This window comes from Eptesicus fuscus, chromosome 9, assembly GCF_027574615.1.
Source record: "Eptesicus fuscus isolate TK198812 chromosome 9, DD_ASM_mEF_20220401, whole genome shotgun sequence".
Lineage (NCBI taxonomy): Eukaryota > Metazoa > Chordata > Mammalia > Chiroptera > Vespertilionidae > Eptesicus > Eptesicus fuscus.
The window spans coordinates 62,987,427-63,275,784 of record NC_072481.1 but is presented as its reverse complement, the minus strand read 5'-3'; the positions used below and the strand labels follow the sequence as shown (position 1 = coordinate 63,275,784).

General features: G+C 41.9%; 2 protein-coding genes, 1 long non-coding RNA gene and 1 pseudogene across 4 annotated transcripts; 3 read left to right on the top strand and 1 right to left on the bottom strand.

Moving 5' to 3' along the window:
• Positions 1-4,794: 4,794 nt before the first annotated feature.
• Positions 4,795-6,864, top strand: LOC129150301 (uncharacterized). Its single transcript, XR_008557053.1, has 3 exons — positions 4,795-4,839; positions 5,662-5,757; positions 6,759-6,864. It is a non-coding gene; the product is annotated as an uncharacterized LOC129150301 (long non-coding RNA).
• A 16,294-nt stretch (positions 6,865-23,158) lies between these two features.
• On the bottom strand, positions 23,159-26,069 carry CCN1 (cellular communication network factor 1). The gene is made up of 5 exons (XM_008139486.3): positions 25,772-26,069; positions 25,273-25,483; positions 24,568-24,924; positions 24,221-24,432; positions 23,159-24,107 (listed from the first exon to the last, which is right to left on the bottom strand). Exons 1-5 carry the CDS (start codon positions 25,832-25,834, stop codon positions 23,805-23,807), a joined length of 1,146 nt encoding a protein of 381 aa, XP_008137708.2. The 5' UTR covers positions 25,835-26,069; the 3' UTR covers positions 23,159-23,804.
• A 102,345-nt stretch (positions 26,070-128,414) lies between these two features.
• On the top strand, positions 128,415-278,851 carry DDAH1 (dimethylarginine dimethylaminohydrolase 1). Of its 2 annotated transcripts, none has more exons than XM_008139550.3 (6): positions 128,415-128,754; positions 236,344-236,443; positions 243,041-243,114; positions 244,014-244,133; positions 273,661-273,804; positions 275,862-278,851. In XM_008139550.3, the coding sequence occupies exons 1-6, from the start codon at positions 128,452-128,454 to the stop codon at positions 275,976-275,978; spliced, it is 858 nt and encodes a 285-aa protein (XP_008137772.2). In that variant the 5' UTR covers positions 128,415-128,451; the 3' UTR covers positions 275,979-278,851. The 2 variants fall into 2 exon arrangements, with proteins under 2 accessions (XP_008137772.2, XP_054577204.1); XM_054721229.1 differs by lacking the exon at positions 128,415-128,754 and adding an exon at positions 214,647-214,669.
• A 5,942-nt stretch (positions 278,852-284,793) lies between these two features.
• On the top strand, positions 284,794-285,012 carry LOC129150291 (microsomal glutathione S-transferase 1-like; annotated as a pseudogene).
• Positions 285,013-288,358: the final 3,346 nt, after the last annotated feature.

Here is a 288,358-nt window from a genome sequence, read left to right as displayed (position 1 = left end):
TGGTGCCGTGGATGAATCTCACCAGCATAATGGGGGATGAAATTAGCCAGACGTTCGAGTATGAACAGTATGATTCTTTTTATAAAACTACACAAACCGGCCAAGCTAATCTAGTGTGTTAAGAAGCCAGGAGAGTGTTTACCTTTGGTGAGGGGGTGGGGTGGGAAGGAGCACAGGGGAGACGTTTGGGGAACTGGTAATGTTCCATTTCTTGATCAGGGTCCTGGTTAAATGGGTGTGTGTTCAGTCTGTGAAAGTTCAACCAGCTGTGCACTTACGTTATATGCACTTGTCTTTTTTAAAAAATATATATTTTATTGATTTTTTACAGAGAGGAAAGGGAGAGGGATAGTCAGAAATATCTATGAGAGAGAAACATCAATCAGCTGCCTCCTGCACTTCCCCCACTGCGTATGTGCCCACAACCAAGGTACCTGCCCTTGGCCAGAATTGAACTTGGAACCCCTGAGTCTGCAGGCCGACACTCTATCCATTGAGCCAAACTGGTTAGGGCTATATGCACTTGTCTTTATTGTATTACTAGAGGTCCAGTGCATGAAAATTCATGCACTGGATGGGGGGGCCCCTCAGCCTGGCCTGCCCCCTCTCACAGTCTGGGAGCCCTCAGGGGCGGGAGGTGACCCGATGATCAGGGGAAGGCGATGCCCTCATCACACCTCTGCTGCTGCCATTGCCAGCAGCGCAAGCCTCGGCCGGCCCTGGTTACCTGAGCCTTGGGCGGCCCTGGGTGGCTGGGAGGCAGGCCTGGCAGGGCTGAGGGGACTGGGCGCCGCCATCTTGTGGCTGTGGGCACCACCATCTTTGAGGGTGTGGCAGTCAATTAGCATATTCCCTCCATATTAGATAGGATATTGCAATAAAAAATAACTTACTGAGAGGCAGTTCAATGGACAGTGACATGGAGCATTATCCAAGGTGTATACAACAGTTAAGTGGGAGATGCAGAAACAAGACAGCACATAGATTATACCATTATTTGTATTAAAATAATGCATAGGCATATGAGTGTATATGCAGAGAACATCTTTGGAAGAATACTGGAAGAGTGTTTGCCTCTGGGGTGCCTGGAGACAGAGATAGGAGAACTTGCTCTTTATGTCTTTTTGTGCCTTTTGAATTATGTATCATGCGATTGAATATTTTATTCAATAAAATTATTCATTAAAATGTTAATTAAAGAAGACAATATGCTCAGTGAAATAAGCCACCGAAGGACAAATAGTGTATGATTCCACTTATGTTAGGTACCTAGACTAGTCAATTCATAGAGACAGAAAGCAGAATGGTAGTTGCCAGCAGCTCAGAGGAGGAAGGGATGGGGTGCTTTTGCCTAATGGGTGCAGAGTTTCAATTTGGAAAGATAAAGTTCTGGAGAGGGCTGTTGGTGGTGGTTGCATGACAATGTGAATGTACTTAATGCCACTAAACTGTATACTTAAAAATGGTTAAAATAGTAAACTTTATGAATTTTATATTATCTATATTTTGCCACAAGTAAAAAAAAATTAAATATATTAATTGAAGCTAAGCAGTCCTTTTTAGATGAGGTAAATGTACATGTGCTGGCTCTGTCATTTGCAAGCTGTGTGACCTTAGGTGGTTACTTAACCTCCCTGTGTCTCCATTTCTTTGTTTCCTCATCTGTAAAGTGGGATAGTACTAACTGAATGAAAGAATACATGTAAAGAGCTTAGAATAGTCCTTGAAACGTCAGTGCTTAAGAAATGTTAATTTTTGTCATTTTTACATGTTGTGATTTAGAAAAGCAAATCGTAGAATTCCATGTGAAATATCATCCCATTTTTATTTTGTGGAAAGAATCTACGTGTGTGTGCACCTCATGTACTCACCCATGTATCCATCCCATATTTATCAAATACCTTCTCTGTGCTGGACATCGTGCTAAGGGCTGGGTGGACAGTGCTGAGCACAGAGTGTGGGGTAGAGAACGGTGGTGACGATGGGAATCCCTGTTTACACAGAGAGGTCACAGAGGAGATGACGATTCTGAGCAGGCAGTAGCAGGACACTGAAGGCTCCAGCCATACAAAGACAAAAAAGAGCCTTCCTGACACAGGAAGTAGAATGCCGAGAGAGCCTGAGTTTGAAGGCCTCCTGTGGGTGAGTAAGGAGGAGAGTAGTGCGAGAAGAGGTTGGAATGTACACGGAAAAATCTGGAAAGATGGGGAAGAAACTGTTAAGCGTAGGTTCTGCTGGGGAGTGGGACTCAGGGAGGTGTGGGGAAGAGGGTGTGGGAATGGAGAAAAGGAATTTTACTTTTCACCTCATTCCCTTCTCCACAGTTTAGATTAACAGTATTGGCCATAAGCATGTATTTTGTTATTGGGGGAGGGAGGGACTAGTTAATAAAAAATTGAGGAATTTTAATGATTAATAGTAAGGAATCTAATAACTGTTCCTTCTTTTAAGAATCACCTTGTCTCAACTCTCCAGTTCCTCTTCATGAAGCAAGAGAGCGTTGGTCTGAAAATAGGACAGACATTGCCTTCCCCTCCTATCTATTCAATCATCTTTCTCTTCGAGCCAGTAATACTTGTTTTCAATTCCCTTCAGTGAAACCCTTAAATCATCTCTTCCACTAGGACTATTTTTACTTTTTTTTTTAAGGGCCTTTCAAATTCATGCAGGGTCCTTACTCTGTGGTCACTGTAATGACAGATGCACCCAGTGGCAGGTGCTGGCCCCTTCCAATTAGAGTGGGGAGGAGAGAAGGGAGGGATGGGGACTGGGGGGCTGAGGGAGAAGGAGGAAAGAAAGCAACTTGCTAGTAAAATGAATCCCCGAGGCTCCATGGGGCTGTGTGCTTCCCCTTCTGTCTCCACTAGGGTGCCGAGGGCCTTGTCTCAGCTGGGCAGGAGAGCGAGAAGTCCCTGCAGAATGTTCTGAAAGGCAGAGAGAGGTTCGCAATGTCCACGTAGAATTCCAGCGGTGGTAAGACCGCGTAGACCCAAACCTTGGCATCAAGACAGCTGTGGTGTGTTCTAGGGCAGATCTGAAAGCCAGCTCCGAGGCCCTGTGGATGGGCGTTTTGATCTGGAAGTTTCCTGGCAGCTTCAATCCTCTAAAGCATCTGGGGTCAGAAAGGAGGAAGACAGGGCCTCTGATCTGTTCATTTCATTGCTCCCTCGGCAGCTGGAGAAACAAGGTGAATAACACCAATGTGGAACCTTGCAGTGGGCCACTTGTATGCCCAGCCCACGCTCCAGCTGTCTCCTCTGTGTTTATTCTCTGGATATTTTGATACCTTTTTTCCAACCTGGAAGAAGTACTTCAGTTGCAACTTTATCTTTGGCATCTGGTCCTAAAACACTTGGGTGTCTTCTCTTCCAAGCCTCGGCACTGCCCTTCTCACGGTGTACATGCCATGGCCAAGGCCCTCCTGTCCAGACCGCTCCGTACACTGCAGGGGACACTTCCCTTCAGGCTTAACCCACACAGGGCTGTTCCCAGAAGACTTCCTCTCCCCTATCACTTTGTGTTTAGAAAATTCACTCTCTGCCAACTGTGAGCTATAATATTGATAATAAACTAGTATTTATTGGATGCTTATTACGTGTCAGTCCGTCTTCTAGGTACTTTACGGGGATTCACTCCCTTAATCCACACCACGACCCTCTGAAGTAGGTGTAGTTATTGTCCCTGTTTACAGAGGAGAGAACTGAGGCCCAGGGGTCTCTGCTCTGTGAACAAGCCAGCCGTGCTCTGTGCGTTCAGACCCCCCGCCAAAGGCGCCGGCTCTCAGCTCTCGGTGAATAATCTCTCCTTGTTCTCCTTAACTCCTCATCTACTTTCACATCCTGAGCAAAAAAAAAAATGTGTCCCCGGATTCCTCCTGCCAGCTCCATCTGTGAAGCATGTGGGCCGATGTTTGAATAAGAATGACTAAAGAGGAAAGCGGCTTTATGAACTTCAGACTGTGAACTCAAGGAAGAGAGTGAGTCAGGCCTCCACATTCCTGAAATACCTTCAGGAGGCTCGGTGACCTCAGACAATGGGAGCCCCGAGGCAGAGCTCTGGCGTCCTTGGGAGGCCCCCCACGAGGAAGAAGGTGAGGGCAGGCGCTCCTCACCGGTTCCTGTGTGTGCTGTGTGGGGGTGAAGGAGACCTCCAGCCAGAACGGCTCACGGTCGCCCTCAGTGCCTCCTCGCTTTGCTCAGGCTGTTCCTTCTGCCTGCAATGCCTTTCCCGAAGCCTTTGTCAGCTTGTCCTCCAAGGCTCAGCTGACACACCGTCTCCTCCGACTGCTCCAGGTCTGGCTCCACAGGACTTGCACACGCTGCTCTCACTCCCAAAACTCCTGGCCCCCAGAGAAAAGTGCTTTCCACATGTTCTGCCCCGTCCACCACTCGTTACACCTTCTGAGGCTGGTAACAGCTCCAGGGTGGAGGAGAAAGTCCTGTCCCGGGAGGTGGGAGATGTGGGTTCTCGTGCCATGCAACCTCCTACACCTCACATTCCTTGTGAATTAAAATGATTTGCTTTTATCTGCCTCTCCCACAGATGGTGACCTTCGAAGTACAGGGACGTTCAACCCTGAACACCGTTCTCAGTGAGATTAATTAACATCTTTATTAAGTAAGTTTAAAGAATCATGGGCAAATCTTTCTCCCTGGCTTCTACCTCTATCCAGCCCTTTCATCACCAAGTTTAACGCTATAGTTGGTATGGTGTTCAACCACTCACAAAGGGCCAGTACCCATCCACTAAGTTTTGACTTCTCGTGTGTGATTTTCTCGTGTATGCATTGCAAGGTCAGAGAAACCTGAGGCTGCCTGAGCCTGAGTTCCGGCACCACAGGTGAGTCATGGAGAAGTCATGAAGTTGCCTCAGGAATCCTTCCCAGACTCCTGCGCAGGGAAGGAGTGAAAGGTGGTTGTCCTTGGGCCCATTTTGTGGATGGAAACACTGGGAGAGCAGAATCACAGGCAAGAGAATTCTCTAAGAGCTGCACCACTTTCCAAAAGGAACAATAAGTGAAGGATGGCATGAAGACACAGGACTAATTAAGCTGTGAGTCATTGTTCTGAAGGCCAGGATTTAGATACTCCAGGCCCCTGACTTCGTGGGGGAAAGTGCCTTCAACTATCCGCCCAACACACTAATTAAAGCTACTGGATTGGCACCCGCACCAACGCTGAGCAAAGCCCTGCCCTGGAGTCGGGAGGTATGGGCTCTTGTCCCATCTCTGGCAATAATGAAGTTGGTGGCCTTGACCATGTCAAGTAACCTTTCATGTCACCTCACCTGTGACCTGAAGAAGTTGGACTGGTGAAAAGGTTAGGTGAGGTTCAATACTCCCGCCCACTTCTCCTGCTCACCTACACAAATGTTTCTCCAGTGACCAATCTGGCAGTAGCTTAAGCTTCATGTAACAGGGCTGTCACCCAGTAGTTTCACCCTCCAAGAGAGAAAGCTGGGAGGGTGGGTTAATGCAGGTCCATGTGGCACATATTCAATAGGCAAATGGGATTTTTAGTACCTAATGAGTTTAACATCTGTTTTCAGGTTAGACAGGAGAGGCCCTCTTCCCCACCTCAATCTTGCCTCCATTCTTGCCCACTGGCCCTGGCCCCACCCGCCCTGCTCCGCGGTGGCCTTTCCCTCCTTCTGGCTGACCAGTGGAAGCCCCCTGAGGAAGCCCAGTTCTGCCATCCTAAGCGGAGCTGCCCTGGTTCACCTCGCTGCACCTGCCAGATGCCTTCTGCAGCTTCCCAGGTAGTTAATGATCTCCCCTTAGGCAGAAGAGCCCTTTAATAATTTACCAGAGTAGATAAAGAAAAAAGCATAGTTCTCTACTTGGAGGCCAATTAGGCTGGCAATTCAGACAGTATGGATGGAGTTAAGATTGACTTCAAGTTCAAACCAAGCTGTTTTGTGTACGAACCCTGCCTTATAGCTGTGTGTATAAAGCCTTATCAGAACCTCCATTCAGATATTTAAACATCCCAGCCCTACTGTATGATCAGCACTTTAGGGCTCCTTCATGACTCAGGGGACTTGGCTGTATTAAACAAAGGATACCAAAATACCCTAGGACAAAATGAGATTTAATCATTTAAGGAACCCTAGAGAAAGAAAAGTTATTTTGCTTTTTCTGACTTTTTGGGTTCTTTATTAGAGTCTGAAAAACATTTTTTTGCAGGAAATTGTATATTTCTTTGAGTCAAAAGTTCAGACTTAGAGATGTGTGGTGCAGCGACTTTTTAAAAAATGCTTTGGGGTTAGAGACTTAGGTTGAAATCTTGCTTTCAGCTAATTGGGTTCTCTGACTCTCACTTTTCTCATCTTAAAAATGGGCACAATAGTTCTGTCCTTGGGATTTTATTTATTTATTTATTTTTGGATAGTCATACTAGTAAATATGTCAGGAACAACCCGGCACACCGTAGACAATAAATGATGCATCGTCTTCAGCATCATCAGGCTTGCTCATGTCTAGAAAAACTTGAATTTTATATAGACATGAGGGAAAAAGTACACCCTCTCAAAAGTATAGCACTGAAACTGAATAAGGATAAACATGGTAGACCTTGTGACATTGGTGGCCCGCAATGAACTGCACCTCCCACATTGACTCTGGGTTTGATCAGGTAACTTGCTTTGACCCATGAGACATTAGAGGGAATCACTCAGAGGTTTACTAGGTGCTTGCACATTGGGGACTGTGCTCTTGGCACACTCTCTCCTAAAAGCCAGCTTTCTGTCTATAAAAAAAGCTCAGGCCAGACCACGGAATGACGGGGAGCCACAAGAAGCCACCAGGATGAGGCCATCTTGCACATTCCAGCCCCAGCCAAGCTCCTAGCTGAGTCTACCAACAAAACTGAGACAAATAATAAATCATTGTTGTTTTAAGCCACCAAATTCTGGAAGCATGTGTTTGTTGCACAAATGCCACATCCTAAATTTACATTAAGGAAAGCAAACAGTACAAGTAGAAGTGACAGATTATCCTTATGGAAGTTCATATGAAATAGACCATCAGATTTCAGTTAATTATAAGTATCAACATACTGCTAAGGAACTAAATGCAAGCTTAGCTTGCTTTTATTGAACAGATGAATTCGTTGATTGACCATATAGTTACTAATTGCCTGCTGGTTACAGGCTTTGTGCTGGGGGTGCGGGGGGCTGGGGATACCAAGAAATTTAAGAACCAATTCTCCTGTACTCTGTAGCCCCTTAGATTCTGAAATTTAAGTTTGTACAGTTCAGTGGGAAGGTGAATAGGTAACAAAAGTCCACTTAGGTTCCTTGAGAATGCTGATAGACTTGCTGGATTTGGCACTCAGGGAGCATCTAGAAAACTCTGTTAACCCACCAATATCAATTTTTTGAGTGACGTTAACAAACTCAAGTGTATCTGGAAGCAAGCAACAGGGAAATGAAGGCCTGGAGACCAGATCCTGTGAGGAATAATTGTACCCACTATAAACGTATACCCTAGGGGTGGGGTGGAGGAGGGGGAGAAGGCTGCAAGTGCAGATGGGGATGGAGCACAAAAAATTTGAGAACTTAAATATGAGAGGGCTAAAGTCATTCTGAGTGCCAGAGAGAGAATCATCAAGTTACTGAAAGTTCTAGGGAGATGGCTTTCAAGTTCATATTCAGAAGAATGGCTAACACTTCTGGAGCATGAACTTCGGAAAGGGGCAGAGTGGGCAGCATCTCTGTCCGCGAGAAAGGCCTGGGTTGCCCCTTGCCAAGGAGATGGGGAAGGGGTCCTGGCAGTAGGTGGAGCCAGGAGCCCCTAAGCCTCTCCCACGATTCATCCCGGAGTTTTGTCTTTCTCATCCTGACAGGATAATATTACGAAATAAAACAGATGACACTCGCCTGCCAATAGTGAGTAAAGGAATTGATGACAGGAGACTGAGCCCAAAGATTAGGGATATGAGAATTCAAGCCTCAGAGACACATAGCTGTTGCCTCTGACGCCTCTCACCACCTTGCAGGGGTCATGAGAACATGTGCTTCCCAGGGATTAGTTAGCACGCTCTGGGAGCAGACGCAGAGGAGCAGGCCAGGCTAATAGGAGCCTGCAGATTTCACAAGCATGTGACAGTTTAGGAAGGTTGAGGGAAGGGGACAAAGCAAGGATAAGGAAGTCATCGGGCATTTCTGATTGGGGATTACAGCCCTATTCCAGAATCATCATCAGGGAACCTGCTTCTCTCACGCTTTAGCTGGCAAAACTATAGGGGAGAAGGTCTTTTCAGGGGTGTGGGCCCCATTTTTTGTTAGTGGGTCTGCAGCACCAATAGCACCAGGTTCATAGGTCAGTAGGAAACAGGAGATCTGGGAGGTCAAGTTTAGGATTCCCTGGAGACAATGCAATTGTGGACCCAGTCAAAGGATGTCCTTCACCTTACTGTTGGGGTTCTGGGTGGGAATAAAGGGAGGAACTGCAGATTGCCCCTTACCCACAATTCCTGGGGCTCCTATGCTTTTGCACCCCTGTGCCTTTGCACATGCTATTTCTCGGTCCCATCTTCTACCAAGATCCAACTTCCAGATTCTGCCCCATGTAAAACCTCCCCCAATCTCTCAGGCAGAGGCAGCCTCAGACCTGCATTGCCTCATTCAGCACAGCTTACTGTGGCTAGACTATGAGGCTGGAGGCTGAGTTTTGTTCACCTCTTTATCCCCCAAAAGAGGTGGCCCAGAACCTGGGATGTCCCTCATGCTCAAGTGCACATAGTCAAACATATGAGTGCCCTCCCTCTCCCTTCACACCCATGTGGCGTGCTCACCTATGCTCCGCCTCGTGCAGGGTACATACCTGTGCTATCGCTGCGGCCCATCTCCCTAAATGGAATGCAACCCTTGTCAGAAAGAACTGCATTCTAAAGTAAGCCCAACAAAGGAAAGTGTCGTTTCCATTTTCTCCTTCCAGGGCAAGGAAACCCTGGCACCTGGGGGCGGGGGTTTAGTCTAACTGGGGCCTGAGCAGACCAGAAACCCTCAAGGGAGGGAGGCCAGTCATGGCACAAACCCTTCAGGCCACTGACCCAGCACAAAGGCTGCACTGTGGGGAAACTCGATCTAAGGGTGTGCCTTGCTCTACGGGAACGCGATACACAAAAAAAATCCAAAGTCATAAAATAGATAAATCTGGGGTGGTTATTGACTTTACAAGAGAGCTCGCCAGCAGGTTCCTCTAAATAGCCAGCTCCCACAGTCCACTTAAACTGTGATTTTATTTTCAGGAGTTTGATATTACACACCGGTTTTCAGGAGAAACATAAATAGGTCCCCGGGGAGCCTGGCGTCGCAGTGTGTCTGGCCCGCAGCTCGCTGACCAGCCCTTAAGGTGAGTGGGCCTCGAGCTGCTGTGCTGGAGGCGCTGGGGGTTGGTCAGGAGCTCCCTCCATGTCTGCTCGCTGCATCTGGCTTTTCCAATGTTAGCTGGGACAGGAAGACCCAGGCCCCACCTGCCTCTGCTAGAGTGGGTTATTGATTTCTCAGCGCCCTTTCCTCTAAGGGGAACATAGGATTTGTAGCAACGAGTCGTGCATGCATTCCTTCACTCAAGTGTGCTTACTGGGTACTTCCTCTGTGCATGACACCGCACTGAGCACAGCAAAGTAGAGAAGACTGTAAGGGGTGCGCCTGACCTCTAGGAACTCACAGTCTGGTTCGAGAGACAAGCCCCTCGATGCCACTGATTATAGAAGGCACATTTTTTTACCCTTTAACAGCTTGGCAATCAGAATGCCTCTTACTGTAGATGGTATGACCTGGTGTGACTGGCTGGGTTTTCCTTAGTGGTAAATACAATGATTGGGGTATCTTATGACTGGCAGTGTCTTAGATGAAACATGGTATATCAAAGTGCTAAATAATAATTTAATGCTTCAGGACTCGAAGTGCAATTCCATGACTGAAGGATAAAATTGGGCCCCTGTGTGAATACACCTCATGGTTTTCTCTTTGCAGAGAACATGGGTGATAGGTTTGAAATAATGTCCCTTTTCTGCAGTTCTCTAGGGATGCTGGGCTGGAATCCTCACCCTTCCTCCATTCTGGGAGTGGGAAGTGGTAGTGGCCCAGCCCTGATTCCCATCCATGCAAGTCAGCAGCAACAGGTCTGCGTGGCAGCCCTTCCGGAGTGAGGAAGTTGGTGTTGATTCTCTGACTCCTAGGTGGAAAGTCCTTGGTCATCTGTACCTTCCAGGAGCCAGGCCTGTGTCTGACATGAAACAAACAGGAATATAAATGTGTGTGTGTGTGTGTGTGTGTGTGTGTGTGTGTGTGTGTGTGTGTGTGTGTGTGTGTGTGTGTGTAGTAGTAGTAGTAGTAGCAGAAAGACATAAATATATGTACAGATGTGTGTCAAATGAATGAGTTTCTGTTATTGAGGCCATCAATGTGATTGCTAATCTTGACTTCTTAGCCAAAATTCAGAACAATTTCTTATAATCTGTCTAATGTTATAGGGGATTTCTTGTCTTTCTTTTTTTGGCTTTACCATCCCTCACCCCCAAAAGCAGTGGTTCCTATGGCTGGCACTGAACTGTTGCCATGTTCTCTTTATTTAAATGGCTGTGTTCCCACAGCAGGCCAAGAGACCTGGTCTCTAACTTATGAAAGCACAACGAGAAGGTACAGCTTCTAGGCAGGTGACAGAGTGACAGTGGCGGTTAAATAAGTTCTCAGGAGCCTATGTGGACTTCGAATGGTTAAGAACAAGTGCATTGGCATAATAACATAATCCAAATCCTCTAACTCAGTTATTTATTGACTAGAGGCCCATTGCAGGAAGATTCATGCAATAGTCCTTCCTTCCCCTGGCTGCCGGCACCGGTTTTCCTCTGGCACCCAGGACCCAGTCCTTTGCTCCGGCCACAGCAGAAAAGCCAAGCCTCTTCAGTCTTCAGTATTTGCTCTGCACCTGTGTATGCAAATTAACCCTCCATCTTTGTTGGGTTAATTTGCATACTTACTTGTGATGGCTGGTGGTCATCATGGAGGTATGGTCAATTTGCATATTTCTCTTTTATTAGTGTAGATGGAGCACATAAAGATGGAATTACTTTCTAATTTGTGGCCAAACAGAATGTAAACACACTTAGCTGTTTAGTTACACCTTTTCTTGATTCACTTTGATTGTGAGTGCAATTATGGTAGTTCTTTTGTGTCTGAAGGAAAGGATGCGGTTTAAGGCACCAGCATGGAGCTGCCCCTGTGGCCTTTTGTTTACATGTTACATTGCCGCAGGCTTTACCATCCTTGTCAAGAGAGCTGCATGCAGCTGGTGGTGAGCATGAGCCTTATTCTAGAAGGAACAGGAAACTATGTAGGGGCTGGCCTCCTTGGAGAATCTGACTTGGGGCACAAACACAGGAGTGTCGGGTGACAGTAACCAGGACACCCAGGTCACTTCTCTCTGGCTCTTTGCCTTTGCTGCTGAGTCCAAGTAGTTCTTGGGGCTGTCTCAGGTGACCCCTAGTGAGTCAGGCCTGGGCTGGGTCCTGTCAGCCTGAGGTCAGCCTGTCATATTGAGGCCATGATGTGGGAGAAGCAGACTGTGTTGTCTCCTGGTGGGATGGTGCAGTGGCTGCACTCCACCGTTCCCAGCTCACATCTGCTGGTGCCCAGGCTGACTCACTGTGCAGGCTAGTGGCTCTTATTGCTGTGACGATGGGGGATTTCCAATGGTAACTCCCATGGAAGGGACAAACCTTCCTCATCACCAGGCATGTCTCCTACAGGTCCCTGCTGAAGGCTACTTCGCCTCTTAGCAACCATAAAAGATGCAAAAAGACTGTTACTACTCAGGTCTTGTCTGAGTCTATAAGTGTGCTGACTTTGATAGTATTCCCATGCTTCCAATTCTTTAATGTTTTCCAGTTTGGGAGGTAATTCCAAATAGCAAACTCCTATTCATCCTTCAAGACCCAGTTCCGGTGTTTTGTCCTCTGGGAAGCTTTCTCTGACTACCTTCCATGCTCTCCTGTTCCTTGGTTCTCTGACCGAAGTTCTTGTATATATTACTGTCTCTGCTGGATGTGGCATCCTTGAGGCCAGGGACCATGTCTCATCATTTCCTTGTTTGTCGCCCATGTCTGGCTGGCCTGTGGCCTGTCAAGGGCTATATACTCAGTAAATGTAAGGTAAATAATTAAAAATATTCTATTCCTGCCAAATATTTGTTTGTTGGTTCACTCATTCACATCTAAAAGTACTTCTCCTTTGGAAGTGGTTATCGCTATGTTATTTATAAATGCCCAGGGCCTCAAAGAGGGCCAAGTGTAAAACCACCGGTTAGGATGATTTTAGCTCTGAGTAACAGCTGACTTCACAAACATAATTTTAAAGGGTAGGCGGTGTATTTCCACACCAAGCAAGAGGTCTGGGTTTCAGGTAGGCCAGTGTGGGTGACCCAGCAGCTCAGTGGTCTCTTCGGGACCGGGGCCTTCCCACCTTCCTGGCCGGCCATCTTCCATGTGCCAGTGATGCCTGGCTCCGGGGCTCAGAAGCAGGTCCTTCCCTAGTCTCTTATTGTCAAGGAAACCCTTTCCTAGAAGCTCCCGCTCCCCCCAGAAGATTTACCCTTCACTGTCCTTGATCGGGATTAAGTCACAACCTTAACCCTGATAAGGAAATGAGCCCATCCTGGTGGCTGAAGCCAGTCCTGGTGCAGTCCCCGGAGTTAGGGCGGAGCCGGGGATTTTCTTTCCTGAACACACGGGAGGGTGAACAGCTGACAAAACTGGGGCTCTGCTAGCAAGGAGTCAAGGAAATGAGGGGATGGCTCTTAGATGGGCATCCAATAGTGTCTGCCACGCCAAGTATTTAAATAAATTATGGCCTATCAATAACAGAAAGAAAGTCTATAAAAACATTAGAGTGACTGAGAGGGAGCTACAGGTATCAACATTTATTGACTTTCAAAAGTATTTTTTTACTCAAAAATTTGTAAGTAAATGTAAAACTCTATGTATAGTTTAATCATTTTTTATAATAATAATAATAATAATAATAATAATAATAAATGCCAGGTTAAGCACACCCCAAAAATCTATAAGAATAATATGCACTATGCACTTAAGAGTGGCTGTGTGTATGTACTCACATGTGTGTGAAGAGGAGGGTTTACTAGGGACCTTCATTTTTTACATTCCATATTTCTCATATTATTGAATTTGTGTAAGTATGCTTTCCTTTTGTTAAGACAAAAACAAACATTAAAGAGAACACTTTAAATGGCCCAGTATCATTTTAAATGCAAGAAGTCAATTAAAGACCTGGACTCTTTTCTAAGAACAAACTAGTTTGGGATATAGGAAGGACCTCCCTGAAAGTTTTGCTTATGAGCCCAGAATTTAAACTCCCTCCATGAATGAGAAACATTTTTTAGCTCGTAGGTCTCCTTAAAAAAAAAATCCCTAGTTTTTTGTTTTGTTTTTTTTTAAGGAAAGTTTATTGATTTTTTAGAGAAAAAGGAAGAGAGGGAGAAAGAGAAACATCGATGTGAGTGGGCAACATGGATCGGCTGCCTCCTGCACGCCCCCTATCAGGATCCAGCCCACAACCTCCTGGTGCACTGGATGATGCCCAACCATCTGAGCCACATCTGCCAGGGCAAGAAGATCCTAATTTTGACCATTGTCTGTTTGCTAGAGAAGGACATCATCCTGGCTCTGGGATGCTGACTCGCCTATAGGAAATGCATTGTTGGAAATCTTCTCAGGAGCCACTTTGACACCAAGAACCAGTCAAACCTCCCTGAAACTCCAATGCTTTCCTTTGGCCCAAATGCCTCTGTCAGAGATAAGCTCAGAGAATCACTCCTCTGAGGCCCACCTTCTGCTCTGCCCCTGTAACTGTAATTACTTAGGCAAGTCCTCCATCTCTGCGGAGTTCACTGAACACCTCTGAAAAATGAGTATGATTTATGACAGCACTTGAAGGAAGGACTTTAAGTCATTAAAAAAAAAATTTCTAGAGCAAACCCTTGGCTATCTGTAGCAACTCCCCATGGAAAAGTTCTTTGGTTACTATAAAAATAGATGGTTAAATTCAGCACAGGTTCAGGATGCAGTATATATCTTTGATCAACTTGTCCAGTGTCTGTTGGAAAATGTGACGTGGTATTATAAATGGAATAGGTATACCTCACCAAAATACACAGACTAAACTCGTAGAAGGAAGCTGGGTGTGCTTATAGTTCCAGGACAATTGGAAACGAATGAAGTGGTCTCTATTCTTTCCTGATTTTATAATGTGGCGTTTCCATGCTTAAAATTATTTTTCTAAGCACTGTTGTAGTAAAAATGGTGCTCTAGGCAGTGCCTTTTTGTTGGGGAGCACAAGAGATTTGGTTGGAAAGTTTGTAAGGAGGACATTCTGAGGAAAGGGAAGTGCGTGGAAGGCCGCCGCCTGCCCTGTTTATCAGAATTCTGACTTAGGGGAGTGTCGAAGGCGGTGCCCCTAATTACTCCTTGACCTTTCCAAACAAGTCTGTGCATGTGCAGACCCCCGGGGGTTTACTGGAATCCTTATGCTTAATCCTGGATGCCCTTGCCTAGAGGACAATGCAAATACATGTGTCCTCCCAAGATTACTCACCTACTGATTGTATCTAAAGATAACAATTCCAATGAAAGCCTAACAAGGCAGGCAATTGCGGCTGCCTGGCTCCTTCAGCCAGGCCATCCCTTAGCCTCTCTTTCACAGTGAAACTGTTGGAGTAATCTGTTCATCCATCGATGGCTCAGGGGCTGCTGGTCAGCCCTGGCACCTTTTAAGGGAGAGCCTGGATTTTTAAAGATCACCTCTTCCTGCCTTTTCATTCTCCCAACCACATGCACGTGAGCGCACGCGCGCGCGCGCGCACACACACACACACACATGCACACACATCTCTCCTCCACTGGTCTATGCTGGGGAGCTGCAGGGCACCCACCCTAAGGGAGGAAGCTGCAGCTCCGCCCCACCATGGAGCAGCTGCCATGGAGAAACCATGTCTCACTGCTCTCAGAGCTATGAAATTTTCAAAAAAAATACACAAAATTGGACTTTTTAAAATCTTTCAGTTTTTAAATATTGGTCACAAGTTCCAGTTTTTATAAACCCTGTGAAGGCTGAACAAAACATGTCTGTGTATTGGTCGGATCCCACCTGAGCCACCAGCTTGGGACCGCTGCCCTGGGACAATGCAGAACAGGCTTACTTCCTCTTCTTCACGAAGATCTGAAGATGGTGGAAGATAGCTGTCAAACTCCTCTCGAGCTTTCCTTAGTTGGTACTCACTCATTGACAAGACTCTTCAAGGAGTTTAAAATCTGGTGGAAACAGTTAAACAGCCAGTCCTAGTGTCGTGGTGTCATTGCCACCGTGAGGATTTGCATGAGGGGCCAGAGGAAGGGGCACTGTTGACCTGTCTTGGGGTGTGTGCAAGCAATGGACTGTGCCCTGCCATATCCATGTGGATTTGGCAAAGGTCTTCCTCTAGAGCTTTTATAAGGATGTCCCTCTACTACCCAGCCATGCAGCCATCCCTACTGGATCCCACTGGTTTTGTATGGAGCTTGGGGTCAGTGTTCAGGAGCCTTCTTGAAGTGCCCCATAAATCTGCTCAATGCAAAATAAATACTGGAGCCCTTCCCCACACATATACAAGCACAATAACGGATCTGGGTGAATCTTAGCTTGAACTAGCAAGGCTTTTGGTTTTCTCTGACTCTGCTCAAATTCATTCTACTTTAGAGTGGACATAGGTTTCTTTTTTTTTTTTTTTTTTTTTTAAATATATTTTATTGATTTTTTTACAGAGAGGAAGGGAGAGGGATAGAGAGCTAGAAACATTGATGAGAGAGAATCATCAACCAGCTGCCTCCTGCACACCCCCCACCAGGGATGTGCCCGCAGCCAATGTACATGCCCTTGACCGGAATCGAACCTGGGACCTCTCAGTCCGCAGACCAACGCTCTATCCATTGAGCCAAACCGGTTTCGGCAGGACATAGGTTTCTTGCCCACAAAAGGTCTACCACACAGATACTCTGATGGTTAATTTTATGTGTCAACTTGGCTAAGCTATGGCACCATTTGTTTGGTCAAAAAAAAAATAGTCTAGATGTTGCTGTGATGATATTTTAAAGATGTGATCAACATTTAAATCAGTAGACTTTGAGTAAAGCAGGTTACCCTCCATAATATGGGTGGGCCTCGTCCAATCAGCTGAAGACCTTAAGGGGAAAAAATGAGATCTCCTAAAGTAGAAGGAATCTGGCCTCAAGACGGCACCATAGAACCTAAGTTTCCAGCCGCAAAGCCTAACCTGCAAATTTAACTCTTACCTGAATTTCCAGCCTGTTGGCTTGCCCTAGGATTTTGGACTTGCCCATCCTCACAATCACATGAGCCAATTCCTCAAAATAAATCTTTCTCTTATAAATAACCTCCTGTTGGTTCTATTTGCCTACAGAACCCTAATACAGGTGCCCTTTTCATGATACTTCTGAACCCAAAGCAAAAATACAAACTGTTTAAAATATGAATGGCCTCTAAGTCTCTAAACCCATGTGGTGCAGGTATCTTTGATTTCTCTTTATGGCTGAGACGAGGAAGGTCTCACTAATTGTAGAAAATTTCAACTTCAGCACCAAGGCTTTTGAATAGTTTCCAACCTGTTTATCTTTCCAAACAGAACTGAGATAACTCCCACCGGAAGACCTTTTTGATCCTAGCCTCAGGCAGTTAGTTAAGCCTCTTCTGTGCCTTATTATACTTATTACAGCATATTTGGGCCATGTGATACCAACCACTATTTCTCCCTTATATAGTAACAGGAGCTCTGGGTTTTTTGTGTGTTTTTGTTGTTGTTGTTAATCCTTTCCCAAGGATATTTTTTCCATTGATTTTTTTTTTTTTTTTGTAAAGAGAGTAGAAGGAAGTGTGAGAAACAGAGAGAGAAACATCAATGTGAGAGAGACACATTGATTGGTTGCCTCCTGCAAATGCCACAACCAGGGCAGGGAATTGAGCCTGCAACTGAGGTATGTGCCCTTGACCGGAATCGAATCTGAGACCCTTCAGTACATGGGCCGATGATGCTCTAACCACTGAGGGAAACAGGCTAGGTCAGGATCTCTGTTTTTGTGCTCAGTACATGGCAACCCAGGACAAAAACTACATTTCCTATCCTCCTTTGCAGCAAGGTGAGGCCATGTGCCATGAGGTGAACCAGGGAAAGGGGGCCATGCATGATGAACAATAAGATAACAGGTTTGGTCCATGAATCCTTGGGGCATCACAATAGCCCAGCACTGCCTACCTGGGTTTTCACATGAGAGAGAAACAAAATTCTGTGTAACTTAAGCATTGTTATTTGAGTTATCCATTACTTGCCGCTGAACCTAACCTTAACTAACTTTGCTTACATGTACATCTCCCTCACCACCACAAAGTAAAGGAACTATGCTTTATCAACTACTGCATAGCACTGTGCCTGAAATATAATGGTGCCCACAAGTGTTTAGTGAGTAGATGTATGAATGAAAGAATGAATGAAAAGCTAACAAACCAGAGGAAAGCCCCAGGGGAAATAGAAAGAAGACATTGTGCCAGTGAGGTGGTGGTGGTGGTGGGGGGGGTGTCTTCTAATTTAGTTTCAGCTTAAGGTAACATAAATTCTATATTAATGAGCATTTACTTTATGCCAGGCACATTGTTGAGTGATGCTTTTATAGTGGTGAAAAAAGCAGACAAAACTTTCTGCTGTTATAGAGGTTACTAGAGGCCCGGTGCATGAAATTCGTGCACGGGGGGAGGGGTGTCCCACAGCCCAGCCTGCACCCTCTCCAATCTGGGACATCCCTCTCACAATCCATGACTGCTGGCTCCCAACCGCTTGCCTGCCTGCCTTCCTGATTGCCCCTAACCACTCCCCTGCCAGCCTGATTGATGCCTAACTGCTCCCCTGCCAGCCTGTTTGCCCCTAATTGCCCTCCCCTGCAGGCCTGGTCACCCCTAACTGCCCTCCCCTGCAGGCCTGGTCCCCCCCAAGTGCCCTCCCCTGAAGGCCAGGTCACCCCCAACTTCCCTCCTCTGCCGGCCTGGTCACCCATAACTGCCCTCCCCTGCAGGCTTGATCGCCCTCAACTGCCCTCTCTTGCAGGCCTGGTCCCTCTCAACTGCCCTCCCCTGCTGGCCATCTTGTGGTGGCCATCTTGTGTCCATATGGGGGCAGCCATCTTGTGTGTTGAAGTGATGGTCAATTTGCATATTACTCTTATTAGATAGGATTGTAGATGGACAGGCATAACAAATGAACAAGAAACCATCAGGTAGTGCTAAATGCCATGTTGTAAATAAACTGCTTAATGTAATGAACTACTTCAGACTGGGTGGTGAAGGAGGGTCACTGAGAGGGTAGCATTTATGCTGAGACCTGCCTGATAAGAAGTTTAGATCAAATAGGAGGGCACTGGGGGCAGAGCAACAGCTAGTGCAAAGTCCCTGAGGAGTGATTCACTTGGCTTATTTCAAAGAGGAAAAGGCAAGTAAGAGCATGGAGAGTGAGGGTGAGGGTTAAGAAGTAGGGAGAGTTCAGGACCTGTGTGCCAAGCAAGGAACTGAATGTTATTCCAAAAGCAATGGAAGCCACTGAGCCTTTAAGCTCTGATGGACATGTTCTGATTTACATTTTTAAAGGCTCACTCTGGCTCCTGTAAGGACAATGGAGCATTTCAGGACAAGAACGGAACCTAGTGATGTTTCAGTTATCTATGGCTGTGTCGCAATCAACAAGCAAAACTTAGGGTCTTAAAATAACCATTAGTCTGCTATTTTATGGATCATGATTTCTGGTAAGAACTCGACTGGCAGTTCATCTCCCGTTCACAGACATCAGCTTGTGAGGCAGCTGGGCTGGAGGATCCACTGCCAAGATGGTCTTTTCATGCATGTGTGATGCCCAGGTGCTCCCTGGCCTTTCTCTTTCATTTTTTTTCTTTTTTTTAAAAATATATTTTTATTGATTTCAGAGAGGAAGGGAGAGGGAGAGAGAGATAGAAACATCAATGATGAGAGAGAATGATGGATCAGCCTCCTCCTACATGCCCCCTACTGGGGATCGAGCCTGCAACCCAGGCATGTGGCCTGACTGGGAATCAAACCATGACCTCCTGGTTCATAGGTCCACACTCAACCACTGAGCCACACCAGCGAGGCCCTGGCCTTTCTCTTTCTTCACATGGCACCTCATCCTCTAGAGCAGTGGTTGTCAACCTTTCTAATGCCGCGACCCTTTAATACAGTTCCTCATGTTGTGGTGACCCCCAACCATAAAATTATTTTCGTTGCTACTTCATAACTGTAATTTTGCTACTGTTATGAATCGTAATGTAAATATCTTTGTTTCCCGATGGTCTTAGGCTCTACAGCAGCGGTTCTAAACCTGTGGGTCGCACAAGTTGAGAACCACTAGCAGGGTCGCCTAAGACCATCGGAAAACACAGATATTTACATTACGATTCATAACAGTAGCAAAATTACAGTTATGAAGTAGCAACGAAAATAATTTTATGGTTGGGGGTCACCACAACATGAGGAACTGTATTAAAGGGTCGCGGCATTAGGAAGGTGGAGAACCACTGCCCTCGGGCCTGTCTGTGTGGGGTGGGCTTCTTAGAGACAGCTGGTAGCAGGGGAGCTGTACTTCTTACAGGGAAGCTCATCTCAGAGAGAGAGAGGGAGTAGGAGCTTCTAGCCCATGCTACACTGGGAACTGGCACCACACTGCATCACTTCCCAGACACTCATTGATTCAAGCAGTCAGGGAGCCCACCCACATCCAAGAGGGTGGAAAACGAAACCCCACCTACTGATGCAACAGGGCCACATTGCAGAAAGGCATGTGGGATGGGAAGACATTATTGCCACCACCTTTGGAAAATACAATATGCCACAGGTGAGGAGGCCATTTCAGTAATTCAGGCAAGAGATGATGGTGGCTTAGATTTGGTCATAAGAAAGGTGCTGATTCAGAATATATAAGCAGAATATGTGGAAACTATAAAGCACTAACAAATGCATCTGAGTATTTGTGTAATTTTATAAAATTACATGGGTGAGTGTTGCCCACCACCAATAAAGTAGGTCACAAATAAATCTGTTCTATTCATAGGACACATACATCATTGTCATGCTTCACAATGTGCTTTGAGGAATGAGTTATTTAGGGCAGGGACTTAGTGAGGCCCAGCTATCAGGGCTGTACAAGGAGATGAACGTATGGACCTACTGACTGTGAGATCCAGGGACTGCCGGGTCCTATAACCAGGGATGTGTTAGAAAGTAAAGAGGGCTATCGACATTACATTTTCAAAGGCTTCATAGAGATGAGTTCCTTTGCCCACAGAAAGGCCTGAGCAGTTTCACTTCATACATTCAATTGCTTACGGAGACAAAGTTTTCAATGTGCGGGAATCAATGCATCATAGAGAGTATATGAAAAATAAGGCTTTGAGTGGCAAAAATGCTGGGGGCTATTGTTCCATTTTAAAACAGGAGAGGACGATCCAGAAACTTGCCCAGAGTCACCCAGTAAATTAATGGCAGAGCTGGTGCGAAAAGACATGTCTCTGGATTCCAATCTGGGATTCTTTCCACTGCATCACCTGCCCCTTTGAGCCGAACACGGCTTTGTTCTGTACTGTGGTCCTCCTGGACCCTTGCTATTGCTCAGCTGACTTTCAAATACTGCCAGATGGCAGGAAAAGAGGTTGTGAACAAATCAAGTCTGGTCTCTCTATTGGAAAAATAACTGAAATATGCTTTGCTAATTTTGACCCAGTCACACCTCTTTGTGGAGTAGACAGTACACGCATTTATGTGAAAATCTTCATGGTTTGACTACTTACCATACTTCTAAATGTCCAATTGAATATTTCTTAAAATTCACTGAATTCCTAAGACTCTGAGGTCATTTTTTAACTATTATAGAGATGAGTTCTTACATCTCTATCCAAAAAAAGAAAAACAACCAACCAACCAAACAAACAAAAAACACACACACAAACAGAAACCCACAGGGTCTTTTGGATTGGAAAGTGAGAACAACACACCATCTTCGCTGTGTGCGGAGGGCTACATATATATTACGATGAATGTTTATATGCGTAACTGCCATTTCATATGCAGATGCATGGGTTTTTATTTTGTTTTCTCAATATTTGCAGGAGGTAGAGCTCCATGCTGGACCTAGATAAAAGCTGTATGTTCTAAATCACATAATTTCATTCTCAACTACTTTGACTTTCTTCACTTTTTTCTATAGCCAAATAAAATAGACATAATTTGCATCCATTCACTTTTTTTTATTAATTGAGCAATCTTATTTAAATAGAATCAGTGGTTATGCATTACTCTTCTTGTGTTTATTAAGATTAATGACCCAACGATCCAGTTTTCCCACGCTAGATTTTGTTTCACATTTGAGCTTATTTGGACAGATATCACCTCCTTACACACTTAATAGATGTGTAATTTATCATTCCTTGATCTCTGTGTATGAAGTACTTTGCTAGGCACTAGTGTTGGAGGAAAATAACTCAGGATTGGCGCCTGGGAATCTGTAAATCTTACCTATGAATTTAGATGTCTGTTCAACACGACTGCACCTCAAAAACCTCACACCTTTATTATGTTTCACGTATTATATTGCACTGACAAGTTTAACTGCATCCAAGACTGAACCAGGTGGTGTTTAAACTCCCAAATACCTTACATTTGAATGCCTCAGGCAAGAAACACTGACTACACATAGGCACAGATTATAATATTTCAGGCGAAACATTGTCAGAATCAGAAGAGTGAAGGCCTTTGCCCATAAATTTTACCAACACCTTTATGTTAACCTCTATGCATTTCAGTAAGGCTTTAAAACCAGTGCTTAGGCATTGCTTTCCTGTAGGTCTTCAGTAAAGCATCAAAATTAAACTATTTTGAAAAATCACCATTATAGGGCCTCAGGAACTGTCCCCCTCCTCCCCTTTTAAAGCACTTTCTCTTATTGCCTAAAAATTCAAGTACTCTCTTAACCAAGTGCAGACTGAAATATTTCACTGTGGATTTGAACAGGAGCCAAGAGGGTCGATGAAAGGAAAACTTCTCTCTATAAAAGGTTTATTGTCAGCGCTTTCTCAAGATGTAGGCTCTTCTAAAACAGGCTACCAACATTTCCACAAACATTGACAGCAGCCTTCTCAACCTCTCCTAGACCTATGATTCAGGTCCTTTTCTTTCAGGAAAGCTCTACATCTAGCCTTTGACCTTCTGGATAGCCAACTCTACCTGCTTCTGCCTCCATCAATATAATGTATATTATAAAAAGGGAAGGGGGATGGGGTAGCTTGGTCCTCATGCTAGTGGAAAAGTACTTGAAATTCCTTGCATTCCTTTGCATTTAGCAGCATGTTTACCTAATCACCAGCTTATTAGGATTAGCACAAGTCATTGCTTCGAGCTCATTCAATGAAAACAAACTGACTCCTATAGACTCAAAGGTTTTTTCCCCCTCTGATCCCAACCGAGGGCGAATTTTTAAGTAGTTTTTGAAACAATATTGGTAAAATATGAAGTTATAAACAAGCCATCTTTTATAAGACATTGTCCAACCATACTCAATCTTACCCAAATGTAGATATGTGCAAGCTACGGACTGCTTTCATTAAAGTTTCTCTCTCCTGAAGTGACATGCACAATAACCTGGTGATTAAAATGATAAATTATTATACCTACCTCACAGTGACTGGGTGAGGGAGACGATTTCTTATAAAAACAATGCATTATTATTTAAATCACAAACTTGGCTTTGGATTCCTTCTTGTGCTCCTTACAATGCCTGGTGTTCAATACATGTTTGTTTGTTTGTTTTAATGCAGATTATTTTAAATGCAACAATCTTTCTCTACTGAAGATATAAAAGCAATCATTGTTTTATTTATGTAGGTCATTTCCCTGTCCTATCCCAAGCACCTAGAACAGATTCTGGCACAAAGCAGACGCGCAATAAATCCTGTTTGAATGACTGAATGGATAATCTAGATTGCTTCCAATGACTTTGGACAATCTCTAAAAATATGGAATGCCATACACTCAGATATTAGGTAAATATTTCTTTATTAAATGATTAATTCCATAAATAAATTCTTTTCACTGAATATAAAATTAAAATCATTTACAAATTATTCCAGTATTACATTTCCCCACCCTCCCCGGAAGCTACATTTTGATAAATAAAAACATTCAGTTTTAAAAACACCTGATTTCTGTTTGCAGTTTAGAGTGCAGATAGCTGCCTCTCACGGACACTCACAGAGTGTCCCCTTCGGGAAGGAAGGAAACCCCTCCCGGTTACTTCTGTCAGAGGATGAAGGCTTTCACTGTCCCACTAATCCTACTATCTTACAATTGCAGAACCGAAAGGAAAAAAGCCTAGAGGAAAATACGCTTACCAAATAATTTACAAACAGAAAACAGAACGTCATCAACACCACAAGCTCCAAAATGAAGCAGTAACATGTGCTCCAATATTATGAAGCAAAGTATTCTCCAATGGCGGCTGCATTAGAGTCCATCTGCACCAGCACACCTGGCAGTTTCAAAATACCTTAATACTACTCACGAATGAGCAATGCATCCCTTCTACAATGAGTCCCTTCACCCCCACCGCCCCCACCCATGTCTCCATGATTCCGGCACTCTTCTCCCCGTTTTGTCCACCCTTGTGCTGGAAACCCAGGTGGCATTTAGTCCCTAAATTTGTGAATGTCATTGAACAGCCGGTAGAAGGGAAACGCGGCCTCACTGGCATGCGGGCAGTTGTAGTTGCATTTGCAGGACTGGATCATCATGACGTTCTTGGAGAACATCTCCCCGTCTTCACAACGGAAGCGCATCTTCACCGTCCTGGTCTGCTGGGGCGTGCAGCATCGGCCGTCCACGCAGGAACCGCAGTACTTGGGCCGGTATTTCTTCACACTTGAACATCCAGCATAAGTAAACTTGACCGGTTCTGGGGATTTCTTGGTCTTGCTGCATTTCTTGCCCTTCTGTAAGAAAGGCGAGAGAAGGAAAGTTAGGGGCAATGGTTCTCTTTCCTGAGAGAGAGGCTCCCGTCTCACCCAGCTGCCCAGCCACAGGTACCCGCCACGCAGAAACTTACTTTCAGGCTGCTGTACGTGGGCTGTCCACAAGGCCGCACCTCACAAATCCGGGTTTCTTTCACCAGGCGGCATTCCGGGTTGTCATTGGTCACGCGTGTGGAGATACCAGTTCCACAGGTCTTGGAGCACTGGGACCATGAAGTTGTTTGGACGATACATTTCTGGCCGTGCAGAGAAGGGCTGTACAGGATGCGAGGGCCCTGTCCAAAAGCTAGAGAGACAAACGAGAGGGAAGACTTCTCAGAGGCTTGCTGACCACAAACAGATCCAAGTCCTCATTTCTATAAAGCTTCACACCAGGAACGCGTTTCAGTACCAGGCCTGAGGGGGCTCAGTTTTAACTTACCGGGGAGCCGCTTCAGGAAGCCACCTTTTCCAAATGCAATTAACTCGTTGTTTCTCGTTAACTCCACCTCTGAGGCATCGAATGTGGGCCCCTTGCCCAGGAGGTCGTCCCTGTCCTCCATGGGGTCCTTGGCACCGTCCTCGTCGCAGATCCACTCCTCACAGCACTGCCCGTTAACTTTGACCAGTCGGGGGTTGGGACAGCCCAGGTTGGGGAGAGAAAGTTCTTGGGGACACAGAGGAATGCAGCCCACGGCGCCGTCAATACATGTGCACTGATGTTTACAGTTGGGCTGGAAACTTTCCCCGTTCTGGTAGATTCTGGAGTTATATTCACAGGGTCTGCCCTCCGACTGAGCTGCAGAGAGCACCAGAAGAGAAAGGGAGACGAGGTTAAAGTTAAGATTCCGAACCACGGCCTGAAACTCATACATATTTCTGCTGTTAAATTCAATTTATGGTAAAGTTCCCTACAATTCCCCAGAGACTGCAGACCAGAACAATAAGTTAGTCAGGAATCACTTTTCCGTATGCGCTTTTCGCTGGGCCCAGACACACTGAATTGCATTCCAGACTGCTGAAATCATGTGCCTTTCTGCCAAGCTACCAACAACAAAGCATCACCATACATGGCCTCAAAATTACTAAACTCCTGGACTGCGGGGACTATTATTTTTTTAAAGGGGCCAAACCACAAGCATCTCACCTCTGCAGATCCCCTTCAGAGCGGTGGAGCTGGCGCCGAAATTGCATTCCAGCCCCTTGGTGTGGTCGCAGGGCTGCATTTTGCTGCAGTCCTCGTTGAGCTGCTTGGCGCAGACCTTACAGCAGCCGCAGCCGTCCCGGACCAGCCCGACTCCCGGGGCGCACTTGGGCGCCTCCAGGGGGCAGTCGCAGGCGGCGGGGCAGGAGAGCGCCTGGAGGGGGAGAAGACTCGCGTGAGACTCGGCGCGGTGAGCAGGAGGGGCGCCCAGGGAAGGGACGTGTGGGGGTGGGGGGTTTGGGGAGGGGTCTCCGATCGGGTCAGCCGGGTGACCCCGGGCAGGGCTGCGTCGGCCAGGAGGCCCCAGACACCTCCTTAAGGGGAACTTAAAGAAAGCGGCACCCGAAACGTCCCCGAACTTTGTGGTTTAGTTTTTCTGTGCCGTGGGGAGAGGACGGGGGGCTGTGAAGGCGGACCGGGAAGCGGAGGCGGAAGAACTCACCAGCCGGGCAAACTGGAGGAGGGTGACGGCGGTGAAGAGCGTCCTGGCCGTGCGGGAGCTCATGGTGGCGCGCAGGAGTCCCCGGCGAGCGCGGAAGCGAAGACGCCGACACACCGGGGCGCAGCGGGCGGACGGACGGCGGCTGGGTCGGGCGACGGGTGCGGCGGGCCGGGCGGCACGGAGGCGAGGGCCGGGCGGCGAGAGGCTGCGGGGCTCGTTCGGCCGAGGTCCTTCCCGAGGAGGAGCGGAGGGCGCGGGTGATGCTCGAGGTCGCTCCCGCTCGCGGTCTGTCCCGGCGCGCAGAGCCCGCCCTTTATACGGGCCGGCGGCGGCGCCGCGTGTTGCAGTGACGTCGGCCCTGTCTGTGCCTTCCAGAATTCTCAAACATCTCAGGAATGCTCGCTGGCGCGGGCTGCTGCCAAGCGCCTCCCCTGGCTCCGTTGCACCTTTTTTTTTTTTTTTTTTTGGTCCGGGACCCAAGAAAACAATCTTCCGTTTTTCCACTTTAAATAACGACTTGTATATAGGGGAGGGCTCTTTTTGGCGTGCTGATGGTGGACGGATGGGGGTGGGGTCGGGGGGGGGGGGGGGGAGAGAGAGTTCAGAACTTTGTCTGGACGGGGAGGGTAGGAGGACCTGAGAGGGAGGAACAAAAGTCGTTTTGTTTGGTGATGCCGAGTGGACCGGGCAGCCTTGGAAACCCTCACCCGGGAAGGCGGCGAGCTGTTTGCTTGTGTACAACGAAGGTGAGAGTCAGGTTATCTGCTGAGAGAGGCGGAGGGGGGGGGGGGGGTGTCTCTGAGCCCGGCCACCACTTGTGGACTCCGTAGAGGCGAGCGTGCCCAGATCAAGCCCCAGAGCTTTGGCATGGTGTTTATTAGCAACGTTGGGTGTATTGCAAATGAATACCCGCAGTGTCGTTTATGAATGAGAAGGTGGGGGTGGGGTGGGAATCAACGTCTCCCACGTCTGGCAATTTTCCAAGCAGAGGTCTTCCCTCTTCCGCCCCCCTCCCTCCCTCCCTTATTCGGTATGTCGTACTTGTTTGTTTTTGGAGGTTCCCACTTCAGTTCCAGCCCACTGCCCGGGGTTGCAGTCCGAGAGGAAATGAAGGCTGCGAGCTCTCCGGGAGGCTGGCTGACACTTCCGCACGGACGCGGGAGCCTGGGCCGGCGCGTCCAGCCTCCCTCCGCGGGCGGGTGGCGGCGCACACTAAGCAGCCAGCCAGGCGGAGGGGACCACCGTGGAGTGGTTTACACGGAGATCCTCACCTGTATATGCTGGAAGGCCAAACCAGATTCCACCACCATGGTGCCCAATGGGTCCCTGGAGAAAGCAGACTCCTTAAAGCCGAAAGTCTTGCGGGATTTTTTAATTTCCTTCCCTTGGAACCGCTTAGAAACCTCCCGTTGCAAGCGAAGTGCAATGTGTTCCTCTCCAAGCGCAGAGAAGTAAGAGTTTCGGGTGTGATCCTCTGTTATAAGAATGTCAGCAGATTTAAAGACCCTCCTTACCTGCAGCGCACTCAGCAGAAGACCCGCCTGCAAAGCAATTGCTTGAACAGCATCCATAGCGTTAGTGTGATGGATAAACTTTCCCTCAAAGTTTCTAAAATATCTTCCTGTGCAATTTTAATAAAAACATGTACAAGAAATTATGCCAGTCTCCCTTTTATATGTGCTTTAGGAGAGCTGCCTGTCTCGTTTGCTCTTTTGTCCTTTTTAATGCTTAATGGAATTCGTCAGCCATGCTGAAGAAGGCCTTTTTTTTCAGTGCTGACTGTTCTGTGACTGAAACCCACCTGTGAAGCTATTGCAATGAAAACAATCTCCAATGAGGAGAACTACCAGGGAGGAGTTACGTTTCATTCATTCAGAGGTGCCTTCTCAGAAGGCTAAGAGGCTTTTGCTAGGGGAAGCTGGATCGCTAAGGCTTTATTGGAGGGGTGTGTCTCTTCGCGACAATAGATTGTCGGGTGTTATGCAAATAAAGTGAGGAAAGTCGGCCTGGGCCCTACGTTGTACCCAGGTCAATCCATCAATTATTGTTTAGAAAAGTGGTTTTTCCTGTGTTAGAGTTTTAATTGCTGTTTCCTCCTTAATGAAGTGACTGGGACCAGAGTGAGTGGGGGCGGTGCAGGGTGGAGGAGGTGGGTGGAAAGAGAATGGATGCAGAGGAGTGTCCCTGGCTTCTGTTGTGGTGTCTTTTCTATTTGACTTCATGGTTGTAAGTATTTCCAGATGGTGAATCAGACACCAGACGTAACAATATTTCCATATTTGGGTATAGCAGTAGCCTGCGTTTTTAACATTTTTCTGCCTGTTATCCAACCACAAAGCATTCTTGACAGCTTCAGATGTTGTTAAATATAGACTTAACTTCTGTTCCCAGAGCAGGAAATTCTTTGGAATCCCTTGTTTTCCACGCAATCTGTCTGTCATGATTTAAAATAAAATTTCAGTGGATGATCCAACTGGCCTGTGCATATATACCTTGTTCCTGTATTGAAGTGGGGGTGGGGGCCGGGCAAAGAGATTCAGTCTGCTGCTTTGCAGTGGCTTTGCACTCAAACACACACCATTCCGGGGATTCCTTTAAAAATCGCATTCAAGTTTTCTAACAAGGGTGTCTGTGTTTGTTTCCTCTTTAACTGGGGGATTTGGAGGAGGATTTTCAATCACAGGAGAAACTGAAGCTCACCTTACAGTCCGCTGCCTCTGTAAAGCAGGACCTGTGTTGTGGGAGGGGGTTTGGGGAGCGGTAGCAAACAGGGCCGGGAGGTGGGGGAGCTGAGCGACCCGGGTAACCTAGGTGCCCAGCCTCTTCCCATGGACTGTGTCCCGGTGCGTCGGCTCGTAAACCCCGGCGGCGGGCGAGCGGAACAGCAGCTCCTGGCGTCCTGCTCAAGGACCATCCAGGAGCCCCAGACGTCCGGTCGCCTTCTCGCCTCCTCTGCAGAGCAGTTCGCGTCGACCGAGTGGAGGGGACGTGTGCGGCTGTGCATGAGTAGCTGTTGCTTCTGTACTGATGCTGCGAGGCTCTTTTGCTGTTTCCCCCGCCCCTCCCGATAGGGGTGCCCCCCGAGGGAATGAGGGGCCGCCGTGTTTTCCTGGGCTACACAGCTCGGAGAAGGAGCTGCTTGTCTCCCGCAGCCCCTGGCTGTGGGCTGAGCGCTGGGGACGCCGCTCGCCCCGGCTGCCAGGGAATTTTAGGTCACCCGAGAGAAGGGATCACTGTCTGGCGGCGATTGAGAATAATAATCACCTTTAAACCTGGTGCCTCCGGTTTCCTAGCCCCGAGCCAGTGGTTTTCCAAACTTACGCATCTGAGAATCCCCTGGAGAAGGGGGTTGATGGAAGGATTGCTGGGCCCCATCCCAGGATTTCTTATTCGTTACCTTTCTAACGGGCCCCTAGGTCCCGGTGCGGCGGCTGGTGCGGGGAGTCACACCCTGGGAACCACCGCCCGGGACGGCCGGGTGCCTGGGACTCACCTGCACAGCCAGCCTCGCAGCGCCTCCAAGGACAGGACCACTTAGGGTGACTGCCAGGGGCCACTTGAAGGGGCCGCCCCGCGCCTCCCTTTCTCTCTCCGCAGCCCTCCAGCCCCTCACCCCGGCTCGGTGGGGGGGGGGGGGGGGGGGGATCGTGGGGAGAGCTAGAGGGAGGCGCGATGGCGGCGGGAACTGCCTGGCGGGACGCGCGGGGAGAGCGCCCAGGACCCGAGCACCGGGCGCACCCGGCCGCTGGCTGCCCGCCGCCCCCTGCCGGCGGCCGGGGCTGGAGGTTTCCGGCGGCGCGCGGTGCGCCCGGCCCCGGCCCATATTTGGTGAAAGTCTTTCAAGACTCCGTCATCCGACTCCGGGGGGCGGCGGCGGTCCTGGGAGCGGGCCCGACAACCGCGGGGCGCCGCGTTCCTGAACAGTGCCGGCGCCCTGGCCTCGGCCGCCGCGCCCCGGCTGGGGTGGAGAGCCGGCGCCCCCCCGCCCCCCGGCCCCCAGCTCCCCGGCTCAGACCCGCTGCTCAGCGAGGGCCTGGGGCCGCCCCGCGCTGCGTGGGAGGCTGGCGCGGAGAGAGCCTCGGCCCGATTGTGTCACTTTTCCCGTCCACTCCGCTGTTGACTCGTCCTCCCAACGGGGCAGCAAGTGGCCGCGCGGTGCCAGAGGACGGGGTACGCCCAGGCTCAGGGGCAGGGGTGTGTGTGTCCGAGGGCGGCGTTGGCTCAGACCTGGAGGACCCCCCCCTCCCATCTCCCATCACCCCATCCCCTCTCCACCCCCGAGAATGGAACGTGGAATGGCCTCTGGGGAGAAGTTCCTAAGGCTCTGGTCCCATTGTCCCCAGAAGGGAGAGATGCTGGAGCTGGCTCTTGCTTTCTCTTGGTCTCCCCTACCTTCCTCCTCTCTTCCTCACGAGCAAGTTCCTTTGGGAGGCGTGGCGGGTGGTTGGGGGGCGGGGCGGGCGGGAGACCTCTAGATAGGAAACCCTAGCTCTGCCACTCACTGGTCTTTTTTTCCCCCCACATGAAATAGTCATTTTATTAAAGATACAAAAGAGTGTTTCCAGGGGCTTTCAAACCATCAGGTCCCCATCCACATTGGTCATGTTCGCAGTTACTCTCTAGCACGGAGGCTCTGGTGTCTAATGAAAGCTGACCTACACCTGAAGGCCTCACTCACTGGTCTTTGTAGCCTTCTGCAAGCTGCTCCTCCTCTCTAGACCTTGTATCCTTCATCTGTAAATTGGGAAAGGAGACAGCAGGTAGTAAAACTGGAGCAGCCCCTTTAGGGCTAAATCTCATGCCACCCTCTCCTCAGGACAGAAGCAAACACTCATATGGCTCACCTATGTCAGACACTGTTTTGAATGCCTACTTATATATTTAATTCTCCAATGCCCCATGGAGGCAGATCCTCCTGTCAATCAATATCTTTTCCTATTGAAAGTGAGGACATGTAGGTAGGTAACCAGCCAAAAGGCACTCACCTAGCAGGTAGCAGACCTGAACCCAGGCATCTTGGTTCCAGTGGGCCTTGCACTTAGCCACTGTGCATACTGCCTACCCATCTCTTACTTCAGACATCCAGGCCTGTCCCCTCTACTGGAACTTTTACCTTTATTTAACTCGATCACAGCATACCCAGATACTCCAGGATAAATGCATCCGATAGGAAAATAGTTGATACGTTAACTGAAGCTGTGCTAACCTCTGAGACTTGCCTAATAGACTGGGTTTCGGAGGAGGAGAGAGGGAGGTATGTTCTATTTTAACAGAAAAGGTCTTAACGCAAATACGTTTACATAGTGGACTTTTTGGCACCTTGGCGGTCTGATAGGGAAGATACCAGATCTTTGAGGTCCTTCTGACATTTCACAAGCTGCACTGATCTGGCAGTCCTTACTAGGCCTGTTGAGAGCTGCGTTTGTCACTGAGATAAGGTTTTCTATGTCACCTGATGGTCAGCAGTCTGAGTGGGCCTTGCCGGTTGGACATGCTTTGAACCTGTTTTTTTCCAACTCTGAGTACAATTACGAAGGTATCTGAGGACACATTATTTTTCCTCTCTGAAGCCCAGATATATCGAGTTCACTGTGTGTCATTGCACTGGGTAAGCACTGGTGACATAAAAAATGGGACTTTAACATGGACCTCCCGCTTGCGGACTCTACAGCCTGCTGCTAAAGTAGATACAATGTGCTGTGTGTTCACTTCTCTGCCTGGGAGTGAGGATGGACCTCATCTGTTTGAGAGAATGAGTGAGAATCTGACACAGGGAAGGACTGGTGAGACAGACGAACAGAACCTCTACCCTGAGTGGTGAGGGTGGCTGGACCATAGGATCACTTGTGGGAACTGGCAGGGGCGGTTAGCTGGGACCTTCTGCAAATGGCTTTGCCTGTCAGAGCATTGGGACTCTGCCCACAGGCCGTGGTGAGCAGGGTGAGGTTTTGCCTTGGTGTCTTTATCTATAAGATAATGGGGTTGCCCAAGCTCGGGGGACAGGCGCCAAAGGCCTCACAGGGATCAGCCATGTAACAAGATGCCATTTCAAGGATTAGTGCCAGCTAACACTTGGCGACAGCTTTGGGGAGCCATGGAGATAGTGGGGACCAACTCTGGGGAGCTGAGTGGTTGGTAGGTGAAAATGTTTGCCTATTTTCTCACTTTTAAGAGATACCAGAGATCTGGGTTTTTATGAGAAGTCTTTTATTTTGAAACTGTTGGCAATTGATTAAAACTGTTAAAATGCCATCAAAGTTAACCATGAGAAAACTAAAGAAGGCAAAGTTGGGGGCCTTCCAGTTGTGATCTCCACACTGAATGTCTCCAACAACTGTCCTGCTCGTAGCCACTCATGAAATATCAGGGAATAGCATTTAATTGTCAGGTTTCATTTAATTGGCTAGACTCCCATTTGTCTTCAAACCAGGGCTGCCCCTTGGCTCAGTTGTAGGAGTTTACAATTTATCAACAAAATTGGAATAAGCATCTTTATTTTTTACTTTACTCCCAAGACACCATGCAGTCTCCCTTTTTCTTTTCTTCCTGAATTTATGTTGTAAGGAGTTGGCATTGTCTTGGCAGCATGATAGGAAACACTTTTTTTTTTTTTTTTTAGGGCATTCGTATCCAATAGGAACTATATCTGTTTATTTCCTCCACCTGGCATCTGTCCACAGGAAGCCAGGCATTGCTAACCCCTTTACCTTGCAGAACTTCTTGTTTTGTGATAACGCATAAACATTTCATTGGAATGGACCGGAAGGCACCTCTCCCACTCCACCCTGCAATCCATCTTCTAGACGTGATTGAGCAATATGAAACATATTAATTATAAGTCACTATCAAATGGGTTGGCATGAGACTCAAGGGATTAAGAATTAACCTCCATCTCCTGTGTTTTATTTCCAAAGATACCTGCCTCTTCGTTGCCCACTTAAAACCACACAAACCATATTCAGCAGTTAGAGAGGATTTGATTTGGGCACGGTACATGAGCACTCAGATCCTGCAGAGAGATTGAAGCCAATTATTCGTGCCAACATTTTCAGGTTTGAGGATTAAGTGCAAAGGAAGATTCTGGTAGTTGGGCTGATTATGTGAAATAAGACATAAGACATGTTTAATGCTTAGCAGGATGTTTGACACATAGGAAGTGCTTAATAAATTACATTTATCTTACTGCTAAGCACTGCCATTACCTTCACTTTCACTGCAGTTATCATAGAATGAGCCAGCCTTATTCTCTAGATGATATTCTATATTCTTTAAACTAGATGAGCTCTAGTTATAAAATCATTTGACAAATGGCATATAGATTATGTGATTTAAAAGATCCATCCAGCCTGGCTGGTGTGGCTCAGTTGCTTGGAGCTTCATCCCTTACACCAAAGAGTGGCTGGTTTGATTCCCAGTCAGAGCATATACCTGGTTAGTGGGTTCGATCCCTGGACGGGGTGCGTGTGGGAGTCAACTGATCAATGCCTCTCTCTGTCTCTCTCTAAAATAATAATTTAAAAGATTCATCCAGATCAGCTTTCTGGCTTGCCTGGGGCCCCAGTGACCCTTTAAGAAAGTACTCAGATGGCCTTGCTTGTCAGAGAATCGCAACTTTGCCTGTAGGCAGTGGTGAGCCATGGGAGGTTTTGTCTTTGTTTCCACATCTAAAAGATAATCAGGTTGTCCTAGTTCAGGGTCATGCACTCACATGCCCCAGGGTATAAATTACCATGCCTGGGGATTAATATCAGCTGACATGTGACCTCAGCACTGGGGAGCTATGGGGATAGTTTTAGATAGTTTTTTTCTATGGGGCCTGGGTATTTCCTACCAAAGACTGGGCAGTTAGTGTGTGTATATATATATATATGTTAGTGATCTCATCTAATGTTTATAAACAACCTTGTAGGGTGAGTATTTTGTTCTAATTTAAGTAATGAGAAAACTGGGGCTTAGCTGGAATCAGTAGCAGGTGCAAGGGCACAGAGCAGTTAGGGTAGAGTAGACTGTTCCAAAGGCTAGTCTTTGGATGGAGAACATGGTATTTGGCCCCCATGAAATCTGCCTTTCAGCTTAGAAACTTGCTCTCAACTTCACTTTCCCTTACCAACGGACTATGGATGTCACTTAAATATCTTTCCAAATGTATCTTGAGCTTATTTGTGTTTTTAGTAATTACGCACCCCAGTTTCTTCACGAGAGTCTGGTCATGAATGAGTTAAACAACAAAAGCCGGTTTCTTCCTCAGGGATTCTTGCCTGAGCTTGTTCCTATTTCCTCTGAAGAAAAAGAGATGTGTCAGAACAGAGGAGGAGCTCAGAGATTGAGAGATGCTTCTATTGCACCTTAGTCATCGCCATTGATTTTGTGTCCTAAGGCAGATGGAGCTGCCACTTCCCTGACCTGTGGTCACCCTCACATCGTTACTACCAATTTGTACTTTTTAAATAACATTTTAAAAATATATTTTTTATTGATTTTAGAGAGGAAGGGAGAGGGAGAGAGAGAAACATCAATGATGAGAATCATTGATCGGCTGCTTCCTACATGCCCCTTACTGGGGATAGAGTCTGAAACCCGGCATATGCCCTTGACCGGAATCGAACCTGGGACTCTTCAGCCCACAGGGCAACGATCTATCCACTGAGCCAAACCAGCTAGGGCTTAATATCTTTTTAAACTTAGGAAATAAGGGTACAGAGAAGTTAAGCAACTTGCCCAAGATTAGACAGAATGTGACCAAACAAGGATTCTAACCCAGGACTGACTCAAAACCTCGTGCCTTTTGTGTATATCTACTGTTCTGACTCCCTTAGTTTCCACTCCCTTTATGAGTGTTAGTTCTTTTTCTACTTTCTTTTATTGTTACCACCTCGCCTTTATAGAGCCAGCCCTTTGGCTTTTCCTTAGCTCTTTCAGATCCATTGACGTTGAGTCTTTGAGCCTCGGGTGAGTCTAGCTTCTAAAAGGAGATGCAAATTAAAGTGAATGGGATCATTAGCATCATGTTGACTACATCCTCATCATCATTATAATCAGAGAACAGGCGTGGGGATAATCAGCCTGCACGTACATTTATTTGCTTCTTTGAATGATGTAGGTATATGTGATTTCTGTTTTCTAGGGACAAATGACAGGTTCTCTGGGCTTTCTGCACTTTCTAGGTCCTTGCTATTTTGCATATAGAAGTCCTTGAGTCTCAGTCCACCAATGTAACTAGAAAGGGCCAACTTTCACAGCAGGAACAACCTGCAAACTCTATTTGAAGGGCTTACAACCCTAAAAGCTGGGGCCAGAGGAGGAGGTAGGGGATGAGGATGGAGTGGGAGCAAACCCAGAGAAGACTTGTGAAGTGACATAAAGTGAGAATTGAGACAATTTCCAGTTGAAGTCACCGCTCCTCTTAATAGTCATGAGCCATCCAGGTTTTGATCCGTTGTAAAGGCCTCTCTTTTGGAACACAATTAGGTGTCAGTGCCTAGGAACTAAGAAGTGCGCCAAGCTCTGAGTCATTTCATTCTGCTTTCTTCCAGAACACCGTGGGAAAAGGATGGGCAGACTGGTTTAGATAAAACTCGGTCCCACCCTCACTGAAGGCTAGGAACAAATCCATTTTTGAAATGTTTTTTAAATATAATTGAACTGAGAAAAAAAAAATATATAATAAGCCTCTATTTTCTGTTTTCAACTTGGACCTGAAGACTTGTTTTGTTTTAAGTCTCCAGGCTATCAAATTGGGTGTTGTCCATAACCTTTTAGATTTCAAGGGGGTTCATACTTGCCTTTAAAGCACATTCATTAAATGATGGCGCCATGTTAGGGTTTGAGGATACAAAGATGACTAAAATATGGTCCCTGACTTTGAGGATAGCACATTTTAGAGGGGTGAGAGCATGTGTAAATAATGTGTGTGTAAATACTGTAAAATAAGACGCTTCAGGAAGGTACAGTGTGAACCAACTGCTTCAGGATCCCTGACTGAACAGGGCCCCATACCAGGGGTGAGGTCTTATTGCACTGGACAGTGTTTCTCTTGGATTTGCCAATGCATCCTCTGAAAAGCTTGGAAGAATAAACTATTTTCCTCTGCTTGGATTTAATTGACTATGATTAGGACATAGTATCAGATAAGTCTTGAGGGCTCTCTAACAACCTCTCATTAATAAAGGGTTGGATGTTTTGGTTTTGATTGCCTTTCTACTTCCCTTTGGTAAGCAATCCAGGCTTCCTGATGTTTATAGCTTTTTGGATAAGTGTCTATCTTCAGGTGTTCTAATGATAGCTAGTGGATATGGGAATTATATTCTCGGCCTTACCAGAAATGGTACAGTGAATCTCAACATTTCTGTTATACTAGAGGCCCGGTGCATGAATTTGTACATGAGTTGGGTCCCTTGGCCTGGCCAGCGATTGGGATTGATGGGGGATGGCTGGCCTGGGAGGGACTGTGGGAGGTTGGCTGGCCGGGGAGAGACTGCAGGAGGGTTCCAGGGCATGTCCGGCCCTTCTTGCCCAGTCCCGATTGGCTGGACCACAGCAGCAAGCTAACCTACTGGTTGGAGTGTCTACCCGCAGGTGGTCGGTGCGCATCATAGCAACTGGTTGAGCGGTCAACCAAATGGTGGACCGATCAGTCAGACACTTAGCATATTAGGCATATATATATATACATATATATATACACATATATACATATATATATATATATATATATATATATACACCCTGTCTAGTTTATATCTTTAAAACTACATATACATACATCCTATATAATAAAAGGCTAATATGCAAATTGACCAAACGGTGAACGACCGGTCGCTATGACACGCACTGACCACCAGGGGGCAGATGCTCAGTGCTGGAGCTGCCTCCTGGTGGTCAGTGTGCACCCACAGGGGGAGCGCTGCTCAGCCAGAAGCCGGGATCACAACTGGCAAGCACAGCAGAGGTGGCGGGAGCCTCTCCTGCTCCGCAGCAGCACTAAGGATGTCCAACCTACCGCTTAGGCCCTCTCCCACAAGAGGGCGCAGGCCAGGCTGAGGGACGCCCCCCACTGAGTGCACGAATCTCGTGTACCGGGCCTCTAGTATGTATGTGTATGTGTGTGTGTGTGTGTGTGTGTGTGTGTGTGTGTGTGTATATATATATATATATATATATATATATATATATATAGTTTTAAAGGTAAGCTCAGTTATTGGAAACCTTTTTCCTAGGCAGTGAGCCACAATGGAAGTGGACAAAAAGGGAGAGCATATTGGGTAGGGAGGCTATACTGCAGGATCCCATTATACTTGGTGGTGTTTAATTCCATCCTTGCCTGTAGTGTGCCATCTGGCTTTATTTCCTTTGTTCTGTTTACTCTGAGCTTAGTTTTCTTTTATTTGTCTAGTTTCTTAACATGGAAGCTGAGGTCACTGATTTAAAATCTTTGTTTCTTCTATTATAAACATTTAGTGCTACAGATTTCCCTCTAATCCTGCTTGAGCGACATCCCACAAATGTTGATATGTTGTGCTTTTATTTTTATTCAGTTTAAAAGATTATCTAATTTCTTTCTGACTCTTGGTTTATTTAGAAGTGTGTTATTTAATATCCAAATATTTGAATATTTTCCAGGCATCGTTCTGTTATTTATTTCTAGTTTAATTTCATTGTGGTCAGAAAATAAACTATGTATGACTTGACTTTTTAAAAATTTTATTGAGACTCGTCTTATGGCCCAGAATATGGACCATCTTGAAAATAATGTCTATGCTGTTGTGGGTGGAGGGTTCTATAAATGTCAGCTACATTAGCTTGTATGATAGTGTTCTTCAGGTGTTCTATATGCCCATATTTTTTATTTTTAAAATTCTTTTGTCTGCCTATTTATTTTTTTATTTTTTTTTTGTAAATTGGGAGAGAAGTATTGAGATCTCCTACAATTATGGATTGGTCTACTTCTCCTTTTAGCTTTTTCAGTTTTTGCTTGATGTATTTAAACTTCTATTATTACATTTAGGATCCTCTAAATAAATTAACCCATTTGTGATCGTTAATTTTATATGTTAACTTGACTGAGAGGTGAGGTATCCAGATATTTGGTCGAACATTATTTTGGGTGTGTCTGTGAGGGTATTTTTGGATGAGATTAACATTTGGATTAGTAGACTGAACAAATCATATTGCCTCCCCAACATGGCTGGGCCTTATCCAGTTAGTAGAAGACCTAAATAAAACAAAAAGGCTAAGTAAGAGGGAATTCCTCCTGCTGAGTGCCTTCCAGCAAGGACATCAGATTTCTCCTGCCTTTGTACTTGAACTGAAACATCTGCTCTTCCTGGGTCTGGAGCCTGCCAGTCTGTGCACTGGAACTACACCATCAGCTCTCCTGAGGCTCCTGCTTGCCAACTGCAGACCTTGGGACTTGTTAGCCTCCATTCTTACAGGAGCCAGTTCCTTATAATGAAACTCTTTACCAGTATATGTTTATATATCCCATTGGTTCTGTTTCTCAGGAGATCTTCAATATACCCTCTTTATCTCTAGTAATATTCTTTGCTTTGAAATCTACTCCCAACTTCAACTTTCTTTTGATTTAGTGTTAGATGCTATATTTTTTAAATTCTTTTACTTTTAATCTAAGTATGTCTTTAAAGTTAGGTTTTTTTTGTTTTGTTTTGCTTTTTTATCCAATGTGATATTATCTGCCTTTTAATTGAAGTGTTTAGACCAATTGCATTTTGTGTGATTATTGATATAGTTAGGATTAATCTATCATCTCTCTGTTTTCTATTTGTCTTATCTTTTCTTCATTCCTCTTTTCCCTTTTCCTTCCTTTTAAAAATATATTTTTATTGATTTTAGAGAGGAAAGAAGAGGGAGAGAGAGATGGAAACATCAGTGATGAGAGAGAATCATTGATCGGCTGCCTCCTGCACACCCACTCCTGGGGATGGAGCCCGCAACCTGGGAATGTGCCCTGACTGAGAATTGCCATGACCTCCTGGTTCATAGGTTGATGCTAAATCACTGAGCCACAGTGGCCAGGCTGTTTCATTTTTTAAACTTTTTATTTTGAAATAATATAGACTTACAGAAAGTTGCAAAAAAATTAGTACATAGGTCCCATGAACCTTTAACCCAGCATCTTATAACTATAGTACTATATCAGAACTGTGAAACTGACATGAGTACAATACTGTTAACTAGACTATAAACCTTATTCAGTTTTTACCAGTTGTTTTATGTACTAATATGTGTATTTCACCTTCATATTTGAAAGTTATTATTACTGGGTATTGACGTCACTTTAAAGATGTTACACTGCTTTGGCTTGTGTTGTTTCTAATGAGAAGTCTGCTGACATTCTTTGTTCTTCCTTGTGTAATGGATCTTCTCTGTGGCTATTTTTAAGAATTTTGTCTTTATCACCAGTTTAAAGAATTTCATTCTGATGTGCGTTGGTGTGGTTTTCTTCATTTTTCTTGTTCTTGGGATTATTGGATGTGTGGGTTTAGAATTTGCATCGAATCTGGGGGGAAAAAATCAGCCATTATCTCTTCAAATATTTTTTTGGTCTTACCACACCCCTTTTCTGTACTTTGGAGACTCCAATTACATGTGCGTGAGGTTACTTGAAGTTTTAACCAATTCACTGGATTGTTCATTTTACTTTTAGTTTCTAGACACTTTGGCTTCCCCAAACACCTAGCTCTGTCTGGCCAACTTAGGGAGACTTCTGGACTCTGACTGGGTCCCTCTCACCTGTGCTGTAGTCTGAATATTTTTTTCAATATGTAAGTTGGAATAATTGTAGGTCTCCTCTCTTTTATTTCGCCACTCTAAGCAATCACTGTCTTAGGTTGTTTCATATATTTGGTCAAGTTTGATCAGTTGTTTCAAATAGGAAGGAAAATATGGTTACTGTTTTACCATTTGGGCTGAAAATGAAAGTCCTGCAATTGGAATTTTGCTGAAGGAACGTTATTGGTTCCTGAGGGCTGCTGTAACAAAGAACCACAAACTGGTGGCTCAAAACAACAGACATTTATCCTCTCACAGTTCTAGAGGCAGAAGTCCAACATAAAGGTGTCAGCAGGGCCATGTCACCTCCAAAGACTCCAGGGAAGAATTTTTTCTTACCTTTTCTAGGTGGCTGGCTGTAACCCTCAGTGTTTCTTGGCTTGTAGATGCATCGTGTCAATGTCTGCTTCTGTCTTCACATGTCCTTCTCCCCTGTGTCTCTGTCCAAATTTCCTGTTCTTATAAAGGCACCAGTCATTGGATTATGGTCCACCCCAATCCTGTTTTATCTCATCTTTTTTTTTTTTTTTTAACTTGATTCCATGCATCTTATTTCAGGCTGCTGCAACAGAATACCATAAACTGGATGGCTTAAAAAACAAACATTTAGCCCAGCCAGAGTGGCTCAGGTGGTTGAGCATCGTCCTGTGCACCAAAAGGTTGCCAGTTCAATTCCCAGAAAGGGCACGTAACTGGCACATACCTGGGTTGCAGATTTGATCTCTGGTTAGGGCACGTGTGGAAGGCAACTAATAGATGTTTCTCTCTCTAAACATGTCCTCAGTTGAGGATTTGAAAAAACACACACAAAAAACACACCCAACATTTATTTCACTTAGTTCTGAAAACTGGGAAGTCTAAGATCAAGGTGCCAACAGACTCAGTGTCTGGTGAGAGCACACTTCCTGGTTTACAGATGATCCAAGGACAATGAAGACAGCAGAAAAGTGATCATCTCTCTCATGTCTTTCTTTTCTTTTTTTAAAGTATGTTTTTATTGATTTCAGAGAGAAGAAGGGAGAGGGAGAAAGAGATAGAAACGTCAGTGAGAGAGAAACATGGATCACCTGTCTCCTGCATGCCCCCCACTGGGGACTGAGCCTCAAACCCGGGCATGTGCCCTGACCAGGAATGGAACCGGTGACTTCCTGGTACATAGAAATTGCTCAACCACATACTGGGCTCATGTCTCTTCTTATATGGGCACTAATCCCATTTATGAGGGCTCCACCTTATGACTTAATTACCTCCCAAAGGTTCCACTTTCAAATATCATCACATTGGCAATGTAGGCTTCTACATATGAATATAAATATTCAGTTCTTAGCAATCTGCCAAATAGGGTAAAATTCACAGATAGGAAGGGCTAGTATTTCAACATATCTTTTTTTGGGGGGGGGGGGGGGGGGCGTGAGCACAATTCAACCCATAACAGGAACTTCTATTCATCTTGATTAAAAAGTACTTTAAATAGAATAAAGGTGATCTTCATGGTAAACTGTTAAAATACTCTGCCTTGCCCAGCCGATGTGGCTCAGTGGTTGGCATGTCAGCCTATGAATCAGGAGGTCACAGTTCAATTTCCGGTCAGAGCACATGCTCAGGTTGCAGGCTCAATCCCCATTGGGGGCATGCAGGAGGCAGCTGATCAGTGATTCTCATCATTGATGTTTCCCTCTCTCTCTCCTCCTTTTCTCTCTGAAATCAATAAAAAATATATTTTAAAAAATACTCTGCCTTATTAGTTTATCTTTAAATATCAAGTGTTTATGACAGTTATAATAATATCTAAATCAACTGCATGTCTATCTTTCCTTAAATATGATTTGGGAATACAATGAAATTATGGCTTTAAAACTTCTCATATTTGCTGTGTATTGTTGTTTTTTTCTTTAAATAAAGCCATTGTATATTTTTTGGCCTTCTGTTTTACCATGGACGAGAGGTATAACTAGGGATTAGAAGCTGTTAAAAATAGAAATTGTAGTAATCAGCTGCTATAATTCTATCTTAAAAGTAGCTTCTTGCCTGAGGGTTAAAATGTGTAGTCAATTAAATCTTCATTATTTGAAGGGATTAGAAGGAACTCAGACAAATAGGCTGATCCTTGATTTCATTTACAACTTCTTTTTAAAAGAAAGCCAGGAAGGGATCACTCACCTACTCATTCAGTTTGCATGAGCTAACACCAATTTGCATGAAGCATGGTCAGAATTATAACAGAGGTCATACAAGCCTACATTCTAAACTGACGTTGGTTAGGGTGATAATAAGTGTGTAATCATGCCTTCGGATCCACAGGCTTTCTGTAATGAAAGTGAATCCTGAGATCCCCATCATCATACTCAATATATTGTACTATTTTAATGTTCTGTTTATGTGACTTTCTTTCCCATGAGAACCTTGAGAGAACAAATATCCTGATGCTCACTCCAACGCACAAGATGTCTTCCCCCATGTGGTCAAAGATGGCTTCCCCCATGTGGACACAAGATGGCCGCCACAAGATGGCCAGCAGGGGAGGGCTGTTGGGAAAGACCAGGCCTGCAAGAGAGAGCAGTTGGGGGTGATCAAGCCTGCAGGGAAGGGCAGTTAGGAGCAGTCAGACTGGCAGGGGAGCAGTTAGACATCAATCAGGCTGGCAGGGGAGTGGTTAGGGGGTGATCAGGCTGGCAGGCAGAAGTGGTTAGGGGCAATCAGGAAGGCAGGCAGGTGAGCAATTGGGAGCCAGCAGTCCTGGATTGTGAGAGGGGTCCCAGATTGGAGAGGGTGCAGGCTGGGCTGAGGGACACCCCTCCCCCCGTGCATGAATTTCGTGCACCAGGCCTTTAGTCTACATTATAGGAAACTAAACACAGAGATGTTAAGTAATCTGCTGTAGTAAATGGTAAAGCTGAGATTTAAACCCCAGCAATTAGGTACTAAAGTCTATACATAAACAACTATGATAGATTTCCTGAAATAGAGTCACATTACCTGTTTGTTAAAGTTGTGTGAGGAAAAGTAAACTGATATTTAATAATATACAATAGCATAATATAGATTTTATTGCACAAAGAACATCTATTCTTTAAAATCTCAGTTGTCTTTATGTTTAAGATGCTCATTGGTTTGGTTATTCTTCATTGAAAGATATAATTCAAATACAGATAAATGAGGGTTGGCAGGATATTACAGTGAAAATTTTTTACTTTTCAGCAAAAAAATTTTAAGCAAATTTCTCTTACTTTTTTCCTTCTTATTATAATGACCAGCTTTGGGTATTTCTTTGTTCCTGAGATCTATTTTTAGAATAAAATTTTGTTCTCTAAGTAAAAAAAAAAAAAGATACAGGACCAATAGAAAAACTAACTTAAGGTTTATAAACTAATATTACTGAGAGGTAAATAAAAAATATTCTTTGCATAGCACAAAAAATCCATATAATTAAGTTCTTACTTTTATATAAATATAAATACATGGTTTTCCTTTGTTAATAAACACGTATCTATTGATAATGAGATTGTGAGTGATTTTTATATTCTCATTATCTTCTCTTTAGTATAACTTTTATTCTAAAAACTACCTTAAAATTTGCAGTATCTGATGAATGAGTTTATAGAAAAGAAAGGGCTTTACTCAGAACATGGAAACACGAGAGGACAAGAAAATCTACAGATATAGAAACCATATACCCCAAACAAACTATAACTGGAGTTATTCATTAGGGATCCTCTGAGCAGAGGATCTGTGGGGCTATGTGGGCCATCAAAAGGAATGTCCTGATAGCACCTTCCACCTAATTGGAAATTTGTAAAAATTGCATAATTGGTCAACCTATGTCCATAGAAGGGAAGCAACTATCTGTCTTGGATTGGCTTTATTTGTTTGGACTGTGCATTTTCCTTGGCTCCCATTTGATTGTTTTAAATTTGTCTTTATTGTTAAAAGTATTATAGATGCCCCCCAATTGACTTCCTCCACCTCATTGGCTCCCGTTTTATGCATTAACACTGAATATATTAGCTTGCTAGGAGTGCCATAACAAAAGATCACAAATCAGTTGGCTTACACAGCAGAAATTTATTTTCTCATAATTCGGGAGGCTAGAAGTCCAAGATCAATGTGTTGGCAGGGTTTGCTTCTTCTGAGGCTTCTCCTTGGCTTGCAGATGGCCTTCTTCCTGTATCTTCATATGGTCTTCCCTCTGTATGTCTCTATGTCCAAATTTCTTCTTATAAGAACACCAGACATGTTAGATTAGGGCCCACTCCAATGACTTAATTACATCTTTAAAGATTTTATCTCTAAATACAGTCACATTGTGAGGTATTGGGGGTGAGGACTCCAACATATGAATATTGAGGGGACACAATTCAGTTTGTAATACTGAATAAGTTTAGCTCATCTCAAACTCCTCATGGATATAGGAGAGGCAGAAAACTCTTTTTTTTACACAAGCGTAGTTCTAGATTTGAAGTGCCTGATGTTGAATTCTGGCTCTCTCATTTAAAAGATGTTTGACCCAGGATAAGATATTTTGCCTCTCTACACTTCAGTATCCGCAGCTCTCAAATGGGGACAATATAAGCAGGTATCTCATAGGTTCATTGCAAGTATTCAATGACTTAACTGATGCAGATCTTGTGAGCATTGCTTGTCACAGAGCCACACACTAAGTGCTCAGTAAAGTTTAGCTGTTATTGTTATATGAAATCATCTCATTAATGTAGCTATTTATTTAACACTGTACTGACAGAGAAGATATAGCGGTGAACACAAAAGATAGTATCTGCCTCTCAGTGAAGATGGATTCCCACCTAAATTTATGTGCAGTTTTTACTTATTTTGAGGAAACTTGTTCTCCTCTTAAAAGTTTTCAGTAGAAATACTTTTCTAAGGAATATGGAACAGTCAAAGCATGCTTGATCTCTCTTCCCTTCTCTCATTGTGGACACTGATTCTTACGTATGATTTCTAGATTTATGGAGAGGTAAAGGCTGAAAAGGAAATCTGAAGTGACAAATCCTATATATTCTTTGATTATCTCCTATTTAGTCCTTAAACCACATACACACACACACACACACACACACACACACACACACACACAATTAACTGTGCTGGACACATTTTCTAAATCCACATGCCCTGATTCTGCAGCTAGATAATGCTGTCTGGTGAGGTGGTGGTATCTACTACATTAAGCAGTCCTTCTAGAATGCTTTGATGACTAAAAATATGGATGATGTGTCTGTCCATTGTACACCAGCTCTCTCACCCTCATTTGGGAACACGTGCTTTGGGTACTTTTTCAAGCAAGGACTTGTGCTCATCTACCTCATACATTAATTCTAGCTGTAGTAATACTTTGGGGAAGGAATATGATCCCAAAATAACCACCAGGAGAAGTGTGTCATGAAAGGTCATGGCAATGGGGCAGAGGATGTTGGACAGGAGAGTTCTAAAAATAGGGAGCAAGAGATCAAAGGACCAGCAGTGGCAAGGGACCTTTTTTGGAGGAGAAGGCAACATTCCCCAGCCTGCTGGTGCCTTCTGCTTGACCTCCCACTCACACTCTACTTATAGAGATCCAGGGGGTGGGAGGTTAGTGAGCGCAGTTTTCTGTCCTGGGTGCTGACTGCCTTTAAATGATTTTGATGAAAAATGTATTTATATGATGCTTCAAATCATGTCAAAATAAACAACATTATGGAGAATTTTACCTAACTACCACATTCCTAATATTGCAAGAAGTTTAAACATTTCTGATCGAGAATACATAATTTCAGCTTCCTTCTGGACTAGATCTTTAGGTTTAAAAGCTAAAGTTGATTTTTTATTGTCTTCCTACATTGTGCCTTATGATTAAGTGTTTGCAAAGCCAAGCCTGAGTTTTAGGTGCACACACTAGAAATTGGGTTGACAGGTTCACTCATGTCAGATTCCATCAGCCACTTGGGTGTTCTGTGGGATGGGGTATGGGTATATGTGCTGTCCAATGCTCTCTTCTTGTAAATAAAGCTTTGACAGTAATAAGGTGGGTAGATTAAGTGATGTTGAAAACACGGGCCTCTTGAATGAGTTTTAACCGATTATTGTATTGTGTGTGTGTGTGTGTGTGTGTGGTTTTGTTTTCTAATTTCACAAGCTAGAGGGTTAGAAAATCTGGGATGATTTGCATCTCTCTAAGGGTCAATTTGTTCAACAGTAAAATAAGCTTATTGATACTTGGCTTTGAGACAATAAATGTTTGCAAACTATACAGTGCTGTGCAAATGTTCCTTTCAAATCACGTGGTTGTCAGAGAACCAGTCCATGAGTTCAAGAGGAATCCACCTTTTCCTATTCAAAGAGTCTTCTTTTCATTCATTCCCAAACTATTGACTGCACTACAGTGTGCAAGGCACCATGAAGTGTTCAGAGATGAATCACACCTGCCCTCAAGGAACTTAATGTACCAGGAGGCAGATAAACCCCTGAAAAAAACGCACAGCTTGGTTTTTTAAATTTAGCTTCACATGACTGCATAAATGAGCATAATATCACATTCAAAAAGGGACTTAGATTGTATGTCAATGATAATTGAAAAATTAAAAAAAATTTTTAAAAAGTGATTTAGCAGTATTCCTCTTAAATATTTAAATAATAACGTATGTATTAATTAACATGGATTAGTCTGTTAATAGACTAATTAACATGTATGCCATTATCAAGAATATTAAGAAATGCATGTGAAAGGAAAGATGTCTTAATTCAAGACAGGCCATTTGGGGTGCCAGAGTGACTAATGATGATTGACAGTGCCCTGATCCCAGCCCTTGTTGAGTGATCAGTCTTCATTAGGATCCCCAAACCAAAACTGACCTGAAAACAATTGATTCTGTCTGGCCCTAAAGCCAATTTCTCCATTTGTTTTGATTCAAGTCTTTCTTAGCCGGAATCCATGAGTGAGAGCCTCTTTGTTTAGCATTTTAGTTGCAGTACAGTTAACAGACCTCTGACTATTCTCAAAACAGAGATGAAGTTGAAATTTCTCCAGGAGATTGGGAATCCTAATATTTATGCGAGGAAATAAATGCAGCTATAATCTTGAAAATTATGTCATTTGTGGTCAATTTAATGAAAATACAATATTTGGCTAATAAAATTTTTGCTGAAGGAAGCCATTTGAAAATCACAAAATCTTACCCATGTAAAATTCTAGCTAACAGCACATTTTCAGTCAGAATTATGCTTCAAAAAATATTCCTTGAATAAAAATATTAGAAGTCTCCTGAAAATATAGGACATGATTCTGATCTCTTTTCCTAAGAGATCACAGTTCCCTTTTCAGGATAAGTTGGAGGGCCTGTGTATTGGTCTTGATCAGCCTCTCCTTTAGGCATTAGTAGGTTTAAATCAGCATGAGACATCTTAAATGTGGTCCTAAGAAAAAAAGAAGCTATTGTGAATTCAGAAAAGAGGAATGTTCATTTAATTCTCAGAATAATTGTTGAAAATTAATAGGGGGAATCGGTGGGTGCTAACAGTTAGCTAATGAGTACCACAGAATGAAGAGAAGAGAAATGTCAAATACTGTGTGAGCAACAAATATAATATTCAGTGAAGACGTTCATGGTAGGCACAGAGGCTGGGCAACCTTATGAGGTCAAGACTCCCAGCCAGAATTTTCAGGAAATCCTTCCACAGGGAGTTCAGCCGGCTGGGTCCAACTTTCCAGCCTACAAGCACTCGGACTAAAATGCCTCAGAAGAAGGGGAGTCCAGATCTGCATCACAGACCTAATTACAGGCTCACTATGGCAACCCATGATGCCTCAGTTGCCCATGGCCTCTCAGTAAACGGTACTACCAGTATTGCTGCTGGTCACTAGATTCAGTCTATTCATACAACAGATATTTATTGTACGTCTGCCGGATACAAAGAATCTCTTTATGCCTCTGACCTCCAATTTATGCTTCTACGAAGTTCAGTGAGCTTCTGCAGGCTCTGATGGGAGACCTTCTACTGGTCAGGTCGGCAAAGTGCCCTTTGTTGGTAGCCTCTGGGTCCTCAGTGACTTCTGGCCTCAAGTTCACAGTTAGGACCCAAGTCACTCCCTGGTTCTCACCAACCTCCCTAAATGTTTTCAGGAGATTCCAGGAGTTTTCCTTATGAATTGGTCAGTAATAACAACTCTTACAGAAGACTGATCAGTTTTAGGAATAAAAAAGGCAGGATCAGGAATTCATTTCCTGATTTTTCTGGTATATACTGCTATGTACCAAACTATTCCAAAACTTAGTAACTTAAAACAGTACCCATTATATTAAATCTCATGGAATTCGGGCAGAGCTCAGCAGGGAGACTCTTCTGTTCTGAGGTCACTCAGTGGTACTCAGCTGGCAGATGTGCTTGTCAAGAGAGCCTGAGATGATCTTACTCACATGCCTGGCACCTTTGTGGGGATGGCTAAAAGTGTAGCTCAGTGGGGACTGTCTACTGGAGCACCCCCACACTGTGATGTCCGCAGCACTGCCGTCTCAGGGTGGCTAGACATCTTACATGGAGGCTGAGCAGGCATCCCAAGAAAACCAGGAGGAAGCCACATAGCTTTTGCAGACCCAGCCACAGAAGTCATGCAGCATTATCTCTGCAGCAGTCTGTTGGTTACAAGTGAGTCATAAGGCCATCCCAGATTCAAGGGGAGGAAAACAGGCTCCATTTCTCCATGGGAGGCCACATTGTAGAAGAGCTTGGGGAATACTGTTGCAGCCATCTTTGGAAAATATTATCTTCCACTTTGGCTTCTAATCATGTCTCAATAATTTGCTACTCAACTGCCTCTGCATACCTGATTCCTGTCCAGGAGTCAGTTACTGTGCCTATTCAGAAGCCAACCTTCTTCTCTCCCTTTTTTCCCATCTCCCTAGTCAAAATCCCTCTAAAAAACAAACAAACAAAAAAAAAACCTTTCCAAACACCACCTAAAACACAAGGCAGAGTAAATAGGTATTTAGTTGAAACCAGCAAGATGATATGGGTGAAAGAGGAAAGAAGAATCATGATGAGAAGTATTAAAGGAAGTCTTATTGAAGAGATGGCCATTATTCTGGATTTTGATGGACAAGTAGAATTTTGACCAGTTCGAGAATAGGGGAGAAAGGCATATCCTAATTTCAGGTTCACACTCTGAGGCCACTGGGAAGCCAGGTTTTAAAACTTTTAGGAAGACTCTGGCAGCAGAGTGGAAGATGCATTGGAGAGGTGGGATTTGGGGGGCGGGGGGATGGCCAGTGTATGTAGGGGGATAATTTGGTATCCTTTTGAGAAAGAGGCTTTCTTTCTCTCCTGATCTCTAGGTGAAACAGAACCAGTGGCTCTTTCTCTAGAGATGATGGCTTAGACTGGTAGGGTTCATCACTAGGCTTGGACCTTCCTTCAGCAAAAATTTGTCCAGATATATTTGGATTGGATACTTGGTGAAACTAGTTATCCCCGTGGGATTCCATCTCCCACCCCCCATCCCAGTGAATCTATGCTTCAGCAGTATTGGAAACCCACCCCAAACCCTTGCCCTAGCTATCAAGATCTAGTCTTTCTACTGTTTCTTCCATCATTCTCTCAAGCTCTTTGCTGCAACCATTACCTGGTATGCCAGGTCCTATCCAATTGCCACCTCTTTGCATATGATCTCTTTGCCTAAAGAGTTCTTTCTATCAGCCTCTTCTCCACCAAACAAGTTCATAGTCATCAGTTATTACCCGACTGAAATGTCACCTCTGTGGAGCATGATGCAATAGGCTGCTATCTTCTAGTCTCCCATGATGTTCTGTCTTCTACTGTAACATCTGTCCCATTATTGTGACATGGGCATTTCATGTTTATTTAGTGGATTAGATTGAGCCCCCTGTAGGAACACAACATGTTTTATCATCTTCGTATCACTGGTGTCTCTCATAGGAGTTGATGGTCAATAAATGTTACATGAAGGAAAGAAAATAGGAACTTCACCTGACTCTTGTTAACATAAATGTTGATCTGTACTTCTGATGTAGAAATCCGGACATTGAATGAACAAGGAATTGGGGCCAATCCACGCAAAATAGTGGTGTGTAAGTCTGCTCAACAGAAGCTGTGTTTCTGTTGACATGAGGTTACCCAAGTAATCTGGAAAATCAACCAGATCCCGGAGGAGTAGAGCTCTAGTACAAACCCAGTTTATTTTGAACAAACAGTTTCCCAGAGGTTTCAGGAACAGCCCGATGGTCACGTCTGTCATACCCAGTATCTATTGTAACTGGCAGGCTCCTGCCTGGTCCCAGAGCTGCAGAGCGGCCCTGTGTAGCTGCCTGGATTCATCAGTAACATTCTCTCCTGCTGAAAGGCTGACATTCACGAGTGGTTTAGGTCATTGTCAACTTCTGTGGTCTTTCTTTAAAACTTAAGGTCACACGTTCATAAAATCGTGGGGAACTCAGCTTACACATATACTAAGCCCTAAAGAACGCTCTGTGGGCAGAGCTCAGCTTACTTGGGAGGACTTCGTTGGCACAGTGTTTCAGGGCCTGGGTACATGGGATGTGTTCCCTTTGACCAAGGTCTGCTTTATATAACCAAGGCAGTGCTGGGATGTTAGTAGTGGTGTTCTCGCTATGGTTAGAACAGAGAGACAAATGCTGCCTGTGCTTGCTGAAGCTGCAGATGAATGTAACTGTGCTAGCTCATGGAGAACGAGTAAATTGGACTCCTCCCTCCCCCACACCCTTGGGGTGTTTGCTGGGCTTATTAAACAAGCGTCTGTAAAGGTGTAACATTTTGCATCCTTCTGAGTGAACCGTTGTTACTTAATTTTATCCATTACTTAGCACCCACCCTGCCTCTCGGCACTGAATTTCCGTTTCAGATGTTTCCACCTCTGTGGTGACGCATACGTGAAAAGGGTCATTTTAGAGCTTATAGATGATGAGCAGTTCATCCCAATACCAAATAATTCTCCCCTACAACTGTCCTTTAAAGAGGGAGCTCCCCTCTCCCGTCCAAGGATCCCTAAGGACTTGAAGCAAAGGAGCTGGTGAGGTGGGGGAAGGGCGAGTGGACTTTGGAAGGTCACAGCTGGCTTATGTCCTAATGCGGCCACTTACTCAGGTGACCGGAACCTCTCTGGGCCTCAGCTTTTCTTGGGATCAATCCCTCATCACAGATTTGATGTAGATGAAATGATGTAGCCATTAGAAGGCACTCAGTAAAGATTAGTTTATTTCCTTCCTTGACAGGTCAGTAGGGCTCGGAGGGAAGACATAAGAAGCGGAAACTTCAAACTAAAGAGGTAGGAAATGGTGTCAGTTGGGTATATCTAAAATTAGAATATGGAATAGGATCCAAATGATGGTCATTTGACTTGCAGTTTCCCAGGAACACGTCTATTATACCAGGCAGTGCCAATTTTGTGATTTGCAGCTACATTTATAATCACCATATTTTTAAGGGCCCCTTGATTCTCTAGCTTCTCTAGCGTCACAGACATTTCTATTGTAGAAAGTCAAGGTCTACGGGTTCCAGTGAGTGAACTCCCAGCCCAAGTGTCAGTGACGTAAAACTCGTCTAGAATTACAAAATATTACTCCAAAGAGGCAGAAAGAAGTTCATGCTGCTGAAATTTCATCCCTACGGTTAAATGGAAAATAAGAGATTTAGCTCTTAGGTAGATTATTCCTGAATATTTTCAGAATATCTTCTATTAAAGCTTCATCAAAGGCACTTTGTTCTCCTCAGTCCTTTCTTCATCTTTGATTTCTGAAGCTTTTAAAACCTTTCTAAGTAAAAAAATGTAAAGTATAAAGAAAACACCATGGATATGTGGCTAGCTATTCTAGAGTCAAACTTCCAGGAAATAGGAGGAAAGATAACCGCCCTTGATGATGGAAGCGGAGACCAAACACCTCCCATCTTCTACTTCATGACCCAAGTCGAACACAAGAGGTCTGGACGGTGGCGTGGTTTCCAGACCAGGAGCATTAGCACCACCTGGAAGCTTGTTAGCCATGGAGGGTCTCAGGCTCATTCCAGATCTACTTCAGGAGAATCTCTAGGGCGGCCTCAGCAATTCTTGTTTTATTTTTATTTATTTTTTATTTTATTTTTTTAAAATATATTTTTATTGATTTTTTACAGAGAGAAAGAGAGAGGGATAGAGAGCCAGAAACATCGATGAGAGAGAAACATCGATCAGCTGCCTCCTGCACACCCCCTACTGGGGATGCGCCCGCAACCAAGGTACATGCCCTTGACCGGAATCGAACCCGGGACCTTTGAGTCCGCAGGCTGATGCTCTATCTACTGAGCCAAACCGGTTTCGGCAGCAATTCTTGTTTTAGCAAGCCCTCCAGGTGATTCTAATGACGGTCAAGTTTGAGAACTGTTAGCCTAGAATAGAGTTTGAAAAATAGAAAAACATAGCCTTCAGAATGTCATTGTTACAAAAAATTTATTCCATGCTTAAACAGAAACAAAAAAATTTAACAGTCTCTATAATCCTTAGATAAATATAGCTTTAGACTAAAGAGCTTTAGACTAAAGAGCCAATACCACTATAGAATGACGGTTTTGGGGAGGCTCTCAAAAGGTCATTTTTCAGAGCCTATTACATTAATACGGAGTGTTTTAACTGCCAAAGTTAGGTTATAACCTACAAATGTTCTGTGGAACTAGATCCATGAAATAGCTATCTACAAAAGGGGTTTGGTGCCCAAATATTTTAGAGTACGCTGGGTTACACACAATGAAAAAGTTTCTTGTTGTTGTTGAGAATTGCTACGAAAAGAGAACATGTTTAACTTTGTGTAAACCAGTGCTCTGCAGAACTTCTCAGAGCTTGCAATATGTGAAAGTATAATTATGAATTTCCAAAAGAGGATGCTCTCTCTTTTGTGTAAGGTGGTTCTTTTAGTTTATGGAGTCCCTTAAACTTGTTTGACTATGGAAACCTTTTTCTGTGGAGTATCCCTAGGGACCAGAATTCTGCAGAATCTACACTGAGTGGCCAGATTATTATGATCTCTGAACACATAATAACCTGGCCACTCAGTATATATCAGAGGCCCGGTGCATTAATTCGTGCATGGGTGAGGTCCGGCCAGCCTGGCCAGGGGGAGGGGACATGGGCAGTTGGCCAGCCTGCCTGCTGGTCGAACTCCTGGTCAAGGGGACAATTTGCATATTAGCCTTTTATTATATAGGCTATACACTGAGTGGCCAGATTATTACACGTTTAGAGATCATAATAATCTGGCCACTCAGTGTACTTTGGGAAATGCTGATCTGAAGTATAGAATGCTTAAATTTCTGGCTCGGAGCATTTCCTAGATATCAACCAGTTAAGTCCATTAGTTCTGAGCACCTACCTTGCTTAAAGTTACAGATCTAATTATTCTGGAGCCATTTTCCATCTCCTGTTTATGCTGTTACTACCCTTGCAGATATGAGAATCTTTTTTATTTATTATTATTATTTATTTTTAAAAATATTTTTATTGATTTCAGAGGAAGGGAGAGGGAGAGATAGAAACATCAATGATGAGAGAGAAGCATTGATCGGCTGCCTCCTGCACACCCCCTATTGGGGATTGAGCCCGCAATCCGGGCATGTGCCCTTGTCTGGAAGCAAACCCGGGACCCTTCAGTCCGCAGGCTGAAGCTCAATCTACTGAGCCAAACCGGTTAGGGTTATGAGAATCTTTTTTAAACATCAAATTTTATGGTTATACACCTACCTCCTACACACATATGTGTGGATGAAATTAATAAAATGTTTTACACTTGTCAGTTTGAAAAGTGGCCTAATACCACAGGCTTTGGAGTCAGATTCCAGCTCCATTGTTTAAAACCAAAAAGTGACTTACTTAAACTCTACAAATCCCAGTTTCCTCTGTGTAAAATGGGGATAGCAATTGTATCTGCCTTCTGGGTGCTAAAAAGAGGTAAACAAAATAATCTCTATAACATAGCACTGTTCTTGCCACACTGTAAATGGTTAATAAATATCACTGTTTTATTGAGCAAATAGAAAATTACATAGTGGACAAAAGTTACAAACAAAGCCACAGTGCTTTCAAAGAATTTGTATTTTATTAGATCAAATTAAACTGCGCATGCATTTGGGAGGGAAAATATCATATGTAGGTAGAAGACATTATTTATTCAGTGTTTGATGTGCAAATCAATTTGCAGATCCTTTGCAGTAACCTCAACATTTGGGGTTTACCGACTACAGGTTAGGGTTAACCCATTTTTTGTCTAAAAATAGACTGTCTATTTTTATTGCCCAAATGGTGTGGCTCAGTGGTTGAGCATCAATCTATGGACCAGGAGGTCACAGTTGGATTCCTGGTCAGAGCACATGCCCAGGTTACAGGCTCGATCCCCAGGAGGCAGCCGGTCAATGATTCTCATCATTAATGTTTCTCTCTCCCTCTCTCTTCCTTTCTGAAATCAATAAAAACATATCTTTTTAAAATGTTACTGTGAGGAAGTTACTGACCAGCTGTTCAGGTCTGCAGAAGATTAGATCAGAGGAAATGGTCTCCAACATGCCCAAAGAGACACATAAAAAATTAACTGCAAGGGAATGTAAACACAGGAACAAGAAAAGCTGAATGAAGGCTCGCTTCTCATGTAAATGTTTTTAAAGATAGACAATCTATTTTAAAAATATATTTTTATTGATTTCATAGAGGAGGGGAGAGGGAGGGGGGGAAACATCAATGATGAGAGGGAATCATTGATCGGCTGCCTCCTACACCCCCCCCCCCCGCCCCTTACTGGGGATCAAGACTATAACCTGGGAATGTGACCGGGAAACGAACCGGGACCTCCTAGTTCATAGGTTGACGCATAACCACTGAGTAACACCAGCAAGGCCCTCACAGTAAGATTTTATTTAGAGTAAAACCTCTTCCTAAAGAAACAACTCTGTCAACACTGTGATATGCCCAGCATTTGAGTAATCAGCTTTGTACAGATAAAAGACATTTGAAACCTCCTCTGTCATTTCAAGGGTCTTACGCCGCAGTTGAAGGAACAAATTTATCATTTGAGAGCATCCAACTGCTATACTGATGGTACTGGTTGAAAATGCAGCTGATGTTCAGAAAAGGACAAAATGAAACTCCATGTAGGAGGAAGCATGTTGAGGAATCAGGACTTAAATTCTAATCCTGGCTTTGAAACTCACTGTACCTTGGGCTAGATTTTAACTTCTCTAGATCTTAGCTTTCTTATCTGTAAAGTGAACAATATGACTAGGCTCTGCCTTGTCACCCCTTATGGTGGGAGACCTTTATCCCCAACATGCATTTACACATTGACTGCTCATACAGCCCTCTGATATAGCTCCATTTTTCAGATGAGAACACGGAGACTCAACAAGGTTATGTAACCACATAGCTAGTGAGTTGTTCTAGTCCTCCCATCTGGGTTTCCCCGACGCTGGCCTCTTTTCTCTCTCTTTTTTTAAAAATAGATTTTTGTTTATTTTTTAGAGAGAGGGAGAGAAAAACATCTATGAGAGAAACTTCTATCTGCTGCCTCCTGCATGCCCCCTACTGATCAAGCCCACAACCCGGGCATGTGCCCTGACCAGGAATCCAACCAGCAACCTGTCAAGCGCACGGACGACGCTCAACCAACTGAGCCACACCGTCCAGGGCTGGCCTCTTTTCTCTTAATCACAAGGCCAAATTTCTCTTTTGAGGGGATGGGAGAGGTTTAAGCTGGACCTTCTGAGATGGGTGAGGGCAGAGATCAAGTTGCACTGTGGGTCTAACTCAGCCCCCAGAGTACACGATAATTTATAGCGCAACTCCCTCCCTGAGTCCCAGAAAGCCTATAATATGAGGTTATTTCTGTCCCCAAACGCCAGCATTATTATGGAGATCAGCTGAACAGGACGTTAGTTTGCTGCTTATTCATTAACCTTTTCTTTTTTAAGCATTTCTTCTTTTTTTTTAATTCTTGGGTCATTTTTAAGTTGCCTTTTTCTTAAGTTCTCCTCAATTTTCCAAATGAAACTCTGCCTATTATCATATAAACAGAAAGACCGTTTTCTCCCCACCTTTTCCAATTCTTTAGCCTGGAAGTCATCACCAGTATAACACCATGTTTAGACTTTTCATAAAAGGATGACTACATCGACTTGCATTTGCTTCTGCTCCACTAAGTTCAGAACTCGTCTCTACATGTGACTCTCGCTTGCTGATCAGTGCTGTTTGCCTTCTGTCCTTGTGTGGTCTGCTGGGGTCTGGCTGTTTAGCGGTGGAAGAGCCAATCATTGTAATCCTGAAGGTTTACTGAGTGCTCCCTTCGTTTCAGGTTCCCTTCTAGGTGTGTTATGTTTAATCTTCACCAGCACCACAAAAGTTAGAAATTACTAGTGTTCCCATATCACAAACAAGGAAATTGAGACGAAACCAAGCTGTCCCAAGTTGCTTTGAAAAAAAATCAGATAGCAGAGTCAAGAGTCAAATTTGGAGAGTTTGGCACCAAAACCTAAGCCTATACTTTTGCCTCCTCCAAAGGAAAAAAGTGGTATATATGTGGGAGGATCAGCTTCTCCTCCCCCTCACCCCCCTTCCCTACCCACTCCCCCTCCTCTTCCTTCCCCCTCCTTTTCCTCCTCCTCCACACCATCATCTTTTTCAGGTTGAGCTGATTTAGATGGAGTTTATTTGAGTAGTGTAGGAAGGTTAATTATTTAGGCTAGGAGAAAATTAGCAACAAGAGAAGGAAATTAAGAAAGGGAATATTCTGGATATATATTTACATCTCATATATACCTCTTTCCCGAACGGAGAGTTGTTTCCTGACCAATTTTCTTAGTGAAAGAGGGTATTCACAGCTGGGAAAAGCACGCCTCACCGCTGGCAGGACTCTACCGCTGCCACAGCTAGTAGCGAGACTTGGAGAAATTAAGAGCTTACTGTCATTTCTAACATATTTTAATAATGGACAGGATAAAAATGGATCCTTATCTTTTAAAAAGCTTTAGAAAATTACTCTCTCTATCTTATGACCTCTGCTGTGTCTTACTGTCATGATAAAATCATGTGTCTGGTATTTTCTTTGCTCCTGCTAATAGAAAGGCTTTAAATTATTAAAGGAGAAGGAATGTGAAGGCTGCTTCTCTCCCCTCTGCTTTGAGCGTTGGTTGACTTTTTGAGGTTCCCTCTCTCAGCCTTGGAAAGATTCATTTTCTGTTGGGAGTGTCATCCTAGCTTTGCTTCAAGCTTAGGAACAATATGACTAGGCTCTGCCTGTCACCCCTTATGATGGGAGACCTTTATCCCCAACATGCATTTACACATTGACTGCTCATCCAGCCCTCTGATATAGCTCCATTTTTGGAGGGCAAGCGTTTAGGCTGCTGAATGGAGCAGAGGAATGTTTGAGTGGCAGGGGAAGGGGTTTGTTGACTGTACTTAAAATACGTTCTGCAAATATCTCATATAATGTAGGTTTTGCAGTTCCCCAGGCTCTTCTCCGACCACCCTCCAAACTATTAAATAAATGTGTAGAATTATAGTGTGTGCAGAGGAAGCTAGAAAATGAACTCCACTGTTCCCATCTCCACAGGCATCTGTGCGGTGTGACAGGGTGAATGGGCCCTTTGGGAATTCTACGGGAATCCTCTAGGCCAGATTCCTCCACCGGGGCAAACTTCCATCAGCTGTGTCAATAGTGTGGCAACGTGTGGAAGCCACAGGCAGTTTCCTGATAGTCAGCTACTGTGTCCAGGTAGTTAAAAGGATTCATGTTCCGTCCATCCTGAGGTTTTCAGGGAGTGAGTGGAGTCTTGTCATCCCTGATGAGTGGGTGGGTGGAAGAAATTTTCTCTCCACTTTATTTAGTGGGAGGGAAGCACTCCGATGAGGATAGACAGGGCCAGCAGATAAAACCACGGGTGTTTGAGTGAAGAAGAAAACTGGGACTGCAAACTGGAGACAGACTTGGGCACTCACTGGCAGATGTTCCTCTCAGCTCAAGAAAGTCCTGGGACTAGGCATAAGGGCATTGTGCTCCGAGGCTGTTTATTTAGCTGTTCTTTAGAATGTGAACTTGAATGCAATTCATGTATCTAGTTTCTTTTCCCCACAACATCTGAAAGAAAGCAGCAACCCTGAAGGCTTTCTGTCCTCAAGCCGTGCCGCCTGCGTGTGCCTGAGCCTCTGTTGGGTGTTGGTTTGCAGCTGCATTAACCTCAGCTCTTCCCCATGTAGAAATCTGGATGCTCGCCCTGGCTCCTGGACCTAAAGTTGTTTTACTTTTCTTATGCTTATTTTGCAGTCTTCATCCCTCTGACATCCAGTTTGTTTGCTTAGCTTAAATGAATAGGCGTGGATACAAACAGCTAAGTACAAGCAGTTCTCTATGTACATCTGTACCTAATGCATTACTGAAAAGATGAACAAATCTGCAAGACTGAAATATTAGATTTACCTGTTCTTAGTACCAGAGAACTAAAATGCTGTAAAATCCCTATATACATCTTGTTTTTTTAGAAGTAGTCTTTAATTACATGTTTCTAGCATTTAATTCTTTCCCTTCATCATTAAACACATGGTTTACTGGCTGAAGTCCAACCATCATCCAATTGATGCAAAGATTTTTCTGATTTTGGCTTGGCCACAGTTTTCCATCTTCATCTTAATTGAATTGTTTATGAGACTTACCCTTCTTATCAATAGTATCGGTATTTATTTTTCCATTTTAAGTCCCATTTTCATCGATGTATATAGATAAAACCCAACAAAACATTCAGATAATTAAACAAGTGTTCTTGAACAAAGATAGCACCAAGCTGTCCAAAAAGAACAACCGTATCCACCAATTGTCCAGTTTCACCAGAACCAATTTAAGTGCTATGCTGCTCCCTTCTTTAGAGTTCTCTCAACCTTCCTAAACCATTATAAGAATTACCAGATACCAAGATTGCATGCTGTTATGGGAATGTTTTCTTTTCTTTTCTTTTTTAAAAAATATATTTTTTATTGATTTCAGAGAGAAAGGGAGAGGGAGAGAGAGAGAGAAACATCAATGATGAGAGAGAATCATTGATCGACTGCATCCTGCACACCCCACACTGGGGATTGAGCCCACAACCTGGGCATGTGCCCTGACCAGGAATCGAACCATAACCGCCTGGTTCATAGGTCAACGCTCAGCCACTGAGCCACGGTGGCTGGGCTGAGCATGTTTTCTTGCAGTGATTAACTTCTTGGCATTGGTCAAAAGTCCCGAACCACAGGAATTGGGGGAAGACAGGTGCAAATGTGGTTAAGGGTTTCCTGTGTGCAGTATGAACAAGTGTGCCTCATACTGTCTGGGAGAAGCCTGTCAGATCTCAGAGTATCCTTCACATATTGTAGTTGCTGTTTTCTTCAAAACAATAGGATGTTTGAACTATTGCTGTTGTTGTTTTCAAGGCTCAATGCGTTAGATGTGTATATAGATAGTTGTGACTAAAAATTTAGTCAAGAGAAGAGAAGAAATGGAAAACAATGGGAGGTCTGAATCATTCTTTGTCTTTTTTTTTTTTAAGCACATTTTACTGGCTCCTTGTGAGGATAATCTGGTGGTATATTATATTGGCCTTCATCTACATCTTAATACCATCCTATATAATAAAGAGCTAATATGCTAATTAGACAGGATGGCAGAACGACCTTCTGGAATGACCAGTGGGCCAGGAGTGGGGCCGTGAGGCACGAATTTCATGCATTGGGCCTCTAGTATAAAAATAAATCTGAGAAGCAGTATAGTAGAATCAAAGCAGTATAGCAAAGACTTTGAAGGAAGATAGTTTGGATCTCCACTCTGCCACTTTCTAGCTGTATGAATTATTTAATCTTGCTGAGTCTCAGTATCCTCACTTAAAAAAAGGGGGGATAATTATGCCCATCTCTCAAGGTTATATAAAGATTAAACATATATTTCATAAATTTTAATGAAATCACCCAGTGTTAGTCAACCAACATAGATTTGTTTCAATGATTTCCTGTTGTGGTCTGAAAACTTGTGATTTCCCATTTCCTCTTTAACAATTATAGGCCAAATAATAGTGCTAACCACGGTGGAAAGGGCCTGGAGGGTGGCTGGAGGCATATGTATGCAAGTATACTTGCTGTTAGACAAGATGGGTCTGAGTACTGGTGCCATCACTTTCTCACTGTCTGTGATGCTTTTCACAAATCAGTATGTTGGCTGAGGGTATGGATAGACAGAGGGTTGTTTCCTTAAAAAGACTGGAAAACTATTAATCTAGTTATTGGATCCCCACATCTGGATTTATGATGTTGGAAGATTTTCAGAAATTGAGACCTGAGGTGACATAAACTGCCTGTTTTCTTGTGACAGGAATTCCAAGCCAGATAGACAAAAATAGGGGAATGTGGAGAGGGGGTTTGAGAAGGCAGAGAATTCTGATTTCCTCAGAATCTATGCAGTAATGGAAACACATTTTAAAATCACATAGATTCTTGCAGGTCCAAGCTATAAGCCTTTAGGATTATTCACTCTTGGTGTCTTTCCTTTCTTTTTTTCTTTCTTTCTCTTCTTTCTCTCTCTCTTTCTCTCTCTCTTTCTCTTTCTCTCTCTCTCTCTCTCTTTCTTTCTTTCTTTCTTTCTTTCTTTCTTTCTTTCTTCCTTCCTTCCTTCCTTCCTTCCTTCCTTCCTTCCTTCCTTCCTTCCTTCCTTCCTTTAATAAATCTTTATTGTTCAAATTATTGCAGTTGCTCCTCTTTCCACCCCCCCCATAGCTCCCCTCCATGAGGTTCCCACCCCACCCCATGCCCTTACCCCCTCACCCCCCACTGTCCTCGTCCATAGGTGTAAGATTTTTGTCCAATCTCTTTCTGCAGCCCCCACACCTCCTTTCCCCCGAGAATTGTCAGTCCACTCCCTTTCTATGCCCCTGATTCTATTATATTCACCAGTTTATTATGTTCATCAGATTTTTTATTCACTTGATTTTTAGATTCACTTATTGATAGATATGTATTTGTTGTTCATAATTTTTATCTTTATCTTCTTCTTCCTCTTCTTAAAGAATACCCTTCAGCATTTCATATAATTCTGGTTTGGCGGTGATGAACTCCTTTAGCTTTTTCATATCTGTGAAGCTCTTTATCTGCCCTTCAATTCTAAATGATAGCTTTGCTGGGTAGAGTAATCTTGGTTGTAGGTTCTTGCTATTCATCACTTTGAATATTTCTTGCCATTTCCGTCTGGCCTGCATAGTTTCTGTTGAGAAATCAGCTGACAGTTGTATGGGTACTCCCTTGAAGGTAACTAACTGTTTTTCTCTTGCTGCTTTTAAGATTCTCTTTGTTTTTTGCCCTTGGCATTTTAATTATGATGTGTCTTGGAGTGGTCCTCTTTAGATTCCTCTTGTTTGGGTTTCTCTGCACTTCCTGGACTTGTAAGTCTATTTCTTTCACCAGGTAGGGGAAGTTTTTTGTCATTATTTCTTCAAATAGATTTTCAATGTCTTGCTCTCTCTCTTCTTCTGGCACCCCCATAATTCAGATGTTGGTACACTTGAAGTTGTCCCAGAGGCTCCTTACACTATCTTCATATTTTTGGATTCTTGTTGCTTTTTGCTTTTCCGGTTGGGTGTTTTTTGCTTCTTTGTATTTCAAATCTTTGACTTGATTATTGGGATCCTCTAGTCTGCTGTTGAATCTCTGTATATTATTCTTTATTTCAGTCAGTGTATGCTTAATTTCTGATTGGTCCTTTTTCATATCCTTAAGGGTCTCACTAAATTTCTTGGAGGTTTCTAGAAGATTCTTGAGTAACCTTATAACCTTGATTTTGAACTCTATATCCAGTATTTTGCTTTCATCCATTTCTGTCATTTGTGACTTGTTTCTTTTCTCCGCATTTTGGCTGCTTCCCTGTGTTTGTTTCTATGTACTGGGTAGCTGCTAAGTCTCCTTGAGTTGATAGAGTGGCCTTGTGTGGTAGGTGTCCTATAGGGCCTAGTGTCTCAGCCTCCCCGGTCACCTTAGGTGGACACTCTTGGTGCACCCCTTTGTGGGCTGTTTGCACAGTCTTGTTATAGTTAACTCTTGATTGCTGTTGGTATCACTGGAAGGAATTGACTTCCAGGCCAATTGGCTGTGATGACCAGCTGTGTCTACACTGGAAGATCTGTTGCGCAGAAGACACCCTTATGGGGCAGGACTTGCTTCAGTGTGGCTTTGGTGCTCACTGAGTCTGCCCCTTGAGTGTGTCTTTTATGGATGTGAAGAGTTGTAATCCAGTATGGTCTCACTCTGACCACTGGGTACACTGGCTCTTGGATCTCCAAAGAGGTGCAAAGTCAGCCACTGTCTGGGGCTTCCCAGCAGGAGCTACAGAGACATCTGCAGATTCCTCCTCTTTGTATGGGGTTTGGAAGTGCCCAGACGAGGCCCAGCTGTGAAGCAAGGCCACTGCTGCTGCCAGGCCTTGGGCCTTCTTTTGGAAGCTCTGGGGCTCTCTGACCCAGCTGCAGCTTGACAGGTTTTAGGTGAAAGGACAGGCCATTCATATGCAAAAGCCAATGCACACAGCTTGGGTGGGGCTGTAAATTGGGTGGGGCGGGGTCTCTGGGAATCACCAGGGTGGAGAAAACAGCAATGGCTGCCAGTCAGCCCTGAACAGGAGAAGTCCCCGGTTCTCCGCGTCCCGCGCCCCCCCCCCCAACCCCCGTGCAGGAACAATGATCACTGCGAGCACCTCTGAGAGAAAGCTGCCCTCGCATTCCTGTCCCGGTGCCAAACAGTCCAGTTTCTCCCCTTATGTGCCTGGTTCCCCCAGCATCTCGCCCGGAATTGGATTTCAGAGCAATCGGGAGCTTGTATCTCCCTCCTGATTAAAAGAGCAGCACATCCAGGTGCCAGCACTTTCCGAGCCTCCATACCTCTTACCGGTCTCAATGCGCTTTCTTCACCTCTCTAGCTGTGGAACTTCCACTCAGCCAGCTTTCCCGCAGTTCTGGGTGGTAGTTGTTCTGCCCTTTAGTTGTGGTTTTGATGTTGTGAGAGGCAGCAAGTATAGGTGATTACCTATGCCGCCATCTTGGTTCTCCTCCCACTCTTGGTGTCTTTTCAAAGGTCAGGACATAATAGCAGTTTGTCAGATGCTTCTGTGAATGGTGTCATATTTGAAAACACCAATTTCTCAAATGACCTCCCATGGAATTATGGACAATGTTTAGGCCATGGAGTAAGGAGATCTGGATTCAAACCCCACCTCTGCCGTGGTTTAGGCAAAAGGATTCTTTAACAATTCTGAACCTCTGTTGATCCATTTATAAATTATGTATATTAATACTTACATCAAAGAATTGTTTTAAGAACTAAATGAGAAAAAAAAACACACATGTTTTTAAATGTTTGCAAGCTCTACCACCAAAATGAAGAGTTTCAGTAGTAAGTCACAGGATTTTGCTGTATTTTATAAAACATAAATAAACAAATGAACAAACAAAAACCTGTACATCATTTACTAATGTCTGAGACCCTAATAATGAGGAATACAAACAAAGGACTGTGAGATACTTTTCTTTTTTAATAGAACACTTGCTTATAAAATATTTGAGCAAGGGCCAAGGCCAAGGCATGGTTAGGTTTCCTGCAACAACTTCCCCTCCAGGCAATGGCAAGAACAAAATGACGAAAAATTTCCACTGGAGCACACATGGCATTTCTTCTATTTGTTGCTTAGGAGGTTTTTATAAATGGAAGGTTTCGTCTAGTCTGAGTTCTAAGGAGCCTCCTTTACCAAAAGTTGTAATCTAAAAGAAATTAAAAAAAAAATTACCACTTAGAAAAAGTGCAGCTGTGTAGGCCCATCAAGTTGTGACTTGATTGTGGCAGGAGAATTAACTTTTCTTGAAGTACTACACCTCCATTCTTGGCTGAGTAAGAGCAAAATGCTTGGGGCCATCAGTCTTCATTCGGTTTTCATGAATGAGAGGAAAACCACTAAATGTGTTCTCAGTAGTCAGCCAATTGATACATATCATTTCAGAGTCTATTACATGCAAGAAGTGGCAAGGCTTTACAATGAGGACAGGAGGAAGGCATTGGGATAGTTGTGCAAATATGTATGAGTTACAGTCTAGATCACAAAGAAACATACACACTAGTGGAGAGATCCAGTATACATAACCCCCTTACAATATAACAAGCAGTAGTTTCATCTGAGAGTGCACAGTGTATGATAGCTCAGAGGAATAAGAGTTCCTTTTCATTTGGCAACCAGGAAAGTTAATGATGAGGGGGTGTTAGAGTCAGGCATTGAAGCATAGCTGTCTTTGGACATGTGGAATAAGAAGTAGTGCATATTTCTGGTAGAGGAAAAATCAAGGCTGAGGCACAGGAAAGGGCAAAAGGAACATGATGAGAAGAGAAGGAAATAAGATTAAAAATTGATCCCCAGGCCAAAGGAAAAGGGAACGTAGTATACTGGAAAGCGCATTTACTCAGTATAAAATGGGTTGATGTTTTATTTTCTTGAAAAGAGTCACTTTCCCCCCCCCCCATTTTAATGTTTTTGAAATCAAGAAAAATCTTACAGTCAATGTGTATATTTAGTGTAATATTCCTGCATTGCCTAAAAAGAGATTATTGAATTAATGGTATATCCACAATTGGTGGAAATAGCTTAAAATCTCATAATGGTAATTATCTATTTCATACACAAACACCCACTTTATAAGCTTTTCGGAGAAAGAAGTAAAATGACAGATGTCAAGCACTGGTCACATAGTATGCTCAAATAGAGTTGAACTAAGTTTGATAGTCAATGGAGAAGTCCAGGAGGATTTTAAAAAGAGGACATAATGAATCAAATTGTGACATCAAAATCGCCTGCCAATAATTTCAAGAACCTATCTGGGACACTGAAGGGTGGAGCAACAGTAGGTTTACAGTTGTTTGTATGGAAAATAATACAATAATCCTATATAATAAAAGCCTAATATGCAAATCGACTGAACAGCAGAACAACCGGTTGCTATGATGCGCACTGACCACCAGGGGGCAGATGTTCAATGCAGGAGCTGCCCATGGTGGTCAGTGCACTCCCACAGGGGAAGTGCTGCTCAGCCAGAAGCTGGGCTCCCAGCTAGTGAGCGCAGCAGTGGTGGCAGGAGCCTATATCGCCTCTGCTGCAGGCGGATCAGTAAGGAGTGAGGGGTCCCAGACTGCGAGAGGACGCAGGCCAGGCTGAAGGATACCCCCCCCTCCCCAGTGCATGAATCTCGTGCACCAGGCCTCTAGTTAATAAATAATAATCTTTGAATAAACTCTGTTTTGAGTATTCACAACTGTAAACCTACTTTTGCCCCACCCTGTGTTACACTGTAATGAAGGGCTACTTTGGGAGAGAACCAGTAAAAATGAATATGACCTGTGCCTGGCCTTGGAAATGCTATCAACAGGACTTGCTAACTGATGGGGCTCATCAAAGGGAGACTTAAATATGACTGAGAGGATTAACAGAAATAGATATCAGATGGGATATTGTGATTTATAAGGAAAGTATATATTTGTTCATTCAGGCCACAAGTTCCCAAACCCATGGAATTTCCTAAGCATTGAGAATGTTGTAGGTGTCCCTTGTTATGTTAATGAGGAGCCTTTTGGGCCTCACCTAAGAATGGGGGCTAATTACCAGGAGAACCAATCATGTGATTAGAGGGTTGGAAGTTCCAATCCATTTCTGACCCTCTGGGAAGGGAAAGGGCCTAGAGGCTGAATCAATCACCAGGGGCCAATGATTTAATCAACCATGCCTCCAATGAGGCCTCCATAAAAACCCATGAGGATAGGGTTCAGAGAGCTTCCAGGTTGGCGAGTACATGGAGGTATGGGGAGAGTGGTGCACCAGAAGAGGGCATAGGAGTCCTGCACCTTCTCCACACCTCACACTCTGCATCTCTTCCATCTGGCTGTTCCTGAATTATATCCTTTTATAATAAACTGGCAATCTAGTAAGTAAAATGTTTCTCTGAGTGCTGTGAGCTGCTCTAGCAAATTAATCGAACCCAAGGAGGAGGTTGTAGGAAGCATAGCCGGCTGGTAGAAGCATAAGTAATAAGTTGGCTTGTGACTGGCATCTGAAGGGAGTGGAGATGGGGCCAGTTTTGTAGGACTGAACCCTTAACCGGCAGAATCCGGTGATAACTCTGGTAGATTATGCCATAACTGAGTTGAATTGTAGGACACCAGCTGGTGTCCTGAGAATTTCTTGGTGGTGTAGGGAACCTCCCACACCCATAATGGGATTGGTGATCAGGAACTTATTACAGGAGAAGCAGCAGCTGTGGAAGTAACATTGATATGTTTGATTTGGGACATAATGAATCCAATTCCAGATGGAGATGGCAGGGAGGCATTTCAAAATCTGTAATTTCATTTTAGGAAAGAGATGGTGCTAAAGATATAATTTTAGACTCCTTTTCACTTAGGTGATAGTTGAAATCAGGTAAGATTTCTAAACAAAGGTAATGTGGAGGGAAAAGAGAAGAGAATTATCAGGTGTACCGGCTAATAATGCGGATTTTGTAATCAAAGAAAACAATATAATTTCAAGAGAAACATCAAAAGTGCTTTATTCAAAGTAATGTCCATCGCTAGCCCACATTTCCCCCATCTTTCAGGTAATTTGTGGATACCGTCCCAATAGAACTTTTCTTGTTTTGAGGCAAACCATTCAGAGACCCAATTTTCCACTTCTTTGTACGTTTTGAAGTGCTGCTCAGAAATTTCGTGTGCCGTTGATAGGAACAAGTAGTACTCTAAAGGAGCAAGGTCTGGTGAGTACAGTGGGTAGGTTAATACTTCCCAGGCAAGATCTTTTAACGTGTCTTTAACTGGTTTTGAAGTGTGTGATGGTGCATTATCATGAAGCAAAATTACTTTGCCGTGTCTTCTGGCCCATTCTGGTCGTTTTATGATCAAATTGATTATTTGTTGTTGGTAGCGATCAGTATTAATAGTTTCACCTGGTTTTAGAAGCTCATAATACACCACACTTTCCTGATCCCACCAAACACAGAGCATTGTCTTCTTCCTGAATCGATTTGGCCTTGCAGTGGATGATGCAGTTGACCTGGATCAACCCATGATTTTGTGCATTTGGGATTCTCAAAATAAATCCACTTTTCATCAACAGTCACAATTTGATGCAAAAAAGACTTTCTTTTGTGCCGTTTGATAGATCCTCCCTGCCCCCAACTGATGGACGGAGTATGATATAAACTCCACCTGCAGCCGGACATTCCTGAACACCTTATATGGACTGTACATTGAACCACCAATCAGTACCTGCCAAATACCCTAAGCCCCTGATTCCTAAGTCCCTAGATGCCTAATCATGTGCCTTATATGAAACCACCAATCAGCGTGTGCTGACTGCCCTAAGCCTCGTCTCCTCTTTTCCTCCCCTTAAAAGGTGCTTACACCCTGGCACGCCCTCTTTTTCCCTCTGGAAGGAAGCCAGCAGGGATCTTCTCTCCAATAAAGCCTGTGTCCTGGTCCCTGGTCTCCGGCCCTCTGTTTCATCTTTCACCGTTGAAGCAACATTTTACTGATGACTTTTCGGTTTTCCATTTGTCTTTCATTCAGTTGATGTGGCACCCATTTTCCTTCCTTTAAAAATCTTTCCCATTGCTTGTGAACGATTGGAAACTGTTAGCTGAGCAACGTTTAATCTTTCTGCAAGTTGAGTTTGACACGCATCTTCATCCAATAATGCTTGTAATTGTTGGTCTTCAAACTTTTTCGGTTGACCTGGACGTTCTTTGTCTTTCACATCGAAATCATCACTTTTAAAGCATTTAAACCAGTGTTCACAAGTATCTTGAGATGGAGCATGTTCACCATAAGCTTCCCGAAGTATACGATAACTTTTAGCAGCACTTTTCTTCAAAATAAAGTAATAAATTAAAACTTCCCTCAAATGCTCTTTTTTTTGGCACAAAATTTGACATTTTTAAGTGTAAAAATATCTATGATGTTAACACCTTCATAGATATTTTTGAAGTTTTGAAACTTGCTGTCAATACAACAAAATAGCATACATATCAAATCACATATATATATCATTGTAGTTTTTTTTTTTATTGATTTTTTTACAGAGAGGAAGGGAGAGGGACAGAGAGCTAGAAACATCGATGAGAGAGAAACATCGACCAGCTGCCTCCTGCACACCCCCTACCGGGGATGTGCCCGCAACCAATGTACATGCCCTTGACCGGAATCGAACCTGGGACCCCTCAGTCCGCAGACCGACGCTCTATCCACTGAGCCAAACCGGTTTTGGCTCACATATATATATCAACATATGTGTAACTCCATCTATTGAAAAAAATTTGCATTATTAACCGGTACACCTGGCAATAATGCAAACTCTAGAGAAAAACAACATGTACACAATTTATTGAAAAGAAACCAGAAAAAGAAGAATATGAAAGTTCAGAGAAGAACTAGAAAAGGACCATCATTCTGAATCTGAAGAGAAAGAAAAGCTAGTATAATTGATCCCACAGGCACAAATGGACAAATTGGTGTGAACACCTACCTCTCTTTTATTAGAGATTAAAAAAATAGACATACAATTGTTTCAGGTGTACACCATAATGATTCAATATTTGCATATATAGTGTACAGCATGGAGATATAGTTAATACGACTGTATTGTATATTAAAAAGTTGCTGAAAAATAGATGTTAAAAGATCTATTAAAAGATATCACAGGAGATCCCTCTTCCTTTGCACACGTGAGTTGTCCTTGAATATCTCTTGGCCTTCAGCTGCCATCTTCTTGCTGCTCTCACTTTTTCCTTTTCCAGCGAATTCTGAAACCCCTAATTTGACCTGCATTTCTGTGGTGGCTTTAGTAACTTTAAGTGTTTTGTTTTGCTTTGCTTTGCTTTCTCTCCTGCCTGTTTGCTTATGGGAAAATGCAGAGCAGACTGTCTGAGGCAGCTCCTTAAAGTAATCCAACACGTGCTTAGAAATGTCCGAGAAAGAAGTGAAAGCAAGCCCACCTGGGCAAATCATTGAGGCAGGCCCCGGTGTTCCCCTTTTATGGCAATCCAACACGAATAAAAATATCATATGGTTTAGGATCTCAGCACAGCCTTTCCCTGATTCACCTCAAAATTTCCTGGAAAAGATGCTCTCTGCCTCTCGGCTCTTCCAACGCCTCAGCTCTCCCCAATGTGTTGATGTTTCTATTTCCATGTTGTTTTATACAGTAATTGGTTCTTTCTTTGCCTTGCAATTCAGGGTCCTTTAAATGAGCTCAGATCCACTGGATTTTGAAAACGTTATTGTGTGACTTATGTTGAATGCATTACATACTTGCAGACAGTGGTAGTCTCGTATTTGTCATAATCACATTTTCATGCAATAATGTATTATACATCAAGAGCCTGTTGGCAGGGCAGTTAGTTCTAGTGTGGGAAATTTGTAGGCATGGATTAGGTTGGGTTTTGATTTTCCTGCTAATGGAGATTGTGATGTCTACATTCAGTATAGCACCAAATACCTGACTCGGTTACTGTGTCAGTTTTAAGTGCAAAGCAGAATTGGCTTTACCAAAAAGAAAGAAAGCACACTTATTTTTTAAAAAGTTCCTTTGTTTGTTTGTGTTTGTTTCTATTTTTAATAATGGGCTTGATAACTTTTTTTAAAAAATGCCCTTAGTAACTAAACCAAATTAAGACTTTTGAATGAAAGCAGTTGAAAGACGCCAGAGCCTTGCCCCGGCTGGTGTGGTCCCTCAGTGGTTAGAGCACCGGCTCACACACTGCAGGATCTCAGGTTCGATTCTCAGTCAAGGGCACGTACCTAGGTTGCAGGTTCCATCCGGGTCCCAGTCTGGAGTGAGCGGGGGGGGGGGGGGGGCAACCAATCGATGTGTCTCTCTCACATCTATCTCTGTCTCTGTCTCTCTCTGTTTCTCTCCCTTCCTTCCACTCTCTCATAAAAAATCAATGAAAAAATATCGTCAGGTGAGGATTAACAACAACAAAAATTAAAAAGAAAAAGAAAAGAAAGATGCCAGGGCCCAAATAATTATAATTTATTAAGTCTGGATCAAGATTTGGGCATCCTATTTTTAAAAAGCTTCCCTAATTTTCTAATGCACACCAAAGTTTGAGGACCGCTGTTTTTCAGAAATAAGTTGTAGGATAAGTTACAAAAACTGAGCGTAAGTAGGGAACTTTAAAACATTTTAAATTAACTAGATATACTGTAATTTGCAATTACTTGTAGCCTATAGGTACGTACTAGAATAATTGAGTAAAGCCTTTAAAAGATGGACTAGACTTTCTGAAAACTTGTGGAAGAATGGAGAACTTTCAATATTACATCTAAAAATTTCTTTTGAAGGAATAGAGGAGATCCAGGCAACCGCAGGCTGTGTGTTTAATTTCCATTGCTGAAAAAAATACACAGCCCTGGGAATATCCTCCTAATGTTGATTTGGTAAGTGAGCAACTGTTCTTTAACCCTACTTAGAGCAAAAGGAAATGGGCTGAAACTAGAGCGTGAGGGATTTAGGTTAGAATGTAAGAGTTTTATGACTGGGAGGAATATTGGAACAACTTCCTAAGAAACGTTGTACAACCTCTTTCTCTGGAGGTCTTTAAAAATAGGGTAGATTTTCATGTCTGGTTTAGCTCTGGTGTTGCCCAAAGGTGAAGAGAAGCCAAAGTGCTTTACTTGGTGCCTCATATGTATTTCGAAGACCTTTTAAAGTCTATTTCCTCGTTTTAAATATTGGAAATCAAGGATTCGTGCTGTAGTATGGCATCATTAATTCTTCAAATGTTCTTTCAGCTTAAGCGAGTTTTGCTTTACAAAAACAATATGTGTAAATTGTTTTGCCTTAAAACTTACATCTCATTTCCATGGAAAAAGGGGATTGTTAAGTGCATCCCACCCCACCTCCTTGTTCCTTTTGCTTTGGTACACCGTGTTTTTGGTCACATGTGTACACAACAAAGTTCAAGTAAGTAGCCACAGGAACCTTTTCCAGCAGGCTTTGGCAAATCAAGTGTATGCTACATAACGTATAATAATTATACACCGAGAAAGAGGCAGAGGGCCCAGAAGCTCTTGGCAGCTGTGCTGTCTGGTTAGAAAAGGAAGCAAGTTACAGAGTTTGGACATTCAGTTCTAAGACATTATTCCTGAGTCAACAGGATTTTAATTATGTATGTGGCCTAGAAGAGACGTTTACGCAAGAAGAACATATTGTTGTCGAATGTGTTTGTGATTTTGTTCATGGTTCAGATTGGAAAGAAGCCGAAAGTAATTTCTGAAGGTACATAACTGAACCGAAGGAATAATAGAATAAGTGGCAGAAAATAACCGATATCCCGGGCTTTCTCTCCCCACTCCCTCACTCAACACAATTCTTTTCTTTTATCTTTTTTCATATATATATATATGAAAGTGACTTTCTTTATATATATACACACACACATATGTATTTCCCCCCCACCCCTACAGGACATTTATACATTTTAAGTCACACTATTTAAACAGAAATATGTGTTAAACGTTACTTCATTTTTTAGTATCTTTTTCTCCTGTCATGATGCTAAGGTCACTTAAGGTCACAGGTTTGTGTTTATAAGTTTATGTCCTCGTGCATATTTTAGTTTTGGGAAAAGTTTAAATTACTGCACTGAACTGAGATGCTGTGTGAGGAATAGAAAGATGATTCTGAATTATGTTTTCTGGATACATTAGAGGAGATAAAGGGGTCTGCAGAAGGCAAAGAATTTAGCTTTTCAGAAAGTAAGCTTTTCTTTCTGTGACTCCATTCATGGATTAATTCACTGATTCATAGACTCATTCAATATTTCCTAAACACCTATAATGTGTCAATTCTATCACTGAGGTGTCAGCAGTAGATCTATAATTATCCTGTTTTGTTTCAACTTAACTCTGTTTAATTTACCTTCTCCATACCCCATGGTCGGCAAACTGCGGCTCGCGAGCCACAGGTGGCTCTTTGGCCCCTTGAGTGTGGCTCTTCCACAAAATACCACGGCCTTGGCGAGTCTATTTAGAAGAAGTGGCGTTAGAAGTTTAAGTTTAAAAATTTTGGCTCTCAAAAGAAATTTCAATCGTTGTACTGTTGATATTTGGCTCTGTTGACTAATGAGTTTGCCGACCACTGTGACATACCCATTCACCGGTGCTGTAATGATAATGACATATTCTGCCTTTAATAGCTAACATTTATTGAGCACTTACCAGAAATTGTCCTAAGGGCTTTTTACAAATTATCTTACTTAATTTTCACAGCAAGCAACCTTGTGAGGTAGGTCTTATTAACCATCTTGTTTAAATAGAAAGGAAATGAGCACAGGAAGGATAGGTATCTCACATAGGTCACACACCTAATGAGTGAACCCAGGCTGTGGGATGCTGAGCCTTTTTCTTAACCCCATGCTATACTGCCTCCCATGATTATTTGTTCTATGGTGTGTGTGTGTGTGTGTGTGTGTGTTTTACTTAGAGACTTTCTTTAGACACAATTTCTCAAGGTTATCTCTATGCCTCATTAAATCATCATTTTTATCTCCTGTTTTCATTTCTTACCTCCTTGAAAAATCCATCTGTGGTTTTTAAGAAAACAGTAAACTGCTTGAGTTTCCAGTTATTTTAGACTTTTCAATACTTTTTAAATGCAGTCTTAATTCTCTCTTAAAGCTTTATAAAGTAACCAAACCAATGTGGCATAGTTGTAAAGATCAATGTAAAACACATTATTTTAGAATATAAAGTGACTTTTTCCTCTAATGTCCTTATAGAGACAAACAATCCTTTTTTTGGACTGGTTTGAGTAACTAAAAATACAAAAAAACCATATGAGGTTCTTTGGTGAAGGGAAGAAAAGTTCAGAATGTACCTAAGTCTGTACAGTATTGGTTTTCCCCAACTTAGCAAAAGGTTGCAAAATAGTCTTCGGGAAACTTAGAAATGACAACTATGATTTTATAAGCATGAGAACTTGAATCATGTTTCTTTAATGCCATATTATTCAGTTATGTCTTCCAAAAAAGCTTCCTTTTAAGATGAGCCAGATCTGCCAAACCAACATATCATCTTGGAGCAATTAAAGGTTTTAGGGTTTCCCCATCTGGACTCTTATTTCCAGTTGACAGATTTTGACGGTTCCCCAAGGGTAACTATTTGGTAGATGTCATGTACCTTTTAATGTAGGGCTTGCAAAAAGCAAATGATCGCTTTGTTGGAACCTGGGGGCTCATACTTGACTTTGCTTCGTGCACCCCAGAGTTAGCATTTAAAATGGCTGGAGACATTTAAAACCCAGGTTCTCCCCTTCAGATCTTGGCTCCTCTACTTGCTAGATAGCTGAATGATCTGGGGAAGTTACTTAAACTTCCTTGTGTTTTGCTTCTATAGAATGGGAATAACTATCTCATAAAGTTGTTGTGATATAATATCATCTATGGAAAGCACATAGCAGAGTGCCTGGCCTATAATAAACACCCAATAAATGGTAGGTTTTATGTGTCCCGACAGTGGTGAAACTGAAGGTGACATGTTGAACTTAGTTCTTTTATACGACCTTCCTAGAATTATTTGATAATTCACAATGTAATTTGTGGCTTCAGGGCCCTTAGGGACCTCGAGGGGTTTTAGTATTTTTAGTTCCTCGAAGCATAAAAGATTGTTTTTCTCTATATGAATATTGGCGTTAGAAGTCACTTTATATTCTAAAATCATTTCTTTTACATTAACCTTTATAAATGTGCTGTATTGATTTGGCCACATTATACGGCTTTTAGAGAGGATCAAGAGTACAAATGGAATGGGGGAAAAGGGAGACATGTGTAATACTTTAAATAATAAAGAATTTAAACAAAAAAATACTATAAATGGACAGTTTTTGCCTTCCAGTTTCTGCAGTTGGGGGGGCTTGGTTAGTAAGACATGCTAATGGAGACTACAGGGTCTCTCGGAGGCAGGGAGCGCATAGTGGGAGAGAGCACGGACTCGATTGGTAGAGGCTAGAGGTGCATGGACCAAGGGGAGGGAGTTGGTCTCACGGTTTGCAGACTGTGCTCTTCCGAATTACTAACTGTAATAATGGTCATGACCCACAAATGATGGTCCCTTAGTCAAACACGTTTGGAAAGTCCTGGGTTAAATGGCTCTCTTTACTGTAGAACCAATCAAGTCATCAGGCTTAGTCTGAATTCCAGCCCTGCCTCTTTCTAGTTGTGTGACTTTAGGCAGATTGGTTAACTTCTTCAGCCGGTTTCCCCAGTTGTAACATGGGGATGGTAATAGTACCTTTAGTGCTTTATTATGAGTTAAATAAGTTAAAACTTGGTGCCTGACTTATAATAAGTACAATATAAGTGTAACTCTTATTAATGTGGTAAAGGGAGCATAGGATCCCAGCTGTGGACTTTGGGCCACAAAACATAACATCTCTGAGGCACTAAAGATTGTCTATAAAGTAGGGGCAAAATACCTAATTCTCAATGCATCATGAGCAATGTAATGTATACTAGAGATATTGAAAATATAAAGCATGGAATAGTGTGAAAAGTACATGGCTGATATACAGTAAATGGCAGGTATTATTATTATTGCTAAGTCTCTATTAGTGATATTCCTCACTAAAATACCAAAATGCTGGGTTGATGGCATTATGAGACATGCACAAACAATATAAAATCAGTAGAAAGCAACTTATGTATCGACATGTGGGGGATCCCGAGCTTCCGCCTTTTTCCCATTGTTCAGAAACAGTGAGGAGAATTGAATGCACCTCTCTTGGGGAGACCCTTGCTCTGGGTCTTGTATAGGGTAGAGTATGTAGTGGATTGAGGCCTAAGGAGTCAGGGATTGGAAGAGGCCTGGATCATGGCACAGAATTAGTCCTGTTAGACCCACGCTGTTAACTGACAGTAGTCATCTAGAACCCTTCAAACAAGGCTTCAGTAGTCAAATAAATTTGGAATGACCTGGATTAAACATGGTTAAAGAGGGTTTAGTGACTTTCCATGGTTAAGTGACTTTCTTTATTGTAGAACCATTCAGATTCTTTGAAATGCTAATGTGATACTTTCATACCAGTTTTGAAATTTTAGGAAAGGAATATTGTTTGCAGCATTCCCTGAATCAGTCATTTTCTTCTTCTCCTCATAAAATGTCTTGTGGAACTGGAATGCCTTAGAATGCACTTTGGAAGAACTGACTTAGGGCACTGATGCATCCTTCTTCCACTTCAGTCCTTAGTTCTCCCAAAAGGCTGCTCACGGCCTGCTAATGCCAGTGGGGCTTCCTCATTATCAGCAGGACTCAGCCTTGACTCGTTTCTAGCAATGAGGCAGCACATTGAAACCATTAATAGATTGAACTATATGGCATTGCTGATATTGGACTGGCTCGACCTACTAAAATGACAGTTTCATATGGTTCAGCCTGATAGGACAGTGACTGCAAATGCCATTCGTGTCCACATGGCTCAGGTGCTCCTTCCTGACAATACCTGAAGGAGGGCAATTCATGTGTAGCGACTGGATTCTCCCACTTTGTATCTTCATTGAACAAATATTTATGGAAGCTAATTACATACCTCGGACAAGGCTGCCCATAGCAATTTACCTGTAAAACATCACCTTCCTTCCTCTCATTTTAGCAATGAAATACTTGCTGCAAAAGTTTGCAGGAAGATAAGGCAAAAAAAAAAAAATAATAATAATAATAAGACATCTGAATTGTTCTTTCAAACCCTGGGTGCCACCACGGCTACGGCTTCTGGATCTTCCACCAGCCGGGTCAGCAGTTCCCACCCACTCCGAGACTCCCAGGCTGCTCCCACGGAGCTGGAGCTGGGGCCACATGGTGGCTGGAGGCCCCCTGGAAGTGAGCTCCCTGCTGGCTTTTTTGGGGGGGAGGGGGTACAGGGGACTTCCCAGAACAGTGCTTGGCACTTGCTTCATACTCAGCCAGGTATATGGAGAAGGCTGACTCTCGAAGGGTGCTATAAGTTAGAGTGGGTAATTCATTTAAAATTCATTCACTCACCTATACTTTCCCTTAGCACATAATCATGGAGTGCCCCCAAATGGGCCCACTTCACTGTGCTAGTTTGGGGATGCAACAGTGGACAAGATAGACACCTGTCTGCCTGCCCCCTGCCATTTAGGGTCTAGGGAGGAAGGCAGAAGTCAGTAGGCACTTAGGTTGGTGAGCACCATGGTATGAGTCAGGGTAGGCTGTGGCTGTGTGAAGAAAGCCAGGTGAAGATGGGGCACAGAAGGACATACTGAGGGTTGTGTAGTCAAGTGTCCTTTCTGGGTGGGAAAGAAGTGTGGACAGTGTTTCCACCCCACTGCCAAAGGAAGGGTGCAGTCCCATAAGACAACTCTCAAAGGGTCACTCTTATCAGAAGAGTCTATCTTGCTGTCCAGAGAATCACATTGTGGTATTTGGCATTTTAAAACACCTCTCAACACCAGCTCTGTAGGCAGCATCAAGAAAAAGTGCAAGGAGGTCCCATTTTAATTTACTCAAAATGCAAAAATCTAAATTTACAAACCAGACATGTTGAGGTGGAATATACTTCAAAATTAGTCTCCTCCACGTGTTTAGCTTACTGGGTTCTGACCAACCCATCAAATTTACAAGTAGAAGACCTCTGTGTTAGGGAGTCATTCGTACCATAGGATGATGCTCCATTTGCACAGATGGAGTCACCACAAAGTTTCTTTAACAATGACCCTTTTTTTGTAATTAATGTCTGATCTGATCTTCAAAAGTTAAATTTATAGATCAATTCTAAGGAACCAAGTGCCCAGTGCATGATTCTGCCTTTATCCTCATGCTGCATACGGCCCTTTTTATAATTCTACAGTGAGCTAGAAAAAGTCTATTATGATAAGACCCAGACTTTTACTCTTAATTTTGTATTCTAATCAGCATTATTATCTTTTCTTTTTAAAAAAATTGAGGTAGAGGGTGAAAAACCTAAAAAAAGGAGGTAGCTTAATTTTTAAATTTGAAAGGTTGTGGAAAATGTTATTTAAAAAGAAGAAAGGGGTTGTTACATGACTATTCTCATTTTTAAAAAGTTAATATTCTCCAGAGTATGATAACATAACAATAATGATCATAATTTAGCTTTGGAAAAGATACAGGACCTTTATTAGCACTCATTTATTTCTTTGAGTAATTTCAAATGGGTAGCCATATTATAACATTTTATTTTTAAATAGGATTATGAAATTCTTTCAAGTGCCAGGTAGAATAGTATTTCTCAAACTCCAGGTCAAGACCCATTAGTGAGTAGGAAAATTATTATGATTGATATTTTATACAAATGAAGAAATAGAATAGAAAAACCCAGAGTGTATCATACTTTGTAAGGGTAGGTTTTGTTTTATTAAATTTTGTTTTGTATATATATATATCTATATATATACATTCACACATACTTATATGTGTATGTAAATAGCATATAGACATATGCATGTGAGTATACTGAATCAAAATTTAAAAATTTTAAATGTATTTCTTACTGTGAAATACAGAGAAAATTTTGCAAAATCTTAAGATGGAGAATATTCAAAATAAAAGGTAAAAAAAATAAATTGACCATGTCACTCTACACACTAAATATGATTTTAAATACTAAATATTCTTATTAAAGTAATGTCTTTAGCCTTAACAAATTTACAGTTATAATGAACAAAAGAGGCATTCAGGCAAAATGTATTCATATATGTGTATGTACACGGGCATACAGACACCTACCTATAAATAGAATGTTAAAAAAAACACCTTTAAATATATTTAAAGCCTTTAAAATATAATTAGAAGTAGAATTTCCTGATTCTATGAATAACCGTTGTTAATAATGTAATATCAAAGGTGCAGTTATGCTGATGTTTTAACAGTGTTCACTCATTCATACACTAAGCGAAAGGCTAGTATGAAAAAACTTGTAGGTAGTTGCTACTTTCTTAGTTCGAAGCCTATTTAACACCAACCCTCTCATTAGCCTGGGACCATAGTAGATGGTCTGTGTGAAGCAGTTGGAATCCCAAAGAAGTCCCGAGCTGCATTTAATGGTTGAGAAGAAGTCATCTTATCCCTCATCTTAATGATTTTGGTCCCCTGAGCTCTCTCTGATCTGAATTGGTCTTGCTGAACTTTGTAATGCTGCGTTGCCCATTCTTCATCATGGTATAGGCTTCCTGGGAACTCTCAGGACTAAACACATTCCAGACATTCCTCAACACAGCGTTCCTCAAAAGGTTGGTTTCATAGGCTCCTGCAGGAGCGCTGCCCGCGTGGCTCAGAGACCACTGCACACGCCTTTCTTAGCAGACGGGCCAGACAGCGGCCGCTGCCTCTGCTCTGAGACTGGCTCCGCTCCACCGGAGTCCATCGAACTCACTTGTGGAGGGTAAATGAGGACACTGGGATTTTTGGTAAAGAAGAATCAATCAGTGGGGCCGACTTTCCAGCAGCACAGCAAAGCCACACAGAGATTGTATATCTTGGTGTGATGTGTGTTTTCTTTGGAAAGAGGCATTTAAATGAAGTTTCCTATAGCAAAGTCTTGTCCCCGCCCCCCCAAGTCCAGGAGTCTCAAGTTAACTTTTAACGAATTCAAGAACTAGAAATTCTACACTGGAGCTCTTATTTGCTGTCTTTCTTACAAAAATAATTACAGGACACACCATTTCCCTCTTTTTCCCTATTAATATTTCTGATTCTGCTTCTTTCCTCCCTCCCTCTTTCTCTCCTCCCTTTGCTTCTCGTACACTTCATTAAAGTTCTCTGTTCTCTTCTTAGAGCAAGACCAATGGATATCACACATTCCAAGGTTGCAGAAGGAGAAGACAAAAGCCAAAAACCTGCTTTCCCGCCTGACTGGGTGCCTTCGCATTCTTTCCGGCTGATGGGTGATTCACTGACAGCCTCAGGGGGTATGATTTGCCCAGAATTCTCGTGACCCCTCTTCCTTACTCAGCCCCTCCTCTTGGTTTCCATATTCCATGATAAATACAGCCAAGCCCAAGTGCAAGGTCATACACACAATTCTCACTACATGAAACGAGTTGTTGACCAAGTGCTATAGGCTGTGATAACGCACCAGGATCTGGGAGGTGAGACTGGTAGAGTTTGTCCTCAGGCCCTATTTCTTCCTGGTGACCCATGAGATCCTGAACAAGTTAGAAGTGCGCTATATTCAGCATGTGATTGCCAATGAAATGTGACTCAGAGCTCAGGGATGCCTCAGAACGAGGAGATAATTAAGAAGCTGAGGGATCATTTCACATTCCAAACGTACAGTACGTAGCTGGAGGGAACACTGTTTGCTTCAGGGATAAGCATTTAAGCATTGTTCTCGCCTCATTTCTCCCTCCATGGGGTTGCAGGGGCGGGGGGAGGGGGAGGACTCACAGAAAATGTTGCTAAAGTGTGAGAGTAAGGTGGGCAGCGCTTTTTCCTACATCATGTACAGGACACTTCCCTGTCCATGTCCCTTGTTGCCATATTTGTTAGTCACTTTTCTAGTTCATTTAACCAGAAGGCCTTCTGGCGTTGGCATCTGTGGCAGAATTTTCAGATGCCAGCTCTGAAACAGAGAAACTCACCTAGTCAAGTCCTGTGAGATGTCATTCCCTAAAAATACCCCTGGTGGGTTACTGGGAGCAGGAAGTGAAGCAGAGATAGCCAGTCCACACTGACTGTTAAAAGAGTCACTATGGAGTGTTTACAAGGATCCCACAGATGACTAAAATTAGTTTATTCTGCACAGCGTTATCCACTGCTGACTCAAGATGGTGATACAGGCAGTGTTAAGCTGTGAGCTCACCAGGAAGCTCATTCCCTAAAGTTATTCTCTGGCAGGGAAAGACCCTTAGTTCACATCAGCAGATGGAAGAGGGGCTATAAATAGCAACTTGTTATGCCATCGCTCAGAGGCTGTGTTTTCTGCTTGTCTCTAGTTCTCCATTTCTTGCAGATATAACGGCCTCCTGAACAGTCTATTGTTCTCAGTGCTCAAGAGTGGTGTGTGTGTGTGTGTGTGTGTGTGTGTGTGTGTGTGTGTGTGTGTGTGTGTGTAGTGTGTGTGGTGTGTATGTGTATCATACTTGTCATCATGCAATACAATAATTAGGACACATAGAAGCTAAGTGATCCAGTAAAGGTCACCTAGCAACTCACTGACACTCAAAACTGAGTTTTTGATCCTACAATTTTCATTTTTAAACATACTGAGCCTTTGCTGTTTCTCCCGTAAGGCAAAAATACAGGGCCTATGAGGTGACCTAAGTGTAGATGGTCAGCTAATTAGAAACATATCCAGATAGGTGTAGGCAGAGAGGAATATGTAGACACCTGTGCTGTTGAGATAGTTTCTCTGTTATGAAAAAAAAGTTTTCCATATATTTAAGGGCAAGTTTATCAGGATAAAGCCGTACTTACACTCTACTAAAAGTTATTGTTTTGGTTGATTCACTTGAGTGGTCAATTCAATAAAGAAAAAAACTCATACCAATCAACTTTTTAACTAAATTGGCTAATTAATCAGAAAAAAAGGATTCTAGCATTTCTGTATCAGCCCCATCACCTGTTATATTCTCTCGCTGTGGTTGATTTTATATTCCTTTTCATACAGATTTTCTACAACATTCATTTCAGGACACAAATCGATATCCTTTCATGTGTGCCAGGGTCATTTTGATTCTAAATCATTTGATTTCTCTGTAGGTGCCCGTTCTCTGCCACTGATAGCTTTGCCCCATCTGTTTAATCCATTTTCTGGTTTATTAAGTATTGGGATTATTTCTTCAGTGACAAGGCCTTTAAACTATGCATCACTGGTTTTCTATTTTTGAAGCCCTGAAATTTTCCTTATTGGGACACTGAGTGCTTCATTTCTAATTAGGCTTTCCTGCTTACTCATATTTGGCTTTGCTTTATCAATAAATTACACAACCAATAATTGGGAACAGGATGCCAGAGTGTGCTGCAATCGTGTTCCCAGTGGCGTGCGGAAAAGCAGGAGCACTCAGGAGAAATGGAATGGGAAGCTGTGGGGCAGGCAAGATGACTATCAGTCTTGATAGTGTAACGGGAAGTTGTTAATTTTTAAGCAACAGCTGGACTCTTAACTCAGGTTGGTAGTAGTTCTATTTTGTTGTCAGGTGAATTTTTTAGTAGAGAGTATCCCATTGTATTGGATTTTTTAAAATATATTTTTATTGATTTCAAAGAGGAAGGGAGAGGTAAAGAGAGACAGAAACATTAAAGATGAGAGAGAATCATTGATCGGCTGCCTCCTGCATGCCCCCCACTGGAGATCGAGCCCACAATCCAGGCATGTGCCCTTGGCCAGAATCGAACATGGGACCCTTCAGTCTGCAGGCTGATGCTCTATCCATTAAGCCAAACAGGCTAGGGCTGTATTGGATATTTCGTTTAAAATAACCTTTGTACCAAGAAGTAGATTTAGAAAAAGCCACTGGTCCCATTAGGTTGTAAAACCAGGTTAGAGCATATTGCTCCAGAAGTCAAGTATCTTCCAAGAGTGTGTGTGTGTGTGTGTGTGTGTGTGTGTGTGTGTGTGTGTTTAAAATGTTTTCTATTTATTTTTAAACTAGAGGCCCAGTGCATGAAATTCGTGCATGGAGGGTGTCCCTCAGCCCAGCCTGCACCCTCTCCAATCTGGGACCCCTCGAGGGATGTCCGATTGCCCATTTGAGTTAAACATGCTAAGTTACTGGATTTTAAGTGTTCCCAACACAAGAAAAAATAATTATGTGACTCAATAGAAGTGTTAGCTAAAGTTATTATGACAATCATATGGCAATATAAGTGTATCAAATCAATATATTGTATACCTTAAACTTACACAATATTGCATGTTGAATATAACTCAACACCCCTCGAGAGATGTCCCGATCCTCCCGGGATCAGGCTTAAATGGCCAGTCGGACATCCCTCTCACAATCCAGGACTACTGGCTCCCAACTGCTCACCTGCCTGCCTTCCTGATTGCCCCTAACCGCTTCTGCCTGCCAGCCTGATCACCCCCTAACCACTCCCCTGCCAACCTGATTGATGCCTAACTGCTCCCCTGCCAGCCTGATTGCCCCTAACTGCCCTCCTCTGCAGGCCTGGTCACCCCTAACTGTCCTCCCTGCTGGCCTGATCACCCACAACTGCCCTCCCCTGCAGGCCTGGTCCCCCCCAACTGCCCTCCCCTACAGGCCTGGGTCCTCCCCAACTGTCTTCCCCTGCAGGCCTGGTCCCCCCCACAACTGCGCTCCCCTACAGGCCTGGTTCCCCCCCAACTTCCCTCCCCTCCTGACCTGGTCTCCCCCAATTGCCCTCCTCTGCTGGCCTGGTTGCCCCAATTTCCCTCCTCTGCTGGCCTGGTCACCCCTAACTGGCCACAACTGCCCTTCCCTGCCAGCCATCTTGTGGTGGCCATCTTGTGTCCACATGGGGGCAGCCATCTTTGACCACATGGGGGCGGCCATCTTGTGTCTTGGAGTGTTGGTCAATTTGCATATTACTCTTTTATTAGATAGGATACTTTTAAAATGTTTTTATTGATTTGAGAGAGAGAGGAAGGGAGAGGGAAAGAAAAACATCAATGTGAGAAATATTGATTGGCTGCCTCCCACATGCACCCCAAAGAAACCAAACCTGCAACCTGGGTATGTGCCCCGATTGAGAATCAAACTGGCAACCTTTTGGTGCATGGAATGATGCTCAACCAACTGAGCCACAGCAGCCAGGGCTAGATACTGTCTTAACGTCCCCACCTCAATGAAACTTTTTCGATCACCCAGCTCAGAACCATGTCTCCATCCTCTCAACTCCCCCAGCACTTAGGGGCCATCCAGGTGAAGCACTGAGTATGGAACGTGGTGTAAAGAAAACATTCAGCAAGTGTTCGTTATTATTGCCCCTGCCTCCGTGGAGCATGTGTCACCTTCTGCTGGAGGGTCTTGGACATCATTTTATTCTCACCAGTGACTTACACTTCCTGGGTACTTGCTAAACCTGTATTGAATGAATAATAAATTTTCAGTCCTACTCAGATATCTTTGTACCCGCAGGCCCAACATTCAGTAGACACTCAATAAAGGTGGGGATAATGAATATTTGATGAAAGGATATAAACAAAAAATTCCATTGTAACTCTTTTGAAAGTCCACCAAAGTTCAGCCTTTGCATTCACAGAGTTAACTTTCTTAATCTCCTGTTAGTGCCAAAGACATTAAACAACAAAACTTTACTCCTGAGCCCAGTTCCTAGCCATGGTGTGCTGTGTACTTAAGTAGCTAGCTTCATCGGAACATTCTATATGTGCAGTAAAATAATAATGGTTAACATTTATTGAGCATTTGCTTTGTGCCAGGCTCTGTTCTGGGCTCATTATATACACTTACTTCTCTCTGCAGTCTGTTCTAAAGATGAGGCACTGTCGCACAATGAGGTTCAATTCCTCGCCCCAGGTAAGGCTCTGGCCAATTACTGAATTACAGGCAGCCAGAGCTAGGCGGGAGGTGCAGATGAGTTATGGTTTGATGGCACATCTCTCCCTGCCTCATGCAAAATGCTGAAAGGAGAGCAAATGCCAGAATCAGTCCAACTAAGATGCTGCTGCACAGTTTAATGTGTCTCTTAAACATACTTGGGCTCTCAGCTTTTCTCTTTATCGCAGGTGTCCCTGGTGGAGAGGGAAGGAGGGCTGGAGAAGATGTTGCTTGGCCTCTGAGCACAGAAACGTTTTACTTATCCATATGTTTGTGACTATTTGCTCCATCAATAAGCATTGCCCTGCCTCGTCTACTCCCATTTCCCCCCACATACTCTCATCTCTCCCAGCTCTTTCCTCAGCTTTGTATTTTCCACTTTCCTACCCTCCTTCAGGGCTCTCCGGGTCATTGAAAATGCAGCTTAGATAGTACTTCTCCTAGAAGCCTTCCCTGACTGTCCCAGACCCGTGTCAGATCCCTGCAGCTAACGCCCTGTGTATCCTTCTGTCGTTGTCAGTGTTGGGTTAGTTGTCTCTGCTGTTAAACTGTGAGCCATCAAGGGTGGGTACACTGTCTTGTTCACTGGTATCTTGAGAGCTCAGCATAATTCTGGACACATACAAGTTTTTTTCGTAAGTATCGGTTGAATGAACAACTGAATGTATAAAGTATTCCCTTGCATGCCCATTCTACACTAAAAGTATTACATAAACCAACGACAGGGACCATGCTCCTCCACATTTAGATGCCAAAGATGGGCTCGGAGGACACAGCCAAGAACAACAGGTTAAAGATGTTTTTTCTTTGTCCCTACATATCAGAGAAAAAATATCCCACTGCTATTCAACCCAAGACCATAGGAGTAAATAATTTTCAATAAGGAAAAAAGAAAGTAAGCCTGAAGAACTTGTGGCTGGAAAAAAAAATGTGTTAAACAGTATTTTGTTTTTTTCCCCCTCTGTGGGCTTGTTGTGTAAATTATGTGTGAGACAAATATGTGATAGAGAGATTCAGTGTAATTACTTGTTCTCAAATGTTTGGTTAACCATGCCTCTTAATCCCACATACAGTAGGTTAGCACAGAATAAAATTCTGCCCTTTAGGCAGGATTAGCTTTTAGAGTTTCTTGTTTCTGTAGCTTAAATGTTTTTTATCCCAATATTTGTACTTTTCCATTTAAAATAAATGCAACTGAGTGTGTGGGGGGAAATATTAACAGCATGGAATTTTTATGATTCAACTCACCATCCTTATTGGTTTGCGGTCGATTTTTATGGATGCTAATTTTCTTTAATTACTCATCTGTAATTAGTTACAGGACCATAGAAAAGATTGCTAGACCACTCTCTCCTCTAATGAATCTAGTATCCTCTCCGTGCCAATAATCAAGGTCTTTACGTTTATAAAGGAAAATAATTTCCTTTAGCGTTTACTCTCAAAATGCAGAGACTTCATGGGACTGCATTTTGTGACGTAATTAGGGAGAAAGGTTTTTCCCTGCTGCCACAGATAGCAGGGGATGGGGGGAAATGTTGATCTAATTGGCTGGACAATCTCTGTACCACATATCAGTGGTAGCACGAATGTATTCATTCAACATCCGTTAGTGTTCCGTGTGTGCCTAGAATGTACCAGAAGCTGCTATTTACTGGCACTGTAAAAAGAACCAAGACATGGGCTCTGTCCTTGAGGAGCTTTCTTACAATAGAGTGGGAGACGGTAGTGTAAACAATTGCGTGCAAACAAGACAAGTCTTATTCAGACGTCCATTCAAAGTGCAGCGAGGCCGTGGGAGACTAATGTGTGCTTTTGGAGGAAGTCAGGAGTATGGATTCACAGTGGAGACAGCATCTGAGCGGAGACGTTTGCCAGGCAGCAGAGCCAGGGACTGAGCCATGGGGAAGGCATTCTAGGCGCAGGCTGAGGAAAGCACGTCATTGGAATTTTGGGGCTTTATTATCAGTAACACATGGCGTATGACCCACCTAGCAACTCACAGAGACACATCAGCATGAGGCAACCCCACTGTGAGGCCCGCTGCGGCAGGCTTTGAGCACAGCAGGGATCTGTTCAGATTGAAGGGGTTGGGGAGAAAGAGAGGGAAAGAGGGAGGAGGGAGGAAGGAGGTGGAGAGGAAGAGTGGGGAAGAGAGAGGGAGAGAGAGAAAGATCACTCTGATGGTCAGTATGGTGGGGAGACCATGGGGAAGCCGCCTCAGTGATTGGGCAAAATGACAGGGACCAGATCTGGAACAGAGGTGGGACTCAGCATGTGAGCAGTGATGAACGGGCAGAGGCAGCAGGACCCGGTGACTGACCAGGCCACACATACGACACCCTCCATGCTATCAGCCACAAATCTGGACGGACACACATTTCCAATTAGTGGTCATAGCCACTGACATCCCCCCAACAGCGATTAGGTTGAGCCTTTTGCTCAAATTAATTTGAAGGCAGACAGGTGAATTTAGCCCAACCTTAGAATATTTTGATGGCATTAAATGGAATATTTTCAAAGTAGATTGTCCTTTGGGGGGAAGGATATTTGTCTGTGTTAATCTATTAAATTGTATCTAACCCTAGAGAGGTCATTCTAACACTTCCAACAGAAAATGAACTGAGGCTCACTCATGGTTCTTCATCAGCATTTCCCTTTTTTCTTTCGAAGCAACTCTTAAATGCCGACTTCATGCTTTACATTTTTACTGTGGCTTTGGAGCTAGCAGATATAGAGGGAAGAAGGGGATTGTCATAGTCAATGTAAGTCTATGATGCCAGATCTATTTTCCTGGTAGCCTAAATTTTCTATTTGATTGTATATCAACATTTTTCTATACTTATGTCCATGTAAACACCTAAATCTGTTTTCATAGCTTTTTAGAACTTCAAGAAGGAAATTAGCTCCAACCACTTAAGCCTACTATTGTCCCCTGCATTCTGCTGATGAGATCTCTTGTTTGTGTCTCAGCAAAGTCCCTTTTCCTATCTGAAGTGTTCCCTCTTAGAACTCTATGAACCTCTTCTCCTTCAGAATGTGCCTCAAAACTAAACTTCTCTGAGAAACTTAATCACTATTCCAATTGCTCCTTTGTTTCTTGACAAAGTTTCAAGAACTTATTAAATTTGCATACATGTTTCTGTTGGTCTTCTAAAACGTTTTCATGTATATATTTTGGGCAATTTCAAACAGAATCTTCCTTAACCTAGATTCAGTGTTTAATAGGTGGGTGACCTTAATTGATAAATAGAAAGTAGAAATACATTTTTTGTCTGTCTGTTCTAATTTCATGTTTACCTTTAAAATTTTAGAATTTTTTTTCTGGATTCCAAAATACATGTGCCATCAGGACATACATCATCCTTATGATGTTAACTATAAATTCTCAGTACAGTTCTTTAAAAAATTGTTTTTAATTTTTAAAAAATATTTTGTATGCCCAGAAAAGTAGAGAATGTAACAAACCAGGATTTTAAAAGACAAATTATATGTTATATATGTTTCAGATACTTTATTTTTGTTGGAAAGAAATAAAATATTACAGATATAGTTAATATCCTTTTTATACCTCTCTTTCATACTGTTTTTCTTCTTTTCTTCCTAGAAGCAACCAAAAGCCTGAAATTGTCACTTTTCCTATACTTTTACTATGTGTATCTGTCTGTCCATAATCAATATATTTATTAGTATTTGTGTTTTAAAATTTACCTGAAAGATATCTACACACATCTAGAATTTATTATTTTCCCAATCTAAGGATCTCTGTATTTTAATAAACAGATATAATCTATATTTATTGTAATTATTGACACATTTGGGATTATTTCTAGCATCTTAGAATTTTTTATTTACCAACATTTTCAATGCTTTTTTTCTTTCTGGTCATTTTATGAATAATAATTTCTTTATCTCCTTTTTGTTTCCACACTGATTTGAACAATAAACATTAGCTATCTTCCTAATGTGAGTACCACTTTAAATTAAAAAATACACATTATTTTAAAAAATTCTAAGTCTCAATCTCAATCTTATGGTATTTATACAAACATTTTTTTCCCTATGCAAATACAAATACCTATTTTTCCCCTTTTCCTTCTTTAAAAAATGGTTATACTATACACACTCTTCTATAGCTTACTTTTCTCAAATATATCTTTTGAATATCTCTGTCAGTAATGTGGTCCCATCCACATTTTTTTTTTAAGTTGCCATTAAATACTATACATCAGTTTTCATTTCCACCCACATTTTTAATGCCTACATAGCAATGATGATATCTAACATTGCAGAGTGATTACTGTGTGCCAAGAGCTTATCTCATCTATTATTTACAAGAACCACATGTGGGAAAAAGCCCCATTTTGGAGATGAGGAACTTGAAGCTTAGAGAGGTGTGGTAGGTTAAAAAAAAAAAGAATTTCTATTGGAAAATTTCCTAGAAGTGTAGTTATTTGGTCGAAGGATAATCACATTAAACATTTTTATAAATACTGCTAAATTGTCTTGTAAAATGTTCTCAATGAAGCTTTTAGACAAGAATTAAAATCAGCAGGAAAAGAATAAACAAAATGTATGGCTGGATCTGGCTCATTGGTGACCATTTCATCAAAGCAAAGAACTGAAGTGGCCATATAACTGAAAGTGCCTTTCTCTTTCATTTCAACGGGAGAAACTGTTCCAGAACAGTCCCTCTGGTTCTGTCTTCTCTATGGCTTTGTGGGTAAGTTCAGTTTGTGCCTTTACTTCTGGGCCTTGCTTCTTATCCTCTGAGGCAATAAAGACTGACAAAAATAAATAGCCTTTTTAGTATCCCTTGTACTACACATGCATTCTAAAATGCTCTATTCCTTCAACTGAAGCTAAAGTTTCCCAGGTGCACAATTAGATACTTTAAAATACAAATAGCATTTCATTAATTTTGAATGATAGGCTTTCCAGCAGGGCCCTAGAACCCAACTCTTGGCAGAAATCCATGATTTAAAAAAAAAAAAAAATTAGCATAGGCTCAATTGCTTGGGCTCTGGGACTACCTGGCATTTATTGGAGTCACCGAAGCAGGCCCATCAGGATTTAATGACCAGTTCCCCTGTGACTATCCATCAGAACAAACCTCTTCACATTAAGGGATCCCAGGCTCTGAAAGACAAGGAGTCTTTTTTTGCTGGAAATAACTTTCACTTTCTTTGGGCATCTTAACTCTATCTTTTATCTGGAGAAGTGGTCTCTCTCACTCCTGGCGCACACCAATGCTTTTGCTGAGCTTGTAGATCTGATAGTGTACTTTCTTTTTTCCCAGGCTCGTTCTTTTGTTTCTCTTACTCTACTGCTTTGGAGACTTTGGTTTGCTCCCGAGACTGTTTTTCCATCTTTAGAGTTGTAAAACCTTTTTTTTCAATTGTTATACTTGGTTTTCCTGGCTCTTGTGCTCCACTGCTAGGTCCTGGAATGTTGTAATAAACATTCTCTTAGCATGAAACAGAGAGATGTCTAACTAATGATGTTTGTTCGTTTGTTTGCTTATTTATTTATTTTTGCTTCATTTTACCTAGGAAATCAGAATGGAAAATTTGCATTCTGATCAATTTTAGGGTACTATAATGAATAATAAATAACACCTTCTACTTGTTGAATATTTATGATGTTCCTGACGCTTTGTTGTTGTTTTGTTGTTTGTTTGTTTTGCTTTTTCAAATAAATGCTTTAACTTAAAGTTCTCAGGACCATTCTGTGAGTTAGGTGCTATTTTTATCCCCATTCCACTGCTGAGGAGATCAAGGCTTTAAGAAATTAGACAACCCTCTTAAGGCTATGTAGTAGTAAATGATAAAACTGAGATTCAAATACAGGCTTGTTTGACCAGTCTGTACTCTTAACCACTATACCAGAATGTTCTTTGGCATTTTAAATCATTGGTAAGCAATACTTCCAAGAATATTTTTAAACAGAAAAAAATTAAACCCTGAGCTAGTTAGTTGTGGTGAAGTAGAAAGAACACTGGATAAGAGTCAAAAGAGGGAGCTCTCGCTGTGTCCTTAGCTAGCTGAGCAAGTCCCCAAGTCCCCGGGCAAGTCGGTTCACCAGCCCCACCCTTGGCCTTTGATTTTCCCATCTGTAAAAGTGCCAATCTCTAGCATCCTAAAAAAAACTTGATTTCCTCTTCTTTAATTTTTCCTATACGAAGATAGATGAAACCTGCCACTCCCATATCATTTGTGACAGTTAAGGCTGGTATCGGATGAGTCAGTTGGCACGGGGCTACTTGTCCTGAAAGAAAAAGGAAAGAGCAATGATTAAAATGCCAACCCCCTGGCAGAAAGCAAGCTAAGCATAATGACTCAAGTTCAAAGCCTAGAAAATCTTGGCGGAAACGGAGTGAATATATTCTTCTGCCTCTAATTTTCTCTGTGTATATTCATCATTGACCATAGAACTGTGGATAAATGTGTGGCTCATCATTTAATCATCATCTCAAACTTGCTTAAGCCACTGTGGAGTAACAATGCTACTGAACTGTCTTTGCCCAGTCATAAATGAGACCCAGCTATTGAGAAGACTTGTTAACGTTCTCAAGCATGTGTCTTCATTCTATCACACAGCTTCTTAAAAATTCCCATGTGTTATGGGCTGAATTGTGTCCTCCCAAAACTTGTATATTAAAGTCCTAACCCGTAGTACCGCAGGATATGGCTGTATTTGGAGACAGGGCCTTTAAAAAGGCAATGAAGGTAAAATGAGTTCATATTGGTGGGCCCTAATTTAGTCTGACCAGTGTCCTTATTAAAAAAAGAGGATTAGCACTGACCAATGTGGCCCAGTTGTTGGAGCGCTGTCCCATACACCAAAAGGTGGTGGGTTTGATTTCAGGTCAGGGCACATGCCCAGATTTCAAGTTCAGTCCCCGGTCAAGGTGCACACAAGAGGCAAACAATTGATGTTTCTCTCTCACATCAATCTCTCCCTCCCTCCATCCTTTCCCCTCTCTAAGATCAATTGATCAATTGGAAAAAAAAGAGAGAGAAGATTAGGACACAAAAACACAGATGGAGGGACACCATGTGAGGACACAAGAAGAAGGTGGTGAACATTAGCAAGCCAAGGAGAGAGGCCTCAGAAGAAAACCAACCTTTTAACACCTTGATCTTGGACTACTAGCCTCCAGAACTGTGAGAAAATAAATTTTGGTGCTTAAGGTACCCAATCTGTGGTAGTTTGTTCTAGCGGCCTTAGCAAATTACTCTACCATGTTTTAAATCCAGTGTTTTATTTATTTATTTATTTATTTATTTATTTGTTTGTTTACTTACTTACTTACTTACTTATTTATTTATTTAGATTTCAGAGAGAAAGGGAGAGAGAGAGAGAGATAGAAACATCAATAATGAGAGACAATCATTGATTGGCTGCCTCCTGCACTTCCCCTACTGGGGGGGGATCGAGCCCACAACACAGGCATGTGCCCTTGGCCGGAATCAAACCTGGGACACTTTAGTCTGCAGGCTGACACTCTATCCACTAAGCCAAACTGGCTAGGGCTCCAGGATTGTTTTAAGGGTTCTTCTTTACTTCCACAAAGATCTTCACCTTCATTTTTTTTTTCTTTCCCCCTTTGTTTGGGCTAGATCTGCTTGTCCTAATAAGTTATACTCAGGTGTCAAGCTTCATTCACTTACTGGGCTAAAGTGATTTCCTTATTGGTGTTTGTAGGGTACCCAATGTTAGATGAATCTTAATTAGTACTTGAATATAGCTTACATTTCTATACCTATGTAATCATTTAATTTTATAACTAATAAAATAAAACAATGAACTATATGTAATTGATTTCTCACCCTGACCCCTAACCCAAGAATTCTTCTCCTATGTCTTACTTCCCATCTTAATAAAATGGCAGAAATAGTAGCAGCCATTTAGGCTTAGGTTCTCAAGCTAGCAACTTAGGAAGTCATTCTTGATATTTTTTTTTCCTTGCCAACATCCAACTCATTACTCATTTCTGTTCATTCTTCCTTTAAAATATCTAATATTAAAAGATATGTAATATTAAACTATAGTATTAAATTTGAATTGTAAGTATTTACATGGACTCATGAATAAAAGTAGATGCAGGTGTGTCTCTGTCTGTCTGTCTGTCTATCTATCTATCTATCCATCCATCCTTCCTAGCCCTGTCTACTGAAAGAACATAGTAGCAATAGGCACACCTTGAAGCCAATTTTGGGTTTCACTTATCATTACTTACTAAAAATAACAATGATCTTTGGAGAAATAGCTGACTCTAGTTGTTGGGAAGGAAAACTATGAGGTGAGTTTAGGATATCTTGTTGTGCCAGAAACCAAGGAAGTATTCGGTGATTTATGGGGACATGTTAGAAGCACCCAGGAACTACTTTGAAAAGATTCCCATTAGACAAATTTGGACAATTTGAAGATGACTATAATTACTGTAAACATTGAATACATAAAAATCTGTGAGTCCATAGTGATACCCCAAAAAGTGAAGAGAAGAGTAAAAAATTCATTTGCTTCATTGGAGGTGACCATTCAATAAATCCTTATTCTGAAATTGGTAGTAAAAAGAAATAACTAAACATTTACCTAGCTTTTCTAGGAGGAACTATATATCATCCTAGTTGATGAGCGAAAATTTATCTTTGGAAAAGAATGCCAAAGAAGGAGTGGTAGTATTTAAAAGTCACTATTTTGTAACCCCCAATGAAATGATTGATTGAGGCAAGGATTATCAATGGTGCAAGAGTATTGCACAATTGGATATTCACACAGTGACAAGGCATCAGCATGCAGGTTATTACTAATTGCAAAGGGCACAAAGGAGCAATCTGGCAGTTACCACTCTGACCAAGTGATTGATCTTAGCATCAAATATGAGGTTCTTGCATTGTGTTCCTTCTGATGTGATGTAGATAAGATTTACAGTATTGTTTAGGAGCTATTCTTGCTAAAAAAAAAACAACCCCAAAAAACAATACACACAAAAAAAAACTTAACCTGAATCTAATTAAGTCTTTAGACCTAACTTCAAAAATACAGGAATTACAGGGACTCAAAGAACAATCAAATTATAAGAAAATCTACAGAGGAATCCCAGATGTGAAGTGTTCTTTTGGATTTTTCCAAAAGTCATTATCAGCAACAGAAAAAGAGTAGGGGAACTATTTTAGTTTAAAAGGGACTGCAGAGATAGAACAACCAGATGCAATATATCAACCTTGATTGGGCCTTGGCTTGATAAAAACAGCTAAAAAAAATCTTTGGGGGATAAAGAATTTAAATGTGAGTTTGTATATTAAATACTATGATATTATATAATATTAAGAAACTAATATTAGTTTTCTTAGATGTGATAAGACATTGTGGTGTTCTAGAAGAAAATTCTTATTTTTATGAGATAGTCATGCATTCTACCACCTTTGAAATACACACACACATACACCTTTTAATAATGTAATCATGGAATGTCTTTCCCATTTGAAATCTTCCAATGCTTTCCACTGTATTTAGAAATAAATCCAAGCTCTTTGCCATAGCTTTGTAAGGAGCTTTGTAAGGTCAGGCTGGTCTCTCTGACATCATTTTGTGTCATTCATGTCCTGAATTATTATATTCTTACTAGAGGCCCTATGCACAAAAATTCATGTACTTGGGGGGTCCCTCAGCCTGGCCTGCGCCCTGTCACAGGCAGTCCAGGAGCCCTCAGGGGATGTCCGACTGATGGCTTAGGCCTGCAACCCCATGGAGCGGGCCTAAGCCGCAGTCTGGCCTCCCACTGCAGGAGGCGAACGGCAGTGGGCTAATGGCGCCAGCTGGTGAGTGGCCGGCCTGCCCCCCGGTCACCCCTCTGCCACCACTGGTCACCACTGCCCCCCCTCCCGAATGCCGTCCCCTTCCTCTGCCCACTGGCACCCACCTTGGGTGGCCTGGCACCACCCGCTCGCTGGCCCCACCCTTTGCCGACCAGTCATTCTGCCGTTCAGTCAATTTGCATATTAGGTTTATATTATATAGGATAACTTTGCTGTTCCCCCTGCCTGGACTTCCTTTTCCCAGGTCTTCATGTTCAACTCAGATGTCACCTTCTCAGAGATTTTTATTTATTTTCCCATCCAATGTTTTCCTCCCATTAGCTTCAATTCTTCTTTATTATCTTCAGATCACTTACCATTGTCTGATATTTCACTTATCAGTAACTGATATTAGCTTATTTGTTTATTGGGAGCTCCATGAGAGCAGGCATCTTATCTACTGTGTATTCCTAGCATATAGGACAGAATCTGGTACTTTTCATTTGCTCAGTATATATTTGTCAAATTGATGAATGAGCCTTACAGATAGACTAAAGAACACCTATAGAGTCTAGTAGATTTTAACTTTTTAAAAGCAGAGAACTCTTATGAAACATAACATTTGGTTTTAACTTATGTATTTGTTTACTTCTTTTTCCTTTTTATTGACAATTAATAGGATTCTACACACATAAAAATGTTGTTAGCAAATACTTAGCTATTTAATGAGTCCTTGTTCAGTAAGATCTACCACCAGGGGGAAATCAATCCTCTGACCATTGGCTGTGGATAGTGAGAAAATCCTGACTGGAGAAGAAGTAGACCTAACTCCAGGGGAAAAATGGCAGATGAGAGGCACTGAGCATTCTGGCAGCACAGCTCCTCTGGGGCTTCCATGCAGCTCTCCAGAGAGAAACAGAAGGAAGCAGAAGAGGTGGGCCCTAATCTGGAGCACCCAGAGGAGAAGCAGCAAGAGAAGACTCTTTAATACTGGCCTGGAGTAGCCCTGAGCCAGTGGCTGCAGCACTGCAGAAAGGATGGCAGTGGGGTAGTAATGGCAGTGCCACAGGAACAACATCTCTGGGAGGTACTGACATGTGAAGCAGCCTCCCACCATGCTCAAGCCATAGGGACTTAAGAAGGAGGCAGTAGCAAGCAAGTGGCAAGAAGAGGTATTTGACCCCACACACTCTTGTGGGAAGTCACCGCTTGCCAGAGTGCACCAAGGAACACGGAAGGCCGATGGACCTTGGGCATTAGCAGGGCTGACACTAAGCACCTTGTCTGTTGAGACAGAGGTGGCTCAAGGCAATTCCCTAACCTGATAATCCTTTTACTGTTTACCAAACTTTACCTTTGATATGCCTGTATGCATTGCTAAAGGGAAAATGTGTATTGAAGTAAATAAAAGGTGTGCCAGGCCAGAAGTAGGTGTGTCTCTTCAAGAAAGACTCCACCTTGCCCCCAATGCCTTCTAAATTCATATTTCTTGTATAGTATTTTCATTTGTGCATTGGCCTCTCCTTCAGATCCTGAACCCTGCCACAAAAGTCAAGGCACGCTCTCTCACGTGACGTGAAGGGACTGGGGACCTGGAATTTCAGCAGTTGAGCATGTGTAATCTCAGCCTAAGTTATTGGTTTTGTTGTCATTTGAGTTTTGTTTATCTTTCAGTGTCATTTTCAAAAATTAAACATACTTAGAGATGACAGAGATGTTAGGTTAGCAAGCAAGGACTTTATAATAGTTCTTATAAATGTTTTTAAGAAATTTTTTTAAAATAGCAAGCACAGAGAGTAAACTTAGGAAGTTTCCCGTGATGGCTCACATACTGACTTTTATTTTTTTTCCTGACTTTTAAAAATTTCTTTAAAAGACAATTGACTATTTAAAGCAAAAATAGTAACTTACTTTGGGGCTTTTAACATTTGTAGAAATATGATGTATGAAACAATAGTTCAAAGAGCAAGTTGGCAACAGGAAGTATACTTTTTAAATACTACACATGTAGTGATGTAGTATGAAATCATAGTAGACTGCTATTAAGGATGCATGTTGCAATTCTTAGATCAGCCATTAGAAAGTAAAACAAAAAGGTATCATTTTTAAGCTAATAGAGGAGATAGAATGGAATACTTAAAATTTCTCAACAAATCCAAAAAGAAGGAAAGAAAGAAGAAACAAAGTAACAAAAAACAGGTGGGAGAAACAAATAGAAATATGTTAGATATAAATTCAACAACAATAAGTGTACTAAATGTAATTGGTTTAATACTCTAATTAAAATGCAGAGATTATAAAACTGAACAAAAAGATAAGCATCAATGCTATACAGTTTATAAGAGAGATGCTTTAATTATAAAGTATAAGTGTAAAGACCCAATAGGTTAGAAGTAAAGGGGATAAAGGATTTATCTCTGTTCCATTGCTCTATTTGTCTATCCTTTTACCAATACCACAATGACTTTATTATTGTGGTTGAATTTAATAAATTCATTGATCCTCAGATGATTCATATGTACATTTAATTTGAGAAACAGTGTGAATATAGCCCTTTTGAGGTGTTTATAAGTGATAAAAGGAATAATTTATTAAGTATGTACCAATGAGAGAGGATATGAAGCATTAATGTCTATTCAAAATGCAGCTCTGGGAGAAACCAAGATGGCAGCATAGGTAAACACCTAAACTGCTGCCTCGCACAACAATTTCAAAACTACAACTAAAAGACAAAACAGACATCATCCAGAACCACAGGAAAGCTGGCTGAGTGGAAATTCTACAACTAGAAGGAAAGAGAAAAGCTCACGGAGAATCAGAAGAGCTGTAAAGGGCTGAGGTACGGAGACACGCACACAGAGAGGAAGGGAGGCTGAGTGCCTGACTGGCTTTCTCTGGCAGGAGGGAGAAGGAAGCTCCCGACTGCACTGAACCCCAGTTCTGGGCAAGATCCTGGGGACCCAGACTCATACGGGGGGAATCTGGACTGTCAGGAAAAGAGAGAGCACATGGAAACTCAGGGGAGCCGCGAAAGGCAGAGGTCTGGAGGCGTGCACATGAGTGTGTTCAGAAAGGACTGACTGCTGAGTGCGCTGCTGGCTTTCTCTAGCGGGAGAGATGCGGAAGCTCCCGACTGTGCTGAACCCCAGTTCCGGGTGAGAATCTGGGAATCCAGATTCATTGGGGGAGAAACTGGACTGTCTGGCAGCAGGCGGAACTCGAGGGTGGCTTTCTCTCAGAGGTGCTTGCAGCGATTACCATGGGACACTGAGACCCAGGGGCCTCATAGGGCAGGGCTAACGGGAAGCCAAGGCTGTCTACTCAGCCCTGAGACTCCGCCTCATCCAAGCTGAGCACAGAGGCTTTTGAAATTTTGCAAGTCTTGTCTCATAACGCTGTCTCCAGCACAGAAGTTCTCCCAGCATAGACACAGCTGATTCTCACAGCCAATTGGACTGGAGGTCAATTCCTCTCAGTGATACCAACAACAATCAAGACTTAACTACAACAAGGCTGTGCATACAGTCCACAAAGGGGTGCACCAAGAGTGTCCACCTCAGGTAACTGGGGAGGCTGAGCCACTGGGCCATATAGGACACCTAGCACACAAAGCTACTCTACCAACTCAGGGAAGCAGCGAAAATGTGGAGACAAAGAAACAGATCATAAATGAAAGAAATGGAGGAAAGCAAATGACTGGATATAGAGTTGAAAACCACAGTTATAAGGTTTTTCAAGAATTTCCTAGAAAAGGCCGACAAATTTAGTGAGACCCTTGAGGATATGAAAAAGGACCAACTAGAAATTAAACATACACTGACTGAAATAAAAAATATTATACAGAGACCTAACAGCAGATTAGAGGAACGCAAGAATCAAGTCAAAGATTTGAAATACAAAGAAGCAAAAAACACTCAACTGGAAAAGAAAAAAGAATCCAAAAAGTTGAAGATAGTGTAAGGAGCCTCTGGGACAACTTCAAGCATACCAACATCCGAATTATGGGGGTGCCAGAAGAAGAGAGAGAGCAAGATACTGAAAACCTACTTGAAGAAATAATGACTGAAAACTTCCCCCACCTGGTGAAAGAAATAGACTTACAAGTCCAGGAAGCACACAGAACCTCAAACAAAAGGAATTCAAAGAGGACCACACCAAGACACATCATAATAAAAATGCCAAGAGCAAAAGACAAAGAGAGAATATTAAAAGCAGCAAGAGAAAAACAGTTAGTTACCTACAAGGGAGCACCCATACAATTGTCAGCTGATATCAATAAGTGAATCTAAAAAGCAAGTGAATTAAAAATCTGATGAACAGAATAAACTGGTGAATATAATAGAATCAGGGGTATAGAAAGGGAGTGGACTGACAATTCTCAGGGGGGAAGGGGTGTGGGGGATGCAGGAAGAGACTGGACAAAAATCATACACCTATGGATGAGGACAGTGGGGGGGAGGTAAGGGCAGAGGGTGGGGTGGGAACTGGGTGGGGGGGAGCTATGGGGGGAAAAAGAGGAACAATTGTAATAATCTGAACAATAAAGATTTATTAATTTTTTTTTTCAAAAAAGGATCCATGGGTGACTTCTGAAAAAAAAAAATGCAGCTCTATAATTAAGAGGAAAAAAGTAACTTCTATTTACCCACATATTTACCACTTCCAGTACTCTTCGATTTTCAAGACCACTCTCCTTTGGTCTGAGTTTCCATCTGATATCACTTCCTTCAGCCTAAAGAATGTCCGTCAACATTTCTTTAAGTACTGGTCTATTGTTGACAAATTCTCTTGGCTTTTGCTTATTTGGCAATCTCTCTCTCTCTCTCTCTCTCTCTCTCTCTCCTCTCCCTCCCTCCCTCCCTCACTCTCCCTCCCTCCCTCAGTCCCTCCTTCTTTCCCTTTTTCTCTCTCCTTTCTTTTACTTTCCTTCATTTTTGAAGGACATTTTTACTATGCTTTTAATTCTAGGTTAATAGGTTTTATTTCTTTCAGCACTTTAAAGATGTTAATCCATTGTCTTCTGGCTTGTTGAGAAGTCAGTATTATTATTCTGCTATATCTTGAGCAGAATGAGTCTTTTTTTCTGTGGTTGCTATTAAGATGATTCTCATTGATTCTTGGTTTTCAGAAATTGGACTATGATGTGCTTGCTTTGTTTTTTAAATGTGGCATGTGAAGTGCTTTACAACCTCTAACTGTTGGGTTGGGTAAAGCAATCAGTGAAGTCACAACTGCTGTGCCAATGGCTATTCCTCAGAATCTCTTAAAAATTCACACTAGAAAAAAGAGGAGAACAGGATGCTTAGAAAGGAGGGCAAATAGTGGCAAGGGGATGGGGAAAATGAAATTACTTTAAATCTGTGTTTTAAAATCTCATTAAGCTTCACTTTTGATGAAGTATAATTTGAAAAGATATATTTATTTTTAGAAAGCAAGTCATAGGCACTTAGGGAAAAATTATATTTGAATTGTCAATAATTCTAGTTCTAGCTCTAAAAAGCAAAATGTAAGTACTAAAGAGTCTTTACTTGAAATGTGTCATTGATGATCTTTTTAAAATAATATTTGCTATGAGAGATTTTGTTTTTGTAATATTAAGGTTTTTTTATTTGCTTGTTCTATATAATAAAAGCCTAATATGCAAATAGACCCAATGGTGGAACAACCAGTTGCTATGATGCGCACTGACCACCGGGGGGGGCAGATGCTCAATGCAGGAGCTGCCCCCAGCCCACAGGCCCCAGGCCAGCCAAGGCAGATGCCAGTGGTCCCTCCACCCCCCAATCGCCCCGCCGGTTGCCCTGCAGAGGGAGGCAACCGGCGGTGGTGGGGGGTGAGGCTGGCGGTGGGTGGCACCAGGCTGGCCAAGGCGGGTGCCAGCTGGGGCCCCCTGACCACCCCACTATCACCCCACAGATCGGCCCTGATCACCAGCCAGGCCTAGGGACCCTACCCGTACACAAATTTCATGTACCAGGCCTCTAGTTTTTTTTTGTTTGTTTGTTTGTTTTTCAGGCCTCTAGTTTTTACATAAAAAACTGAGCTTGTCTTGAATCTGCAAGTGACATATTTGGGTTAAAATTGCTTTCAACAATATACCATACACTTCCTAATTATCTAAATGTTTGCGATCGCTGTGTATCTCCATTAAAATATATGTTTACATTATACTATAAATCTGTCATTTGGGGGGACAGTCTCACATTTTATAAGAATAGGAAGGTTGCCTAAGGCTTCTCAATAATGGAAATGCAAGCGTTGCTAACATTTGAGCCATGCTCAGTGAAGAAAAGAAAGTTGGGGCCATTTCAACACTCAGTACCCTTTCTTAGCATAGAATGATAGAGTATTGGTGTGGAAAGGATTGCTTTTTAAAAAAAGTACTCAAAGTGTTACTATGTACCATAGTCCTTCATCTTTGGAAATTTTGTGGCGTTCAGGGTCACTGGCTTTGTGTCATATACCAGCAGAGAGCACAGCTCATCAGCTGTGGATATTTTTTGCGTGCTTAGTGTTGTCATAGCTATTTCTCTACCTCATGGACTGTATGACACCTTTCATTTAAAAAAGCCCTTTGTGTTTGTGATTACTGTGCACTTAAGTTATTGGGTCTGTGGTTGGCCTTCCAGCTGTCCACCGGCATGAGGTCATAGGAAAGCGGCCACAGTTATCAGTGTCGCCGTGCTGTTCTGTTAGGTTAAATCGAAAAAAACTGGTGGTATCCAAAGAAAACTTCTGGTATAAAAATTATTTTTGTCTGTTTTGAATTAATGAAGCAGAAACACAAGCTATGAGTAATGCTTATAAATGGCCTTGGATTTTCTTCTGTGAGGACTGTCCTCAATGTTAGCAGCCATAAGAAGATACCATGTGTCATATTAGTTTCATAATATTAATGTTTATACAGGATGATGGCAGGAAGACAAACTGGGTTTTGTTCCTTATTGGTTATTATTGGTTGATGACAATCCTGCGAGGGATTATGATAAACCATTTGAAATTGCTATTTGTGTTGGCAATTTTATATGGCTCTAGGAGACAAGATATACTTTAATTAGTTCTCTCTACATCACTGTGAGCCTGCCACAGATATTTATAGGTTAATACATGTAATTTAAGAATTGGAATTTGAAAGGCAAGATCCGTTTGTTCTCATTCTTGCTCTGTTTTTACTCTTTATTATTGCTCCTTTACTCTCATGGAAATGGCGACTCCATAATCAGGACATCTGACATTTGCCATTCTGTAGCCTCTTCGATGTAAACAAGTAAAAACAAAATATTACTTACTTACTTGTGTGTTAAAATCATCTTTAGATCCTTCTAACAATAATTTAAACTTGCAGCTGTTCCTTTGTGAATTTTTATGAGTCCTTTTGTCTAGAAAGAAGATAATTCCATCATAGGAATATATTAGAAGTATTGAAATGCCTCCCCCCTCCTCCTTTTCCATATTCCTCCAGTTGCAATTTCATCTGCACAGAAAAAGAACTCTGGTAGCTTCTGCTGGACTTTCAGTAGGAAATGCTTTAAAAACAAGCAACAGCTATTTTGAGGACCGACTGTCTAAAACTGTATTCAGGTAAGTTAAATGTCATCCCTTATAGCGAAAAGTAAGCATTTGATTTAATCGTGTTGATCAAAATGTATTTGCGTTCAAGTGCTTTTAATATATCAGTACACCTGGGTGGATTTAAATTATATTGACAGAAAACATCGATTTCCTCACATTTTCAAATATTAAGTGGGTTTTAGAACCTGGTCTACAGCATGATTGTTTTTGAAGAAGAAAAAAAAAGTAATTCAGCCAAGACTGCTCTTGTTTTCCCTTTATTCTTTAAGCCAGAAGCACTTACTTTTCATTTCAGGATTAAGCGGCTGTAACATCGCCGTTCGCCACCGAGGCTCCTGGTTTCAGCATGTCTCCTTGGTTCCCAGCCAGCCTGGGTGTTCAGGTGGCAGCTGTGCCTGGGAGTGCCTCTCCAGCCCGCATTCCTTGGCCATGAATTTTGCAGCCCTGTTTATCTGATGAAGACCTCCCCATAGTGAGTTGCTCACGACACTGTCACACAGACTTTAGTGAATGATATGGAAAGGTACTGTGTATTTTTCCTCCTGGAATGCCAACCAATCCTGACTTACCAACCACCCCTTCGCTGTGGCTGATCATCACAAAAGCCTGGGACTGAGATCCCATGAAACCTGTTCTACATAAACCAAATTCTAACAGGAAGCCTGTGAGTCCTCTCTCTGAGGCTGTCACCCAAGCCTGTTCAGAGAATTTTCAGCAATTACTATGTTTGTTCCAACATGGACTCTTATTTCTTATTTGTTCCAACATTGACTCTTATTTCTCTGCACTAATTATTTACTTCAATGTAAATAATTCCCCCCTTTATTTCTTATTTCAGAGAGAGTGGAAGGGAAGGGGAAAGACAGAGAGAAACATCGATGTGAGAGAGACACATTGATTGGTTGCCTCCCGCACGCACCCGGGGATCCAGCCTACAATGGAGGTACATGCCCTTGATCAGAATTGAACCCGGGGCCCTTCAGTCCACAGGCCAATGCTCTATTCACCGAGCCAAACTGGCTAGGGCTTACTGTGTACTTTTAATCTATAAGTGCTATCACCAACGTCAGCACCCGAAGCGCTCTCTTCCTTCTCTTGAAACCCATGACTTTGCTGGGGTAGCTTGGCTTTAAAGCACGCTTTCTCACCATTTTGTGTGTCTTCATTTTGCTTTCCCAAACCAGTCTCTCAATTCCTTGAGAGAAGAGACCCTGAGAACTGGTATCACCTTTTACAGACAAATAGAAAAGAAAACATTTGGACAGAGAGACCTTTGTTGCTCTTAGTAATCGAGACAATTTGTCTTAACATGTTCAGAAGACTCTAGATTATCTGCTGTAATACATCACTGCTCTCCTTTCCCCTGCCTGCCCTCTGCTGGAACTGCTACTGAGCAAAAAGATGGTCGAAACAGAACATCGTGGGGGAAAGTAGGAAAACAAGGGGCTTGTCTTACTGAACAGCTCGCTGAGTAACTGTGGTTTCTGAGTCCCTGGTATGGATGGTAGAAGGCCCTCGTTATGTGCCTTGGAAAACTAGCGGCCTCTTCACAAGACCCCCTATTGTTTCAACCGTGCACGGGGATGTGAGTCTGCCTACTGACACGAGAGACCAGATGACCTGGTGCGCCCTCCTCTTCCTCTGGGCTGGTTTCCTCTCCAGAACCATCCAATAGATGGCAGCTGGCTGAGCCAGGCAGGTAGTGCCCCTTCCCAAACACAAATGCCCTCTCCCTGTTCACCAGCCTCTCGAGCCTTCACCACCCTCATATATAACAGGCATTTACAAGGATCTGGTATAATTGCCAGTTTGGTAATGCAAAGCGGGAGATAAGTTTGAAACTTTAGAGCAGTTTCCAATTTCCAAGGGCAGCAGGATGTGACAGCTGCTGAGGCAGCCCATTTGCCCTTGGAGAGAAGCATGAGTGTCTGATCGCCAGGTGACCTCTCCCTGCTGCTGGCTCAGGGGTGCTGTGGGCAGTCCCTGGTCAGGTGGCTGGATGTGATAAAAAAGAGGAGGAAAACGTGTGTTTTGCCTTTTTTATTATTAAAAAAGGGCACTCTCTGGGAGGCAGAATCCATTAGCTGAATCCATTTCAGTATCTATGGTTAATTATTTTAGGCAGCTTTAATGCACTTTTATTATGTAGCCTTTAAGAGATGTTCTGGTAGCTGTCCACCCATAAATACTAGAACTACTTTACTTGTAGAATATGCTTTTTTGGGAGGATGCATCTGAATTATTAGCTAGATATGAACTTGCACACATCCCTGTCCAGAAAATGCAAAAAATGCTTCCTCATAGTTTGGACACTATTCAATACATTTGAAAGTGGGGGGAAAACTGCTCAAATGTGACACCCTACATTTTAAGTCAGTGGATAAGTCAGTCTGGTTGTCTCTGAAAACATCATTTTGAAAATGAGTTTTACCATACTATGGACAGAATAATTGATTTCCTGTTTTCATTATGTAAGTTAAACACTAGACTTTGAATTACTAGAAGTAATAACACTGTTAGCCAACAAACCTTTCTTATAAAATGATAGCATTTTAATTTATTATATGCATTAGCATTTACTCATGCCTAAGATTTCATCAATCAATTTCCCATTTAAAAAAGATGTCTTGGGGAAAGAGAGTGGAGAAAGGCTGACTTCCAAAAGCAATGTTGTGAAAGGCAGCAAGTCTAGCATTCTGGGCACATGTTTAACTAAATTATAGTCAATAACTATTTGGCTCCAAGTATAAACCCACATTTTTTTTTACATGTCTACCTTATGAACAGACTCTCTTGGAATGTCAGAGTTTTAAAGGGAAAATATTTAAATTTCACTAGTTAAGAGGTATGCTGTGTTTGTTCAAAATGACAGCTATCTCTGATATTATTTTTAAATACTTATTTTGCCACCTAGACAGATTTCTAACTACTCTTTGATTTTAATTTTGTTTACAGTAGTATATTTCAATAGTTGGCTGCAGATTAAGTGAGTATTATTACTTCGTGATGATTTTATTAGTTAGTTGCTTTTGAAAGATATTTTCAAATAAAAGTTACTTCAAATTAGAAGCTCTAAGAATCACTACCCCCAAATAAGTGTTCATTTAAAATCATTTATTTATTTCACTCATGCAACAAAATTGTATTTAACACATATCAGGACTGACTTATATCAGGCTCTAAGCACCCGATATAAGTGGTCCTGAGGATGTCTGGATTCTGTCCCAGGAACACTTCTAGGGCTCACACTCTCTAACTCGGGCTAGTGTTTCTGGTTCTTGTTGCAGTTGGCTTTCTCCATGCCACGGGGAACATGGCTCCTCATGATCTTGCTCTTCCATCTCATCCTAGCAGCAATTCTACCAGTGAGGAATTGACTATTTGGCTCTTTCTCTTTGGCTCCAGTCAGAGTTACTTGCATTGGATCAATTTAAGTCACATACTTCTCCCCAAACCAATCACCATGCCAAGAAGATGGGGTAATATGATAGGTTCAAACAAGACCACATGTCCACCCTCGTCATTGGAATGTTTTGTTGTTGTTGTTGTTGTTGTGTGTGTGTTTATGGAGGGAGGTGAATTGAGTAAACGAAGATAATGATCTTTATTTTCTATGAGATGTAATAAAAAATTAATATTTTCTTAGTAGAATTGGTTTAAAGTGACAAAAGACTAGAATCTCAAACGTTGGTTAAGGCACCACCAGGTCCAAATGGACATGTCATGTGGACTTTTCAGCCAAGAAGGGAAGCCTGTCACACTTTCGTCTCCCAGCATGTTAGCTCCTAGAGTACAAACTTAAATTTATTTCTTAATATGCATACCTTTTAACAGGAAATGTTATAAACACTTGGGTACTATTCCAGAAAAAGCAGAACTCTTGACAGAGGGTGACTGGAGGCTGACATCCCTGTTTGAAAAACTGCAGGATGTTTTGTCCTGTGGGAATGCATTATTTTAACAGCTTGCTTAATGCTTTTCCTTCCTGTGGAGTGGGCTGGGGATGGGAGCTCTTAACAGCCATAGAAATTGAATTATATAGTAAATGAACTTCCCTTAAAGTCTTTGCTGGGGTTATTTAAGACATTGAACTGTTTGCTCTTGACTCCAGTACATCAGTGTTCACTCACCATTATATCAGTGGGAGAACTGTTGTATTAGAGATCTGGAGAATTTGTGACAGAGTCAGTGTTTTTACTTTTTTACATCATCATTTCCCCACTCGTTTCACATTTCTTCTGCCAGTTGGGCCCTCAATTCAAGAGTACCTTGATTATTTTCAGGTCATAAATATTTCTAAACTATTTTTTTTACCTCAAAATGTTCATGTCTTTACAAAGTGTTTCCCCCCATATTTCCAGTACCCACCTACACCATAGACAGTTATTGCAATATTATTGACTACATTCCCTATGTTGTACTTACATCTCTATGACTATTTTGTAAAGTATATGATTGTCTAGCCACTATGTTGTACACCTGAAACTAATCTATATAAATAAAAATGTAAATGTTAGTTTGTTCAAAATCTTAAATCTCCGAAAGTTCTTCACCGATTACTTTGAAATTTTGACACAACGTTGCATTCGAATACGCGCGTGTTTTCATATACCTTATACCTACTATTATATAGATGTCACACCTGTGACAGGTAAAAACATGCTTTTTTTAAAAAAACAGCGCCATCTGTTGGATGTAAAAGCAACAAACGCTATACTAAATATTTTACGATTCCATTTCAATGTTTCCAATTTACAATTCATTTACGATTTCCAAATTTCCAATTTTACGATTCCATTTCAATGTTGATAATGATTGAAGATTTGTGCTTAGAAATCGCGAACAAAGTTCTCAATCAATTGAGAATGCCATCACCGAATCAATCTGCTGCTGCTTTGTTCCATGTAGAATTGTGTCGTGAACAAAATTACAACATGGGTGATCTTTTGTTGTATGTGCAATCAAATATTCCTAAGCTAACGCTTGAGCAAAAAGGCATTTACGATCAAATAATGCAAACTGTCAATAATGGGGTTGGAGAATTCTTCTTAGATGCACCAGGAGGAACTGGTAAACTGTTCCTAATTAGATTGATTCTGGCAGCAATTCGATCCCAAAATGACATAGCCTTAGCTCTTGTGTTGTCCGGAATAGCTGCAACATTGCTACCAGGTGGAAGAACTGCTCATTCTGCTTTGAAATTGCCATTGAACATGCAATTCATTGAAACTCTCACATGCAACATTTCCAAAGCATCCAGCATGGCAAAAGTATTGCAGAAATGCAAACTTATTGTTTGGGATGAATGCACAATGGCACACAAAAAATCGCTTGAGGCTCTTGATCAATCATTGCAAGATTTGCGTGGAAACATCAGACCATTTGGGAACGCATTAATATTGCTTGCAGGAGATTTCAGGCAAACATTACCTGTAATTCCTCGATCGACACCAGCGGACGAAATAAATGCTTGCCTGAAATACTCTACTTTGTGGCGACACATAAAGACATTAAAATTAACTACAAATATGTGTGTCCAGCTGCAAAACGATCAATCAACTGAGATATTCTCACATCAATTGCTGGAAATTGGGAACAGAAAGGTGCCGGTTGATCTGACCTCAGGACGAATTTCATTGCCTCATAACTTCTGCAATTTAGTGACGTCAAAAGAAGAATTGGTTGAAAAAGCATTTCCCAATATTCAAACCAATTATAAGAATCATGATTGGCTGAGTGAACGAGCTATTCTTGAGGCCAAGAACAAAGATGTCTACGAACTTAACAATATTATTCAGTCTAACATTCAAAGCGAGGCAGTCACATACAAGTCCATCGACACTGTTGTGGAAGCAGATGAAGCGGTTACTTATCCAACAGAATTTTTGAATTCACTCGATCTGCCAGGGATGCCACCGCACATACTGCAATTGAAAATCAGCGTGCCAATTATCATGTTGTGAAATATCAACCAGCCAGAGCTTTGCAATGGCTTGCAGAAAAAAAATTAACAATCTTGACAGGACCTTTTAAAGGTGAAGATGTCCTCATTCCTCGCATTCCTATGATTCCAATGGATATGCCATTTCAATTTAAGAGATTGCAATTCCCAATTCGATTGGCATTTGCAATCACCATCAACAAAGCTCAGGGCCAATCTTTAGAATTGTGCGGTTTAGATCCTGACACGGATTGCTTCTCACATGGACAATTACATGTTGCGTGTTCTAGAGTCAGCAAACCAGACAATCTCTATATCTGCACAGACAATGGAACAACAAAAAATATTGTATACTCACAAGCATTGTGAAATTAAACATATTAGAAACGTGCGCTTTCTCTTTTCTTTCTTTTCCATTTAACCAGACTGAGCCACAGCAACGTATGGCTGGGTACAGCTAGTACAAAATAATATTGAATGTAAACTCTGAAAAAAAATGTTTTTTAAGTTTGTCTTTTCACGGACTTATTTTTTCTTCTTTTTGTCTCAAAATTAGAGGTAGCCCTACTCTTTTCCAGCTTGTTGAGGACACAGTGTGAAGATGGTGAACCAGGAAGATTGTTCTCATTGGAACCCAAATGCTGGCACCCTGATCTTGGATGTACAGTCTCCTGAACTATGAAAAAATAAAGTTCTGTTGTTTAAGGCGCCCAATCTATGGGATTTTGTTATGATAGCCAGAGCTGACTGATACAATCTCTCAGATTTAGGCAGGGAGAAAAAAGTGTCAAAATAGGATGAAATAAAAAGAGAGAAAATAATCTATACTTGTATTGGCTTGTATATATTTAAAATCCTGGGAAGTAAATGAGAAACTAACAATGTTGGTTACCTATTTTGGGGGCATAGGAACTTGGCAGATTGAAGACAGAAGTTGAATCCTGGCCAGTGTCAATCAGTGGTTAGAACCTCGGCCTGCTCACCATAGGATTACAGGTTCAATTCCCAGTCAAGGGCACGAACCTGAGTGGCAGGAGGCAAACAATCGATGTATCTCTCTCACATCTATGTTTCTCTCTCTCTGTCTCTCTGTCTGTCTGTCTCTCTCTCCCCCTCCCTCCAGTTTTCCCTCCTTCTCTCTCCCACTCTCTCTAAAAATATCAATGGGAAAAATATCTTTGGGTGAGGATTAACAAACAAGCAAAAAGAAATGGAAAAGAGGTATTGCTGTATATCTTCTTATACTTTTAAAAAAGATAATTATTGAAAGTATTACATATGTCCCCGTTTTTCCCCCATTGACCCCCTCCATCCCACCTCTGCCCCCCTCCCCTGGTCCTCACCGCCCCATTGTCTGTGTCCATGTGCCATGCACATATGCTTACAAGTTCCTTGGTTGATTACCTCCCACACACCCACCCTCCCCCACCTTCCCTCTGAGATTCCACACTCTGTTCCATGTTTCCATGTCTCTAGATTCACTCTGTTCATCAGTTTATTTTGTTAATAGATTCCATATATGAGTGAGATCATGTGATACTTGTCTTTCTCTGACTGACTTATTTCACTTAGCATGATACTCTCCAGGTCCCTCCATGCTGTCTCAAAGGGTAAGAGATTCTTCTTTTTTTACTGCTGCAAAGTATTCCATGGTATAAATGTATCTTCTTATACATTTTGTTGTTGTTATTCCTCACCCAAGGATATTTTTCCATTGATCTTTAGAGAGAGTGGAAGGGAGTGGGAGGAACAGAGAGAGACACATCTATTGGTTGCCTCCCACACATGGCTGACCCAGTCTAGGAATTGAGCCTGCAACTGAGGTACGTGCCCTTGACTGGAATTGAACATGGGACCCTTCAGTCCTTGGGTTGACACTCTATCCACTGAGCCAAACTGGCTAGGGCTTCTTATACTTTTGATGCTTGAACTATGTGAATGTGCTACCACTTCAAGAAATAATAATAACAAAAAAATTATTTAAAAAACAAGATTATATTGAAATAAATGATGATATTGAAAGAAGACTTCAGATAAATGGAATAATTATAGCTCAAGTTGTCATTTGATGCAGGCACAATTTGAAGAAGATGAAGGAATACGAGTAGTGTATTAAATTGCTTTCTCAGTCAGTTCTTTAATCATCCCCATGACAATGTAGACAGTTCTTACTGTCTGTTGGCTTTTCTTTGTGTCTGCATTGGTTACTGCTGTCAGAATATGCATTTGATTGAAAAATAATGGCCACGGGTTTGCAGGTACTCTCAGCAATGCCAATACAGTCTCTGAGAGTAAAGCCTTCTCCTTCAACCTTCCTCAGTTGGTGGTCCTATTTTCAAGGACAGCAGCTGCTGAGAAAAAGACCTAGTTCTTCATTTGAAAGAGGTCCATGCCTCTTCTGTGGGCATAGAGGTAACTTTTTTTCACAACTTATTTTGGCAAATTGAGCATCCAGTTGTTTCAGGAACACTATACTACCCCAGGTTGTTCTTTAAATGAATTTCTGATTATCCTATTTCTGTTTAACATCTATCAAAGATTTCTTTTCCCTTGGCCATCTGGCCTCTGCCTAACTCGCTACTCCCACCTACTCACTGTGAGCAGTTTTGCCATGACCCCAAAGTACCTTTTGTTCTGCCCCAGACCTTCTTACATGCCATTTCCATTGCCTGGATCACCTTTCTATTTGTTCCTTCTGATGAAGCTCCCCTAAATGGAAGTGAGTGTTTTCACCCATCAGATTCAAGAAGTTCGGGGGCCATAACATATTCATTTTGCATCCCCAATGCTAGAATCCAATAGGCACTTGATGGTTGAATGAATGAATAAATATACAGTCTGGCTGAAATGTTAATGACAAAAATATCATAGTACCACATAAGAAAATCCTAACGATGGTTATAGAAAATGCTTCATAGGAAGATTCTTAGTCTCTGAGTTGTGTGTTATTCAGCCCCTCATTGACTTGAAGATCTGAATTCTGTCAGGAGCCTTTTGATTCTTTGGAAAGCTTTCTATTTTGTAGGGGTGTGTGTGTGTGTGTGTGTGTGTGTGTGTGTGTGTGTGTGTGTGTGTGTGTGGTTTGAAAACTGCTGGACATTCTCATCCTAAAGCATCTCTTTGAGGATCTCCTCTGTTTAAAAGCATTTTATTTCTTACATTTTCAAGCATAGAGGACAGCCCTCACTTCGGTAGATTTTCATCCTTATTTCCAGAAAACCACATTTTGTATGCTTTGTGGTAAAGGTACATACCTATAGAAATCACCCTGGGGAAGTGAGCCTTTGGCTAGAACCTCAGATCCACATTTGCTTGCCAGAGAGCAAGAGTGACAGCAGGGTCATCTGTACCACTTTGTAGTTAGATCTCTTTCTCATGTGTCTTTCTCAAGCATGTTCTTTTAAAATGGTATGCAATTTGCAGGGGGGCGGGGGGAAATCACTACAATTTTCTAGCTGAAAGAATTCACTTTCCAAATGAAAAGGGCTAATTTTGGAGGGTTTGAGCTGTGTCAATAAGGCACTAGTGAAACAGATTTTTGCATTAGGCCCATTATCTTTTATTAATTCAGTTTATCCTGAACAAAGTAGATAAAATAAATGCTTCAACACCAGCTATTTAGACATGCTTATATAAGTATGGCCTCATAATAATTTGTTTTCAGAGTTCATTGACTTCAATTGTTCGACTGATGCTGTTGAAATGTGTCCATTAATATATCTAATATCTTAGTACTCATTTTCTACAGTATCTTGAGATCTAATGTACAGCATGATGACGGTAGTTAAAAATACTGTATTATATACTAGAAATTTGCTAAGAGAAGATTTTAGGTGTTCTCACCACAAAAAATAAATGGTAAATGTGTTAGGAGATGGATATGCTCATTAGCTTGATTGTGGTAATCATTTTACTATGTATATGTATATCAAAACATTATGTTTTACTCCTTAAACAGATGCAATTGTCATTAAAAACAACAACAGCACACCAAGATTTTCAATAGGTTGAATGTGGAAGGTGATATGAGAATCCAGCTGTCCTCCACTTTGCAAAAAATATAAAACAACACCACTAGGTATTGTTTTTGGAGGTTTTATGAAAAGTAAACTTTTTCATAAAAATGTATTATTTGTATTCACTTTAATGAGCATTGTCACAAGCTTGAGTTCAATATACATTTGAGCACAACCCTGACACTTTTCTCAATATAAATTGCACATTTGCTCTTAGTTACATGCGGATGAAGGCAAAACTTAAAGCCAACAGAATCTGCTGGACCTTAGTTCTGATGCCATTTCTTGCAAGGTTTAGACATTAAAATAATAGGAGTACTGAAATATTTCTCCCACCCCAGAACTTTGATTATTTTGCAGTTGTCAAATCTGCACAATTTCCAGAGTTGCCCTCCTACAGAAGAGTGTCTTAATTAAATAATTAATTAAGCCCTTTTAAAAACCAGCAGTTCCCTGTGGGTTGCTTCTATATTTGCCTCTTCATTCATCAACTAAAGGTCTACCAAAGCTGTCTTGTTTCTCAATGTAATGATTTCCTTATTTAATTCACGCAGTTATAGCTTCTGTGTCTCTGTTTGGTGTCATTCTCTGTTTAAAATTGTAAGGTCCCAAAGACAAGACCCAAGTATCTTTAATTTTTTTTCTATGGAGCCTACACAGCATTATATAATATTAACCAGGGAATAATTATTTTTAGTGTAATGATGCTAAAGACAGGAATCTATAGTAGGATGATCGAATGTGAATTTAACATGGAAAAATGTATTGAAGTACTGCTTGTGCTGTTCATAGCACACAGTAGCCTTTATCAGCTGCTAAGAAAGAGTTTAGTATTATGTGAAAGCGGTACAAATGTTCAAAATAGCCAATTCCCAATGACTCATAAGGTGCACGTATGTGTCCCTTAAGTTGCTCACCTGCTTTTGCCCTAGGACCATGTTTCTGCTTGGCCAGAGGCTTAAAGGCATATAGGAGGTCAGATCAACCAATGTTCTAACTACTGACAGTCCTGGTAGTCAGGTTATTCAAAGAGAAGCTGGAGTGATTGCTAAATCATTTTGAGGGATTATTGTGGGATATAAATCTTGATGGTCAATTTGCATTAACAAATCAACATTCATTGAATGCATGGTTTGTAAAACCATCGAGAAATTTCTTTTTTTCTTTTGTCAAAAGCTCAGTATGGTATGCCTGACTTTATTTAGTGGAGAAAATTAAATAATTCATCTTGATGGACTAGCAGAACTTGGAGGAGGCGGCCTTAAAGACAAAGCAGTTTCCTAGAACTGAAGAATTTAACTTTTGTTCTAGTCCTCCCTTCCTTCAGTCTTGTCAGCAGGAAATCTCTCAAGGTTGATTTCAAATGAATTATCCTGGGCATACCCGCCTCCCCCCACTCCAAAAAAAGAAAAACAACACAAAAATACTTATCTGTCACTTCATGGAAATTGCTACTGGTCCTCCATGGTACAATATTAGCTCAGACATTGCACACAATTCATTGTATATAACAGAAGTTGAAAAAAACACACATATGTAATATACAGTATAAATAAACAAAATGTCTCCTAAACTGGCTATGTATCGATAAACTGAGCAGTATTATAGTTGAGATCTGAAACCACAGCCTTTGGTCACTTAGCTGCCAGAGCTCTTCCATGAGAGATTTGAAAATGTTTGACTTAGAGACAGCCTTTAAAAAGTACTGAGATAAATAAATGGTGATGGAAGGAGACTTGACTTGGGATGATGAATACATAATACAGTATACAGATGATATATTATAGAATTGTATACCTAAAACCTATGTAATTTTTAAAAATATATTTTTATTGATTTCAGAGAGTAAGGGAGAGGAAGTTAGAGATGGAAACATCAATGATGAGAGAGAATCATTGATTGGCTGCCTCTTGCACATCCCACATAAGGTATCTTGCCCACAACCCAGGCATGTGCCCTTGACTGGAATTGAACCAAAGATCCTTCAGTCTGCAGGCCGATGCTCTATCCACTGAGCCAAACTGGCTAGGGCAAAACCTATATAATTTTATTAACCAACTAGAGGCCTGATGCACGAAACTCGTGCAAGAGTAGGCCTTCCTTTCCCCAGCTGCCAGCACCGGCTTCCCTCTGGCACCCGGGACCCGGGCTTCCCTCCAGCCACCAGCAGGCACCCGGGACCTGGGCTTCCCTGGCAGCCCCAGCTTGGTCTGGAAGGTCGTCTGGGAGGATGTCCGGTCTAATTAGCATATTATGCCTTTATTATTATAGATGTCACCCCAATAAGTTCAATAAAAAATTTAAAAAAGTTCTGATATATACATTTTGCCAATTCTATTAATATTTTTTCTACTTATAAGACCCACATATTTTTGACATTTTAAAAATATACTTGTAAAGTATGTTTATGATAACATCTATTTCTCTTTTAAAACAACTCCAGACCCCTTAAGTACTCATGTTTTCAAGACAGAATTAGAGCATTTTTACTACTGGAGTGTGTATCTATGATCAAACACGATCACACACTCTATTATGAATCAACAGCAGTTTTATGACTCCTACAACCAGAGCAAGTGTTAGGCCTGATGACCCAGAGCTGAGAAATATGTAAGAAACGATACCTTGCACAGGCCCTGGTACTAAGTCCCCACATTTCTTATCCAGGTGAACAATTCTTTGTCTGTAATTCAGAAATCCAAAGGGCTCTGGAAAGCAAGACTTTCAGTAACAAATTTGGTGGCCTAACCTGATGAGAAGCTTTTTAATCCTGATTCTCACTAAATGGGAATAAATATATTGGATATGAGGTGCTGCCCAGACCCACTGGGGAGGGGGGTGGTGTTGTATAAACACATATACTCACCTTATTACCTTTCTAAAATCCCAAAAGTCTTAAGTTTTGAAACACATATGGCAACAAAGGTTTCAGATAGGCAACTGTGAGCTGTACTTTTCCTTATAATACTAAAGACCTTTACAAAATATTGGGAGCAGTAGCACATTAAATCTTCCATCACCTATATGGGGTAGTTAGTGGTTCTCATAACACCTTGTGCAAACTATAACACGTACTAATAGTTTGTTTTCAAATTAGTATCATCTGGACTAGATTGACAACTCTTCCAGAGAAAAATTGTCTTTAGAAATGATGTTTATTTATTTTCTGGTTATAACCCAAGTATGTGCTCCTTGAAAAAAATTGGAAAAAAAAACAATTTGGAAAGTATATAAAAACTAGAAGAAAATAAAAATCACATACAATCCCACTTCTTAAAGATAAACAAAGTTGCTATTATATTTTATTATCTTTTTCCTATGCACAATTTTAAAATGCAACTGGTATCATAAATACTAAAGCATTATTGTCATTTCCCCCCAGTTTTATTGATATTATGGACAAACTACCCTGTATACATTTAAGGTACACAGCATAATGACTTGATATACATACATACTGTGAAATGATTACCACAATGTTTAGTTAATATCCAAAATGGATGGAAGCATGATTTTCAAAAGCTTTCTTTTTAGTGGCTTCAGAGTATCCTGCAGGTATGGATGTACCATGATTTATTTAACTACTCCCTTATTGTAGGGCTTCCTAGTTGTTCCCAATTTATTAAATAGAGAAACTGTTCCTTAAGCAGATTATTAGCCACAGTGCCAAGCGTACTTAGTCACTCAATTAAAAAGTGTTGAACTGATTAAAGTAATTGTCATCAACTAGGGTCCTAGTACAAATCAGTTTACTAGGTTTAATTAGTCGCTTAGGAGGAATCTGAGAGAATGAACTCCAGAGCAGTACATCTTGGTTATGGGAGGGGGCAGGTTAAGCCCAGGCTAGTAGGGGCAATGCAGGGATGGAAGTTGCTAACAGTTGAGGGTTGGGAGGGGGAGCATTGAAGAACTTCTGAGATGAATTTGGACCGTATCGCAGTTTGGCTTACTGATGGAAATGTTGAACTGTCTGCAATGGTTTCAATGCTCCCACTCCTCTGAAGAAGTAGCTATTTTGTGTTCTGTTTTCTCTTTTAGCTGTTTGCAGTTGTTTCTACGAGAGCAGACTTGTGCTCTTTAAATTTAATTGAATGACTGCTTTAGAACAAGGTGACAAAGAAATATTACCTTCTTAGATTCCAGCATGTGTTAAGATGAGTATTCTCATTTCTGGAAATTCCCAAATCAGATCTACATGAACTCTTCCAGGAAATACGATTAGGCCAACCCAACAGGACGCTCCCCAAGCAGATGAAGCACCATTTTCACCCTCAAGGGATTAAGATAAGACTCAGCAAACTGAATGAGCAATATTTAATTGTCTGGCATTTTGCTGGTACTAATACTGCCTGTTTTGATTTGTGCCCAAACCATCCCTACTTTCACACTGTGTGAAAATTGTCATAATACACAAAAAAAAATTAGTGGTGTAAACACTTTTCATGGTAATATTAATATTCAGCTAATTTAATTTAATTAAGTTTTAAATTTCCTTCTGATGTTATTTTACAAGAGAAACATGAGGGAGGGAGGGAAAATAATATCAGGATTTTTACTACTTTAAGTTTTTTAGTTACTATCTCTTAGGCTATTGCAAACCATGAATCTTTTTTTATTTTTTTAAATATATTTTTATTGATTTCAGAGAGAGGAAGGAAGAGGGAGAGAGAGAGAAACATCAATGATGAGAGAGAATCATTGAATGGCAGCCTCTTGCACGCCCCCTACTGGGGATCAAGCCCACAACCCAGGTATGTGCCCTGACAGGGAATCTAACTGTGACCTCCTTGTTCAGAGGTTGATGCGCAACCACTGAGCCATGAATCTTTTAAAAGTAAAATGCAAATTAAAGTAAAACAAAAATTATGTTTAAGCTTTCAAAAGGCAATGGAAATATAATTCCTTTTACAGGGTGTATTACTTTTACCACATTCTTTGGACTAAATATTATAAAGTAATATAAAATTATATAGACTACAATATTATAGAGTGGTATAAGGTCCTGAGGACTATTCCCTAAAATGTTAACAGTCCATTCTTCATCAGTCGACATCCATCAGTCTTTCCTGAAAATGCCCAGCTTTTTTCCCAGATCCCCACCTTATCAGTCAATGACAATTTCTGATGAGGATCAGAACGATGTTGCAGTGAAGCAGACAATATTGTAAAGCTCACGAAATATTAACTAAGTCACAAAAGTAAAGATACAACTGAAAAGATAATCTCTAATTTTAATTAGGATGTCAGAAAGAGTTCTTGGCAAAAAGCAAGTTAAAGTTGAAACTTCTTTCATTTCTTCTTAAAGATGCATTGTATGGTCTTTTGTGGGAACTCATGGGTTTTCCATAAAAGTGAAATTCTGATTTCTCTATATAGTAGCCCCACTTTATATGTGGTGGATACATTCTAAGACCCCCAATGGATGCATGAAATTGTGGATAATACTGTTATTTCCTAAACAAACTATACCTATGAAAAAGTTTAATTTACAAATTAGGCACAGGACGAGATTAGCAGCAACGATAATTCAATGAAACAATTGTAACATATATTGTAATGAAAGTTATGTGAATGTGGTCTCTCTCTCTCTCTGATAAATGATCTGAAAATCAGGACCGTTATTAAGTGACTAATGGGTGAGTAGCCTCTATACAGTGTGGTTATGCTGGGCAAAGGGACAATTCACTTCTGGGGCAGGACATAGCTGGTACAAAATTTCACCACACAGAATGGCTCACAATTTAAAACTCATGACTTTTTTTTTTTACTTCTGTAATTTCCATTTAATTTTGGGGCTGTTGTTGACTCCTGGTAACTAAAATTGTGGAAAGTGAAATCATGGATAGGTGGGAGGACCTACTTTATACTCCTTGTGTGCTCTTCCTCCCTAAAGTAATGTATCCATCACAGCATTCCCACAGGAAAAAAATTGTTTTCCAAGGCAATCTTGTTCCTTTTTGCTTTCTATATTTAAAAAAAAAGTATTTTTTTAAAAACCTTTAAATTTTTTTCCACGTTTGAGTTGGCAGATGGCATAGTTAATTTTCCAATGATAATAAATACATTAAAATAACTTAAGAACTGAATAGAAAACTGTAGTCCATATATTACTAGAGTATAAAAGCATAAAATTTCCTAGACCAGTAAATTATAGATCATCTGTGCAGTGTTTTACATTAATGCATATACTGATTTGCTGAGGTGTCTAAATGAATTCTGGAAAATTTAGTAAGTGGCTACTTATGTGATCTATATGAACACAAATTACCGTTTTCCTCCAGCTGTCACATAAAAGTTAAAATATATATGATAGAGATAGTAGTGTGAATCACATATCATTTTTAAAGAGTTATATAATCTTGGCATGAGTTAGTCTTGATTTACCTTTAAACTATACTTTTATCTGTAATACCACCAGAATCTGTTATATTTTCTGCAGATAATGTTTTCTTAGGGTGATTTATCTGAGTCTAGATGACTCTCACATAAGGCAGCTTTAGGTTTGTAGGGGTAGCTCTTCTAGTTGTAAAAAGCCGTGGAAGGGGCAGCTTGCTTATCATGAGCAAATGATCATCATTAGGGAGCATGCTTGGTGGAGCCCTGACCTTGTATAAGGCTCTCAGCCGGGCTCTGACTCTCAGTTTCCTCACTTTTAAAACAAGGTTCACAATATCACCCACTTTCCAGCTGCAGCACATTGTTTTTCTTTTATTTCCTCATACACATTAAGCTCCCTCTCACCTTTGGCCTCTGCTCACATATTTCCTTGGTTTGGAATGTCCTCTCCAATTTTAGTTAATACCTAACTTGGTTTAGTTAAGACCATCCTATAAGTCTCAGCTCAAAAGTCACCTCCTCAGGAAGCCTTCCTTGATCTACCAAATATATGGAATTTCTGTCACTAAATATGCACAGGGTATCCAGTTCTTTTCCTTTATAGCACTTAGTTATAAGTATTTAATTATATGATTATTTGTTTTATATCTCTTTTCCCCTAGACAGTACTAGAGCCTCTCACTAGTCAGTAAATAGTGCTAGTTGTGTAAATAAGTCTACATGAATGGGCCCTGATTTTAACTCAGAAAAGGTTAGCAAAATCTCAGAAATGTAAGGTAAATTTTCTGAAAGAGTTATAGAACTACCATCCTGGAATAATAACAGAACTTGGAGAGTGAGCGTGTGGCTAATTAACAATAGACACTCCTTTCATCATGAGGTGTCTGTTTCTTCTCTCTTTGAGTCTGGACAGGCCTGTGACTGCCTTTATCAATCCAGGATGGCAGCAGAGATGCCGAGTTGGTTCTGTGTGCAGCCCTTACATGTCCTGGCAGCTTCCACACCTCATCTTTGGGAAGCCAACCACCAGACTACTCTGAGACCACCATGTTATGAGAAGTTCAAGCCACATGCAGAGGCCCTGGAGGAAGAGACTCATGTGGAGAGAGAGAGAGGCTAAGGAACATTGAGGCACAAGAGATGTGAGTGAAGAAGTCATCTAGGGAGTGAATCCTCCATCCAGCTGCTTCAACCAATTTCTCGTGGATCAGGGATAACCCTCTAGAAAAGCCCTTCCCAAATTCCTGATCCACAAATCATCAGCAAAATAAAATGATTGGCTTAAGCCACCAAGTTTCTGGGCAGTTTATTATGCAACAACACATAACTGGAACAAAGAGTGAGAAAAGTAAATTCATAATGAGGAAAATGATGTTACCATCATCACAGAAGCCAGAAATATTTGTTGAGTGCTTATTTGATCCATATGTTATAAAGCTTTGTGTGGATCATCTCATTCATCTTTATAACACACTAGAGGCCCGGTGCATGGATTCATGCACCCGTGGGGTCCCTCAGCCTGGCCTGAGCCCGTTCGCAATCCGAGACCCCTCAGGGGATGTCAGACTGCTGGTTTCGGCCCGATCCCTGCAGGCCAGGCCAAGGCACCCCACCAGTACATGAATCCGTGCAACGGGCCTCTAGTATGCATATAAGATCTTTGGTTAATCTCTTCCCATCCTCCCCCCCCCCCCCCCGCTCTGAGATTTATCAGTCTGTTCCATGTTTCCATGCCTGTGCATTGAGCATCTTCCCCCTGGTTGTCAGTGCATGTCATAGCTACTGGTTGAATGGTAGAGCGGTCACTTAGGCTTTTTTTTTTTTTTTTCTTTTTTATTTATTTTTATTTATTTTATTTTTTTTTAATTTCTTTATTGATTAACACTTAGGCTTTTATATATATAGATAAGGTAGGTGTCATTTTTATTTCACAAATGAAGAAAATCAAAGCTCTGTGTATAAAACTGACCAACCAGGATTGTGCAGGAGTAAGTGGTAGAGCCAGGATTTGAACAAAAGCCTATCTAAATACTGACTATCATAACTATTGGGAAAGATAGGGAAATCATGTTTCATTTGTTGTTTATTTTATTTTATCTTCTTCATATCCATCTAAGATTGGGATCACTATTCCCGTTTTATATACGAAGGTCTGAAGCTCAGAAAGGTTAAGCAAATTATGCTTGGTCACACAGCTGTGACAAGAGCCAGACTATGAACTCTCTACTACCCCAGGGCAATTAACAGGCATTTGGAGCAAAAGAATCATAGACTCTTGGAGCTGGAAGGGGACTTGGTATAATCCTCTTATTTTGTAAGAACTGAAACCCATTCTTATGAAGGTGGGATGATGAAAGTAGGGAGAGGTGAATGCCATCCATTGCTTCAGGCCATTCTCTGAATACCCGGATTGAGGACTCAACAATACAATGTGTCTGTCTGCTCCTCAGACTAGTAAATAATCCAGCGCTGTGTGATGAGGGTAAACAGAGATACAGATGTGTCACATCCATGCTGGGGGCTGGAGAAGGCTTCTTGGAAGGAGTGATGCCTTCACTGAGTCTTAAAGGAGGATTAGGGATGGGTCAACCACATTCAAGTTTATAGGACAGCATGTGCAAAGAATGGGGAAGTGACCAGAATGAGGACGGGAAAGGGATTCTTGTGAGCCATGGTAAGACATTTGGAATTCATTCAGAGGGTACTGAGAAGCCACTGGACTAGAGGATTTAACAAGAAAGTGACATGGTCATATTTGCAGTTTAGGAAAACCGCTCTGGATAGGACTGTTGCAATAATCCAGGAGACTACTAATTATATTCCAGACTAGGTGGTGGCAGAGTGGGTGAAGAGACATGGAGGGATTTGCATCATTTTAAGGAGATTAACCTGTCAGAACATGATGAGTGATTAAATGTGGAGGCAAAGGAGAATGTGAAATTAAGGATAACACTTAGATTACTGGCTTGAGCAATTCTCTGCGTGAATAAAAGAGAGAATGGAAGGGGAGAAGGAGCAATTCTGGGCACAACACAATGAATGTAGTTTTGCACATATTGACTTTGAAGTTCCTGTGGGACAGACAAACAGGGATGTCCTCCAGGCTGTTCTGAAACTCAGCAAAGAGCTCGGGACCAGAAATGAAGATTTGGGCTTTGTTAGGGTGGACATGGTATTTGAAGTCATGGGCCCAGATAGGCTCACCCACAGGAGGGAGCATGTAATGCAGGAGGAAGGGATAGTGAAGCCAGGGAACTCTAGGAAACACCAACATTTAAAAGCAATAAAACAGGGAGCAGGAGAGAGCAATGCCACTGATGCAAAAGAGGAAAGCAGGAGGGAGGATGCCTGGAACATGTGTGTCTAATGCAATGTTACAACAATTGTGGGTTGATACCACAAAAGCAAACATGAAAATTCCCTGGTATTGCAAAACTGACATTTCATTGTTTCTCATAAGGAAATGAAGTGACTTAATTTCATAAGGAAAATGAAGGGGGCTAATCAGAGCTCTGGAATGTGTGCTTTGTGTTTGATGTTTCTCCCTCTCTCTTTCCTCTCTGAAATCAATAAAAGTATATGTTTTTATTGATTTTAGAGAGAGGGAAAGGAGAGGAGGAGAGAGATTGTGTGTGTGTGTGTGTGTGTGTTTGTGTGTGTTTGTGTGTGTGTGTGTGTGTGTGTGTGTGTGTGTCTGTGCTCACGCATATATATATATTTCAACTGTAAAGGATGTTTTTCTTTTATTCATTTAGACTATTTAAAATCTGAAAGGGCTCTTCTCTTCATCTATTTCTTCCCCCACAAACATACATTTTGGTAAGAAAAAATTTGTTAAAAATACTTGTGGAAAGATAATGTTGCAAAAAGCTCTGAGAAATTGAAAAAAAAAATAAAGAGAGAATTATAAAAATTTAGGGCACCCTGGCCAGGTGGCTCAGTTGGTTGGAGCATCGTCCTGTACACCAAAGATTGCAGGTTCGATCCCCAATTGGAATGTGTAAGGGAGGCCATCGATCAATGTTTCTCTCTCACATTGATGTTTCTCTCCCCTCTCCCCCCTTCCTCTTCTCTAAAATCAATAAAAACATGTTCAGGTGAGGATTTTAACAGTTTAGGTATACACTAACCTCTGCATAGCATCATAATCCATCACAAACTTGTCATTCAAACTCAATACATTTATACAGTTCTTTGTGCTTTCCAATATACTTTGATGATCTCGTTAGCCCCTAATGTGGTTGTAATGAAATTAATGACTCTGGAATCAATGGGTTATTACACTGCTAAGAGAAAGTAATAAGCAGCATAAGAGAAGAATACAGAAAGTGTCGCAGAAATTCTAAACAGAGAAATGTTGCTTGTTTGGGAGAGTGGGTGGAGAGAAGGCTGAGCTCTGAAGAGCTAAGAGCACTTATTGAGTGTTTATAGTATGACCATTACTGAGGCAGGTACTTTATCTCATTTGAAGAACTAGAGTATATTTTAAGCGAATGAAATGGGCATTTTACACAGAAGCAGGTGGAAAATTTGGTATTCATCATAGGGCCTGGCACTAAACTTACAATAGCTATTAATATTAGTGGTTATCATTAATCGAATGCTTCCTGGTGCCAGGGGCAATGGAAAGACCTTTTGTACATGCTGTCACATTTCAGCCTCAACACAACTCAGAAAGCAAGGTATTGGAACTCCCACTTTACACATAAATTCAAGTGACCTAAGTAAGGCTCCTGGTAAAAACAAATTGCATACTCAACTAAGAACTATTTTCTTTAAAAAAAAAAAATGTTGTTTTTTGCCCTAGCTGGTTTGGCTCAGTGGATAGAGCGTCAGCCTGAGGACTGACTGAAGGGTCCCGGGTTCAGTTCTGGTCAAGGGTACATGCCTGGGTTGTGGCTTGATCCCCAGTGGGGGGCATGCAGGAGGCAGCTGATCAATCATTCTCTCTCATCATTGATGTTTCTCTCTCCCTCTCTCTTTCCTCTCTGAAATCAATAAAAATATATGTTTCTATTGATTTTAGAGAGAGGGAAAGGAGAGGAGGAGAGAGATTGATGAGAGAGAGAGGTATCAATGGGCTGCCTCATGCACGCCCTGCTACTGGGGATTGAGCCCACAACCTGGGCATGTTCCCTGACTGGAAATCTAACCAGCAACCTCTTGGTGCATGAGACGATGCTCAATCCACTGAGTCACACCGGGCAGGCTCAGCTCAGAATTTTGAAGAGAATGTTTAATAAAGGATATACTTTAGGAGGTATAGACAGGATAAAGCAAACCAACAAGGGATGTTGGGGCACCCAGGGACTAGCACAAACGGGAAGCCACCCCTGGGTCCGGGAGAGGCCACGTGCCCCTGGGTCCGGGAGAGGCCACGCGCCCCTGGGTCTGGGTGAGGCCATGTGCCCCTGGGTCTGGGTGAAGCTGGGTCCCGGGTCCGGGTGAGGTTGTGCCCCTGGGTCCGGGAGAGGCCACACGCCCCTGGGTCCGGGTGAGGCTACGCGCCCCTGGGTCCGGGTGTAGCTGGATCCCGGGTCTGGGTGAGGCTGTGCACCCCTGGATCCAGGTGAGGCTGGGTCCCGGGTCCGGGTGAGGCCGCGCTCCCCCGGGTCCGGGTGAGGCCGTGCGCCCCTGGGTCCAGGTGAAGCTGGATCCTGGGTCCGGGTGAGGTCGTGCACCCCTGGATCCGGGTGAGGCTGGGTTCCAGGTCCAGGTGAGGCCGCGCCCCTGGGTCCCAGTGAGGCCATGCTGGGTCTGGGTGTAGCTGGATCCTGGGTCCGGGTGTGGTCGCGCCCCTGGGTCTGGGAGAGGCCATGTGCCCCTGGGTCCGGGTGAGGCCACGCGCCCCTGGGTCCAGGTGAGGCCACATGCCCCTGGGTCCGGGTGTAGCTGAATCCCGGGTCCGGGTGAGGCCGTGCGCCCCTGGATCCAGGTGAGGCTGGGTCCCGGGTCCGGGCAAGGCCGCGTGTCCCTGGGTCCGGGTGAAGCTGGATCCCGGGTCCGGGTGAGGCTATGCACCCCTGGATCCGGGTGAGGCTGGGTCCCAGGTCTGGGTGAGGCCGTGCACACCTGGGTCTGGGTGAGGCCACGTGCCCCGGGGCCCGGGTGATCCTGGGTCCCAGGTCCGGGTGAGGCCGCGCACCCCTGAGTCCGGGTGAAGCCATGCCCCTGGGTCCGGGCGAGACCAATCCAGAGGGAGTCGGACCTGCATTACCACCATTTGTCCACCACCCAGAGCTGAAAAGTCAGTGCCGACATTATACATAAGGAACTGGTGGACATTGAAATTGGGTCTCAAAAGAGCTGTTGGTCCAGAAAGAAACTTACTACAGACTGATTCATTTGCCTGTCAGCATAACTATTATTGCTCATCTCACATTCGGTTCTTATAAATATATTTCTAGTAACACATGATCTCACTCATCTAGGGGAAATGATGAACAACATAGACTGATGAACAAGAACAGACCCAGAAACAAGGAGACATCGATCGGACTGTTGGGCCTCAGAGGGAGGGAAGGGGAGGGTGGGGGTCGGGGGGAGAGATCAACCAAAGGACTTGTGTGCATGCATACAAGCCTAACCAATGGTTAAGGACAACAGGGGGGTGGGGTGGGGGATGGGAATGGGGGGATGAGGACAAATATGTGACACCTTAATCAATAAAGAAAAATAAATAAATAAAAAAGGGAAGCCATTACCACTCCTAGATGTAGATAATTCAAAGAACATCATTAAACAGTTCAAGCTGAGGTGTAGAAAATTGGACACTTCTTTACAGAGAATAAAAGTCAGGAATTCTAGCTTTACTGCTTTCAATAACATCTTTACATCAAACATGTACTTGATGGCTGTTATGTCAGATCCATCTATCACTTCTGCAGCTACTCATCAACATTCGGAATGCCAGCATTTTCAATGCCAGGAAACACTTTGAGAAGCTGGTAAGAGTGGATGGCCCCACGCACACACAGTCTCCTGATGCACTAAATATTGTCAAATGCTCTTTCTGAAAATGTTGAGTTGCCTTTTTTTTGCATCTTTTAAAAATATTCATAATGTCATGTGCTTAAAAGTGAGCTTTGAAATATGTGCTACTTATTTCCATGTAGGTAGTTCTGTAACTAACCAAACAGGGGTTACCAAACAGAAGCTGTAGTTATAGAAGGATGCAGCTGTTGCTAGAACCATGAAAAAGCAGGAAGGGAGTGAGGGGAATTAATATGTTGACCTCTCTCTCCTCTAGCCCTCCAATCTCTTGCAAGCGTCTCCCATTGGCCAAAGCCAACAATAATGAGATCTCAAGTGAAACAGTCCATGAAGGTCAGTCCTCCAGGGCTTAGAGCAAGACAGGAAATGGTGGAGCATGGGTCTGGGGCACACCGACTTTACACAACTAGAATGCAGGAAGGCCAGGAGTCAAAGTCAGGTACATGATGCGTTAGTCACTGCTTTTATGTATTCCTCTACCATACACATTGCAGGTACTTGGTAATTATTTGTCTTTGTTTTTTTTTGTGTGTGTGTGTTTTAAAAAAAATATATTTTATTGATTTTTTACAGAGAGGAAGGGAGAGGGATAGAGAGTTACAAACATCGATGAGAGAGGAACATCGATCAGCTGCCTCCTGCACACCCCCTACTGGGGATGTGCCCGAAACCAAGGTATATGCCCTTGACCAGAATCGAACCTGGGACCTTTCAGTCCGCAGGCTGACGCTCTATCCACTGAGCCAAACCGGTTTCGGTGGTAATTATTTGTTTAATGAATAAATTTCCAGATGAGAATTGAAGACACTGAGGTTAGGAGTTTATATATCCTAACTTTAGGAACCAGAGCCCTGGCTATCCTGAAACCAACCATCTCCTTGTCTATAACCCAATGCTTGCTCATTTGATCAAACATCACTCACTCCTTGGATGTAATGGGTTTCTGTCACAGTAAAGGTTTTTGTGTCAAATTTAATGATTCTCATGTGGGAACACTTAGAACTTAGTGTCAGATTGCAGACTTACAGTGCTTATTGATCCAGTACTTCTAGCCCTTGGGATGGACGAGGACACCCTTGAGTCCTCATTCTCCTTCAGGATTCCCACCCCAAACACCCATCACCAATAAAAGCAAATCTTGTATTTGCTAGAAATTGAATAAGAAAGGAATAAGGCAAGAATGTTTCTTAAAACCTTAAATAATTGTTATCTAAAATTGACTTTCAATGTAGATACCAGCAATGTTACCAAGGAAAAAGAAAAACTGCCTCTCTATCAACCAGTGTTCAGCCAGGAAAATAGAAACAGCTCTAGGTATTTCAAATAGAGGGAATTAGTCACAAAGGTCTTGAAATGTGTGGAAGAGCAGACGGAGCAAGTTGACCCTAAGCCCCACCTTGTCATTCACAAATGGGCTCAGTAAACATGGATTGAATCTATTATAAAATTTAGGAAGACCACAGGTTCTGTTGGAAAGCATTAGGATGCCTGTATGACTCTAATAATTCAGTAGATGTGGATATATAGTTTGGCCTTTGGTAGGAAATCATGTTCAAAGCCTTCTGTCCAAGGGATAATAACACCTACTAGGTGCTAGGGACTATAAGCACTTTTCTCTGCATTTTAAGTTATTGATTTAACATTTATGATAACTCAGTGATAATGGTTCATTGTTTCCCATTTTACAGATGAGATGAGACTGAGTCAAAGAGCTGTTATGTGACCTGTATGACTCTGAAGTGCATAACATGGTGTTAATGTTTTGGGAATTTTCAATAAATATTTGTTGGGAAAATGAGTTTGTAAATATATTAGGCTCAATAAAATCCATTTTCCTAAAAACAGACCTTCATTGCTCAGGCAGGAAAGCATGTAAACTATAATTTACTGCAGTGGGTGTTTTTATTATTTTCTTCACCAATATACACATTCTAACACTTTTTGACAACTGCTTAGAGGAGACAGAAGGCATACTTATCAAATTTCAGATGACGCAAAACGAGAGGTAATAAATAATGCACGAGATGGCAGAATCAAAACTAGACAAGCTGGAATGAAGCAGGTAACATTTAATAGGGGTAAGGATGAATTTAGACTTTAAAACCCAGCAACCCAATTTATATACGGTTAACATCAATTTTTAGGAAAAAACTTTCAGGTTTTAATTGGTTGCAAAGCTGAAATGAGCCCAACGTTGCATACAGTACTCTGTTCGTAGTGAGGCTCAGGGTACTGGGTGTCAGCCAAAGCATTCAAGCACCAACAAGGCACAGCATGAATTAAGGTTGCTATGTAGAGGCAAACTGGAGATGGATGGAGCTTTATTTTAATTTTGAGTAAAGGGGTGAACAAGTGTCCATATTTTTACCTGGGCAAGCTCAGCACCTGGGTCAACTTTTACCTGTAGCATTAGTCGGCACGCACTGTCCGATGATGATACCATTCAGAGATTTCTGACACTAGATTGGTGCCAACAGGGCAGCCTGGGTCCCCTTAAGTTGTACTTCAGAAGTAGAACCTAGTAGAAAGGTTTGTTGTTTTCCTTTTGGTCCATTCCCCAGTGTCAGGGTTAGAGCTGTCCTCCACTTAAGACCCTTAATTTATGACGGTAAGAAATGCCACATCACCTGGATAAATTTAAGTTTTACCCTTGGGAGAGGGAAAGAAGGCAGATCACAACTTCTCTGGGCTCGGTTGGGACCACTGTTTCACCACCCTCACCATCCCAGATCTGCTCCTAGAAACCCTTATTTCCTAAAAACTGGGATCAGAGTTCTGGCATGAAGGCTATGATGACCTGGTCCTTGGCACCAAACCACCAAAAAAAGCAAATACAGTATTAGTCAGTGTGCATAGAAGCCTAGCATCTGGAACAAAGGATTTGCTGTAGTCTGTGTGGCATCAGACCACACAGGAAGAATTGTTGTTGTTTTTTCCTGATACCATGATTTTAAAGGATTACTGGTATAATCCTTCATCAAAGGGAAGATGACCAGAATGTTGAAGGGTCTTAGAAACCAAATCACTCGTTATTTTTTGGTGGTTCAGGCTCAAGACCTGGAAGGTGTCAGGATGGTGGGTGGGAAGGAGCATGAGGCAGGTTATCCTATCCATCTTCAGACAGGAGAATGCTGTGAAGAATACTGGCCTGTTAGGTCATGCCAGGAGGCAGAACCCGAACGAGTGGGATATAAGCCCAAAATGGAAACATTTTTAACCATATTGCTCTTCAAAAGTGGAATATACTTTGTAAGTAAGTGAGGTTTAAAATGTCCAAGGTAAGGTTCAGTAACTGTCATAGATGTTTTAGCTGTAATTCAAGAATATGTGTATGGGAAGTTGGAGGAGAGGGTTTCCCTGGTCCCACTCAAATCTAAGGTTCTACGGTCTAATTAATCTTTAAATTAGAAACGTTCTACAGAATATCAGGAAAGAAGGTTATTACCTGAGATTATTTTGTAGTTATAACCTGGTTTTTGAAGTGGATATTTCCCTCAAAAAAAGAAAAAAAAAAAAAAAAAAAAGCAGAACCCATGGGTTATTGAATCCTCGATATATGAGAGGGGAAAATGGAAGGGAAAGGCACTCCCTGAGGGGTGTGGTAAAAGAAGCCCTCCACAGGGACCGCGGGAACCCACCGAGGTGTACAGGCCGAGAAGGCTGGAAACCCCCTCACTCAAGGACAAGAATCATGATGCTACACAACACCGCACAGGGCGAGCTCGTGTCTTTTTTGGATAAAAGCACGCTTGGTCTTTGCCTGCCTCCCTAGCGCTGCTGGCCCTCCAAACAAACGTGCAAGAATCCCATTGTCCGGGAGAGGGGATTGTCCTTGAAACACTGTTGAGTTTCTGTGTTTCTTTTTGTCTCTTTGTATGGGTTTCTTGAACTCGTCCTTTTTCTCAAAGACTAGAAAAAATACATTTTTTTTTAAATCATATCGAGTCTCACGTGCGGGAAAGCGGTCATTTGCAAAGAAAGTCGAGGTATTGTGGACTTGGGTGAGAAGACAGATTCTCCCCCTAAGAACCGGGGGTGGGGGGTAAGGGAGAACACGTCCTGGGCAACCCATGAACAAGAGAGTAGGGAATGCGGTCAAAGTAACCAACAAAACAATTCCATCGTTTGCCGCCTGACCACCCAGAAGCCCTCCAGTCGCTCCGGCTCCCCATTGCGGCTCCCCAAGTTCTCCTCGGAGGAGGTGCGGAGTGTGCACCTGAGGCAGACCGGCAGACCGGCAGACCGCAGGGAAAGTCAGATCCGGACTCGGTGGCTGCCTGCCGGCCGAAGGGCCCCCGACCTGCGCCCACCTCCCGTGCTGACCGCCTCCCCCAACCGCACTCTGCGCGCGGGACTCGCCACTCCCACGCCCCCCCGGGCTGCCGCTCACCGGGGAGCGCGGGGTGGGCGCGGGCTGCGCGCGGGCCGGCGCCCCGAGCTCTGGGCATGCTCAGTGGCGCGGGCAGGGCTCGGGGCGTGAGCGGGCGCCTTCCGCACACACAGTCCCTGGCTGCCGCCGGGAGCCGCCGGGCGCTCGCAGGCTGGGCACGCGCCGCCCCGGGAGGAACTGCCCCCGCCGCCGCCCCCGCCTCCCCGCCCCGCCGCCGCCGCCGCCGCCGCCGCCGTTGGAGCCTCCCTCCGCCCGGAGCCATGGCCGCGCTCGGCCACCCCGCCGCCTTCGGCCGGGCCACCCACGCCGTGGTGCGGGCGCTGCCCGAGTCCCTGTGCCAGCACGCGCTGAGGAGCGCCAAGGGCGACGAGGTGGATTTCGCCCGCGCCGAGCGGCAGCACCAGCTCTACGTGGACGTGCTGGGCAGCAAGCTGGGGCTGCAGGTGGTGAAGCTGCCGGCCGACGAGAGCCTCCCGGACTGCGTGTTCGTGGAGGACGTGGCCGTGGTGTGCGAGGAGACGGCTCTCGTCACCCGCCCCGGGGCGCCGAGCCGGAGGAAGGAGGTAACTGCCCGCCCGCCGACGCGGGGGCGCGGCCGGGGACGCGCGGGGCCCTCCCCTTGCCGCCCGGGCCGGAGTGGCCCGGGAATCGCGGAATTGGCCCCCGGGGCTAGTTCAGAACTTCCCTTTTCCGGGGGCGGGGGGGGGGGGGGCCCGAGGGTGTGTACCCGCAAGTCGGAGAGAGAGGGAAGTTCATTGTTCACGCCTCCCGCGGTCGGGTCGGCGCGGCTCGGGCGCCTTGGAGAGGACCCGAAGGAGTGCGGTTGTGCGCCTCGAGCAGGTGGGTGGGGTGGGGAATCCATCTCACAGGCATTTTTATTGGTGAAGATTACAAAGCTGGGGAGACAATGTACAACTCACAAGTGTGTCCCTGGGGACGGGGGCAGGGAAGGGTTTCCCAGGCGGGCGGGCTGGTGGAGGCTGGGCGAGGGCTCCAGGGGGCAGTGCCAGGTGGTGACACTGGACCCTCCAAGTTCTGCCTGGAGCTGGGAGTCGGGCGGGCCCCATGAATTAACGGGGTGCGGGTGCCTGCAGACCTAGGGCGTCCCAAGTTACTTTTCAGCGGTGGAGAGAGAGTCCTCAGGAAGGGACTGCCAACTGAATGAATGAAAGCAGAGTGGTTTGTTGGTGAACCGGAGTCAAAAGTGAGAATGAAATAGGCTAGGTTGAAAAGCTATTCTTTCGGCTTTCGGGGTGTGTGTGTGTGTGTGTGTGTGTGTGTGTGTGTGTTTAATTAGAAATAGTTGTTTCACAAATTGCATAATTTTATTTTCAATATTTTTGAACTCATAACAATTAGAGCTTTTTGTGTTCTCAAGGGATGGGGACTACTTTAAAATATTGCAGCTTGTGAAAATGGCTGTGATCGCTTTAAACACAAGTTAGGCTGGTGGGAAGAGACGAGTAGAGTGAGATTGGATTTTAAAATACCATCTGTCCTGAGATTCTTCTCATTGCCCTCTGAGAGCCCAGGCTGAAGACGCTATGTTGCTACTGGCATCAAGTGGCATTGCAAAAAGCTAGTGGCTTCTTTTGTATCTGGAGGGTTGGGGATTTTTTTTCCCCTTCTTGCCTTTATTCAATTCATATTGCAAATGCCTCATAGAGCTTATTCTACAACATGCTTCGCTACTTGGTTAATAGAACCATACATGTTCTGAGAGAATAAGCATATTCTATTTATTTGGCAGTGAGATAATTAGCTTTTGTCACCCTACCTTAGCAGAAAACCAAAAGAATAACAGGTCTCATTCTCTTAGCTCTTTTATCTCCGTTGCCACACCTCTCCATCTTTGAGTCTGTGAGGTGACCCCCTCTGTTTTAAAGTGGTAAGCATGGACTCCTTTTTGAATACTTTCTAAAATATCCTAGGCCATATGGCAGAGCTGAGGTTTGTATTTAAGAGTAAAATATATTTTTAAAATCCTTAAAAAAAATCATACTTATTTGATGAGCATAGTAGTACAAATTCCTGTTGAGACTGTCACATATTTAATCATCCATTTTATTTTATTATAATACAACCTTCCAAATTTTGACCTTCCTGATACTAAAGTGGGCAGTGATTTTTCTTCTCGGTCAGATTTCTGAGGTATACATTTTAAATTGACTTTATTCTTATGTCAGCCTGGTGCTCTACTGCCAGAGGCCACATAGTGTAGTGGATAAAAACATCAGACTGTATCTAATTCTGTGACCTTCCGGGTGTGTGTGTGTGTGGGGGGTTTCCTGCCTCAGTGTTCTCACCTGTAAAGTGGACATAATCATACCTATTTCAAAGAGTTGTAATGAATTCATTAATCCACCTGAAATTTATAGGACAGGACATTTCATGAATGTTTGTTATTGTTCCATGGGAGGTTTACTCCTTCCAGAGTAGTAAGAAGTCTAATGTGCACCGGGTGATGGGGAGTCATCCTCACACCTTAGGTTCCCTCCTAATCTATGTAGCACTGCTTCCCAGCTTGAGTTTCCTGCTGGCGTGTGGTCTCTGCCATTGCACATGACCTGGATCGCCAGAGTAACAGACCTGCCAGCCAAGCCATTTTGGATGGGGTGCTTCTGGAAAGCAGGCCATGCAGAGTAACTAGCTCTCTTTGAATCTCTCAGAGCACAAGTGGGCTGTCCTGGTTGGTGTGAACAAATGCTTGTTGAGTAAGTGAATGAATGAAATGCTATTTAGCTAATACCAACATTAAGGCCCTTGTTGGATTGTTATATATATTTTAATGTGACACCTGCCTCCCTAACTGTGAAATTCCACAGCCAAGGCATTATTTTAAAATTATTATCACAGAACCCCTTGCCTCCTGTCTTCTCACTCTGCATTCCATTCTCCAGACTGTGGCCAACCTGGTCTTTCTAAAACTCAAATCTGATCTTGTCCCTCCTGTGATTAAAAGTCTTGAGGGGCCTTTAATGAACTTGATAAACCCATGAGCTTAGCTCTGTTTGCCTTTCCAGTTCCAGCTGCACCTCTGACCCCACCACAGGGGCCTCATATTGCTTTTCTGGGTATGCATTTCTCCTTTGCCCAGGACCATCTTCCTCCTTCCTCTCCTCCACTTTACCTGGTTGTACTCATGCTTCAGTTCTCAGCTTATTGTTACCATTAATATTATTAGCTAATCTTTATTGGGTGCTTGCCATTTACCAGACATGCTGCCAGATTTATGATATGCATTTCAATGAATGCTCACATCAATCCTTTAAACTCAACATAGCATTAGTCCTATTTTAAAGTTGATGAAGTTGAGGCTTAGAGAGATTAAATAAATTGGCCAAGGTTATAGATTGAAACCAGGGAAACCAGGATTTGAACTCAGGTTTGCAGGACTCTAAAGCTCTAGTCCCAATCACTGTAATATTAGACAGCACTTTCCCTTTTATGAGCACCTATAACCTTCTGTACTCCCTTTTATGGTACTTATCATACCACATAGTAACTGCCTGTTTACCTTTCTATCTCCCCCACTATTATGAAAATTGTGAGGGCAGGGACCATGTCTGTATTGTTCAACATTTTTAAAAAAACATATTTTATTGATTTTTTACAGAGAGGAAGGGAGAGGGACAGAGAGTCAGTAACATCGATGAGAGAGAAACACCGATCAGCTGCCTCCTGCACACCTCCTACTGGGGATATGCCTGCAACCAAGGTTCATGTCCTTGACTGGAATCGAACCTGGGACCTTTCAGTCCACAGGCCGACGCCTTATCCACTGAGCCAAACCAGTTTGGGCTTGTTCAACATTTTAATCCCAAGGCCTTGCACCCAATAGTCATGCAACAAACATATTTTTGAACAGGTGTGTTCATGATTTTAGATCAGCTTTAGTTTTTTTCCTCATTATGACATATTTGGTGCTTTGCAAGCATCCCCAGTCAGTGCAGTGACAAAAGTTTCATTACAAGGATAGGTTTTTCTCCCTTTCCTTTTCTCTGCCTCTTGTTTTTTTGTTTGTTTTTATAAATTTTCTGAGAAGTCCCTTCTTAATCAAAACATCATGTTATGTATAATGACTTTTCTTCCTTGGAAGAAAGGAGCAAGTACGGAACTCAAGAAAGTAATCCTTCTACAAAAGCTCTGTGTTTGCCACAATGGGGCCTCCAAAGGTTAATAAAGCACAGGCTCTGTCTGCAGGAAATCCAGGTTTTAGTGAAGAAATTGTATATACAGTAAGTCATCAAATGTTAATTGTCTAATAACTCTGTGTCTTCAGGAATATGAATATTTTAATATGTTTAATACTTTGGAAACAAACACATTAGCCTTGATAAGCCAATTATATTTTAAATGAATCCAACTTACTTTGTAGAGGAAAAAAGGTCAACTTCTAAATGTCCAAGTTCTGTGAACAAATATCTAAATGATGAAGTAAGATAAGTGACAGGGTGTGAGGATCGGGGTGTGTTTTTTTAACTAAAAATTTGGCATAGATTATACATGCCTGAAGTACCAAATCAAAAGGCACGAGAATATCTGCATTGCAAGTTTGTCTAGACCTCCTGACCCCACTCTTGTACCTGACTACCCAGTTTCTTCCCACAGAGGCAACTACTAATACCACTTTCTTCAGTTTCCTTCTAGAAGCTTTTTAATGCCTAATACATGATTAATTGGCAAAGCTTACTCAAGCAAAATTGTGAAATATATCCTATGCCCTTTCGTCCTTCGTTCACAGCTCTTTTGTCCTTTCCCAGGCACCAATATTATTATGTCAGATATTCTGTCTAGGAGAAAAACCACACACACAAAGTGATAATGCCTTTAATTATCCTTTCCTGGAGCATTTGCGTTGTTAGGGATGTCTATACGAAGAAGGCAGTGCTTAGTACAAGGTAATAAGTTCCCAAAGTTGAATTAGACGTGGGAGAGTGGTGCAGAGGGACATAAGTGGAAGAGGTGAGCAAATACATATTTGGATAGAAATTACCCTTCTGTTGGGGTCCTTAACTCTTCAGACCTACCTGTTTAGTCCTGGGTTTGTTCTTTGGTTAGGAAAAAGCATAATTATGCTGATCCCAGAGGCAAGAGAGCATCGAGACCGTGTCTAACGTTTGCCGAGTTCTGTGTGTGAACCCCAAAAGGTGCTAATAACTACTGGCTCTCTTTAAAAGATAAGAAGACTGAGACTCAGGTAACTATGGTTAAGTAACTTGTCCAAAGTCACACATAGCTAATAAGTGGCAGAAATGAGGTATTCATAAGAATGCAAAGGTCATTTTTGCTTGAAATCCTTGTTCCCAGTTGTGGTTAATCATAACAAAAAGTTAAATCAATATAAAATAACTAACAAAATCCCATTTCACAAGCTAATACTATGTAATCTAACTTGGATATTAACTAAGTGAATTATTTTAGAGTCTCTTCTCTTATAAAGTATAGTTGTTTCCCCCCCCCCCAATTTAGTTAAAAATAATAATTCAGTCATTTACACGAAACCCCAAAATTGCCTAGGCACAGTTGTGCATAGTTGTGTCTTACCTACCAGCCGACTGGATGATAACTTTTTAAACACACACATTTCCTAAAACTTCAGTTTCACTTCAGGTGAGAAAACTACCATAAACCATAATTAGAAATTACTTTCTCACCAGGATGGAAAGCGAACGTGCTGGAAGCTCCTCACGTGGCAGCAGATTAACGGTTCTTGATAAAGTATCACCTCTTACTGGTTAGAACAACTGCTCCCTTTCAGTTTCCTTTCAGCTCTTCGACATGGCCTTGGCAAAAAAGCACTTGGAAATTGATGCATCCTGGAAAATGGGATGCAACCAATAATGTAATCTATTCCCGTACAGTTGATCTTGAAAGCCTTGAAATAAAGAACATGATGAGTAGGGAGTGAGTTCTATTAGATACTATTAGCGAAAATGAGCATTCTGCAGAGATTCCTAGAGTCATTAGAGAATCATTATAAGACTAAGAAGGCAGGGATGGATCCCTTATAATTCAGATATGCAGGGAAATTGATTTTGCAAGTTTTTGAATTCTTAATGAGCTCAGATTTCTTCACAATTAATTTTATTATAGTAATGGTAGGTATCCATCCATTAATATAAACCGCAACACAGAAAAATCTACTTAAGATTTTTGGACAAACAGATTTACTTTCCACTGCCTTTGCATCATAAATAAATTATTCATGGCCTCTTATGAGCCTCAATATAAATATGGAGATGCATGATTGAAAAGTGAGTGCTGGTTATTACTTATTTTATGGCATTTGGTATTAAAATCTGTAACCACTTCAGAAAGCCTAGTTTTCTGACTGGAGATCTGGACATGTGGTAGAGTTCTTCCCCCTAATCAAGAGGTATCATAATTAAAGATAAAATAATGGAAATCGAATGAGAGAGAGGAGATTTCATTTATATCTTATACAGAACACAGTGCATTCATTGTTCACCCCAAGTAGTCAATAAATATTTACTTACTATAACTAAATCCCTGATGTTCCATCATAATTCTCCTCTGACCTTTGAGGTTGGCTTTCATTGCTGTCCCTAAACTGGTATTAGGTATCAAATCTGTCAGTCCTTAGGCTCATTTTATAAACAGGTACTTTTCATGCAGACGGACAAGCAGGAGTAATTTCAGACAACAAATTCCATTAAAAGATGCATGCATGTAATGCCATCCTCGTTCACTTTGTCTTTTGTCAAATATTTTAATATGTGAAAATGCACATTGTCTTCCTGAAGCTGAGTGCAGAAGGAATAGTAGCATCACGTGGGAAGGAATAAATCACCAAGATAGTATACATTATTACAGGGTTGGTTTCATTTCCCCCAGCAAATTCATGTGGGCAAACGTGACTTAGTTTAGGTTAGCAAATTAAGGGAAATACAACTTTTAAGCACTCCCCATTTTGCAGCTGGATGGGCATCCAGGGGTAAGTTGTCATTCCAATGAAGATGAATACTTCAGTATTTTGCTTGATTTGAATATGCATAAGTAAATAAACCTTTGCTTTCATAAAAAAATTGCCTTGATTTATTTGTTTTTATTTTGTTTAAGAAATATTACAGTTTTCTAATTTGCTTATGAGTGCCATGGTTGCATTAAAAATGATTGTGCTTTCGCCCTGGCTGGTATTGCTCAGTGGTGGAGCATTAGTCTGCGCATCTAAGGGTCGTGAGTTTGATTCCCAGTTAAGGGCACATACCTGGATTGAAGGTTCTTTCCCTGGCGCATACAGGAGGCAACCAATTGATGTGTCTCTCTCACATTGATATTTCTCTCTCTTTCCCTCCCCCCCTCCCTCCCTCCCTCCCTCCCCCTCTCTCTAAAATTCAGTAGAAAAAATATTCCCAGGTAAGATTAAAAATGACTGTGCTTTCTTGTCCTGGCCAGGTGGCTATTCTTATACATTGAAAGGTTGTGGGTTTAATTCCAGTTGGGGTGCATGCGAGAGGCAGCTGATCAGTGTTTCTCAAATGGATGTCTCGCTCTCTCTTCCTCCCTCCCTCCCTCCCTCCCTCTCTCTCAAACCAGTAAAAACCATTTTTTTAAAATGACTGTGCTTTTTGAAGATGAAGGAATACTTTCATCACTCATATACATTTGTGCTTTTGCATTTAGCAACTGTCTACTACTTTACCAGACCCGATGTTTGGTTCTGGGGAGATGTAGATGAATTAGATTCCACTGTTTCCCACAAGGACCTCGCAGTCAGGGAGGCAGACTGGTGGCAGACACTCACAGGGCATGAGGTCTAGTTTTATGACAGAACTCTGTCTGGTGCTAGGGAAACTCTGGGAGGTGTGTCTGACACCAGGACTTCTCAGAAGAAGCCATTTTTGAGCTAGAAGTAACCAGGGGGAGGCAGAGATAGAGCTAGAGAGCCTTCAGAGTTAGAGAGCATTGTAAGATGGGATGCGGTGATAGTACAGTAAGAATTAACTTCATTAATGTTCGGAAGGATGCAGCATTGCAAAAAGCCCTCTGTGCCCTCTCAGATTTCTGAGTTTTTAGATCCCCAGTTCTATTGGTTTCACCAATAAAACCACATCCTTAACCATATTTCCTGTTTTGGGGGTAGAGGGATTTGGGGCCTAGTACACCCCATTTCTAACTGTACTCCCATCTTTTCTCCTATCAGGTGCTCCAAAAGGGTTTGGCACCCCTTCCAGGATTCTTCACTAACACAGTTTGGGAGCAGTGTAACCAACTGCTAGAGTGTACTCTGAGTTTGAGACTCATTTCTTGAGGTTATAGAATGTCATTTGGGCAGTAATATTTTCCCTTTGGTCAAAATTTACCACATTAGGATGTGTCAGGCAAATCAGGCATCTGTAATATATAGGTATACAGTTGACCTTTGAACAATGTGAGGAGGGTAAGGGGGGATCCACCTCTGAGTGGTCCAAACTCCACGTGTAACTTTTGACTTCCCGCAAACTCAGTCATCCCTCAGTATCTGCAGGGGATTGATTCTAGGACACCTGGGGATGCCAAAACTCACAGATGCTTCAACCCCTTTTATAAGATGGCCTACAACAATGCATATAGTCGGCCCTCCACATCCACAGATTCCCAACTGTAGGATGGAAAATACTGGTCTGTGATTGGTTGAATCAATGGATTTGAAACCTAGGGATACAGAGGGCCAACTGTATATTTATTGAAAAAAATCTGTAAGTGGAACCGCGCAGTTCAAACCTGTGTTGTTCAAGGGTCAGCTGTATATAACATTATCCCTTTCAAAGGCAGGTAAGGGAAAACTATTTTCTATTTGATGTTGAAGTGTGTTTTTATTCACAAATCTCCATTTTGGCAGTAGACACCATTGAATCTCACACTAATAAAAATCAAGTGCAGAGTGAATCTATAATTAGGGGTTGCATGTTGTGTATGCTACAGAAGGCAGCATGTTAGGGACACAACACCGTTCTAGGGGGTCAGGGAACACTGGTTTTGATTTTTGTAGTGATATGATGTAATATTCTTTTCAGCTTGGAGATGCTATACTTCCCTTTGGACCTCAGTGTGTGTTGGGGTGGATGTGGAGGGTGGGAAAGAAAGAAAGAGATAGAGGAAAATGGAAGGGAAAATTATGATAACTTACATTCATGATGTGGGATTATGGTTTGATGAATGAAAAATACTGAATTTTGTTCAACCTAAGACATTATGCTTGTTCTACTTGATTAACCACTCATATAAATCCATGCTTTATTAATAACAATCCATTATGAAATGAAATTGAATTTGCTATTTCAAAAGTTGTGCATTATAACACATTTGATAAATAATTTTTCCTATAGAAAACTTTAAATAAAAGCCATTGAAAGAGCATGATTCCTAGACCCACATAATTGCTACCATCATAAGTCACTTTCATCAGTATCTACTATTTGATATTTCTTTGGTAAATGTGAATCAATGACTCGAAGAAATGGAGAGCAAGTGGGTCCGAGGTATGTGCTATAAGCTGTGTTTTCTGTTAGAACTAAAAGTCTTGACTTGCCCAGAGAGGTTCTTTCTTATAAACCCTCCATATATATGTGCTGATTTCCATTTCTGGTGCTAAAATTGAGTTTCATTTTCAAAAGTCAAGAACTTTGGTCTTCCAAAACTACAGAAAATTACATTTCTGAGTAAACACAAAATGGAAAAGACACCTATTTCAATGCAGCCTCCCTATAGTAAGCTGCATACAAATTAAGAGTGTAAACACAGTAAGATTTTGATGTAATTATTTTTTTAACACTTACAACTATGCTTGTGGTAAAGCATAGTCATTTTTAGCCTGTAATGATTAAGAAAACCTGAAATTAGTTAATTAAATAATCTTGGTGCAGTTACAAGATAATAGAAAAAAATACTACATCCATTTTGTTCTCTTTTTTTTTTTTAAATATATTTTATTGATTTTTTACAGAGAGGAAGAGAGAGGGATAGAGAGTTAGAAACATCGTTGAGAGAGAAACATCGATCAGCTGCCTCTTGCACACCCCCTACTGGGGATGTGCCCGCAACCAAGGTACATGCCCTTGACCGGAATCGAACCCGGGACCCTTGAGTCCGCAGGCCGACGCTCTATCCACTGAGCCAAACCGGTTTCGGCCATTTTGTTCTCTTAATTATTATGTTTTTTAGTCATAAATGAACCATCATTTTATGAAGAAAGAATAATATAACTATAGTTTGGCTGTGGGTCATATTTTAGGTCATTTGTGATATAAACATACTTTTCAATTCAACAGTTTTATGTGGATAAATTTACACCAAGTACTTCATTTTGAGGAACTCAAACTGTTTTTGCTCTTGTTCTTGGTATGCCCTCTTCGTCCTCCCCAGGGGCCCTCCCTTTCCTGCTCCCCTTTCTCTGAAAGTGGAGGAAGAGAGAGGGGCCCTAGTACAAAAGGGTGTAGATTTCTTCATTTTTTGCCATGTTACTCTCAAATTAAATCTTTCTAAAGCTTGAGGCCTCTCCTGATCTCCAAGCTTCCCAAACCATCCCTATATATAAGCAGTTTATCTCTGAATAGAGCACAGCTTCAAGACAAAGCTTTTTGTACAGTCGTGTGTGTCTGTGTTTTTTCCAAATCGCTGCTTTCCACTCACTATAGTGGGGTCATGAAATCAATTTCGTGGACCATGACCAGCTCATTTATTTTTATTGTAAGAGAATCAATAGACAATGTCTGAGTACACAGCAACATAGTTGGGTCAGTATTGTTTCATGAAACTCTTTTCATTTGTATGTGTTTGTGTTTGTATGTGAACTGAGTAAGTATACAAAATATGTTTCCTACTCTGGGTCATGGTTAAGAAAAGGACTGAAAACCCACAGTATCTCCTTTCAAACATATCGCGCCATTGAGCTTCTTCATAGACATTCGAGACTCAGGGCCACACCTGTTTCCCAGTGCATTCTGGGAATCATAACCAAAATTGCAAATGTCTCTCTATGCATATCAAGTCATGCTTGATTTCCACTCCTTACAGTGATGAAATCCTGGCTGTTTGGACCCTGTCCATCCAGGAAAAAAAAATAAATGAGGAAGAGGAAGATTGTGGACTTCACCATTTGCTAGAAGCTGATTCTCCCTCTCCATTGGTGACATTCTAAACCAGTTAAGGGAAGGTTACTTGGATTCAGACCGGAAAGCATAGTTTCCATCTGAACTTGCATCACTTTCACTTTTGATGAGAGTACTAGGTTCGGTGGCAGCAGCACGCCCTAAAGCTCTCGCATCAGGAAGGGTTGTGCTCTTCCCACTGGCAGCCTCAGGGTCCGAGGTCAGGATTTGGCTGTGGGAACTCTGGGGTTGCGATGGAAACCCAGAACATGTTTTTATTGTTGTTGTTCAGAGAGTCCCAGAATGTGTCAAAACACAGAATGTGCTAAAACAATTATAATGTTTATGTCATGCTCAGACCACTGCCTGGAGGCCTAGGAAGAGACCCTGAAAAAGACTGTTTTTATCATGTTTTTCTTCACCCTTCTGCAATTCTAAATAGGGGGAGATCCACTTTTAAGCCTCTATGGAATAGTGCCCAATGGAAATTTAATTTTCTTCCCCAAGGAACTTATTTCAATAATATTTGATGGTGCTCATTTAAGTATGAAACATTTGGACTGACGTACAGGTTGGGGGTTCATTCTAACAATGTATTTGACTGGTTAGTAATGAGTGTCTTTATGTCTACAGGGAAACAGAGCATCTGATTTTCACAGCTGAGCAGCCTAGTACTAAGAGCGAAGTGTACTCCCTCACACGTGTCCTTTTGTCCCCCGCAAAAGGAGGGCTTTGAAGATTTTTATAAGAGACGTTACTGATAGAGGCGAACACTGTGTGGCTGGGACTGGAGAAATTGTGTGTTGGTAGGAAAAGGGCTTGGGACTGTGCATCTTGGAGCTATAATTGCATGAGGAGAAATGGGTAGTGCGATGGTCATGTCCGTGTCTGCGTTTTTCTTTGCGAGCACTGAGCTGGGTAACGGAAGCCTCTGGGTGGTTGGCAAGAAAAGTGAGGATTAATATTGCTGCTGACCGGACCCCAGAGAGGAGCTTCTTGGTGCGGGAGAGGAGTAATAGGGGTTTCAGTGAGAACGTTTTCTTGAAAGTAAATGCACAAAAACACACAAGATACAGCTCACTGGCCTCAGCGCGGCTGAGAGCTCCACTGTGATTATGATTCGAGACACACTCCCTGAAACGCCTGCCTGCCCCGAGGTCAGCCTAATGACAGGAAATTCCACAAATGTAACAGCCACCGTCCCGTGGCCTGTTTTAAACACACACACACACACACACACACACACACACACACACAGAGAATAATTTATACTTATTCTAAATCAGGTTTGGATAAAATCTGTTTTCTCACATTACCTTCCTTGCGAATAATGCTTGTTAATAATGTGGCTCATCAAAAATGATTAGAGGGATTCTTGAGTTACATTATTCTGGTGGACCATTAGCCAGGAGAATTATGTTTCTAAGTGAATTTTCCTTTTCCACTGGACTCTTTGGGTCTGTGATCACCTCCATGTCACCCTGCCTTCCTCTTCATCTCACCCTTTTCTGGAGCTGTCAACGGAGGAGAAGGAGTGGATGCAGTTCCTGGGGCCTCCCTACCCCTCTTTGCTCCCCTCTGGCTGGGTGTTCTTATAACACCGGGAGTTTGTCCTCATCTTCTGGGCCTGGGCTGTGATCGTCAAATTACAACTTTCAACTGATAAGTGGATCATAAAGTCAACCTAGTGGGTCACTCCACTTTTTGTTTGTTTTGTTGTTTGTAGATGAACTAGAATCAAATTGAAAATGTCATAGTGTGTGCATTACCCACACGACAACCTGTTGTGTTTTTCCATGTGATCTTTGTCTTGTTTATACACATACATGCATATACATGTTCCCTTGTGTGTTGTGGATTCCAGTGCAAAGTGTATTCCTTACTGTGGGTCACAGTCGTTAAATCTACTTATCTAGGAGACCAGCACAGACTGAAACAAATGCTATCATTTTAGCTTTCGCTGACAATCTTTGCTGTTTTCAGATCAATTGAATTTTAGTGTGTGTCAGAGGCATTTGACTTTCATTGAGCAAATGGGCAGGTCGCTGTTGCCTAGTAGGAAGGTAAAGCCCCTCATCTAAATGCAGCAAAATGCAGGAAATGGAGAGGAAGAGAAAAACAAACAGTGGAAAGGTAGAGAAAAAGTAAGTGGAAAGTCTTGGGTTCTTTTCAGTGAATAGACCTTTTCAAATATCAAGGACTCCCTCACATAAATGCTATAGAGAATTTACATACACTTAGAAGTGATATGGTCGTTTGTAAACAGAATCATTATGTTGTATTACTACAGCCCAGGATTGCAGGTGTTCAGAAAGTGCGCCTCTTATTAAAAGGTCCACATTAGCCTGGCCAGTGTGACTCAGCAGTTGAGAATCGACCCATGAACCAGGAGGTCACAGTTCTATTCTGGATCAGGGCACATGCCTGGGTTGCAGGCACAATCCCAAGTAGGGGGCATACAGGAGGCAGCCAAACAGTGATGCTCTCTCATCGTTGATGTTTCTACCCCTCTCTCCTTCTCCCTTCCTCTCTCTGAAATTAATAAAAACATTTTTTTTTTAAAAAGGGCCACATTAGAGCCCAGGACAGTTTCATGTTTTTTGACTCCAGCCTCATTTCTACTGAATCTGCTTTCCCCCTGCTCCCCATAATCTGCCCACCTGCGTCTGATTCAGCTTGCTCTGTTCCCCAAATCCATAGTCACTGGAAGGGCCACAGTGTCTCAGGTACCTCAGTCATCATCATTCCCAGCATGTGTCTCTCTCTCACAGAGCCTACTATCTGGAGACACATGCTTTTAGAGTGACTCAGGAGGCAGACTGACTCCCTGACAGACGTGCCTTGAGCTGTGGTTTCTCCTCCTTTCCAGTGTGCCCTGAGGGGTGGAAGAGGAAGGCTGTGAATTCCAATTGTGGTTCCACTGCTTATTAGCTGTGTGTTCCGGAGCAAGTTGGGCTTCAGTTTCATCATCTGTAAAAACCGGTGTGGTTTTGGCTGCCCTGTGACTTGGTTATGATGATTAGATGCATTAAATATGCATTAAAGCAGTACCATGCTTCCTGTCTTTCTAGAGGCAGTCATTCGAATCCCTCAGGATTGAAGCTGTGCTTTTTTCTTGCTCCTTTCTCTCACTGGAGACCTTTGTTCCTTTGGCGGTGGCCTGGCTGCCTGTCGCCGACCCAGACACTGAGACTCTGCCTAGCAGTTAGGGTTCATGGCTCTTCTATTTTGGGCTCCTGTGCTGCCTCTACTGAAACATGCCAGGAGGTTGGGAAGAGCATTAAAAACATCCGCTGGAGCCTCAGCGCACAGCTGGGCCAGTCCCCCAGCACCTGTGCTACCCGAAAGGCAGATCGGATGTGGGGCACTGGCCTTCTCTCCACCTCACCATTTTAGGAGTAAGTCATCACACTCACCTGAATCAAAAGATACTACCCTTTCTATAATTTCTCTTCACACGTCCAACCTTCTGAGTGAATAGGATCTCTGCCTTTAAACTTAGCATTTGATCTTGAACTGGTTGTATATGGGCATTAGATCTGAATTCACATTTCCAACTTCTTTACCCATTGAATAGGTTTTCCATTTTTAAGAACTTTAAAACTTCTTACATTGCGAGGTAGAATTCCAGCTGGAGTTGAGTCTTGGTTCCGCTTCTCAGTTACATCATCATGGGCAACTCACAGGTTTCAGTTTCTGCCTGCTTCCCAAGGATATTGAAGATCAGAATGTGCTGAATACTGTGATGCCCCAAACAAATGTGATTACACCAGTAACGTTATGGTAAGTGATAGATTGTACATCATGACAGTAGTAACATTGTTATTTAGGGACTAGAGATGACCAGCGTATTCTTGATGTTTCTGACTGACTACATTTGACCAGGGCCCCTCACACTATGATCACTAAGCTCTGAAAACCCTATGAGAGGGACCCTGATAGAAAGAGGCTACTCCTAGAAAGCTGCAGCTATCTCTAAAGACTTAAATCTACCACTTAGTAAGGTGAACTTGGGCAAATAACCTTTGGGTACAGTTCTGTCATCTGAAACAAAGGATAACACGACTTATTTATTCAACAAGCAGCCATTGTTGAGTGCCTCCTATATATAAAACTGATCAAGTAAACATAACACCTGTGCTGATGGAGACTATGGTGTAATTGGGGACAGAAAATAAAATAATCACAAATATATGTGTACTTAGAAACAGTGGTAAGTGCTGCAAAGGAAAAAGACGACTTCCCTCAGAAGGCTGTAAAAAGTGAATGAGACCTTAGCTAGAAAGGCCTGAGTATCAGTTCTTAAATAAGACCTCTTATTAAAGGGTAAGCAATAAATGTTTGTTGATCAAAAATGATAAACAACTGGCCTAAGACGGTGTCCCTAGAGTTCCTCCCTCGGGCAGTAAAGAGGGAGGTTGGCGTTGAGCAGGACCTGAAGTTCTCCTCTTAAAACCTCGACCTAAGAGCTGTGTAGCTGAGGGCTCATGGGTGATTGCTGTGGACTTCAGGATTCCCATATGGAAACTGCGGATCGTGCTGCTCTCGTTCTCCATCTGTTGTGCTGATGCTTAAATGAAGAAATGAATGTGAAAGCTCTCTGTGAGGATCATGGTTGTGGGTGTTAGGTAGTGGCTACTTCTGACCGCTAAACTCAGCACCTATAGGAACTGGGCCACAGACCACCTGCCACAGCCCCTAAAGATGGGGCCCTGGACTCACAGTCTTAGAACACCCCCCCCCCCACCACCACCTCAGACGGCTTTCAGAACTGTGACAGCAGGATCTACAGAAGTGACACATGTTAAGGGACTGGCTGTTTTATGGAACTCCTAGAGACATAGGAGACTAATCATTTCAGAATATGCACTCTGTAAGTAGAGTGTGGGAGCTAAGTAGGCTCCAAGAACACACATGACCATCCCTAATTGTGTGCTATGCATGCTCCCTTGTTTATCCCACTTCATCTCACCCATACAATTCCCTCCGTTTTACAGATGGGGAAACTCAGGAGAGGTTACATTGACTTGCCTAAGGTCAAATTGTTACTAAATAGTGAAGCCAAGATGGGGATCCAGGTCTTTCTGATTCCGAAGCCCAGGCATTTGGCCATTATACCACAGAGAAGGCGTGCCAGACACTAGAGAATTTGGGGTAGTGAGACCATATTGATACAAATACCATAGCCACAGGCTTAATGCCATTGAGGGACAGCTGTCCCATCTTGGTGAGGGCACCAAGAAGGTAGGTTTCAGCTCAACAACTACTCATCCCTCTACCCCTCACCCATGAGGCTAGCCCAGAAACCTTCCCCACCCAGCAGAATCACAGAGGGCTTGACCAGTGTCTCCAGCCATGCATTTAGTCAGGGCTTGATATTTGTTGACAGGGTTCCTTGCCAAATAATTGAGCAACCCACGGAGAACCTTGACCGTGTCTAATACACCAGAGGGCATGCTGAGTAAGTCTGAACAGAAATCCTGGGAATGGTCCCAGCTCAAGTTTCCATTGTGGGGGTAGAAAACAACGGTTAATTCCATCCGTACAACTACACTAAGTCTTAGTCTCCCCAGAGTGGAATCAAAGGGAAAATTATGTGAAAAAATACATAAGAGATACAGACAGAGATCATCACTATTCTGAAAGTGGATGTCACCCTAACCCAGTGTGTGTCTCAGTAACATAGACCCCAAAGTGAACAAGACAGACAATAATACAAGCCACAATGTTAGAAACAACACAAGCAAGCTGCAACTTGTCTAATTCCTGTGCACCTGTGTTTTGGTTGAGGGAGTAGGAATGCGCATAGAGTACGATTGGATGTTCTCCCTGTGTCTTAGAGCAGGGAAGGTAGGATAGTATGCCTGGCTTTGGGTCCCAGCAACCCTTAATTCCACAGTTAAGACACTTACAGTAGCTTTGGAGATGGCTTGGATAAACCATATTAGCTTCTTATTCTTCCTCTCTCTTCTGTCTTGCTCTGGGGGGTGGGAGGGCAATGTTACCCATATTTAAGAGAAATCAATGCATTACCCATGCCACGGCTCCTGATTTTGTTTTTATGAGCATTCCCTCTCCCCTCTGTAGAGGACTGGAATCCTCTACTAGAGTCCTGCCCCTGTACTCTTAAGTGCCATGGGGACCTGCCGCTGGATAGCTTGGACTTCCACCCACCAAATATGTTTCTCTGTGTGCCTAGGTCTCGTTTACAAGCTCCTTTCAGGACCCCACACTGTGTGAACCACCTTCTCTCAGTTAATCCTTTTACCCACAATAAGTAACAGCAATACTGATATTATTTATCACGTATTTATTGTGCATCAGCATTTCACATCCATCATCCTTACCAGTCGTCTTGGTCCTGCTCCAAGTCTGGTTATTAGCAGAGGAAATTAAAGGGCCCCTTGGTCATTAGGTCAGTGGGTTAGCTTGCTCATGCCTGCTGTTGGCCTTGCTCTGATATGACCCTTACTCATTTCAGATGCTGAAGTTGTGCCCTGGTCCCTTAACTGGTTTATATCTTGACCCCCTTTGCTGATTTCTTGCCTAGATTCCCCCCCCCCCAAAAACACCTCAAGGGTGACCTCTAATCCTTGGGTGAGAAGATCCCTGAAATTGACTGCCAAGCCATGTGCCAGCCCTCTCATATATCGGCCTGGTACATGTGTCAGGCCACCCCAACCTGCCTTATGCTGGGGTGAACCCATCCGTTTGGTCCCTTTTGCGAGGCCTTTTATGCCACTGTCATCCTGCATCTTCTTCCTTCTGCCCACACTTGGAACCATTCCTGGTTGCAGGCCTTGCCCTGGGCGACCATTCTGCTGACTGGAACTCAGACCCAACATGCTTATATGTTTTAAAGTATTTATTAGGTTCAACCTATTAGGAATTTTGGGGTAAGGTGACTTGACTACATACATTTAATTTTCCTTCTCTTTTCCCACCTCCTGTAATAATTAGCTATCAATTAAATGCTACTCTTCTGGCTCAATTTAATTAATCAATTTGTTCTTGGAATTCTCACTAAACTGACTTTAGTACAGTTTAGTAAATTGGCATTTGCTGACAGAAAAGTAATCTTACTGAGTTTAATTAAACAAATTAAAAAGTGATAGTCTCAATTATCAAAGCTGTTGTGTGTTTTTTGTTTTGTTAATCCTCACCCAAGGATATTAATTTTTAGAGGGAGGGAGGGAGGGAGGGAGGTAGGGAGGGAGGGAGGGGGAGAGAAATATCAATGTGAGAGGGTCACATCAATTGGTTGCCTCCGCACGAGGAGCTGGGGATTGAACCTGCAACCCAGGTATATGTCCTTGACCAGGAATTGAACCCACAACCCTTAGGTCTGCAGGCTCTAAATCACTAAGCAACACCAGCCAGGGCAAAACTGTTTTTTACAGATTTCCTGGGTTTCGTGTTGTTTTTTGTAGAAGAAAAATAATTCACATTATTGTAATTCCATATAGTTCAATCCTAGAACAAAGGAAGTGATGCAAATCCCTTAGCAGAAAGGTCACTTGAGTCATTAGAGTGTCCCAAGCCATTGTGGGGCCTTGGAGCTGCTATTGATTCACAGCACATTTCTTCAGATTATGACACCACTCATTTGTGTAGATGTTTTTCATGTGAATATTTGCACTGAAGGAAAGCAATAGAGAGACATTCACTTATAAACAAAAGCCAGTGGTTTGAGGAGGAAATGAATCCTGCATAGAATTCTAAAATAAACCAGATTCTCAGAAACTCTCATTCAATTCCTGCCATTCTTTATCTTTTAGAAGATAAACAGAGGTGGTTGGGAGAATGAAAGGGCAGAATTAGCAATAATAAAAAAACATGAATTTTGATAGATGTTTCAGAATAACAACTTCAAACTAATAGACCTTGATGTCCTCACAAGAAAGGATGCTGAAGATTCTGGCTCCTCATCATAATTGGTTGATACTTACTGCTGAACACATTGCACTGTACAAGGTCTCCATGTCTTCCCCAGGTTGATTATAAGTGATGAATACAGGGGCACAGCCAGCTTGTTTTAATGATTGAATGTGAAGGAAGAAGGTAGTATTGCAGAGGAGAAATCTTTCCAGTGTTTCCATTGAGAATTAGCCTGTTGATGGGAAAATTCAGAGAGCAAAGGCCAGTGCAACTTTGGTTAACATTTTGCATACTTTAGACTGACTAAACCTACAATTCCTGGTAACTCGATTTGAATTTTTGGCAAGCTTTGGAACTAACTTGATAGGGAGTTGTCAGGTCTACCTCCAGGCTAAGACTAGCAATCATATTATTGGGTCAATGGTTTTGTATTCTAGTCAGGTGTGTTTTTTTAGGGTTGCAGCAGTCAACAGAGACCTATCCACATCTACTGCAAGAAAGAGGAGGAAAAATGCAAGGATATACAACAATTGAAACCACAAAATCGTTAGGGACGTGGCGTGTCTTTTTCCTCATGTTCTCTCTTCTCTCTGTGGATCTGCTTCATTCTGTTCTGTTTCTTCATAACTTTGGCCTCTTTGTGGTCCAGAAATTACCTCATATCCCTTTAACTTAGCTGCCATATCAATCCAACTCAGACGTCCAGTTTCTTAATTTCAGATACCCAAATCGGGAGTCTCATGGGCCCATACTAAATTTTTGAGCCAGGCAACCAAGTCATAGGTAGTTGGCCAGCCTAAGAATAAACTGGATCTGTGTCAGGAGCCCAATGTTCAGTCAGCTATGCTTCACAATCAAGGGCCAGAGTAAGTTTGCTTAGAGCAGCGGAGTCTGGACAGGGCAGATCCCAGCATGTAAAACAGACAGGCCATGAGTGTGTCTCACAGATAGCCAGCTTCCTCCTACCAGTAAGTGAATCTGAACACTGAACCCTTGTGAAAGAAAAAATGCTGTGTGTACCACAGTCTTGTCTTTTTACCCTTCGAGTTTTGAAATTCAATGATGGTGACCTTTTTTTTCTCTCCCGTTGAAAGGTGGTCTGCCTGCCCTATATCCCTTTAGTGAGAACACTTCTCTCCTGCCCCCAGGTGAAAATTAAGACATAATATAAAAGGCTGCAAGGAGAGTGGAGACAGAGAAGAGAAAGGGCAAATGGGAAAAGAGAAGGAGAATGGGGACGAACTGGCTAGATATGAGATCCTCAGTTTCCACACAGAAACTTGATACATCTCCATGATGCTAAGCCATAAATTGGATGATTCGGGTGGTGATAGGAAGTTTGCGGTAGAGGAAGAGGGAGGGAAATGGGACTAACACAAGGCAGGGGGAGCACAAGGGAGAGTTGGAATAGTGGACAGCCTCTGAAGGTAGGAATTCCAACTTGATGCCTTTGAAATAACATTGCCAAAGGATAGGACAAAAGGTGGAGTTCAAAAGGAGATGAACAGCTGAGCTAGTCTAGCCTTCAGCTCTCTCTTCCTGAAAGCACTCCTGTACACAACTTTGTGAACAACCTCTGGGGTAATACAGCCCAGCACGAGTGTCTCTACTTCTAACCAAAATCCCAATTAAAGATATACCAGAAAACAAAGCGTTTGGAGAGTCCAGACATCTATCTCTACTGGGCTATACTATTTTGGTCTGCCATTTTAACAAATGGTCAGAGTTTCAGATGACATTTAACTGTTGGGATAAGTTCATCTCTCCTTTAGGAAGGAGAGAAAGATTGTTTCATTCTTTTGTGCATCTTTCTTTGCTTCTACCATTAGCCATCACTTCTAATATGATGACCATGGTCTGGTATGCAAAGTCACATATGTCAAGTTCCTAAATACTTGGTCTTGGGCACAGTGCTTACATTGCACAATGCACTAATCTTTTACTCTTCTTTCCTGACATTAAAACAGAGTTTGCTTGCTGAACTCCTGAATTCATCCTACTAAACCTACTTCAGATGTCCTTCCTCCTTGAAGCTTTCACCCAACTCCTAGAGTTATTGTGTCCCCTGAACTTTAGTGAGCACATACCACTCTGTATTATAGTTACTTACTAGTATTTGCACAATGGTCTACCTCAGTAATCTGTGAACTTCTTTTCTCCATCACCTGTGACTTTTTCACTTCTACTAATGGTACACAGTCAGTAATCAATGAAAGTTAGTTGAATTGAATGCACACTATGTGTTCAGTATGGTTTAGCATTCACAATATTCTCAGGGCCCATTCTCAGACATGGCAACTTTGGGTTGAGTAGCGGGAAAAGCACAGGAGTTGAGGTCAGGACACCTGTGTTCCAGCCCTTGGCCTTGTTCCTCGTGAATGTGTGTGTCTTTGGTCACAGTCTCCCTGAGCTTCGGTCTTCTCATATGTAAAATAGGGACAGTGATTCCTGCTGCGCAAGACTTTCCGTGAAGATAAAATTTTTAAAAATGTGAAAAGTCTTTGTAATGTTAAAGTGCTATATATGAGCAAGATATTATCAAAACCATCCTTTTGGAATTTCAGAAAATAATCCTCCTTAAATGTGTGATCCAAGAAAAACCTTTCTTTTCTCTTTTTTTCTGAATCCTGTTTCATAGCAAACATGTCATAGAGTTGAAAGCTAAGCTGTTGTGAGAACAATAAATACAAAACATTGGTATAGTGCCTGGCATATAGTAGGCACTCAGTGAACGATGGCTGCCATTGCTGTGATTGCTACTGTTATGGGGACAATGTAGCATTTTCCTGAGGAAATTTTCCTTGGAGGCTTGCTCCAAGGAAAGCGGGTGGGTGATCTGAAAAGAGCTGCAGATCTTCAATCCTTATACAGTTCCGGAGCCTCTAACCCTGAGCAAGCAGCTGGTGTCTTGTCTCCTTTCTCCACACTCCAGTCTCCACTTGTGTGCTGTGAGAGTGACTTTGAGTGCAGAAAAGAAGAGTGTAAACATCCAGGTGAGCGTTGCTGTTTTCTTGAGAATGCACTTAATTTTCTTACTATTGGTGTATGTCAGACAGTGGAGCCTCTACTGAGAATGGCGAGGCTATAAACATGTCTGCAGTTACCTACAAGGCTGATTAGCTACTTTATTTGGAGGTTAAGGTGGAGATGGAAACCTTTCAAGTACTTGATGCTATGGAGCCTTGTTAATTTGTGAAAGGTTTTGTGCTTGCCCTTTAGTTTTTTGTTTTTTTTTTCAACCATTCTTAATTTTCCAATCCTGCTTTTTGTTGGCTTCAAATGTGCTCACCAGAGTCCTGCCAGCTTTAGTTGGAAGGAATATATTTCCGAGTTTAGCTGGACATCAGTTGTTTTTGGGCCATGCCCAGAATTTTGACAGAGAAGGTAGTGTTAAGGGGGTTGATGGTGTCTAGACAGTAAAATCAGAAACTGTGTAATTTATGTTGTATTACAGACATCCACTTCCCGGATTGGAAAACGGAAACTTGTTGTTATCTAAGGAAGTTACATTAAAAACCAGAGCCCCTGGGTATTTCTGACCTGTGAAAAGTTGGAGTTTGAAAAGTTCTACATAACATTCTCCAGCCCCTTCAAAGACAAGAACTATTGAGAGTATTGTGTGTAGAGCCAGAGATGAGAAATAAACTTCCAAGTTTCTGGGGACAGTTCATAGAACTATATAGTGATCCTTCCTGGCTGCTCACAACTATTAGACCCTTATAAACTCACAATGCAATTTGGGTATTACACATCAGTTTCAGAGGGAAATTGGAAAGTAGGAGAGGTGAGAGGCTAATAGCCAAAGGAAATGGAGTTGGAGTTGTTTGGAACTGCAGAGAAGATTGAAGATTTGACTCAGGGATGAAAAAAAAAAAAAAAGAAAGAAAAAGAAAGAAAGAAAAGAAATCATACTTTGCCTTAAAGAAAAAAAGCATGTTCTTGATTAGGAAAAAGCATAATAAATAAAATACCTCAGTTATACCATGATATTTTCTGTTTCTTCTTAGGTTAATGCTCATAAACAGCAGAGACTCAATAGTCATTATTGTGGAAAGTACTGAAAAAGCAAAAATCTTAATAAGTTAGGCAAAATTTACCTGGATCTAAAGTTTTTAAAGCCCATGGTAGCTTTTGTTTTGTTTTGACCTGGATAATTATCCAGGTTCAATTAAAGCTCTGTGTTTCTTTCAGAAGAGCATAAACTCCTCTGTGCACAGCTGTGAGGCATCATATCAAAGGCTATCTGAACTGTTTGTGAACACACGCATTTAAGATGCTGTGGTCTTACTAGTATTAGGATTAAACTTTGCTTTTCTATTATGCTTTTAAAAATATATTTCATTAATATGTCTTAAAATAGGAAAACTAATCATCCAATTTCATTCATTACAAAGGAATTATCTTTATCAGAAACTAGGTCACTCTACTAGACTTAAATCTCACTAATAGGTACTCAAGTGTTGTAATCTTATATGGAAAGCACCTTTTATTTATTTATTTTTTATTTTATTTTAAGAAGGGTCCTTGGAGCTTAGGGAGAGAGAGAGAGAATGAGAGAGAGAGAGAGAGAGAGAGAGAGAGAGAGAGAGGGAGCTCTGATGCATGTCTTGGGGAAAGGAGGGGGTGGGGAAAGGCACTGGCATATTCAAGAAAGAGAGGGAGACAGAAAGCAATTTTTAATGTGTAATAACTAGACAATTAAAATTTGTCTTAAAAACCAGATGGTTTCAGAAATATTTGATATTAGATGTTAGAAAATAAAATGTAATGTGTAATGTATTGAGTGCTAAATACTCACGATCTGTATAATCTGCAGAACTCTCTGTAGCAGGCAGGGATTGTGGTGTAAGCCTTTTCCACAGTGTTGTAGCCCTTTGGAAGAAGACTTGGAGATAAGAATTGCATCAGACACTTGGGAAGCTGAATTCACTTGCTCAACATGTCACCTCAGTTTGGGATGTTTAAATTACTGGCTTCCCAGGGTTATGGTCTACATTCTTCTGTAGTTTCCACAGTTTTAGCACAATGTAGAGAATACAGTGGGAAATTTTTGATTCATGGGTGAATTGTCTATATAAAAGGATGCTTTGTTAACTGGCATGAGCTGGAACTTTAGTATTCCACCACTGCTAATTGTGGTAGAATGCAACAATGGGAAGACTGCATAAGTAACAATGTGATCATTAATTAAGCACTTACTATCAACTCACTTACTCTTTCCAACAACTGTATGAACTCAATGTTATGATCACAGTTTTCCATATATACACATTGAAGCTCAGAGAAGTTAAGTAACTTGACTAAGATCACAAACTTATTTAGAAGTTATTTAGATATATATTAGTCTGTCTTGGGCCCAAAACCCATCCTCTTTTTTTAAAATATATTTTTACTGATTTCAGAGAGGATGGGAGAGGAAGGGAGAGAGAGAAACATCAATGATGAGAGAGATAGACACATCAATGATGAGAGAGAATCATTGATTGGCTGCCTCCTACAAGACTCCTACTGGGGCCAAGCCCGCAACCCGAAACCTAGGCATGTACCCTGACCAGAAATCGAACCATGACCTCTGGTTCATAGGTCGATGCTCAGCCACTGAGCCACGCCGGCCAGGCTCCATCCTCTTATTTGTCATCCTGTTATAGAACTTTTTACTCACCTTCTCCACTAGTTTCTCATAAGACGTTCTCTATTGGCCTACCCTCGTCTGTTCACTCGAGTTCTCCAGGTATCCATAGATCGTATCTCAAAAGCTTAGATATGAAAATAGATCTTCCCCCATCGTCATCTTGATGCTTGTTCGGGTTATTTAATGTTGCATAACAAATTATCCTAAAACGAATGGCTTAAGGCAATGACAGAACTTAATTTGATCATGAATCTGCAATTTGAGCAGGACTTAGTAGAGATAGCTTATTTCTGCTTTGCTTGTTCTCAGATGGGGTGGCTTAAAGAGGAATAGAATAAATATTTATGCTTCTGGCAATTGATACTGGAAAAACTCAAACAGCTGGAGGCTGGCACAGCTGAGGCTCCATCCGCCTCTTTCTCCGTCTCTGGGTGGATTTGCCACGTGTTCTGTCCAGCATGGTGGCATCAGAGTTGCTGGCTTCCTATATGTGGGCTCAGGACATCAGAGAGATAGAGTCGGGGGAGAGAGAAAGAGAGACAGGTGGATGCTGTGTATTGCCTTTTCTTTTTAAAATATATTTTATTGATTTTTTATAGAGAGGAAGGGAGAGGGATAGAGAGCTAGAAACATCGATGAGAGAGAAACATCAACCAGCTGCCTCCTGCATACCCCCCTACTGGGGATGTGCCCACAACCAATGTACATGCCCTTGACCGGAATCGAACCTGGGACCCTTCAGTCCGCAGACCGACGCTCTATCCACCGAGCCAAACCGGTTTCGGCTGTATTGCCTTTTCTAACCTAGTCTCATAAATCATTCACCATCACAGGTTTGTTTTGTGTGTGTGTGTGTGTGTGTGTGTGTGTGTGTGTGTGTTTGTTTTTTTTGCTTTTTCATTAGAAGCAAGCTATGAAGGCCAACCCATGTTCAAGTGAAAGAGAATTAATTAGTCTTTACATTTTACTGGAAGAATGCCCAAGAACTTGTGAACTTGTTATAAAACCACTGTGATACCATGAACCTTGCGTGAATAGCTTCTTCTGTCTCAACTTTGGGAGATAGGGCCTGCCCTTGGGAGAAATGTGGAAGAAGTGCATGTTGTCAAAAACACCCATCACTCCACAACGTGGCCCTCACCTCCTTTCAGGATCTCTCTTCCCATCAGCAATGGCCTGTGTGGCCATAGAGCTTCTCTGCTTTCCCAACCTCGGAACTTTTCAGCTCAGCCCACACCCCTCCCCATTTCACCATAATACTTACCCAGATGATTACTTCACCAGGAGAGTGAAGTGCAGAGAGGTGCAGGGCACCATCGCCAGTGCAATCAGCACAGCCCCCGCAGCATCAGCACTGCCTGGTACCTGAGCCACCTCTGACCTGGCTCACAGTGTGCCATCCCCATAGCACATGTCTTCACCAGCTAGACATTATTGCTTCCTCTTCATTTGTATTAGTGATAGTTCACAGCTTTCCAAGAATGTTTCTACCCAAACCTTCACTGTTTACTTTAGTACACTACGCTCTCATGTTCCCTGAACTATTAAATCAACGTAATTATCATTAATAGAAGATATTAGCTCTCTCTGGCAAACAACTGTTTGATGGCAGAGAAAAGAGATGGGTTAGCCTTTTTAGGAAGCATAGAGTGGTTGCAGGGACAAAGCAGGGTTTTTCTTCTTTGGCTCTTCTGATGATTTCAGTGTGCTGGAAAATAAAATACAGCACCTCGGTATTTTCATAAATCTTGCTGCATATTTTCCTCAAGTTTGTGAAAATACATTTTTAGAAAATAAAATTTAAGTGCTAAACCATTTTAGAGCTTTGAGAAATAATAGGGAATATTGTTTCATGTGCTACTAAAGCAAATTATTATAGTTTTATCTATATTGTCTAGAATGTCCTCTGCCTTATTTCCAGACATAGTTTCATTGTATTCTGGAAGTTGAAGTAATCTGCAGGATTTATGATGTGAGGGCCAAGGACTCTGTACCCTCCTTTTAATCATCTTATAAATTGCATAGTGGTCTATGAAGGCACCGGCCAAGGACATATTCTGATTTTAAAATATGGCACTTGGTATGGGGAGTGTAGACATGGCCCTTACCTCCTAATTCTTAATCACTTTATCATATTTGAGTAGTGGGGTCTTATGCTACTTAATTTTACTTCCATAAGCAGCTGTCTCCAATCTTTGTCTCCAGGAAGATGCAATCACCTATACCAGGGATCCTGGTACATTACCACGATGACAAGTAATAAGGCTGAGTTCAAACACAATTGACTATGACCATCACTAGTGACCACTTAGGAAGTGAATATTGTGTGTCAGGGACTTGAAACATTTTATCTCATTTAATCTTCTGAGATAGGTGTCAATATCCATATTTTACAAGCAGCAAAACCAAGGCCTGGAGAGAGACAGCAATTTGCCCAAGATTTCCCACTAGTTCATGGTGAAAGCTTGATTCTAAACTGGGTCTTTTGACTCCCCACCCCCTTGCTTTTAGCCGAACACTCTATTATAACCATTGGTAGAGTAATCACTAATTCTTCATCCTTTTACCTCCCTCCCAATACCTTGTCATAATGCAAAAAACTCCCAGTTGCTAGACTTTGCAGTGGTATTACTATGAGATAAATTCTTTCTCTCGTGCACTGTGAGGTGGCATGTAGGGTAAGAAAAGAATCCAAACAGCAGTCTGAGAGCTTGCAGAGTTTCCATTTGCACGAAGGCCAAATAAACCGCGGGGGGCTCAGGGACATTGTGTTGCCACATAATGAATGTTTTTATAATTGAATTGAACTCATGGGAAGCATTGGCATTGATGGCTAGCCCTGCATGGAGACTGTGGAAGGAGGAGGAGGGACCCAGGCTGCTTCTCACTGCTCCGTGTTAATTGGACAGTTTCATGAGCCAGCCTGTGGGGGACTTGTACAGAGTTCAGGGAGATGGTAAACTCTGAGAAACTGAAAGAGCAAGCCGAGTAAAAGGAATAACACTCAACAAGACGTGCCTCTAAAACTTAAGAACCTGGTGGGTGAAGGGTGCTTCTTCCACATCACCCAAAGGTTGCTGAGGAAAGAAAGGAGGGAGCAGACACCCCCAGATTGGTACCCACATAGAAGCAGCGGAGATCAGGATTCAAATCCCTGTCAGCTAATTCTAACGGCAGTGGCGATGAGATGAGTTTGCCCCCACAAAAGTTCTGATGGCAGTTCCCTTTAGACTTTAGCTTTGATGTCATCCAGCTAGCTGTTAGGATAAAAGACCCACATGAGTTCAGTATGCTAGTCACTAAACCATAGTCTACTGGGGTGGAGGGGTGGAAGAATAATAACCAGACAGCTCTAACCAGTTTCTATATATAATCTTCATCAACTTGAGGAAGTTCTCCTCTATTCTTATCTATATTCTATATATATATATAAAAGGCTAAGTGACCGACTGTATGTACGTCCGACTATCTGACCAACCGAGCAGCCGACCAGCGGTACATATGACGCACACTGGCAATTTAAAAATAAACGTTGACTCACACATACGCGATATATATAAAGCTCTCACTGGAGCCAATCACATACATGTTTTAATTTTATAATACTATATTATATATATTATTTTGACATGTAATTTTTTTGCAGTAACATAATTACCACACGAATCTTTCTTCTAATTAATTTCCTTTCAATGTGCACGAATTCATGCACCAGACCACTAGTGTTTCTTATGTTTTTGAGTGTTTTTATCATGAGTGGGTGTTGAATTCTTTAAATGCTTTTCCACATCTGTCAGTATGGTCATATGATTTTTCTTCTTTAGCATGGTAGATTATGTTGATTTATTCTTAGAATATGGAATCAGACAACTCTGTTATGGTATATAATTCATTTTATATATTTCTGAATCCTATTTGCTAATATTTCATTATGGAATTTTGTGTCTAAATTTCTGAGGGCTATTGATCTGTAGTTTTGTGTGTATGTGCATGTATGTATGTGTTATCTTTGTCTGGTTTTAAGATAATACTAGCTTTATAAAATGAATTGGGAAATGTTCCATCTTCTGTTTCCTGGAAGAGATTGTATAAAATTGGTGTAAAAACTTTAAACATTTGGCAGAACTCTTCAGTGGAACCAGCTGGGCTGGAAGAGATCTCTTTTAAAGTTTAAAAATTACCAATTAAATTTTCCTGGTATTATATAGGACGATTCAAATGATCAATTTCATCTTGGATAAATTGTGGTAGTCCATGTTTTTCAAAGATTGTTCCATTTCATCTAAGTTGTTGAATTTATGAGTATAGAGTTCTTTGTAGTATTCTCTTGTTTTTCTTTATGTCTTCAGAATCTGTAGTAATATCCTCTGTTTCATTTTTAAATTTAATGTTATTGAATCTATTGGAGTGGCATTGCTTAATAAAATTATATAGATTTCAGGTATACAATTCTATAATACACCATCTGTACATTGTATTTAAATTTCATGAGTTTTGTTTTATGTCCCAGGATATATTATGTTAAACATATCTTGAAAAGAATGTGTATTCTGCTGTTGGGTGTTCTATAAATATCAGTTAGGTTCTGTTGGTTGCTGTTGTTGACTTCTTCTGTATCCTTTCTGTCAAGTTGTTCTGCTAATTGCTGAGAGGGGTGTTGAAGTCTCCAACTGTAATTGTTGATTTGCCAATTTCCCTTTTCTGTTCTATCAGTTTTGCTTCACATAATTTGCATCGCTATGGTTTGGTGCATAGCCATTTAGGATTGCTGTGTCTTCTTGATGGATTGACCCCTTTTAGCATTTTGTAATGTATTTCTCTATCTCTGGCAGTTTTTCTTTGCTCTGAAATCTACTTTATCTGACTTTAATAAAGCTACTCCTGTTATCTTTTAACTAAGGTTTCCATGATATATCTTTTCCTCATTTTTTTTATTTTCAATCTTCCTATATCATGTTGGAAGTGTTTTTGTGGACAGCATATAGTTGTGTCAGGTTTTTTTGTTGTTGTTTTTTTTCTTTATTGATTAAAGTATTACATATGTGTCCTTATCACCCCATTGCTCCCCCACCCCCCTCACTCATGCCCTCACCCCCCTATTTGTGTCAGGTTTTAAAATCCACTTTAATTGATACATTTAGACCATTTGCAGTTAATGTAATGATTGATATTTTAGAGTTAAGTCAGCCATTTTATTTTTTGTTTTCTGTTTGTTCTGTGTGGGGGTTTTTTTATAGTTCTACATTTTTTCTGCCTTCCTGTGGATTACTTAAATAATTTTTAGACTTCCATTTTTTTATTTATCTACTAGAGGCCCGGTGCACGAAATTCGTGCATGGGGGGTGGGCAAGGATGTCCCTCAGCCCAGCCTGCACCCTCTCCAATCTGGGACCCCTCTAGAGATGTCTGACTGCCTGTTTAGGCCCAATCCCAGTGGCATGGGGCCTAAACAGGCAGTCAGACACCCCTCTCACAATCCAGGACTGCTGGCTCTCAACCGCTCACCCACATGCCTGCCTGCCTGCCTAATTGCCCCTAACTACTTCTGCCTGCCAACCTGATCACCCCCTAATCACTCCCCTGCCAGCCTTATCGACACCTAACTGCTCCCCTGCTGACCTGGTCACCCCTAACTGTCCTCCCTTGCAGGCCTGGTTGCACCCAACTGCCCTCCCCTTCTGGCCCAGTCACCCCTAACTGCCCTCCCTTGCCAGCCTGGTCGCCTCTAACTGCCCTCCCCTGCCGACCTGGTTGCCCCCAACAGCCCTCCCCTGCAGGCCTGGTTTCCCCTAACTGTCCTCCCCTGCTGGCCCAATCACCCCTAACTGCCCTCTTTTGCCATCCTGGTCACCCTAACTTCCCTCCCCTGCTGGCCTGGTCACCCCCAACTGCCATCCCCTGCAGGCCTGGTCCCCCCCAACTCCCCCCAGTATAGGCCTAGTCCCCCCAACTGTCCTCCCCTGCAGGCCTGGTCTCCCCCAACTCCCCCCCCCATAGGCCTGGTCTCCCCCAACTGCCCTCCCCTGCAGGCATGGTCCCCCCCAACTGCCCTCCCCTGCAGGCCCGGTCGCCCCTAACTGCTCTCCTTTGCCAGCCTGGTCACCCCTAACTGACTTCTCCTGCTGGCCTGGTCACCCCCAACTGCCTTCCCTTGCAGGCCTGGTCCCTCCCAACTGCCCTCCCCTGCTGGCCTGATCACCCACAACTGCCCTCCCCTGCCAGCCATCTTGAGGTGGCCATCTTGTGTGTGTTGGAGTGATGGTCAATTTGTATATTACTCTTTTATTAGATAGGATAGTGTTTTTGAGTGTATTTCTTTGTATAGCTTTTTTAGTGATCAATATAGGTTATTATATAACACAGTCTGCTGGTTTGATATTTTGTCAGTTTGGCATATCAAAACCTTTTCCTCATTTACTTCCCTTTACTTTCCCTCATTTATAATATAATTTTCATAACTTATTTCTTCTACACACATTTGGAATTACATCAGATGCTATTAAAATTTTTGCTTTAAATGTGTCAAGTGTTATTTAGGAAACTCAAGAGGAAAATTATATTGAATTTACTCATATTTTTATTTTCTAATGCTGTTTCTTCTTTCCTAATATTCCAAGATTCCTTCTTTTATTATTCCCTTTTTATTTAAAGAAAATCCTTTAGCCATTTTCTTAAAGGTTAGGCCTGCTGGTGATAAATTCTCTTAATTTTCATTTAACTAAGAATGTCTTGATTTTTCCTTCATTGCTGAAGGACATTTTCATGTATATAGGATACTGGTATGACAACCTTTTTTTGTACTTCAAAGGTTTTGTGTCATTTCCTTCTGGCCTCCATAGTTTCTAATGAAAAATCCACTTTTATTTGAATTGTTTTTGCTCTTTAGACAAGTTGTCATTTTTATCTTGCTTCTTCCAAGATGTTTTTTTGTCTTTAGTTTTCAGAAGTTTGACTGTGATGTATCTTGGATTTTTGTTTGTTTGTTTATCTTGGTTAGAATTTGTTCAGCTTTTTAAATCTGTAGGTTTGTGCCTTTTGCCAATTTTGGGAAGCTTTCATCCATTATACATTTGAGTTCTTTTTCAGCCTTACCTTTTTCCCCTCTTCCTCTGCGATTCTGGTGATATGAATTTTAGAACTTTTGTTATAGTTCCATAAGGTCATCTGGCTCTTCTGTCTGTCTTTTCTTTGCTGCAGCTTCCCATTTTTTCATTTGTGTGTTCCAAGTATATCTATAATTGCTTACTGAAGTTGTTTTTTTTTTTATTATGGCTGCTTAAAAATCTTTGTCATATAATTCTAGCGTTTCTGTCATCTCAGTGTTAATGTTTGTTGTGTGTGGTGTCTTTTTTTTAATTCAAATTGTGGTTTTCCTTACTCTTGAGATGATGCAAGATTTTCAGTTGAAACCTGAACATTTTAGCTATTATATTATGAGAGACTGGATCTTATTTAAACCTTCTATTTTAGCTGGATTCCTCTGACACTATTCTGGCAAATGAAAGATGAGGGCACTGATTCATTCTGCCAGGTGAGGGGTTTTTATATGTGGCTTCTTTTTCTCTGCATAACCTTTTGAAATTCCTTCATGTCATTGCCAGTATCAATAGGTGGTTCATTTTTTTTTATTTCTGAATAATAATCCATTATATGCATGGTATTCCTCAGTACCTTATGAAAAAAATCCACAGTTTTTTCATTTACCTTTTACCCATGTGTTTACCTAGTATATTGAATCTGTAGGTCAATTTTGAGAGAAATGACATCTTAATATTTAATCATACAAAGACTACTCAAATATTTACTTAGGTGTATTTAATGTCCCCCCTGCAATGTATTGTACTTTTATAGTTCCCTTATCTAATTGATATTTTTGGTGCTGTTATCAATTTTATTGTTTATTAAAATTTATTTTCTCTTCCAGTTGTTTTTTGCTAATATATAAACATACAATTGATTAAATTGTGTGTAGTGACCTTGTATCTGCAACCTTGATAAACTCACTTATTAGTTCTAGTATTTTTTTGTGTGGACTTTGTAAGATTTCCTAGGTACATGATCATGTCATACAAACCAAACACACACATCAATTTACTTCTTTCCTCTCTGAACTATATGCCTTTTCTCCTTCTGTTCTCTCTCTCTCTCTCTCTCTCTCTCTCTCTCTCTCTCTCTCTCTCCCCTCTCTCTCTCTCTCCCTCTCTCTCTCTCCCCACCTCCACCTATCTCTCTGACTTATTGCTTTAAGGAGGATCTTTAATATAACATTGAAAGAAGTTGTGAGAGTGGACATCCTAGCCTGTTTCCACTGTTAAGGGGAAAGCATTCAGTTTTTCACCATTAAATATAATGTTAGCTGCAAGGTTTTCACAGATGCTCTTTGTCAGATTGAGAAAGATTCCTCCTATTCCTAGTTTGTTGAGAGTTTTTATGAGTTCATGAATAGGTATTAAATGTTTTCATATGGCTTTTCTACAACCATTGAGCTAATTATCCGGTTTTCTTTATTCTGCTAATATGGTGAATTGACATAATTTTTAAAATATTATAAATAACCGTTTAAATCAATGATCAACATAAAACATAAAGGTATTTCTATTAAAAATTATTGCAAGTTAAGGAGACCTATTTTCACTTCTGTTTAAAATTGTTCTTACATTTCTAGCCAAGCCAATAAAATATAAAATGAAAATAAGATGCTTACACGATCAGATGTGTCATTACTTCACTTACTTTGTATCCTGTACTCACTCCTATCTGGCCACTGCGCAGAAACGTTCTCTCCTCAGGGTTTCCCCTACTTATTCGTGATTGAATACTTGCCTTGAACACTTCTCTTACATGTATGTATGGCTCACTCCCTCTCTTCATCGAACTACTCAGGCAGGTCTGCTCAGACCACCTTACTTAAAATTGCAAAACCCTTCACCTCCTGCATTCCTTTTCTTTTCTACCTTGCTCTATTTTCCAGAAAATATATCACCTTCTCACATACCAAATTCATGTATTGTATTTATTGTTTTTATCTCCTTCTGGAATGTAAGCCCCACTAGGGTAGGGCTTTTTATATGTATTTCTCACATGTGTATTCCCATTGTCTAGCATAATGCCTTGTATAGTAAATGCTCAATAAATATGTATTGAATGAATGGATTATTACTGGAAAGGAAGAGACCAAAATTATGATTATTTACCTTGCTAAATTGTCTAATTAGAAATCCCAAGGCAATCAAGTAGAGAACTATTAAAACTCAGAGGCAGCCTGGCCAATGTGGCTCAATGGCTGAGTGTCAGCCCATGAACCAAGAGGTCACAGATCGATTCCTGGTTAGGGGGCATGCAGGAGGCAGCCGATAAATGATTCTCTTGCATCTTTGATGTTTCTGTCCCTCTCTCCATCTGCCTTCCTCTATCTGAAATCAATAAAAATATATTTTAAAAAAATAAAAGAGGCAAATCAGGTGGGAAGATCGTTGTTGTTCATATACTGGTAGTATCACTAGTAAATATTTTTTAAATCTTCTGCAAATATAAAATGACTGGGGAAAACTTTTGTTAAAAAATGTATAGAACCCACATAAGAAAAATTATAAAACTTTACTTAGAGACATAAAACAAGAACAAGATAAAAGGATAATGTTTCTGGATGGTCACTAAATATCACTACATACTGTGAGGATTTCTATTTTTCTAAATTAATACATATTTAATAATCATTAATGCTAATGTTATTTAATATTATATATATAACAATATTCCAATAAAATCCCAATGGATTGTTTTTGCCTTCACAGATGAGTTAAAGTTTAAAAGTCTGAATTCAAGAATAAGTGGGTAAAAATAGCCAAGAACACTTTAAAAAAGTTTTTCTTTCAGAGAGATGACAGGAGAGGGAGGGAGAGAAACATCAATGATGAGAGATAATCATTGATCAGCTGCCTCCTGCACAGTCCCCACCGGGGATCAAGCCCACAACCTGGGCATTTTTAAAGAGGAGGGAATTGTAGTTGATTAGAGAATTCCCCTTATCTATACTAATAAAAGGGTAATATGATAATTAGACCAGATAGACCAGACATCTTCCGGACAAAGCCACAGTGGAGGGGGCCAAAGCAAAGGTGGTTAGGAGCAATCAGGCTGGCAGGGGAGAGCAGTTAGGGGCAATCAGGCTGGCAGGGGAGAGCAGTTAGGGGCAATCAGGATGGCAGGGGAGAGTGTTTAGGGGCAATCAGGCCGTCAGGGGAGAGCAGTTACGGGTGATCAGGCCAGCAGGGGAGAGTTGTTAGGGGGGATCAGGCAGGGAGGCAGAGTGATTAGGGGCTATCAGGCAGGCAGGTAGGCAGGCAGGTAAGCAGTTAGGAGCCAGCAGTCCCGGATTGGAAAGGGTGCAGGCCAGGCTGAGGGATCCTCCCCCCCATGCACGAATTTCATGCACCAGGCCTCTAGTTATAAGATATTAAAAGTATAATATTATACAGTAATTCTTCAAGTGGTGCTGGTGTAAGAATAGACATGAAAATTAATAAAACATAATAGATATCTAGGCCCAGACTCAACTGTACATAAGAATTTAATAAATGTGATTGGTAAGAGGCATCACAAATCAGTAGGCTAGGCAACTGATTAATCATTTTTTAAAATTGGGTATCATATGGTACATCAAAATAAATTCTAGATGGTTCAAAATGTTAAATGTCAAACCTAAAAAACAATCCATTAAGGAAAAGAGAAACAAGTTATTTTTATGTGCTATTAGGATAGGGCAGTGTTCGGCAAACTCATTAGTCAACAGAGCCAAATATCAACAGTACAACGATTGAAATTTCTTTTGAGAGCCAAATTTTTTAAACTTAAACTTCTTCTAATGCCACTTCTTCAAAATAGACTCGCCCAGGCCATGGTATTTTGTGGAAGAGCCACACTCAAGGGGCCAAAGAGCCACATGTGGCTTGCGAGCCGCAGTTTGCCGACCACGGGGATAGGGAATGGAGGGAACGGGATAAATGTAAAACAAGGAATGGTATCACGGTGGGAAAAATCAATCATCTTGACTATATTTTACACCCTAATAGCATCCCTTAAATTGATTTTTAATGAATAAAAATATGGTATACAAAAATGTTGAATTGCTATATTTTAGTCCTACATTTGCTCTAAAAAACTGAAATAATTACCTGAGTTTTATGTGTGTGTTTTTTTTTCTACAAAAGCAAGTATCTAACATATTTACATAGATCTCAAATTAAATAAATTAGAAACAATAAAATATTTTATTTTTATTCTCAGTTTAAAGTTTCCCAAATATTTCTCTCCAGAATTAACATAGCTTTGGCTACAAATAATACACCTAGGTTGTACTGCATGGTTGTTAGCTTATTGACATTGTTGTTTTTATGAAAGAACATGGATGATTTTAATGATATTCTTGTGAGAGAATGGTATTAAACATGGAAGCATGAGATTTTTAATAATTTGCTCAATTTTTTTCCAGCTAAAGAATTCAGTACAAGTTTTATGTATATTACTCTTTTGCCTAGTTGTTGGATTAGCAATAATACCTGTGAAATTCCTTATAATTTTATGTGTTAATTAGTCTCCTCCAGAAAATTCCAATGATGTTCTCAGACTATGTGCTAGATGTATATTATTGCACTTACCATTGTTGTTTAAAATTAAGGACAGGAATCTCTATAGATGTAAACAAAATACTTGATGCATTTTTCCAGAAATCGTTGAGGGAAGGTAGATTTATATGCAGAGGTGAAAAAGCAAGTTCTCCTCACCGCCCTGGAGCCCAGTTCAAACCCACACTACTTTCCTGCTGCTCCCTTCCTCTGGGTCTGCCAGCTCGGGTCCCTTGCCAGGCCCTTGATGTTTTACCTCCTAATTACAACTCTTCTTGGCGCCTCAGCCTTTCCATGAAAAGTCACCAAGTGTCACATACAAGACCTTAAAAACAAATAAAAGAATACCGTGTGTGCGTACAACCCTGCCCCTAACCAGTTTTTTACATGGGTTCATATCAGTGTCATAGAATGGATTCCATGGTTTGGAGTCATCTTCTCTGAACCAATACGTTTTAGCCAAAACTAAATGGAGAATTACAAGGTCTGGAGTATTGTTATGCTTTGTTGGCTTGGGTTTGTGAGAGTCACTCCAAGTCTTGATCAGCTCATGCCCCTAATTTGCTTTCACCACACCATGCCTTCAAGATACTAAAATACCAGAATTCAAAGTGAAAAATTCTGTTTATTTTGTAGATGCCTTAAGTACTAATCATTTCAATTACCTAATGGGAGGTGGGAGTCAATAAACTAAATCACCAAGTAAACTACAATTTATTTATATTTGTTTCTGGAGTATGTCATGTGATATTTTCCTGGGAAGAGTCACATTCTTAATTATGTTTGGTTTACAATAATATTAAAATAACCCCATTTCCTGAGTACAATTCAATTGTGACATCAAGGGATATGGTGTTCTTTCATCATTCCGGGCAGGGTGGAATCCACTGGGAATAGAAATTGGCCATGATTAATCCACACAAAAATAAAATAGATTTGACTATGTTTAGAAGCATCTGTAACAGCAGAATTTGCATTATCTCTGTGTTGTAGTGTTGCTTAGACATCTTAGAATCATACCCTTGAGAAGGATACTGGGGAGCTTTCTCACTGATTTAGCATAGGTTAGCAAAAGTGTCTACTTTATACCATGTATTGTTTTAGCCCATCAGGAAAGGGAAATGGAAAATGGAGAAGCCGTGCCCTCAAGAAGTCCTCTGCTTGGTGGTTTTCAATCTAGCTATCTTGAGCTTTTGTTTATTCATTCACATTCCAGAACTACCAAACAGGGTTAGACCTCTGCCCTCAAGGAGCTCATAGTCTAGGAGAGGTTGCAAAGGACATACAACTAAACACAGTCCTTTCAAAACTTTCTAATTCTGCAAGGTCACCTCGCATTTCTTTGAGGCTCTTTCAGAACTTTTGTACATAGATATGAACAAAATATCTGTATATATAAAAGCCTAAGCAACCGTTAGGACCGAACGACTGGAACTACCAGTTGACCAGTCACTATGACGTGCACTCACCACCAGGGGGCAGATGCTCAATGCAGGAGCTGCTCCCTGGTGGTCAGTGCACTCACACAGCGGGTGCACTGCTCAGCTGAAGCCAGGCTCATGGCTGGCGAGCACAGCTACGCAGTGGGAGCCTCTCCTGACTCTGCCACAGCGCTACCGAGCGGCGAGCAGCGGCAGGCGCAGCGGGCTGGGATGAGCGCGAGCGGCACAGTGCCCAGCCCCAGCTTGGGCTCCTCCCTGGCCGCCTGCGGCTTGGTGCACTGCTACATCCCCCGAGGGGTTCCAGATTGCGAGAGAGCACAGGCCAGGCTGAGGACCCTCCCCGCCCCCCGCCATCCCCTCCCCCATCCCGCACGAATCCATGCACTGGGCCTCTAGTTGAACTATAAAGCTTATAACATTTGAGTTAACATAGATAGTACCCTCCGGGGATATTAGCACAAATCAAGTGCCTGAAGCTGGGAAAAGTATATCATCCTCTGAGCGCCCTGCCTCTTGTATTGATTCCAAAAGACATCTCATGGGTGAGAAATGGAGGAGCACTTTGAGACCATTCACCTCACCTAGTTTGATTTTTCTGCTCCTTTTATGAGGCTGTAAATGAATTATCTAAGGAAGATTGCTAGCACCTCCAAGCATCAGCTTTGTTGGGATGGAGGTGCTACTCACCCAGTAGCAGATTAAGACATGCCTAATAGTGTACTATGTGTTACTGTACGAGGGAAGACCTACGGAAGTGATTTTTAAACACTATCATATTGTTTAACTAAGGAAGAGAGGGCAGAAGGAAAGTTTTCCTGGTTCATAAACACAGGAGTAGCCTAGTCCAGTGGTCGGCAAACCGCGGCTCACGAGCCACATGCGGCTCTTTGGCCCCTTGAGTGTGGCTCTTCCACAAAATACCACGTGCGGGCGTGCATGGACAGTGCGATCGAAACTTCGTGGCCCACGCGCAGAAGTCGGTTTTCAGCCTGGGCAAGTCTGTTTTGAAGAAGTGGCGTTAGAAGAAGTGGGGGTGTCAGTCGCATGTGGCTCGCGAGCCACGGTTTGCCGACCACTGGCCTAGTCCAATTCAGTCCCTGGAACATTGGTCTTCTCGCTACCACACAAGGAAGGTGAGGCATTTGCCCAGGATCCTGCTCTGCAGAGCTATCCTTGCTGCCCTCAGCAGGGTTCAGAAGCTCTCTGTCCCCGCAGCCCTCCTCAGTGTCCCGGCCTTCTTGTCTGTAGCTCAGGACTTCAGCAGTTGCCCTTTTTTCCTGTTGTTTTTTCCTCCATGTTGCTCTCTCCAGCCACATGGCCACAAATTCTCATCCTTTATCACACATGCTCAATAAGAGAAGCTTTCACTAGAAAATTGTAGCCCAGCAGGGCCCTGACCCTCTGGGGCTAAAATGCTCGGTCATCCTGAAAAAAGCAGTTTTCTTTGCTGTCCAGGCAAGCTGCTGGCTGGTTTGTGTTGCCTGGAATTAGTCTTGAGGCTGCTGCAGGAAGTTAGAGGGGGACAGACCATTCCTGCTGCCTTCTCAGATATCTGTTCACTGACCTGGCAATAGCCTCACCCTTCTTGAGTGGCATTTGTCACCAAGCAAACCTGTACACATGCAATAAAATCCCCTTTCTGAGCCTTGACCCAAAGAAATCTGGAAAGGCAGGTGGATAACTTGAAGGATCTTGAGCAACACCAACGACTTGGGTTCTCAATATGGATAGACAACTTTGTGGCGCTTAGCAGGGACTCACCTGGTTAACACCTGGCTGCCACGGCCGTCTGTAACTTTCTGCAGCCAGCTAAGACTAGGATATGGGTTGGTGCCATGAACAGAAGAGTTGGGCCTCAGCACCTCAGGCTATATTTCTCTTATTTATGTTCAGATCTTAAAGCTGGAGGAGAATTTTATACCTGAAGAACCTCTCCTACACCTTCCCTCACCTGGGATATTGGGGGTCACACTGCATTAGGAAACACATCATATGAAATGGGAAGGATGTAAAAAGAAAAAAAAATAGGCCCAAATATCAGGGGCCCCTTCTGTGACTTTTTCTATCTCCTCCACTTTCTCTCTCTTACTTGTGTCATAATATTTATACCGTGTTTGTTTGTTTTCCAAGAGCAGTTGACAACAGTCAGTCATGTAAATACACCCAGTTTAACGATCATGTAAGAAGATAGATGACTATTCTGGTCTGTCCGTTTGAGCTGGCCCTGCATGGACTGGCAAGACACGCACATTTTGCACATGCCGTTTCTATACAGAGATGTTACAGCTGTAAAAGTCTTGCTGAAATCCCAGTTGCCATATGAACCCATTGGAATTAAAAACCCTAAAGTTCCATGACTAGTGTGTTTCTTCTGAGTAGATGACTTGACAGCTAGAAATCTGGAGTTTCACATTAAAAAGTCTTAGAAAATGGACAGCTTTTCTGACATGCCATCATTGATTACTCCCTTCTCTAGTTTATTTTCCATTGTTTTTTCTCCTTTTTGAAAAAAATGGTTATAAAGCACTTTCATATGTATTACAGGAAGCTTATAGTTCATATGAATTACAGGAGGTTTATAGCAGGTTTTGGTTATTACAATAACCTTATTAACTCAAAAGAATGTCACAATACAACTTTAAACCTACTCCTGCCCACCCTCATATATCATTTGATTTTCATGCTAACGCTGTGGAGTAGAGAGGGCAGATGTGACCATTTCACAGATGAGGAAATTGAGACTCAGTGATGTAGATGGAACACTAAGTTCAGTCCATTATTTCTGGGTCCAAGGAGACAAGGAATGGGGGAAATATGAAAGGTGAATTTTTTATGAAAATTAAATATCCTCTGATGATGATGGTTAATTTTCATGAGCTCTCACTGTGTGGCAGACACTGTCCTAAGTGGTTCACATGTATTAACTAATGTAATTCTCACAACAGTCCTGTGAGGGAGGAACTGAAATTATCCTTTCTAGTGATGAATGTAATGTAAGCTCCACTAGGAGAGAATTTTTTTATCTGTCTTGTTCCCTGCTGTATCCCCAGCAGTTAGAATAGTGCCTAACATGAAATGGGCACTCCATAGATATTTTTTGAGTGAATGAATCTCTATTTTTCAGATAAGAGAAAGTAAGGCACAGTATAATTACCATATTTTTCCTGCCTACCCCCACTTTTCCATCCCAAAATTAAGAAATCAATATTTTAAACATAAAACAGAACACATTTTTTACTTAGTAATTACCACAGGTAATGTTTACATGCCAGTACCATGATGTTATGCAGCATATCACTTTACTCAGCCTCTGTTGCATCACTGCTCTCTTCTTCATCACTATTAGTTCCAGACATATCAATTTCTTCAACTTCTATTGTATCACTGCTGTTTTCTGAGTCACTGTCTATATATGTGAGATCATTCTCATAAACTGGTAGGTAGCATTTCCTGAGCTAACTTTGTTCGTGTTCTCATGGCCAACCCTTCTCTCCTCATGAAATTGAAGCACCATTTTGCCTTTCCTGTAAAATCAACAATGTTCATTTCGCTTGCAAACATTCTTGCCTGACATTGAATAAGCTTGGTTGACACACAGAAGCCACTCTGGCGCTGCTCCATAATCCAAGTCTTAAGCCTCTGCTCCAAGTTTGCCCATTTTGCTGGTTTTCCTCTTAAGGCCTTCTTCTTTTTTGGCATCTTAAGGAGTTGTTCTTCCTGTTTTCTCCACTGTCTGATCATACATTCAGTGGGAGGAGGTCCAAATGGTCTCTCTGCAGCTCTATTTCCATGCTCTTTTGTATAGCTGATTACATTCAGTTTGAATTTTGCAGAGTAAGACCATTGCTTACTGGTATTTATCTTTTTAATTTTTTTAACATCTTTATGGGTTCAGAATGCTCAGGTCCCTGTTGCATCTGCACACTCTCCACCTCCACCTCCAATTATGGCTTCAGCTGACATCAATAACAATAGGTTTGTGATTGGAGGAAGCTTGTTTGACAAGGTATGGGCAGCTACGCACCCACTCAGCTCCCTTCTTGGCTGACTTCTGTTTATAAGACACGCCTCAATTTTTAGTCTAACGATTTTAGAAAAAAAAATAGCGTCTTATACAGAGAAAAATGTGGTAAGTTATCATCCTTGCTTAAGATCATTCAGCTAATACAAGGTGGGTGCAAGGCTTGAACTTAGTTCAGAATTCTTTAAGACCATAAACTATTGTGTATTAAAACAAGCCACCAACCAAACTAAATGTGTGGTTTTAGAGGACGTTTTTAAATACCTTGGAAAATCATAAGAACTTTTCTTATTTTGGATTTAGGTTCTGGCAAAGTAGCATTCAGTTGATGTAAAATTTCAGACTTGGTATATAATCCTTATGTATTGATAGTGATCAGGCTTGGAAAATAGTTGTTTAACTGAGTACTCTGGTACTTTTGCTTAAAAATGTATGCTCTAATTAATTATGTGATGTTTTATGTTTGTATTGGCCAAGGTGCTCATTATGAACTAGGAAAGTCTAGCTCTAATATATCCATTATCTCTCTATATAAAACCCTAATATGCAAATAGACCATATTGTGGAACAACCAAACAACTAGTTGCTATAACGTGCGCTGACCACCAGAGGGTGCATGTGGAACATGGCGGGCATCGGCAGCAAGCGGCAGAACGCGGAACATGGTGGGCATCTGCCGCAGCAGGATGGTGGAGCAGGTGCGGGGGAGGGGCGCCAGACCAAGGTGGGGCGCCGGTCGCTGTCATCAGGGTAAGCCTCTGGTGGTTACTGAAAATTCTTTGCTCCCGCATGCCGCAGTCCCACTGTGCACTTGCACCTGTTGCCGGTGCCGGAGCCACCACTCGCACCCACTGCCAGCGCCTGGCACTGGCCTCGATCGCTTGGTGCCGTCAGCGGGTGCGAGTGGCGGCTGCTGGCCCTGATAGCCCCTGAGGGCTTCTCCACTTCCCCCTGCTCCTAAAGGGCGATCGGGGCAGCAGCCGCCACTCACACCTGCTGCTGGCACCAGCCCCAATAGCTTCATGCCATCAGCAGGTGCGAGCAGGACCGGCACCGGCAGCGCATGGGAGCGGCAGCGGTGGGAGCGGGGCTGCCAACAGACGGGACCAGGGGCCGCAGCGGGAGGGGCCAGGCAGGGGCACAGAGGATGGGCCGAGACTTGCCCCTGTGCCCACCGCAGCCTTGTGGCCCACAGTTCCTTTCAAGGTGCACGAATTTGTGCACTGGGCACCTAGTAAAAATATAAATGTATGAGAGTTGGTGTGACTAGCCATAGAAGCTTGAGTTGGGAGTGGAGGGGGAGGAATGCAAATTCAGGTCAGTCAAAATAAAATACTTAAGAAAAACTAACAAGGGTTGGGGGGAAGGGGTCATATGTAATACTTTCAACAATAAAGAAAACTGAGTCATCTGAAAGTTGCTAGCTTGTAAAGATGAACCAGTGAAAGGCTATAAAGAAAAGTAAAAAAAAGAAAGGAAGTGATGGATTGCCTTTTAAAAGTACAAATCTAAAACATACAATCTCAATGTGAGATTTTGGTTTCAACATAAAAGAATATTGTGAAATGTAGCACTTAACTTCAGCCAGCATTTAACATGATATGACAGCTCACCTGGAAATGAACTGTAAAGAAATGCTTCATTTCAAAACTATATTGCATTGGCTGAATAGTTGAAACATTGAAGGCTTCTTAGCAAAGCATCAGTAAATGTTTCAATTAAAAAAAGTATACTCTCTCTGAAGAACAGCCTGTGACAATGGACTCTAGGACTGCGATAATTTTCATTGCTGTTGGTATAACTAATGCAATTTTTACCTCTTTCCTGTATGTTCATACTTACTTCTTGTTTTACAATGATAAACTAGAAAGAAAAGCCAAAGATAGAGCCCTCTTTATTTTGCATTTATTTCTAATTATAAAACTAATAAACACATACTCAGAGAAAATATGGAAAATATAGAAAAATGTAAAAAAAGATTAAATCTCAGAGTCTGGACATTTTCTTTAGAGAGGTGGTATATATGTTTATGTTAAGCCCTTTAGGAATTCAAAAACAATTGACTGGCATTTTCTAATTATATACCCATGTGGACTAAAGAGGAGGAAGATAATGGTATCTGTTTTTACATTTGAGAGTATGGAGATGCTAAGGAAAGGAAAAAAAGAAATGTATTTTTAAAAAATTATGTTCACTAAGATCTTTTCTGTACTCATATGTGCACTTATGTTATGTGTTGACAGATATCATCTTAGTTCATAGTTATACAGAAAACATGGGTATGACCAGTTGCATAATCTATACTATACTCTGTTCTAGTCTTATAGTTCCTTTATCATCTTGATCCAAAGTAATTTAATTACCTTCAAAACAAAAGAAAAAGAAAAGCACCAGGCTCAGTTGGTTTTATTGTTGAATTCTCTCCAACATTTAAGGAAGAAATGACACCAATTCTCCATAATATCTTCCAGAAACTCATTCTTAGCTTCCTAGTTAATTCTATGAGGCCAAAATTTCTAAAACTAAAACCAGATAAAGATACTACAAGAAAAAAACAAAAAACTAAAGGCCAGTATCTCTCATGGATGTAGATTCAAAAATTCTTGACAAAATAATAGAAAATTGAATTAAATAATGTATAAAAAGAAGTATACACCATGACCAAATGGTATTGATTTCACGTATGCAAAGCTGACTCAGCATTTGAAAGTTACTTAATGCAATCCAGCACATGAACAAGCTAAAGAAGGAAAAATCACATGATCATATCAGTAGGTACAAAAGCAAACATTTGAAAAAATCCAATACTAATTTATGGTTTTTTAAATCTAAGCAAACTAGGAATACAGAGGAACTTTCTCAACTTAATAAAGAATATCTACAAAATACCTACAGCTAACACATACTTACTGGTGACAAACTAGACATTCTCCCCTAAGTTCTGGAACAAGGCAAAGATGTTCTCTCTCACCACTGCAATTCAACATTGTACTGAGAGTTCTAGCTAGTGCAGTAAGACAAGAAAAAGGAAATAAAAGCTATACAGATTGGAAAGGAAAAAATAGAACTGTTCACAGATGACATGATTGTCTACACAGGAAAATCCCAAAGAACTGACCGAAGACAAAAAACAAAAAACTGGAACTAATAAGGAAGTACATAGCAAAGTCTCAGGGCACAGTGTTAATACAAAAAAGTCAGTTGCTTGCCTATATACCAGCAATGAAAAATTTGAATTTCAAATAAAAAAAACCACATTTAAAATAACATTAAAAAATAAAGAAAAATGAAAGGAAAGAAAGAAAGAAGGAAGGCAAACCTTGATTTAAATCTAACAAAATATGTACAGGATATATATGTGGAAAACTACAAATTTCTGGTGAAAGAAATTTTAAAAGACCTAAGTAAAAGATCCGATGTTCGTGGATTGGAAGGCTCATTATTGAAATGTTAATTATTCTCTACTTGATCTGTATATTTGATGCATTCCCAATCAAAATCCCAAAAAGCTATTTTATAGATATCAAAAAAATGAATTATATGGAATATATGGGAAGACAGGAAACCTAGAATAGCCAACTCAATGCTGAATAAGAAAAACAAAGCTGGAAGATTCACAACTCCTAATTTGGAAACTTACTATAAAGTTACAGTAATCTATACAGCATGGACCAGAGACCTAAATGTAAAATGCAAAACATAAAACTTGTTGAAGAGAACTTAGGAGAAAATATAGGTGACCTAGGGTTAGCAATAAGTTTTTAGATACACCAAATGCATGGTCCATAAAAAAGAAATGTGATAAATGCACTTTATTAAAATTATAAAGTTTTGCTCTGAAAGAAACTGTTAAGAGAATGAAAGACAAGCACAGATGGGAGAAAATATTTGCAAAACACATATGTGATAAAAAAAAAAATACAAAGAACTCTTAAAACTCAACAATAAGGAAAAAACTAATTATAAAGTGGGCAAAAGGTCGGAACAGACTTTTCACCAAAGAAATATACTTCAGTCCATACTGGTATAAAAAATGTACTGCATAAACAAATACATGTGGGAGTAAAGCCAGATACTCCCATGCAGAAGAACACCAAATAATGTAAGTCCTCTGCCCTCAAGGAGACAGAGCGAAAACTCCCCACACCTTTATTGCAGTCTGTACATAGTGACTTCCTCCCAAAGCTACAGTATGGAAAGGGGGAGAAAAAAAGTAACCTTCCAGGGGAGAGACCCAGCAAACACGGTCGTAACCCGGTGATCAAGGTCCACATCAATAATGTCTTGTTGACAGTATCTGCTCCTGTTATCATGTGATGAAAATGGCACTTCAGCTCTGTGGTCTTTGTCCCCCAACACTATAAACCCAATCCAGTCATGAGAAAAGCATCAGGCACATCCAAATTGAGGGACATTCTACAAAATACTTAGACAGTCCTCAAAACTGTCTGATTCATCAAAAACAAGGAAAGTCTGAAAAATTGTCACAGCCTAGACGTCATGATGTCTAAATGCAATGTAGCATCCTGGATGGGATCCTGAAACAGGAAAAGGACATTAGGTTAAAACGGAGGCAATCTGAATAAAGCATGCGCTTTAGCCAATTACGCTGTGTCCATTCATTAGCCATGTGCTGGTGTTTGGTAACAAGTGTGCCATGCTAATGGAAGGGAGCTGTGTATTAGCGTCACAATTTTTTCTGTAAATCTAAAACTGACCTACAAACAGCGTTTATTTTTATACACAAATATAGAAAGGGGGAGGAAAAAGAGTATTCCTCTTGCCGCTGTCCTAAGGGTCACTGCCATACACATCTCCAGGAAACACCATTCTTTTTTTTTTTTTTAAATATATTTTATTGATTTTTTACAGAGAGGAAGAGAGAGGGATAGAGAGTTAGAAACATCGATGAGAGAGAAACACCGATCAGCTGCCTCTTGCACACCCCCTACTGGGGATGTGCCCGCAACCAAGGTACATGCCCTTGACCGGAATCGAACCTGGGACCCTTGAGTCCGCAGGCCGACGCTCTATCCACTGAGCCAAACCGGTTTCGGCCAGGAAACACCATTCTTATAAAATTCATGTGGGCGGTCTCTCCTGGAGTTTCGCAAGGCTGCAGTACTTCTCCAACCTTAGTGGCTTTTTCCTAAGAACAAGGATGACGTTTTCAGGCATCAATTTATGTTTACCCTGTGTAACTTTTCATTGATTGATTAGATCCTACTTCACAGGTGTCCTCAAGGAGAGGAAGGCTGGGCTGGATCAGTGACCAACTTTTTGCAAAAGAGGTAGGAAGGACACTCCTCCTCTGGTTGAGCGGGCATCATGAACCCCACTGCAGATGCGCAGAGATTGAAGATGGAGCTCCGATAGGGAAATCTGACTGGCTTCTCCTGCCCTGGCCTTCAGTCTGTACTCCAGACCTTTACCCACCTCTGAGCTCAGTGATGGGGTGGGGACCACAGTATGGCTCAGATGGCAATCCTGGTGCTGCAAACACCTGAACCAGGAACCAATTCAAACGGGCCAAGAAAGCGCAGGGAACGTGGGAATTGTGTTGAAAGTGTCAGTGGCAACATTTTTGAACACTGAGGAAGGCTTTGCCATCATCTGAAGAAATTGCTACAGTTTCCAGCCTGCTTGAGTGAGAACCTGAAAAGATAAAAACCTCTGTTGACTACTCTGAAAATGTGGGCATTTAACGGAAATATGCAAATGAAATATTAAATCCCCATGAAATATGAGATCTTCTCCTGGTATTTGATCCATAAATTGTGTTCCAGTGGATGTGAGATCATAAAAGTTCCCCCATTCCAGACCAAACTAATGCTCTTTCACTTTTTGTTCCTATAAATTAAAAACCCCAGATGTGTCAAATTATGTAATGAAAACCATATAAAACGAAAAAATTTTTAAGGAACTTCATACATTTGTTTTGTCTTGTTTTACTGAGGATTATTGGTTCTATTTTAATGGGACAGAAGAAAAATGGAACCTTTCATGTTTTTACTTTTTTTTTTTTTTTTCACACTGAAGGGAGATCCTGAGTTGTTAGACCTAAAAGGAAAAATGCTTTTCTCAGGCCAATTTTTTTTTTTTTTTAACAGAGTAGGTCCAGTTACTGAGATAAGCCTCATGCTGAATCAAATGTATGTTTTTGTATTTGGTCTTGGATCTTATCTGCCTGCGGCAGCAGCAACTTAATAACAAATGAGGTTCAAAGAGATGAAGCTGCTGTTTCAGTCTCTTAGCCTAATGTTTTCAAAGGGCTCGCTCTGCCCATCCTAATCAAACTCTTTGAAAGCTTATCTTGTGCCACCATTTCCTACAGTCTTTCCGCAAAGCGCCCATTATTTGTAATCATTAGCAGAATGGTATGTGGTGTGTAAATATGCTTGATAGTTACATGTCTAAGACATTGTTTAAGACCATCTTTTATAGAATCTCAGCTTGACGCGAGTTTTTTATTTTTATTTTTCAAATCGGAGTTTTTCGCAATTATTTTGCACACATTGCAGTTGACTTCCTAACTTTGCTCTTCAATTCAGGAGCAATATGGCTTTTATAGTGCAAATAGATTAAATAGATGCCATTTGGGGGTATAGATGACAGTAGAGATGGTTTATATTGTGTGTGTGTTGTATAATTCTGCAAGAAGATGCTACAGGTTATACGGAGAGTTATGTATATGAAGGTGAATAAAGAGGAATTTTTTTTAGGCTTTGAGATTTGAATGCAATGGAATTCAGTCTAACCTTGGTTTTCTTTAAAGGACCCTCCTGTTTGCTTAAATCTTAGAAAATATGATTGGACTTTCCAGTTGAGTAAGTTGTAAGAGCGGTCAAGAGCCCAGCCCTGAGGAGGGGGCCTGTCAACATTTGCAGGATCTGGGAGTGGTGATGTTGGGAATGAGACTGGCGTGGTGGGAGGGGCGGAGACCAAAATTCCTAGAATGCAAACATATTGAACCCACTTGCCTCTCTGTGAATGGGGCTCTTGACCACAGGCCTGGCTTCCCTCTCCTCCCCTCCCACTCACCCAGCAGAGGACTGACCCGGCCCTGCCAGAAGACAGCTGTCCTTGGCTGCAGCCAGCTCCTTGCTGCACGCTGTGCTCCACACAGATGTCCAGCCCAGCCAGCGTGGCTACGGAGGCCTCAGATTTCGTCTCCAAATGCTAACAGAGTCCCTTCACTAAAACCTGATTTTTTTTCATCTGGTAATTTTATTATTTCTCAGTTGGTGGGTTTCACCCACAAAAAAATTGTCTTCTAGAAAAATAAAATATAACCCAGTGTTATCTTGCATGATGTTACATGTCAGAATATTACCCAGTAAAAGCTATCGACAGAATGAAACTTGGTTAAAAACGCCAGTTCAGTTGTCTGACCTACTCCAGATCTAACCACACCATTCTAAACTCCTTCTTTTTTAGAAATTAGAGATAATTGTTTTAAAATAAACATAATTTGTGAATGTGTTATAGACTTCGTATTTCCCTGCAGATAATCAAACTGAGATACTATTTGGTAGAAGGAAACCAAACTCACACTCATACAAAGACTATGATAACGAGTGACTTTCTTAAAGTAAAAAAAAATTCAAAAAAGATCTATTGTTTCTTTTCATACCTTGATGTAAATTTTATGTAAATGTGTCCTAACATAAACAAACTCAAAGGTTTGAATAACAACATAGGTAAATCAGAAAATTACTTTATTTGTTTTACTAAGCCTTTCATGATGTAATTTATGGAAGTAGGTAATTCCTATGGTAGGATTCATGTAGAATTTGATTTACTTAAAAATGCAGCTCACGTATCATTTTTTAATTATTGAAATATGCTAAGTGAAATAAGTCAGTCAGAGGAAGATAAATTCCATATGATTTCACTTATATGTGGAATCTAAAGAACAATATAAATGAACAAAACAGAAACAGACTCATAGATACAGGGAACAGACTGATGCTTAGCAGAGGGGAGTGGGGTTGGAGAACTGGGAGAGAAAGGTGCAAGGATAGAGAAGTAGAAGTACAGATTGGTAGTCACAAAATAGTCACAGGGATGTAAAGTACAGCAAAGGAAATATAGCCAATAATAGTGTAACAGCTATGTATGATGCCACTTGGATACTGGATATATCAGGGGGAACATTTTGTAAAGTATATGATAGTCTAGCCACTATGCTGTACACCTGATACTAATACAAAATAATATTAAATGTAAGTTGTAATTGAAAATTTTTAATTTAATTAAAAATTTGTTATTGTGGAAAAAAGAAAAATACATTATATGTTCTAAAGAGTAGCTTAAAGAAAAAATAATAAAATGAGGAGGACAAAATGGCGGCAGAATAAAGGACATGTCCCGAGCCTTGTCCCTGAGCGGATAGAATGAGCAGGTGAAATGAATAACATCCACCCCGAATTGGCAAAGGAGACTCAGCTGGTGAGACAGTTTGCAGATGGGAAAGGCAGAGAACCCCTGGAGAAAGGTAAAATCAAGGATCTGGGCAGGAGAGATCTGCCAGAACTCTGAGCCCAGAGGGTCAGAGGGAAACCACATGGCACCAAGCCACGTCCCTTGGGACAGGCACAGCGTCTGACTGTGGAAAGGGGGTCCACAGGACTGCTGGTGGCAGGGGATTCTAGATCTGTGTCCACAGTCATGAAAGACTGAGCCCAGAAAGGGCAGCCTGAAGGGAGAGGAGTGCCAGCAGGAGAGGAGCTCGCAGAGGCGAAGTCTTTCCTCTCTCTGTGGCCTGTGCTTTTCTTCACTGAACCTAGGACCTTTCGGATACAGACACTCACCCATGGCTGAGGTGTGGGAGAAGGTGCGGACTTGTGGAGTCTGAGGAGAGGCTGGGGAGAGGAGAGGGTCCAGGAGAAGTGGCAGCGAGTCTGGCGCTAAGTCATACCTGATGTCCGGGACCTGGGCAGCCATTTTCTCCTGAAGAGATAGCCCCTCCCTCCAGTCTCCAGGCAACCAATACAGCCACACCCAGAATACACTCTGAATGGTACAAAGGATTAAAAAAAAATCTGAATAGGCCCTGAGAGTCCACAGGGACTGGCCTAAAGAGAGGCCTTCAGTCCCAGCAACAGGAAAATGAGAGACTGCAGACAGTACAGAAGACTAGGATCTTAAGCCAGCCAAAGGAACGACACTTCACTGTTTCATTCTTATTTTTATTTTATTATTATTATTATTATTATTATTATTTTGTTATCTTTTTTCCTTTATTTTTCTTTTTTGGTTTGTTGCTTTATTTTCTATTTCTTTTCACATTATTTTTCCATCATTCTATTTTATTTGTTATTTTTATACCATTTCTTAAATCAATTTTTTGTAAATTTTTATTATTTTCTTCTTGTTCTCTTTCTTTTTATCCACTCATCCCCTTTCTACTTCCTCTATACTGAACTAAGGTCCTCCCCATATTCATCCAATTCTTAATCTTATTTACTGCATATAAGCTCAGCCTCTACAGATTCTGGCCCCTCCCTCTTTGCTGGGTATTTGGTGTTTGCATTTTTTTGGGTTTACCACCAGCCAGAGGAGCCACCACTGTTGCAAACAGCACCCACCAAAGGAGCTGCTGCCAACTGAGGAGCAGCTGATGTTGTGACCTCCCAAGGAGCAACCACAGCCCGAGGAGCCACTGCCACCCAAGGAGCAGCCCCTGGACGACTCGAAACCTAGATCCTTTGGTGAGAGCATAAATGGGTAGACAAACCCCCAAAGGAAAGAAAAGGAGGAATCGCCAAAAAGGAGCTGAGTGAAACAGAGGCATGCAATATGTCAGAAAAAGAATTCAGACTAAGGGTCATACAGTTCATAAACCAGATGGATGAAAAAATCAAAAACTTATGTAAGAATCAAGAAGAAATGAAGAGTGATATAGCTGCAATAAAAAACACCATGGAAAGTTTCAACAGTAGACTAGGAGAAATAGAGGACCAAATTAGTGAATTAGAAGACAGGGAAGTAAAACACACCCAAACTGAACTGCAATTGGAGAGAAAAATTAAAAGACAGGAGGAGAGCCTACGGGAGCTATGGGACAACATGAAATGAAGCAACATACGAATAATTGGGATGCCAACAACAGGAAGAAGAACAAGGGTTAGAAAACCTATTTGAAGAAATAATGTGAGAAAACTTCCCTGATGTGGGGAAGAAAAAAGCCACACAAGCACAGAGAGCCCCAAACAAGATGAACCCGAAAAGACCCACACTAAGACACATCATAATTACGATGGCAAATGTTCAAGACAAAGAATCTTAAAGGCTGCAAGAGAGAGACAGAAAGTTACGTACAAGGGATCTCCCATTATATTATCAAATGATTTCTCAACAGAAACACATCAGGCCATAAAAGAATGGAAGGAAATTTACAAAGTGATGCAAAGCAAGGGTCCGAATCCAAGAATACTCTATCCAGCAAGGCTATCATTCAAAATTGAAGGGGAAATAAGGAGCTTCACAGACAAAAAAAAAAAAAAAAAGGCTAAGGGAGTTTATCACTATCAAGCCAGCAATGCAAGAAATGCTAAAAGGTCTGGTGTAAAAAGAAGGAATAAAAGGTAAGAAGGAACACAGGCACAAAAAATAAAAATGGCTACAAACAAGTACCTATCAATAATAACTTGAAACATAAATGGACTAAATGCTCCAATCAAAAGACATTAAGTGGCTGAATGGATAAAAAAACATGACCCATATATAGATGCTGTCTATAAGAGACCCACCTCAGAACAAGGGACTGACAAAGACTGAAAGTGAAGGGATAGAAAAATATCTTTCAGGCAAATGGAAGTGAAAAAAAGCCTGGGGTAGCAATACTTATATCTGACAAAATAGTCCTCAAAGCGAAGGCCATAACAAGAGATAAGGAAGGCCACTTCATAATACTAAAGGGATCGATACAACAAGAGGATATAACCTGATAAACATATATGCACCCAATGCAGGAGCACCCAAATACATAAAAAAAACTCCTGGATGATATCAAGGGAGAGATCGACAACTATACAATCATAGTAGGGGACTTTAATACACGACTGACATCACTGGATAAATCCTCTAGACAAAAAAAATCAGCAAAGAAACAGCAATCCTAAATGACTCACTAGAACAGATGGACTTCATTGACATCTTCAGAACATGTCACCCCAAAGCTATGGATTATACATTCTTAAGTGCACATGGGACATTTTCAAAAATAGACCACATACTGGGTCACAGGCAAAAACGCACCAAGTTCAAGAAGATTGAAATATCAAGCATCTATTCAAATTCCAATGGCATAATATTTGAAATAAACTGCAATAAAAACAATCCAAAAAATTCAAACACTTGGAAGCTGAATAGCATTCTATTAAATAATGATTGGGTTATCAAAGAGATCAAAGAAGAAATTAAAAACATCCTGAAAACTAATGACAATAAAAACACAACAATCCAAAATCTATGGGACACAATGAGAACAGTCCTGAGAGGGAAGTTTATAGCTCTACAGGCCTACGTCAAAAAAAAAGAAAAGAAATGGTAGTAAATCATCTAACTCTACAACTTAAAGAATTAGAAAGAGAGCAACAAGAAAAGCCCAGAGTGAGCAAAAGGAAGGAGATAATAAAGATCAGAGCAGAAATACAGGACATAGAGATAAAAAAAAAAATACAAAATATCAATGAAACGAAGAGCTGGTTCTTTGAAAGGATAAACAAGATTGATGAACCTCTAGCCAGGCTCACCAAGAAGCAAAGAGAGAGGACCCAAATAAACAAAATCAGAAATGAAAGAGGCAAAGTAACAACTAACCCCACAGATATACAAAGGATTGTAAAAAAAAAAATACTACGAACAGCTGTACTCCAACAAACTGGACAACCTCGACGAAATGGACATATTCCTAGAAAAACACAAGCTTCCAGAACTCAATAGGGAAGATTAAAAAAAACCTGAATAGTCCAATAACTACTGATGAAATTGAAACAGTAATCAAAAAGCTTCCAGCGAACAAAAGCCCTGGATCAGATGGCTTCACAGGGGAGTTTTACTCAACAGTCAAAGAAGAACTAAAACCAATCCTTCTCAGACTATTCCAAAAAATTCAAGAGGAAGGCACAATTCCAAACTCTTTCTATGAAGCCAGCATTACCCTAATCCCAAAACCAGATAAAGACACCACTAAGAAAGAGAATTACAGGCCAATATCCCTGATGAACATAGAATCTAAAATCCTCAACAAAATTCTAGCAAGCTGGATCCAGCATTACATTAGAAAGATCATACACCATGACCAAGTGGGATTTATTCCAGGAATGCAAGGCTGGTTCAATATCTGCAAATCAATAAACATGATACATCACATAAACAAATTGAGAGACAAAAATCACATAATCATATCAATTGATGCAGAAAATGCATTTGACAAAATCCAACAACCTTTTCTGATAAAAACGCTCAGCAAAGTGGGAATAGAGGGATTATACCTCAACATAATAAAAGCCTTATATGAGAAACCTACAGCCAACATCATACTCGATTGGCAAAATCTAAAACCATTTCCCCTAAGAACAGGAACAAGACAGGGATGCCCACTTTCACCACTACTGTTCAACATAGTGCTGGAAGTGCTAGCCACAGCAATCAGACAAGAAGGAGAAATAAAGGGCATCCAAATTGGAAAAGAAGAAGTAAAATTGTCATTATTCGCAGATGACATGATACTGTACATAGAAAACCCTAAAGACTCCATCAAAAAAATTATTAGACTTTATAAATGAATTTGACAATGTAGTAGGATACAAAATTAACGCCAAGAAATCTATGGTATTTCTATACACCAATAGTGAACTTACAGAAAGAGAGATTTAAAAAGCAATCCCATTTACCATCGCACCAAAAAATTTAAGATACCTAGGAATAAACTTAACTAAGGAGGTAAAAAGACCTCTACGTGGAAAACTACAGGACACTGAAAAAAGGAGATAGAGGAAGACATAAACAGATGGAAGAACATACCGTGTTCATGGATTGGTAGAATCAACATAATTAAAATGTCCATACTACCCAAAGCAATCTATAGATTCAATGCACTCCCCATTAAAATACCAACAGCATATTTCACAGACCTAGAACGAACTTTCCAAAAATTCATCTGAAATTTAAAAAAAAGACCTCGAATAGCCACAGCAATCCTGAGAAAGAAGAACAAAGTAGGTGGGATCTCAATACCAGATTTCAAGCTGTATTACAAAGCCACTGTTCTCAAAACAACCTGGTACTGGCACAAGAACAGACATATAGATCAATAGAATAGAATAGAGGACCCAGTAATTGAACCAAACCACTATGCCCAATTAATATTTGACAAAGGAGGCATGAACATACAACGGAGTCAAGACAGTCTTTTCAATAAATGGTGTTGGGAAAATTGGACAGATACATGCAATAAAATGAAACTAGACCACCAACTTACACCATACACAAAAAAAGCCTCAAAGTGGATAAAGGACTTAAACACAAGACGGGAAACCATAAAAATACTAAAGGAATTCACAGGCAGCAAAATCTCAGACATATGCTGAAGCAATTTCTTTACCGATACAGCTCTTAGGGCAATGGAAAATAAAGATAAAATAAACAAATGGGACTACATCAAAATAAAAAGCTTTTGCACAGCAAAAGAAACCATCAACAAAACAACAAGAAAGCACACTGTGTGGGAGAACATATTTGCCAATGTTATCACCCATAAGGGTTTAATCTCCAACATTTATAGGGAACTCATACAACTTAATAAAAGGAAGATAAATGATCCAATAAAAAAATGGGCAACAGACCTAAATAGATACTTTTTAAAAGAAGACAGAAGGAAGGCCAAGAGACATATGGAAACATGCTCGAAGTCACTAATTATCTGAGAGATGCAAATCAAAACGACAATGTGGTACCATCTTACACCTGTCAGAATGGCTATCATAAGCAAATCAACAAACGACAAGTGCTGGAGAGGATGCAGAGAAAAAGGAACCCTTGTGCACTGCTGGTGGGAATGCAGACTGGTGCAGCCACTGTGGAGAACAGTATGGAGTTTCCTCAAAAAACTAAAAATGAACTCCCATTTGACCCTGTGATCCCACTTCTAGGAATATAGGCCAAGAAACTAGAAACACCAATCAGAAAGGATTTATGCACCTCTATGTTCATAGCGGCACAATTCACCATAGCTGAGATTTGGAAACAGCCTAAGTGCCCATCAGCAGATGAGTGGATTAGAAAACTGTGACACATCTACACAATAGAATACTAAGCTGTGGTAAAAAAGAAGGAATTCTTACCATTTGCAGCAGCATGGATGGAACTGGAGAGCATTATGTCAAGTGAAATAAGCCAGCCAGAGAAAGATAAATATCACATGATCTCACTCATTTATGGAATATAATGAACAACATAACCTGATGAACAAAAACAGATCCAGAGACAGAGAAGCATCGATGAGACCGTCAAACCTCAGAGGGAAGGTAGGGAAGAATGGGGGTAAGGGGGAGAGATCAACCGAAGGACTTGTATGCATGCATAGAAGCCTAAGCAATGGACACAGACAACAGTGGGGTGAGGGCATGAATGGGGGGTTGGAGGGGCAATGGGGGGATAAGGACACATATGTAATACCTTAATCAATAAAGAAATTTAAAAAAAGAAACAGAAATATAGTATAAAATAAAAAATAATAATATTAATAAAATGAACATGTGCATTTATGACACAGATTAAGAAACCAAAACTTAGAAGACCCCTTATGCCCTTTCATCACAATCCTCCCCACAGAGGTAGCTACTCACCTGAATTTTCTGTTAACCCAGCCTCTTGTTTTTCTTTATAATTTTATTAACTATGTATTTTCCTCCCAAATATGATAGTGTTTAATTTTGTCTATTTGTGACCTTTACATAAATAGAATCATAGTTTGTATTTTTTGTTTGACTTCTTTTGCTTAACATTAGTGTATTGTATTCCATTGTATCAATGTGTATAATTTATTCATCCATTCTTCTGCTGATTTACATGTGAGCTGTTTCCAGCTTCTTGTTATTATGAGCAATCCTGCACTTAATCGTCTTAAACATGTCTCCTGGGCCACATATGCAAGGAATTCTCTCAGGGTGGTACCTAGGAGTACGTCTGGGTTAGAAGGTACATATGTTTTCAGCTATACTAAGTAATGTCTGAATGTTTCCCAAAGTGCTTGTTCCTGTTTCTGTGTCCACATGCAATGGGTGAAAGTGTCCACTGTGTCCCATCCCCTCCAGCACTTGATGGATTTTTAGTTTTTTCCAGGGTAGTGAATATGAAATGGCATCCCATTGTGGTTTTCATTTTTATTTCCCTCGTTGCCAGGGAGGTCGGATATCTTTTCATGTGTTTATGGGCCATTTGTGTTTTCATTCATTCAACAAATACTGTTTGAGCACCTCCCTTGTGCCAGACACTGTTTGGGTCTGTCCCACTTCTTTATTCTGTACCTGTGGATTGCCCATTTTCCTATTGGGTTGTTTTCCTTTTTTTCAGAGGAGTTCTTTATATGACCTGGAAACAGCCTTTGTTGGTTATATGTTTTGCAGATATCCTCTCCAAGTCTGTGGCTTGTCTTTTCACTCTGTGGTATTTTCTTATGAACAAAAACCCTTAATTTTAACAATAGTCAGATCCCTTTTCTTATATTGTCTTTTAAAAGTTTCAGAATTTTGCCTTGCAAATTTAAGATCTTACTTTCATTTGAAGTGTATTCTTGTGTATTTTATGAGGAAGGAATTCAATTTCTTTCTCCCCCCCTCCACCCCCCATATGGAGAACAGACTTTTCTGGCATCATGATTGGACGGTCTGTTCTTTCCCTGCTAATCTACAATGCCTTCTTAGCCATGAGCTGTGTACCTATATGAATGTGTGGGTCTGTTTCTGGGATCTCCCTTCTATTTCAGTGTTCTATTTGCTTCTCTCTGAGCCAGTCTCACTGTTCCACTCTGTTAATTACTCATCATAAAAAGAAAAGGATAATAATTATTTTGGAAGTTAAATGCAAGGGCCTGACACATGGTAAGCACTCAGTAGATATCATTCATTATTATTTTAGTAGAGAACACATTTTAAAATGTTGTTTTAAAAAATGTCTGAAAACTCTGTAGAGAATTAGTGAACATTCAGTAGAAATAAACACTTCTTTTTGCATTTGACCTGATGAGAGACTTAAGAAACACACATGCCTAGTCATTGTCTTTGCCTCTTCCGAAGCATGTAGGAAAAGGTGAAGTTGAACTCTGTCGTTTCTTTACTCATCCTCAATCTGCAGTCTCTTCGGCTAAATGAAGGGGACTGGTTGACTTTAGTAGTTTGTGATTTTTTTTTCAGAATTGAGTTTTGGAAGAGAAAATTATATGAAAGAATAAGGAAGCACATCTAGGAAAGACTTTCAGTGATAAATATCTGGAGCATCCAGTTTTCTACACTATGCTTCTATTCTATATTTAACTTATTATAAACCACCTCAGAATCTTTACAAAATAAACCCATTTGTTTGATGAAGGAGAGGGAAGGGCCTAGTTTAACTATTACTGAAAGCAATGTTCTTTGCTCTGTTGGTCTTGGACTTCCACAGAATACTTGATTCCAGATGTTAAATTGTTTTTTCAGAAGCCTTGTTAAAATGCCAGAGCATTAGATTTTTGAAGGCATTTCCAAACCCCAGCTGATTATCACAACACACAGGAATCCAAACTTTCAAAGCTCAGCTTTGGTTCTGAAGTGTATCAGCAGCTGCAAAAAATATGTGCAAAGGCGCAGGTTCACAGGACTGCGATCCCGTGTCCTTATATGGTAAAACTACAAGTAAACTTCCTTTACTTCCTGATTATCAGAGATTTGGTTCGGTTATTTAAAGGGCACTGAACTGTCTTGATTCCATCAAAATGAATTGTAGCTTGATAACGGTAATAGTCATGTGGCAAGGTGATATGTAGGTTCTAAGTAATATTATAGACTGTTTAAAAAATTCTTTAATTTTATTAATTCTACCCATGTGTACACAGTGATGGATTTATTTTACAGTTTACTCCAGTGTATTTCAGAATACATTAACAAAATAACCTTTCCTCAAATTATTTTATGCATCTTTACTATTTGTATTTTTCTTGAGAGGCTTCCTTATTCCCTAGGGAACCAACTTTGTGCTTTCTCAAGAATGGAGAGTATCCTTTCCACCCATCTCATCTCCCTCCACCTGACGGCAGAGGCATCAGCAATAGATGCCCTCAACATGATGACGGTGGGAAGAGATGGGATTAGGAGAGAAGCAAAGGTGGAGTTTGAGCTACATCTTAGCAATTGGTAGTGAAGAAGAGGAGAGGTCTTTTTAGATAGGGGGATGGCGAAGCAATGCACAGAGGCAGTAATGACTGAGAGACTAGATTCGTGGGAAGGCGGTCTTCCCCTAAGTGAAGGGGACACCGTGGTTTGCTAAGAGGGGAAACAATCAGTATAGGTCATTCTAAAAGGTGAAAATCAGTGTGTCCTAACAGCAGACTATTTTTGTGTTTATCGGTATCATTTAGCTAATAGCATTAGAACACCTAGCATGGTATAGTAGACGTCACACTCAATAAATTCTTGTTGTCAGAGCTCAATTATAACGGCAGTTTATAGTAAATGAGAGATCAACCATTCCAGGCCTTAAAACAAAATGTTTTAAAATTAATTTTTTAAAAGTTCCATTTCCTACCACTAATACTATGCCTGGAATGTGGTACATTAAGACATTAAGAAATCAGTCCAATGCCTCTTTCTTTCCTAAATTCTACAAGCACAGCTACGTTGGCAGGATAAATTAGAAGGAAGCTCTGATTGTATCAGTGCAGAAAATTTCTCCAGGCCTGGGTGGGGTGAAGATTCTGTTTTCATCCCTTTCGAATTCCTTTTCCAGCTATAGGTTGGCCCCTACCGTGCTAAAGCCGAGGTGTCAGCTGATGTGTCTCTGGTTTCTTTAAGATTCCTCTCTCTCCCGGCAAAAGCCAGCATGAGCAGAATACTTCTAAGGATGCCTCAGCAGCAGTCTCCAGGCAGAGCCTCCGAGCGGTACTGAAACACAGCGGTTTGCCCTCAAATGGCTCAGCAGTTGTCATCATGACAGCTATCGGAAACCGCAGATGTCTTTTTCAGCCTTTGTAGGTAGAGACCATGAGAACTAATTGCTGTCCTGGCATCTGGAGCTAGACAGATGTACCCTGAACAGTCATTTTGCTAAGGACTGGGACCCAGAAATGAAAGACAGACACCATGACAACACAGTGTGATAATCGAACCAGCTTCAATCCCCCAGTCAGAGGGTCAGCATTGACTTTGTCGGGCCAAGGAGCATCCTGCTACAGGCAGGTCCCTTACCCTCCTAATGGTTTTTCCAGCTATATGAGGTCTTCTCTTTGTCTTACTTGACCTTAACACTCGTAGTGTGTTTTAAAATCTTATTCAAAGCTATTTATTGCAATTGTTCAGATGTTTAATTTATAATTCTTTGTTCTAGCTCCTCTAACTACTTTGTGAAGGTAATTACTTTTAAAACTATGCAAAAACAAAGCAAAAGAAAACCCCTCCCCGAGCCTACTTAATTTATATTATTTCAATAATTCTGTTCTAAAAAGCTCTGTGAAAATTTAATTGGGGTAATTCATAACAGTTTATTGCTATTTCTTGGACCCTTGCCTCTCTGTCATACTGTTACTGATCTGTTTTGTGGATGACAGTGGCTGAATATTTTCACATGTCCCACAGTGGTTTTTGTGATGCTGTGATTATCTGTGGGCTAGACCAAAACTGGCAGGTCTGGGTCCCTGCCAGGAGCTCAGTCACAGGACCTCTGAAGAAGAGTTGGATTGAATTGGGTCTTAAGACATCATCTCACTCCTGTGGATGAACTATACCTGTCTACTACAACCCAGCCCCTCTTTGATAATAACTATGCTTATGCGGTGTCTCCCTCCCTCCCCAGGTCCTTGTTGGTCCATATTCCCCAAGTTTGTTACATCAGATGTAAATGGTGTGTTTTTTTCCTCATTGCTTTACTTGCTTTGGTGTTCCATCAGAGAAGAAAGAATTAATTACTTATGGAATAAAGTTAAGTAAACTTGGGAATCAAAATTTTCCTGGGACTAAGTCATGCCTACCACTGCAAAATTATCCTTTAAAATGTATTCCAATTATACATTCTAAACTAAATCACATTCAGTAGCTAAACCTAAAAATATTCAATATTAATCTCACTTTCCCTTTTCTCAAAAGGAGACAAATGTTAAGGAATTTCTTTATATGTATCTTTTTATACTCTCTGTTGGTATATACCTAAGAGAATTTTTATGATTACAATAGGCATTGGATCTGCCCAGTTAACTTTTAACACAACATCTCAAGTAGGGATGAAGAGTAGTGAAATAATGAGTCATGTTCCATAGCTTTAAGTTGTGATGAAACTTGAGCATAGGACCCTCAAAATTGGTTTTAACTAATAAGCAGCTTGTCTTGCACACAGCACTGAAAGCTCATACAGGCATTACAAATGATGCCAAACCGGCATGAGATGCCATCAAGGTGAATGCAGACTGCTTTGGAGGCACAGGAGTCAATACCTGCTGTGGGGGTCAGGTAGCCCTGCACAAAAGAGGCAGTGCTTGAGCGGGGTCTGGGATAACAGGTAGGAGTTCCAGGTGGAGAAAGGTGAAGGATGTTGGCAGTATGCGAAAAAGCATAGAGGTGTGGCAGAGAATCTCTACAGAACAGTAGGAGGTTTGATGTGACTAGAACTTAAAGTAACAAGAGAATCATTGGGAGGTTAGACTATAAATGCCATCCTGAGATGGTTACGCTTTGTCCTGTATTTTAGTGCAAGGAGAAATAATGAAGGTGTTTTGTTAGTCCCGGGACATGATCAGAACTTGCTGTTTGGGAATATTTCTGCTGTGGATTAGAAGGTCAAAACACTAGATTCAGGAAGACCACTTAGGGGCCCCTGAAATAATTTATGCTGAAACACTGAGGGTCTGGACTGACAGTGATTGTGGGAATAAAAAGGAGGAGATGAAGATGGAGGGTATTTAGAGTTTGGCTGTTAGTTCCATAGTGATAGGGATCATCATGGTTTTATTCAGGTTTGTTCCTCAAAACTCTCTACTCCTGTTGTGATCCCCCAGTAGACATGGCCCCGTCCTTTTTACTTTAGTACTCAGTTTGTACTGGTTCCAAATCTCCAATGTAGCATGCCTACTTATTTTTAATTTTTTTGTTGTTACTATTAATCCTCATCCAAGAATATTTTTTCCATTGATTTTTAGAGAGAGTAGAAGGGAGAGAGGGAGGGACAGAGAGAGAGAGAGAGAGAGAGAGAGAGAGAGAGAGAGAGAGAGAGAGATGTTAGACCATTGGCTGCCTTCTCCGTGCACCCTGACCCGGGATTGGACCTGCAACCCAGGTACGCGCTCTTGACTAGGAATTGAATCTTTCAGTGTGCAGGCCACTGCTCTAACCACTGAGCACACCAGCAAGGGCACAAGTCTATTTATTGATTCTACTGCTGTCAGATGCATAGATTTGTCATCAGTGACAGAGGTAAAAAATTAAATATCCCCACTTATCTATATTTTTTCGTACATTTCTGTTTCATTCTGTTTATCCACCTAGCTTATGCTGAAAGAACAGCTACCTTTTTAGTGAATGTGTATAATTTGCACCATTTCAGAAAATAAGATACATGTTATGAAATACTTGTAAGGATTTTTTAAGTGAAGTAGATTTATATGTACAAATATGGGAATATTTCCAAGAAGTGTTTTATTTAAACTAATTTGTATAACAATGTGTGAGAATAGATTAGAGAGACAAAAACAATTCAAAATTACATATTTTAAATGTATTTATATAATTATGTAAATGCCCAGAAAACAGTATGAAAGAGAATACTCCAAATTTATAACAGTGGTTACCTCTGAGGGAAAGAGCAGAGATGGAGGGAGGATCTTTCAATTTATCTTTATTATTTGACTATTTTACCAAAAAACACTGCAAGAAAAAGACAGAGAGGAAGAAGGAGAGGAGGGTGAGGAGGAGAAAGAGGAAGAAAGGGAAGAGAATGGGTATTTTTTTTTAAGAGCAAAAGAATATGTCTTTGTCCAATACTGGAAAAAACAGGATTTGGTTTCAGTGATTATTTTTAATATTGCTGCTGAAGTTGTGATTGGTGAAGTAGTTCAATGGACCTAATTCCAAATCTTTAACTTGAAAATCTATATTGTAAACTTTGAATAACTACGAGCTCAAGCAAACAATTTAAATTCCATGTGCATTGTCTTCCAGCTCTAAACCAGGAGAAATTATCCCTCTAAAAAGGATGTTGGAGGAGAAAAATGACAGATGTAAGCAAAAGAACTGAACTCTTGAATTTTATGTAAACATAAGATAGGAGGCTGCGATATAATCTCTACGTATAAGCGTAAACTAACAGACACCAGGTACTGTTGCATGATATTTACCAACTTAAATGTGCAAATTATTGTTTAGGGTAATCTTGCATAATTCTTTTTTTTTTAATTTTATTGATTTTTTACAGAGAGGAAGGGAGAAGGATAGAGAGCTAGAAACATCGATGAGAGAGAAGCATCGATCAGCTGCCTCCTGCACACCCCCTACTGGGGATGTGCCCCGCAACCAAGGTACATGCCCTTGACCGGAATCGAACCTGGGACCTTTCAGTCCGCAGGCTGACGCTCTATCCACTGAGCCAAACCGGTTTCGGCAATCTTGCATAATTCTTAAGTCCGTATTGTAAAAAACAAACAAACTGTCAGTTCTTTCCATTTCAGATTTCAGAAAGCCTCCTTTCAGATTTAACTTGAATGTGTAACCATTAGTTTTAGTGCCGAAAAACACAGTGGTGTCAGCCCCTTGGAAATCTTCAATTCGTAGCACATATTATCTAATTGGGTGAACATAATAATTTAAGAAAGTCTATCGATTAATGTAAAAGCTAGATATCATTCAAGTGTGTTTCCAGATGCCCATGAATTGTTGGAAAGCTGAGTCTGACTTTCCCCTCTGATAGAGTTTTCAAAGAGGTCAGGGTGCGTTTTACCATAGTGTCTAGCAATGTGAGTTTATTCAGACCTTTTGGCAGACATTCTTGCACACTCCAACTAAATCAATGAATCATCCATTGTTGGCCAGCTCCACTCTCAGTTGCTAAGAGATTTTTTTCAAGCATACTGGGGCTTCATTCTACGTGGCCTGTGAAAAGGGCAAAATGTATTACATTTTAAAATGCCACCTCTTTCTCAAATTAGTAATTAAAACTTTGCCCAGACCTTGAGGACGGGGGCAATGGGAAAGCCGATGTGCAGCTGGGACACTGTCTACGTGGGAGAATACAGGAGAAAGCTGCCTGCTCATAACTCTTCAAAAATATGTGTGAGGAAACATTTGAAAAGTGGACACAGATACCAAAAACTTAGCAACTAGGAAGGGTTAAACTCTTAAAGAAATAGAATGTGTGTTTGTTCTTATATGTTTCAATTTTCCATCATTTCCCTTTGAGTCATAAAGACTTTCTTTGTAATTTAGCATGTTATTTTAAAGCTTTGATATACTTTTTAAAATGTAAAAATAAAAAATACCATAAAAGAATGGAATGTAATTTTTTCAGCTCGTACTTTATGGATATATAGAGTATATTATGTTCTATGTATATCATTCCTGAATATTTCAAGTATTAATATATATATATAAGTTGTTTTATTTTGTTCTTTTTTGGACTTTGTGATAATTTCACATTATTGAGAATCCCATCATTCATCATAGAGGTTAATTTTTGATGAGAGGAAAGGGATAATTGAGACTATAAATTTTTAAAAGAGAAAGAGAACATAATATATCTTAACTTAAAAACAAGGTATTTTTTTCTTTAAAAAGTTATTGGATTTGGGTCTATTTCATAGTTCCCCAGGATAAAATTCTATTCCATAAATCTCTCATAAGGATGAAGCTTTCGAGATAGAATGTGGGCTTTAAAGTTCGACAGGCCTGCCTGAGTTAAGATCCTGGCTGTTCCACGTTCTAGATGGTGTAACCTTGAGCAAGTTACTCACCTTCTTTGGAACCCACCCTCCACATCTGTAACATAAGGCGCATCACACTAGGCTGCTGTGGGATTCATTTGAGGAAACGTGGCAGCCCTGGCACACAGTGGGTCCTGGGCAAACATCAGTTCTTATCTGACATGGAGGCTAATATCCATATCAATACGCTCTTAAGTGCTCATAACCAAACCCTTTGTGTTTTAAATTGGCAACATTGGTGTTGGCTTTACTTCTCCATTCAACAGAGATGTATGTGGATGAGGGCGGTGCGAGGGGGGGGGTGGGAGGTCACTCAGCTCATGTTGGGGAACTTGGGATAAGAGCACACGGGGGAGTCTTGCACCTTGGCCTCCTTTCTTGAAGAGAAACAAACCACTTGTGTTTCTTGGGCCTCTTGCCTCCTCTCTCTTGAGGGGTCTTCTCTTTCTCGTTGAGGATCCCAGCTTCTTTTAAGACCTCCATTCCAACATGCCATCTCCAGTTTACTATTCACTGTTGAAAAGCAGGACTTCATTGAGGGCGCTTTAATTTCAGCCAAGGATCAAGTATGTCCCCAGACAAATGTGGAGTAGGGAGTGAACCACACCATAGTACCAGCCCTGTTCTGTTGATACAGAACATCACTTTATAAGACTTTAAAGCAAACTTACCAAAAAGGAGGGCCCCTGTTTATGCTTGAGCTTCAGGACACCTGTGTTTGTTTAGAGGAACTACCTCCGTGTCTGTACTAACCATTTGATGATATACTCCCGTGATAGAACCAAGTACATTATTTTTACAGCATGATTTTTAATGTCAGGGGGAAAAACAAGATCTTTTCCTCAGGTGTTTGACTCTTTCCCTCTGTAATCTTAGATACGGTTTAAACCCTATTTCTTTTAGGTAATCTTTTATTATGCTAGGCCATAGACCAAATGCAATCAAACCCATTTGGCCTATCTACTGAATTAAACTGACGAGAACTGCCAAAATCTCTGCTCTCAGAAAAATTTGAAGGTGCCCCTGCATATACAAAGACAGGGGCTCATGTGGCTTCACACTGGTCTCCCCAAAAGGACATGGCTGTCCTTGCCAAAAGAAGATAAAACAGAGTTGAAAATGACAGCGAGGATGCAGCCTCTGGCTCCTTAAGGCAGGATTGGAGAGCCCGTCATTCCCTGGCAAAAAATGAAGCAAAACAAAACCCAAAGGGAAGAAACGCCTAAAGAAATGATGCTCTTCCCAAATAAAGAAAATTGGCACACACTGACCGAAATCACAGTGGTGGCGCTCAGTAAGAGCCCTGAATGGAACAACCCTCGTGGCTCTCTGTTTGAATTTCTCTTTGCAATTACAATTTTCGTATAACTCAGCTTGAGCGAGGGGGCTGGGGAGGAGAGAGAACCTCCCTCACTTTCTAAATCATGGCTCAGTGGTGTGTTATAAAACACCAAGGACGGAAAAGCCATTACGTGGAGTGTAAAGAAATCCTTGAGTCTACAATATCATTGAACTCTTGGAGTCAGTTTCAGCAGACAGGCTCGGTATTCCCACAAGAGTCTGGAAAATGAACTTCTATTTTTTTCTGTCTGGAGTTGCAGTTAGTGTTATTATTTGCTCCGTGGCTCAGCCCGGGTCAGACTGTTGTGCAGTAACACAGGTGGACGTTAAAACAGGGAATCTGTTGAAAAGATTGCGGAGGAACTGCTTCCCTAGAGCAATTCTGGATGGCAGTCAGACGGTAAGGACAAATGCAGCTCAGTAGTACCTTCCAGCCTGTGTCCTGCAGGTCACTCACCTGCGGCCCTGCAGGGAGCCACTTCGTGTAGAATGCGGCTTTGTGTCCCGGTGGCATCCGCTAAGGAGGGGATCCTAGAAATGGAGGTCACTGAATTCTTAATACTTGTGAACTGTAATGTTGCTCTGCATTTTTTTTTTATTAGCTTTATTTGTGAAATACGATATGCAGTTTTAAAGGAAAATTCCATAAATTTTTTTCCCTCTTACGTGGGCTTTAAAGTATTTTAGAAATTTACTTTTAAAACCAGTTATAGAAAGATATTTTTATCTTATTAAAAGTAGCAGATATAGCTATGATTTAAGATATAGAAATTGTTTTGTATTAACTGAAGTGTTTTGTTGTCAGCAATGACATTGTTAAACTGTAACGTGTAAACTTTGCCAAGAATACAACATGTCCGTTTGTGAGCAGTCACACAAGGAGAACTCTATTTTATGCTTCTACCCATTGAATTATTATTCTAGTAAACAACTTGACATAAAATGGACCAAAACACCAATTTTTAAAAAAAAAAAAACAACACTATGTTAAATTACAGATCAGTGGTCCAAAATAAAATTTGAACTGACTTAATACATAATTCAACATTAGAGGGGGAAATAGATCTTTTTCCAACTGAGGAGAGACATAATTTTTTTTTTCTTTTGTGAATAACTTATTTTCCCTTTAGTAAGTTTAGGACTTGCCTGAACCCCAGCCAGCCTTAAGAATCCCTTTGTTCAGAAATATCCAATGTTACGTAGACTAAGGAGCAACTTGGGGGTTGAAAAATAGATCAGTATTTCAGTTTCTGACTTGAGGCTATTTTTAAAGAAAAGTGCTGGGAGTTCCAAGTGAAAAATTGCAAATGCTCCAGGACACTGTGCCTGGAAATAAGATTCCTGAATAGTAGAGCTTGGGGATGTTTAGGCTGCCCTTACAGCAATGAGCCTTCCAGGACATCTTAAGTCGAGTGTGTCTCGCACGTTTTGAATGGTTCTTCTCAGATTTTCCTTGGACGTAACTTTTCTGTTTTGTTTTACTTCTTTTCTGTAATTCTGATAAACTCAGGAGTGTACATGTCCACAGGAAAAATTCCCTCAAACTTGCTATCATTAGTCTCCAGATCAAACCCTGGGAGGCCCTGAGGGAGGGTCCCCGCCCACTGCCAACACACACAGATCCCTGCTTATCACTCTGAGCAGACGGTCCTCCGTGGGCACTCACACAGCTCTCCAAGAGGGCAGGTGTCTGTTGAGGTTAAACTAATATTTTTAGAGCAAAAACAAGAATTCTGAGATTTTTATTAGTTAATTGTGTTTTCTAGAAATGAAACTTTAGATCCCCTGTAGTTACCAGAAAATCCATAAAGCACTTAATATTTGTTATTGAAATTACAGATTTCAGAAAAAAATTATCAAATTAACCTGAGTCTAAGGGAAATTCATATATACTGCCTTTTAAAAATATTTTGCCTGTGAAACAATTTGGGGTGTAGTCTCATTTGCTGTTAAGCGAAGACTGATTAAGGAAAATATTTCACATTTAGACTCTGGAAGAGAGAAATACGAGATGAACTTTAAAAGACTAGACTTTCAGGACATTAAAAAAGAACTAAGTGCAGAACAGTTTATGAAAATGATTTCTGTCAAATAAGGTAGTAATAGTGCTTCATTGTTTCAATTGCCATATAGCAATATCTGATTGTACAGTTCAATTATAGAACTTTGAAAATAACTCAAAAACTGCTTATCTTAAAAGTCAAAGTAAAGGTATATTTTACTTCTCAGCACAGCCTTTATTTCCTGAAGGTAAATATCAATCATGTTATTCTGTATATGCTATTAGAACTATCTTCAGTATTTCTGGTTTATTTAACCATTCCCTTGTGCTCCCAAAAAGTGAATAAATCCAGGTAAAAAGATGCCAATAATGGAAGATTTCACTTTTAATAAATTTGACATTTTCACAGTAGTCTCCCTTCTCGCTTTGAAGCTCTAGGCTCTTGGGAAAAGGAAACATTTCTGTCATCATTTTATTGTTAGACTGTGACCACACACTATTTTATCATAGCTGCTTATTTAAGTACTCAAAGGCAGTATCTACACAGCACTGAAAGTTCCTGATGAAAGAGTGGGTCAGTCCAGGGTACTCGGAAGTGTTCGCTTTTCAGTCCAGTGTTCTGGCATTATATAAATAAAGCTTTAGAAACCCCAGATATTGGCCTACCACAACTTTGAAGAACGTAATCACATTGTAGGCATGGATCAGATTCCTGCTTACACTTTTACATTTTTCATTTAGGTATCATGAGGCTGCACAGATACATAAAATACAAGGTAGAATCAATCAAAACATGGATAAAAGAAAAAGTAAAAATCAGGTAGAGCAGGAATGCAATTAAAGATATGAATGATATCCACACGGTTATAGATGGGTCACAAGTTCCACTCGCAGCTTTCTAAATGTTCTTATTAGGAGGTGAGCCTGGTAGGTGTTTCAGCCTGCAAAGACCAAGAGATACGGAAAAATCAGTTACTGGGGAGAAGTGAAAGTGGGCTTGCTACCAAGCTCAGAGAAGAATTTCCCCTTGGGAGATGCATGTGGGCAATGTGTGGAGACATAAATAGCATCATTAATTACATTCCTATAGCAGGTGCAACTCACTATTACAGTAGGCAAACCCTTTTTTATTACTGAATTTATTGGGGTGACATTGGTTAATAAAATTATATAGGTTTTAGGTGTACAATTCTATAACACATCATCTGCATATTGTATTGTGTGTTCACCACTCCAAGTCAAGTCTCCTTCCATCACCATTTATCGCCCTCACCCTCTTCAACCTCCCCCCATGCCCCTTTCCCTCACCATACTGTTGTCTGTGTCTGTAAAGTTGTTTGCTTTTTTTTAAAATAAATCTTTATTGTTCAGATTATTACAGTTGTTCCTCTTTTTTCTCCCCATAGCTCCCCTCCACCCGGTTCCCACCCAACCCCATGCCCTTACCCGCCCCCCCCATTGTCCTCATCCATAGGTGTAAGATTTTTGTCTAATCTCTTCCCACACCTCTTTCCCCCTGAGAATTGTCAGTCCACTCCCTTTCTGTGCCCCTGATTCCATTATATTCACCAGTTTATTCTGTTCTTCAGATTTTTTACTCACTTGATTTTTAGATTCACTTGTTGATAGATATGTATTTGTTGTCACTTTGTTGTTCATAGTTTTTGTCTTTACCTTCTTCTTCCTCTTCTCAGAGAATACCCTTCAGCATTTCATATAATACTGGTTTGGTGGTGATGAACTCCTTTAGTTTTTTCTTGTCTGTGAAGCTCTTTATCTGACCTTCAATTTTGAATGATAGATTTGCTGGGTAGAGTAATCTTGGTTGTAGGTTCTTGCTATTCATCACTTTGAATATTTCTTGCCACTCCCTTCTGGCCTGCATAGTTTTTGTTGAGAAATCAGCTGGCAGTGGTATGGTTACTCCCTTGTAGGTAACTAACTGTTTTTCTCTTGCTGCTTTTAAGACTCTCTCTTTGTCTTTTGCCCTTGGCATTTTAAAAAATATATATTTTATTGATTTTTTACAGAAAGGAAGGGAGATGGAGAGAGAGTTAGAAACATCGATAAGAGAGAAACATCAATCAGCTGCCTCCTGCACACCCCCTATTGGAGATGTGCCTGCAACCAAGGTACATGCCCTTGACCAGAATCGAACCTGGGACCCTTCAGTCCACAGGCCGACACTCTATCCACTGAGCCAAACCGATCAGGCCTGCCCTTGGCATTTTAATTATGATGTGTCTTGGTGTGGACCTCTTTAGATTCCTCTTGTTTGGGGTTCTCTGTACTTCCTGGACTTGTAAGTTTTTCTTTCACCAGGTAGGGGAAGTTTTCTGTCATTATTTCTTCAAATATGTTTTCAATATCTTGCTCTCTTTCTTCTTCTGGCACCCCCATTATTCGGATGTTGGTAAACTTGAAGTTGTCCCAGAGGCTCCTTACACTATCTTCATATTTTTGGATTCTTTTTTCTTTTTGCTTTTCTGGTTGGGTGTTTTTTGCTTCTTAGTATTTCAAATCTTTGACTTGATTCTTGGGATCCTCTAGTCTGCTGTTGAATTTCTGTATATTATTATTTATTTCAGTCAGTGTATGCTTCATTTCTGATTGGTCCTTTTTCATATCCTTGAGGGTCTCCCTAAATTTCTTGGAGGTTTCTAGAAGATTCTTGAGTAACCTTATAACTGTGGTTTTGAACTCTATATCCAGTATTTTGCTTTCATCCATTTCTTTCATTTGTGACTTGTTTCTTTGTCTCCGCATTTTTGCTGCTTCTGTGCTTGTTTCTATGTGCTGGGTAGCTGCTAAGTCTCCTTGAGTTGATAGAGTGGCTTTGTGTGGCTGGTGTCCTATAGGGCCCAGTGGCTCAGCCTCCCCAGTCACCTGAGGTGGACACTCTTGGTGCACCCCTTTGTGGGCTGTTTGCACAGTCTTGTTGTAGTTAACCCTTGATTGTTGTTGGTATCACTGGGAGGAATTGACCTCCAGGCCAATTGGCTGTGATGACCAGCTGTGTCTACACTGGAAGATCTGTTGCACAGGAGACACCCTTAAAGGGAAGGACTTGCTTCAGTAGGGCTTTGGTGCTCACTGAGTCTGCCCCTTGAGTGTGTCTCTTATGGATGTGAAGAGTTGTAATCCGGTATGGTCTCACTCTGATCACTGGGTACACTGGCTCTTGGATCTCCAATGAGGTGCAAGGTCAGCCACTGTCTGGGGCCGCCCAGCAGGAGCTACAGAAACATCTGCAGATTCCTCCTCTTCGTATGGGGTTTGGAAGTGCCCAGACGAGGCCCAGCTGTGAAGCAAGGCCGCTGCTGCTGCCAGGTAGTGGGCCTTCTTTTGGATCTCTGGGGCTCTCTGACCCAGCTGCAGTTTGACAGGTTTTAGGTGAAAGAACAGGCCATTCATATGCAAAAGCTGATGCGCACAGCTTGGGTGGGGTTGTAAATTGGGTGGGGCGGGGTCTCTGGGAATCACCAGGGCGGCACAAACAGCAATGGCTGACCTGAACCGGAGAAGTCCCTGGTTCTCCGTGTCCTGCGCCCCCGTGCAGGAACAATGATCGCTGCAGGCACCTCTAAGAAAGAGTAAGCCGCACTTGCGTTCCTGTCCCGATGCCAGACAGTCCAGTTTCTCCCCATATGTGCCTGGGTCACCCAGAGTCTCGCCCAGAGTCTTGCCTGGAACTGGAGTTCAGAGCAAGCGGGAGCTTGTATCTCCCTCCTGGTTTAAAGAGCAGCACATCCAGGTGCCAGCACTTTCCGCGCCTCCGCATCTCTTACCGGTCTCAGTGAGCTTTCTTCACCTCTCTAGTTTTGGGACTTCCTCTCAGCCAGCCTTCCCGGGGTTCTGGGTGGTAGTTGTCCTGCCGTTTAGTTGTGGCTTTGATGTGGTTGTGAGAGGCAGCAAGTATAGGTGATTACCTATGCCGCCATCTTGGTTTCCCCCTTGTTTGCTTTTCTTAATCCCTTCACCTTTTTCACCCAGCCCCCCAACGCCCTCCTCTCTGACAGCTGTCAGTCTGTTCTTTGTGAGCCTGTTTCTATTTTGTTTGTTAGTGTATTTGGTCATTATTCCACATATAAGTGAAATCATATGGTGGTACTTGTCTTAATTCAATGTCCCTTTTAGAATTTCTGGATGAGTAGACTGTGTGTCCTTCAGGCAATCCTCTCTGATTGTTTTTTACAAATAGTGCCAATGAGCCCAAGACTTTATTATGAAAAAGTAGCTGGAATCCAGCAAAATAAGGCCAAGATTTTTCCAAAGGGGGAGGAGGGAAATCTTTGGGTCTACTCAGGCACATAGACAAAAATGTGGGGAGCTTTCATGACCCCACAGTTCTGTTTCTTTAACAGGGCTGACATAGATGCAGTCTCAAAAATTTGTAAGGGTCTTTACCTGGACTCCTCATGACAAAAAAAAACAAACAAAAAAACCCTCAATAAAACATGTATTGAATGTGGACAATATTGTTTCCTAGTGTTGTCTCCAAGATGAACTATTTGAAAATGCACACCCAGGCAACTAAATATTTCATTTAGCCCAGATTATTACTTATAAGGCAAATAAATAATAAGATGACTTTGACTTTAGGATATTTGAGCTGTGGTCTCTTGTTTTTGGTTATTGCTTTGTTATTAGTAAGTTTGTCTTATCAGGCCATTCCTAGTTAGGGGGTAAAATAAATCAAATCAGAGTTCTTGGCTTTCTGCTACGATAGCAGAACAAGCATCTGTTTCATCCAAAAACAATATAGGATCCTCTCTCTCCTGAATAGAAAGTTGCATGTGGAGTGCCTTTTTTCCTTTTCCTCTTGTTTCCTTACAGGAAACCACTGCAGTGAACCATTCTGGTCCAGTGAACCATTCGTGCCAGGAAGTGGCTAATCCCCTTGATCAGCCACATTTTTTAGTGAATTGGCAGGTCATTTTGCCTTAAAAGTAGGAAACAGGTTCCACCTTTTTCTCTTCGCTCAGCAGAGCATGCCCTGTGCCTCTGTTTCTTGTTTCCTTGTGGAATGTCTTGGGACAGGTGGGTGGAGTGGAGGATGGCTCGATTGGGTTTTTTAATCAGATTCGCCCTGCTGGCCGATGAGGCTGTCCAGTTCTGACTGAAAGTAGGAGGCCTACTTAAAGGTCATTGCCAGTGGACCTTCAATACAGCTGGTATCTGATCCCCATTTGTCCTGTGTCTTTTCCTAATTATCCATAGGGTGGAGGAGTGGAAGTGGGTAGAGATTGGCACCCCTTGTCAAAAGCAAATAGGGCTGCTGGGGCAGGAGTAGGTGTGACCTACCGTAGAAGACTATGTGACAGCATTCCTTTCTAGCCTTTGGCATCAGGTATAAAGTTGACTTGAATTTCTTTTTTCTATGAGAAGTAATAAAGATATTTCTGGGGGAGTTTTTGTTGTTAGAAATGTCAAAATTCTATTACACATTCTTTTGTCCTTGTCTCTGAACTGTACTAGCATAACTGTAATAGACATTTTTGGTATTTTATCATGCTGATCCTACTGCCTGAAATTCTCTCCTACCTTCCCTGCTTCCTCTCCCTTTTGGGGGGCCTAATTCCAACTCCAGCTAGAACATGTGTTCCCTGAGGTCAGAGAGTTCAAATTAATCATCTTTGTATTGTATAATTCATTCATCCCTTACTCATTTATCCATTAAAAAAAAATAACACCCCAACATCTGGTTAGCATCTCTTATCTGGTAGGCAGCCTGCAAGGCCCATGGAGATGCATGCCACTGTCAACATGTGAGCAGAGAGACTGTCTTCCCGGGGCTCACGGTCTCTGGTGAATACTTCATGGCAAGAGAATTTCAACTAAGTAACTAGAGCCCTGAGCACAGGCCTGACACAGCATCAGCCAGTCCACACATGTCTGCTCCGTGGATGAATGAATCAGTAGTGATAGAAGTGGCTGGCACATGGTTAGTGTTCTCAGTTTTTCATGTGGATGATCTGGCTTCCCAGACTAACATGTAATAGTAAATAAATAATATTAAGTGGACATTTGCCGTGGGTAGGGCACCATGCTAAATGCTCTATATACACCATTTTATTCATCACAACAACCCTGTTAAGTAAAAACACCTTTTAGTGTCCATTTTACAGATGAGGAAACCGAGGCTCAGAGTGTAAGGAACTTGCCCAATCGATGAGCAACTATCAGAACAAGGATTTGAACAAAGTTGTTCAATTCCAAAGCTTGTAAATGCAAGCACTTTGTTGTACAGCCTTTGGGAGTTGTGCATTTGAATTCTTTTTAGTGAATCATGGGCCAGGACGACCTTAACAAAGAAGCCATCTATCAGTAAGGAAACCAACTATTCTATTGAAAGTAGATAAAAAAAATATTTGTCAGGAGCCCAGTGAAGGTAACACTTTCTGCTCTTTGTCATTTTCCAGACAGCCAGTGATTATCCTAGAATGGTAGTATCTGCTAGGATTTTTCTGGGTGCTACATCCAGATAAGTTAAAGAAGAGATGCCTGTGGATTCTCATAATGAAATTGTCAGGAATTTTTAAACATAAAGTATAATTTCATACTTTACTAAGGGACCTAGTGATTCTGAACAACACATTTATAAATAGAACAAGGGGTAAGGGATAGTGACAAGGAACTGAGGCAAATGGAGTGTGTTGCTTCCAGTTTGATTTCTAAAGGAAAACAATGAGCATGGTTAATATTATTTGTATATAATTGCTTTTCATTCAACCACTCAGATTTATTTCTATAATATCATAGTTTATAACATTTACTGTCTATTTATATTACTTGAATTTACAAAGCTAGTGTTCTGCAGGAATCGGGATTTTTCTCCCCCTTAATAATAGTAATAACAGTAGCTAAAATAGAGTTTTCTATGTGCCAGGCATTGTACTAAGGCTTTTACATGCATTGTTTGGTTGAATCATCACAGCAAACCTATGAGACAATCACTATTATAAACTCCACCTTAAAACCAACATTAAACAACTCAAAAGTTGGAGAAATTGAGTAATAGCTCCAGGTAAGGGAACCAGGAGAAGTAGACTAATATTGCAAGGTCACACAACTAGTAAGTATTTGATGTTATACTGAAAATGCAGTCTGGCTGATTCCAATGACCACGAACTCAATTCCTCTCCGAGGCAGCCTCCATGCAAGGCTGGTCTAATGGACACTAAACTGATATTATGGAAAGCTTTGTGGTCCAAAATACAGGTTTCCCAGCAGCAAAATGATTTGAGGAAGAGACTGGTACTAATTTGATAATATACTTTTAAAATGTATTTTGAAATGAGATAGCTCTCCTCATTTACGTTTAAAAGTAAATTATTAAAGAGCACAGTCATTAAGATAAAATGTAGTACCTATTTTACTAATCCTTTATTTTCTTCTAAGATGTTTCTGGTTCTCTTCACCAGGCCTAAATGGAATGTTCCCCCACCCCACCCCCTGAACCATTCTGAATTTGTTCAAGTTAGAAAAGCTTCCTGGGTGTAGCTCTAGTTCCATGCTTCCAGCTGCCTTGCTCTGTGCCAGTGTCTTTAACTCCTTCAACAAAGGCGCTCTGGCATGCCAAGGCTGTCTTATTCATGAGCTTAAACAGATACTGCAGAGAAGAGGACAAGAATAAGCAGCAATTATTAACTGTGCTTCTGGGTATCTATTAATTATCATACAATAGTTAAATTTGCTTATTAATCACTTTGCTACAGGTCCATCTCCCAAATATATTCCAGAGACAGACTACTGTATAAGTACAAATGTCCTCCTTAATTAGTTTCCAAGCTCTATTAATGTTGACAGTTATATTTAGAGCAAAGCATTTTAAGTAACATTTAAATAAACGCTAACAGTGTATCATGTTCACTGTCCACTCCCTCTCATGCTAGCATCACCAATGTCATTGAGAATCACTATAATTGTTCTTAACAGAAGTATTTCTAGACTATATATTTCTTTATTAAAGGGGGAAATGTTGGCCCTCATTATTTTAATGAGAAAAAGTGCAATTCAAGTTGTAAGGAATTATATAATACTAGTGACCCTGTGCACGAATCCGTGCGTGAGTAGCTCACTGCCACTTGCCTCAGCTGACTGCCCCACCCAGCGCCGCTGGTAGCTCTCCACTGTTTGTAGCTCGCTGCCCTGCCCTCCTGTAGCTCTCTGCCACAGGTAGCTCACTGCCCCGCCCTCCTGCTGCTCAGTCATTAGGTGACGGCGTCCCAGACCAATTTGCATATTACCCTATTATAAGTATAGATTGGCACAGAAGTTGTCAGGAAAGCAAAGTCACAATATTAAAGTGTACAGATTTGTACCTTCCTCTTCTACCCATGTAAGCCTATAGGAATTTCCTTTTATGCTGAAAACAATTAGGAAACTGGATGAATTATACAAAATAGTGGTTTCCAGACAGTGTACAACTGGAAGTATAGGACTGTGATTCCTGACTGAAAAAACAAAACAAATGAACTGAGGTTTACAGTTGTCCCAGCTTACTGTCTGGAGGCAGTTTCCAGCCACGGAAGAGGGAAAGGGAACAGACTAGAGCCTGGTGGTCATGCTGAACTGAAAGGACAAAGATCACAATTTGGAGAGTCTAATGTAGTAACATTTTCAGGATGCAGTGCTGGAAATGATGGAGCATCAAAAAAGAGCATTCTAGAGAGCTGAGAAATTGTTCCTTCTGTCTTTGGTTGAGAATTGATCAGTGCATGCATAAGAGAAACTGCCTAAGACTAAAGAAAGAACCATGAGAAACTAGGCCAAATAATTTCCAGGACTCATACTTAGATGGGAATAGCTCATATTCCCCACAGCTAGAATGGAGAGATCTCAAAATATACAGGGCATTGCAGAGAGCCTCAGAAGTGAAGTAAAATCAATACCAGAATAAATATTGTTCTGAAGGTATCTTAATAAAACCTAAAAGTAATCCTCAAAAGGATCAAACAGATCTGAAAGTTATTTAACTATAGTATGTCAAAACAGAAGTCAACACCCTTTAAAGAAACACAGTACAATCTAGCACCTAATAATGTAAAAGTTTACAATGTCAAGACTCTAATAAAAAATTAACAGTTATGCAAAGAACCAGGCAAATATGACCCCATATTAAAGAGAAAAATCAACTCAATAAAAAGATACCTATAAATGATAGAGATGATGGAAGTAGTAAGCAAAAACCTGAAAACAATTATCATAAAATTTCATAAATATACTTAAGGATGTAAAGAAAAATTCAGCAAGACATTAAAGTTATATTTTAATAGACTCAAATGAAATTTCTAGAAGTTAAGAAAAAAAAGGATCTTACATGGGAAACACACTATATGGGATTAATAACAGATTACACACTGTAGAAGAAAAGACCAGTGAACTTGAAGACATTGCAATCAAAACTTTCCAAAATGAAACACAGAGAGCTAAAAAAGACTGAAGAAAAAATATTTGAATAAATAAAGCTGAAAGTTTTTCAAAGATGATGAGTACTATAAGCCCACAGACAAAATGCTGAATCAATCCCAAGCAGAAGGAACATAAAGAAATCCTACCCACACATTATAATCAAACTAGTGGCCCAGTGCACAAAATTCGTGCACAGGGGCGGGGGGTGTCCCTCAGCCCGGCCTGCACCCTCTCCAATCTGGGACCCCTCAAAGGATGGCCTACTGCCAATTTACAGGGATCGGGCCTAAACCTGCAGTCAGACATCCCTCTCACAATCCGGGACTGCTGGCTCCTAACTGCTCACCTGCCTGCCTGCCTGATTGCCCCTAACCACTCTGCCTGCTGGCCTGCTCACCCCCAACTTCCCCCACTGCTGGCCTACTCACCCCCAAATGCCCCCCTGCCAGCCTGATCACCCCCAACTGCCCCCCCCTGCTGGCCTGCTCGCCCCCACCTTCCCTCCCCACTAGCCTGCTTGCCCCCAACTGCCCCCCTGCTCACTCCAAACTGCCCCCCCTGCGCTGTCCTGATCACCTCCAACTGACCCCCACTGATGGCCTGCTCACCCCCAACTGGCCCCCCTGCTGGTCTGCTTACCCCCAACAGCCCCACCCCCCACCAGCCTGATCATCCACAAGTGCCATCCCATGCTGGCCTGATCACCCCAACTGCCCTCCCCTCTTGGCCTCTAACAGCCTCTACCTCGGCCCCACTACCATGGCTTTGTCCAGAAGAACGTCTGGAAGGTCTCCTGGAAGGTCTCCCAGTCTAATTAACATATTACCCTTTTATTAGTATAGATAGAGGCCTGGTGCACGGGTGGGGGCCAGCTGGTTTGCACTGAAGGATGTCCCGGATCAGGATGGGGGTCCTGCTGGGGTGCCTGGCCAGCCTGGATGAGGGGCTGAGGGCCATTTTCAAGTTGGCCACACCCCCTTCAGGGTGGAGGTCCCCGCTAGGGTGCCTGGCCAGCCTGGGTGAGGGGCTGATGGCTGTTTTCAGGCTGGCCACAGCCCCTTCAGGAGGGGAGGGTCTCGCTGGGGTGCCTGGCCAGCCTGGGTGAGGGGCTGAGGGCCGTTTTCAGGCTGGCCACACACCCCTCATGGTGGGAGTTCCCACTGGGATGCCTGGCCAGCCTCAGTGAGGGGCTGATGGCTGTTTGCAGGCTGGCCAAACCCCCCAGCGGGGACCCTCACCCCATGGGGGCCTGGACCACCTGGGTGAGGGGCTGATGGCTGTTTGCAAGTTGGCCAAGCCCCCCAGTGGGGACCCTCACCCCATGGGGACCTGGACAGCCTGGATGAGGGGCTGATGGCCATTTTCAGGCTGGCCACGTCCCCTGGCAACCCACACTTCCCAGCCCCTTCTTTTTTTCTTTTTCTTTTTCTCAGCGCCTCCTTGAGCGGAGGCCAGGGCCAGCTGGAAGCAGGTATCTGGGATTTATTTATCTTCTATAATTGAAACTTTGTAGCCTTGAGCAGAGGCCAGGGCTGGACAGGATGAGCAGGAAGCTTGGCTTCCTCCATCACTGGGGGCAACCCAAGCCTCCTGCTCGCTCCAGCTCTGTGGCCGCCGCCATCTTAGTTGGGTTAATTTGCTTACTTGCTCCTGATTGGCTGGTGGGTGTAGCAGAGTGATGGTTAATTTGCATGTTTCTCTTTTATTAGTGTAGATTGCTAAAAACCAATGATTAAGAGAAAATCTTAAAAGCAGTCAGAGGAAAAAATGCATCACATGTAAAGGAACAAAGATAAGAATGACAGAATTCTCATTATAAACAATGCAGGCCACAAGATAATGTATTAAAATAATCTTTAAAATATTTAAAAAAAATGTCAATCTAGAATTCTATATTTTCTATATCCAGAGAAAATATCTCTCAGGTCCACAATTCCTTCTCTGAAACCCCTGAAGCCAGAATATGGATGAAATAAATAAGCCTATAAATACCTTCACATTAGTGGAGGTCAGATTTTGAATTTAACCGAGTTTAAATTTTAAATGATTAAGAAATTACTGGATTTGACTTCATTTACCTGGATTGTTTTCTGTCTCTAGAAAATATGTACAGTTTTAAGAAAATAAAGTTACACTTTTATATAATAGAATTGTGGTCTTTAAAATTATCTACTACATATATGTAGTACTTAATGTCATGGGGCTTGGTTCGTCACCTTTGAAATAGGGAAAATTTTACCAACTTCACACAATTGTATGAGATTTAAGAAGTAATTTGTGGAAGAAAACACTTTATACATTTACAGTAAAGTTTCAAATGTTATGTAAGCTTCAGCTTTTGAACCAATTAGATTTCTGTTGTTTTAGAAAATTACTAAACTTTATAATTACTAAAATTACTAAATTTTGTTCCAATTTTTTTTATTTTACATTTTTTATTTTTCAAAGTTTATTATTACACTGGCTACAGTGTGTATAATGAATTGGAGAAGAGAAGGCCTTAGGAGAAAACCAGTTTCCAATAGGCTTTTTAATTGTTCACGCAGTGTGGAATGAGGCCATATTTAGGAAATTGCAGTGCACGTGGGTTTAAGAGCCCTTCCAGTGGTAGAAATGTGGAGAAGGGTGAGGAATGCAGGAGGTGTCAACGATGACTCTAGGTTCCAAGCTTGGTGACTAAGAGAACAGTGCTGACATTAACTGAGTTGGGAATGAAGGCTGTCAGCAGGTTTATGGGAAAGATGAGTTCAGAAAGATGAGCACATTGAATACAGGGTACAAAGAAGAAAAAGAAGAAAGTCAACAGAAGTTTAATAGTTCCAAGTGAGGGTGTCATGTAGCTCTGGAGGCAGATGCTTGCAAAAGTTACCTAAGCTCTCAGTGCCTCACTGGTGGTAAAATAGCATATACTTCATGGATTTTTAAGAAGTTTGAATATAAAGTCATCCAGGTGGAGCAAGTGCATAGAAGGGCCCCATCTTTGCATGCAGTGATTTGGCCGTTGTTATTGGTGGGAGAGCAGCGCTAAGGACATAATGGGAAGAGCAATGAACTATAATAGCGGGTGACTTTGAACCAGATATTCAGCTGGACCTCAGTTTGTTCATCTGTGAAAACAAGGGATTGGATAATTCTCTACGAGGCCCTTTATAGCTCTTACACCATGGTATGATTGTGTTGAGGCTAAAAGAAAACCTTGATACAGATAAGCCATACTGGAAATGATTCCATCACAGATAATGGAACAGTCAATGACATTCAACACATTTTAGTACCATTGTGTCCAGCCTAAGAGACATTTTTTTTTTTTTTTTGCATTTAAAGCACAGTAAAAAAAAAATTAGACATGGTAAAGCTAAAAAAGATTTTTGAAATTCATATCTGGAGTTTTTTTTAATTTTATAATTTCCACTGTGCCTCATTCTAATGGCTCTTTCTGCTTACCTGCCACTATAAATTTTCTTCAGGGTTCAGATAAATGCAGGGTTCTGTTATGCTTGGCTTATTGATGTCATAAAACATCTGTCTGGATGTTTACTTCATTTGCAAGAATAAGGTATTTCTTTTGCCAGAAATTTCACTTGTTAAAAAGAATCCCAGGTTCTAAAGACAGGGTACTAATTTACTATTTTTTATAAGCTTTTGAGAGTAGAGTGCAACCCTCTTCCAATTAAATTTCTAGAAATTTTTATTAATAGGACCATGCTAAGCACATAAAGCTTATTTGCACTTGGTATGTTTGGGGAAAAGCTTATGAGGAAACAGCCTTTAAGGAGAATAGAAGATACAAAAGGAATCCTTCTTAATAGCACGCCTGCTCCATCACTTTGCCTTCAATAGGAAAGATTTCATTCATTCTCATTAACTTCTTGTATCTGTTACTAGAGGCCTGGTGCACAAATTCTCATGCGCCGATGAGCTGGCTGGGGGGAGGGGCTATGGGCAGTTGGCGAATCGGCCCTACCCCCGGTCAGGGTTGGGGGGGCGCTGATTGGGGGCAGGGCTGGCCAGGGGGCAGGGCCACAGGCAGTTGGCTGGCTGGCCCCACCCCATGGTTGAACTCCCTGTCAAGGGGACAATTTGCATATTAGCCTTTTATTATATAGGATGGTTATCAACATTTGAATATTAAAATCACCCACACACGTATTAAACAAAATTATTTTTCACTTATGTCCTTTTTTTTTAATAAGTGAGAATTCTTTTTTTCTTTTTTAATATATTTTATTGATTTTTTACAGAGAGGAAGGGAGAGGGATAGAGAGTTAGAAACATTGACCAGCTGCCTCCTGTACACCCCCTACCAGGGATGTGCCCACAACCATGGTACATGCCCTTGACCGGAATCGAACCTGGGACCTTTCAGTCTGCAGGCCGACGCTCTATCCACTGAGCCAAACCGATTTCAGCACTTATGTCCTTTATAAATTGTAATATGCAGAATATGGTTGAAATAAGCAGATGAAATCCAATAGGTCATCTATAAAAATCTGATCACTTTATTACCTCATATTCATGCTGACAATGTCTTTCATATGACACGTTTTGTATTCACTTTAGGTACATTTTCAAAATGTTCAGCTATCAGAAATTAGAAGCCAAATAGAAAAACTTGGTCACAGTTTATACTATATATTTTCCAATTTTTCATGTAGGCAGGCTTCAAATATTTGTGAGGAAGAAAACAAGTTATCAGTGTACTTGAGAAGCCATCTTCAATGCTCAGATTACTCAAAAGGCTTACCCAATGTGTGTATAATGTGTGCGTAAATGAGAGAGAAAGAGAGACATGTTTTACTTCATGAAAGAAAATCTGGCACACATGACTAGCTTTGATTTTTAAAAATGTTTATCAATTGAAAACCACTTGGACCATTAACTCTGCATTGTGTGGAAAACTCTAAAAACGTCACCAAGGAGGGTCTCCTCACTCTTGTCTTCCAATGTCAAGCCACTTCCATTCTGAGGTCTGTGGTTTTGAGCAGTGGCAGAAGCTTCCTTATTTGATGCCATGAAAGGTGAAATCCCAGCCAATATGAAAACTGTATGTGAAATCTGGTCATTTGTACTCCAGTCTAAGAATATCATTTAAATTTATATGTATACTAGGGGCTCAGTGCACGAATTCATGCACCTTGAAAGGAACTGTGGGCTGCGAGACTGCGGTAGACACAGGGGCGGGTCTCGGCCCATCCTCTGTGCCCCCACCTCGCCCCTCCCAGTGCGGCCCCTGGTCCCCCGTCTGCCTGCAGCCCCACTCTCGCCGCCACCGCTTCCATGCGCTGATGGTGTCGGCCCCTCTTGCACCCACTGAAGGTGCGAAGCAATTGGGGCCGGCACAATCAGCGGGTATGAGCCGCAGCTGCTGCCCCAATTGCCCCTCAGGAGCAGGGGGAGGTGGAGAAGCCCTCAGGGGCGATCAGGGCCGGCAGCCACCACTCACACCCACTGATGGCGCCAAGCGATCAAGACTGGCACTGGGCACCGGCAGTGGGTGCAAGCAGGGCTGGCGCTGGCAGTCGGTGCAAACAGCGGCTCCAGCATTGGCAGCGGGTGCAAGCAGGGCCATCGCCGGCAGTGGGTGCGAGAGGCGGCTGCCAACCCCAATCTCCCCTCAAGAGCAGGGAGAGGTGGAGAAGCCCTAAGGGGCAATTGAGGCCAGCAGCCGCCACTCACACCTGCTGCCGGCACCGAGCAATAGGGGCCGGCACTAGGCACCAGCAGTAGGTTTGAGCAGTGGCTCTGGTGCCAGCAGCAGGTGCAAGTGCTGGGTGGGACGGTGGCGCGGGAGCAAAGAGTCTTTAGTAACCACCAGAGGCTCGCCCCGATGACAGCGACCAGCACCCTGCCTTGGTCTGGCATCCCCGCTCACCTGCTCCACCATCCCGCCACAGCCGACGCCCGCCATGTTCCGTGCACGCCCCCTGGTGGTCAGTGCATGTCATAGGGACCAGTCGTTCCGCCATTCGGTCTATTTACATATTAGCCTTTTATTATATAGGATAATTAATAATATATTAATTTACTCTCCAAATTTTTAAGTGGAAACAAGTATTTATTAGTAGTCTTAACCTTGTATTTTGTCTCAAAAACATTTCTACTGAGCCAGGAATCTTGTTATACTTTAAGTAAGCAGATTTAGTTCTTCTGCCCCCATGCCTGGGGAGAGTTACTTACACCTGGTGGGACTTGGTCTCCTGCTCTGTACGACTACTGAGGTCTCTTCTGATTTTAATGTTCCATGATTCTGTGAGTTATATATCCTGTGTTAGTTTCTTTTCATTTAGTTCTCCAGTCCAGAAACTTACCACACATATATCTTCATCTACCTTTGACATCTATTAGGTGATCAATAAATATTTGTTAAAGTAATGGTGTGTTTTGGTGTTTCTGATGGGTTGTGAAATTACTGTAATTTCCCAGCATTTTATATTGGGCTATTACTCATTTTTATTTTTGTTGAATCATATTATTGTTGCTTTAACATTTACTTTCTCTCTGCTATGGCTTTGTGCATGATTTAGAGTTGGTTTTTATGTGTTCTCACTAAGGTGTTTCAGAGAGGAAAAATTCTTTCACTATACCTAATCTTGGTCACTCTGAAAAGATAGACACAAATATTTTTACAATCATAAAATAACCCAGAAAATGAATTTTACTTTTATCCAGCTTGACTTTGCCGGTGGAAAAAAGAAACATTCTCAGGGCATTGGCAGGTTATTCCAGATCACTTGCTCTATGGAAAGAAATGTTACCCCAACTCTACCCGTTGGAAAACTGTCCGGATAGAGACAAATATTTGGTACTCTGAGCTTGTGGAGACCTGTCCTTTCTTCTAAGGCTCTTTGATGGTTGTGCCAAATAGAAAAATTTATAGGAAAATAATTGTTTTCTGTTTGATGAAACAATTTCAAAATTACAACATTTGTTATCTTAACATTAATGCATAATTTCCATCATCCATTTTCAATTAATCTTTTCATGCCAGATATACTAACTAAATTAGTTACCAGGTAAACACCGTATGTAGCATATTATTTCTCTTTTAAAAAACGCCTAATCCTATAGGATATATATTCATTTTTATATTTTTTCAGTATTTAACACTCTAATACAGTAGTGTCTTAATACACAATTTACAATGAAGAGACAGTTATGCTAGTAAAAAGCAAGCTTTAAAGCATTTAATTCATTGTATATTATTATTTGTTCTGAGAGACTAACTCAAGATTTATAACATTCAATTTTGAGTCCTAGAATAAATGAAGGGCAAGGAAGCCAAAACTTCCCTGGTGTTGAGGAAAAAACCTTGCTTCCTACCTTCCTATGAATGGCAGGATTGTTCCCCACCATTAGTATAGGGGAACCAGGACTTTGCAATTCCATACTTAGGCTTGTTTTTATTTTTAAGGAATGTCGGAAAATTGTGGAAATTAATGTTTTTACTTTTTTCCCCTGAACATCTCATGGATTCTGACCTTTTCCTTGAAACTGGTTTAGTATGTGTTTCCTTTAAAATTGGTCATTGACCCAAAAATAAGTTTGATTTTCTTTTTCCATGATCTTCTCTAAAGAATCCTGTTAATAGCGTACTAAATTGAATTACAAACTTTCTGAATAAGTGCTTTGAATTCTGGGCAACCTCGGAATAAAAGGCACAGCAAGAGTACACTGCATAGAATGCAATTGGGCAAGTTGGTATAAGGGAAAGGAATGCAACTGTATGGCTGATGTGATCAACATCTTCTAGTAGGTTATTAGCAATTTAATGGAATATGGTTATTCAGGCACAATAATAGCTTCAGTTGCAATGTCTGCGCTGCTCTTTTTCCCACACACTTTGGAATGAGTCGAATGTGACAGTTGCGCTTTCAACAAGCTTCATGCATTTTAAATCCTTTTTAGTCATAAAATGGGGTACATGGCATGTAGTCAGTGTGGACAAGGAGTTGGCAGCTTCGCTGGGTGTAATGGGATATCAGGTGTTTTCAAAATAACGAGGACCTGGATTCACCAGGTGCATTCTGGGTCTGCTCTGCATGTCCACAAGAACAGAGGGCCTCTCTCTGTCCAACATTGAATAAGTAATCATTTTGCAGTTGCAAGGGTACTTTCTCAGCATTTGGTTTAAGACTTAAACTTTATCACAGAAGAAATCTTTATTGATGTCTCAGAAAAAATTATTTTTGATGGCTAAAGATCTCTATTTTTTCCTCTTATCTGATTCATGTATATTCAGAGAAGAAAGGCTCTATGGATTATGACATAGATTTGTACCCTCAAATTTTAACACATATCCCAGTTGATCCTAAAATATTTCTTCAAATATTTCAATGTTTTAGAAAGTTGTTCCCAAATTCTCTTACCATGATAAAAAGCCGAGTCTTCCTTTAGGGTTAATAAGCCTTGAAGGATTCTGAAATTCAATACCAGGAGCTTTACTTATTGTGTTTGGATGTACCTAAAATCAAAATACTATTTTGGAAGATAACTTTCGGGAAGTTTACTTTAAAGCAACCTCAATTTGAAGTGGAAATTCATTTTTACATTGCCTTATAATAATGCCCCATGTTTTATTAAGTGGAATGTGTGGACTTTATAATTTTATATTAGTATGAGCAAAAAATGTTTTCATAAACATACTTAATAGAAAATTCTGGAAGTTTATGTGACATTTTTAATAGTGGTATCTATTCATGGTATTGGGATTACCATGATTTCTAATGGTTTTATTTTTACTAATATGTACTTTCTAATTTTTCTACATTCAATCTGTGGTATAGGAGGTCAGGAGACAGCGGGCTTTGAAGAGAGTTGGTATATATTTCTTGCAGTTGGAAACACTGTGGGCAGGAGTCTAGGAGACCTTGAAGGTAAGAAACTGAGTGACTATTTAGATAGGAAACCAAAGAGCTCTACTGCGTTGGGCATAGCTGCACTGCCAGGGTCTGTGGAAGTGCTTGCATGGACTGGAAATAGGCCACGCAAGAGCAAAAGCTGGGCTGGGTCTGTTTCAAGTGCAGTACATGGAGGTCGCCTGGGGAAGCAAGGGGACCCCGAGAGTGAGAACCTGGATGGGGTCACACGGATGAGCCAGGGATGGATAGTCCAAGCAAAAGAGACTTCTGCATACACCAACAAGTGATCCCCTCTTCCTTACCCAGGGTCACATTACTACGTGGACATCTTATATAATAAAACAGTAATATGCAAATTGACCGCACCTCCGCTACACCCATAAGCCACGCCCACCAGCCACGCCCACCAGCCACGCCCACCAGCCACGCCCACCAGCCAATCAGAAGCAAATATACGTTAAACCAGCAAAGATGGCGGGGGGAGAGGGGAGCACCCATGCCAGTGCGATCCAAGCCATGATGGTGGACTGGGGCAGGCGGTTAGCGCTGGCAGCCGGCTGACCAGGTCTGCCATCACCAATCGCAGACGGGGCAGCCGCCTGCACAGGTCCGCCATGACCAATCGCAGACCGGGGCAGCCGCCTGCACAGGTCCGCCATGACCGATCGCGGACAGGGGCAGGCGGCGTGGGTTGAAGCCCGCAGCCGCCTTCCCAGGTCCGCCATGACCGATCGCGGACCGGGGCAGGCGGCGTGGGTTGAAGCCCGCAGCCGCCTGCCCAGGTCCGCCATGAACGGGCAGCCGCCTGCACAGGTCCGCCATGACCGATCGCAGACCGGGGCAAGCGGCGTGGGTTGAAGCCCGCAGCCTCCTGCCCAGGTCCGCCATGACCGATCTAGGACCAGGGCAGGCGGCGTGGGTTGAAGCCCGCAGCCGGCTGCCCCAGTCCGCCATGACCGATCGCAGACCGGGGCAGGCGGCGTGGGTTGAAGCCCGCAGCCGGCTGCCCAGGTCCGCCATGACCGATCGCGGACCAGGGCAGGCGGCGTGGGTTGAAGCCCGCAGCCGCATGCCCAGGTCGGCCATGACCTATCGCAGACCGGGGCAGCCGCCTGCACAGGTCCGCCATGACCGATCGCAGACCGGGGCAGGCGGCGTGGGTTGAAGCCCGCAGCCGGCTGCCCAGGTCCGCTATGACCGATCGCGGACCGGGGCAGGCGGCGTGGGTTGAAGCCGGCAGCCGCCTGCCCAGGTCCGCCATGACCAATCGCAGACCGGGGCAGCTGCCTGCACAGGTCCGCCATGACCGATCGCGGACCGGGGCAGGCGGCGTGGGTTGAAGCCCGCAGCCGCCTGCCCAGGTCCGCCATGACCGATCGCAGACCGGGGCAGGCGGCGTGGGTTGAAGCCCGCAGCCGGCTGCCCAGGTCCTCCATGACCGATCGCGGACCGGGGCAGGCGGCGTGGGTTGAAGCCCGCAGCCGGCTGCCCCGGTCCGCCATGACCGATCGCGGACCGGGGCAGGCGGCGTGGGTTGAAGCCCGCAGCCGCCTGCCCAGGTCCGCCATGACCGATCGCGGACCGGGGCAGGCGGCGTGGGTTGAAGCCCGCAGCCGGCTGCCGCGGTCCGCCATCACCAATCGCGGACCGGGGCAGGTGGTGTGGGTTAAGGCCTGCAGCGGCCTGCCCAGGTCCACGATCAGGGATCACGGACCAGGGCAGCTGCCTGCCCAGGTCCATCACCGATCATGGACCAGGGCAGGCAGCGTGGGTTAATGCTCGCAGCCGGCTGGCCAGGTCCGCAATCACTGATCTCCGACCAGGGCAGGCGGTGTGGGTTAAGGCCTGCAGCCGCCTGCCCAGGTCCACGATCAGGGATCACGGACCAGGGCAGCTGCCTGCCCAGGTCCATCACCGATCTCGGACCAGGGCAGGCGGTGTGGGTTAGCGCCCACAGCTGCCTGACCAGGTCTGGGATAAGGGCTTCAAGTCAGCCATCGCCAGTGGCAGCTGACTCAAAGCCCCTATCAGGGATCATGGACCAGGGCAGGCAGCGTGGGTTAATGCCTGCAGCAGGCTGCCCAGGTCCACGATCACGGATCCAGGTGGCGTGGGTTAGCACCCACAGCCATCTGACCAGGTCCACGATCACGGATCACGGACCAGGGCAGGCGGCATGGGTTAGCACCCCCAGCCGCCTGCCTAGGTCCCCGATCGCGGATCCAGGTGGCATGGGTTAGCACCCACAGCCATCTGACCAGGTCCCGGATAGGGACTTGGAGTCTAGCATAACGAAAAGAATGTTCAGCAAAAGCAGGAGACAAGGTTTCATAAGTTCTCCCCCAGGTCACCACTGTTCTCTTATACATTTTAATTATCCCAGACTTTGCATGATGGGATTTGAATTATGCCTGATAGAGATTACATGGCATGAATTGTAGGCTCATTCTTTCTTTTTGTGGTTGCCTGACTGAGAAAGGCCTTGGAATGAGAGAAGGCACTTTTATTCTCCTTTTTCATTCTTTAGAGGCTGAGGAATTACAGTTATATGAAGAACTTAGTGAGAGAATGAAAGTCTCATGCTGTATTTTTCTGTAAGTTTTATCATGTGGACTATCAAAAACTTGGTGGGATCCTTTTCAAGAGGTGTTACAAAAATTATGTTGGAATTAACATACAAGAGTAAAAGGAGAGAAGTGAGTGGTGGGTAAAGGAAAGAACTTTGTCCTAGAAACCAAATAGAAGCCACATAAACCTTCAGATTCTTACTCATTGTGCTTTGGAGATATTAAAGGATAATTTTTTAAAAAGTTAAAATCATGACTTATAATCTGTATAGATAAAAGGCTAAGTGACCGACATTTGTCCATCCGTCCGACCAACTGGTACATATGACGCACTGGAAATATAAAAATAAACTTTGACTCGCACACGTGCCATACATATAAAGCTCTCGCTGGCGCTAATTTGAATGTTGCATTTGGTGGGAAAGTTCTTTTCAGAGGGGATTTTTGTGTTGCCATGCTATATGATTAGCCATAGTACAAATAAGTTTTAAAGTACTGTAGTGTTTGGGGATGTTTCAGACAGTTGTCTCTTAAAACAAATATGAGATCAGAGGATTCTGCTTATAGTGAATGGTTAGTAAAACTTGGAGATGGCAAACTTGATAGCAATTTTCATTTAGGAATGGATATTATTGAAATTCCCCATGAAATGATTTTTAATGGATCTATTATTTAAGCCATCTTTGGAAATAGTATATCTATAGATAATATTAAAAATATATCTAAACATGCAATTCTTTGTTCAAAAAATGAGCACGTTCAAAAATTAAATGAAGAAATTTTGGATATACTTGATAGAGATTTTCACGCCTATTTGAGTGGTGATTCCATTGACTCAACAGATGATGCTGAAAAGGAAAATTTTCCTATTGAATTTCTTAATAGTATTACTCCTTCTGGAATGCCATGTCATAAATTAAAATTGAAAGTGGGTGCAATCATCATGCTATTGAGAAATCTTAACAGTAAATGGGGTCTTTGTAATGGTACCAGATTTATTATCAAAAGATTGCAACCTAACATTATCAAAGCTGAAATATTAACAGGATCTGCAGAGGGAGAGATTGTTCTGATTCCAAGAATTGATTTGTCCCCATCTGACACTGGCCACCCATTTAAATTAATTCGAAGATATTTTCCTGTTATGCCAGCATTTGTGATGACTATTAATAAATCACAAGGACAAACTCTAGACAGAGTAGGGATATTCCTACCTGAACCCATTTTTGGACATGGTCAGTTAAATGTTGCTTTCTCTCTCACTTTTTTTTAAAGCATTTTTAAAAAATATTTTATTGATTTTTTTAACAGAGAAGAAGGGAGAGGGATAGATAGTTAGGAACATCGATGAGAGAGAAATATCGATCAGCTGCCTCCTGCACAGCTCCTACGGGGGATGTGCCCGCAACCAAGGTACATGCCCTTGACCAAAATCGAATCTGGAATCTTTCAGTCCACAGGGCGATGCTCTATCCACTCAGCCAAACCAGTTACGGCTGTAGCTTTCTCTTGAGTTCAAAGAGCATGTTACGTTAAAGTTAAAGCTGTAAATACTTTATCTCAAGGGAAATTAGTCAAGCACTCTGAAAGTGTTTTTACTCTTAATGTGGTATACAGGAAGATATTAGAATAAGTTTAATCACTTTATCAATCATTATTTGCATCAATGTTGTTTTTATATTACGAGTTTGTTATTGTTATATCAGTTTGTTATTGTTTACTTATTAATAAATTTATGTATTATTTTCATATACATTGTACTCATTTCCTTTTATCTCTCACACTTTTATTATAGAGAAAGGGCAAATAGCAATATTAAAATATTTCATCTAATTAATTCCCTTTCAATGTGCACGAATTTCGTGCACCGGGCTACTAGTCTATAATAATAAAAGCGTAATATGCTAATTAGACCGGACGTCCTTCCAGACGAAGCTGGGGCTGCGAGGGAAGCCCAGGTCCCGGGTGCCAGAGGGAAGCCAGTGCCGGCAGCTGGGGGAAGGAAGGCCTACTCTTGCACGAATTTCGTGCATCGGGCTTCTAGTTTAGAATAATAGAAAGCATGCATTGACAAGCTGTGTCCTCTGTACATGGATCTGCCTTGGGAGCCAGAATGGGCAGTAGTTGTAGGTAGTAGATGAAATTTTATATGTTCAGCTATTTCTCAACTTCTTCCTCCAGTAACAACACCATTATCTACCAACAAACCACAGCTCTGTTTGTTTTTGCACATTTCCTTTTAGTTTTTATTAACAGCCATACTTTTAAAAGTTGTTGTAATTTAGTTTTTCATATAGTTTTACTGCTAAGTTTATTCACGTTCTTCTTGTTCTTAGAGATATCTTTTAGTTTCTCCCTGGTATGTATAGCAATACTCTTCAGTTCATTGCCACAAATACTAAATGGCAAGCATCACCAGGGAAGCAGTATGTTAAATTGTGCTCTGAAGACCTGAAAGAGTTAATCTACTTTTCAAAGTTCCCGAGTTACCATCCGGGAGAAACTGAAGTAACAAGACAATCTGGCTAACTATATAATGTCAATAAGAAATACTTTGGGAGTGTATTTGCATAATACTAAAATGCTTTTAGTTTTGACAGCATAAACATTACTGTGTTCGGTAGGGATTTATTTCAAGATTTGAGTGTCAATTTTGTGATAGTAAGTTTAGTTCAGATACATCCAAAAACTTTCAAGCTATACTCACTATTAAACAAAGTGGGGGTTTTTTGTTTCTGTTTTGTTTTTGCCAACAGATTGTGTGCTTTGTTGGACTGTAAGCTTTGTACATTTTATAATAAGCACATTCCTGTTGTGAAATGGGATGCATCTGATCCACAGTAAATCTGGTTGAGAGACAGTGGATCCTAGCCAGCTCAGCTCTGGTTCAAGGGAAAAGACAATCAATAGGGGCAATGACATTTATGAGAATCTGCTTTCATCACGCTCTGCCTCATCAGAAGAGAATCTAGATGCCAGTGAGGTGGTTTTACTTGGAGAATTACTCAGAACCAGATATGAAGTCCTCTCTGTGTTATATCCCCGGTAGCTATTGCTCAAATGAATGTTTTGTTTAAAATTAGTTAACACTTTGTGATCATTGGAGGCAGAAATAAACTTTTCTTTTTTAAAAAAGGAGGGAAAACCATGAGGGCAAGAAGGTTACCATATTTTTCTAAAGTAAGCTGGGAAAGGCCAAACTCATTAGTTAGACGATAATTCGTTTTCCTTGGTAAAACATTGACTGGAATGTTTCTATTAGGAAAATGTGATCGAACTGTTCCAGCCTCAGTGCAGCTGCGCATGCTCAGAGGCGGCAGCAGACAAGAGACATTACGGACTGTTTTTGTTACTGCCGTGTTAGAATATGGACAACTGTCAAAACCAAGGGCGATTTTCTTGAAACTAACCACTTTGTACAACTGTGGTCAAAAATAAGCCTTTACTTAATATCCATAGACAAACCAAGTATTCAGCTGGTGGTTTCTTCATTAACTTTTTAAAAATAAGCTCCAAGAGAAGCAAATGTTTGAACATATGACAAAGGGTGGATATTTACAAAACCATGTGCCATGCTGTAGCCTGGCATCAGAAGGCAACTTCTCAGAATGAATTACTACGTATGCTAACCCTGACTGGAGCCCGTCACAACCATGAAGGCTTTAATCGCCACACACACACAAACCCAGGACTAGGAAGGAGAAAATAAAAGCCAGCATTCCCAAAAAACAATCCCAGCATTCTAAAAGCCATCCTGAATATTGTGCTGAAATGCTAGACAATGTGGTACAACCCAAAAAGCACCAACTTGCACCAGTTAGGAAGAAAGCAGGTTTCAATTGGTTAAAAAAAAAATTAGTAAGTATAATATTTTTTAAAGGAATAGAGCCTTACTCATGTTTAGCACGTACAGCAGTCTTTGAGGATATACTAATGAAGGGTGTCTGAGCCAAGAGCTTTAGGGGACCTACTTGAATAAGGAAATGAGAATGTGTTTTAATGAGCACAGCAAGTATTCATTCAGTCCAATGGTGCTGTGGCGCGAATGTATTTTTTGACTGATTTAAAACGTGTTTGATGGTTGTTCTTTCTGTAGCCTTGCTTACTATACGTAAGTGCTTAATGAACTTCACCTTGTCTCCTGGGCAAGTGATCATAATTTCAAAACTTGGTGGTTTCTGAAAAAAGAAAATCTTATACTACTGTTGTTTTATAGCTTCCACAAAACTGAATTTAAAAAGACAATGTACAGGCAATTGGCAAGGAATCTCCCTTGAACCCATCACATACCTATTAAATCTGGAAAGTTTATTACAGTTCATTTATGTGTTTCCAGGCCTTTATCTATGCAATCATAATGAATGTGGATTAAGCAGTTCTTTCTTGCCGAAGGGAGATGTTTCCATCCATTGCTACACACAGCCACCATCCCTTGTAATAGCAGTGAACCAAAAACGTATCCTGGAGTCTCTTTCTTGGAATACTGTTAAGAGGAATTGTCGAGGCCAGATTTTCCACATCACTTCCTGCAGTTTGAAATAGATCTAATGTCCCCAAGTTTTTTATATACCATTTTCTTGTCATTCACTCCCAAATCTTTTTTTTTTAAATCCTCACCTGAGGAATTTCTTTTTCTTTAATAGTTATTGTTGAAAGTATTACATAGTTCCTTCTTTTTCCCCCATTAACCTCTTCCCATCCTCCCGACAGGCCTTCACCACCCCATTGTCTGTGTCCATGGGTTATGCATATATGCGTACAAGTTCATTGGTTGATTTCTTCCTGGATCTTATAAAATTGGTTTTTAGAGAGAGGGAGAGAATGAGGGAGAAGAGAGAAACATCGAAGTGAAAGAGATACATGGACCAGTTGCCTCCTATATGCGCCTGACCAGGGATCAAACCCGCAACCTTTTTTGTGTATGGGACGACACCAACTGAGCCACCCAGCCAGGACTGATTCCCAAATCTTATTTGCAGTTCTGACTACTCTCCAGAAGTCTAGATTAATATATTCAAATGTGTTAACCTCTCTGTTTGAATATCTACAAGGCATTTTAAACTCAAAATGGCCAAAACAGAACTCTTGGATTTTCTCCCCAGACTTGCTTCTTTCCCCTGCCTTACCTATATCAGAGATTGGTCCACCATCCACCCAAATGCCCACGACAAACATTTGAGTCATTCTTGACTCCTTTCTTTCCTTCTTCCCCACATCTACGCCATCACCAAGTGCTGTCAACTCTCCTTCAAAACACATCCCAGACTGATCCACTATTTTTTGTCTCTGTTATCGCTATTCTTGTCCAAGCTACCATTATCTTTCATTTGGACTATCGCAACTGCCTCTTAACTAATTTCCCTGCTTCCATTCTTGCCTTCTAGTCCATTTTCACAATGCAGCTATCCAGAATTGTCTTTGTAAGTTAGATGGTGCCACTCACCTCCTTCAAACTTACAGAGGCTTTGACATTTAAAATTCCCACCCTTTATGCTAGTTTACAAAATTCTGTGTGATTTGTCCTCTTTCTGAATCCATATCCCCACATACACGGGGATCTTCTCTCTTCACTGATGTATTCCCATGGCCTAGTACAGCGCCAAATGTATTAAACATGCTGGATAGATGTTTGTCAATTGACTGGGTAAATGAATGAAATTATTGGAGAAGGTAAAGAGAAGAGTGGCAGTTAGTGATTGTTATAATAAATAGACCTGGGGTCGTTTTCTCACTGGGAGGTCTTTAGAAATGAAGATGAGTCTGCTCATCCTTGAAATGCTGTAAGACTTCTCTAGAAGAGTTCACCCCACCTTGTTACTATGCTTTGACAAAACAAGTTGCATAGTTTGTCTTATACATAAGTTTGCTATCACATTTCTAGAAGTTATGTCTAACTTGCACAGTTGTTCAGCTGCTCATTCAATACACACAGAGATCTACTGGGGCCAGCATTTTAGTTAGTAGAATACCTTTGGGGGACATGGGAACACACAGAAGGTATATCTAACCCATGCAAGGCCCACAGTTGGGTGGGGACAGGGTATGTTGGAAGGCTTCTAGGGCAGCCTAATGCCCACAATGTATTAATTGTGTACTGAACATACAAAATACTTCTCATACTTTAAGGCTGGTTGCCTTTAAAAAATGCAGCATGCAATTTCTCTGATTTCACAGAAAATTATGGGCACCTCCAGCTATCTGGTGCTTATTTTGGACGACATGCACAGCAAATTTTTATGGTTTTCAACTTTCGGGAAAATTAGTTTAAAATTTGTCAGTTCCCTAGTTCTCAACATACTAAATTTTGCAGGCCTTTTGGCAGCTGACACTTATTTTCACTTGACATTTGGTGATATATTTTTATTTGTTCCCTGTAGACTGAATGTCAGATGCTCTTAGTCACTCAATACGTGTGTTGTATCATTATCATCAACAAGGAAATGGACCATTTGAATTAGTACATTAGATGTCAAGAGTGGCAAGACCAGCCCAGCTCCTGCCTAATTTTCTATTTAAAAAGCTAAATGTTGCATCCAGCCTTCTTCCAGGAAACTGTCTTGCTGCCACATCTTTGTGGAGGGGCCTTGGAACATCTAGAACTTTGTTGTTGTGTCCACTCCAGATAATGAGAGGGATCTCTCCCAGATTTCTTCAGAGCTGTTTTTCCTTTGCCTTTGTACGCTGGGCCCACTGGTTTTCCTCCTGAATTTCTGTCTAACCGTCCCAATCACCTGTCCTCCAGATCTGAGCACTGGTTCAGAGAGAGGAGTGTTGCAACGTTAACATCCACTCTAACATGTGGAGCTATATTCTTTGTGCTTTCTCTACATAATGAAGGAATTTAACACTTCTCGGGGCACTTTTGGCTTTACAAATTTTTAGTTATAATCTGCTTTTTTCTGTAAGCAGGCTTGTGTTAGTCTTATAGATGGCATTCTTATCAGCCAAAATAGCAGGTATTAGTTAAAATCACACCTTACTTCTTGTGTAATTTGTGGAATGTCAAGTCATTCCACAAATTATAAAAAGAAAGAAAAGGTCTATCGTTGTTTCTACATCAGAATTTAATGAGTTTTAATAATATGGTCTATCGTTATGGACTCTAGATACTGCTTGTCAATTTTGTTATATAAGTAAATGAGTTGCTTTTAGCTGCAGTTAACAGAAAACGCAATTTAAAATAGTTAAGGAAATAAAAATGTCATATACAAAGTGGGGCAAAAATAGGTTTAAAATTGTTCTTATGGGAAATAATACAATAATTAATAAATAATAATGCAAGAATAAACTGTTTCCTGTATTCACAACTGTAAACCTACTTTTGCCCCACCCCGTATTCAGAGCTCCAGGGCTCCAGGGTTGGTTGATCCATCAGCTCAACAATGTCATCAAGGCCCAGGTTCTTTCCATCTCTCTGCCCTGCCATCCTTGATGATGGCTGTGTTCTCAGACCAAGCCCCAGTGCCAGGTACCATATTTAGACAGGACAGTGTCCAAAGGAACTTCTATGCCTTTAGGAACCTCTCAACAGACTTCCCCTCAGTGGCTAACATTATGTCATTTGCACCAGTCCCTAGCAAGAGGGAAAGAGATGCCATGACCAATTTAGCCTAGGAGGTGCCTGAAGGGACAATCCATGCAAAAACACTTAGCACAATGCTTGGCACTTAGACAGAACTTAATACATTTTACTTACTATTGATGGTAAGTTAAGTCCCTAGCATTACAATTGTAAAAGAGGGTCAGAGTTGTGAGTTTTCAAGAGGTGGATTCTCAGATCTTGGCAATATTGATTCTGTGTAGAGGAGATGGAGAGATGACAAGGATCATTTGCATATAGTGGGCACCTAGGAAACTCATCTACAGTGTTGGGTTGTAGAACCAATGCTCGAATCCTTAGGGAGAGCACAGAGAAGCACCCTACTCATGGGAAGAGACTGGGATAAATTATTAGAGCAGGACTCCAGTGAAAATAACCATAGTAGCGCCCAGGTAGATGGTTAGAGAGGGACAAAGCATAAAGAATGACTTAGTGCTGAATCCCAGAGCATCAGCCTGGGGCTAGTTAGATCCTTCTTTCTCAGGTCACAACTGACCCTGAGAATTAGGTAAGGATGAGCCCAAAGGTTATGAACCGTACTATACTATACTTGTATATGAAAGTATGCAGGAGTTAGCAACAAAGCAGGGCCAGACATCTGTCTTCTCATAGGATAGGCATTATGGGTGCTCTGTATAGTATAATTATTCTCACTGTTGGCAGGTAATTAGAAGCATCTTGGGTTACTAAAAATAAATAAATAAGTAAATAAATAAATAAATAAATAAAAGCACACAAGAAAATCCCGTAAGTATCATAAGCTAGTGTTACACACCTTATTTTCTAGATGTAGTTTTTCTCTAGCAGAATCCTTTGGTTTACCTCTGAGGATTTCCATCCTTCTCAGATTTTTTTAAATTATGTTTTTTATTGATTTCATAGAAAGGAAGAGAGAGGGAGAGAAAGAAACATCAATGATGAGAGAATCATTGATCGGCTGCTTCCTGCATGCCCCCTCCTGGGGATCAAGCCCCAAAACTGGTCATGTGCCTTGTCCAGGAATCAAACTGTGACCTATCGGTTCATAGGTCAACGCTCAACCACTGAGCCACACCGGCTGGGCCCTTCTCAGATTTTTTTTATCCACTTTTGGGTTTGCCCTATCTTCCCCTCATTCATATACCCAGCTTCATTGCTTCTGGTTGAATCTGGTTAAACGCCAGAATACTTTACTCATGAATAATCGTCTGGGGTGTTTTCAGTAAACTCTATGGGAAGGAGATAGAATTACAGTTAGAGTCATATTTATGAATGCCAAAAATTGTTTTGGGACTACAACTCTCAGAACTCTAGAACTGGAAATGACCTCATTTTTAAGCTCTGCCCCCTCATCTTACAAATATGAAAATCAAGATGCTCAATATCCTGGTTAATTTTTAGAACTTGCCACTAGAAATAGACCAGTAAGTTTAGAAATCCAAGAAATCAATGGGAAAAAATGTGATGGATATTTATTTAATAGTCTGTGGGAAATGTTTCAAGAGATCTCATTTGTGTAATAGTTTTTATTACAAAAGTTCAATAAGAGGAAAATGAGCTAGGCGGTTATAAAACTTTCAAACTTGTTAACCATCCTATAAATACCACCAGTTCCCAGAATGATTACAGGATTAATGACATTTACTTGACTCTAATAACTTTTGAAGATTTTAATGTATTACATAATTTCCAGTACTATTGACCATTTTTCTAATAGAGACGCCCTTTACTAAATTTTCTTTTTTAAAAAAATATTAATTAAATTGGGGTGACATTGGTCAACATGAACATATAGGTTTCAGGTGTGGGTTTCTATGTTGTCTATGTATTGTACCATGTGCCCACCATCCAAAGTCAAATCTTCTCCTGTCACCTTATATTAGGAGCCTCTTCTCCCCCCACTCCCTCCCTCTGGCAACCACCACACTGCTATGTGTGTTCACGAGTTTCAGTTTTATATCCCACATATGAGTGAAATCATATAGTTCTTAGCTTTTGCTGACTGACTACATTTTCCAGTAGACTAAGGTGAGCCATTTATGATCTGAGTATCATCCAGAAATCCCTTTTGGTTCTAAGGAAGAATTCCAGATGACCCACCCGCAGGAATAAATAACTACTGTTAACATTTTTATTTCCTAGCTTACACGTTACTTCCTCTAAGTGACCTTCTTGGACCCCCTGAAACATGTACCCCTCTTATTTCCCAAAACACACTATTGCTTTCCTTCAAAGCCCTTCTCATAACGTATAACTGTGTGTTGACTTGTGTGAATCTTTAATGTCTGTGCCCCTAAGGACACTGAACAGCAGAGGCCATGTCTATTTTTTATGGTCACTGACGACTGTCTAGCATGGTGTCTAGCTCTCAACAGACACTCAGTATTTACTCAATAAATGGAAATAATAAGATTGGGATAATTCGAGGCACATTTTTGCTTTGTATTATTATTTATATACTAGAGGTCCGGTGCATGACATTCATGCACTGGGAGGTAGGGGGGTGGGTCCCCTCAGCCCAGCCTGCACCCTTTAGTAGTCTAGGAGCCCTCAGGGGATGTCCGACTGACAGCTTAGGCCCGCTCCCCACCACTGCCACTGCGCTCACCAGCCGTGAGCTGGCTTGTGGCTGAGCTGTGCTTCCCCTGTGGGAGCGCACTGACCACCAGGGGGCAGCTCCTGCATTGAGTGTCTGCCCCCTGGTGGTCAGTGCGTGTCATAGCAACCGGTGGTTCCACTGTTCAGTCGATTTGCATATTACCCTTTTATTATATAGGATATACCTTTGTCATTTTAATTTTTATGAGCATGTATTAGATTTGTAGCCAAAAAACAATATTACAACTTGTTTTCATCATTTCAAAATATAATTGCCCAACATTTTAATAAAGCACAGATTAAGGAAGTTGGTGGGTCTGGCACCCCAAACTCATTTAAAATATTCTATTTTTGGTAATTTCTTAGAGACATCTTAAAAATTGTTGAGCTGTATTTTGAATAAACAACTTGAAAATGGACATTTATTCAACTTTTTTGCTTCTGACAAAAGGCCTTTACAAATACTTTTTTAAAAAATCTGTTTAAATTTGGGCTTTCTGTATTGGTTTTCTGTTGTAACAACTTACCATAAGCACAGAAACTTAAAAAACACCAATTTATTATCTCACAGCGTAAATGATTTTTACCCGGACTGTGTTCTCTTCCAAGCTCATTCAAGTTGTTGGCCGAATTCAGTTTCTTGTGATTGTAGGACAAAGGCCACAGCTCCTTTGCTTTTTCTGCTGGCTGTCAATGGGGAGCTACTCAGTCCCTAGAGGCTGCTCTGTAGGCCCCCTCCACAGGTAGTTCCCAACATGGTTGCTTACTTTCTTCCCCAACAGTAGAACATTTCTCTGACTTCCTCCACCGCTGACTTTTAAACCCTCTTTAAAAGGCTCCCCTGATTAGTCAGGCCCACCCAGGGTCATCTCCCTTGTGATTAACTCAAGTCAACTGACTAGAAACCTTAATCACATCTGCAAAATATCTTACCTATGCCATGAAATGTAACCTAATCACAACAGTGATGTCATAGACACAGGTTCTTCTCACACTCAGAGGGAGAGATTTATCTGCACACAACGTGTACATCAGGGGGTGGCAGTCTTGGGCACCATCTTCGAATTCTGCCTGCCATACTTCCCAGTGTGGTGGGAACCCTTCTCTTTCCAGATTAGTTGTATTGGTTTGCAGTGTGTATAGTATCTTGGTTTGAAGTGTATCTACATGTCCACGTGCTTTTGTAATCTCGCTGTGCTTAAAATACATTGCTGACTGTTTAAAGATTTTCCCACAAATAATTCCTTCTCATAATGTGACCTAGATATTGGAAAGATGAAGGAATGGCTCCCAACATTCAGTAATATCAGTCTGTTTTCTTGGGAAAACAAAATTGAGGATCTTTAGAAACAAACCTAAGTTCAGACTGCTGCAATTTGTAGCCTCTGCCCTTTCATTGTAGCCTCCAGAATGTCTGGGTCCACATTTTGTTCAAACAAATAAATCAAAAGGTCTTGTAGATCCTCATGGTCATTCCAACATTTATTTTCATTTGACTGCATAGTGGATATCTAACATTGTATAGAAAAGAAGAACAAAAACACCAGAGCACAGCTGTCTACTAGTAAGTTCAAATCTCAGCTCTGCTGCTGTAAGACCATGGACAAGTCAGCAACCCTGCCTCCATATTCCCATGTGTGAAACAAAAATAATATTTGTACTTGTTTCATCAGATTATGAGGGTTAGGTAAGTTAAGTAGGAGTTCTTAGTCGAGCTTCTAGCATATAGGAAGACTATCTTAATGTTTGTTAATATATTGCTAACTAAATTCCTTCTAAGAGCTTTGTCCTAAAATTAGAGTTTAGAAGAGCATTCCAGTATGTTTTTACGTAAGAATTTTTATGACTGAGTCATTTAGTATATTAAACCTCTTTTTTATTCTCTCTTTTTTTTTTCTTTTGTAGTTTTGGTTAGTTTTAGTAATTTAACCAGCACATGAGGGGAAGTTAAGGAATGAATCACTGAATGTTCCTTGAATATGAACCTAATGCATCCCACAGTTAAAGGGTGGTAATTAATCCACAAGACATACTCGGTGAGCATTCCTAGTGTGGTTAGTACATTCTGTTCATATTACTTAGCATTTTAATCACACCACACCTTAGCATCCTAAGGCCCTCACATACAGAAATGCCATCCATCTTGGATATGAAGATACCATAGAACCCAAAATTACTTCAGCATAGGATCTTGTAATACCCAGTGGACTTAAATGCACAGGGTTGGAAAACAGAAGGCATGAGCTCCGGTCCTGATGAGGTTGTGCTCTGTGATGGGCCTCGGGAGAATCATAACTACACAGTGCAGTGGAAATGAACATGGGCGTGGGCTCAGCAGCCTTGACTCAGCAAGTCAGTCAACCTCCCTTAGCCTCAGTTCACTGGTATACCAATGCCTACCCTTCTACCCTTTGGCATTATTGTGAACATCCAACAAATATTTCACTTTATGGTCACTATCTATAATAATAAAAGCGTAATATGCTAATTAGACCAGACAGCTGAACGACCTTCCGGTCGTCATTCCAGACATCCTCTGGACGAAGCTGCGGCGGCGGGGGCTGAGGCAAAGGCAGTTAGGGGCAATCAGGCAGGCAGGTGAGCAGTTAGTGGTGATCTGGCAGGCAGAGTGGTTAGGGGTGATCAGGCAGGCAGGCAGGTGAGCGGTTAGGAGCCAGCAGTCCTGGATTGCTAGAGTTGATGTCCGACTACCGCAGGGATCGGGCCTAAACCGGCAGTTGGACATCCCCCGAGGGGTCCCGGATTGCGAGAGGTATATCTCCCCTATTAGATTATTAACTTCCCAGGGACAGGAATTATGGGTTTGTGGGTTTGTTTTTTTATCTTTGTAGCCGGTTTTAAAAAATGTTGGCATCCACTAAGTGTTGAACTGAAATGTTGATCAAATGAGAAAATATATGTGAAAGCATGATATAGGTGCTAAGTATTAATATTATAAAATCAGTCAAATGTGCTAGTCCATGTGGCCTCAGGAGCTAAGATGTGCTGGTTAACAAAGAACATGAATAAACAAATGAAGCGTGGCCTTTGAGTGTAGCCAGGACAACACAATGTAACTTTGATGCACCAGCAGGTTCCAAGCCAGCTGCCCTTTGACTTTCTAGAGACATCACCTCAGTGGCTTCCTCAGTATTATCTGCATGTCACACTTAACACTAACGGCAAAACGACATCAGCAACAAGTTGAGGAAATGAAACCGCCTCCCCTACCAACAAAGCTATGTTGCTGCTCTTCATCTCTTTGGAGCTGGATAAGAATAGAAACAGGATGACAGTGTAATTTTAGAGCTCTGACAATACGATGGGTTAAAAGGGATCCAGAACATTCAAATGGCGTTGAAAACCTAGTGGTGATGGTGACGGCACAGCTCCCAGCGCCGGGCAGAACTGAGACACATCAGCTGCAGACGGGCCAAGGCTGAGGGCCTCATTTGTAGTCATAACCTCTGGCAGCTAACCCCGCAAAGCCGCTGAAGGAAAGCAGCTTGGCAAACAGCGGTTGGTGCAGGCCGTTAATGGAACCTCAGCACAGGCTGCTCAATGGGCCTCATGAGAGCATTCACATCCAAAGTGAAGCTGTGAAACATTCACAGTGGACATTTAAAAAATATGCCCAGCAAAGCCAACTTCGGACAGGGCCAACCGGACCATATTGGCATCTAAATAAAGTATTAAACTAATTATGGCGCTATTACAAGCTATTATGTATATAGACTCCCAATAATAAATGTATACGGTCTTATATTTGTTTGGGGGGAAATTTTACAAGAAGAACAAGATAGGTGGGATCAATAGATATTTTGTTTAATGCTGCAAATGGTATGTTTTTAATCTTTTATTTCTTTTTGAAAGGTAACCCAAACCAAGCACTGAGTTAATTTAGGGCATAATAATAATGATATCAGCGACTACTGGTTTGTTTGATGTTTGTTTTTAGCAACTACTGGTTTTGATCATAATGTGCCAGATACTGAACTAGGTGCCTTGTATGTATCAGTTTGTTTGCTATCCACATAATCTCTGTTAGAGAGAAAACATTATCCCATTTTTGGATTAGGAAACTTAGGCTCCAAGTGGTTAACTCATCCCATGTCACATAGCTAATAAGTAATAGGACCTGTATTCAAATCCCCAGTTCTTTCTATTCACCATGAGAACCCCAAAGGAGTGAAATGGAAGACAGGATGATGATGTAAACATGATAGGACAAATAAGGAACAAAACATGAGAGCCATAAAGAAGGTAAGAAGAGAGTAGAACAGAAACGGTAAGAAAAGGAGACTAGGCATTAAGAAAGAGGGGGGCGAAAAAGCCAGAGAAAGACAAGTATCACATGATCTCACTCGTATGTGGAATCTAATGAACAAAATAGATCCAGAGACATAGAAGCATAGAACAGACTAGGGCAGTGGTCTGCAAACTCATTAGTCAACAGAGCCAAATATCAACAGTACAACGATTGAAATTTCTTTTGAGAGCCAAATTTTTTAAACTTAAACTTCTTCTAACGCCACGTCTTCAACATAGACTCGCCCAGGCCGTGGTATTTTGTGGAAGAGCCACACTCAAGGGGCCAAAGAGCCGCATGTGGCTCTCGAGCCACAGTTTGCCAACCAGGGGACTAGGGAATCTCAGAGGGAAGGTGGGGAAGGTGGGTGGGTGGGAAGAGATCAACCAAAGAACTTGTATGCATATATGCATAGTCCATGGACACAGACAATAGGGTGGTGAAGGCCTGGGGTAGGGGTGGGGGTGGGGGTGGCTACAGGGGGTCAATGGGGGGAAAAGAGTACATATGTAATGTTTTCAACAATAAAGATTTAATTTTAAAAATTAAAAAAATTAAAAATTTTTTAACTTAAAAAAAAAAAAAAGAGGGGGAATTCTTTAGACCAAGCCCTTTAGAGTGATAATGCCTTTAGTAACTGTAATCATTCTATATCATCTTGCCTAATGCAGTTTTGAGGCCTGTGGGATGTCTTACCAGCCAGGCCCACTTCCCACCTTATGTAGTACCTCCAGGGGCTATTTCGAAGCAGAGGTTTACAAGAAATCTACCACATAGCCTGACAGCTTCCCGGAGCTGGGAGGAAATAAAATTGGAATGATTTAAATTTAAATGTATCCTCAGTGTTTGTGTTCTGACTTTACATTGGCTTTGCAGAAAAGACTGTAATTTTAATTCCCTGGAAAGCAGATGGGATCTGTCATGTAGTGGTAAAATATGAGCAACTTGTCCAAATGTACAAAGAAAAAGAAACCGTTTTCTTTTGTGGGTCAGTTTCATGGTACAAGTATTTGTCACTGAGTGCACACAATCTGGTATTCATCAAAATAATAGAAGACATATCTAATGTTTATTGCGCAATTACTATGTACTAAATGCTTAAGATGTATTTAATGGTCAGGAGGAGCTTAGGAAGTTGGTACCAGTCTGACTAAGCACCCGTTTTAGCAATGAGAAAACTGAAGTTCAGAAAATTCAGCAACCTAAGGTCACTTGGCTAGTAAGTAGCAGAGCAGAGATTTGAATTCCAGGCCCTTGATCATAACGCTACACTATACAGACATTCCCAATGGAGGGGCTGAGCATGTAACCAGTAACACTACATTTTTTACATTAGTACTCCAGGAAAAAAAAAAGGGGGGGGGAGGAAAATATAATTACCTAAAAACTAGTACCAGCTCTTGCAAGAAAGATGTGTGAGTTGGGTGAATGGAAGTAGCAGAGCTCATTTGAACCCGCTGCTGTCAGGAGAGGAATCTGTAGCACAGGGTGGGAGGAGAAGACTTGGGGCAAAAGAAATACGGTAAAAATTATATGTTTACAGTATAAAGTAAAAAGATCAAACAAACATGTAGAGTGAAAAGGGAAGGAAGAAATGTAAATCTTTAGAATAGAGGATGCAAATTATATGGATAATATTTTAATTAATGAAGACGTTTCTCTACCCTTTTTATTTCTGATTTCATGGGCTAAACTGATCCATTCAACTCAGCCTTTGGAATTAATACTGTTTGTTCTCACAGTGCCCCCCACCCTGAGTAATGCTAAATTCTACTCTGTAAGGTGTCTCTGTGAAAGGTGGGTGTGTTTTTTGGCCTTGATTTATTTTTTTCTTGAAAGTTAAGTAAGTCAACATTAACTATGGCTATGTATCCACAGAATAGGCAGTTTCTTGAAGGCTCAGCGTTTGGATCTTTTCCTGCAAAAATTCCCACTTCCATGGTTATATTTAGTGTTTTTTTTTTACATCCTTACCCAAGGATATGTTTATTGATTTGAGAGAGAGAGGAAGGGGAGAGAGAGAAAGAAACATCTATTGGCTGCCTCCAGTACTCGCCCTGACCGGGATCAAACCTGCAACCTAGGTATGCTTTCCTGACCAGGAATTGAACCCGCAACATTTTGGTACACAGGACGATGGTCCAACCAACTGAGCCACCGAGCCAGGGCATCTTTAGTGTTTTAACTGCCAGAGTAGCTGGCATTCTATGGGTCCATGTGTCAGGGCAATACTGGACCTTGTTTGCAGCTGAGTTTGTCTGCTTCATGGAACCCCTGTGCCCAGGGTATGCAGCTCTCCATGGAGAGCTTGTGGTTGAGCCTCTCTTGTTTCTTCTCCAGAAATCTCCCGGGGGTTAGCATTGCTGATTTGATGCCATGTGGTCCTGCCACTTTCAAAACTGTTTATGTGATGCTTAAAACAAAATTTTTTTTGTCCATACCCTTAGCTCTGAAAGTAATATAGTATTATCAGTGTTTGTGGTCTGTACCTACCTTGATGACTTTGTTTATATAGATATCACTGAATATTTTTTTAAAAGGGGAGGGGGAGTAATGCCCTTGTACAAAAGCCAGTTGTTTTTTTATACTTTTTTTTATTGATTTCAGAGAGGAAGGGAGAGGGAGAGAGAGATAGAAACATCAATGATTAGAGAGAATCATTGATCGGCTGCCTCCTGCACACCCCTACTAGGGATGGAGCCCACAACCCGGCATGTGCCCTTGACCAGATCAACCTGGGGACCCTTCAGTCCGCAGGCCCACGCTCTATCCACTGAGCCAAACCAGCTAGGGCCAAGACCAGTTTTTTAATGTCAGTGCAGCTGATTTAACTTTTAAAAAACACAAGCATTTTATCCTCTAAATTTTTAATTTGAAAGATGTAGGATTTTAAAAGAAATACATTATTTCTGAAACTGGTATATGTTAGCTGCCCTACTTCTGTTCTCTTTAAACACACTTAAGAGTTTAATAAAGTTCCTAAGTTGAGATATTACATGTACACTTTTCACACCAGAATGTGTCACTGCTGAATTCTGAGTAACCTTTGAAATGTTGTTATAACAGAAGCAGTAGCATTCGTAATAGAAACGAAAGGTAACAGTAGCTCTGTTCTCATGATCTCTCTAAGCTGAATGAATTTTCCATAGACACAGAGGTGGATGCCACAGAAGGAAACCGTTGTGTGTTTTCCTGGGTTCACTGCTGCCCAACAAGTCATGGTAAATGTTGGTTTTGCTTCTTTTTTTATGCTACAGCAATGATTTCCACTTCCGGTTACATAGAAAAACCTATTCTGCTGTGAAAAGAGGTCACATTGCATCCACGGAAATAATTTTTTATTGTTCTGAGTCACTCTGGTTTGTGGAATTTTTACGAGTTCCAGGACAAGGATGAGATGATATATTTATTTTATTTTGTATCCCTTTTCACCTTTTTTAACTGCATGAATGTCAGGCTTGTTGTCAAAGTATTTCCATATTTTTATTACTCTAGAGCAAGCACGTAAAACTCGTGGCCCGCGGGCCGCATGCCTCATTTACTTGGCCCGTGTTAGCCTTTGAGTTTGACATGCTTGCTCTCAGAGTCTAGAGGTTACTCTGCTATGTTTATGTCTCCTAACTCTTCATTGACAATTCACTCTGTGAACTGGCATGTATTTTGGCAGTATTACCTGCTTTCCCCAATGTCATGTGATCTCTTGTTTTTCCCTTAGCTACTCATATCTTCTCCATGTATGTCGTCACTATGTTCAAGGTTGTACAGACCTTTCAGAAGTATTTAAATTGTTATGTTGCGCCGCTAGAAGGACGTGCATTGCATTGTGAACTTCAAAGGGCATCGGTTATGCCTTAAATTGTTTTCTTGTATTAAAGTGAACCTCAAGAAAAGCACTCCCTCGTTTAGCCCAGAATATCTCTGTGCTTGAGACTTCAGCCTGGGATTACAGAACGTCCCTGAAACTCATTTTCACCTATGCTTCAGTTTGATTGCAACCATTGTATTTGTTAATCACCTGTAGGGACCCAGTTTAAATTTAAATAACAGTTCGGGATTTACCAAGGATCCTTAGATGTTCTGACATTTTTAGAAAATACTTGAATAGAAAACAATGACTTCCTATGTGCCGAGATTTCAAGGTACTGGTTATTGTTGATAGTCCTTCCACATATCACTCCATGTGTGTGCAATTCTTACTTAACATTTAAAATTAAATCTTGTACTTTCTGGGAAGGGTAGGAGGATTGGCTATTCTGCCTCCCACCTTTGTTGACTCATATGACCAAACTAGTCGCTATTCCAACAGTGTCCTAAGTAGTCACTCTTCCAATAGTGTCCTAACTAGTTAACCTTCCAACAGAAGAAGGGACTATAATATTCACTAAAGCTTGAGCTAGAAGGGGATGAAATGGATGATTTCTAAAAGATAATTTCTTATTTTGCAAATGACCATGGCTGGTCCAAACTATACTACATATATTCACAAAGGGGTGTGTGTGTGTGTGTGTGTGTGTGTGTGTGTGTGCGCGCGCGCGTGTGGTTGCACATGGGAGCATGATTCAGTGTTCAGACGTTTTAGATGATTGGTTTTTCTTTTAGAAAATATTAAGATATTAATCTGGATCATTTTCAACAGGTTGACATGATGAAAGAAGCGTTAGAAAAACTTCAGCTCAATATAGTAGAGATGAAAGATGAAAATGCAACCTTAGATGGTGGAGACGTCTTATTCACAGGTATAATTGTATTTACTTTTTTCTGTCTAAAAATATTTCTAATATAGGACTCATAGTCACTTATTTAACTATAGTTTTTTTAATTACCAAAGTAAAAAATGCTAAATGCAAGAAATTTGGAAAATACAGAAAAGCAGCAAAGAGAAAAAAAAACAAAAATGAACTTTCATTCAAAGATAAACATTTCAATATTTGGATGTATGTCCTTTTAGCACTTTTGTATGCATGCATTTGCACATTTTTAACAAGAATGCTATCAATATTTACTTATCATTTTGTAAGTTTTGACTACCATGTTCTACAACGTGAGTTTATGGGTTGCATGGTTTTTCATTGTGTGACAATATATCTGGTTTGTATTTTAAAAATTCTTAATTCAAGATGTGTCATTTGCAAATAATTTTCTTCCCAGTTAACAAGACAAATTTAAATAATTATCAATGCAAATTGACTTGGCTTAATGCCAAATGAGTAAAGCAGAGCTTAACAAAATATAAACATCTCATGTTATGATTGATCTAACTGGAACCAGATCTTACAGTAGGTTGAATGTAGCTACTAAAGAAAGCAAGATTTTAGCATTTAACCTTCCCAACTCTTTATGATCATGATGGTTCTGTAAAGTCCTATGTGGAGCTCTGGATACTCAGATCCATTCTAGTTGTACTGAGAAGCAAGACATCGATAATGATTTTTAATTTGTAGTGAGAGTGTATTATCTACCCTCTATATGTCAGGGAATAAATACTTGTTTCACAGATGTCCCAGCAGAGGCTGATCCAGGGATATAGGAATGTGGCCCCAAGAGGCCCACTGAAAGCATGAAGCTTCTTGGAAGTCCAAGATGTCCGCTGATGTGAATCATATCGAATCCCATGTACATAGACAAAACAGAGCCATCTTCATTTCAATATAAAAGTATCTTGTATTACTTGTGTTTTGATAGAATTAATGTTCCTGGGGGAGGAGGAGGATTTCTCCCGTGACATTCGGGTAGTTTCTTGTTGGGTATCACATACGTATGGGTGGGACCACTGAGCTGCCGAGCTCCAGGGGGCGTCACTCTTGTCATAGGCTTGTGAACAACATCCCTGGGGTTGTGTGCTGCACAGCTGTGCTTCCACTGTCACGGGCAGCAGCCCGCCCCCGGGTTTGGTGTGCATACCCGTTGAGCCATAAGAACACAGAATAAGGAGTCAGCAAGGCCAGCCCTGTATTCTCAGCTCTGCCGAGGCCATGCAGACTCTGAATCTGCCGAGTAAGTTCCCCTTAGAATATTCTGCACGTCTCCCCTGGATGGCACCTTCATTCCTTCTGGCAGCCCAGAACAACAGCCCGTTTCTCTTAGACAATAGCCTTTTGTGAAAAGATAAATGTTTAAGTCACACTTCCTTACAATAAGACTCTTTTTTTTTTAACCAAAACATAGCCATATAATAAGTAACTTGTAAGCAGGTACTGATAATATTTGAAGTATGCTTTAAAACAAGCTGTGTTCACTGCCATGGAGTTATCTTAGCAGCGAAGCTAAACAGATTTCCTAACCCTTCATCAGTGTTAGCCACAACTTATACCAGAAGCCTCTTCTGGTCAAGACCATTGGTCAAAGGTCTTTCCACAGCATCTCAAGCCTGATGTGTTTGCCCCAATTCCTAGTACTAAGCATGGAGGCTTACCTTTGACACTATCTGCAAACTTGCTTTTTGTAATATTCAGTTCTTAATATCTTAAAAGTTATTTTATTCAAAACTGAGATTGTGTTGGGATATTAAAATCTTTATCTGCTTGGCACCCCATTCATACTGAAATCTGGTCCTGCCTTCTATTTCCTACTTCTTTTTTTTTTTTTTTTTAAAAATTGTGGTAAAATATGTAGCACATAAAATTTGACATTTTTACCTTTTTCTGTAGTTGTTAATCCTCACTCAAGGATATTTTTTCCATTGATTTTTAGAGAGAGAGTGGAAAGGAGGGAGGGAAGAAGGGAGAGAGGAAGGGAGGAAGGAAGGGAGGGAGGGAGGGAGGGAGGGGGAGATAGAGATAGAGATAGAGATGGGGGAGAGAGAGAGAGAGAGAGAGAGAGAGAGAGAGAGAGAGAGAGAGAGAGAGAGAGAGAGAGAGAGAGATCATGTGAGAGAAACACATTGATTGGTTGCCTCCCGAAAGTGCCCCTACTGGGGCTGGGGATCAAACCTACAACCCAGGTACGTATGTGCCTTTGACCAGGAATTGAACCTGAGACCCTTTGGTGTGCAGGCCAGTTCTCTAATCACTGAACCACACTGGCTACGGCCATTTTAACCATCTTTAAGTATACAATTCAAGCACTGCTTGCCTTTCTTTGAGTCACACCTCAATGCCTGTATTCCTAAACTATATGTTGTTTAGTTTTGCTTGTCTTATAGCTTTGTAAGACTATGAAGACTTGTGTGATTTTTCTGCTTCTGAGTTAATTTGATGTGGGTAGCTATTGTTCATCCTCAGAGCTGTGTGGCATTTTGTGGTAAAAATACATCATGATGTATTTATTCATTTTACTGCTGCTGTACATTTGATTGTTTTCCAGTTTTTGTCTATTTCTTCAGTGCTGCTATGTACATGTTTGTGTTTGTCCCCTGGGGACATGCATAAGAGTTTTTCTAAAGTAAAAAGCTAGAAATGGAAAAACTTTTTTCTTTTGCTTCAGTGAGATGATTATATGATTTTCCTTCTTTAATTTATTGATGTGGTTAATTACATTAATTGACTCTCTGATAGTTCACCAATCTTGCATTCCTGAGATGAAAACCAATTTGGTCATAATATATTCTATTTTTCCTACAGGTTAGTTTGTTGGTATTTTGAGACTTTTGTTTCTGTAGCCTGTAATTTTTCTTTCTTGTTATTCTTGTCTGGCTTTGGTGAAAGAGTTCTATTAACCTCATAACATGTATTAGGGAACATTTCCTATGTTTCTCTTCTGTAGTCAGTACTATTTGAATTGTGTATTCCTTGAGCTGTGGTAGCACTTACCTACAAACAGGACTTGAGGCTGGTGCTTTCTTGTGGGGAGATTTTAAACTTACATTGTTTCTTTAATGATTGTATCATTATTGAGGTTTTCCTGAGTAAGTTTTGGTGAGTTCCATTTTTCTAAGATTTTATCTTTTCTCTAAGTTTTCAAATGTTGGGTATAAAGTTATTCATATCTTCGCCCTAGCCGGTTTGGCTCAGTGGATAGAGTGTCGGCCTGGAGACCAAAGGGTCCCAGGTTTGATTCACGGGCACGTATCTCAGTTGCAGGCTCCTCCCTGTCCCAGGCCCTGGTCGGGGCTGATGCTGGAGGCAACCAATTGATGTGTTTCTCTCATATTGATATTTCTCTCTGTCTTTCCCTCTCTCTTCCACTCTCCCTAAAAACCAATGGAAAATATCCTTGGGTGAGGATTAACAAAAAATAATAATAATCAAAGTTATTCATATCTTCCAAATAGCTGTTTTAAGCTTCACAACGATAGCCATGTCTCCTTTTCATTCATAACATTAATTTGTTCCTTCTCTTTTTTTTCTTGCCAAAGATCTGTCCATTTTTAAAATCTTTTCAAAGATCCAATTTTTGGCCTTGTTGAACCCTCTCTCTTATATGTTTCCTTTCTCCTTCCTATTTCTACCTTTATTTCTTTCCTTCAGATTTCTTTCTTTTCATCCTGTTCTTTTTGTCTTACCTTTCAAGTTGGAATTCTGTCTCTTGAATTTTGAACCTTTGCTTATCATAGTATAAACATTTAAAAGCTATGTAACTTTCCCTCCAAGTGCTGCCTTAGCTGAATCCTTCATCATTTGAGGTTAATATTTTTGTTATCATTACTTCTAAATGTTTTTTTTTAATTTCCATTAGGATTTATCCTTTGACCCACTAGTGGATAATAATGTATTATTGTTTTGTGTGTTTTTTTAAAAAAACACATATCAGTTGTTATTGCTGGGACAAAGGCTCAAACATGTAACCTATCCTTCCTTTATAAATTCTATTTCAAATAGACCAAATACTTGAATACAGAAAGATTTTCTTTTTACAGTTCTATCCAGTAAATGTAGGTCCCTAATAAAATAATGGATCTGTGCAATGATCATCAGAGGATGTTAAACCCTTTATGTAAAAGCTTGATGGGAGCTTCCTAATGGATCAATGGGGCTGAGGCCACCTGAACACACTGCTCATTCTAGTAGCACCAGAAACGTGAGAGTCAGTCGTGGCTTCATGCATTAGACGCACAGCCCCACCTCTGAAGTACTCCTATCCCCAAAATTAATTAATTAATTTAATTAATTAATTAAAATTTAAAAAGAATCTAATTAATCATCTGCATGAAACTATTAGTTTACCACAAATAAAAAGCATAAAGGAACAACTTAATGTTAGATGATACACACACAAGGAAGCAATCAGCCAAATCTAAAATGTAGGATAGTCAATAGGACAAATGACCTATTTTCTCCTATGAAAGAATGAGGTGAGGAAGGAAAAGAAACAGAGGATGAATTGGGATCGAAGAAAATGATATAAGAAACATACCATCAAAACAATTCTTTTCAATATTTCAATTTCAGCACTTTTTATCAGTTCTTTTTTTACTAGGAAGGCCATTTAGAGGATCTAGCCCGCCATACTGCAAGAAACAGAAGTCCAACTTACTTTTTTTTTTTAATATATATTTTATTGATTTTTTACAGAGAGGAAGTGAGAGGGATAGAGAGTTAGAAACATCGATGAGAGAGACATTGATCAGCTGCCTCCGGCACACCCCCTACTGGGGATGTGCCCGCAACCAAGGTACATACCCCTGATCAGAATCGAACCCGGGACCCTTCAATCCGCAGGCCGATGCTCTATCCACTGAGCCAAACTGGTTTCGGCCCAACTTACTTTTAAAGAGATAAGCATTTTGCTTTTCTTTGTACTTTCCTACCTTGCCTTAAACTTTGAAAACGAAAATAGTGTGCAAGCCCTATTATAAGTTTGTTTGAATTTGCTTAATGCAGTAAATGTTTTTCTTAAAAATTATATGTCTAATTTATAAATCTATTTTTAATCTTAATTAAGGAAATTTCGTGTTCTTCTTTTCAACTTTTTAAATAAAGTGAGTCATGCTTTTGTCAAGTAAAAGACTTTTCCCTACCTTAAGTTTTGATTTGTATGTATTGAATTTTCTTACGGGATAACACAATCATACCATTACCAAAAAAAAACATGTCAATCTGCCACTAAAAATTCCTATGTTTATCCTATTGTTTCCTAAATAAAAACATAACTCTCTTATTGTGGTAAAATATACATAACATAAAATTTACCATTTAACTATTTTTAAGTGCACAGCTCAGAGGCATTAACTACATTGACATGGTTGTGCAATCATCACCACCATGCATCTCCAGCATTTTTTCCCTTCCCCAAACTGAAGCTTTGTATCCATTGAGCACTGACTCCCCAGTTCCCCTTTCCCCCAAGACCTGGCAATCATTATTCTAGTCTCCATTTCTATGAATTTGAAAAGGTTTATCTCTAAGGGCAATAGTTTGAAATCAGATTTGTGTACTAGTAAAAAGAGCAGAGGGCAGAGGATGAGTACACCTGCCCTCTGTGGTAGGAAAGAACTGTGTGATGTTCTGAGCTCATTATTTATAGACTAGTGGCCCGGTGCACAAAATTCGTGCACAGAGGGGGGTTCCCTCAGCCCAGTCTGCACCCTCTCCAATCGGGGACCCCTTGAGGGATGTCCGACTGCCGGTTTAGGCCTGATCTGGGACCTCTCACAATCTGGGACCACTGGCTTCTAACTGCTCACCTGCCTGCCTGCCTGATTGCCCCTAACTGCCTCTGTCTCCCTGCCTGATTGCCCCTAACTCCTCTGCCTGCCTGCCTGATTGCCCCTAACTGCCCTCCCATACCAACCTGATCTCGCCCCCAACTGCTCTCCCCTGCTGGCCTGATCTCGCCCCCAACTGCCTCTGCCTGCCTGATCACCCCTAACTGCTTTCCTATACCGACCTGATCTCGCCCCCAACTGCCCTCCCCTGCCGGCCTGATCTCGCCCTCAACTGCCTTCCACTGCTGGCCAATTTGTTTCTGATTGATCAGTTTCTATGCCAGTTAGTGTCAAAAGCTCCGCCTCCTAGGCAGCCATTTGCTCCTCACAGTTCACCCAGATTTGGTTCTGAATGGTCAGTTTCTATGCCAGTCAGCATCTCCGGGCCTGATCATAGAGGCGGGGCTGATCAGCAGCCCCCGAGGAGGCCCAGAGAGAAACAGGCACAGCTGCTGGCGAAGCCTGGAGAGAAAGAGAGAGTCAACGGCTGACCAACAGCTGCCATGGAGGCTGCGGATCAGACCCTGCCTCTCTCTTTGGGCCTGTCTTCGGACCTGAAATGCAGCCCCCTCGGCAGTCAGTGCTGGGTCACCACAGTACCCCAGCACTGACTGCAGGACTAACTTTTGGTCGGTTGAGCCTTCGGTTGTTTTGGACATTACAGACCCTGGGTTTTTATATATTAGGATTAACGAATAGTGTGCTATCATTGGGGCCACCCACTCACTGTGTTCCATGTCATTTATTATAGGTAGAGAATTTTTTGTGGGTCTTTCCAAAAGGACAAATCAACGAGGTGCTGAAATCTTGGCTGATACTTTTAAGGTAGGTGAAAGACCATTTATGCCTGGTACAGAGTAATTAATAAATATTCAGACCCACTGAACCCAGAAGTCATGAATAATGGTATTTATATGTCACCAGCTTTGCAAACTAATTCCTAGTATTTATATGTTTGTTGATTTCTCAATAAATAAATAGGCTTTATTGAGCTACCACAGCAGCAACAAAGTTATCATGGACATCTGTGTTCTCCCAGTATGCAAGGTGTCCCAAAACATGTATGCACACTTTCTGATAGCTCCATTTCGAAAAGGAAATGTGTTTTAATAAAGATTGCCTTATAAATTTTCAAAGTGTGTGTATACATTTTTTGGGGGGGACACCCTATATAACCAGACAACCACTAAGTGTTCATGGCACAATCGATGACTTTTTAAAAAAAATGTGGAGACCCAATGGACTCTAACCTGCAATGTGGATGTTTCAGATTGGAATGAAGGGTAACCTGTACTCGGGTGCTCAAAACTGTGCTAGGTGTTGCGTGTATCTTCTCAAGTTCCCTTCACTCTGTTGACCACTAGCAGGTTGGCTCTCCCGACTGCTAAGGAAGGGTTAGAACCCCCATGAAGCTCTGTTCCCCCTGAAGACGTGAGGCTCTAGTTTGCACGGGATAAGGAGACACGTCCTTTCAGAGTAGCCACACCGTAGATCAACAAGCAAAGCTGTTGACACAGTCACACATCTGGAAGAAAGCTGTGTCCTTTCTTCTTAGAAGCAGTCTTCATTTAACTGGCAATACCAAAGCCTGGGGGCCCCCGCTTTCCTTCCAGATATTCAGGCCCCTGGCAGCCTCCAGAGGAGCAAGCGTGATTCAGGCAGGTGTAAGTGGGTCTCAGAAAGATTCTGCAATGCCAAACTGCTCGTTTCTACTATTTGCATAGGACTATGCGGTCTCCACAGTCCCGGTGGCCGATACTTTGCATTTGAAGAGTTCCTGCAGCATGGCTGGGCCTAACCTAATCGCAATTGGATCCAGTGAATCTGCGCAGAAGGCCCTCAAGGTAAATACAAAACGAGGTACCTTCTAGGGAATGCCTGCCACGTGGCTTTTCTGATTCTGTCTGCAGGGGTGGCAGGGAGAGAACAGGCTGGCGCTTGAGCTTTCTCTGACATACACTGTCATGACTTCTCATTCGTCGGGAGCACCCAGGTGATGAACCATTCTTACTCACACACCAGGTTTCCTAGAAAGGCCATGATTCAGAGGAATAAACATCAAACTCATCACAGTTATTTCCTCTGGGGAAAAGGAGGGAGCCAGCAGTGGAGCTCCTTGTAATGTTTCTCTCCGAAGTTTGGTAGTTGGTGCACAAGGGGTCGTGATATTAGTCTTATCCTTTTCTATATCTGCACTGTTTCACAACAGTCTTTTAGCAAGCCATGATTCAGAAGGATCTAAAAATCTGGACTTCCTCATATGCATTTGGAATACCTAACTTTTAGGACAGGAACTTCCTCATTTCACAGATGAGAATAGGAAAGCCCAGAAAAAAATATGACTCGCCCAGGTCACGCAGCTTGATCATGAGTGGAAGCTATGGATAATGAAGAGACTTTCCATATTAGATTGCTGTACAGTTCAAAGACACTTTTCTTCTCTGACAAACCTGTGAGTTGATCAGAGCTCTGCATAAGGGCGAAAACCATTGTGCTCCTTTGTGCTTAGCTTAGCCCATAATGGGACCTTAATAAATATCTGGTGAGTGGAGAGTGAATGAACAAATGAATGAATGAAAGACATAGTATTAACTCCATTTTGCACAGGAGAACTAGATCAAGTGACTCACCCCAGCTAAATGGCGGGTGAGGACTACCACCCCTTCCTCTCAGGTGGTCCTGCTCAACAACAAACACGACCTACGGAAGGACCAAAGACAGAAACTCCTCTCAGGCAAAGAGAGGAAATCTATGTGCCCCAAGGTGCACAATTTCTTTTTTTGCCCTTTCGGTTCTTTATTCTTTTACCTCAGTGCTCGACTTGGTACAGTTTGTGTGGGAAGCAATCATTGCCTCCCAGTTGCTGAATTTCCCCTCTGCGTTATCTGCAATTCCTTTAGCCAGCTCACCTGGCCTTTCTGTCTTCCTTTTCTCAAACTGTATCTTTGATTGTATTTCTAGAACTTTGAACAATTGTTGCTGAACCATCTGACTCAGAATTTGAATGTGGTGGCTTTTCCTTTGCTTCCTTGTGTTCTGCTTTATCTGGAAGGCTTTGTCACTTTCAGCATATAAAAAAGGTAGGCCCAACCGGCATGGCTCAGTGGTTGAGTGTGGACCTCTGAACCAGGAGGTCACGGTTCAATTCCCAGTCAGTACACATGCCTGGGTTGAGGGCTCAGTCTCCAGTGTGGGGCGTGCAGGAGGCAGCTGATCAATGATTCTCTCTCATCATTGATATTTCTATCTAAATCCCTCTCCCTTCCTCTCTGAAATCAATTTAAAAACATATATTTTTAAAAATAAATTAATAAATAAATAAATAAGTAAGTAAGTGGTGGGCTCTTGAACGAGAATTTGATGAATGGTGTCACTCTGAGGACTCTAGGGAGATTATTTTTCTCCTTAGGGACATCTTTCCATGGTATCTTTCCATGCCAGCACGTCTAAAATTGATTAGAAGGGAAGGAGAGGGTTTATACTGTGCCTTTGTGTGAATTAACAGAAAGAACCTCCTCTGGTAGACAAATTAGAAAAAGTAGCCCCATCTGCCATTCTGGGTAGACTTGATCCCTAACTTAAATAGGTTTCTCCCTAACTCAATAGGTTTCTAGCTCAACAGGTCCCTAACTCAGATACTCTGGAGAAACTAACAGGTAAAAAATGTAGGGATAATACAGTATGGTTAACCAGCATTCTATAAAAGGGCCCTAACTGTTATTCAGAGCAGAGAAGGGAGCTCCTTGAAGGCTAGATATTCAGAGAGAGCTTCCTGGAGAAAAATGGAGCTAGCCGTGGGTCTTAGAGGGTTGTCAGGGTGGGATTCAGTGAGAGAATGTTGCAGGTGGGGCCACGGTATAAACAAAGACTGAGCAAAGTACATCCATGAGCAGTATGCAAACTAGCCCACCTAATAAACAGTCTTCTGTGGGCTCCTGGAGATACCGCTGGGGGAGGTGAAGTCTGAAGAGGTAGGGACTGAAAGTGTGGAAGAGGATGCTTTTATCTCCATGATGTTGGAGTCTGGCTAACCACAAGGCTCTGGAAAGTAGGGTCTGTATTGCTTCAGAGACGTTGGACCATAATTTCTTTTGGAAAAAAAAAATTAGAGGGGAAGACCCTGCAGTCAGAAAAGAGGACCATTGATGACCTGGGGGGGGGAAATCCAAGCCTTTCACATTCTCTTTCCTGTAGAGTTCATTCGAGTTCGTGTTAACAGTGATGTTCACTCTATACTTGAAACCTTCTGTGTCAGAAGCTATAAATAATCCTCACTGGCTACAAAGGCATTCTTTGGAGATCATATTTTCTATCATCCAATGTGCTTCCTAAACCATGGGCCTGTGGAGTTGGCCAATGCCACCTGCCATGTCCTAGCATCACAAAAGGTCCTCTTCCCTTGTAATGAAAGCAGGAGGGCAAACTGAGCTGAGGACTAATGAGATCTGTGTGAGGGAATGTTCTCAGGTCAGAACTAGGTGGGTTGGTGAAATGCAGATTTAGTGAACTGAACTGCTTATTTATTTGAGAACAGTTTGGGCTCCTGTGTCAGAACAATCAATTAAATTGACAGTGGGGTAAGTCCTACTACTAATTTTGAGATATAAAAAAACTGATGAAGATAGGCAAGAAGACAAATGGGTAGAGACAAATATATTATTTGCAAGTAATGAAAGCATAGCGGTTTTTCTTTTTCCATTTCACATGTGAAAATACTGAAATCCAATGAAATAAAGCATTTTGAATGGGATCTTATAGTTTCAGAATAAAATTTCCTGGGCCCTGATTCTCCTCTCACCAATTACGCACCACACACAACACCCATTCTTTTTCTATTCAAAACCTTTCCTATTATTTTCCCATGGATTTGTTCTAGCTGAGCTTCCCACTTCTCCCCCTGCCTGCCCCAAAACTATGCTTCTCATCCCTTTTTCTTTTTCTTTCTTTGCTTGTAACTAGGATCTGCCCTGTCTCAGGAAAGATGTGAGTTTGGTCCCAGATACCTGTTTTTCCCTTGCAAATCTTGATGTCTCAGTCTTGCCTGTGTAGAGAAGCCTCTGGCCACTTGGGCATGTCTTTGAAGGCATTTAAACAGAGGTGAACTGTGTCTTCCCACACCGCACACTGAAAGCTTGATTACTTCCCAAATCTGTCACTGTTTGCAGAGTGCTTGCTTCCTCCAGAGTCTAAAAACCACTTCTTACATATTTATGCCAAGCTGAGAGCCCAAGGGTTTCTTCTTGCATTCAGAATACTTGGTGATGGCTTGCAATCTATTCTTGGTTAATGAAGTGGCTTCTTAGGTAGCTAGTCATCATACCTGTCTAAGGTTGTAATAGATTTCATAGTGTGTGCATTGGATATTTCGATGAAATCATCTATTTAAGAAGACTTTAGCAACTCTCTGCTAAAAAGCCTAGAACACATTTAATACAGGGTACATTTAATACACATTTAACACAGAGTGTATTTAATGCACAGAAGGGAGAAAGGAGGACAATTATTACTGCATTTTACTGTTGATATGGCCAGGGAACGGGAGGTTAGGTTGATGGAACAAATTCCTAAAGATATTTGACATGCCCTAGATGGTTTGGCCCAGTGGATAGAGCTTTGGCCTGTAGACTGAAGGGTGGAGAGTTCGATTATGGTCAAGGGCACATACCTTGGTTGCAGGCTCAACCCCGCCCAGGTCAGGGTGTGTGTGGGAGGCAACCAATCGATGTGTCTCTCTCACATTGATGTTTTCTCTCTCTCTCTCCCTTCCTTCCATTCTCTCTAAAAATTAACGGAAAAGTATCCTCGGGTGAGGATTAATAGCAACAACAAAAAAGATATTTGACATGAAGTCTTATCTTAGAAATATGATTATCTAAGCAAAATTAGTCTTTAGAGCAATCTGCCCTTTCTATTGTTTTTTTCTCCCAGACTTTCCATCATTCTTTCATGCCCCTGGGCAACTACCACCTTCATCCTGCCTCTCCAGCTATAAAAGAAAATAGTGTCTGATTAATTCATGCACAGGCAATAGACGTACTTGTATCTTGCAGAAGAAATGTTGCCTTCTCAGAGACATGAGAATCTAGCTACTGCACAGCTGGAACTCCGGCTCACAAATAAAATTTGAGCAAAATAAGTCAGTCTCCAAAAAACACGTATTCTATTATTTCATTCATTTAAAGTTAAACAAGAGACAAAACTATTCTATGCTATTAGCAGTCAGAATAGGGGTTACTTTAAGAAGAAGGAAGGAAGTCATGGTCCAAAGGGCCACTTTGTGTATTCTACTTTAACTTTTTAAGTTTAGAAAAACATATGTGGCCAAAACCGGTTTGGCTCAGTGGATAGAGCGTCGGCCTTCGGACTGAAAGGTCCCAGGTTCAATTCTGGTCAAGGGCATGTACCTTGGTTGCGGGCACATCCCCAGTAGGGGTTGTGCAAGAGGCAGCTGATCGATGTTTCTCTATCATCGATGTTTCTAACTCTCTATCCCTCTCTCTTCCTCTCTGTGAAAAATCAATAAAATATATTTAAAATAAAAAAGAAAGAAAAACATATGTGTATTATATTGTTGGAAGTGGGCTCTGATTAACTTAGAGAAATAACTTTCCATAGGTAAGACCTAACTCTCAAACCTCTGCTTTACCTTGTCTGTGATGCCTGTCTTTTCCAGACTAGCCTGTGACTTTTTTAAACTAAGATAAAAAGAAAGACAAACTTTGTACCCCTTGACCAACATCTCCCCATTCCCCTTCCCCAGCCCATGTGGACCTTAAATATATACAATTTTTAATTGGTAATGATACCTCAATAAGGTCAGGGAGGGAAAAAATGACACGGTAAAGAGTAGATTTGCACCGCATCTCACCCATTCTTTTTCTAGATGTATTCCAAGGGAACCTGGATTAATATCATGCTCTCTGTGGCTGGAGGACTGATTATAATTCCTGCCTTTCGGAGGGACTCACAGTGAAGAAGTTTAACTCAATTTGCTGATAGCATTCAGTCCTCCAGTAAATTGGCAGGAGTGGGGGCGGGGAGGGGAGACAAAGTGGGAGTCAGGGAAGTAAGTGGGGAGGGGAGTGACCCTTAGCGAAAACTTTCCTGAAACTAATCAGGTGGGGAAGCTGCCGACCTACCCGAGCTTGGAGTTGGAGTTCAAGGGGCTGTGGTCCAGACAAGTGGGGGGGCTGTGCCACCTGCTGGCCAGGCAGCGAGAGGAGCATTCACCTTCTCACCCCACGCAGGAGACCAGTTCTCTCCTTTCGGAAAGGCAGTTTGGTTTAGTGGCCTTCCTTTTATTAATAACTCTATTATTTTGTGTCACAAGGAATGATTATTTAAATTTTTTTTCATAGAAATACTAAAAGGATGTGGTAATAAAAGAATTATGGGATCACCACTCCATTGTTGTCTCTTTGTCATGTAAATGGAGCTGAAATATAGTAAGTAGAATTCCAGCAGACTTGCCATTTTAAATTAAAATGCTCATAATGCATCTCAATGAAACTGTCTTTTAGGCTTATCTACTTCCTGAAATAACTAACTGTATCTGTAAGATTCCTTAAATGAGGACTTGGGCTGCTTTGCAACTACAGTAATTTAAATTGCATAGCACACAGCGAGTTTTTCTTTTGAATGAGTACATAATAGAGGTCACTCAGACCGTATTTCCTCTCGTTTTGACTCAGCTTCAGCCTTGACTTTATGTCCAAAAATGTCCATGTTATTTTATAGATGGCCATATAAAAAGTGAAGGTGGAAAAACCCTCAATGTGTTTTGATTTTGTATGTTTTTTTATACTGCCTGGAATTTCCTTTAATGACAACTGGAACAGCAACAGCAAAAAACAAAAGATGGAATGAGAGTTAACTGGTATCAACGGGGTGAATGAAAAGGAAAAATAAAGACTTGGAATGTTTAGTTGTTGTCACAGGGAAGCATACTGTGTAGCCACAAGATTTCCCACATTGGGTCTCTGCTATGAAAGGCATACTAACAATACCATTGCCCGTTTAATTTAGCCTTATTATCTGGTTGTCTGTTCCAGTTGTCTGTGCCAGATCCAAAAAAACAATGATTAAAAAAAAAACAAAAAAACTACCACGTCTGAATTTAAAAATTAACATAAAACTAAATAGCCTTTGAGTTTGTAACAACTGTTTATGCTCCGCGTCCTGGCAGCAGTTGCTTATCTGACACTGTTCCCAGAGCTGTCTGCCAACAAGACTTGGAGAAGGGGGGGTGGGGGCGAAAAACAAAATGCGTTGGCATAACAAGGCAATAAATAATCTGAAGCTCTGATACCAAAACAGCCATGCTCAGGGCAGGAAGAAGGCAAAATTGGCCAAGTAGGAGAAAGGGAATAATGTTATGTTTTTCCCCTTGAGCTTACAAGAAAAATGTCAGGGGGGCGAGGATTATTTATCTTTAATCCTCACCCGAGGATTTTTTTAAAATATATTTTTATTGATTTCAGAGAAGAAGAGAGAGAGAGAGAGAGAGAGAGAGAGAAGAGAGAGAGAGAGAGAGAGAAACATCAGTGATGAGAGAGAATCACTGATCAGTTGCCTCCTACACACCACACACTGGGGGCCAAGCCCACAACCTGGGCATGTGCCCCTGACCAGAATCGAACCGGAGACCCTTTAGTCTGCAGACCAACACTCTATCCACTAAGCCAAACCAGCTAGGGCCCGAGGATATTTTTTATTGATTTTGAGAGAGAGGGAAAGGGAGAGAGAGAGAGAGAGAGAGAGAGAGAGAGAGAGAGAGACAGACAGACAGACATCTATGTGAGAGAGAAACAGTCACCTCCCTTTCGATCCCCAACTTAGGTATGTGCCCTGACCAGGAATGGAACCTGCAACCTTTTCGGTGCACAAGACGACGTTCAGCCAACTGAACCATCCAGCCAGACTGAAATTATTTATTTTTAAAGTGCTGTTTATTTTGTCTGTTATGTGATAGGACACCAAAAATTATTCAACAGACTCTCTGGGATGTTGTAGGGGGAATTCAAGCATCTATTGGGTATATGGCCTTTTAAGGGGCATTTTGATCCAAGACTCTTGCTTACCAAAGTGTCCCTAAGTGACCTTCAATTAGTGGCTCCTCGTGAGAGGTGGGTTTACAATCACCTGGAGGATTTCTGAAAACACACTCCCCAGGGGGCCTAGCTCAGAAAATGCGGATGTTCTGGGTCTGGGACTGAGCCCAAGCACCCGCATTTCTTAAAAGCTCCACAGGTGATTCTGGTTGCCCAGACTAAGTTGAGAGTCACTGCCTTCGAGGATTCCTGCACCTTTCAAAAACTTCTGCCCTAGAATGTACCCCTAAAGAAACCACTACGGACTATGGGAATGTCATAGGAAACATCCAAACCTGCAGAGAATTTCTGTGAGTTTATTTGAGCCAAACTGACAATTCCTAGGAAACAAAATCTCAAGAGACTGAGAAAATGCTCTGAAGAATGGCAGTTTTGCAGCTTATTTTATACATTAGAATTAAAGTAGGAGATATAAGGGGGGTTACATGAAATCCATTGGTGGTAGATTAGGGAGGCGGGAGAAAGCAAAGCAGGGAAATCTCTGGGGTTGGATTAAAAGTAAAACAGACACATATTTCTTTTATATTGGTGGGTACAGGATAGTTAATAATTAACATTTACAGCACACAGAGATGGTTCTTGGGGGAACAAGATAACACTGAGGTGTTCCATGGTCTAGTGATCTGGTGTGGTTATGTGTGCCCTGAGGGACCTGGAAAAGATTACATTTCAAAGGTATCTATATATATAAAAGGCTAATATGCTAAGTGTCCGACCGTTAGATCATTTGACCAATAGCTATGACACACACTGACCATCAGGGGGCAGACACTCAATGCACAAGCATGGAAACATGGAACAGACTGATGAATCTCAGAGGGAAGAGGGGAGGGGGGAGGGCGGGAAGAGATTAACCAAAGATCTTATATGCATACTAGAGGCCCGGTGCATGGATTCATGCACCGAAGGGGTCCCTTGGCCTGGCCTGTGCCCTCTAGCAATCTGGGACCCCTCAGGGGATATCGGACTGCCGGTTTCGGCCTGATCCCCACAGCCCAGGCTGAGGGACCCACCAGTGCATGTATCTGTGCACCAGGTCTCTAGTATTATCTTTAAAAAGATGACAGGTTCACTTAAGGTAAAGATTGACCTTTGTCAAGGATCCTACAGGCCTAGGACATGACTATATGCCATGACCGCTTTTAGTTAGGAATTTGTATGTTCAGACCATCCTATGTGGTTGCGTTAGGTCTCTGAGTTTGTAGGGCCTGCCATGCAGGCCTCCTCTGAGCTTGTCAGGTTTAGTAGGTGGCCCCTTTTTTCGTCCACAGGTACAAAATAACATATCCCAAGTAGCAGTAAGAGTAGAGAAAGAATCCAAATTTAAGCCATAGGAAGCCAGAAACTCCTTACCTTTTTTGCTGCCTAGAGTTCAACATTGTATAAATTTAAAATGTAATACCTGGCTGGGTGGCAACTTGGATGCTATCATTCAGGAATTTGGTCTGCTAAAATTCCTTATTAAAATAGTCCGAGTTACCAAAAATCGCTAACGTTATCCCTATCTGAGAACAGGAAATTTGCATTTGACTCATGTTTCCATATCTCCTCCCCCACCACAAACACACACGACCTGATCTTAATGTGTGAAGATGTGTTCCAGAGGGAAACAATGGTTAGACTGCGTGCCATTTCTGATGCCAGCTAAGGACTTTTTTTTTTTTTTTAATAATCCTATGTTGATTCTACTAAAGAAGCACAATGGTCTAGAGCTGTGGTCGGCAAACTGTGGCTCGCGAGCCACATGCGGCTCTTTGGCCCCTTGAGTGTGGCTCTTCCACAAAATACCACAGCCTGGGCGAGTCTATTTTGAACAAGTGGCGTTAGAAGAAGTTTAAGTTTTAAAAATTTGACTCTCAAAAGAAATTTCAACCGTTGTACTGTTGATATTTGGCTCTGTTGACTAATGCGTTTGCCGACCACGGTTCTAGGCGACAAAGCAGAGAACTTAGAATCTCAGGTCACAGCTGTCCTCTGGCTCTGCCTCCAGCTCTCCCTGTGTGACCGTCTCCTGTACTCAGGCTTGTCCTGAAAAAACTAAGTTGAATCAGCCTCACTAGGGAATGAAAGCTTCATTCCTGCCCATTGGAAATCCCGGGACATACGGTCAAGATGAAAAGACTGTGTCGTGAACACAGGGTGTAAAGCACTTGGCAACAGTAGCGGTCGTTTAATTATAAAGCACCGGTGATAAGGACAGTTCCAAAGTGGGTTCACAGTAGGCCCTTGACCACTAGTATCGTGCTTTCAGGGGCTGTGGGTGATGGGAGACTAGTGCTTAGCTGACCCTCTTCATGCCCGTTGGAGGAGAGAAAACCACAGGTGACTCCATCCTAGCTAGTTCCACTTTTCTCTGAGGAGGCTTCAGTGACATATTTAACTATTAAATTGGATACCTAACAGATAACTTCATTTCCTAATCTATCTCTATAAAAGGCTGATAGGCTAAGTGTCCGACCACCAACCGGTCACTATGACGCTCACTGACCACCAGAGGGCAGACGCTCAATGAAGGAGCTGCCATGACATGCACTGGCCATTTACAGAGAAACGGCACCACAGACCTGGCGCCCACAAAGCAACACTCGGCTTCCCCCAAGTGGGACACAGGCCCTGCCACCACCCCAGAGCGACTGCCCACCAAATCGCATTGGACACTGCCGAGACCCCATGGTGCAAAATGCGGCCCACAGTCCAGCCCAGCCCAAAACAGTCGCTGTGGGCACCGGGTAATGACCACGTAGCAACGCCCAACTTCCTCTCCCTAGCAACTAGCCTCCTTGGAGTTTCTTCAGCCCAGAAACACAATTTACTTTATAGCCAGGTGCAAACACTTTATACTTTAACCAAATGTCTGTGAAGCGTTTTCCCATGCCTGGTCTCATTTGATCCTCACAGAAGTCCTGGAGTAGGTAGATAGGAGACTTGGTGGAATCCTATTTTCTTTTCATTAGCCAGAAAACAGAGATTTAGACAGCTTAGAAACTTGATCCGACTGAAAAGAAGTAAGAAATGGTGGACCTTGAAAATGACTTTAGGTTTTCTCACTGCGCAGAATATAGTCAAACACTGCTGCAGTTAAATATTTCACCCTTTGTTCTCCCTGTGTGATCTACTTCATGTTGATATTTACTGCTGTGTTGCTGACAATTACCTGAAAGAGAAGTTGGGGTGCTTCACAGGGCTGAAAAAAAGTTTAGCTAAATCAGAAAGCAGGTCTAATTAAGCAAGTTGATCTATATATATAAAGCTCTCACTGGCACCAATCGCACACGTGTGTTTCCATCTGTCATTGTCGATCGTGAATTTGGTTGACACTTCTATTATAGAGAAAGGGCGAATAGTGATATTAAAATATTTCTTCTAATTAATTTCCTTTCAATGTGCACAAATTTGTGCACTGGGCCTCTAGTTCATACATAATAATCTGATAGGAAGAAGAGGTAAGGTTTCCAAAACCATTTATTACTGTCTCTTCAGCAAAAAGACTTTTTAAAAGGCAATTGAAAACTGATCACCGTTGAGCTCAGAACTTGGGCTTCTCCAGCAGCACACGGCAGTATTTACTGCGAGCAGCTGTGTGACGGGTACTGTCCTTAGCACAGGGGACACTCCGATGGGTGAGAAACAGTCTCTGTCCTCAGTGCCCCTCCAGTTTAACTAGGGAAACAGGATGGGACAGGTAAATACTGTCACCCTGGTGAGTGGCTCAGTTGGTTGGAGTATCGTCCCATATACTGAAAACTTTGTGGGTTTGATTTCTGGTCAGGGCACACACCTACGTTGCAGGTTCAATCCCTGGTCGGGACAAGTATGGGAGGCAACCAATCAATGTTTCTCTCTCACATCAATGGTTCTCTCTCTCCCCTCCACCTCTCTCTAAAAATCAATAAAAACATATCCTCAGGCAAGAATTTAAGAAAAAAATTTGTTTAAAGATAAATACTATCACAGTGCAAATGACTAACAAACAGTAGAGGGTCCTGGTAGAGGTGATGGGAGTTTTGAAGAGGGAGTGGTCACAAGAGGCAGGAGGCAAAGTCTTAGTGGACCTGCCTGAGCGGCAAGCCCTAGACGGGCACGGCGGAGGAGTGGCTGTTAGAAACAGGACAATGTCCCTTCCATAATCAAAAACAAAGGCTAGAACAAGGGTGTATGCGGAGAAAGAAAGGATGTGAAGGTCCAAGATATAAGACGGTCCTGGTCCAAAGGCCAAGGAATTTTCTTATCTGCAGGCTGTGGGGAGCCACTCAGAGTTTTTTAGCAGAGGTGTAAAAGCTAACGATCCTTCAGAAAGATCTGTTTGTTCTTCCGGCTATAATGATTTAACAGAAGGATTAGGAGTGATAATACTAGGCAGGTACAATCATGAAGTCCATAAAGGCAAGCAGGTCTGGACCAGGAGAGCAGCTGTGAACAGGGCAGGGCCATGCAGAAGGTGGGGTCATTTAGAGGAATGGCAGAACATTGTGACCCATGGGCTTGAAGGGGCAAGGGAGGACAAGGGAGCGGAGCCACCCTTTGGCAGATATTTATAGAGCTCTTGTCTCGTACCAGGCACTGTACTAGGCCCTGGGGGTCGATGATGAACAAAGTGACTTCAGAAATGACTACCAGATAGAGTGACTTTGGTGAAATTTTTTTTTGAAAGAGTTCAAATGCTCCCTTGCACCTCATCCCCACGGGAGCAAACCATAGAAAACGGGTGGGCAGGGTATGTAGCTGGATTTCACTGACCTAGATTCACATTTTGGGAACTGAGCTACCCTCAGACACATCCACCTGACAGCAGCTCTGGTAGACATCCGATGTCTAAGCCTGTGCGCCACTAATGAGGTTGGCTCCCATTTCAGTTTCCATTGGCAGCTGTCGTGGCTGATCCAAATTTGGAGTCTCTGTCTTTTACCATCCTCCGTTTATTTTTTTATTGTCTTTATCTACTCACTCCCAGGGCACACCAGAAAAAAAAAATCGCTTTCACGTTTCATGCTCTTCATCTCCAGCAGCGTCCTTTTGTTTCTTGGCTGAATTGAGTTGGCAAAAAAACGTAAAAAAAAAAAAAGGGGGGGGGGGCGGAGGAGAAAAGAAAACAAAAAAGCCAGGATGGTTTCTGCCTCGTGGGCTAAAATTGTGCATCGCAGGATGACCTGTGTGACCCTCTGGGCCATGCCAATGCCAGCACCCGTGATGCTGAAGGGATTAGGAAATGTGTCAGTTGAGCTGGTTGGGAGGATGGTTGAGTTTTGGGTTACTGTTTCTCCGTGAAAGTCACATGTGTTAAATGCCTTGGGTGTTGATGAGCATCCTATTGCTTGGCTGAAGGTTAATAAAGTGTGTGGTAAAACGCAGACACTAAATTAGAGGTGACATTTTAACTGTGAATAATTCTCCAGCCTCTAGGGAGAACACCCACAGGACCTGATACAGTGCTGGGATTTGGGCCGTCCTTAGCAATGACGGCAAGTGAGAGAAACAGAAGTAAATGTGCCACCACTTTCCTGTAAAGCCCTTCCACTCGCATTGCCATGCTCTTAATGAGCACTTACTGCTTCTCCTTGTTTTCATCTTTCAAAACGTCAGATGGGTCCAGCAGCCTTTCAGAATATTTCCAAATCTATTTTGTATTTGTGGTCACCGGATACTCTGGTTGGGGCCCCGTGTTACTCAAACACTGTCTACAGATGTCAAAGTCGGCTTTGGAGACAGGTTACAGCAGCCATTCCCTTTTATCTCTTTCTGAAGTGGGACCAAGTTCAAAGCTGTGACCACATAGGCAGAGGTGACTCATGATTCAGCGTGTTAAAGAACCACTTAGAAGTTAGATGAAAGGTGTTGAATCTATGCCATTTTGTGCATTTTTCTAGTCATTGATTTCTTTTCATCCACACCTTGGCAACTGATAAGAGCTCCACATAGGTTAGCTAATAGTAGTTGTAGCCTCAGTAGCAGTAATAATTCCTTTTAGGTGTGAATGTTATGTTAATTTAACTTGAAAAGTCTAAGTGAGTGGTTTTCAAACTTCAGTGTACCCAAGAACGACCGGGAGCACACTTTTGAAATGCACATCACATTCCTGGGGTTCACCACGAGAAATTCTGATTCAGGAGACTGGGAAGGAGCCCAGGAACCACTGCCTGACTCGGGAGCAGGTGACCCCAGACCACACTCTGAGGAACACTGGCTCTGTCTGGAATTCACCTGGCATCAGTTCCTACACTAGCATTTGAGGGCAGGGGAATGAAATCCTTTTCCAAAAGTAAATGGTTATATTCTTGAACAGAAAAATGCCAGCTAATATCATTCAGAGCAATATTATATTGAGTAAAATAACTGACACTTCAGAGGAATAGCTCTCATGTGTAAGAAAACCATACAGGATCCTACTAGGTTACTGAAATACAAAGGCGTGTGAAGAGCTAACTTTTCTCTGAAATGCTGTGTCTTGTTAGGGAAATGCTTACAGAATAAGTTACTTATCATGTGATCCATCTCGTGTCTCTCTCTGTTGACAGCATTTGTATATTAACATGCAGTGTCTCCGCAGTGAGGGCTCTTGCCCTCATTCTCATTAGGCACATGGGCCCCGGGACTTGAATGGAAAAGTCTGTGTTCCTTCCCAGCTCTGGAGGCTTGAAAACAAGCATGAAACCAATTCTTCAAGTGGGAATAGTGAAAGGAGGAAAGAGACCCAGATGGATCTCTTCGGATAACAAGTTTGTCTGGTCCCTTCCCTGAGCTTATTGGGGAGAGTTTGAGAAGGGCCTCTTGAGAGCAACCAAATCTGCTTAAAGTCGAAGACAGGGTGACCAGTATGCGCCACAGCTCTTCTCGGCTCTTCCCTGAAGGTTGAGCTCTAAGTGAGTGTGTCTTATAGGAAATTGCATCAGGAGATTTTAGGAGGATTTTAAGTTGTTGAAATGTACTGCGAAGAGAGCATTCATTCATTTTAACACTCAACAAGAATGTATTGAACACAACCCTGGCTGGCATGACTCAGTTGGTTGGAGTGCCCTCCCATACACCAAAAGATTGTGGGTTCGATTCCAGGTCAGGGCACATGCCTAGATTGCCGGTCAGGACGTGTACAGGAGGCAACTGTTTGATGTTTCTTTCTCACATCAATGTCTCTCTCTCTCTCTCAAAATAATAATAATAATAATAATAATAATAACAATTTTTATTTTTTTAATATATTTTATTGATTTTTTACAGAGGGGAAGGGAGAGGGAAAGAGAGTTAGAAATATTGATGAGAGAGAAACATTGGTCAGCTGCCTCTTGCACACCTCCTACTGGGGATGTGCCCACAACCAAGGTACATGCCCTTGACCGGAATCAAACCTGGGACCTTTCAGTCTGCAGACCGATGCTCTATCCACTGAGCCAAACCGGATAGGACAATAATAACAATTTTTAAAAACCATGTCCTCAGGTGAAGACGTTTAAAAATGTTTTTATGTATTGAGCACCTACCGCATGCCAAGCACTACTGCAAAGGGCCAGCGATGTGACTGTGCCTCCCTGGAAGCTTTTCCGTAACCATCTAATCACCTGTCCTTCTGGGAAGGCTTGGATATGCTGACTCAGTTCAAAGAGTATGACAATTGCCTAAAGGGGCAAAGGTCAAAATATGTACAGTGGTGATGTCAAAATATATATTACTCTCCGAATCAGTTGATGACAGTCACCTTCTCCAACTTCCATTCCACCCTCCCTTCTTTATGAATTGGACCTTGAGTTTTAGATGTGCACATTGCCACTTGGAATAAAGTCCACATTTCTCAGCTTCCTTAGTACTGGGGATGGCAATGAGAGTAAGGATCGCTCAATGAGATGAAAGTAGAAGCACTGGATTTGAAAGGGCGTTGTGACATCTCCCCTTCCTGAATCTTGCTGCTTGAAAAAGAGGATGTGATGGTTGGAGCACCAGCAGCTATTTTATATCATGAGGACAAGGACTGGGTCCCAGGTATGGCAGAGCAGAAAGCTAGAAGGTATCCTGGATTTCTGATGACCATCAAGTCACTACACCAAGCATGTCAAACTCGAAGGCTAACATGGGCCAAATAAACGAGGCATGCAGCCTGTGGGCCATGAGTTTGACATGCTTGCACTACCCTATGACCTCAAAACTCCATTCACGTGAGAGACAAACAAAACATTTTTAAGTCGCTTTGGGAGGCAGGTAGTTTCTGTTACAGCCTAATTTAGTCCTAACTGATAAAGGCCGTCTGTCTTCACGAGCCATTAACAGAAAATCCAATTCAGGCTAACCGAAACAATAACGGAGATTTATTGATCCATGTAGGTCTGAAGTAATGCAGACTTTAGGTTTGATCTGTCTGCTCAGTGATGTCATCAGAAACCAGATCCTTTTATCTCTCTGCTCTTTCACAGATGGGCTTCATTATAAAGCTGGCTCCTGCTCAGGGAAGCACTGTGACTGCCAGCAGCTGCTGGCTACATGCTTCCTCCCCACATTCAGGGAGGGGGGCATCAGTCCTTCAGATCTTACTCATTCTCATTAGTCCAAACCGGTCATCTGCCCAATTCCTGAACCACTAACCCTAACCCGGGAACTCCAGTCCCCCGACTGCACTGAGGCACATGGGCATCGAGCAAACTCACAGGGCCACTGTGGCATAGTTTAAATTTTCAAAAAGGACAGATATACCTGTCAGTTAGCACACACAATTCTGCTATTAAGTTGTTTGGACCTAACTGCTTAATAAGCAAAAGTGTTAGATTTGAAGGGTTTGTGGGGGTATATTTTGTTTATTTGTTTGGTTTGGGGGTTTTCTGGTGGTTTGTTTTGTTTTTTGTTGTTGTTTTGACCTAGAAGAACCATAACTATGTAACTGAGACACCACAGGTACTGTGATTCTGTCCTGGAGCCAGGGGTAGAATTAGCTCCTCCCCAATTATGTGGGAGGTGTGAGTATATACAAATGAAATGGGGTAGTTACTGAGAAAGCAGGGAATTGATGTGTAGGATGTAGCCACAATGTCCACTAGACCCTTGGAAGAGCTAAATCCTCAATTTCTCTGAGGGGAGAATTGTCTTTATTTAGGAAATGATAAGTCCTTTGGGGTAAGTCCTTTGTAGGCCTGGGATCAGCAGAAGACAATACAGTAAAAGAGAAAGCAAAACTGTCCTTCGTTAGGAACAATAGGAATGTGGAGATAGGGAAGCGGAGAGGAAAGGGAGTGGGGAGAGGTCTGAACCAGAAGCAGAGTGGTCAAGCCTGTGAATACACCAGTACTTAGTATTCTGCGTGTTTATGTAACTGCAATCCTCCAACCTGCCAAGCCTGAGAAAAGGCTGTAACCCTACGTGGATAGGGTTTTTCTGAGGCAATCCAGGAATGTCTGAGGTCCCTGTGTATGCTGACCTGGTTTAAAAGGGATACCACCTGAAAAATACTTGTCTCCAAATAGATTTAATTCAGTGGAAGCTGGGCCAGAGAAAACATGATAATATAATCTGCCTCCTTTCTTCCTCCCACCTTCTACCCCCTAAATTGGTAGAAATTATTAAGAGGTCACAGAAGAGTGGTTCTCAAACCTGTCTACATATTCCAGTCACCTGGGGGAGTGTTTAAAAAGAAAAACCAGCCCATGGGGTCCAGTGGCTCAGTGGTTGAGCATAGACCTATGAACCAGGAGGTCACAGTTCAATTCCCAGTCAGGGCATATGCCCAGGTTGCGGGCCCGACCCCCAGTGTGGTGCATATGGGAGGCAGCCAGTCAATGATTCTCTCTCATCATTGATGTTTCTATCTCTCTCTCCCTCTCCTTTCCTCTCTGAAATCAATAAAAATATATTTAAAATAAAAATAAAGACCAATGTTTTGCCTCACTCTGGACCCAGTAAATAAAAAATCTTTATGGTTGGGCTCAGCAACCCACATTTTTTTAAAGCTCCCCAGATCATTCTAATTTGTAGCCAGGGTTGAGAGCCACTGGCCTAGGACATTCCATCAATCAAGGAATAGAGGTGCAAGACAATCTTATTTGACCTTCAAGAGAAGATAGACCCCTTAACTTAGGAGTGAAGGAGGGGGCTATGGAAAAGCTGACATTGTCCCTCTGGGTCCCACTTAAATCCCCTCCACCAAACCAAGACCAGTGGGAAAGGCCTGGACTGAGTCATGAGACCTCGGATCGTCCTCACTACAATTCACTGCCTTTGTGTGATTTTAGGTAAATCATTTAACTTCTTATCTCTGAGCTTCTGTAAAAGAGAAGTGGGCTTGATAATACCCAAATTCCTGCCTAGTTCTCAAATGTAGAATTCTTAGTTTTCTACAAAATGACATAACTTTCCTGGTGCTCAGATTATGTTATTAAAGGTCACTGTATGACACTATCAAAGGCCGTATCCAGACAGAAGCCAAGATTTCTCTTCCCCATGTCAGAATGTAAAACTTGAAATGCAGGGAGCCTCAGTAACTCCCCACATAAGAGCAGGCAAGGTGGGCATGCTGCTTTCTTCATGAGCCAGGGTTTAGTTGTAGTCATTTGCAGGCGATTTTGGTTTCTTGTAAAAGATATGTGGGGACAACAGCTGTTCTCTTAAACTCCAATCCATTTCTTTTCAGGGATCTTATTAAATCAGAGGAAGAATAGAAGAGTAAACAGTAGATTTACTTGGAAGTTTGATTTCTTTCTCTTTCTTTTTCTGTATTTCTTCTTATTTCCCATATCTATCTTCTCCTAACATATGAATACATTTTGTGGCTTTCTCCTAAAGACAGTGCTTCTCAACCAGAGGCAGCTTTGCCCACCGGGGGCATTTGGCAACATCTGGAAACTTCTTAAAAATATTTTTTAAATGGGAATGGGGTGGGGGAGGGGGGACAATGGTAAGATATGTACACATATAATACCTTAATAAAAAAATAAATAATATATATATATTTAAATATATTTTTATTGATTTCAGAGTGGAAGGGAGAGGAAGAGAGAGATAGAAACATCAATGATGAAAGAGAAACATTGCCTCCTTCACGCCCCCCAACGGCGGATCGAGCCCGCAACCTGGGCATGTGCCTTTGACTGGAATCAAACCAGGACCCTTCAGTCTGCAGGCTGACTCTCTATCCACTGAGCCAAACCAGCTAGGGCTGGAAATATTTTTGTCAGAATGTGAGGGGATGGGGGAATGGATGCTACTGGATAAAGACCAGGGATGCTGCTAAATATCCTACAATGCACAGGACAGTCCCCAAAACAAAGACTTATCCGGTCCAAAATGTCAGGAGTGCTGTGGGGAAGAAACCACATCCTAGAATATGAAGGAGGTCTGTCAACCTGTTTCACAGAAGTTTCCATTTCTGAGCATATCAGAGCAAGGTGCCTCCCCCTGACGCGTTTAGGGACAGCAGTGACTGACAGTCAAGTAGCCCAGGCCAGCAGGAGTGTGTTTCGGTAGCAGGGAGTGGGATAGCTACATACAGTCCCAATAGTCATGGGGTTTTTGTGTAACATGTTATTTTCAGGCCATGGAACTACTTAGTATACATGGGCAAAAATTTCATAGATGTGAAATAATCGCAGAAATTGAGTAACAAAGCCACATGTAACTGCTCTCAGGGGTGCAAAGCCTCCAGAGGCTTCTGTTTGACCATTTCTCGTCTCTCTCACCTTGGAGCCTTCCCCTCTGCTGCTCAAGGAACAATAATGCATTGTCACCCACTGTCTTTTTCCATCCCCAAAGACTTTGCTCCTCTTTAATCTACTAAAGAACGTAATGGCTAGCTTTGCGGAAACCAGCCCACAGGGTCCAGTGGCAAATGGCTTCAGGGCCAGATCTTCTCTGTCTAAAATGTATTTAAACGCAAACTTTTAAAAATATATGTATGCTAAATAAGTTGTATGTATAGGAAAAATTAGCTCAGAGGCTGCCAGTTCGTGGGCTCAGAGTCTAGTCTTTCAAGGGATGTTAGCAGTGTGGCAGTTTGGCATGACAGGAAAAGGTGGGCATTTGTAAGTTGATGTATCCGGGCATCAAATTCTGGATTTACTGCCGTAACATGTGGCCTTGAACAAATTACTGAGTTTCTCTGAACCTGGGTTTTCTCATCTGTAAAAATGGATTGTTTTGCAAAGTGAACGAAGAATAGGTGAACCATAAATAAATGGAAAATAGTTCAACAAATGCTCCAGCTGTTTCTTGTGATAGAATGCCCCTGGGGAACCTGAGAGATCACCAAGCCCCCAATACCCAGAGTTTAATTTTGGATGATGAGGTTGAGGGTGCAGTTATCTGGGGAAACATGACTTCAGTAGCCAAGTAGGCGGCTGTCTACTGCACTGACATACAGGGGCTGGCAAAAGTAGGTTTACAGTTGTTAAAGACATGCAGCTTATGATTATTACATCGCTTTTTTTAACTCAAAAGAATGCCACTCACATACGTAAACCTACTTTTGCCCACCCCTGTACAAAAGATGAGAAGAAGACTGTGGGAGACTTGCTTCTGCCACAGAGCTAGGCTTAGAGGATTCATGGGCAGGGGTTTGAAGGGAGGGTAGGATCCTAGACTTTGCATTTGGAAGGGGTGCTTTGGTCTGAATTTCTTTCTTTTCTACCCCTGAAATTAGAAACTTAGGGCTGTGACCCACGCAGAGAGCCTCCCTTGTTCCTCCTGCCCATGCCCTGTGCCCCAGCCCCCAGAGAGCTCAGAGGGGTCCCTAACAGCGTGGGAGGTTCTCCCCGCCTTCTACAGAAACCTTTGTTTTTGAGGATCCCTTCCAGAAATGGTTCCTGTGATTTTGGGCTGTAGTTGGAATAACAGAAATCTTTCCTCCACATATTTAGTGGGTCGTGTACTGAGCATAAGCGGCCATTCCAAATATAAGAGAGAATTTGTAGAGGAGATGGCAGCTAGCTTTGAAGGGAATATCTGCCGTTGAAAGTATGCTCAGATTTAACAAAAAAGAACCAAATAACCTCATTCTTAGAATCTATACAGTCCATCAATTCAGACAGGATGTTTAAAAGCAACCTCTCTCAAATTCTGCTCATTTTGACCTGATTTGCAGAAGGACTACGAAAAATGAGAACATGATATTGATTCTAAAATGTTATCCATAGCTATATTGACTCGGCTTTAAAAGGACTGCCCGGGCTTGATGCCTACTCTGTTGTCAGGCTCTCAATAGATGCTTGATGGATGGATATAAATGCATGAATGGTTTTAGATATCCAGTAACAATGAAAAGTGTGCTTGAGCATCATATATTGTGTATCTCAATAGGATCTATAATCAGTTGCTTTCAATATGAGCTCAGTTTTGATATGTTGACATGGCTACATATGTATATTTCATAGAAAGATCCATCATGAGTAAGCCACAATGTGCTCTGAACTTCCTAAATATCTCTAAATACCTTCTATATACCTTTGCTTCCGTATATGACCAATAAGTCGTACATTGTCCTGTGAAACAACATAGCCCAAGAATTTGTTTTTAAATAATTGAGGTAATACAAAAAAGCCATGAGTAACAAACAAGTGGGCGAACGGAGCTGCCTTCCAGTCCGTTGGATGAGAAAATTCCCAGAAATGTTGGGAACTGCCGGAAATGCCTGGCTGTTAATGCATCCAGCCATGTAAATCCTCTTGGGCTGAAAGCCAGACATTTCCCACTCTGCTCTGTGACAGCTCCACTCTGGGGAGCGAGGCCGGTTCCTCCAGACTAGCAGCTGCGTAACAGACCACGGCGTGGCCAAGATGATCCTCAGAGCCACTTCCTCTCCATTGCGTGCCTGCTTTGTTAAGGAGGTGCCTCTGATAGAAGTGAGGTTGGCTTTCTCTCTCCTGCCAGCATACCCTTCACATGCTTGTCCTGCCTTAAACTATAGGTTATCATCTCCTGAAGGCAGAGCCTGTGACTACATTACATCTTCCCTTTCCCACCTCCCACCGCCAAGGTGGCTACCCCAAAGGAGAGCCTCCATAAAGGACGTGGAATTGAACCGAACACCAATTATATGCAACCCCCATAATATTTACTATGTTTTACACAACGTGGAGCAATTCCTCTGGGAAACGGCAGAAGTCAGAAAAGGGCATTTAAAGCAGCATCTTGACTTCTCAGATCCTCCCCCAAAGCCCTATAGAACTGCTGTGTACTATCCAAAGTTGGGGACCCCTGAGGAATTTGTGGCGCTGTGGAAGGATTAGGGCTTTCTCCTTTTGGTTCTGTCTGAGGGCATAGTATGAAGCTCAATGTACCGTCCCTGTAGTTAAAAGAACACTTTACAGCCCAGCTGGCATGGCTCAGTGGTTGAGCATCAACCTATGAACCAGGAGGTCATGGTTAGATTCCGGGTCAGGGCACATGCCCGGGTTGCAGGCTCAGTCCTCAATGGGAGGCATGCAGGAGGCAGCCAATCAGTGATTATCTCTCATCATTGATGCTTCTCTCTATCCCTCTCCCTTCCTCCCTGAAATCAATAAAAATACATGTCTTTTAAAAAGAACACTTTACAAAGAACCCTGGAGCAACACACCTCCTTCATCCTTTTATTAGGAAAAAAAATGTTGGAACATGGAACTACACAGCCCAGCAGCCCCTCCTCAGGGTGTTTGAAATGATGCTCGTCTTTTGACAAAGGCTTCCGCGCATCCCCAACGTGGAAACAAAGCCCGTCCCTCCACCTCGCCCTGGCTCCTCTTTGGGAGCCTGCGCTCTTTGAGGTGGTGCCCTGCCAGGCAGGCCACATGAGTGCGTTCTCCCAGGGCCCATTTTGACACAACAGGGGAAGGTGTTAGAGAGACATACACCTCCTGAATCTCTTTCTGTGCGTTTGTTCCCCTCCGAAAGGCGACCACCCTGCGTGTACATGTACACCTATCTCCTAAGCCCAGCTATAAATAAACGGCAGGCTGTCTTATTCAGACAATAGCAACATATAAACGAAAGGAGAATAATCACTCTGACAGGAAAAGAGAAACCTGTTCTTTGTCCCAAAAGAGCGAATTTCTCTGTGTTTAAAATAAACAGCTTTAAATGATGATGGAAGGAGGCTTGACTGGGGTGGTGAACACACAGTACAATATATAGATGATGTATTATCGAATTGTACATCTGAAACCTATATAATTTTATTAACCAGTGTCACCCCAACAAATTCAATAAAGAAGTTTTTTAAATAAATACCTTTAGCTTTTTCATGAAAAAAAGAGCATTTTTTGTTTATTCTCTGTAGTTACCACTTTCTAAATCCTTTTCATTTAGAAAGACTATGCCTGACATCGCTTTTCCATTTTTTTTTTCTTTCCACAGTTAAGCAGAACCACTCACTGTTCCAAATGGGGCCTGTTCTATTATTAAAAGTCATTTCTTCTGGCACATTTTCTAACCTGTCTTAAAATGATAACCCTGGGGCCTTGGTAAATTAATTGAAAAACTTCTCCTAAGGTGGCTTTGGTGGTTTGTTAAGACATTTATTTTAAGAGTAACTCTCGGTAGAATTTATCAGTGAATTACTTTATGTATTCCCAGCATTAAATTATTTCCCCACTAAGGATATTATAGTTCTTCACAGTAATGAAAAAAATTAAACTATCCTGAAATAATACTAAGTTGAACTAAATGTAGTGTGTGTGTGTGTGTGTGTGTGTGTGTGTGTGTGTGTGTGTTACCCGCCATTTGGTCTGTTCCGACTCCTGCCAACCCCAAGATGATGGGTGATGTCCACAACACTCTGTCCTCAGCTCCTGCAGACTCCTACCTGTGGAGTCAATCCATCTCGTATTTGTTCTTTCTCTTTTCCTGATAGTTAAAAGAACACTTTACAGCCCAGCTGGCGTGGCTCAGTGCCTTCCGTTTTCCCAAGCATTGCCTTTTCCAAGGAACGCTGCCTTCCCACAATGTGCCTGAAGTAGGACAGCTTCAATTTTGTCATCTTTGCCTCTAGGGATGTTTCAGGCTTAATTTGCTCGAGGACCCACTTGTCCAACTTTCTGGGGGTCCAGGGTATCTGCAGAGCTCTCATTCAACACCATATTTCGAATGATCACTGGCCCTTAAGCCAGTAATGTTAGGAATGCTTCTACTAGAAGCTGTAAGTTATAACTATAAGGCCCAGAAAAGAGAGAAATACTGAAGAGTGAGGAAAAGCGGTGATTAGAATATCAAATAAACGCCTTTAACTGAAGAACAGTGCAAACACATAGGAACTGGGGTGGGGGTAGGATTGTTCTCTCAAGGAGGAGAGGGTGGGGAGTGGGAGGGAGCCCAAGTAAATAAGGCACAGGGAAGGGAAGCACACAGTCTCCGTTATGTTAACAAAACCGGGCACTTTCAGAGGTGGGCACAACCTCGGAATTTTCATTTGTTCCCTCGCTGATAAACAAGAAGTCAGCACCGATAACAATCCTTGGTAACACTTCCTCTGGAATGTACAACATTCCGTGTTTCTGCTTCATAGTCACCACCGGACATGCATGAGTCAGACTGAGAGGCGGGAAATGTGCCCAGGCTGCTTATGGGACCATGGAAGGTATAGTCAGCCTGAGGGGTGTGATCTCGCCATGCTGCTTTCTCTTTCAGCTTACCTTGTACATCAGTGATTCCTTTATCTATGAGAAAAGATGTGGAATGAATTGTCTGTGGACCATGAATTGACCTGGCAGCTAGCCTGAATGTGATAGACCAGAATATGCAACCCACGACTCTCCCAATTGCTTAGAAAATTAAGTCAATGGAAAGATGAGGTTTTCTGGGTTTTGTTTTTGTTTGTGTCTAGGCTCAACCAGGTAATGGCTATACATACCATGTTTTAAAGTTTTCTGTGAGGCCCTTGGATCACTGGGGTTCAACTTAGTAGACCTCTCGCCCAGGGGATTGTCTCCTTACTGGTCTGGAAGAAATCCTGAACCCCTAGGGTGAATTAGGTCCGATCCCTGTGAACGACGACAGGCTGGTTCTGACTGCAAACATGAGCAAAGGTGGCCCACCTTCCACAGGACACAATGAGCAGGGATTCAGTCAACCTGCAGTCCTCGCCCCTGTACCAGGAAAGGAGCAGGCTGGTCAGACGGACCGAGAGTAATTACTGAAAAGTCACACACATCCTAGCTTCTCCCCTACAGTTAGAAACAGCCCCATTTACATTATGAGGAAACCAATCTGCTGTTTGAGTTCCTGTACCCTTTTACTCAAGCAGGGGTTAAAACCGACAGAGGCGCATGTGTGCAGTTGGCTACACACAGTTTTTTCTTTCTTTCCTTCCTTTGCTTTAATGCTTTTAGCTGCTGTGCTCTCTAGTTCACCCCTGGTCCGCCGTCCCTTATTGTCTTACATCCAAAGTCATTTGGGTTGGGAGCACAGGTTATAGCCCTTCCTAAAGAAAGAAGACAAACATGGGCTCATTGATTTCAGTCTGGTTTACTTTAAGTAATGAATTGTATTTATATCTCTGGACATAGACCATATCTTGTTTTTCTGAGAGAATGCAATTGTTCACGTAAGAATTGATCACTTAGTCCATCCCAGTGTGCTCCCGAGGCTCCCTATATCCTTAGAAATGAATGAAGAAATGAATCAATTAGTTACAAACATATTTCAATCACCTGCTATATGCCAGGGGACCTGCAGGAAACAAAGAAGGAAGAGTGCTCACATTTATTACACACTTAATATGTGCTAGGAACTTGTGCTGAGCACTTCAAGTGCATGATCTGTTTTGTTTTGTTCTATTTTTAAAAAATAAACTTAGCCCTAACCAGTTTGGCTCAGTAGATAGAGTGTTGGCCCATGGACTAAAAGGTCCTGGGTTCAATTCTGATCAAGGGCATATACCTCATTGCCTGCTCCATACCCAGCCCTGGTCAGAGTGCATGCAGGAGGCAACCAATCAATGTGCCTCTCTCACATTGATGTTTCTCTCTCTCTCTCTCTCTGTCTCTCCCCCTCCCTTCCACTCTCTCTAAAAATCAATGGAAAAATGCCAGGCTGACAGGCAGACCCTGAGCCATGGATGAATAGATTACTCTGACACACGTTTCTGTGAAAGAGAGGCTAAGGGGCTGTTTTGCTTTAGAAACAAATAGCCTCAATTGCCTGCTTCCTTAGGCTTTTACTATTAACAACAGCTTGAACTAAAATTAACTATTAGATACAATCAGCTGGATAAGTATCCTTGAGAAAGCACCTGCATCTGCAGTGTCTTTCAAACAAGGACGTTTTGAAGTCTAAACATAAAGATTATAGTAAAACACCCAGGGGGGTCAGACTTGTTTGGAAAAGTCAAGGCAGAGTCTGAAGACTTCAGCAAGGTCCCCTAGAGGCCTCTGACCTTTCAGAGAATCCTCCTTATAGACTTTTCAACTAAGTCCCATGCTTCCCCACAGAAAAATACCCTCGAGTGAGGATTAACAAAAAAAAAATAAATAAAAATTAAAAAAAATAATTTTCAGTGTTGCCCTATGGAGAATAGATATGACATTGTCATCCCGTTTTAAAACTGAGGGACTTGAGGCTGGGAGAGGGATTTGCTCAAGTTCACAGAGTTAATGTGAGGCAGAGCAAAGTTTCAGACCCAGACCTTTCTGACTCCAAAGTCCATGCTTTGCTCACTGTAAAATGCCTAAACCTGCATTCAAGGAGCTAGTCCATTTGAAAAGAAAGAGAAACTTTATAAAATCTCACATATTAAAATTTGTCCTAATTTTGAAAAGCCTGGAAGTTTTCTAACAATTCTCTCTAGGTGATCCAGGCAGAAGAGATGCTAAACCTGCAAGACCATTGGATTGCCTATTAAATAATGCAGGCCTTAGAGAGAAGGATGCTAAAGAAATCACCATAGGAATGTGACGGGTATAGTGTTATGTGGTTTTAAGAATAAAGATAGACCTCCAAAACAAGCTATTTTAAGATTGAAGTCAAAGCTTGCCAGAATAGTAGATAGGATTGCAGACTGGAAACTTGAACTCTGTTTGTCTGGTCATGCTGTCATAAAATACTAGTGGCTTATTAAGGGCTTGTTACCATGCCTTATTATGTACATTATCTCCATTGAACTTTCACAGTAAATATAAAAGACTATTATCCCCAATTTTATAGGTGAGGAAACCAAGAAGTCAAAAAAGAAGCTTATATTTACACTAGTGGCCCAGTGCATGAAAACTCATGCACTGGAGGGGGGTCCCTCAGCCCAGCCTGCCCCCTCTCACAGTCTAGGAGCCCTCAGGGGCGGGAGGTGACCCGGTGATCAGGGGAAGGCAATGCCCCATCACACCTCTGCTGCTGCCACTGCCGGCAGCACAAGCCTCAGCCGGCCCTGGTTACCTGAGCCTCAGGCAGCCCTGGGTGGCTGGGCAGCCACCATCCAAGGCTTGCCTACACCTTGGGCCAGCCCTGAGCAGCTGGGGGGCTGAGGGGAGTGGAGGACTCTGGAGGCAGGCGCACAGAGTGGTGGGCCCGGCTGTGCCATGCACATGCTACACCAGAAGGGCTAAGGGGACTGGGCGCCGCCCATCTTTGAGGGCGTGGCAGTCAATTAGCATATTTCCTCTTTATTAGATAGGATAGCTCATAAAGGTTAGAGCTGAGACTCAAACCCAGGTCTTACTCCAGAGTTGATGGCCTTAATGTGCCCCTCCCACATAATAATGAATGGAAACTACTGTGTTTTTGAAAGCATCCAAAAAGGAAGTCTGCATTAAATAGCAATTTATAATTTTAAAAAAAGAGCTATTGGGTCTGGATATTTTTTTCTCTTATATCAGCCTCTTCATATTCCTTTTTAGCATATCCATTCTTTTTAAAATCTTTGTTATTTTCCCACATCAAACCCCTCCAATCCCACACCACCCCACCCCAGGCCCTCACCATCCCTTTGTCTGCATCCAGGGGTTATGCACATATGCTACAAGGTCTTTGGTTGATTACCTCCCACCCGCTCAATCCCTCCCCGCCCCCCACCTTCCATCTGAGATTCTGCACTCTGTTCCATGCACCATAGCATATCCATTATAGAAAGAGGCCTCAATGGAGTATGTTGTTAATTCGCTTAGAAAAGTTAATCATTAGAAATGTTAACTTCTTAATTGTCCCCATGTTCTAATAGATCTAAGGGTTCTCAATTGGGGCTCTAGTGAGGAAACCACCCTACAGCTGATCTACTCTGTGGACCTATCCTTTCAGAGAACAATTTAAATTAAAAAGTGCAAAAGAGATGTTTAGTCAAGTCCTGTAGCTACACCAGACTACTGTGTCATAATAGGATTACACACACAAAAAGAAGTCATGGTACCACAAGAGAATAAATAATAAGTACCATAAAAGAATAAATAAACATATGCAGAAAAGTAGATGTTAATGGTAGTTAGTAGGAGAGAGAGATCTGCTGCAGCTCTAGGGGTCAGGAAAGAGAGCACAGAGATTAATAAAGAAGGTTTTGAGTTGCACAGATCTGGGCTTGAATTCACCTTTAAGGCCTTGAGCAAGTGATTTGACCTTTATAAATCCAGCTTCTTCATCTATGACATAGGAACTTTGAGATCAGATAATAAATGTAAAATATTTATCATGGTGCTCTGCTTGCTCTTAGTGTAATGTAATTATCTGTCAGACTCCTCCATTAAATTGTGACCTCTTCAAACACTGGATCTATGTCCTGCTCATCGTTGTGTCTCTCAGCCTTTGATATTGTGCATAAGTTCATCCCATTTCTAACGTTTCCTTCTCTGTGACGGATATTCCATGATCAGATTACTCCTGGCCTCTCTGGACCCTTGACATATTTCACTAGGAGAAGTGAATGGTTTGCCTGATTGGTGGGTCAGGAAGGGCTTACTACACGCCACTCTTCACATTCTCTTGGGAGCATGCAGTCTCTTCCACACTTCCACACCATTCATAAATCCTACCTTCCACTGCCACGTGACCAAGTGGGCAAGTCAGCCTAATTCTAGGGTCTAGTCATATGAAACACATTTTCACACAAATATTGAAAGGTAAAGGGACATCTATCTGGAAAGGAATATTAGAACCAGATTGTGGAAAAGATCTTATTAATATCTTCATTACAAGACATTTAGGCATATTCCTTAAAACATACGGGTATTGATCAAGAATGGAAAGATTCTACATGACTAAGCCAAAGTAATACTTGCTTTGTTTTTTATGTTTGGACATTGTTTTGTGTGTGGTTTGGGAAGGGGGTGGTGGTTTTGTTTTGATTGTGTTGAGGAGGTAAGATTAGGTATCAATATTTTACATTTTATGCAGACTTCATCTTGTGTTATTTTTAAAGTTTATTTTATACGAAGGCACAAAGAAACCCATTGTTTGATGACTAGCCTTGCTAAAGCAGTTTTTCCCCAGGTGTGGTCCAGGGGTCTGCCCCAGAATTACCTTGAGGGCTTTCAGGATGCAAATTCCTATGCTTCACCTCACATCTGTCAAACCAGAATCAGATATTGGGGGTTGAAGCCTAGGAATATGAGTTTCACATTCTCCCCAGGTGATGTTTATGATAATTGTATTAAGGGCATGCCTGCTAACAGACAGTGTAGCTAGTTCAAGTGTTCATAGGAGAATATATATTGTGTATGTGTGGTTATTGCTAAACCTAGTTATTGGCCATTCTGAATACTGTTAGTCTTTTTTTCCTACAGACCAGGTCAGTCCTGCTCATTCAGTCAAGGATAGCATCACAACCCCAGCTGGGGCCCTGGCCAGCCAGCTTGGTTGGTTAGAGCATCATCCCATACACCAAAAGGTGTGGGTTTGATTCCTGGTCAGGGCACATGCCTAGATTGTAGGTTCATTTCCCCAGTGGGTGCATGTACCGGAGGCAACTGATTGATGTTTCTCTCTCACATAGGTCTCTCTCTCCCTCTCTCTCTCTCTCTCTCTCTCTCATCAATAAAAACATATCATCAGATGAGAATTTAAAAAACAACAACAGCTGGGCCTTTTATATATGTGGCCATTTTGTGTCTTACTGATTATGAACAAAAACTAGAACAATTATAGAGAGTTTTAAAACCTTTTAAAAATTAGAGACCACGCACTTTTAAAAGAACAACCACAAGAAGAACCCTTGAGATTCTTCTGAAGAGTCACAGCTCTGGCAGGTTTCCCTCTCGGGCTCTAAGTGACTAGGGATCACAGACAGGAACTTCAGCACAGCACTGTTCTGAGGCATCGTTGCAAGCTTATATCCATGACACTGCCTGCCTTCTGTTTTGGAAAGTGTGGGGAGACACTCTGCTTTAGCCTGCTGTATTCCTCTTTACAGATCATGCAACAGATGAGTGACCACCGCTACGACAAACTCACTGTGCCTGATGACGTGGCTGCAAACTGTATATATCTAAACATCCCCAGCAAAGGCCACGTCTTGCTGCACCGAACCCCAGAAGAGTATCCAGAAAGTGCAAAGGTAAAAAAGCATCCTTCCTGGCCATTGCAGCTGGCTAGGCTTCCCTGACAATCTGCCCGTCGGGACTTTTTCATGACGGAGTGACGAATTGCAGGGGCTTCCTTTTCCTCCATACACATCAAATTACTAGAAAAGCAGAAAAGATAGTATAAGGTAGGACACAGGGAAAGTGTCTCTAACTCACTCTTCTCATTCATGTTATTGGTCACTGGCACATGCACAGCAATTGCTATGACCATGCCTGGTATTCAAAGCTTTTCAAGTAAGTACATGTGCTCCAGCTCTGATTGAATGCCCCTCCCACTCTCAGATACTCATGAAGCAAAGAGACCTACAGCTAGATAGATGGTCAGCTGTGTCATTGTTTTCTGACAAGTCAGGACTGACCCTCATCAGAGGGTCATTTTTTCCTCAAGGCGGAGGCATACAAATGACCCAAGGAGGTGGCTAAAGAGTCTCTGTGTTTGTGTTCCAACATGAGGATTGTACCTAGATATGGAATTTTTTCCTGGTCTAATGAAATCGCCCTTGACTTTAGGGCACTCTGTCAGTCTCATCTGTATACTTACGTAATTTCAATCTAATCCTACCAAGCAGATAAAGCAGTTCCCATACATAGATCTTTCAAGTGTCCCTACCTCTCAGGCATTCAGCATCTTCATCTCAGTCCAGCTATTTATCCTAAGCATTACAGAAGAGTTTTAAGTAACGATTGATCTTACTTGTTTTACATATTAGGCTTTAAAAGTTTTAGAAAATATTTAATATCACCTTTTAAATATGCAATACTGCTTAATTTCTTGGCTTATCCTCATAACCCATCTCCCTCCTAACGAAAGAGAAGGGCAGGGGATCCATAGGCAATATTTCTCTATTTCCGTGGCTGACAGTGTGAACCTGAGAAAAATGAAGGACTTCTGACCCCAGACTGGGCTCAGCCACGTCTGGATGAATGGTGGGTCTCTTACTCAAACTTTAGCGGCAGGGTTGTTAAAAAGACGGGTTCCTTGGCCCCCACCCTAGAACCTTCGATATCAACAAACGCTCGTATCCCAGATTCACTTGGAGTTTCCCAGCTCTGGATCCTTGATGCCTTTCAGCCACACTGATCACCTGACAACTAGATGACCATTAACTACTTCTGAATTTAGCCTTTGTCATCACCGAGAAAGATAACATCCTTGTGTACTGAGGGCTTCCCCTGTGCCAGGCACTGTGCCAAGCATCTACATGCACTACCTTATAGCCCTGTGAGGGCGCTGTTCTTACCCCAATCTGAAAAGAAGTAATCCGAGGCTCAGAGGAATGTCACCTGGCTGAAGTCACACTTTAGGTAGTAAATTGACAGAACTGGGTTTGTAATCCAACTCTGTCGGGCTCCCACCCTCTTAGCCACTGTCTGGGTTTTAAGGAACAAAGTGCTTCCTGAAGACGTATGATTGATTGTTGTTAGGCAGTGTGTTTTCAATTGATTTTGTGTTGTTATTGTTGTTGTTTTTAATGTGCTTTATTTGATCATCAGAGAAAAATGTATGGACTGTTAATTTGAAGTTTTGACACATGCTTTCTATGAGTGTCAAAAGATGCAGTAAAATTCACACCTGTAATTTAAAAGCAGTTTGACCTGAAATGCTTCACATAAATGATATTTTCTCCAGTTTTTCCCAGTGGTATTGGTGAGGAAAGAAACATTAAAGTAAGGTTATAAGGGTTTTAAAGTGTGGAGAGAGAGTAATACTCAGACTGAAAACATGGCCACTGCCTTTCACATATCATTGAATCTAGCAATGACACTATCTCTAGTACCAACCACATTCTGACACATCTCTGGGTTTGAGGTTAACCAAAGCTCCTTAGTGGTTAACCAAAGCTCCCAGCTCTCTGGGTATGGCTGTGGGCACCCGTGTGGTCTAGATTGCATGCACATCTTGGGTTAGATGGCTGAAAAGCCTAAATTCACAACCAAATTAATTTTCTGCACCAGGTGTGGAGCAGGTGACAAGACAGATGCAGAAACATAATCCTTCTTCTCTCCCTTTGCTTGCTTCATGCTGTAGGTTTATGAAAAGCTGAAGGACTACATGCTGATCCCCGTGAGCCAGTCTGAGCTGGAAAAGGTGGATGGGCTGCTCACCTGCTGCTCGGTTTTAATTAACAAGAAGGTAGACTCCTGAGTGGCAGTCCCTCCCTGCAGCTGGCAATCCTGCACTCACAAGGCCAACGACTGCCCCCACTCCTGTCGTTTTCATTGACAATCTACTGTGCCACTGTGCTACTAACTCTGGTTCACAGAAGTTCAACTTTAATTGTTTCATTGTTTCATTCTGTACCTTCTCCTCCATCCCCTCATGGTGGTACCTAGACTGGATTTGCTAAAAGAGTGAAGCAACCTAGAAATTATAGAGCAAATGAATTGTCGAAGTGATTAATGACCGTGGGGGGAAACACTCAGTATTTGTATTATCAGTGTGAAAATCATGTAGTTGCCAATACAGTATACGCAGAAGAATGTCTTCTTAGTCTGATAAGCTGGGATTTATCATTAATCATCTTTGGTTCCCTGGTCCATGGATTCTCCTTCTTTGCTCCTTTTTTCTAGAAAACTCTGAAGGCTTTTTTCCATTACTTTCTTTTGCTTTTCTCACTTCTATCACACTCACCTTGACCTTGGGTGAAATCAGGAGTCTTGCCTTCTGGGTACCTTCCTGCAAGTTCACCCTGTCTGTCGCCGGTCTCCTCTGCCTCATGGCTACATCTTCCACTCTCCCTCAGAAGGGCAAATGGGTCCCTCAGCAGAACTGTGATCACAGCTGTTTGGAGGTGAGTTAACAGCACAGAGGCACATCCTGACGGGGTTTCCCCAGAGGTCTAAATTCCAGAAGAAGTAGGGCACCACACCTATGAAGGTAAACTCAGCACCAGATGGTTGCTAGGGAATCGTAGATCAAGAAGCTTGGAAATACCCCAGGGGTATAACATCTTAGAAAGTCTTTAAGTCACATTCCATGAATTTTTGCTTTGTTACTAGCCATATATAGACCCTTAAGAATAGTCTTATTTTCTCTTCAGCTCATTCCAGCCCACCACTTCCCTCTGTTGTGATTCATTCTATTGCTGTCCTTCTACCACCGGCAATTATCCTGGCCTAGCAAAGTTATTTCTTTCCAAACAGACATCCCATCTAACACTGATTCTTGATGTCTGTGTGAGCTGGATGAAGCATGTTCAGGAAGTGATAGGCTGGGTACTTGAGACCAGCTGCTGACAATGGGCAATTCTTTGAAATATCCATGAACATTTACTGTGGAATTCAATTAAAACGGCTTTCCTCTCTAGCCTTTAAAGTACACAACCTTGAACTGACGGGGAGCTCTCACGTAAAACAATGCCACAGTGAAGGGAGAGATCATTGTCGTTTAAGCCTGAAAGAATCAGCCTGTTGGCAGGCCAGGAAAATGGTACTTTCCAAGGAAGGGTGGCAGATCCAGGCATGTTACTGAGTTTCCTAGTCATCTCCACCTTTCCCGTAGTGCCTGCGGCTTGTTGTTTAAGCGTAAGAACCAGGGAGACTGAGAAATGGGACTTCAGGTCTTGCTCTGCTCACCTGTGTGTGTGTAACCAGACATTCCATCTGTTTAATGATCAAAAGAGAATTACCTTCATTCCCTTCATCTCCCCCTTAGCAAATGGGGAGGAACCCAAAACATCCTTAACCACTCTCTGTCTTTTTCATTTATTTGATGACTTTTTGCCAGAATTGGGAGAAATTCCTTCTCCTCCTCGTTGCTTCACTTTAAAATTCATTTCGCATACAAATATCTAATGATATACATCCTATGATTAAACCATACCTTGGTCAGTGTCACATTTCCAACTGTCTTATCATGAGTGAATAATATGTTTTTACCAGAGAGAGAATGAATGTTACCCACATGCCCAAGTTAATCAAGAAAAATTATCCTCAGCAGTTATGGTTGCCCTTTATGCTGGCAAAAGCAGAAATCCCCTTGGGAAAGGTCAACATCTCAAAAACAACCATGGAAAAACTAACACAATCAGCTGGTGTATAGGCTTAATATTAAAGCAAACTGGCACATAATCTTCAATGTCTATTTGTATCATCCCAAATTAAAGAACTATTCTCTAGTATGTCTAGTCACTTGCAAGGGAATAGATTTCCCTTTTGATTATTTTGTCCAACTAAGACTGTTTTCACTTTTCCTTTCCTTTGCTACTTTCCCTCTTTCCTTCACTTTGTCTCAAGAAACCCCGTAGAATCTGTGTGCCTCTCCAGAATCTTATTCTGCACAGCTGTGTCACAGACAAGGCTGGCTTCTTTAGACTACCTATGATAGGATGTGAAAATCTAAAATATCTGCAGCATAATAGTGTTACTTTTTTTATGTTCTCATCAGCATAATGTTACCTTTGAAGGAGAAAGATAACCTCTTGTCTATTGTGATTTATAGGGATAGCTAAACTAACAGGAACTGCTTTTTGACATTATAAAGACATTAGTAATTGTATTTAAGTAAGTAAAAGTTGAGTTATTTGGTCAGTAAGATTCAGTTTAATAAGGACAATATAGAGAAAGTACATTATTTAGCATCATTTCTTCAACTAAGATGGATTGCTATAGAAATCAACAGGCAGACCTCGCTAGTATATATTGATTGCTCTTTTAAGCTACTGTGAACAGATAGATTGCTACGGCCATGTCTTTATCTCTAAGGGGAGAAAATAGTCTGTAGATGAATACTGTGATGTATCTAGAGCTGCATGTTAGTCGTGGTGATTATTTACTCTTTAACATTCTACAGAACTCAGACAATTTCCACATGGTGTTGGGTTTATGCATTTCATTTTACTGACCACCTTGTTCCAGCCAATGTATGGTTATCCACTCTGTGTGCCAAAACCAGTAATGCCTTCATGGCCCTTTAGTCCAGAGAAGTTCTGCACTGATTTTAGTCTCTTGCTGTCCTGATCCTACAAGTGTACCAGTTACAATGGAATAAAGTGTCAGTTGTGCTGTGATCAGCAAGTATGTCTGTCTCTCTCTCTTTTTTTTTTTAACAGTGACTGCTATGGTGAATTAAGTCAACATTTCTTTGCTATCAGAGATGGGAAGTCCTTTTTATTCTCTTATAAGCTACAGAATTAGAAATACTATGCCTGTAAATCAACTGCCATCAGTAGCTTCAATTAAAATGGTATTTTAAGAGATACTTTTTATTTTCAGACACTTAAAAAGTGTGCATGTTCTCCATGCCAGGTCAGGAGAGCTTGATTTCATACATGCTCCTGCTTAGAGAAACTTCCCTTGTTCCTTTGACGCCTAACTTTGGTCAGTACATTACATGGCTCAGATATGGAGGCAGTTAAACAATTTGTTTCTTCTCTCATACAAGAGTTTGTTTTTGATTGTTTGATTGGTTGATTTACAGTAAGCATCTTTTAGGAAATGTGAATATTTTTTAATTTAAATTTTATTTTTTAATTACAGTAGACATTCAACATTATTTTACATTAGTTTCAGGTGTAAAGCGTAGTAGTTAAACAATTATATACTTTACAAAGTGTTTCCCCCAATATTTCCAGTATCCACCTGGCACCATACATAGTCATTACAGTATTATTGACTATATTTTCTATGCTGTACTCTACAATCTTGTGACTATTTTGCAACTACCAATTTGTACTTCTCTATCCCTTTACCTTTTTCACCCAGTCCCCCTAACCCACTCCCCTCTGGCAACCACCAGTCTGTTCTCTGTATCTATGAGTCTGTTTCTATCTTGTCTGTTCAGCTTTTTGTTCTTTAGATTCCTCATATAAGTGAAATCAGATGGTATGATAAAGGAGGCAAAAACATACAATGGGGTAAAGACTGTCTATTCAATAAATGGTGTGGGGAAAGTTGGACAGATACATGCAAAAAATAAAAGTAGACTACCTTCTTACACCATACCCAAGAATAAACTAAAAATGGATTAAACACTTAAATGTTAGACTCAAAATCATAAAACTCCTAGAAGAAAACATAGGCAGTAAAATCTCTGACATTTCTCTCAGCAATATTTTTCCTTATATAACCCCTCAAGCAAAAGAAACAAAAGAAAAAACAAACAAATGGGATACAACAAAAGGAAATGTGAAGATTTTTTAATGAGGCTTTTTTATTTTCAATAATGTTTTTCTAACTGAAAGTAGCTTTGTTTTCTTTTTCTGATTGTAGAATTAACTGCTCACTGTAAAAATAAAATTCAAACAATACAAAAGAAATTATAAAAACAAAAGTAAAGAAAAAATTACTCAACATTTCATCACCTAGAGGTAGCTACTATTAACATTTTAGAGACTATCCACACATCTATGAATAAATGTAGGTATAAATATGAAATAATTTTACATAATTATGCTGTTTTATAGCCTTCTTTCTTCACTTATATGTTGTGGGCACCTTTCCATGTCAATAAACACAGATCTCCATCAATTTTAACAGCCCTGAATATTCCATGATACAGTTGGTGAAGCTCTTTCTAATTTGTATGGAGTGTTATATCACAGATGTTTGGTATGCCCACGTTGCTAGTAGCTGGGGGAGGGGGAGCGGGGGGACGGTCTTTAAGCTGCCAAAAAAAAATGTGTTGCTTATAAGGTTTCACACATACCCAGAGTTAGTCCAATCTGGTGTCTTCTTATTGTAACTGAATGGTGTGTGCAAATGCTCACCAGAAGCATAGACCAGTACTAAATTCCTTGGAGAGGTCATTGATTTCACCTTCTCAGCTGAGGTTGCACTGATTAGTTCTCCTGTGCTTAGGTTGTCATTGTTATGGGTGATGAAGCTAAATAATGCCAGTGGCTATCCCTGCAAACGTGCCCTGGGCCCCAGTAGGAAATGCAACCCTCCACCTAAGTGACAGAGTGCTTCTCAAAGAGATGGGAGACACTTTTTACAGGGAGAGTTGGCAGGGTTCCCTGACTGATCTTCCCTTGGCCTCCCAGAAGAATGGAGGAAGATAAGCATGAGAAAAATTCCCTTTCGTGATGAGCTGCAGACTCTGGAAATGGGAATTTTCCTGAATGGAGAATGCTGGCCAGCAATACTTTCAGACAAGTGAACACAAGTCTAACGTGCTCACACTGTGCCGTGGTACAGCTCCTGCCTTTCAGGAGCTGACAGTTGGGGAGGAGCAGGGAAGGAAGACTACACGTGTGCACAAATGATGACGACACAGCTGAAGGTAAGGTAAGAACTGAAAGGAGCCCTAACCGGTTTGGCTCAGTGGATAGAGCATCGGCCTGCGGACTGTAGGGTCCCCGGTTCGATTCCGGTCAAGGGCATGTACCTTGGTTTCGGGCACGTCCCCAGTAGGGAGTGTGCAGGAGGCAGCTCATCAGTGTTTCTCTCTCATCGATGTTTCTAGCTCTCTGTCCCGCTCCCTTCCTCTCTGTAAAAAAAAATCAATAAAGTATATTTTAAAAAAGAAAGAAAGAAAGAACTGAACAGTGGCATGGTGGTTCCCAGAGAGGATTCTGGGTTGGATCTGAGCTTGGAAGGACAGCTCTGGGTTCAACAGGCAGAGACGGGAGTGCAGGCATTGGAGGCTGAGGGAGCAGCATGAGCAAAGGCATGGAGGTGGGTGTGCACTTCAGAAGCACCTACTGGGTGTGCCAGTTAAGTCTGTTAGGCCCTGGGGGTACAATGGTGACAGTCCCTGCTGTCCTGGAATTTTCATCCAAACAGGAAGACAAATGAAACAAGTTACTGCAAATGGGATGAACATTATGAAAGGAGAATGGGGTGCTCGGAGCAGATGGTAGGGGCGAGCAAGTGGATTTGTTTGGCTGAAACATGGGAAAATAGAAGAGCATAGTGAGGTCACATAGGTGGGAATGTTCAGGGCTGCGCCTGCTGAGGTAGACTGAATTTGGCAGTCTGTGAGGATCCCCTGAGGACTTGGGTCAGGAAGGGCTATTACCTGGAGCTTGGCAAGGAGCATTGTACTGGAGGAATGGGAATTGAGACTGGTGCTTCTCTTAAGATTAATTTCTCCAAGTTTCATGTGTCATTTAAACATCTCTTCTCACCACCCAAGTGGAACCTGAAAGCTGGGTGTTTAACTCTCTCTCTATTCTCTCTCCTGAAAAAAACAGTTTAATAATACCTTCCCCTCCTCCCACGGGACATTTTCAACGCAAATGAGATAAAAGGACAGAAAGGTTCTTTGGAAGAAAGGGATAATGTAAATATCATTATCATCATCATTATCCTCATTAACTCCTATCACATTGAGTCTGGATCCCATCAAAGTGTTGTCTGCTGTTTGAAACATCAATCACCTACTCCAGAAATAACTCGAGGTTTTCATCATTGATGCCTCCAAGCGGGCCTGGCAGCTTCCACGGAGAATTCACAGGTTTCCTGGGTAGCCGACAGGGCTGCTCCAAGGACACACTTCCATTAGTACACTGTTGGCAAATTGGAATGTTTCCCACCACCCTCCCCCTCCAAAACTCATTTCTAAATCAGGGAAAGCTAAGCCACTTTTAGCACGAGATACCTGGGGTTATCAGGCTTTAAGGAGAACGTGCAAGCGCCAAATATGTTGCTGTCACTATAAATAAAAAATTCAAACCAGTATCCCAGCGAACCACTTGGTAAAAATATAGCCTGGGCTGGCTTGTGACCTGATGGGTCCCTAGGTCTTGGGAAGCCCCTCTATTTATAAACAGAAGGTTTAGTCATTTGGCTAAGAATACAAAGAGCAAGCTTGGATGAATTAACACAGACCTTAGAAGGCAGTTTGCTTTTTCCTATGCTTAAACTTATTAAAAAATAATATTCTAAGCTCCTGCTCAGGGACAAGGAAACTTTGATTAGCTCAGATTTGGGGACAGAACTCAGGAAAACTGCTTGAAATTAAACTGGGATACCATGTGCTATGTGTTGAAATTGCCCACTATTCCATAAAGATAGAAACTGCGTGTCTCACACTGATACAAGGAAAGTTCAGGAACCAAACAAAATTTGATTCCACGTGACATTTGAGCTCTGTAGAAATGTTAGCTGGAGGAAGCTTGTGGAACAAACAGATTCATGCATCCAACACAGGCTTGAAACTCTAGGGTGGGCTATGAACAAAGTCATCTCTTTTGTTTATCTGGGACTCAGAGGAGCATATGAGGTCCCTGAGAGTTAGCACTAGGACAGCATGATGGGCTTGCTTGCTTGCCTGATAATCATTGGAGGAGATGGAAGGAACACTGACACCATAGCAAGATGGTAACAAGGAATCTGTCATAGGAAATAGAATTCGCCCCCACTTGAATCAAATAAAGAGATTTCCGTGAAGGTCGATTTCCACGGTATGGGTACTAAGGGTACAAACTAAGAGATGGTGAGACACCCAGAAATCAGCTGTCCGCAGCATTCCTAGGCCCAACAGGACAAGGACAGGAGGTTGTGCTACTAGATTTGGGGCAGGGTAGGGGCCACAGCTCAGGCCGAAGATTAGGTTCCAGAGCCAGGAAGCAGTGTCCCAGCCTCTCTTTTACTCTGTGATCTGCTGGTACTCCCCTCAGGCTGACCACACCTGCTCACTGGCTAGTGACCGGGCCTCAATGATGTCCCCTGCTCACTCAGCCTCCTGAGTCCAAGGGCAGAGACAGGCTCTAGAATGAGCAGAGGCTCGCCCAGCTGGCGTGGCTCAGTGATTGAGTATTGTCCTATGAACCAGGAAGTCACGATTTGATTCCCGGTTGTGGGCTTGATCCCCAGTGTGGAACGTGCAGGAAGCAGCCGATCAATGATACTCTCTCATCATTGGTGTTTCTATCTCTCCCTTCCTCTCTGAAATCAATAAAAACATATATTTTAAAAAATAAAATGGGCAGAGGCTCATCAGCTCAATGCCACCACAAAAACAAGCTCATCAGAGAGTGGCCACCACCAACTCTGTCTTTCAAGGGCAGCATTTACTTTCTATTTCTTGGCCAATTCCTCAGGCACATGCCAGTTCTGCGGTCTGGTTCTCCCTCTCTCAATGTCAGGAAATGATTGGAGCAGACTCAACAATAAGACATGAGCCCAAGGGTGAAAGAACATCACATTCCAGACCCATGAGTCCTGGACCTCTTTAGTAAGCACTATGTTAATTCTAAAATTAGAGCAGTCTCTTGGGCACCTGGTGTTCAGAAACAGTTAGTTGGCCTTCCACAGCATGCCCATGACCTGCTGGTGACATAAGATTGTTTAGGATTCCGAAGAACCTATTTTCTCTGTTTCCCCTTTCGTTTGTATATTCAGCAGCCCTTGCTAGGTGCATGCTGTTTGGGTTTTTACATAGTTTTGTTGCTCCTGGGGATCATGTTTAATCTAAACTAATAGTAGTGAGTTCCTCATTTCTGGTGGTGTTCAAGTAGAGACTGAAGGACCACATCTAAGAATGATTGTAGAAATATTGCTTTATCCAGTAAAATCTGGTATAGGTAACATCTAACGTCCTTCACCACCTGAAATTCTATGCTTAGGCATTTGTACTGTTTTGATCCTGGCTGACTTTCCTTTCTCCAATGCTACCACCAGTAACCCAAATATATGAACATTGTTCTCATCTATTAAATAATAGTAATTAGGGTTCCATGTCCAGCATGACAGCGTGAGATCTGTGGACTGGCTTCCCAACAAAACTGCTGAAGATTACTTTAAAAATGAAAACATTTAAAGTCTCTGGAAATTGGCCATAAGAATTGAAAATTTTTTTTATCCTTCAAAGGGAATTAGCCAAAAAGTTAATAGACAACGAACCAAATAGGAGAAAGTACTAGCAAGTGATACATCTGATAAGGTATTGTATCTTGAATATATAAAGAACACTTACAACTCGGAAAGCCCCCCCAGTTCAGCCACCCGCCTGCCGGGACAGGTTTGCAGCTTTGCTCCTGCTGCAATCCACGGGATCCACGGTCAAAGTTGAAAAAATGGCTGACCTTGCCCAGCTAATGGAAAATGAGGTATTCATGGCATTTGCCTCCTAAACAGCAATTGTTCTTTCAAAAATGGTGTTTATGGGAACTGCAACTGCATTCTATAGAATGACAAGAAAGGTTTTTGCCAACCCAGAAGACTATGCAAGCTTCAGCAAAGGAGAAAATGCCAAGAAGTACCTTTGGGTTGATGATAGAGTAGAACGCATATGAAGGGCCCACCTGAATAACCTTGAAAATATTGTGCCATTTCTTGTTATTGGCATTCTGTAGTTCTTAAGTGGTCCAGACAGCTCTACAGCTATCCTTCATTGGAGCACGGATCTACCACACAATTTCACATTTGTTACCCTTTCTCCAGCCAAATCGTGCTTTGGCTTTTTTGTTGTTGTTGGATATGGAGTTACTTTTTCAATGGTTTACAGGTTGCTGAAGACTAGATTGTACCTTTAAGGAGAATCATACAACTCATCACCCTATTATTTTCTAAGAATTCTGTACTTCCAACTTATAATGAATACTTTTTAAGATTTTAAGTGGAAGGGAGCAGAGAAATTAAGATGGGGGAAACCTAGTCTGAATTTAAACATCACCAATGAATGTCCTTTACTCTTGTGTTATATTTGCGCTAGAAATTTAACGTAATTCTTAAATCTATAGTATTATTCTAAAAGTACTTTGTTATAAATTTTGATTATAATTTGTAACATTCATTCACCATTTCATATTTTAAATCTATAAAAGGAATGAGTGCATGTATGAGAAACCTATTTCAATATTGCTGAAATGGGTGCATGAAATAAAGAATTTAAAGAATAATAAAAAGGACTTTTACAACTCAGTAATAAAAAAGACAAATACAAATTTTAAATGAGCAAAGGATCTGAAGATCCTTCCCATATATGCAAAGAAGATATTCAAATGGTAGATAAACACCAGAAAAGCTGTTTGATCTCATTAGTCATCAGATCAGGGATGTGCAAATCAAACTCACAGTGAGATATTTCACACCCATTAGAATGACTAGAATGAAAAAGTCAGATAATAACAAGCAGTGACAAGGATGTGGAGAAGTCATAACCCTTCCACACTGCTGACAGAAATGGAAATGCAGCCATTTTGAAAGACAGTCCTGGAGTTCCTCAAACATTTAAACACTGTGTTACCATATGACCTGGAAATTCCACTCCTAGGTAGCTACACAGGAGAAAAGAAAGCATGTGTCAGCACACAAAAAAAACTTGTATGTTAATGTTTATAGAAGCATTATTCAAAGTGAACAAAAGGTGGAAGCAACTCAAATGTATGCCAACTGATGAATATGCTATCTCTATACAATGGAATATTATTCAGCCATAAAAAGGAATAGAATACTCACATATGCTACAATATAATAGAACCTCGAAAACATTATGCTAAGTGAAAGACCATTTGTTATATTAATTTAGTTATGTTAATTGCTCAGAATAGACAAGTCTGTAGAATCCGAAAGTGGATTCATGGCTGTTTAGGGTCAAGAGTAGGGGGAGAAGGGAACAGGGAGAATAGAGGGAGTGGTGGCTAAAGGATAGGGGTTTCTTTTTGATCTGATTAAAATATTTTAAAATCAATTGTGGTGATGGTTGCATATATCTGTGCATTTGCTTAAAGGCATTGAATTTTACACTTTAAATGGTGGGTTGTTTGGTATATGAATTATATCTCAATCAAGCTGTTTTTCTTAATGACAGTAATAATTCTCTTTGTCCTCGTCATATCTCAAAGAGTGGTTGGGAACATCAAATGAGAGAGTTTATGTAAAAGTACTTGGTACCCTATGCAGTGCTATACAAACGTAGCCTATTATATTCTTGAATGGGATTAATCAGCTTTTCACCAGCACCTGTCAGTACAAAACTCATAAGCTGCCACTCTTACAACTACCTTAGGCCCAATTAGATTTCCTTTTCTTTAGTGGTTAAAACACATTGACAGAGCCCAACTCTTGAAATAGTGCTGCATAATAATTGCTGACAAATGCTTCTTGCCATCTTTATTTAAAGAGGAAATAGTGTTTCTTTTATATGTTTTCTAAAACTCAGCTCATGTGTGCACAATTACCGCACATACCAAGTCCCTCGTTATGTCAACGGCGGAGTCCGCATGGCCTGTATAATAATTTGCTAACCGGTCCTTGTTGCTTTCCTCTCAAGTTCCCAAATCCTCTGTTACATTTTGGCCTTCACTTTGCTCTTCTAGCTGGGGTGGACAGCAGTCTGAATAAGCAAAAAGACATGAGAATGAAATGTGCTCGGAACGACAGGGTTGAGAGTAATATTGAGAGAAGCTGGTCCTCGGCCAGGCAAGCCTATGAGTGCAGCACCCCTGCAGGGATTTACACCGGCGCATTGAGCAAAAGAGGGGAAAGTAGCCTTTTTGGGGGCGTGTTCTTTGCTTGGCCTGACCTGTCCAACCCTTCTGTCTAAATACTCCTCCCATCTCAGCCAGGTCAGGTCCACAGCCAGGTAGGTCTAAATACTCCTCCCATCTCAGCCAGGTCAGCTTTGAACGCCAGCCTCTCCCCACCCCACCCCCATCCCGACCCCCCACCCCCCACCCCCCACTCCATTTGGTTGGCAAGCAGCTGGTACCTTCTTGGTCTCTTTAATAATTTGGTAAATAGAATTTAATAATAGGGTGGGGTGTTTTTTTTTTTTTTTAGCTTTATGCACCTAGCATCCTCCCTGTAACCCTCACAAGTGCCCTATGAAGCAGATGACAAAGCTGAAGCCCAGAGAGACTCAGGCACTAGACAAAGCCACACTGCTAGTGCGTGTGCCACTGGCACTCAAACCCGGTTCAGTTTGGGCAGCATGGACAGTGCTCTCCAACATTATTCTACGCTGCCCATTGAAGAGAGTATCCTGTTAAAATTTCAAAATCATTACATGTCAGTGTATAGTTTTCCTACCTCTGCTTTTCCATATCAATTAAGATCTGGGAGTATGTGTTACCCCTCTTTCCCAGAGGCATCCTTTGGTTGCGCCCCCAAAACAAAGGAAATCTAGACACCCTTGTTAGCTGACTGCAGTTTTTACAGAAAAATTGTGGAGTAACAGCGCCCTCGGGTGGTCATCTACGTTTTCTCATGAGGCCTTTTGGCGCGGAGATGCGGGGGCATAAGAATGCTGTGACTGCTGACTTGGTGGCCTGTATGTTATATGTGAACCCTAGGTAAACCTAGCCTCCCAAGACCTACCTGGCTGTGGACCTGACCTGGGAAGATTCTGTGGCCTGGCCTCTCTGTCTTTGGCTGAAACCAGAAATGGAATAAAAGTCCCTTCAAGGGCATTTAAGATCCATACACGCTGGAATCTGGACAATCTAAAGGCTTCATGGCCAGGAAACGAACCCCCTGCCACCCACTCCTTGTCCCATGTCCGCATATTCTCTCATAGGGCATCAGCTCTTTCTCTAAGGATTTGTTCCCTTGCTGAAAAAAAGAAATCACCAACCCTGGTTTAGGGTGGCAACACTTTAATTCTTATTAATTATTCACATCTTCGTGTCAAATATGCCA

What these genes read in the sequence shown, in the direction of transcription:
- DDAH1 (XM_008139550.3), top strand. Translation starts at nt 128,452, where the DNA reads ATGGCCGCGCTCGGCCACCCCGCCGCCTTCGGCCGGGCCACCCACGCC. An exon ending in CGCCGAGCCGGAGGAAGGAG is followed by an intron (nt 128,755 to 236,343) that starts GTAACTGCCCGC and finishes CATTTTCAACAG; the next exon opens with GTTGACATGATGAAAGAAGC. An exon ending in AGTATCCAGAAAGTGCAAAG is followed by an intron (nt 273,805 to 275,861) that starts GTAAAAAAGCAT and finishes TTCATGCTGTAG; the next exon opens with GTTTATGAAAAGCTGAAGGA.
- CCN1 (XM_008139486.3), bottom strand. Translation starts at nt 25,834, where the DNA reads ATGAGCTCCCGCACGGCCAGGACGCTCTTCACCGCCGTCACCCTCCTC. An exon ending in TCCTCCAGTTTGCCCGGCTG is followed by an intron (nt 25,484 to 25,771) that starts GTGAGTTCTTCC and finishes CTCCCCCTCCAG; the next exon opens with GCGCTCTCCTGCCCCGCCGC. An exon ending in TCTGAAGGGGATCTGCAGAG is followed by an intron (nt 24,925 to 25,272) that starts GTGAGATGCTTG and finishes TGCTCTCTGCAG; the next exon opens with CTCAGTCGGAGGGCAGACCC.